Source organism: Sarcophilus harrisii, chromosome 5 (assembly GCF_902635505.1).
Source record: "Sarcophilus harrisii chromosome 5, mSarHar1.11, whole genome shotgun sequence".
In the NCBI taxonomy this organism is placed as follows: Eukaryota; Metazoa; Chordata; class Mammalia; order Dasyuromorphia; family Dasyuridae; genus Sarcophilus; species Sarcophilus harrisii.
In genome coordinates this window covers 177,927,895-178,170,994 of record NC_045430.1, presented here as the reverse complement: position 1 = coordinate 178,170,994, position 243,100 = coordinate 177,927,895, and the positions used below count along the sequence as shown (strand labels likewise).

Genomic DNA, 243,100 nt, shown 5'->3' with positions numbered 1-243,100 from the left:
CATCAACCCTCCTGATGTGATCCACAGGACTGCAGCTGCTGAGAAATCGATCCCAAACCTGGAGGCTGGGCGGATTTAGGGGGCAAGCGGCAGCACACCCGCCCTACAGTTGCTCCCTCGTTTTTTCAGCTGGGCCAGTACTTCCTGACCCCGTTTGGGGCTTTCTTGGCGGAGATGCTGGAGCGGTTTGCCATTTCCTACTCCAGCACACTTTACAGATGAGGAAACTGAGGCAGACAGGATCACGCAACCAGTGGGCGTCTGAGAGCAGATCAGAAGTCAGGAAGAGTTTTCCTGCCTCCAGGCCCAGCGCTCTCTATTCTTAGCTGTCCCGTACAATCCAGATCGAAAGCTGAAATGGAAGCAGTTGCCTCTCGTGTTAATCCATATTTTCCTTGACAGGCTGGTAACGGTGGGGGTGCTCCCTGATAGGGATCCAAAAAGCATCACCAGAAGATTGGTGTTTGGCCAAAGATCCCAGCTTTTGGGATAAGAACTTACTGTTTGATAAAAATTGCTGGGAAAATTGGAAACTAATATGGCAGAAACTAGGCATTGATCCATACTTAACGCCGTACACCAAGATAAGGTCAAAATGGGTTCATGACCTAGGCATAAAGAATGAAATTATTAATAAATTAGAGGAACACAGGATAGTTTACCTCTCAGACCTGTGGAAGGGGAAGGTCTTTATGACCAAAGCAGAACTAGAGATCATTACTGATCACAAAATAGAAAATTTGGATTATACCAAACTGAAAAGTTTTTGTACAAACAAAACTAATGCAGACAAGATTAGAAGGAAGCAATAAACTGGGAAAATATTTTTACAGTCAAAGGTTCTGATAAAGGCCTCATTTCCAAAATATATAGAGAATTAACTCTAATTTATAAAAAATCAAGCCATTCTCCAATTGAAAAATGGTCAAAGGATATGAACAGACAATTCTCAGATGAAGAAATTGAAACTATTTCTATTCATATAAAAAGATGCTCCAAGTCATTATTAATCAGAGAAATGCAAATTAAGACAACTCTAAGATACCACTACACACCTGTCAGATTGGCTAAGATGACAGGAAAAATAATGATGATTGTTGGAGGGATGCGGAAAACTGGGACATTGATTCATTGTTGGTGGAGTTGTGAACGAATCCAACCATTTTGGAGAGTGGTTTGGAACTATGCTCAAAAAGTTATCAAACTGTGCATACCCTTTGATCCAGCAGTGTTACTACTGGGATTGTATCCCAAAGAGATTGTAAAGAAGGGAAAGGGACCTGTATGTGCACGAGTGTTTGTGGCAGCCCTTTTTGTAGTGGCTAGAAACTGGAAACTGAATGGATGTCCATCAGTTGGAGAATGGCTGAATAAATTGTGGTATATGAAAATTATGGAATATTACTGTTCTGTAAGAAATGACCAACAGGATGATTTCAGAAAGGCCTGGAGAGACTTACACGAACTGATGCTGAGTGAAATGAGCAGGACCAGGAGATCATTATATACTTCAACAACAATACTAGATGATGACCAGTTCTGATGGATCAGGCCATCCTCAACAACGAGATCAACCAAATCATTTCTAATGGAGCAGTAATGAACTGAACTAGCTATACCCAGAAAAAGAACTCTGGGAGATGACTAAAAACCATTACATTGAATTCCCAATTCCTATATTTATGCACACCTGCATCTTTGATTTCCTTCACAAGCTAATTGTACAATAATTCAGAGTCTGATTCTTTTTGTACAGCAAAATAATGTTTTGGTCATGTATACTTATTGTGTATCTAAGTTATATTTTAATATATTTAACATCTACTGGTCATCCTGCCATTTAGGGAGGGGGGAGGTAAGAGGTGAAAAATTGGAACAAGAGGTTTGGCAATTGTTAATGCTGTAAAAGTTACCCATGTATATATCCTGTAAATAAAAGGCTATTAAATTTAAAAAAAAAAAAAAAAAAATTGGTGTTTGGAAAATTAAAACTGTATGGTTGAGATTACAAAGAAATAGCACCATTTGGTAGTCAAAATAGATAAGGTGCTCCCCTAGTTCAATGGGAAACACCACTTCACTGGTGGTTTAGCTAGCTCTTCATTAGGCCCTTCTACGATTCAATATGAGTCATTTAAATAAAATAGTGTGTCATTATGAATTGTTCCAGTCTGATTAAAATCACAATAGTGATGTAATATGATTTTGAGGTCCCCTGATTTTAGGGGGGCTTTTGTTCTAACAATAAATTAGTAGCCCTTTGGAATCTGCCTCAGGAAACCCTCACAAAGTGTCTGACCTCTCCTTAGTCAGATAGCTTCTGGCCTCAGGAAACTCCCACAGATCAAACTCCTGAGACAATAGTGAATAAGACCACTCCTCTGTGGGAACCAAGTTCCAAAGCCACTCCTCAGTTCATTAATGACTGATAATCTGGTCAGCTACTCTCTAGCCCTACCCTTGAGCCAAAGCATGAACACATCTATGCTTGAAAGCTGGATTCAAGTATCTCCCTGCTTCTGTTTCCTTGCTGTATTCCCTTACAAATCAGTCTGCTTTGTAATGGTGTTACAATTACAATAAAACTTTGCCCCTTGACTAGGAGATGGGTTTAAGCCTGCAAATTCTTTTGAGACACCTCAAGACGCTGGTCTGTGACCCAGACTTTTGAGGTCCCCTTTCCCAACCTCAACATTAGTTCTTGTTATGGCATGGCAAAGAACCTGGGAGCTGACATCCATAGTGTGGCTTCCTGATTGGGAATCAAGATAACCATAGTAACTGTGAATGCAAGAAATTCAAGAGTTTACTTCAACAAAGGCCCATCTAAGGACAAGATAATCTTGTCAGAGCTCCTCTCTTCTTGTCTCAGAAAAGTGGGAAGTTAACACCTATAGCTTGGCTTTCTGATTGTATAGAGTAATTATGGGGTCAAGATAATTCTATTAAGGCCCCTCCCTATAACTCATTTAGACATTGAGTTGCTAGAAGGGATATGGCCTTTGAAGCATAGTTTTTTTTTTCTTTTTTTACTTATTATTCATGGGTTTTTTGGTCTTCATTTTCTTTTTCAATATGTCTAATATAGAAACGTTTTACATAACTACATAATCTGTATTATGTTTTACATGACTATATAATCTGCTTGCTTTTTCAAGGAACAGAGAGAGGAGGCAGGGAAGAAGGGAACTTGGAACACAAAAACTTAAACAAATGTTAATTTTGGTTTACATATAATTAAGAAAAAATAAAATTAAATGTAAAAAAATAATAATACTTCAAAAATAAAGAATTGTAATGTTTTCAATGTACTCTCCACAATCCTATCTGGCAGATAGTATGAATTTCCATTCTGAGAAAATTGAGGATTATATTAAGGAAGATGCCCATGGCCACCCAACTAGTAAATTTTCAGAGGCAGGGGTTGAATCAAGGGTTCCTTTTGATGAGGTCTTCAGTGTTAGATGTGGTTAGCAGATCAATTAATTAAAAATTAATCCCTTAGGCAAGCAGAAAGAAGATTCTGATAATGATTAGATCCTTGATTCTACACTCTATAGGTAATCCAGTCAGAAATCCAAATTAAGTCAAGACCCTGAGGCTAAAATTTCCCTATAAAAAAATTTCTGGCCCATGGCTTTGCTGCTGCCTTCCTTGGAGTCAGCCTGTCATGGCAGTCTGCTTTCAACTGACTTTCTCCTCAATCCCCTCAATGCCATGACATCATAGAGTGTCATGTCAGGCAAATGCTGTTTCTGAATATAGGTTAAAAAATCAACATCTTATAGTATTATGCCCAGATTGTCCCTGGTCCTTATCAATTAAGGTTTACGTGATTTAGATGGTGAAATAGAGATAGTGCTGAAATTAGAGTCAGGACAGATCCAAGTTCACTTCCACACAAAGTTCCCATCTCCCATACAAGACTGACATGTTTGTCTTCTCTTTTGTGGTCATGCTTTTAATTTTGTAACATTCACTTTTGTATTATACTTGTTCCATTTATTTTGTTACAATCACTGTGTAGATTTTTTTTATTGGCTCTACTTACTTCACTCTGCATCATTTCATGTAATTCTTCCCATATATCTTTGAATTCATCATATTTGTCAAGTTGTAACAATAGAATATTGAAGTTAGGAGTTTAGATGTGAGGAGGGTGGGGAAAACAGTTTATTGTTTTAGACTGGTTGGCTTGAGATACTAATGAGACATTTAGCTGGAGATGTTCCAAAGACAGGTGCCTCGAATGTTTGTGGCAGCCCTTTTTGTAGTGGCTAAAAACTGGAAACTGAATGGATGTCCATCAGTTGGAGAATGGCTGAATAAATTGTGGTATATGAATATTATGGAATATTACTGTTCTATAAGAAATGACCAACAGGATGATTTCAGAAAGGCCTGGAGAGACTTACACGAACTGATGCTGAGTGAAATGAACAGGACCAGGAGATCATTATATACTTCAACAACAATACTATATGATGACCAGTTCTGATGGACCAGGCCATCCTCAGCAACGAGATCAACCAAATCATTTCCAATGGAGCAGTAATGAACTGAACCAGCTATGCCCAGAGAAAGAACTCTGGGAGATGACTAAAAACCATTACATTGAATTCCCAATCCCTATATTTATGCCCACCTGCATTTTTGATTTCCTTCACAAGCTAATTGTACAATATTTCAAGAGTCTGATTTTTTGTACAGCAAAATAACGTTTTGGTCATGTATACTTATTGTGTATCTAATTTATATTTTAATATATTTAACATCTACTGGTCATCTTGCCATCTAGGGGAGGGGGTGGAGGGGTAAGAGGTGAAAAATTGGAACAAGAGGTTTGGCAATTGTTAAAGCTGTAAAGTTACCCATGCATATATCCTGTAAATAAAAGGCTATTAAAAAAAAAAAAAAGTAAATATAAAATGAAAAAAAAAAAACAAAGACAGGTGTCTTTGTTGGTGTCAAGCCCAATAGATTGATTTGGATGAGACACATTTTTTAGGGCCAGAGGATGATAAACTTAGAGCTCCAATGGACATTAGAGACCATCTGGTCTAAACCCTCTTCCCACTTGATGATGAAAAGGAGGTTTAAGATGATAAAACTGAGATTAAGTGACTTTTCCAAAGTCACAGAGTTATAGAGAGCTATGTAAGATTTAAAATATCTGCAAAGAGATGACTACAAAATTCATGAAAGCTGATGAAATTACTAAGGGAGGAGACAGAAGAAAAGGGGTTCCCAGGACAAAGTCCTGAGAGTTCTCCCACAATTATTATGGGGGGGTGTGATATGGATGTTGATCCAGCAAAAAAACTGAGAAAGAAATTATCAGATTGTGAGAAGAACCAAAAGAAAGCCAATATAGCCATAGAGGAAAAGATTTGGGGGGTTTTTTTTAAATCTTTTTTATTAAAACTTTTTATTTTCAAAACATATATATGTGGGGCAGTTAGATGGCTCAGTGGATAGAACACCAGCCCTGAAGTCAGGAGGACCTGAGTTCAAAATCTGATCTCAGACATTTAACACTTCCTAGCTGTGTGACCCTAGCAAGTCACTTAACACCAATTGCCTCAGCCAAAAACAAAACAAACAAACAAACAAAAAAATACATGGATAATTTTTCAACATTGACCTTTGCAAAACCTTGTTCTCTAAATTTTCCTCTCCTTCCTCCCACCTTCTTCCCTTACATGGCAAGTAATCCAATATATGTTAAATATGTTAAATCCAATCTCTCTCTCTCTCTCTCTCTCTCTCTCTCTCTATATATATATATATATATATATATATATATATATACACACACACACATATTTAATTATCTTACTACACAAAAAGGGGGGAAATGGGAAAGAACAAAATGCAAGCAAACAATAAAAAAAAAGGGAAAATGCTATGTTGTGATTCATACTCAGTTCCCACAATCCTCTCTTAGAGTGTAAATGGCTCTCTCCATCACAAGATCACTGAAACTGGCTTCAATCAAAGAGATTTGTTTAGAAAGGAAAGGTACACAGGGTCATATGATGCATAGAGGTCAAGAAGGGAAGTTCATAAAATGACAAATATGAAGAATTTAAAATGTAAAGCTTGTTTAAAATCAAGCAAAATGAATAATTTAATATGCATAGTCACTAATACTTAAAGGCAAATTCAACTGGCAGACTTCAACCTTGGTACTACCTTGTTCAAATTAAAATCCCCATTAATCTCTCCTAATAGGCAGGAAATTACAAAACCATGAGGTTACATATACAGTCCTATTAAGGTAAACATCCATGTCACTTTGCTTCACTTCAGGAAGTATATGTTTTTCCACTGTTTGTTTATGTTGACTGGTTATTGAAAAGCCAATATATTAATAAAGACGAAATAAATTCAAAGTAAGGGAAGCACACTAGAGGATTTACCCAAAGATGAGTCAAGAATCAAATATTTTTGACTTGAAAGTACTTAGTACACTTGACTATCAATGTGTTGAGTGAGAAAACTATTGCTAGCTTTCATCAGCCATGACATATGTGTATTCCATCCCATGGACATTGACCATAGCCCAGGCAGTTCCTTAGAGCAACTTATAAATCATTAAAAACTGCTGAAATTGAGCCAGTTCTTTCTAAGACTAAAAACAGACTGCAAGACAAGAGGTTGGAAACTGTTGTATACGATTGAAACAGCCTGGAAAATTTTATGAAAATGATTTCCTTTACTGGAATTTGGCCCAGTTTATCAGAGCCATAGATACCAACCAGCAAGTCAAAAAGTTCAGGACCCCAGGTTTGAATGTTAGCTTTACCTGAAATTGTTTCTCCAGGCAAAGGATACTGTAGACGTCTAATTTCCCCACATAAAAGGTACAGGTTTTGAAACAAATGAAAATTTACCTCAGCTTTTGAGATTAATTCCAAGCACACCTAATGCCTGGGGCCTTTGGGGCATGGATTCAAAATATAAGTGCTATACCACAGTTAAATTAAATGCAGAAGTTAGACTATTAAAAAAAAAAAAAAAAACAGGGAAAAGAAAATGCCAAAATACTGTGGCTGTTTAGAAAGGTAGAGAAATTTAATATTCTGCCTTGAAGGTGAATTCACTCAGACTCTTTTGGACTAGAAGGGGGAGCAAATCTCAAAGGGAAGGACCTCTGTGGAAAATACTTTATTTCCATTTCAAGAAGATCAGATCAGTGGAGTTTTGGTTTTTTTTTTAAAGGAGCAATATAAAATTCATTTAAACTATCTGAACTGCACTGGTGAACAAATAGTTTTGTGCAAACTGCTGATCAGCTCCTTGGCAAAGTCCTTTAATTTAAGATCATAGTTTTAGAGCTGGGTAAGAATTCAGAGGTCATCTGATCCAAAACCTTCATATTACAAACCAGGTTAAGTTACCTGCCGGTGTTTTGCTTTTTTTTTTTAACTTAATTTTTTAATTTTTCCCAGTTTACATCTAAAACAATTTTTTTACATTTGTTTTTAAAACTTCAAGTTCCAGATTCTTTCCCCTCCTCTGTTCGCCAGCCCCTCATTGAGAATGTGCATGTGAAGTTATTGAAAACATTTCTATAAAGGTTGAGTTGTGAAAGAAAACAGATTCCTACCCCCACCCCATCCCCCAAAAAACCCTCAAGAAAAAAATGAAAAGTATGCTTCAATACATATTCAGATACAATCAGTTCTTTCTCTGGGTATGGATAGCATTTTTCCTCTTAAGTCCTTTGTAGTACTCTTAGATCATTGTATTGCTGAGAACAGCAAAGTCATTCACAGCTGATCATCTCACAACAGTTGTTTTACTTGTAAAATAAAGGGTTGAACTAAATGGAATAACAAGCAGTTAGGATAACCAACATGTTAAGATGAGCTCTAAAATTCTATGATTCCTTAATTATTCATTTTCTTGTATATGTCCATTCATTTATCCATTATTTGTAAGTGTTCCAGATTAATCTAAGAATGAGCATTACTACGTGACCATCCCTGTAGGGTCAGAGGATGATAAATTTAGAGTTCCAATGGACCTTAGAGGCCAGGGCTTAAGAAGATGAAACAGATTAAATGGCTCTTCCAGAGTCACAGATATAGAGGCTATGTTAGTTACAGCACTATGAAAGGTGCTATAGAAAATACTATAGAAAACTGCCATGCACTAGAATGGTTTGTTTCCTTCCACCAGGACCATATCCTCCAGTACCATCAGCCAAACTGAGCTTAACTAGGTACAGGAAAAAAGGAAAGGCGGCATGAAAGGTGTTCTGAAACTGTTTGCAATCCAACTCCAAGTCAGGGCAGACAGCAAAACAACAACTCATTCTCTCCTGGAAAGCTCTGATAAGATACACATTATTTGGATATTTTAATGGACCTAAGAGTTCAATGGGGGGCAGCTTAGTGGTGTCATTGTGCAGAGCGCAAACTGGGCCTGAAGTTAGATTCATCTTCCTAAATTCAAATCCAGCCTCAGATACTTCTTAGCTGTGTGACCCTGGGCAAGTCTGCCCAGTTTCCTCATCTCAAAATGAACTGGAGAAGGAAATGGTAGACCACTCCAGTATCTTTGCCAAGAAAATCCCAAATGGAGCCACAAAGAGTTGGGACATGACTGAATAACAAACAAGAGCTCAATGATATTGCCACTCCCTCTAATCTAACTACTCAGTATTATAAATTCTACATTTCCTCTATCTTTCCCCTTCTCTCCACTCATAGAGCCTCCATCCTACTTAAAGTCCTTCTCTCTTGACTCCCTGAATCGTGTCTCCCTTGTACACACCTACAAAATTGTTGCTCTCAAAGCACAGGGCTGACCCTGTTATCATTTTTTTTGCCCAAAACATTCTCATGTCTGGGATAAAATACAAACTCTTCTGTTTGGAATTTTAATGCAAATTATGATCTGGCCCCAAGCAACCTATTATCCAAAATGATTTCATGTCTGTTTCTCTCTCCCTCCTTCTCTCCCTTTTTCCTTCTCCCTCTCGCTCCTTCTGTCCTACATTCTTTGTTCCAGCCACTCCTGAATACTTGCTGTTCCCACCTATCTCATTCCTTCTACTATCCTTTTGTCTTTACCAGGTAGTACTTCATGCCCTTCTTCCCTACCTATCCTTCAATCCTGACCTTCCTTCAAAGCAGAGCTGACCTAACTCCAATAGTTATTGGTCTCTCTCTTTAACCAAATGAGGTGGTAGCTTTTTGAGTTCTTTCATCATTCCTGGTTCTGGACATTTCCTTTCTGGATACTCCAGTTTATCACTAGCATTCTTTTTAAAAAATTTTCTCTAGGGTCAAATATCCAGCACTTAAAACATTTCCTAGCATGTGGTGGGCAGCTAGGTTGCATAGTTGATAAGCGTCAGACCCGATCTGGAATAAGGAGGAATTGAGACAAGATCCAGATTCAGACACAAGCTGTGTGACAATGGGTGAGTCTTTAAATTTTGACAGCCTCAGGAAAATCACTACTCACTTTCAAAGATATAATCTTGCTCACTTTCTTTTATTTAATTCTGGTTTAATAAGAATCACTTTAAAAAAAAAAAGACTCATTAAGAGTCATAAGAGAAAAGGTCTCTGCTCACTAGGAGCTCACAATCCATTGGGGAAACAATATTCCAACAATTATCTACAAGATCCAGATTCAGACACAAGCTGTGTGACAAGGGGTGAGTTCTTAAATTTTGACAGCCTTAGGAAAATCACTACTCACTTTCAAAGATATAATCTTGCTCACTTTCTTTTATTTAATTCTGGTTTAATAAGAATCACTTTAAAAAAAAAAAAAGACTCATTAAGAGTCATAAGAGAAAAGGTCTCTGCTCACTAGGAGCTCACAATCCATTGGGGAAACAATATTCCAACAATTATCTACAAACAAGGTATATACAGGACAAAGTGGATAGGTGAAAGGGTAGTAAATAAAATCAAAATGAAAATCTCGCAAGCCCAAAATTCAAAGGTGGGCCAGTAAATGTTTGACAACTGGCTCTCATGCTCACTGGCACTGTGAGCCAGTATACATATGTGTATATATACATGTGTGCACACATAACATACAAAACATACATATGAGATACATTTTTTATGTGGGGGCAGGAGACAATTTTATTACCATCATTCTATGACTTACTTTTTTTTTTCAAAGAAATTTTTTTAAATAACTTTTTATTGACAGAACCCATGCCAGGGTAATTTTTTACAACATTATCCCTTGCACTCACTTCTGTTCCGATTTTTCCCCTCCCTCCCTCCGCCCTCTCCCCAAAGATGGGAAGCAGTTCTATACATGTTAAATAGATTACAGTAGATCTTGGATACAATATATGTGTGCAGAACTGAACAGTTTTCTTGTTGCTCAGGGAGAATTGGATTTAGAAGGTATAAATAACCTGGGAAGAAGAACAAAAATGCAAACAGTTTACATTTATTTCCCAGTGTTCTTTCTTTGGGTGTAGCTGCATCTGTCCATCCTTGATCAATTGAAACTAAGTTAGATCTTCTCTTTGTCAAAGAAATCCACTTCTATCAGAATACATCCTTATACAGTATTGTTGTTGAGGTATATAATGATCTCCTGGTTCTGCTCATTTCACTCAGCATCAGTTCATGTAAGTCTCTCCAAGCTTCTCTGTATTCATCCTGCTGGTTGTTTCTTACAGAACAATAATATTCCATAACATTCATATACCACAATTTACCCAATCATTCTCCAATTGATGGGCATCCATTCACTTTCCAGCTTCTGGCCACTACAAAGAGGGCTGCTACAAACATTTTGGCACATACGGGTCCCTTTCCCTTATTTAGTATCTCCTTGGGGTATAAGCCCAGTAGAGACACTGCTGGGTCAAAGGGTATGCAAAGTTTGATAACTTTTTGAGCATAGTTCCAAATTGCTCTCCAGAATGGTTGGATTCATTCACAACTCCACCAACAATGCATCAGTGTCCCAGTTTTCCCACATCCCCTCCAACATTCCGCATTATCTTTCCCTGTCATTTTAGCCAATCTGACAGGTGTGTAGTGGTATCTCAGAGTTGTCTTAATTTGCATTTCTCTGATCAATAGTGATTTGGAACATGTTCATATGAGTGGTAATAATTTCATCGTCTGAAAATTGTCTGTTCAATCCTTTGACCATTTATCAATTGGAGAATGGCTTAATTTCTTATAAATTAGAGTCAATTCTCTATATATTTTGGAAATGAGCTCTTTATCAGAACCTTTGACTGTAAAAATGTTTTCCCAGTTTATTGCTTCCCTTCTAATGTTGCCTGCATTAGTTTTGTTTGTACAAAAACTTTTCAATTTGATATAATCAAAATTTTCAATTTTGTAGTCAATAGTGATCCCTAGTTCTTCTTTGGTCATAAATTCCTTCCTTTTTCACAGGTCGGAGAGGTAAACTATCCTATGCTCTTCCAGTTTATTTATGATCTCATTCTTTATGCCTAGGTCATGAGCCCATTTTGACCTTATCTTGGTGTACGGTGTTAAGTGCGGGTCAATGCCTAGTTTCTGCCATACTAATTTCCAAATTTCCCAGCAATTTTTGTCAAATAGTGAGTTCTTATCCCCAAAACTGGGGTCTTTGGGTTTGTATGACATACTCTTAAATTTTTCTAGATCACTTCCTTAAATCTCTAGGTGATCAATAGGATAAAGTACGCCCTGATTTGCAGAAAGTCATTTTTTGCCTTCGGGGACCTCAGTTTCCCCATCTGCGAAAAGGAGCAGGGGGACCAGTGAGTTCCTCAAGTCTATGTGAAAAACGAAAAGTGTTCAAAGGAGAAATGCCCAACCCCTTTACGAAGAAGAGCGCCTGGGCAGCGGTCATAGAGGAGAGGTGTCCGAGCCCATCCAACCAGAGCTCCGTCATCCCGAGGACCGACGGCAGGATGGAGCCGAGAAGGAGGCGCCCTCCCCCTGCGCAGCGCCAGCAGTAGCCCAGCGCGCTAGGAGAGCCAAAGGTCCCGAGGCGGCGTCAATCAGCCCGGAACGGAAGTGCTTGAGCTTTTAGCACCTGGAGGGGAGAGTTTGAGAAGGGACCAAGATGGAGGCGCCCACTCCCGCGCCGGCGGCGGCTACCGGAGGCGAAAAGATTCGGGGTTCTGCGGTCCGCTCCACCGAGGTGACCCCGCAGAAAATCCGGCAGCTCATAGACGAAGGAATCGCCCCTGAGGACGGAGGGTCCGACGCGTGAGTGGGTCCGGGCGGCGGGGGAGGGGTCGGGCTGCGCGGGGGGGGGGGGGCGAGTGCGGGCCGGGGGCTCGCAGGCCCGGGAAGCCGCCCGTCGTCGTCCCTCTCCTCTCCGGCCGTGGCGGGCTTAGGGCGGGGGGTTCTCCCCAGAGAAGTCGGTGCCGGAGGCCGGAGCCGCTCGGAGCCGCGCCCTCGAGGCCGTTAACTTTAACGGAACGGGCCGAGGAGGCCGCGAGGCCGCCCCGCAGCCCGGCCGCGGGGGCGCGGGGAGAAGAAAGCCCAGGCGCACGCGGAGGCTTTTCTTCCCACCAGTCCCTTACTGAAACGGAGTCAGGAGGGACTGAAGCTTCTCTCTAAAACCGAGGACTTCGCTCCCTACGGGTTCATAGAGACCAAGCGCTCCGAGGCCCCAGCGCGGCACAGACGGGGAAGAGCGGTTCTTCTCGGGCCGCAGAACCACAGTCCTGGCTCGGAATTGCAGAAAATAAACGGGGAAGGAAGGAAGGAAGGAAGGAAGCGGTTGTAGCTCTGATAATGGCAGCCGCCCTGGAAAGCTGGTGACGCAGTATTCTCAGAAACGTCGCAACCCCTGACTTAAGAAATCAGAAGCGGGGACCTGGGTTCTCCGGACCTCCGTGGGGCCGTTTGAGCGCAGCGGGGTCAGAGACTACTCCGTTTCAATTCAGGGCAGCCCCTTTGTTAGGGACCTTGTCGGTGCTAGGAGGAAAAGTTGCAACCCCTGAGGAACAACAAGGAGGGTCGCAGAGTGAGAACCAGGCGGGCATTTTAGAGAGAATGGAACTGTGGAGCTTCCTCGCCGAGGGGCCTTAAAAGTGGCTGGCCGAGTTCTCTCAGGCCAAGTAGCTGAGTCATTTCTTACCTTCTCTCAATGCAAAACTACACGAGAAGGAAGAACCTCCTCAAAAAACGATATTCTTAAATACTTTGATCTTATTTAACCCATTTTGTGGCTGTGTACTTTTTGCTTTTTCTGATGACCTCTTGCGATGCTATGTGAAGGTTAATTCCTGGTTAGCTTCTCTACCTGTTGCAGCCACCTGTTAACGTCGGCCGTTGGTATGGATTCAAAATGTCCTTCTGTTCCTTGCAGAGGAAATTATTCATAATTACATTTTAGTTTATAGCACAGTCTGTTCTTGTGGCAAACAATTAAACCTATCGTCCATTTGAGGACATGACTGATGATCAATATTTGACAGAGGTTTTCCAGAAAGAAACTTAAACTCAGTCATTTGAAAATTACTAAATATTGGAGAAAACATTTTTGAAAGTTTCACTTATGTTGACATCTTTTGTTTTTTATAACTTACATCCTTAAATATTTGTAGCTGATTTTAAAAAGAGAGGAAAAAATGGCAAACTTTGGCTTTGGGTGGTCAGGAGGAAAGGGACTGGGAGCAGTCTTTAGGCAGGGGTTTTTGGAGAGAAGGGGATGTCTGAGGCCTCCTTCTTTTGTTGGGAGCAGATACTCCTAGAGTTTAACTCCTCTTCTAATCATCATGGTAGGGACGCCGGCAGCTGGCCAGTTCAAGAGTAATAGTGAAATACCCAAGCTCCTCCACATCATCTTAGACTTTAGGGACTTGCTCTAATGTTTTGTCCCATTTTCTTGGAATCTCTTAAGTCTCCTTATTTTGTGATAATTAGTTTTATATAGCTGTGGAGGTGGGTGGATTAGGAGGTCAAATATAAAATAAAATCTGTTCTATGCCAGGGCCTGGCCCAGTCTGAACTGCTATAGGGTTTTGTAATCTTATACTTTGTTACTGAATTGTAAAGTGCTCAACTGAAAATTGGAACAGAAGATTGCTTTATTCAGTAAGTTTTATTAAGTATCTGCTAAGTATGAAGCGTTGTAAACCACAACATATAAAATGTTTAATGAGAGTATCTGAGAATAGATTTTGGATTTCTGGATCATTTCTTAAAATCTGTAACAATAAGCTCTTGGCCAAGGATAGAAGCTCTTAATAGAGCTAGTAAAAAATAGATTTGCCTTGAGTCTCACAAATCTAATCCTAAGGGCTTTAAACAGAAAAGGAAAGTAGAGGCAGAAAACTATATATTTGCCACACTAGTTAAAACAGTAAAGCAAAGCTACACTTTAGGGAGAAGAATAGTAGTAGAAAGCACATAAACTCCCTGGAGACAAAAATCCCAGGAAGGACACAGCAATATAAACCTGTAAACTCAGATATACAGAATGCACAAGTGCATTATGCAAGACACTGGGTATCATCTTGAATAGGAAGAGGGCTTAGAGACAGGAAGATCTGGGTTCAAGTATTGACTCTTTTCTAAGTATGTGACCAGGACTAGTTAATCTCTCAGTACCTCTAGGCAGCGCCTTAAGACTAAGTTGCAGACAAGTTGTTGTATTGTGTAGAGAAGCTGCTTCCATTGATGAAATCAAACTCTTCAAAAAATGGGTGGGGAGTAATAAGCAAGATAAACTTGAGATCCTAATACAAAGAGGCCCTCAGTTTAACCTCCTAAGTATCACTGAGATGTGGTGGGAAGGCCTACTAAACTATACCAAAGTGTGAATCTGGAAAGGTTCTGAAGAATACTCCATTTGTGAGGGATATAGAAAACCCTTACCCAAAATGATTACTCAGCCATCCCATCCAGATAAGAAAGAGGAAGCTCACAGTAGGAGGGTTAAAGAAGTAGTAAAGGTACATAGCTTTTATTCAAGAGGTTACATCATAAGTAAGAGCATTGAGAAGGGGAGGGGAAGGTTGTTGCTATTTGGAGAGATTGGAATGGAAGGTTTCTGTTTCCCCAAAATCTCCTGATTTCTAGGAAACAGAAAATCGGCCCTTCAGGCTTAGTCAAGCAAATAGCGGTCCAGTTAATAGACTAAGTATCGATAAATGTCAAATACTGATAAATGTCATCAGCTCAGGTTAAATAAATATGTTTATAGCTGGCCAAGGCTCAAGTAAATAAGAGCTTGCACTTATTATACAGGTCATAGGGGAAACAACAGAAATAATGAAAATAAAATACAGAAAAAGAATTCATACATTCCTGTAAGTTCTTCACCTTATCTCTCTATTCCCCACACATTCAAAAGGAGTAGGGGGAAAAATGTTTTTAAAGGAATAATATAGGTTGTAGATGGAGTTAACTTATATTAAGATATATGGCAAAGCAAAGAGAGAGAAAGTGTTGTGGAGAGAACTTGGGTGAAAATTAATTAAAGTCATCAATAGAATTATTTTCAGGGATTTAGAACTTGAAGAAACTTTAAAGGACATCCAATCCAACTTCCTTCATCATTTAAGTATTCTACAGATGAACTGGACAGAAGAAATCAGAAAACAAATTACAAACCTGACAAAGTTTATATTGTGATATAATGACAGTGGACTTAAGTTGTCCTCATATAGAGATCATAGATTTAAGGCTAGAAGTTGTGGCTATTTAGTGTAACCTCTTCATTCATAAAGAAACTAGACCTGCTAGAGCCAAAAGCAAAGCAGCAAAAGATTCTTGGCTTGCTGTAATAAAAATTATAACTTTCATAAGGTGGAGGAAGCAATAAAGGGAACTGCTTTTCAATATTTTGTTCTTACCATAAAGGAACTGGTTGGTTGGAGAGAAATGGGAACCTGGGGGGAGCAGTAGTAGCTCCATCTTGAAATTTGTGATAAAAGAATGGAAAAGCCATGAGATCTAAGTCATGTTATCCAAGAGGAATCCTTGATAGCGTGCTTAACCAAGTTCAGAGGAAAGATTAGTAGGATTTTATGGCTCAAAATTGTACAGAGAAAATCAGCTTGAAAGATAGGAAGCTCTTAAGAATACAATTCTAGATAAATGTTTGCAGGATCATTGTAATAATAGTCACTTTGTTCATGTCCTATTTCTTTGTCTTGGCCATGAGGAGAAATCCTAGTCAAATGACTAGAAATTGTTAGCCATCTAATTCAAGGATATGCGTTTGATTATGGAGAATTTGTGAATCTTTAGTTAAGTGAAGAAATGCAATATCAAATTGTTGTTGACTCTTAAGTAAATTTCTGAAGTTTGTAATCATCTACATATATTGTCTACAAGTGCCATCTTTAAAAGGAAAACTGAATTCATTCATGTTATGGAAACCTGATGTGTATATAAACAAAAAAGAATGCAGTATATATTTAAAAAGGAATACAATTCTAAAATAAATAATTCTACTGAAGAAAAGAGGAGTTGTCTAAAAAGAACAACATGAATACACAAAGAACTTGCCAACTTAGATTTTTAAAAACATACATAAGATGGAAGCCAAGGTAGATAACAGGAGTGATGATAAAAGATTGTGATAGGATTTTGGCTTAGTCCCTATTAGTATTAGGAATACTAAAATTCAAAGTGAGCTGCATCTTGTTAGTTATGCTACCAAAAAAAAAAATATATATATATATATATATAAAATGGAGGAGCAAAGTAGGGAAAAAACTGCTGCTTTGGGTGGATATAAAGTTTGTTAATATGGGGTTTCCAGGGAGCACAGCAGAAAAAGAGGGAAGAGCTAGATAATATCATTAGAGACTGGGACTTTTTTGGGGTGGGGGAGAGGAAGGGGTGGATTTGAGGAAGGTCAACAGTCAGTAAACATTTATGAAGTACCTGCTAAATGCCCAAGTGCTGGAAATAAAAAGACACAAGATAGCCCCTCCTCTCTAGTCACAGGCTAGTAAGGGAGATAACATGCAAATATGCACAAAAAGTTATACGCAAGAGAAATGGGAAATAAAGCAGGGAAAACCCTAGAATTAAAGGGCATTAGGAAGGGCTTTCTGTTAAAGATAGGATTTTAGCAGGAACTTAACAGAAGACAGGGCGGTTAGGAGGTGGAGATGAGGAAGTGCAGGAAATGGGGGACAGTCAGGGAAAACAGCCAGAGTCAGAAGACAGAACATTTTGTTCTAGGAACAGCAAGGAGGTCAGGGTTACTGGGCTGAAGAGTACTTGGGATAGAAGGGTCAAATTGTCAAGAGTTTGGAATGCCAAAGATTCTGTATTTTAGGGAGTGACTGTAATCTGCTGAATTAGGGGGTGACATGGTCAAAGCTCCATTGTGGGAGGTCACTTTGATAGCTGGACAGAGGATGGACTGGAATGGGGAAAGACCTGTAGAGGGAGACAGACAGCCAGCAGGCTTCCTCAGGAGTCTAGCTGTGAATCAATAAAGAAGGGGGAATACGTGAGGAACGCTACAGAGATTGAATCAAAAGGCCATGGCGACAGATTGGACATGGGGAGGGGGAGTAAGAGAGTGAGGAGCTAAGATGGACACCACGGTTGTTCCCTAGGGACAAGGAGGAAGGGATGTTCTCCCCAGTAATAAGAAGAGGGGGTGTTTTTGGGAGGGAGTTAATGTTGAGTTTTTGACAGGATAGAGGACTACACATCTGTTCAGTTGCTGAACACAGTCTCCCTCCTCTCCTCTCCCTCTTTCCCTTCCTTCTCTTCATGGAGGGAAAAAAAGAGATAATTTGTGTGTATGGTGGTCATGGAAGAGATGAAATTTCTTTGAAATATGAATATTTTTTCATAAGGAAAAATGAAGGGGTCATTCTGTGAGAAATTTGCAAGAGTAAAATTGGGAGATAAAGCAAGTAAACTGCTCTGAGTTATAATAGAAAAGGCTGTTAGGTTTTGGTCATGTATACTTATTGTGTATCTAATTTATATTTTAATATATTTAACATCTACTGGTCATCCTGCCATCTAGGGGAGGGGGTGGGGGGGGTAAGAGGTGAAAAATTGGAACAAGAGGTTTGGCAATTGTTAATGCTGTAAAGTTACCCATGTATATATCCTGTAAATAAAAGGCTATTAAATTTTAAAAAAAAAGAAAAAAGAAAAAAAAAAGAAAAGGCTGTTAGGTGAGGAGTAGATTTGAAGATTAGAAGGGTAAATGGGAGCAAATTATGGAGCATTTCTGGAGCATCTTAAGTGAGTCTAGAAGGCCACTCTACAGAGACAGGATGGGACCCTGGGGAAAGTGCTAGATTTGGAGGATGGGATTCTCCTGCATGTTTTGGGATCTTGGAGCCTCAGTGGCAAAATTAGGGAATTGGACTTTTCAGTAAGTACTTTTCAGGTGGAAGTTCTGTGATCTTGTAAATCCTACTTCTAACATTGATAAGCTATGTGATCCCAGACATGAATCAAGGAACATTTAACAATTTCTTGTTATATGCCAAGCACTGTGTTCAGCACTGAGAATACAAATAGAAAAAAAATTTAGTCTCTGCTGTCAAGGATCTCATATTTTAATTAGGAGAGATAGTACATAAAACTAAGTTCAATTGAAGGATATATGAAAAGCTCTATAAGTCTTATGGATACTGGGGTCAGGGAGTGGAGTTGGCAAGGCCTTGGCTACAGGCTGGGTAACAGTGCAGGTGATCTGAATCTGAAGACAGTGTAGAGACATTGCAGGTAGTAAGGGTTAGAGCAGTGGTTTCAAACTCAAATTGAAACCTGGGCCAGTAATCCATATATAAACATCCCAGCAAGCTATGTATTTACTTGGTTTTAAAATGTAATAGTATCTGTGTTTTATTGTACTTTTTTATTTTGGTAATTATATTTTAATATGGCTTTAGCAGCAGTGGGAGCCCCATTAGGTCAGGTCTGACAACTCTGTTTTAGAGGACCTTAAGGTACAAAGGTGAGAAACATAGTAAAACCTGGTAGTCTTCCTCTCCCAGGGTTAGAATTGATGACTCCTTACTCATCCAAGCAGCCCAACCTGGGCTGGGGGGAGGGGAGGAGGGGGCGGGAAATGGGGCAGCCAGGTTTCTTAACGTTTCTGAACCTCAGTTTTCTCATCTGTAAAGTGGAGCTCATAATAACTGTGCTGTCTTTCACTAGGCTGTTGTGAGAAACAACTCTAGACCACAAAATATTATTTATATGTGAATTATAAGAAATATAGCCAGGTATTTATGCCCACCTGCATTTTTGATTTCCTTCACAAGCTAATTGTACAATATTTCAGAGTCTGATTCTTTTTGTACAGCAAAATAATGTTTTGGTCATGTATATTTATTGTGTATCTAATTTATATTTTAATGTATTTAACATCTACTGGTCATCCTGCCATCTGGGGGAGGGGGTGGGGGGTAAGAGGTGAAAAATTGGAACAAGAAGTTTGGCAATTGTTAATGCTGTAAAGTTACCCATGCATATAACCTGTAAATAAAAGGCTATTAAATTTTTTTAAAAATACCTGAAAAAAAAAACTAGCAAATAAATTTTTACCTTTTTGTTTAAAAAAAAAAAAGAAAGAAAGAAAGAAATATAGCCAGGAGATCTTCACCTTTCTGGTATTTGAGCCCCCTCTGGCAAGCAGCCTGGTAAAGTTTATGGACTCCAGCAAAAAAAAAATTTTTTTTTAATGTTAAATGTATAAACTATTAGAATTACAAAGAAAATAAATTATATTGAGTTCATGATTTCTAGGTTGAGTTTCTGTAGACATTGAGGAACTCAATGGTTTTTGAGTAGGAGTAATATAATGAAAACTGTTTTTAGAAAATCACTGGTTTGGGAATATTAGGTGGATTGAACATTAGAGAATTTGGAAGCAGTAAAGAATAATATTTTTACAGATATGCCACTTTGTTTTTAGGAAGGATGCATCTACCTTGTCCCAGTCAATTAATGGATCACCTCAAGCAGAACAACCTCCTTTTGAATCTACGAGCAAAGAAGCCTTCTTTAACAGAGTAGAAACATTTACTATATCCTTTTAAGGTTATTTGATGTGGGCTTTGATGTTATAATTCTTCAGAAGGACTATATTCCTATTCCCATCTTAATTTTCATCTTTTTATGCTTATAAAACAAAACCTACTGAAAATTGCTAACTCTGTTCTTTTCTAGAAGTCTTGTATTTGCTTTTTCAATTTTACTTTACCTATCCAGAGAAAGCGTCCTTTAATCATTTCTTTGGGTGTTAAATTTTTTTTGTCAATTTCCTATATATCTTCAATATTAGATTTTTATAATATATATGATATGTAATCCCCTCCCACCATCAATTTTAGTTACATTGATTTAATTTACGTGAAAACTTTTTATATACTAGAAATGATCTTTTTTGATAATGAGTTTTTATCCCAAACCATAAGTCCATTCTTTAGGCTTTTTTAAGAAACGTAATCTTTTGCATTAAGACTGCTTTCCACTTTTTCCAGCAATTCCTGTCAAATAGCAAAGTCCTTATCCTAGTAGTTGGATTCTTTGATTTTGTTCATTCTTCACCTTATTAATTTTTTTGGTAATATTCCACTAATAGCTCTGCTCCAGTTTGGATGTCCTCTCTCATTGCTGGGGAGATTTTGACAATGGAACTTAAACTTTGGCAGCTTTTACCAGAGTGGAAAGCCTGCAAGTATGAATTTAGTGATAGATTATGTATCTGTTGTCTACAAACCACTTTAGTGAAAGAATTGGAAATTGAAGGGATACTTATCAATTGAGGGATGGCTGAAGAAATTGTAATATATGAATTTAATGGAATACCATTATTCTGTAAGAAATGAGGAGTAGATAGATTTCTGAAAAACTTGGAAAGACTTATGTAAATTGATGAAATGAGCAGAACCAGGAGAACATTGGACACAGTAACAGCCACATTATGTGATGATCACCTGTGATGGACTTTGCTATCTCAACTATCCAGTGGCCCAAGACAGGTCCAAAGACTCAAGATGGAAAATGCTGTCCACATCCAGAGAAAGAACTGATGAGATCTGAATGTAGGTTGAAGCGTACTGTTTTCACTTTGCAGAATGGAATCAATGGAGAAAACAAACAATGATGAAAGCACAAGTCATTGAAATATTAGAAGTGTGAAGTAAGGTATTCAGTGTTTTCCTTAACATGAAAACTCCTTGAAATGGGCTGGCAAACCCCATGAGCTGTCTCCACTGGTCTGCGCAAAGTATGGTTGGGTCACAGTTGAGTGTGATATGCTCCGGTGTTCCAGCTGTCAGGCTTTCCTATGTGCCAGCCTGCAGCCAGCATTTGACTTTGACAGATGTAAGTATAAAGTGGATGTTATTGTCTTCCATATTGATTCACATAAGGAGTTGGTACTTTTGTGGCTTGGTATATACACTTTTTTGAAGTGTTTGAAAAGATCTGTTATTTCTCTTAGTTCATGAATAGATGCACTGATTGTCCTTGACGTGGCTTCTTGTTCCTAGCCTCTACATTTTAAATTTATAATCTTCTTCGTTTCTATTGACTACCCTCTTCTATGAGCTTTTGGGAGTGTTTGTATTCAGAGTAGTTGGGGATAGATAGTATGTTTTTGCTCATGGTTCTAAGGGTTATTCTTCTGCCATGTCAGTATACATTTTTAGCACTCCTTGCCCAATGATAATCGGACATAGTACTCATCTGTCTATATAATTAATATAGGATCAGTGTAATTTGGAATATACTTGGGAGTTAGAAATACGATTTGAGTCTTTTCTTTCAGTTATTTGCAATTTGTGTGTTTACTTTTAAAGGTTCTTGAGCACTGGATGTGTATTTAAAAGTTCACAAGGAAATTAAAATATTAATAATTATTGCATGTACTTTTGTAATGTTTTAAAATACCTTGCCCTTGATGTTGGTTTCAGATAATGAAAGATGTGCTGAGCTGAAGAAAGCTTTGTGTACTGCTCATGAGAAGTTCTGTTTCTGGCCAGACAGCCCCTGCCCAGGTACTTGTTCCTGAGACCAGCTACCTGCCATTTAGTTTGGGTCAGCATCTTCCTCATGTCATAACCTTTTCCTTTTAAAAGGATTATTTAGTTTTGCTTTGTTTCTTTTAATTTAATTATTTTGAGTATTGCTCTGAATAGAAAGAATGGATGAGAAACCTTTGACCCACACCTCTTTGGAGGGTTCTACGTATCAGTTCTGATCATATATTCAGGTCCTCTCTATAGGAAGAAAAGGAGAGGATGGGGGTGGCCAAGGAAATGTGACTAATTTAGGGGAAGGAAAAAGGGAGGGAAGAAGGAGTTCATTATTGTGTGTACACACACATACATACATATATACACACATTAAAAGTAAAAAAGGCAGAATGAAGAGAAGAAAAGGAGAGGTAACATGCTGTAGGTAAAATACAGATGGTTTTAATTGCTTTATAATAAGTTCTTCCTGAAGGTTTGACTAATTAAGAAAATAGTAATTAAAAGAAAATTGTAGTAAGATAAGAATATTTGAATGGTTTTCTGTTCAGTGCTTCAGTCTAATCTGGTATTAATTAGGGGACTAAGAAAAGATAACTAATGCAGAATGAATCTTTCTTTAAAAGAAAGTTAAATGGTCAGCAATTTACACGCATATGATCTCCAAATTATAAAATATATTCTATTGAACCGATTTCAAATTCCAGAGTCCAGCAAAATTAATTTCTAATGTGCAGAGCAAACATTGTAGGAGCTATAATAGGACTCTTTATCATGATTAGAATTGTACTGATAATTTTCAGTGTCCCTGTTTTCAAAAAAAAAAATCTGAGAGGAAATTCAGTCATTTTAATTTTATTTTTGATTATCTCTTTCTACAACTTCAGATTCTGCATCCTTGTTTCCAAATGTATTTTCATTCCTTGATCAAATTGCTAATGCAGTGTGGATTCCATTCTATTATGTTCTGGTTTTGCTGGCCCTTCTGAAGGGAGATCCCAAGACCAGTGGATATTTTTATACATTTTGTGTAGAATACCAGTGGACATACATGCTTGTTTTATGAATCAGTTTAAATGCTGCAATATCTGTAATGGGTAAGAAATGAATTTTCAAGAAACCTGTTATTTCTTTCCAAAAATATGGTTTGTCTTGGGTTTAGTGTTGAATCACTGATTTCATTTGTGAGTGAAATTTCTGGTGAGCAAGTTGCCTTACCACTGCAGATTAGGCAGATGTCCTTCACCTTACTGTCTTAACGAGTTACCTGAGGCACTGAAATATTAAATCACCAGCCCAGAGTCACATAATATGATATTCGTCTGGGGGGGGGGGGGGGGGGGGGGGCGGCCGTAACTTGACTCTTCTAGATGTTTCCCAGGATCAATTAATATGTTCTTATTAAGTGCCTGCTATGTGCTAAGTGCTGAAAATACAAAGAAAAAACTTGACAGTCTCTGTCCTCAAGAAGTTTACATTTTAAGGGAGATGGGAAGGGAGGTAACATTTGGACATTTCCTATGTCCAAATCTCATGAAAAGTGAATACAAGGTAAACCTGGTGGGTTGGAGAACTGGAAAAGCCTGATGTAGAAGGTAGTACTTGAATTGAGTCTTGAAGGACATATTCAAGAAGGGGGGGGGGGGGGGGGGAGGAAAAGTGAATAAATGCCAGGCATGGATAACAGCTAGTGGAAAGACAGATGGAGTGCAAATAATAAGAACCAGTAGAGTTAAACTGTACAATTTGTGGAGGGGATAGTATAGTTAATAAGACTAGAAAGGTAAGTTGTGGCCAAGATATGAAGAATTCTAAGTGCCATGGAGAGGAAGTTATATTCAGTCTTAGAGGTGACAGTAAGAGTTTATTACCTGGAGAAGAATGCTATGGCCAGACCTAGGCTTTAGGGAAATCATGTTGTAATGAAGTGATTCCAAACAATTCCAATAGACTTGCGATGGAAAATGCTATCTATATCCAGAGAGAGAACTACAGAGATTGAATGCAAATCAAAGTATAGTATTTTCACATTTCACTTTTTTTTTCCTTTTTGACCCAATTTTTTTTTTCTTTTGCACAGCATGATGAATGTGGAAATATATTTAGAGGAATTACACATGTTTAACCTCTATTAGATTGCCTGCTGCTTTGGGGAAGGGCAGGTAGGGAGGAGAGGGAGAAAAATTTGGAACACAACATTTTGCAATGGGGGAAGCTGAAAAATATCTTTGCATGTTTTTGGAAAAATAAAAGACTATTAAAAAAGAAAATTATGTCTATGTTTAGGGTACGTTGCATTGGAAATATATAATTAGTCCAGGAAAAAGACAGTAAGGATATGAACTTGGGTAGTAGTTATATAAGTAGAGCAAAGAGTACATTTTCAAAAGATAGAAACAGAAAAGCAAAATATAGCAACTGATATGTGGGATGAAGACCTGAGGATGATGCTAAGGTAAGGTGTCTCATAAGGATGGCAAGATAGAGAAGCAGGATAAGAGTGGATTTAGTGGGAATGATAATGAATTATATTTTGGACATATAGAGTTTGAGGTGCTTAGAGGACTTGCACTTATATTTGAAATGTCTAATAGATCATGGGGATAGGGGATGGATTGAAGAAAGAAACAGAGCCTGGATACTAGATATAGAAATGTGGCAGTTATCCACTTAGAGATGAGTTCATCTTGCTAATAAGATCGCCAAGTGAGACCAGTGCAGGGAAAAAAATGGTAAAGAGGGCCCAGGACAGAGCCTTAGGGAAACACAACTACAGATAGGAGGTATAATAAGAGTACAGGTACATCAGAGCGACAAGCCAGGCAGCAGAGAGTTTATTTTACCGTTTTGTTCATCCCAAATTGTCTATTTGCATTGTTTGTTAGTCTAGTTTCCCCATCAAGAACATGTCTCTGTAGCAGTTTAACTCGTTCACAGTTTTAGTTATTTTTATTTTGGTCCTGTAGACGGTTTCCTTCCTTTCCTACCCCCCACCACCTCCACCAGTCCAGTTATGTTCCAGATGTCATGTGAAAAAAAGTTCATGAAGAGCTCAGGAATGTGCTGGCCTGGAGAATTTGGTGTAAATTTCAGATATCCTGGGAAACTTCATTTAGCACTGGATGGAACAGCTGTTGATGAACTAAGTGATTTTAAGAGCTCTTTTAGCCAGCCTTTCTTTACTGATTTTCCATTCCTTGAAATTGTAACCCCTGGAGGCCATGAAATAGCCAATGGTATTAATAGGTGGAATGCCAATGCCATAATAGACATGGTTTGGGCTCACTCACTTTTCCTTTGACTGCTGTCCAGGAAATGCTTGTAAGTGGCAGAATTTAAAAGATGCATCTGTCCAAGAAAACAAAATCGTCTCTAGGCAAGGACTTAAGTGCAGCACAATATTGTTGGTTGTGGAAGCATACAACTAATAATAAGCAAGGTGCAGTGGTTAGAGAGCTAGATCTGCAACCAAGAAAATCTGAGATCAAATCCAGCCATAGATATTTTCAATCTGGGTGATCCTGGGTCAATCATTTAACCTCTGTTTGCCTCAGCTTCCTCAACAGTAAAATGGGAATAATACCACTACTTACTTACCTCCTAGGATTATTAGGAGGATCAAATGAGATAATATTTGTAAAGCACTCAACATAGTGCCTTGTACATAGTAGATGCTATATAAATGTTAGCTTTTATTAAGTCTTAGCCACTTAGCAAACTTGGAAAGTACAGCTCAAATTAATGAGGAACCAAAGAGAAATTACTTCACTCATAACCTCAGATAGAAAAAATCTTGGAAGTGTGAGGAAGGAGAGAGCAGAAATGACAGTAAAAGCAAAATGGGAACACTTCTAATCTTTTCCTCCCCATAGATCGCTTTGGAATTTTACTATTGGATGAGCCTGTTGCTCTTCTTAATGAGTTCTTAGATCGTTTTCAAAGCCTCTGTCACCTGGACCTTCAGCTGCCTTCCCTGAAACCTGATGACTTGAAAAATATGGTAAATTTTCTTTGACTGTCACATATTGGATTCAGTCATGGCACATTCATACATAATACATACTTCTTTGAGTTTTTTAAAACTTAATGTATTTCAGTGAACAAGTTATCTATTTTCTCTACCCTCGCCACCATTTCACTTTCTCCCCTACCACTGGAAAAGAGTAAGAAAAAATCTGTGTAACAAATATACATGATTCAGTCAAACAAATTCTCCCAGTGATCATGTCCCCAAAATGGGTCTCATTTTACAGGGTGAGTAGCATGCTTCATTATCAGTCCTTTGGAACTGAAGTTGATCATTCTGTAAACCAGAGTTCTTTAAGTAGAAAGAGACATTTCATGGAAATGCCAAGCCACCTCTTTATTGTCAGTCAGTCAAGAAGATAGAATATACCTGTAATAAGCTATTCAGACACTTACTAAATTGTTTTTAATTTTATACCATTGGGAAATAATATTAAATAAAATAATTCAGTCATTTCTTGATTACAAACTTAAATGCTACTTGGCACCAGTTAACTTCCTGTTGTCTAGGGCTATATAATTGACAGTGCTTTCCTTATAAGCTTGTGAGGAAGGTAATGAGATTTAGAGACATGCAATGGCTTTTTAATTCTAATTCAGTGTGTTGCTTGCTATACTACATTACCTCTCTAACAAAGGCCTACTTAACTTTAGAATAATCCATTTCCTACTTTTTTTTCCCCTTGACCCTCTAAATGCAAAGCTAAAAGAGAAGGACGAACCTCCTCAAAAAAAAGATATTTTAAAATACTTTGATCTTATTCAACCCATTTTGTGGCTGTATACTTTTTGCTTTTTCTGATTACTTCTTGTGATGCTATGTGAAGGTTAATTCCTGATCAGCTTCTCTACTTGATATAGCCAACTGTTAACCACTGCAATTGGTATGGATTCGGAATGTCCTTCTGTTCCTTGCAGAGGAAATAGTCATAATAACATTTTAGTTTATGGCACAATCTGTTCTTGTGGCAAAAAATTAAACCTGTTGTCCATTTGAGGACATGACTGATTATCAATATTTGACACAGGTTTTCCAGAAAGAAACTTATTATCAGTAATTTGAAAGTTACTAAATATTGGAGAAAACATTTTTTAAAGTTTCACTTATATTGATATCTTTTTTTTATAACTTTCATCCTTAAATATTTGTAACTGATTTTAAAAAGAGAGGAAAAAACTCAGTAAAACCAACTGCACTTTTAAGTAGCTAACTATATACAACATTCTACACCCATAGTAATTCACTTCTGAAAAAGAAAGGACTTTGATACTTTTTTTTTTTTTTTAGCTCTTTTCTGGGACCAAGTTTGCTCTTTATAATTATGCTATGATGTTTGTTAAGTCAGCAGTGCCCCAAACAACCTGGAAAACTCTCCTTGCTGATGACTTTAGCCTCAGTTTTGTATATTTTTTTTTTACTTTGGTTCTTTTGCAGTGCCTGACTGAGGACAAGATCAGCCTCCTTCTACATCTGATTGAAGATGAACTTGAGCACGGAAGTGATGAGGAGAAAGCCCCAGCCAAACTGGGCTCTGACATCCAAGTCCATGTTACTGCCTGTATTCTGGCTCTTTGTGGCTGGTCGTGTAGGTTAGTGTGTGAACTATAACCAGGTTATGAGGGATAACACGTGGACATACATTGCTCAGTTTGAGAGTCTGTAATGGGGAGAGAGTGATATTACTTATTAGAACTAAATAGTACTGGAGTTGGAAGGAACCTTATTTAATCTAATCTAGCTGCCTTCTCAGTGATAGATCATCTCTAAAACATCTCCAACAGGTGCCCACCTGTCTCTGCCTGAACATTTTTAGTGATGGGGAGATCTCACTGAACCCACTAGGTGGTCTATTCCGTTCTCACAGTATTCTATAATTCTTAGAACATTGTTTTACTATTTGATTCTCTGTAAAATAAGAGGATAATCTATAATTATTGAGCCAAGTAATACAAACTGACCCTGAGGTGATTCAGTTAGATATAATTTGAATCATTCATGCCATGAGGTACTATACTTTATATGTATTGCGGGGAACACTGTCCCCTCTGCTCAAGGAGCTGCAGCCTAGTAAAGGAGATGACATGAGCACAAATATCTAATGTCAAATATGAGAAATGCAGCACAGAAGAGAAAGACTGCCCCTGATTATGGAAAGAGGGAAGATTTCAGTAAACACAGAGTAACGATTTTTAGTACATTAATCTGAGTTTTATGTTCTCAGGAAAAGTTTCACTGATATAAATTCAGTGAGTGCAATATTTATTTGGAATCATGCACATAGCATGAGGGGGGAATCAATGCTGAAAATGTGGTTTCGGACCAAGTTGAATTTTATTCAACAAGTTAATTGTGTTTCTATTATATATAAAGTAAGGATAACAGGTTATGCTTTTATAGACCTTTAAGGTTTGCAAAATGCTTTGAAAATATTTTCTTGATCTTCATTATAATCCTGTGAGGTCAGCTCTCTTATTGTACAAATGAGGAATCTGTGGCTGATAGAGGTTAAGTGAATTGCCCAGGATTACACAGTTAGTATCTATAGCAGGTTTCAGGAAGTCCTGACTGCAGGTTCAGTATTCTTTATCTAGCATGGCACCTAGCTTCCATTTCCAAGTGTGTATAGTACCAAACACCATACTTGGGATTCTGGGCTTGATTTCTCTAGTGTTTTTTGTGAACAAACTGAAGGAGAGGGAGGGTGCTGGCACGTCATCTAAAAAGTGAAGCAAAGAGAGCCTAAATAGAAACAAAATTCAGGAGTAAGACCCAAGTGAATTCCTTAAGCCCTGGCTTCCACATTTTAATTTTGCTGCTTCTGAGTGCTGCAGATAGAGGAGCCAGCTGGGAATCTGTGTGCCCACAAAGTCAATGTTCATCGGAGTCCCTCATCTAATCTTAGTTAGCAACAAAATCAGTTTAATTGATAAAACGACCAAAGAAAATGCCAGCTGGAGTGCTCTGGGCTTCTGGCTTGCTGTTTCCGTTCCAGCTGCTCAGTTTAGCACAAACTCCCTCAGAGATGAAGAGATTGTCAGATCCAGTCTTGCCTTATTTAAAACATATTTTCTTTTGACTCCAAAGTTTTAAGGAATGCTTTTAATTTGAAAGGAAAAAGTTTTTTTTTTTTTATGAGGGGCCAGAAGAATATAGAAATTGCAAGACTTCCTTGAAAATAGAATATAGTAATGGTTCCCAAACTTTGAGAGATGCCCCAATGGTATCTAGCAAAATTTTGAGATGCCCTCATTTCTGAATAGTTAACTTCTTTTATGCTCAGCATTCAATAGAGATCTCCCGATAATAGCATCAACTCTTCTCTGTATTCTTTCAAAATAAGCCTAGATTCTTTTCCTTTAGAATATTCCTATTTTTCCTTTACTCATCCTAATCTGATACCTTTTTTTTTCCAATAAAGCAGCATCTTTAGTTGCTGGAGATCGTTACATTACATTAGCTGTAGTGATCACTCAGATATCTCTATTGGAAAATGTATGATCCTAATATAAAATTTCAGGTCTTGGGGTTGGCAATAGTCAGGATTATCCTTAAGATCTCTGTGAACTGAACAAAAAACTCAATTCCAAGCAATTCTAGAGGTTTTATTGATTTTTGGTATAATTTAATAAAATTTTAAAGCAGCCACCCCCTTCCCACCCCATTGTACATACAAATTAATGGATTAATAGATTGTAGGCATTATCCTTTCATACCATTTTCTTTGCTTTCTTTTCCTGTGTTCAGTTCTTCTTTGGAGCCGGTGCAACTTTCTCTAATTACATGTTCACACTGTATGAGAAAAGTGGGACTGTGGGGCTTCCAGCAGATTGAGTCTGCTTTGGCTGACCTGGATTCCTCCTTTGGCTTGACAAGCTCCCCTCTTGCCATCCCTGATGGGCGGCCAGAGCGCTTCCCCTTGGCTTTGGTATCTCCACGGAGAATGATGACACGCAGTCAGGATGCCACATTTTCCCCAGGCTCTGAACAGGTATGAACTCTGACTGTTTTGTGCCCTGGTGTAAAAGGATGAGACAAAGAATTCAGTCTTTTTGATATCCAAGATTTCTAGGACAGCTGAGAAAGCTTAAAGTCTCCTAAAAAGGTTGGGCATCACTTCACAATACCATGTAGATTTCTTGCCTGTCATTGCTAAAAAGAGGCCAAATTCATAATTTTGTTTTGCGAATCTCATGTTTTTTTGAAAAACTCAGTAGCTCTGACACACTGCTAAAAGAAATTCCTCAAGCTAAAAAAAATTAAAATAGTAGGTCCCATTTTTTTTAATATATATAACTGAAAACTGCAATTTTATTATCCATCCCTTAAGACTGGAATGTCATATAAAGTGCCAATTAGTGATACTTTTCAGCAGAACATGTGCTATGCCTCTATTTTCTCTATTTTTAAAACAAATGCAGTTGCCCCCCCCCAAGACCCCAAAGTGCTCATTAGAATAATTCATATTGAAGAAAAAATAAATTTTGTGTAGTCAAATCCTTTTATCAACATATAGCTAGAAAGTTTCTAACTAGCACTCTTAACTTTCAGAACTCAGAAATTAATTATTGTAAATCACTTTTCTAATTCATGCTGAACTATGCACAAATTATCTATTTCATACACAGAAGGATAAATAAGTAAATATGTTCCAAAAGGCCATTTTCAAAAGAATGAAAAAATTGTCTGGTCTTCCTCTTCCCAAATGCATGTGGTCTCGCTATCAATGTATCTGAGACAAATGAGTTTGAGAGTTGTTCCATAGCCAAATTATTAGCAAGAGAATAAATTCATATATGTTCCCAGAGCAGCTTAAAATAAACTGTCCATGACCCAGGATCCAAACACAAACTCTGCCAATTTACCATGACTTCTTAAGAGGGAAGGACTAAAAGCAGCTGTGCAACATTCACATCCCCGTTTTAGGCTGACTATACACATGGCAGGAAACAGAGCCAAGCCAAGCCAAGCAATGGGGAACTGGTGGTAAAAAGATCACTAGTGTAGACTGATGCTTTTGATAATGACAAATTGTTAAGTAATCAAAGAGGAAGAATAAAAAGGAAGGTCTATCTAGTTCAGTGATTTGGAAAAAATAGCTCTAGAGTCCAAGATAATATATGTATCCAATAACTAGCCTTCTCCCCACAAAAACCCATCAAAACTCTTTCAGAAAAGAAGGGCTCATCCATAGCTATAACCAAAAACTACAAGGAAGCCATGGAGTAGCATTCTTAATTATCCTAAAGATGCCAATTATATCATTAGGCATCATTCTATTTACATATACATTTCATTTTCAAAAATAGTTAAGATGTTTTTTATTAAAAGTAACTAATAGATGAAATGGTGATTATGTCTTATAAAGGTCTGGATTTCAATCTGGTAAATTATATATGTTCAGCCTTACATGGTTAACCTCTACTGAAAGCCTAGGAATCCATTCAAACAATCTTCAAACTAAACCTGTCAAAAGGAGAGGAGATGAATTTGCTATATATGCTATATAGGGAGTCCTTAGCGTACCCTCATGTTTAACTTTATAAGGCTCTGAGGTATGCTGTCAAATTTCATGTAATTTTTCTTTTTCTGAGTTATAAGTGGATATAAGTAGAAAGCCACAGAAAATATACCAATGCATGTATGTATCCTAGTAGGTCCCATTTCTTTTGGGAAGATGAGCCATTCCCTTTATCACTGTCTTAATTTTTTTGCATCATGGATTCCTCAGGTAATTTGGTGAAGCCTATGAATCCCTTCTCAGAATAATTTTTTTTAATGCATTAAAAATATAAAATCCACATAATTGTAAAGAAAAAAAATATTGAAATAGAATTAACAAAAAAGTTTTTAAAGTTTAAAAAAAAGTTGTTTTTTTTTTAAAGGTAAATTCCCTGCCCAAGATTAAGCCTGCTTTATTGGGTTTAAAGATGTTTTCTTCTTTTGTCTTCCCTTCAGCCCGAAAAGAGTCCAAGTCTCATCATCTCTCGAACACGGAGCTGGGATTGCTCCAGTCCTATTGATCGCCTTGAGCCGGAGGCTGCCAGCCCCACCACCAGAAGTCGTCCAGTGACCCGAAGCATGGGGCAGGGAGATAGCACTGGATTGGAGGTGCCATCTAGCCCTCACCGAAGAGCCAAGCGGGCACGCCTTTGTTCTTCGAGCAGTTCAGTAAGTGTATCAGAATTATGTGACAGTTGCAGTGTATAAATTGCTGAAGGTGTCCCGTGCAGCGCTTAGAATTAAACTTGGATCCATTCAGTAAACTGAGGGTCTGAACATAAACACAGTATAATTAAGTACTCTAGTAAGTATAAATGTTAGAATGGATTCTGTGGGAGGCTTCAAGGAAGGAACTAATTTGGAAGAGAGGAATCAAATATTTCAGGCATATATGTCTGAAGTATAGATTATCTGAAAAATCTAGATTGAAAGAAAAGATGATAAATAGAATTCATTTCTATCAGCATAAGGAGTGAAAGGATAGGGAAAATTAGGAAGGAGCAAAATGTGAAGGAAGTTGAGAAAAACTACATTTAGGCAGATAGGAGTCTTAGGGTTTGAGGGTCAACAGCTGCCATCTTCCTTTGGAACTTGAGAAATGCCTTTTGTCATCTATGTAGCATTCCTGGTCTTAGAAACGATTTCCCCTCTTCCCTAGGACACGTCGACCAGAAGCATTTTTGACCCTGTTTCCCAGCACCGAGACTGGTGCCCTTGGGTCAATAGCACCCAGATGGGAGTAGCCAGAGAAGGTAATGAGCATGAGGTGGAGTTCTGCACGCCAACAGACCCAGGCTGGAAGGCCGTGCTGCACGTCCTCTTGACCCACAGACAGTCTAACTCGCCGGTCGAGACAGACTCCACGGTGAGAAGTGTGGTGCGTGTGCATATATGGGATGAGAAGGGCAGGCAGGGCCTATAAATAGCTCGGGGGGGGGGGGGGGGGGGGGGGGGGGGAGAGGGCGAGAGGGGAGCTGTAGCTTTCTCAAGTTGAGCCATACCGTGTCTGGTTTCATCATGGAGAGAGAAGAAACTGATTTTATCTCTGTAATTTATTGGGTGGTCATCCATCAGGTTCCAGTTAATTCTCTGTGTTCCCAAATGGAATTGCTAGGGGTTCGAAAAGAAGTACAGAAACAGATGAGCATCCAGCTGCTCTGGCCTCGTGTTGCAGACAGCTGCTCCTTCCCATTATTTGCTGTCACTTGCAACTGAGATGCTGACAGATTAGCTTAGTTGTTTAGAGCACTGTGCTATGATGTCAAGGTCATGAGTTCATTCCTCATATGGGACAGTTAACTTCTCTCCATTCTACGGTCACAGATTGTACCTTATCCCCAGGAAACAAGTGTGAATAATTGAGTGCAAATCCATCAAAACTTCTGTGGAGGGAGGGACAAGGGGAGCCTCAAAATGCATCCCCAATTGTATATAGAAAAATTGAGCATTTTAGAATTTACAGTAATAGCAGTTAGGAAACCTGGTTTCTCCTATTTCCAGCTCACTAATTTTCTACAAAGTAGATGATTTTACAAAGCCTAGAACAAATAGTTTCTGACCTTCTTACAAAGATCTGTCAAAGACAAAATAATACTTACAAGCAGGTCATATTTCCCGGAACTTATGGGGAGACAAAACAATGCCATTAACACTCCAAACCAAAATTTATTGCAAGAATATTTGCATGAGGAGAGAGATGATGATACCAAAAGCTTAAGAATCATACTAGTCCTTAATAAATCCATGAACAATGTTCCTCTTGATTGAAACTGCATTGTTTTTTTTTTTAGTTTTCTCCAAAAATAATGCTATTTGTCTTTTGTCTATACTTGAATTGGAGGTTATAAATATTTGTTTCAAATATTAAATTATAGATATGAAGTGAAACCATCTCAGCTTTTCTTATGCCACTGTCCTTTTATCCCAAAGAAAAATGGCTTCATTTTCAGTGAAGGGTTCTCTTGGAACTTTTTATTAAAACACTTTTCTGTTACCCAATATATAATTGAAGAAATTGATTTCATGATTGGAAGTGGATTTACAAGAAGTGGCAGTTAGAGAATGGTAGATCTAAACTGTTGGTACAGAAAATGTTCTAAGAATGAGAGCTGTGCAGGAGAACAAAGGCTATGCAGGCTTTCAGGCCCCACAGAACTTAGGGGGATCACTACTTCCCAGGATTGGAGAGGTGGATTGAAATAGATGGCCTCTCTAAGGGCACTTCCTGTTGGTCTGAGAGTCTGTGGTTTCATTATCAGAGGACCATGGGACTTATAGTTGATAAGGATCTTGAGCTACTCATTTTACAGCCGAGCAAAATGAAGGCTGGATAAGTTAGGGGCCTGCCCAGAGTAATATGCTGGCAAGGGGCAGAGTCAGGATTTGGGCACAGATCTTATGACTCTTAATTCCACTGTCCATGTTGCTAACCCCACTGCATTCTATTGTGTTCCTCCTTACTAGCAAATCTTGTCCATCATGGTAACCTTCAGGCAAGTACCTGTTGGACTAATTATTATGGATTGCCCTATTTTATAAAGTGAATTGGCCTTAACAGAATGTAGCTTGTCAGATACTGCATATATTGCTTATGCTGTCATTGAAGACCCCACAGCATGGAATATAAGTGCTTTTCTTAATTTTCTGAATGACCATTTGTTAGGAATGTTAGAAAGGAGACCCTTTTTCAGGTAGGGATTAAACTACACGACTTTTGAATTGTGATTCTCAAGTGCAAAAAAAGGTCAATCTGAGTCATCTGACAGTGTCATTTTTGGTGGTGGTGTTTTGTCTTCCTATAACACTTTCTGGAAATTTCAAACCATTTTATTAATGTGATACAGGGACATTGGGATTCTTCCTATTATTAACTTTATTGACCTAAACAAGATGCTCCTAAAGACACTGCCACAGGTTTGACTCTTTAAAAAAGGCCAAATCATTTTATTATCTGGCCACAGATTGTATGGAGCCAAGTGTGATTGTCTGTTCTCTGTAAGTCCATGTCGTTATTCCCGAGGGGGTCTTGGTCATTGTATATGTCACAACTATTAGAACTATAACTCCAAGTGTATGCTTTGCTAGTGGCAGAACCCCCTGGTGTCATTTTTGCAGATAATTGAAAAGATGCACATAGATATAGATGAGAAGGACTCACTGAATAGGGAAATAAGCTTCCATTTCAGTCAAGTTAAATATGCTCAGACTTTCTGATTTCCCACCTATCATTGTGTTTGCTCCCTATGCTCCCTCTCACCTTTTAGCCTCAACAGTTAACCACGCTGAGTACTTAATTTGGGCATAGTATAACTTTTGCTTGTGGAAGAAATTCTATGGCTGTATCACTCTTTGTCCCTATGGAAGGAACTAATCCCTATTATTCATCTTTTCATCCCATAGAGTCTTTCTGAGAAATCAAGGAAAGTATTCCGAATATTCCGGCAATGGGAGTCTATGTGTTCGTCTTGAAAGCATTCCATCCCCTTCATGGAAAGAAGCAGAAAGAGAAATTTGCCCCTTGGACAAGAAAACCCGAACCTTTTTATACAAGCTGGTTTATTCATAAAAGAAATCTGACTGTTGTAAGAAGGAATAAATGTCACCCTTATCCATCTGCCTAAGCAGACCTCTGTCCATGTGTTTGGAGAAGAATGGGATATGACAATCTTAAGGGGCTTCAGTTTGGTTTAAAAAAAAAAAAAAAGTATTATCATTGTAAGACTGTTCAGAACATCAAAAATATGATTATTTCATTTAGTACTAAGTGTGGAGAAGGGGGCCTGTGTTTGAATTCCAAAGGTTGTGAAGACGTGTTGGAGTTAATAAAAAATTTCATTGTGGTTTTTCTTACTTCTGGATGCCAGTCTATTTCCCGAGATGTAGCTTTTATGTTAAGGAAGTGTAGGCTTTCGAGAGCTTCTCATCAGTTCCAGCTCCAGCAACCATTCAGGTCCAGATAAAAACCACTGTTCTGTAGTTCTGTGAATAGAAGAAAATTTATAATCTGTCTTAGACTCCTGGGAAATGGAGATCATCTTGTGGACAAGTTGATAAAACTGATCTTTGAGATGACATCAGGAGCTCCTGATGTTATATTATCTCTGTAATGGTGTATCTTTTGGGGTCTCAGTTTTATCACCCATAAAGTGAAGGAATGACCACTAGCTGATGCCCAAACTCCATGTCATCTTTTCAAGCCTATGATCCCCCTTCAGCCTTAAACCTTCAGTAAGTAGACTTCCTATCTGGTTCTGTAAAAGTTCTTCACTTGGCTTTTCCAGGAACTTCTATTCTTTGAGTCATCTCCTATCTTAATGCTAATATTTTAAAATTATGTTTTTATTGCTATTTTTTGTTTTTTACATCAAGTACATTCTCTAGTTTTCTTCCCCTCCCAGACAGCTTTTTCTTATAACAGAATAAAGAAAGTAAAATTTTGGCAAAACTAAAAAAGCACCTTGAAAAAAACTAAAAGCACCCATTTTTGCAAAATAGGGTCATTATAATTTCACAATTGTACTAATAAATTTCTTTTAAAAATTGGATACATTTTCTTTGACACAACAGATACCAATAAACACCCAAACAACTCTGAAAAAAAAAATAGCTTATTAATAGAAGCTTTGTTTTTTTAATTTTGAGAATATGGTACTAACATTGAATTTTGTTTTTTAACCACAGTTTTGTTGCTTTTACATGTTTACTTGACTTACATTATGGCAGTCATCTTGTATATCATTCATTTGACTCTGCTTTCTTCACTTTTTCTCTGAATTTTTCATATTTATTGTTCCTTAATTTACAGTGATATTTCCCTTAAATCTATTCCTTAATTTGTCTAGACATTCCCCAGTAGTTAAGCACAAACTTTTGTTTCTAGCTTTTTGTTACTATAAATAATAATGCTGCTTTTAGCTTTTTTTACATAAAGTCTTTTTCTGACTATCACCAACCTGGGTTTATATTTCTTGTGGTAGTCTTTCACAGGGTATGAATATTCCGTTAACTTGTTACATGTTTTCTAGAATATGAGCCATTCCCTTTGAGCTTGTCCCTTGGAGAATAGAAATGCCAGTTAATATAAAAGACCACCTTTGCTATTGGCTCCCAGAAAACGTGCTGTAGGAGCTGACATTGTTAGGAATTCCTACTTGTAACCACAGCAGCCCCTCTTCCTGCTGCCTCCCTGTCTTTTATTGAGCTTCCATTTCTTTTTACCCTACATCCCAGGGTGGTGTTCTCTCTGAGAGTTTTAAGGCACATTACAGGTCGTGGAATCCCTGGAACAAATTGGAGATTTGTAATATGGAATAACTCAGATGATTGTGTAGAATCGGGGCTGAACAAACCATGACAGGCTAATAGCATGAATACCCTGCAACCTTGCAAGTGACTATCTAAAAAGACTGCATTCACTGCCTCTTGTTCTGCTGGCTTTGCCCCGAGTCGATCATTAATGGGCTTAGTTGATGCTATTTTCTTGTCAGGTAAGGGTCTCTGATTAGCTTACTTCTGCTGGAGCTGCAGCCCAGAACCAGAACCAGCCTCGTTAGGCAGCTTACAGAGACAGCTTGTTTGCTTCTTCCCTGATTTGTCCCTCCCTTTTCCATCTCAGCAAAGAAAAACAGCTGCTCCTGAAGCCGCAACCAGCAAAAGATATATAAACACTTTCTTCACTTCATTTTTCCTTTCTATTTTTAGATTTCTTCCTGCTCCAGGTTTTCCTTGGCTTGAGATAGCTGCTCTCTGGGTCACACAGCCCATGCATGCCTTTAGGAGGGGGTGTAGACTGTAACAGAAACTTTTCTGAAGGACTTTTATTCCATTTTTATCCCTTGACCCATTTTCTTCCTCTGTCTATAGGTCGCAGCTTTCATAACCAAAATAAAAGGACATTCAACAGTAAATAAGTAAATGAATGTAAAGTTTAAAAAGTTGTTTGGTGGGCAGGGTACTAGCCATTGAGAGGGATCAGGAAAGGTTTTATGCAAAAAGTGATATTTGATGTGTGTCTTGAAGAGGGCACTTTGAGGTGGTGTTGAGGGGAAAGTGTAAATTGAGGCAGGATCATAGAGGACTTTAAAAGCTAACCAGAATTGACATTCTGTCTTTGAGGCAAGAGGAGAGCCACAGGACATGACCTGGCAGGAGAATTATATCAGTGCTAACGAAAATTAATATGGCAACTGTAGGAATGGCTGGAGTAGTGAAGGACCAGTGAGGAGGAAACCAATTAGGAAGCCATTGTGGCGATCCAGCTGAGAGGTGATGAGCTGAATTAAGGCCGTTGCTGTGGAAGTAAAGGGCTCCAGTGAGAGAGTACTATGAAGATAGAAGGACAAGATTTTGCACCTTCTGAGAAGGATGGGAGAGAATAAGAACTTGAGGGTGATACCAGTGTTGTGGATCTGGGATGGAAGATTGATGATACCTGTGGCAGAAATGGCAAAGTCCAGAGGGTTGAAACTTGGGGAGAAAGGCAAGTCCAGGTTTGGCCACGCTGCCTCAGAGATGGCTCTAGGACACCCATTTTGAAATACCAGTAGGCAGTTGAGACTGAAGCTCACAAGAAAGCCAGGAGCTGGATATATAGATGTCTGAGTCATATACAGAGAGACTAGTTCAATCCTCCGCAGATCCCTGCTGGCTGAGATGGCCATTTTTGCTGTTCGTACTTTCCCCCAACTTTGTTGGTCGTAAGCCAATTTCAGGGAGGAGGGGACATGTCCTCCAACTACACAGAGCAGGCTTTGTATCTGAAGGGCCAAAACACATGATGTGAAAAGAGCCCAGGGCTTGGAAGTCTGGAGGCACCTCGTGCAACCTCTTTTAAACCTTCAGTTTTCCCATCTATAAAGTGGGAAGGGTAACAACTCTAGCAGGGCAGCTAAGCGGCTCAGTGGGGAGAGTACCAGGCCTGGAGTCGCCCGAGTTCCAATACAGCCCAACAATATTGTTCTGTAAGAAACGACCAGCAGCAGGGTTTCAGAGGCCTGGAGAGACTGACATGACCTGATGCTGAGTGAAGTGAGCAGGACCAGGAGATCATTGTGCATGGCAACAACAAGATTATACAATGATCAATTCTGATTAGAACATCCACTTCTCCATGTTGGGCATTTAAAGACTCTGACAGCCCAGCTACCTGTACTTTCTCCTTGTATTTACAAGGAAATAAGCATTCAGGCAGCCCTGTAGGCTTGTTGCCAACACTGCATTTCTACCTTCACATCTAATGCGGATATATATAAATATACATGCCTCCCCCACATATATATATATGTGTATGTGTAGCTGCCCTTTCTTTTTTCACTCACAAAACCACTTTTTGGCCAGTAGGGCCAGGCACTGTGATAAGCCCCACAAACATAACTTCACTTAATCCCTACATCATTAAGGAGGGGAGGATATAAGTGCTGTCAGCTCCATTCTTACAATTGAGCAAACTCAGGCAAACAAATGACTGACCCAGGCTCACAGAGCTAGTGTTGGAATTCACATTTGTCTCCAGTGCTCAATTCCCCACACCAACTCACTGTCTCCAACGGCAGTTTATATTTGGTTCAGGAGCTAAGAGCAGCCACTGGCATTTGTTGAGTAGGGTGGTATGTCGTGTACACTTGAGGAAAGCCACTTTGGCAGCTGGGATGGATTAGTGTAAGGAGAGAAGGCAGGGAGACCAATTAGGAGACTTGTAACCAATCACAATTCAAGAGTGCTGACCCAGAGATGGTGGGCTCCAGAGGAAGAGTGAGATCTTCAGACTCCAACCACGGGGAACTTGTCTGGCTGAACTCTGTGTATCTGATACAAAGGATTTTGTTTTATCCCAGTTTGGGAGGTGGGATAAGTAAAGTAAAGGGAATTAAGTTAGGGTAGCCTGAAAAGGAAAGAAGGCCATTGAAGCACTTTTTTTTAATGTACAGAAGGAAGGGCTGACAGTGTCCCAGACAAGCAGTATAAGGACAGCTTTGAAAATGATACCTTGCATTTACTGCAATATTTACAAAGAAAAACAAATTGGACATAACAGAGATCTTCAGTTCCATGCATTCATTCTCTTTTTCTATTCTACACATAGGAGAATGCCTATTTAATGTGGTATTAGTTAATTTGAGAATTGAAAATAAAACTAATTTTTTATTTTTTTATGTTTTTAAATTTTTTAATAACTTTTTATTTACAAGTTATATGCATGGGTAATTTTACAGCATTGACAATTGCCAACCTTTTGTTCCAATTTTTCCCCTCCTTCCCTGCACCCCCTCCCCTAGATGGTAGGATGACCTAAAACTAATTTTTTTAAAAGCTACTACAATAGTTGAGGAAAGAAGTGATTAGGAACTGTGTTAAAGTGGTTTTGTGAGTGAAAAAAGAGTAGCTACACATACACATATATATATGTGGGAGGCATGTATATATATATATATATATATATATATATATATATATATATACACACATTAGATGTGAAGGTAGAAATGCAGTGTTGGCAACAAGTTGGCTATAGGATCAGTGAGAGCAAGGAGGCAAGGATAATACTGAGGTCATGAGCTAAGAAGATGACTTCGAGAATGGGAGGACTCAACAAAAATAGGGAAGTTTGAATAGAGGAAGGAGACTATCACTTCTGTTTTGGGCATGTTCGATGTGAGGGTCGATGAGACAATAAAGTGGAGATTGCTAATAAGTAGTTCTATGGGCCTTGAATTTAAGAGAGATGAATACTTATAAATGTTTATATATATATATATATATATATATATATATATATATATACACACACACCTATAGCTTGATATATACAAGATGAGGAGCTTTAGACTAGATAATGTCCAAGCCCTTTGATCCTCTCTTTCCCCTCACAGCAGTCAGAATAAGGGGAGCCTAGAAGAGAAAAACATGTGCATTGTTTGATGCTGTCACTGTATCAGATAATTTTGTTTCTCTTTGTGACAAGGGAAGGGGTGTGTGTGTGTGAGTGTGCAAGGTTTTCTCCCCAGGAATGACTGTGATATGATATGTATCAATAAAAAAATGTTCTTTTAAACAGAAAGAAAGATCGTATGATCTTACAATTAGGACATGATATATGAGAAGGAAAAGTGACATTGACATTTTGGGTCAATAAAGAGAATTGGAAAGGGGAAAGTAGTTGAATTACAATGTTAGAGCTGGCAGAGATCTTATAGAGATCAACTCACCAGACATCCTCATCTTACAGAGAAGTGGAAACTGTGACCCAGAGAGACATGAAAGTGACTTGCCTGAGACACAAAATTAGTCCCAGTTTTCCTGGCCCCATGTCCAAGCTCTTGTCCATCTAGATCTAAAGCAAAAGGGAAAGGAATAACCATGGTTTTGTGAAATTCTCCTGTCCACTATTTGATCTATGATCTTACTGTCCACTGTTGGACTGGCACCTGTGTTCTGAGTTGTGTGGGAATAAGGAGTAGGGAGAGGATCTGAAGGAACAGCAATGACTGGTTGGCTGGTTGAGAGCACCAACCTTTTGGACCATGATAATACAGCAAGAGTTCCCATTTGACTCTGCTTCAAAGTGATAAGCGAGGGTGGGGGAGGAAGTGAAAATATTGACAAGAATTAGCCCTTTATGTGATAGGCAGTCAATACACTTTTGACAAATAAAGATATAGCTCTGTTAGAATGTTTGGTAAATGGTGATCAGTGGACTGACAAAGGTTGCTGGAGCCATAAAATCCTCATTTTCCACTCTCCATACATTAAAAATGTGTGTGTGAGAGAGAGAATGTATCTTTCCATCTCTCCTCTATTTTCTCTTATATCTGAGTCATTTTTACTTATTTAATGAGAAAATATAGAGAAGAGTGAGATTAAAAAATATCAATTTTAAAATTGTCAAATAATTGTGTTATGAATAACTGATATATTGATACTTAATAGCCTATGATCTTCCTAACTTCCCTAGACAGCAAGAATTGATTCTCCCATTTTTTTGATGGGCAGGGTAGTTATTTGTCATATAATAGTAATACATAACTAATTACTGGTATGTAGGCATTGGATCCTAGAACATTTCCTTCCTATACCTCAAACCTCCCCTCCCATCACTTCCACTGAACTTCACCCCACAATAGAACCTGGGAGGTCAGCTTGAGTCTCCTGACAGTTAAGTGGAAATGTAAACAACCTCTTACATACTTTGGTTGATTTGTAGTTTCATGTTCTTGGGTACTCCTAGTAACGAAGATTACAGTCACTCCATATCTTCTTAAGTCACATGATCCTTATCCAAGTGTTTTCATAAACCATCCCTGGAGTTTCCATCCATAGGGTTCAAGGTTGCTTTCTGGTTTGCTGTGAAATATGTCAGGGCTACCAAAAGGGATGCTCCTTGTTTTTCATTCTTGCTATGTGAGGCCATCTCCTTTTCTGGACAAATATGTCTCTGATGGCATCTTTTATAAAAAATTATTTAGAATAAATTATTATTGGTAATATGTTTCAGTCAAATTATAACTACTATGTGTCTTTCCATTGCTCTTTGAGTTACTATAAAATAAGTTTTTAATCATGATTTCAAGTATCATGACATCACTAAGTAATATTAGCACTGAAAAAATAGTTTTCCTTCTTTTTCTATTAATTGAATATTTTAATTTAATTTTAAAATAAAATTTATTTATCTTTTATTTTACTAAAATTTCTCCTTGTTTTCTTCCCACTATTCCCCTCCCAGTGAATGCTCCCATATAATAAAGAATATTTGTTTAAAAGAAAAAAATGAGGAAAGAGAACACAAAATAAGCAAAACCTATTAATATACAAGGAAAAAATATATATGCAGTGTTTCATACCTGTGGGCCTATCATAAAGATGTCTTCTCATGTCTCTTTTTTAAGGCCATGCTTGTTCTTTGTAATTTTGCAACATTCACTTTTGATTGTTTTACAGTTGTTCTTTCCATTTAAATGATTGTAATCATTTTGTGTATTATTATCTTGTTCTGCTTATTTTGCTGTGCATAAGTTCTTCTGTTTCTATGTATTCATTGTTCTTATTGCACAATGCTATTCCGTTACATTCATGTACCACAGTTTAACTGTTCCACAATTGATGGGTTTCAACTTTTCTTTTTAGTTCTTTAATACCCCCAAAAATGCTGTTGTATATATTTTGGTGTCTATGATTACTATCTTTTTGTCAGTGACCTCAATGGGGTATGTGACTAGTAATGGAATTGCTGAGTCAAAAGATTTGGACATTATAGTCACCTTGTTTGCATAATTCCCAATTGCATTCCAAAAATGGTTGTGAAAATTCATAATTCCAGTCACAACATACTAGCCTATCTTTCTTCTCTCAACCCCTCTAATATTGAGTATTTCTGTCTTTTTTTTTTTTCATTTTTGCTAGTTTGCTGAGTATAAGGTAAAACCTGTTTTGATTTATATTTCTCCTATTAGTAATTTGGATAAATCTTTCCTTTGGTTGTTAATTGTTTGCTAATCTCCTAAGGGCTGTTGGTTTATATACTTAGAACACTCAATACTGTGCAAAACACTAGAGATTCAAAGACAAAATGGTTCCTCAAGAAGCTTATATTCTATTGGGGGAGTCAATTTGCATATGCATATGCATGTGTATGTGTATGTGTGTGTGTGTGTATATATATATATGTGTATGTATATATATATATGTATCCATTCATCTATATAAACTAGATAAAGGGTGATTTTGATGGAAAAGGGGCTAGCAATTTGCTTTAAAATTTCTCACTAGACCCCACCATCCCTTTTACCTATCATCCTGTATCTCACTTCTTTTTCAAATCCTAAGAGCTAAAAAAAAAAAAAAAGCTGTTTACATTTATCTCCATTTCTTCTTCTCTTACCTTTTCTCAACCTCCTGCAGTCTGGCTTCCAACCTAATCTCTCAAATAAAACTATTCTCTCCAAAGTTACTGATGATCTCTTAATTGCCAAATATGATAACCTTTTCTCAATCTTCATCCTTCTTGACCTCTCTGTAGCATTCAACCCTGTGGCCCTGGGTTTTTGTGACCTTGGTCTCTCTGATCTCCTCCCTGCATGACTATTCCTTCTCAATCTCCTTTGATGGCTCATCACTTATATCATATTTTCTAACTGCAGGGTACTGTAAGACTCTGAGAAGAATGATTGTCTTTCTACACTCACCCTGAAATCTTATGAGTTGCCATGGGTTTAATTAACACACACACACCCCTTATAGTGGCATTCTAGTTCCACATATAATGTATGTGTGTATATAACATTACATGTAATATTTATCCCCCATATATATATATATATAATTAAATGTAATATTCCACTCTCACATATATGTATATGTGGATATATATAACATTACATGTAGTATTCTGCTCCTACATATATGTATGTGTATATGTATATAGCATTACATGTAGTATATACTCCCATGTGTATGTATATGTATGTATGTATATAGCATTATATGTAGTTGTCTACTCCCATATAGATCCATATAGATGTAGTATTCTACTTATATGTCTGTGTATACACACACACACACACACACACACACACACACACATATCTCATTACATATTGTATTCTACTTCTTTATATATACATATATATATATCTTCAGCATTCCTCTCTTTCTTTGTATTCATATGGTCATCATATTCATTTAGTCCTTCAATTCTTGTTTGGAGTATTATAATAGCCATCTGATTGGTCTCCTTGCCTCAAGTCTTTCACCATTTCAATCTATCCTTCACATAGATCTAAAGTGATTTTTCTAAGGCACAGATGTGACCATGTCCCTCCCCTACTGAATAAACTACAAAGATTCCTTTTAGGATGAAATTTTAATTTCTCTGATCGACTTTTAAAGCCCTTTACAATTTTGCACTAATCAATCTTTATTTTCCAAATAAAAATTTTCAATTAATAAAAACTTTCTTTCTCTCCCATCTCCCTTTCTACCTGCATTTTTTTTTAAAGGAAAAAAGAAAAAGAAACTCTTGAAAGAAATTTATGTAGTCAAGCAAAACAAATTCCTGTATTGTCCAAAATATATATCTCATTCTGCATTTTGACTCCATTACTTTTATGTCAAGAGACCAGCAGCATCCATCATTGGTGCCCTGGTATTGGGGCTGCTCATTGCATCGATCATCTTTCAAAGTTGTTTGTCTGTACAATGTTGTGATGATGGTATAATTTATCTTGGTTCTATTTGCTTTACTCTGAGTTAATTCATACTAGTTTTCCTGGGTTTGTCCTTTTTATCACTCCTTACAGCACCAAAATATTCCATTATATTTATATAGTTTGTTCAGTCATTCCCCAATTGATAGGCAGTCCCTTCGTTTCCAGTTTTTTTTCTCACACAAAAAGAGCTGTTATAAATTTTTTTGTACATCTGGGTCCATTTTCCTTTTCTTTGATCTCTTTGAGATACAATAATCTGTCAAAAGGTTTGCATAATTTAGTGACATTTGGGGCATAATTCCAAATAACTTTTCAGAATGACTAGGTCAGTCCACAGCCCCATTCCTCAACCTATTTTTCCAGCTGCTTTGTATATATTGCTCTCCCTCCCACATTTTAACTCCTTATATCCAACATGCCATTTCCCTTCTCTACCTTTGAACTATCCCTCAGAACAATGTTTTTTTTTTTTATTTTCACATTTATTTAATATTTTCACGAGTATTTTTTCTTTTTTATTATTACATCTTTTTATTTACAAAACATGTACATGGGTAATTTTTTCAGCATTGACTCTTGAAAAACTCTGTTCCAAATTTTCCCCTCCTTCCCACCTCCCACTTCCCTAGATGGCAGGCAGTCCAGTGTTAAATATTTAAATTATATGTTAAATCCAATATATGTATATATATCTATAGTTATCTTGCTGCACAAGAAAAATCAGATCTAGAAAGAGAAAAAAAGCCTGAGAAGGAAAACAAAAATGCAAGCAAACAACAACAGAAAGAGTGAAAATGCTATGTTGTGGTCCACCCTCAAGAATATTGTGTTTCAATGACTCAACTCTTTTTGACTGGTCATTTTCTCAGTAGCACATTACAGATAGGCCCAGTGCCATTCATTCTTCATTTCACTTTCTAACAACCACCATGCCATCCAGACCAGTAACCATGTCCCTAAAGGCTTAACCCTTTCCTCCTGAGAATTCCTAGTCTGGGGTCCCAATGTCTTCATTAATAGTTGCCTCAGTTGACCTCTATAAATAGACCATCTAATTCCCTACTATCCACTATGGAATACCCTCTAATTCTCCAACTATAATTAAATCAACTTTGCCATTGTTTCTGAAAAGATTATGTCATCTCCTATGGTCCCAAAGGACCACAGGTCATTATGGTCAACATGGTCATTATCCTTGTAACTTTACAAACCAAAGTATCTTTTTCTGGCCATCCCTTCCCTTTATGTGATCTCTCATTTCTATAAAAGCCCTTTGAAGGCTTCTGCCTTTTATATTTGTTCCTTAGGAGCTTAGCAGAGTGTTTGGCACATGGTAAGCTCTTAATAAATGCTTTTTTGTTCATGAATTCATTCATAGCTCCACTCTGACACCACCTTTTACATTGTCCCTCCATGCCCTAGCTGCTAGTGCCTTGATTCCAATACTACACATACATATATACATATATATATATATAATATTATATGTGCTTATATAAGTATATGTTAACATTTCAGAACCCTGAGAATAAGTTGAGTCAAAAAATTGTGAGGGACAATTCTGGAACTCTAGGGACCAGGAGCCAAATGCCGCAGTACCCAGTCATACCATTTGAGCCCCTCTTTGTCCCACACACCTCTAGCTATCTGAGTTTTTTACCTGGATGCCCTGTGAGACCTCTCCCTTGAACATTCATCAAAGTAGTGAACAACAGCTCCAGTAGTTAAAGGTTTTGGTTTTCCATTTAAATTGGAAACTTCTTGAGGGCAGGTTTGGGATATTTCTTCTATTTCTTTTGGTACCCTCTTTGGATTTAAAACCTCTGTCACTTAAATCCACTGAGATTAAAAAAAGAAATAGAAGAAACATCCCAGGCTTGGTCTCCAGGGGTTTCCTGTTTAAATGGGGAAACAAAGAGGCCATTCTTTGCCTTAATTTTTACCTAGCCTTAATCACTGCTTGGGTGGTTGCCTCAGCCAAACCGAGACCTGTTGAAGACCTTAGCTTAAAAAGATCAAGCTTTCCCATTGCATCTAGAGCCATCTCCAATTGTCCACATCCTTCTCTGGTCACTGGACCCAGGGCACTCCAGAGGGTGACTTGAACATCACCTGTCCATATCATGGTCCTCTTCAAGAACAGAAGACAAACAACAATAACAACCCTCAGAGTTCTGGTGCATTGTCATAAGCATAATGAATGTTGGGTGACTAAACCAGGAAACTCCCAAGCCTTAAATTCAGGGCATCAGTCTTAATTGCTTATCCATCAGCAAAATAGTTTTTGAGCATACACCCTCAACATATTTATATTTAATTTTTTAGAGATTATATACATACCAGCATGCTAGAAATTGTGTACATTATGAATCTTTATGTTTACTTATTTATAGATTACATACTTACTAGCATGCTAGGAATTATGTACATTATGAATATTTATGTTTACTGTTTTATAGAGTATATACATACTAGCATGCTAGAAATTATGTATATTATGAATCCTTATGTTTACTTATTTATAGATTACATACTTATTACCATGCTAGGAATTATGTACATTATGAATATTTATTTTTACTATTTTTAGATTACATATACTTGCTACCATGCTAAGAATTATGTACATTATGAATATTTATGTTTACTTACTTATAGATGATGTATACATACTAGCATGCTAGGAATTATGTACATTATGAATATTTGTGTTTACTTATTTATAGATTACATACTTACTACCATGCTACATTATGAAACTCAGACAAAAATGCAAATTTAAGATGAGTTAAAATGAAATAATATTTAATCCTAGAGCCAACAAATAGGGAGTTAGTATAATTTAGTGAGTAGAGAAATGTGACATGGGAGAAAGAAAGAGAATAAGCATTTAGATAGCACTTATTGTGTGCAAAGTGCTATACAAATATTATCTTATTTGATCTTCAGAACAGCTCTGGGAGAGAGGTGCTATGATTATCCCCATTTTACAATTGAAAAAACTGAGGCAGACAGAGGTTAGGTGAATTGCCCAGAATCACACAAGTTATTGAGGCCTTCCGAACTCCAGGCTCAGCATTTTATACACTGCACCAACCAAGTTGTGGACTAGCTAATTAGGAGATCTAAGGGAGAGGCAATGTGTCCTGGGACTGGGGTGGAGGCTGTGTGAGGACTGAAGAAGGGTGAAAGTCATCATGGAGATTGAATGGGCAAGAATCCTGGTGAAAGAGGGGGAAGAGGAGATACGGGGGATCCAAAGGAACCCTGATTCAAGGAATATCCCGAACAGGTTCTGCAGAGGGCTGGGCTTCTAGGAAAAGATAATAAGCTTGAAATCCATTTAGGCCTGCTACTCCTGGGTGATTCACTGGGAAGGAAGGTGGGACTCTCACCTGGACTGCCCACTAAGAGCAACCTGGTATAACCACAGAGAGATCTGTGGCTGAGATGGGGATTGAGGCAGAAATGCTGACTGCTGGCTCAGGTCAGGAATTCCTGCTTGTTCAGTAATAAATGCCCTGACAGACCAAGACCAGGAACAGCCAGAAAGAACTTAGGAGGCTCCAGGGCCATCAGAGACCACCAGGGAGGAAGGCAGTGGGTGATAACGGGGGAGACTGTCCTGGGGGGATGGGATGCAGCTTCTCTTCCCACTCGCCCATTGATTAGCTATAAGCTACTGGGACTGCAGAGATGAGACCTCCTTGAGTATAGATGAGATGAGGTGAAGGCCCCTGCCCAGCTAGGTCACGTTGGAGTCAGCTGCAGCTAGGGCCTTTTCAGCCCCACCTCTGAGGATGAGTACCCAGAGGGCTGAGGGCTGGGTGGAGGCTAGTCTGGTAGAGTGACCCCCTTTCATCTGCGCATACCAAAGCCCCTGACTAATGCTCATTAACTAACTGACTCAGATCACTTCCAGGAGGGGTCATTATATTCCTTGGGGAGAATGGGGAAACTAAGGCAAGAGTGGAGAAGCAGCTTGATCCTGCTGAGTCAGTGGCATCAAGCCCGAGATAGGATTGTTGTGTCCAAATCTTTATTGAGATTCTGCCATCATTATAAGACTTTTTTTCCCCTGAGGCAATTGGGGTTAAATGATTTGCCCAGGGTCACACAGCTAGGAAGTTTTAAGTGTCTGAGGTCACATTTGAACTCAGGTCCTCCTGTTTTCAGGGCTGCTGCTCTATCCACTGTTCCACCTAGCTGCCCCCCTTGTAAGACTTTTTTCTGGTTCTGGAGACCCCGATTTTATAATAGCACCCAAAGATTGGGATGGAGCAGCTACCTGAAGGAACCCCTCCGATTCTCCCAACCCACCCTGAATCTATGAATAAATCTCTTCTCCAGAGCCCTGAAGTTTTGGATCCTCAAACTTTTTAAATAGGGGGCCAGTTCACTATCCCTTAGATTGTTGGAGGGCCGGACTATAGTAAAAACAAAAACTTTGTTTTGTGGACCTTTAAATAAAGAAACTTCATAGCCCTGGGTGAGGGGGATAAATGTCCTCAGCTGCTGCATCTGGCCCACAGGCCTAGTTTGAGGACCCCTATTTTATGGCTTCTAGAGTGTTTTAGATCTCCTGGGGAAAGGGGCTTGGAGCAAAGAGACATAGCACCTGCTATGTACCAGGCACAATATTAAGAGCTTTTTACAAATATTATCTCATTTGATAAAAAAGGCCCTTAATTTCTTTTGCAACAAGCTTCAGGACAAATTTCTGAGCTGATAGAGACAGTCTCTACTCCCACCCCCAATATTCCTGATCCCTGGAAAGGTACCAACTTTGCTTTTCTCAATTCTTTTTCCTTTGAATAAAGATCTGGCTGAGCTTGCTTAGCCAGAGTCCTCCTTTTGCCATTCTCCAGGCTGAGAGCCTTACTAGCCAATGCCTTGCGTTGCCATGACATTGATTTGTCTCTAACCTTGGCTTCAGAGGCACCAGGAAACACCTTAGGCAACTGGACCCAGACCAAACTAACCACATTCCTGACAGTCTCCTTGGACCCTGGCCCTGATGAGCAAGGGCAGGGCCCACCCTTTAAGCTACGACAGTACCAGGACAGGAAAGCTAATTATAGTCATTATCCAGCTGAGGCGAGAAAACTGGCTTGTTTGTCCATCTCAGTTCTCCTGAATCATCCGAAACCCTCCAACCAGCTGGAGCTGGACAGGCAGCCCGGAGTTAACAGCTGGGTATGTGGGATATGTCCCGACTCCTGCACCTGGTTAGTCCTTGCTCTGCCCAGTTGTTTTCCTGCCCGAAAAATGAATCAGCAGGGCTCAATAGGCCTGAATTTGATATAGCTGGCTTAGTATCAGCACAAGTAGACACAAGGGCCCTGAGATATTTATACTTTGGGGCAAGGAAATAAGGAGGTCTGTGTTCTCTGAGTCCCAGGAGCACCAGATTAATAGACTATCAGAGCTTCAGCCAAGAAGCAGTGATTGGAATAAGAACGACATACGTCACTTCCTATCTTTCCTTTCTCTTCCTCTGCCATTTTCCCATTCTTTATCAGGATCCCACATTTCTGAAGTCTAGAATCTAGTTCCACTGACCTTACAACAGTTTTCTCTTTGGCAAAATGGAAAGAAAATCCTTGTTTTTTTCTTTAGTATATGGGAAGAAGAGAGAAATAGATGGAGATGAAGGTTAAAGAGCTATAGGAAAAGATATGGGGGAAAAAAGCTATGGAGACATTGAGGAGGTCCAAAAAGAAACCAAGAGGAAATATCTGGAAATGAAGTGGCTGCACAGCAACTGGAAAATGACTGGGGAAAAAACTCAACCCTATGCTGCCTGAATATAATATTGTGTAGAAAGAAATGATGACTATGAAGAATTCGTAGTAATGGGGAAACAATTATGAAAGAGAAACATGGGAAGAGTTGTATGAACTGATGAAGCTTGAAATAAGCAGAACCAAAGAAGCAATTTATATGATGGATGCTGAAATAAAAACAAGAATGTCTCTGGAAGAAAACAAAATTATGAACAAATGAAAAATTACCAGTAATTTTGAAGAACAGATGATGAAGCAAGCTTTGCTTCTCTATGGCAGGGAGATGGGGGCTTATGAGCCCATCTAATACATTATCAGATATAGTATTCTATTGGATATTTTTGCTTGTTTTTCTTTGTTACAAGTGAGGGTTCAATATGGAACAGAGGAGGGTTTTTCTTACAATAATGAATATGATATAAAAATTGAAGTTATCAATAATCTTTTTTTTTTTTTAAGATGAGAGACTGAGAGCATCAAGATAGCCTGCCCACCAGATCCATAACGAGGAATTTTGGTTTTTTGGAGGTAATCCAGGTTAAGTGATTTGCCCAGGGACACAAAGGAAGGGTCAGAAACCAAATTTGAACACAGAACCTCCTGGCTTTAAAGCTTGTGTTTTATCCACTGTATCCCCTAGCTGCCATCTAACTAGGAATTTTTGAGCACTGGACAACCACTATAAATTTTGACTGGGGTAAGCCCTATGAAAAATGCCTTCAGTTTTACAGGGACAGGAGGTAAGGGTGGGAAGGAACTAATATATCTTTCTGTTGAGCAAAACAGACAGCAGAAGCCTGGTTGCTGCCACAGAATAAGAGGAGAAAAGGCAGCAAAAGTACCACTGAAGAACTACAGGTACCTTCAATATCCTCTAAATTTGCGCAAAGACCCCTGTTTTAGGTAAAAGCCTTTATTACAGCTCTGGCTCCTTTCCCCCCAACTGATAATTAGTTTTGATGCAATTTGCTTTTTAGAGCTGATTCACATAGCAGGAATGTGGAAACTTGTCTAAGATATAACTATTCTAAGGGAAAAGAAAAATAAGTAGAAAGGGCCAAAGCCAAGACACCAAGTAAGGGGCAGAAAGTAAAAAAAAAAAAAATTAAGAGGTAACAACCTTCCTGTGTGGAATTACAAAGCGTTAAGTGGGTGGCTTCTTCCTAAAAGGAGCTGGAAAGAAAGAAAGAAAGGGAAAAACAACAACAACATAAAATCAATTGTTGGCCAAGAAGCCTAATTTCCAGTGGGCGTATGAGTGACTCAAAGGGAATTACATCTGGCTGCATCTGCCACTGTACCATCCCAGTCTCCTGTAGTGGGGCAAAGACACAAGTCAACTTCCTCAGATAATTAGAGGCCGTGGCAACCTCCAACACACTATAAGTGCCCCAATAAAAGCCTTGGCACACCTGCTGCCTCCCATTGCCCCACAGGCACTCTCTCAATTTGGCAGCTATTTGGGGTGGAGGACAGAACAGCCCTGAAGGTGTGGGAGAAGGAAGGGGTGAGGAGGAAAGCTTTGTAGTAGTAATGTTTATTATCACATTAGCTCAGCCTCATGATGTGGAGCTTTCCAATTAGTCTGTCATCTTAGCAGGGAAGAACCACTGGCCAGGGCTTCCTGGACCTCAGCTGGGACCAACCCCAGGTAATACATCACACTTTTTTATACAATCTTAACCCCACCCCATGACTTCAGATGTCTATGTACTAATGCAGTGAGTATGATAGATGAATTGATTACAAATTTTTAATTTAAAGAGATAAATACAATGTCATAGAAAGTAGGGATACTTAGTGGTAGGGGACTCAAGACAGAATATAAGGAAAGAACATTTCCCCCCAAATAAAAGAAGCATTATGGTTTCACAGAAAGAACATCTATCACAAAAAGATCAAAGAAAGAGGGAAAAGATCCATGTTTACAAACATTTATTATATTTTTTTGAGCTATACCAAAGAACTAGAAACAAAGGAGGTGCTCATCAACTGGAAAATGACTGAACCAATTATCGCATATGGATATAATGACATATTGTATCTCAATAATATACCTGGGGGATGGTTTTAGAAAAAACTGGGAAGACATATAAATTGATGCAGAATGAAGTAACCAAAACTAGGAAAACAATGACTACAATATTATAAAATAAAATAATTATGAGAAAGACTTAAGAACTCTCTTCAATGAAATGACAAACCATAATACTAGAGGACCAGTGATAAAGTGGTTTCTTTACCTCCTGACAGAGAGGTGATGGATCCAAGATGCAGAATGAGTCATACATTTTTGAACATGATAAATGTGGATTTTTTTTTTTTTGCTTAACTATATTTATTTATTATAAGGACTATTTTCCTTTTCCTTTTTTATGTGGTAAGGGAAAGATTTATTTATTTTTTTTATTTAATAGCCTTTTATTTACAGGATATATACATGGGTAACTACAGCATTAACAATTGCCAAACCTCTTGTTCAAATTTTTCACCTCTTACCCCCCCCCACCCCCTCCCCTAGATGGCAGGATGACCAGTAGATGTTAAATATATTAAAATATAAATTAGATACACAATAAGTATACATGACCAAAACGTTATTTTGCTGTACAAACAGAATCAGATTCTAAAATATTGTACAATTAGCTTGTGAAGGAAATCAAAAATGCAGGTGGGCATAAATATAGGGATTGGGAATTCAATATAATGGTTTTTAGTCATCTCCCAGAGTTCTTTTTCTGGGCATAGCTGGTTCAGTTCATTACTGCTCCATTAGAAATGATTTGGTTGATCTCGTTGCTGAGGATGGCTTGGTCCATCAGAACTGGTCATCATATAGTATTGTTGTTGAAGTATATAATGATCTCCTGGTCCTGCTCATTTCACTCAGCATCAGTTCATGTAAGTCTCTCCAGGCCTTTCTGAAATTATCCTGTTGGTCATTTCTTACAGAACAGTAATATTCCATAATATTCATATATCACAATTTATTCAGCCATTCTCCAACTGATGGACATCCATTCAGTTTCCAGTTTTTAGCCACTACAAAAAGGGCTGCCACAAACATTCGTGCACATACAGGTCCCTTTCCCTTCTTTATAATCTCTTTGGGATATAATCCCAATAGTAACACTGCTGGATCAAAGGGTATGCACAGGTAAGGGAAAGATTTAAATGGGGAAAGTGGATCTAGAAATAGGAAGAAGAAAAAGAGGAGGAGGAGGAGGAGGAGGAGGAGGAGCCCAAAAATGTTTGTTGCAGCCCTTTGGAAAATTAGAAACTGAATGGATGCCTATCAATTGGAGAATGGTTGAATAAATAAATATATGAATGATATGGAATACTATTGTTCTGTAAGAATCTACCAGCAGGATGATTTCACAAAGGCCTGGAGAGACTTACGTGAACTGATGCTGAGTGAAATGAGCAGAACCAGGAGATCATTATACATGGCAACAGCAAGACTATAGACGGTCAATTCTAATGGACGTGGCTCTCTTCAACAATGAGAGGATTCAAACTAGTTCCAATTGTTCAGAAAGAAGAGAATCAGCTACACCTAGAGAGAAGTCTGTGGGAACTGAGTGTGGACTACAACATAGCATTTCCACTCTTTCTGTTATTGTCTGCTTGCATTTTTGTTTTACTTTTCAGGTTTTTTCTTTCTTTCTAGATCTGATTTTTCTTGTGCAGCAAGATAACTGTATAAATATGCATACATATATTGGATTTAACATATACTTTAACATTTAACATGTATTAGACTACCTGCCATCTAGGGGAGGGTGTGGGTGGAAGGAGGGGAAAAGTCGGAACAGAAAGTTTTGCAAGGTTTAATGTTGAAAAATTACCCATGCATATGTTTTATAAATAAAGAGCTATAATAATAATAAAAAATACTGAATTTGGAATTGGAAAAAAAGAAAATAACATTAAATTACTATATACTTTTAAAGAAAAAGCAAGCAGATGAGATTTGTGGTTGCTGATAGAATCTGTTTTTCTGTTCTTTTTTGTATATGAAGATGTTCTTAACTGTCTGTTGTTCTTAATAAACAGAATTAAAGGAAATACAAAATTTAGGAAGAAGGAGCACTGAACAGATAAAATCAAGAGACCTGGCTTGTAGTTCTGACCCTGTCACGGAATAGCTGTGTGATATTGGGCAAATATTTCCTCATCTGCAAAATGAGGGAGTTGGACTAGATACTCTTTTTTCTAATGAGGCTTTTTAAAAAATCCTTTTTGGTTTTCACATTTTGAGATATATTGTCCCGCCCCTCACCCCAAGTGAATCTTCCTTTGTAACAAAGAAAAATAGTTGAGCAAAACCAACTGATTTGGTGACCTTGACTGGTCACTTATGCAACATCCCATACTAGTAGTACCCCACCTTTTTACAGAAAGGAAGGAGATACTTACTTTCTCATCTTAGGGAGGGGAAGGGGAAGATTGGTCATGATAATTACCCAATGTTAGCAGATTAGCAAAGATAGCAGAAAAATGTAATGAAAATTGTCTTAGAAGTTGTAAGAAGACACATTAGATAATGCAAGAATTGATGGAGCTGTGAAGTAATTCATCCATTCTGGAAAGAAATTTGGAACAAAATCTAATAAAGTCATTAACCTGGATATAACTTTGATCCAGGGATACCACTTAGGGGTGTACATCCTGAAGATATCAAAGAAAGAGAGAAAGGATGCAAAAAATAGATACAAATATGTAATAATATAATAGATACAAAAATACATTTAGAAAGTATTTTTGTTGTAGAAAAGAATTGGAAAACAAAGTGGGTACCTATCAATTGGGAATCAAATTATGATCAAGTTATAGTCAAATGGAAGGGAGACATTATTATGCCATCAAAAAAAAGTGATGAAAGGGATGGTTTCAGAGAAACTTAAGGTGAACTGAACAGAACCAGGACAATAAATATACAATTGGGGCAGCTAGATGAGTACCAGCCCTGGAGAAAGGGGGACCTGGATTCAAATCTAATCTCAGAAACTTGGCACTTCCTAACTATATTCACAGGAATTCTGAAAGACTAAAGAACTATGATAAGTATAATGACCAATCATGACTCCTAAAGAATGATCATTAAGAATACTTTCCACTTCTTGACAGACAGGTAAAGGTCTAGGGATGCCAAATCAAATATTCATTTTCAGACAGCTAATACATGGATTTCTTTTGTTGGACTATACTTATTTGTTAGAGGAGAAGACATTGTTAGTAGGAAGGGAGAGTTATTGGAAAAAATAAGGGGGAGTTATTAATAGTGATACCAAAAAAAGATATTGGTAATCATTAAACATTAAAACATTTTTTAAATGCAAAGAAAGAAAAAAATTTTAAATACATAGGAAGAAGCAAAGGGAAATTCAAAAGGAACAAAGACAAGTAGGGCAATCTTGAAATGATCAAACTGGTATATAACCAAAATTCAAAGTATCATAGACAATTCTCTTTTTTTGGGGGGGGGGAGGGGTCTTTCTTCAGATAAGGGAATGCTCATGTTCCTTGATATTGGTCAAGTTTACAATGATAATTTTAAAATAAAATGTTCTTTTTAAAAATTATTCATCATTTAGTTTCAGTTTGGTTAAATTAGACAATCCTAAAGCATCTTCCAATTCTAAAATGGTATGAGACTGAGATCTGGTAGAAAAGGTAACAGAATAATTTTGTATGTGAAGAATATATACACGTATATGTTTTTCTCCAGACTTGAGAGTAGAAAGCATATATTCATTCATTAAACATCATTTATTAATGTCCACCTATATATAGAACATTGCTCTTGGTTTTGCAGAATAAAAAGATTTAGGGTGAAAAAAAAACATACTCCTATCCTCCTGGAGCTTAATAATAGAAGATTCTGACATATAGACACAAATAACTTTTTATACAATATTGCATGATGAATGCATTAGGAGTGTTGCTGTTGAATCCTTTTTCATTCCTGTTAATTTCTTCATGACCCTGTTTGGGGTTTTCTTGGCAGAGATACAGGAGTGGTTTGCCATTTCCTTCTCCAGCTCATTTTACAGATGAGGAAATTGAGGGAGATAGGGTAAAGTGATTTGTCCAGTGTCCCACAGCTAATAAGTGTCTGAGGTAACATTTGAAATCAGGTCTTCCTGACTCTAGGTCCAGTACCCAATTAGGAATGTCAGCAAGTATTAATAACATGAATGGGAAAGGTTGGTTACTCTTATATACATTCTCACCCATATGTAAGTAAATATAAATTATGGCAGTTGTCCCTTCATGTACTAATTTTTTTCCCAATGTTATTCTTCCAATCACATGCAAAAATAGTTTCCAACATTCATTTTTCTAAGATTTTGAGTTCCAAATTGTTTCTCCTTCCCACTCTCCCTTACCTACCTCCTCCCCAAGAATCAAATAGTAAGATATAGATTATGCATATGTAATCTTTATATACCAATGTATGTGACAACAGCAGGAGAAAAATAACTATCAAAGGGGAATGGGATAAGTAGAACAATTCATTTGAATATCTACAAGGATGCACACAGGAGTCAGAGCCAAGATTGCAGAAAAAAGACAGTGACTCGCCTGAACTCTCCCCCAACCCTCCCCCCAATACCTTTAAATAATGCCATAAAACAATTGCAATTTGGAACTATCTGCTTAGGGCTCCAAAACTGATCCAGAATCCCAAAGAGATCATTAAAAGTGGGAGAGAAAAACAGGATGATTTCAGAGAGACCTGGAGAGACTTACCTGAACTGATGCTGAATGAAGGGAGTAGAGCCAGGAGAATATTGTACACAGCAACAGCAAGATTATGCAGTGATCCAACATAGCATTCTAGCTCTTTTTGTTGTTGTTCACTTGCATTTTGTTTTCTTAGTCATTTACTTTCCTTTTTGATCTCATTTTTCTTGTGCAAGAGAATTGAATAAATATATTTACACATATTGGATTTAACATATATTTTAACATGTATAACATATACTGGATTACCAGCCATCTAAGAGAGAGGATGAAGGGAAGGAAGGGAAAATCTGAAACACAAGGCTATTCAAGAATCAATGTTGAAAAAGTATCTGTGCATGTATTTTGAAAATAAAAAACTTTAAAACAAAAAAAAAAAGATTATGCAGTGATCAACTTATCCATCAAGTCCATCAAGTTGAACTTGGATGTTTTCAAGAATGAGATGATTCAGGCCAGTTCCAAAGCTCTTGTGATGGAGAGAACCATCATTCCCAGAGAGAGAGAGAGAGAAAAAACTGTGGGGACTGAATGTGGAAAACAACATAGTTTTTCACCTTTTTTGTTGTTTGCTTACTTTTTTTTCTTTCTCGTTTTTTTCTTTTTGATCTGATTTTTCTTGTACAGAATGATAAGTGTGGAATTATGTATAGAAGAATTGTACATGTTTAACATATATTGGATTACTTGCTGTCTAGGGGAGGAGGGTAAGAGAAGGGAGGGAGAAAAATTTGGAACATAAGGTTTTGCCAGTGAATATTTAAAATTGTCTTTGCATATGTTTTGAAAATTAAAAAAGCAATTTTTTTAAATGAAAGAGAATCCACATATACAAAAATATTTATATAAGAGCTCTTTTTGTGGTGGTAAAGAATTGGAAATTGAGGGAATGTCCATCAATTGGGAAATGCCTGAACAAGTTTTTGTATATGAATGTAATGGAATACTACTGTGGTATAAGAAATGATGGGAAGGCAGATTTCAGAAAAGCCTGGAAAGACTTACATGAACTCATGCTGAATGAAGTGAGCAGAACCAGGAGAACATTGTACACAATAACTGCAACATTGTATGTTGATCAAATTTGACAGACTTACTTCTCCTCAACAACACAATGATAAAAGACAATTCCAAAAGGCTCATAAGGAAAATGCTATTTACATCCAGAGAAAGAATTTTGGATTCTGAATGCAGATCAAAGCATACTATTTTCATTTTTTTTCTCATGGTATTTCCTTTTTATTCTGATTCTTCCTTCACAAAATGACTAATGTGGAAATATATTTAATATGATTGTACATATATAACCTACATTGAATTGCTTACCATCTTGAAAAGGGGTGAGGGGAGGGAGGAAGGAGAAAACTAACTTTAAATAAAATATTATTAAAAAAAGAATTGGCTCAAAGAGAGAATAATATACACACTCAGTTGGGTATAGAAATCTATCTTACTGCAGGAAAGTAGGAGGAGGAGGGGATAAAAGAAAGGAGTGGGGAGTGATAAAAGAGGGGCAGATTGTGGAAGATGGTAGTCAGAAGTAAAACACTTTTGAGGAGGGACAGGGTGAAAGTAGAGGGGAAATAGAGTAAGTGGGGGAGGGGAAAATAGGATGGAAGGAAATAGATTTAGCAATCATAACTGTGAAAAAAATTTTAAAGCAAGTTTCTCTGTTAAAGGCATCTTTTCTCAAATACATAGAGAACCATGTCAAACTTATAAAACTATAAATCATTTCCCAATTGATGAATGATCAAGACATATCAATAGTTTTCAGATGAAATAATCAAAGCAATCTATAGCTATATGAGGTATTCTAATTGCTATTGATTGGAAGAATGTAAATTGAAACAATTTTGAGGTACTATCTCTTACCTATTAGACTGGCAAATAAAACAGAAAAGAAAAATGGCAAATGTTGGAGGATATGTGGAAAAAATAAAACATTAATGCAATGTTGGTGGAATTGTGAACTCATTCAACCATTCTTTAGAACAATTTGGTACTATGCCCAAAGGCCTATAAAGCCATGTTTTGACTTTGACCTAGCATTACTACTAGGAGGTCTGTATCCCAAAAGAGATAAAAAACAAAAAGGAAAAGAACTTGTGTATACAAAAATATTTGTAGCAGCTCTTTTCTAGTCTCAGGGAGTTGGGAATTGAGGAAATAACCATCAATTGGGGAATGGCTAAACAAATTGTGTTATATAATTATGAAATAGAGAATTATGGAATACTATTATGCTATAAGAAACAATAAGCAGGATGTTTTCAAAAAAACCTGGAAAGACGTACAAAAGGATTCATATGAAGTAATTGCCACTATCATACCCTTTCAAGATCTTTGGTACATAAATTAATTCTATTTTCTCTAGGGGTTTTTGATTCACTTTAAGTTATTAATCTATTTCTGTTTAAAATCTCTCTTGCAGAATAATAATTTGACCTGTATGAAAAAGGAACAGGAAGTTTTTTGCTAACAATGCACATAGCAGATCACATGTTTAGAATGACACAACTGACAGAAAGATGTCACAAGATCCCATTGTCTATTTTTTGTTGACTATAAAAAACACATTTGGTTTGGTATGTCAAAATGCCACTTTAAAGGATCTCTTTTGACAAGGGGTTACTTATGCATGTGCAGATGGCTCAATGTCTAGAGGGCTGGACCTGGAGTCAGGGACAAATTCAGCCTCAGGTACATTAGCTGTGTGACCCTGGGCAAGTCATTTAATCCTGTTTCCCTCAGTTTTACACTTCAATTGTAAAATGAGCTGGAGAAGGAAATGGCAGATCACTCTTGGCATTATCTCCGCAAAGAAAACCTCAAATAGGGTCATGACGGAAAAACAACTGAACAATAATATGTATATATGAAAATCTCAAAATATTCCTTAAAAGATAAATTCACAGAAATAACTTGATTCAATGTTCTTCAAATCATGAATATATATATATATGAATACATATTTGGAAAAAAAAAGAAAGCATCATATAGAAAGGTGTTCACCAAAGGGTTTGCCCTGTCAAGTGGAGAATGTTCATCATAGACTACAAATTGAAGAGAGATTCCCTATATAATCTGTCCTATTTGCAGTAGTAACTGCATCATCCCCCAAAATACTGCAATCTCCTAAGATTTAAATAATTTATTCTTGCCATTTATGTTATTCTTAAAAAAGGGTTTTTAAATTATTTTTTTCAAAGATTGGAACAACCAAAAGTTCCACACACACACACACACACACACACCCCAGAGGCAATTTGGGTTAAATGACTTGCCCAGGGTCACACAGCTGGACCATATTGTCTGAGGTCAAATTGGAACTCAGGTCCTCCTGACTTCAAGGCTGGTGCTCTATCCACTGCACCAGCTAACTACTCCAAAAAGTTGTCTTTTTAAAATAAAATTATTTTTCAAAGATTCATCTTCTCTCCCACATCATCCCTTCCTCAATTGAAAAGGGAAGAAAAAACCAAAACTGCTGTTACAAACAAGTAGAAGTAACCAAAACTAATTTCTCCACAGATCATGTTCTCCACCCCACCTCACTCCCCCAATCCCCGCCCCCCCCCCCAAAAAAAATGTCTCAGTCTGCATTGTAAATACATCACCACTCTATCAGGAAGTAGGTTGCATATTTCATCGTAAGTCCTTCGAAATTATAGTTAGTCATAATGTTGATCAGAGTTCCTAAGTCTTTCAGAATTGTTTGCTTTACTTTTTGTTATTACTGTATAAATTATTCTTCTGATTAGTCATATTCATGATCTTATCATCTCTCACAAGTGTGCCATTTCCATAATTCAAGACTCTGTAATTCCTCTATCCGACTATAAAGAGCCATCCTTCTATGTTTTCCTGTTTGTAGCTCTCCCAAACCTGTTCTCTGTTCTCACTAACATTTTTAGGGTTCAGCCCTCCCTTTTTCCCCAGACCATTACCCTGTTGGGCCTAACCCTTAATCACTGAATGGATGTTGCCTCAGACAAACCTAAACCTATTAAGGACCTTAATTTCAAAAAGACCAAGGTCTCCTGCTGCAGATGGGGCCATTGCCAACTGTCCTGACCTTTGTCTCACCAATGGAGCTGTTAGGATTCTGGAGCAGAGGGAGGATGACTTTGAACAACTTTGCCTTACTTAAATCCAATTCACTTGCAACTAGAGATATCACCTTCCTAATACTTGGTCCTCTTTCAGAAGGGACAAATCACACAACTTGACCTATACTTTACTTGCTTTTCTTCAAAGTTTCAACTCCTGTTTTTGCAAGGGCTAATGTTGAAGAATTGCCCATTGCTTTGAAAAATAAAAAGTTTAAATCTTTAAAAAATCTTAACTTCTCCGTAAAATAGTTCTACTATACTCATTATATTTGAATAGTTTGCCCCATTGTCCTAGCTATTGAAAACTGGGGAGCAAGAGATCAAAGGAGACAAGAACAATTCATCCCTTTGCAAACCTCAAGCCTACTTCCACTATCTGCTCACTCCACTATTTATTTATATGCTGAAATCCACTAGAAGTCACACAACACTACTGTCTGGATCCAATAAAATTCCATATTATTTAATAAGAACTGGTCACTCACTGGGGTTACCAATCCTCTCACTCTACTCTGATGGACTATTTTAAAATTTAATTTAATACTTTATTAATTAAAGCTTTTTATTTTCAAAACATATACATGGATAATTTTTCAACATTGATCATTGCAAAACATGTTCCTATTTTCCCCTTCCCTCCACCCCTTCCCCAGATGGCAACTAATCCAATATGTTAAACATGTTAAAATACATATTAAACCCAATACATCTATACATATTTATACAATTATCGTGCTGAAAAAAAAAAACCCAGATCAAAAAGAAAAAAAATGAGAAAGAAAATAAAATGCAAACAAATATCAACAAAAAGAGTGAAAATACTATGTTGTGATCTACACTCAGTTCCCACAATTCTCTCTCTGGGTGTAGATGGCTCTTTTCATCACAAGATCATTGGAACTGGCGTCAATCATCTCGTTGAAAAGAGCCACTATCTATGACTAGTTTTTATTTATAGATTATTTATCATACTTTTCACAGTAATTATTTTCTTCTCTTCTCAAACCACCTAAACCATCATCTTCTCTTTCATCCCGTGGAGGAACCTGACCTCATATTTCACTGAAAAAAGTGAGAGCATCCCTCAAAAGCTCCTTATTCTTCTCGATCTCACACTTCCAAACATTTAAGCATTACCCTCTTCTCCTTTGCTTAATACTGATAGGATAAGGTGGCCCTTTTCCAAGCCAATTTGTACCTGATTTGTACCCTAAATCCCATCCTGATGGGATCTATTTATACCTTGATCCCATTCCCTCTGATCCTCCCTGAGAGCTAACCTCCTTTGATCTCTTCTCTGTCTCTAATTTTCGGTTTTTCCATTCACTATCTTTGTCTTTAAACAAGCCTTCTCCATCTTAAAATAATAATAATAAATCTCCAAACACCAACTCCTTATTTAATTCTACCATCTCCCCCAGCTAAAGTTCTATAATTTTTCACTTTTACAGCTAATCTCCTTGAAAAAAGCTTTCTATTCTTCTTATCTCTACTTTCACACCTCCCACTCACTTCTAGCCCCAGTGAACTGAAGCCAGTTTGAACTAGAGAACCAGTTGTTAATTCTAGTATTTATACCTCATAAAGAAATACAAATAAAGACTTTATTGTTCTATTTATTTATTTTTGTCTAGACTTAAGAAAGTTGTGGAGAAAGTGTTAATAAATCAGATTAAACTTAAAAGTACAGACTGAATACAATTTTTTTCTTCTAAAAGCTGGTAGTTAATCATTTACCAGCATACCACAGTTTAAATCCCTTGCAATTTGACTTCCTTCTTTAGCATGGGACTGAAACAGCTCTCTCCAAGGCCAACAAAATGTGTGCTTGCTCTGTCTCTCTGTCTCTGTGTCTCTCTCTGTCTCTCTCTTCCTCTCCCTCTTTGTCTGTGTCTGTGTCTCTCTCTCTTTCTCTCCCTCTCCCCTTCTCTCTGTCTCTCTTTTCCTCTCCCTCTCCCTCCCTCTCTGTCTGTCTCTGAAAATGTTTAATTTAACCACTGTTCCTTGGAATTTTCAGCCTAGATTATTTTTTTCTGGAGATGATCAATAGATTCTTTTGATTGATATTTTCTTTTCTGTGTTCAGAGGTCTAAGTGGTTTTCTTTTATTATTTGTTTCATTGTGGTGTTCAGATTCCTTGAACTTGTTCTGTTCTTAATCATTAAATTATCTCAGTGTGTCCCCGCTTCAAAATAAATGTGTTCTTGAGTGGATGTCCATCAGTTGGGTAACAACTGAATAAGTTATGGTATATGAATGTAATGCAATATTATTGTTCTATAAAAAATGATCAGTAGGCTGATTTCAGAAAGACCTGGAGAAACTTACATGAACTGATGCTAAATGGAGTAGAAAAGAAATCATTGTACACTGCAACAAGATTATGTGATGATCAATTTTGATGGATGTGGCTCTTCTCAACAATTCAGACCAATTCCAATGGACTTGTGATGGAAAGAGCCCTCCACATCCAGAAAGAGGACTATGAGAATTGAGAATGGATCCCAACATAGTATTTTCACCTTTATTGTTGTTATTTGCTTGGTTGTTTTTTTTTTTTCTTATTTGCTCCCCTTTTGATTTGATTTTTCTTGTGCAGCATTATAAATGTAGAAATATGTTTAGAAGAATTGCATGTGTTTATTTTTTTCTAGTAAATTTATTTATTTTTATTACACATTATGAATCATGTTGGGAGAGAAAAATCAGAGTAAAAGGGAAAAACCATGATAGAAATAAAAAAAAAAGTCAAAAAAAGAAGTGAACATTGCATGTATTGATTTACCTTCCATCTCCTTTAGTTCTTTTTCTGGACGCAGATGACATTTTCTGTCCAAAGTCTATTGGGATTGCTTTGGATCACTGAACCACTGAGAAGAACCAAGTCTTTCATAGTTGATCATTATACATTCTTGCTGTTATTGTGTACAATATATTCCTGGTTCTGCTTGTTTTACTCAGTATCAGTTCGTATAAATCTTTCCAAGTCTTTCTAAAAACAGCTTGTTCATCATTTTTTATAGAACAATTGTATTCCATTATCTTCATATACCATTCCCCATTTGATTAGCATCTACTCATTTTCCAATTCTTTAGAATTGCACATGTTTAACTTATATTGGATTACTTGCTGTCTAGGGGAGGGAGTAAGGAGTGAGAAAAAATTGGAACATAAGGTTTTACAAGGGTAAATGTTGAAAACTATCTTTTTATGTACTTTAAAAAATAAAAAGCTATTATAAAAATATATTTGCTTGTATTGAGATAATAGGGGTTTGGTTTAATGTTATTGCATTTTGCTTTTCTTCTTCCAGACTTCCATTTACTTTATAGGTATTTGTATTCCCCATCAACTATTCTTTCTGTCTTCCTTAAAGAAATTCACCATTGTAAATAAAGATTTTCCTATCATTATTTTTCTGCAAATTTTTTTCTGCTACAAAAGCCATAAATTCTGCTTTCACAGTTCTTTATTTTTCTCTTGAAACATTCAGGTTACCACGGCCTTCACTGCCTGGAAGGTCAGGTAGGTTAGATTTCACCACTCACCAACCGTTCTTTAGTAACTTTAAGATTAGCTTTGATCCAGAAACTTAACAGGAAGTATAATCACAACTATACAAACTCACTCCTCCAACAAATGGGAATCATAATTCTCTTTCCCCAAGCACTATCTTAGGTTTTGGGAAGTTTTAAGTTCACAATTTACTGTAGTTCTTATAAAGCACAATTCCAGTTTCAAATCCAAAATTCCTTTGGGGTTCAAGCCCAGATACCCTGCTACTCAGGACTTCCTCGTTGAACTGTCTGGCTGCACCTTGCAGCTCCAAGGTCACTGCCAAGGCTCAAATTCCTCCAGGCCTGAATCGAGAATAAACATCACAAACAGAAACAAACATCCCCAGGCCCTTTTCTCAGAGCAAGGAAAAGATATTTCTTTCTCTTTTAGTGATTCAATTCATGGCTTCTTTGCTGTGGATTAACTGGAATCTTTGCCCTCTGGATGAAGGTAATAATAAATAGAGAAATAGAAAGGGCACAAGGGTTTGTGAACTTGAACTGGGGGGAAAATACTATATTAGCTTTTGGATAGAGCAAGGGTTCTTAACTTGGATTCCATGATTTCAAAAGTCTATGTATTGGAATGAGAAAAAAAAAATTCATCTTTATTTTTAAGTACTAACTGAAAGCTAGCTTTTCTTTCAGGCAAAGAGTTGGGAGTGATAGCTAACAAACTGAAACAACCAGAATCCTAGAACATCCAAATGGACTAGAGAATTGTGCTAGATAAAATACAATGAAATTTAATAGGGATAAATGGGAAAAATAATAGTGATAAATGCCTTACACCTGAATTTAATAAACACTTGGCTTCATAAGTACAAATAAAGGAGACATGATTAGAACATAATTGTTCAAACAATTGGGGGATCTTAGGAGACAAGCTAAATGGAACCAAAAGTGTGATATATGTGACAGACAAAAGTCTAACATAGTCTTGAGTCTCAATAAGAAAGGTATACCTTCCAAAAACAAGGTGATGGTAGTCTTTAAAGCTTCTCTGCCTTGATCAGATCACATCTGGAAGAATCCTGTTGAATCATTGGAGCCACTGTTTAGGAAGGTCATTAGTAACTTTAAGAGTGTTCAAGAGAGAGCAACCAGAATGGTGAAATTTGACTTTGAGACTGCCATATAAGAAACGCATCTGTTTCAGGATGTTTAGCTAGAAAAGAGAAGATTCAGGGGATTTGGGATAGGTGTGTTCATGTAATTAAAGAAGGATTTGATTCCTTCTGTTTGGCTTTACAGGGATAAACAACTAATAAAGATAGAAGCTACCAAAAAAAAAAAAAAAAGGCAAATTAAGCTTTAGAAAGTTTTTCTAACAATTCTAACAATTAAGAGCTAACTAAAAGTGGAATGAACTGGTCTTAAACAAAGGCAGGATGACCATGTATGTGCTGAGCAGGTTATAATGGGGATTCTTTTTCAGGCATGGGTTAGTCTAGATGACTTTTGAGGTTACTTTTTTCTTTTTCTTATTTTAAATTTAACCAACAGGAAATAAAATCACACGTCCATATATAGAAGAGAACAGAGAAAGATCGCATGTGAAACTGGGAATCTATAAGGTGAATAGCTTGCTTTTCTTTTTTAAGTACATAATAAATACATGGTGTTATTTTTTTTAAGCTATCCTGTTCAAAGCTAGTTTGTTCTCTGGGTTTTGTTTGGCTCGATTTCTTTTTTTTTAACTTTTCTCGTTTTTCTTTTTTCTTTTCGTTTCAGTAACCCTATCCTTTGTGACTTTTTGTGTACTCTAAATTCTTTTAACTCTGAGATTCTGTGATTCTATGAAACAAAATATGAAACATAAAATATTCAGAACCATAAAATTTAAAGGTGAGGAAGAAAAAAAAAAGTTGGAAGGAAACTGAGGTTAATTATCAATTCTGACGTTGCTTCCATTTTAGTAATGAGACCCAAAGAGAATAAGTCCCTTGCTCACAGTTTCATAGGCAGTAATTAATAAAGCCAGATTTAACCCTCCTCTTTTGACTTCAGACGCAGTGAGAGTTTTACACTCTCTCATGCTACATGGCAAGAGTTTGGGGTTGGACATCTAAAAATAATTTTACACACACACACAGAGTTTGAAGGGAGTTGAATGGGACTCCAAAATTTTTTCTCTAACTTTGGCTTAAGCAAGCTTTCCCTCCCCCATCCACTCCCCCTCTTCTTTTCCCTTTTCCTTCCCTCTCTCCCTCCTTCCTTTTGCCCACTCCCTCAGTTTCAGACTGACTACCCACTAAACAGGTCCAATGTTACCCGAGTCATAGACCAATCCAGTTAAGAATGTTTGCCCACAGCACTGTCCAATTGCCTTGCATGAGTCATCTCCATGAACAGGTATTGAGTTTAGCTACTGCCATTACTGTGTCAATAAGAACAGGAAACACTGGGAGAACTGGGTTAGGGAGCTCACCTCCAGGTAGCAGGTCAACTCCAAGTAGAGGCACACCTGATTGTGCTGAGGAGCAAACAACATTCTTTTCCAAGTAGCCACAAAGCCTCGGGCTTTACACTCCCTCTAGAGTTTATGTAGCCTAAAGGAGAAGAGGGTATAAGGGGTCTTCTAGGGTCTTCAGATTCTACGCTTTGAAATTCAAAGCTTTCATCCCAGATCTTGCTTTCAGCCTAACTACATATGTTTGTGGTGGTTATTATTTCAATGGTATTTTATGCTTCATGACCCCATTTGGGGTTTTGGGGCAGAGATACTGGATTGGTTTGCTATTTCCTTCTCCAACTCATTTTACAGATGAAGAAACTTAGGCAGTCAGGATGAAGTGACTTGTCTCAGAGTCAAATAACTAGTAAGTGTCTGAGGTTGGATTTAAAATCAGGAAGATGAGTCTTTCTGACTCCAGGTCCAATACTCTATCCACTGCACCAACTGCACAATTGACCATATCTCTCCCAACTCCCGCCATTGCTTTTCTTGCCCTTCTGTTGGTTTGGTCAGTGGCAGAGGGGGAAAGAACTGGGGGAAAGAATTTTTATAGCCACTAATGGAACCAAGGTTGGAGAATTTTTTGCCTTTCTCTTTTATCCCTATCAACACACTCATTAGTGTAAGGGCTATCTTTTAGGGACCTTCTCCTTCTGTAGAACAGAAGAAGCAAGGATGTTGGCCAAAACATAGTGAGCTAAGGATAGAAAGGGCCCTGCTCACACCAGATACATACAAAGAGGAAAAGCTCAGGAGATATTATATCTCACACTTACATATATAATATATATATATATCATATATGTGTGTGTATGTGTGTATACACATATATAGCATATAATATTATATGTAAATATATATGATAAGTGAGATAAGATAAATGATTCATAAGTCTTTTCCTCTAGGACTCTTTCCACCATTGCCTGCTACTTCTGTTCCTATACCCTCAATCTAACAAATACTAATCAAAAGAGCATAAGGAAGACTGAAAAGGTGGGAAGGAGTTGGGTTATGAAGGACTGAAAATCAAAAAGATTTTATATTTGATCCTGGAAGTAACAGGAAACGCCTGGAAGTTTTTTGAATGGGAGAGGGACAGATGGGAAACAATCACTTTCAATTTAGATCAGTTTTGAGAGCTGAATGGAAGATAGACTGCAATGGGGAGAAACAAGGCAGGAAGTTCAACCAATATGCTCTATTTCATTTCCACTTTCAACTCAGCTTTTTTTTTTTTTTTTAAATTATACCCTTTAATTTACAAGTTATATGCATGGGTAATTTTATTACAGCATTGACAATTGCCAAACCTTTTGTTCCAATTTTTCCCCTCCTTCCCTCCATCCCCTCCCCCAGATGGCAGGTGACCAATACATGTTAAATATGCTAAAGTATAAATTAAATACAATATAAGTATACATGTCCTAACAGTTATTTTGCTGTACAAAAAGAATCGGACTTTGAAATAGTGTACAATTAGCCTGTGAAGGAAATAAAAAATGCAGGGGGACAAAAATATAGGGATTGGGAATTCAATGTAATGGTTTTTAGTCATCTCCCAGAGTTCTTTCTCTGGGCGTAGCTGGTTCAGTTCATTACTGCTCCATTGGAAATGATTTGGTTGCTCTCATTGCTGAGGATGGCCACGTCCATCAGAATTGATCATCATATAGTATTGTTGCTGAAGAATATAATGATCTCCCCGTCTTGCTCATCTCACTCAGCATCAGTTCATGTAAGTCTCTCCAGGCCTTTCTGAAATCATCCTGTTGGTCATTTCTTACAGGACAATAATATTCCATAACATTCATATACCACAATTTATTCAGCCATTCTCCTATTGAGGGGCATCCGCTCAGTTTCCAGTTTCTGGCCACTACAAAGAGGCTGCCACAAACATTCTTGCACATACAGATCCCTTTTCCTTCTTTAAGATTTCCCAGTAGTAACACTCTCAGCTTATATCTTATAGTAAAAATGCTATAATTCATCAAGTATACCCATTTAGGGTAGTATTCTCACAGTCTTACTTTTACATAAGGGTAAATACAAACTCCCTTCTATGAGTTTGCCTTTCACATGTTTTTTTGCTTTATGTGATCATTTATCTCTAACTATATATCCACATCCAATGCCTAGCCAAGAAAGACTACTTCCTATTTGCTTTTTATTTTAAGTATGACTTTACTTAAGCTTGCTTTCTTCAAGTCCCTATCTTGTTTCCTTATAGTCTTTCATAACAATGTTCTCTAAGTGAAACTAAATTGTGGATCAATAAAATATCGAAATTCCATAATGATAAAGTCTTAAGTCATTAGGCAGAGAAAGCCTGAAGTTCTGATAAGATCATTCTGAAGCAATCAGGGAAGGGCACTAATGGGGATCAACTTATTATAGTCCCCTCCATGGAGGTTTTGAGTCACCCCATCTGACTGTATCCAATAGAAAGTCAAATTATGATGTCAAACACCTGAGATTAAATTTCTCCTATAACTCTGCTTATGGCCGATGCCATCTTTGCTGAATCCCTTTTGGGTTAGCCTACCAGGGTGTTCTGCCACGGGTCTTTTTTTCCTCACCCTTCCTTCATATTTTTCTCCTTGTTATCTCTAATTATTAGGGTCCTAAACTCCTCTCTGCATTTAGCCTGCCAGCCAATGGACTGGTAATGGTAAAGAGAGTTTGTTACACCAGTCTAGAATCTCATCTTCATCTCCATTCCAGAGATTTTAAACACCTTTTGAGGTAAGCTCTATAGCCTGGCAGAAATTTGCCACCCCCTCAAATTATTTCTGCACAAGTAAGTGATTTCTAATTAAGTACTGATAATGAAGATATTTGTTTCAGGTTACTAATTATAATAAAAAATAAAGAAAATGAAAAAAGAAAAAATTCTCAGCCCAAGGAAATACTTCTCTATAATAAAAATCTGACTTTTCAGAGATGAGGAAATTCACCTTCCTCTTTTCCTTAGAGAAATATGTGGTATGAAATATTGCATATTCTGTCAGACTGTGTTGGTTGGGTTTGCTTAATTATTTTTCTTTGTTGCAAGGGAAATCTCACTGGGGGGGGAGGAGGAAGTACATATCTAGAAATTAATGAAAATCTATGTAAAATGTGATGTAAAAACAAAAAGCATCAATAAAACAAACAGAAAAAAAATCTATCTCTTCCAGGAATCCTGTCCTCATCAAGCACAAATCATCTCAGGACATCTCTATGATTGATTATCAAATAAGATAATTAGCTCTCACTTCCTAGGACTTAGAGAAATATGTTATTTATGCAATCCATATTTGAACATCTCTGTTAATTTATCTTGAATTTATCCTTTCTCAAATGCAAACTCTTGGAGGTTAGGATCACAGGATTTCAAACCTTAAGGGACTTTGTAAACCCTCATTTACTAAGATAAATAAATTTATTTGACTTGATTTTTGTGAAAATTCAAATTCTTTCCCTTCCATTCTTCCTTCTTCATTTGAAAAGGAAGAAAAAAATGAAATACCTGCAGCAAACATGTACAGTCAAGCAAAACAAGTTTCTCCATTGGCCATGTCCAAAAAACAGACATGTCTCAATCTGTACTCTGAATTTATCATGTCTCCATCAGGAGAGAAGTAACGTGTTTCATCACAAGTCTTTGGCAATTGTGGCTAGTTAGGTATTGATTAGAATTCCTGTTTTTCAAAATTAGTTGTTTTAGGATGATTTCAGAAAGGCCTGGAGAGACTTACACGAACTGATGCTGAGTGAAATGAGCAGGACCAGGAGATCATTATATACTTCAACAACAATACTAGATGATGACCAGTTCTGATGGATCAGGCCATCCTCAGCAACAAGATCAACCAAATCATTTCTAATGGAGCAGTAATGAACTGAACTAGCTATACCCAGAAAAAGAACTCTGGGAGATGACTAAAACCATTACATTGAATTCCCAATCCCTATATTTATGCACACCTGCATTTTGATTTCCTTCACAAGCTAATTGTACAATAATTCAGAGTCTGATTCTTTTGTACAGCAAAATAATGTTTTGAGTCATGTATACTTATTGTGTATCTAAGTTATATTTTAATATATTTAACATCTACTGGTCATCCTGCCATCTAGGGAGGGTGGGGGGTAAGAGGTGAAAAATTGGAACAAGAGGTTTGGCAATTGTTAATGCTGTAAAGTTACCCATGTATATATCCTGTAAATAAAAGGCTATTAAATAAAAAAATAAAAATAAATAAAAATAAATTTAAAAAAACAAACAAAAAAAAATTAGTTGTTTTTACAATATTGTTGTTATTGTAAAAGTTGTTTTTCTGATTCTGATCATATTATTCTGCATCAGTTCATGAGTCTTTCCAGATTTCTCTAAAATCATCTCCTTAGGAAGGTCTTTATGACCAAAGCAGAACTAGAGATCATTACTGATCACAAAATAGAAAATTTCGATTATACCAAACTGAAAAGTTTTTGTACAAACAAAACTAATGCAGTCAAGATTAGAAGGGAAGCAATAAACTGGGAAAATATTTTTACAGTCAAAGGTTCTGATAAAGGCCTCATTTCCAAAATATATAGAAATTAACTCTGATTTATAAAAATCAAGCCATTCTCAATTGAAAAATGGTCAAAGGATATGAACAGACAATTCTCAGATGAAGAAATTGAAACTATTTCTAGTCATATGAAAAGATGCTCCAAGTCATTATTAATCAGAGAAATGCAAATTAAGACAAGTCTAAGATACCACTACACACCTGTCAGATTGGCTAAGATGACAGGAAAAAATAATGATGATTGTTGGAGGGATGTGGGAAAACTGGGACATTGATTCATTGTTGGTGGAGTTGTGAACGAATCCAACCATTTTGGAGAGTGGTTTGGAACTATGCTCAAAAAGTTATCAAACTGTGCATACCCTTTGATCCAGCAGTGTTACTACTGGGATTATATCCCAAAGAGATTATAAAGAAGGAAAGGGACCTGTATGTGCACGAATGTTTGTGGCAGCCCTTTTTGTAGTGGCTAGAAACTGGAAACTGAATGGATGTCCATCAGTTGGAGAATGGCTGAATAAATTGTGGTATATGAAAATTATGGAATATTACTGTTCTGTAAGAAATGACCAACAGGATGATTTCAGAAAGGCCTGAGAGATTTACAGAACTGATGCTGAGTGAAATGAGCAGGACCAGGAGATCATTATATACTTCAACAACAATACTAGATGATGACCAGTTCTGATGGATCAGGCCATCCTCAGCAACGAGATCAACCAAATCATTTCTAATGGAGCAGTAATGAACTGAACTAGCTATACCTAGAAAAGGAACTCTGGGAGATGACTAAAAACCATTACATTGAATTCCCAATCCCTATATTTATGCCCACCTGCATTTTTGATTTCCTTCACAAGCTAATTGTACAATAATTCAGAGTCTGATTCTTTTGTACAGCAAAATAATGTTTTAGTCATGTATACTTATTATGTATCTAAGTTATATTTTAATATATTTAACATCTACTGGTCATCCTGCCATTTAGGGAGGGTAGAGGGGTAAGAGGTGAAAAATTGGAACAAGAAGTTTGGCAATTGTTAATGCTGTAAAGTTACCCATGTATATATCCTGTAAATAAAAGTCTATTAAAATAAAATAAAATAAAATAAAATAATAATAATCACATTTCAGATAAAAAAAAATAAAATCATCTCCTTAATCATTTCTTATAGCATAATAGTATTTAATTACATCCATATATATTATAACTTGTTCAACCATTCTTCAATTTATGGGTACTCCTCCCCCCCCAGTTTTTAATTCTCTATTGCTTAAAAAAAAAAAGAGCATGATGAACAATTTTTTTCCATATTGGTCCTTTCCCTTTTTTTCTTTACTCTCTTTGGGATGTAGACCTAGTAAACTATGCACAATTTAGCAACTTTATGGATATAGTTCCTAATTGCTTTCAAGCTAAATTTCTTCCTCCCCCAATAATATTTTATTTTTCCAAATACATGTACAGATAATTTTTAATATTAATTTTTATAAGATTTTGTGCTTCAAGACTTACATGAACCGGTACTAAGTGAAATGAACAGAACCAGGAGATCATTGTACATGGCAACAACAAGAGTATACTATGATCAGTTCTGATGGATGTGGCTCTTTTCAACAAAGAGATGAGATGATTCAGGCCAGTTCTAATGATCTTGTGATGAAGAGAGCCATCTACACCCAGAAAAAGCATTGTAGAGTGTGTGTCACAAGAGCATTTTCACTTCTTTTGTTGTTGTTTGCTTGCATTTTATTTTCTCATTTTTCTTTTTGATCTGATTTTTCTTGTGTAGCAAGATAATTTTATAAATATATATGCATAAATTGGATTTAACATATATTTTTACCATGTTTAACATATATTGGATTACTTGCCATTTGGGGAGGGGGTGGGGGGAACATAAGGTTTTGCAATTGCAAGGTCAATGTTAAAAAATTATCCATGAATATGTTTTGAAAATAAAAAGCTTTAATAAAAAAACAAAAAATAAGATTTTGTGCTCCAGAGTTTTCTGCTTCCCTCCCTTTTCTCCCCCCTCCCTAAGACACCAAGAAATCTGATAGAGGTTAAATATGTGCAATTCCATATTGTTTTCAAGAATAGTGAGAACAATTCACAATTCTACCAAAAGTATATTAATGTTCCTATTTTTCCTCTAGCATTTGATATGTTTCTCTTTTTTGTTAATTTTGCTAATAAGATGGTTGTTAGGTGGTGACTTTAAGTTGTTTTCATTTCTATTTCTCTAATTATTTGTAATTCATATTGTTTTTATATATCCCTTAATATCTTGGATTTCTTCCTCTAAAAACTATCTATTAAAAGTTCCTCATTTTTACCAAAGAAAAAACTTTACACCAATAAAATCTTTCCTATGGCTAGTGTGGAATCTCAATATGTAGATAGGTGATGAATGACTCTATACCACCTCCGTTTAATCTCACCAGCACTATAGAGAAAGGGATGCGGACACTGAACAATATGCTCTCTTTTTCAGTCTGACTCTTTTCTGGGCTGTATATAGAAGCTACCTGAATTAACTACCCCATAACTTTCCGGAAGGTTGTGTTTGTCCCTTTATAACAATCTAAGCAGTACCAGTTTGGGGAAGTACTTGAAATGGTGGTGTGAGGGAGGGATAGATAGATAGGGAGAGAGACAGAGAGACAGAGACAGAGGCACAGAGGCAAACAGAAAGGTAGAGAAAGAAGGGAAGGAGAGAGAGAGACAGACAGACACACACACAGAGACAGACAGAGAGACAGAAAGACAAAGAGAGACAGAGAGAAGAGAGAGAAACAGAGAGAGAGAGAGACAGAGACAGAAAGGAGATAGAGACAGAGAAAAGGAGAGAGAAAGAGCGATTAGTGGCAAATGTTGTAGCATGACCCAGAGTTTCAGCACCATTTTTTTAATGTTTTAGTTGGCCCTTTGCAAGGATGGGTGTCCTATTTCAGAACCATTGGAAAGCCTGAAGGCTCCATTCCTTATCATTTTACAACAGTACGGAAAGGTGGAACAAATTCTCACATCAGCATTGGCAGGAAGTATAAGGCAGCATGGAATTTCAAGCTATTCAGTATTTTTGGATTGGATTGACATGAATGGTCCTCTTACCTGGAAAATTCCCTCTTTTTTTTCCCTTCTAGGCCAACATAGATCTTGGTGCCTTTCAAAGGATGGAGAAAGCTTATCTCTTTATTCTATCACAACATGACAGAATGTTTGTTATCAGAGTTTCCTATTATGTATATATATATATATATATATATATATATATATATATATATATATACCATTCAGATTTTTGCCATCCTGTGTGTGTAAGCCCAATTCTCAAAAGACATTTGCTTCGTTATTACTGGTTTGCATTCCAGGCAGCTAAGTTGCAAAGTGGTAGTTTTGGCAGGTGAAAATTTGTTTTAGAAATTTCTACCAGAGATTGATTAGCCTTCACTGGGGGATGCGAGGTGGGAGGAAGGGGACTATTTCCATCATTTGGCAGATTTATATCTATGTTCATCAGTGTCCTGGCTTCAAGATATTAATAAAATATCTGGAAAAATGCACGTCTGAAATGACTGATGACTGTCTCAGAACCATCACCACCATGGAATAAACTGCACCAGCCTGATGGGGAATTGAACATCTTTAACCAAAGTGACCATCTCAACTTGGTGTTATTCCATTCAAAGTGGGCACAATCTGCTCAGCTCTTGCGACTCCAGAGCTCCCTCCCTTCTTCTAGAACCAGAGGAGAGGTTAGAAATGCAATCAGTTTTATATCCATATCAGACTTTCTCCTCCTCTTCTTCTTTCCTTAATGAAAGAAATTTAATTCTAGAGATCTCTGTGAGGAGAAAAGCATTTAATAATCAATAAATCGTAGTGTTTTTTCTTAGTTGGCACTAGATAAATTTCCTAATCTTTCTCCTTCCTTGACTTACTAATCTGATTGATAGAGGGAATGGATGGGTAGCAAACAATTGGACAAGCAGAGAATGTCCTTTTTTTACTTAATCAAAACAGCAACAATCAATTACTCAATCTGGGAGGAGAAGACCCTTTGTTTTCAGGGGACCCTGACATTGGGGAGATAATCAATATTTTTTTTTTATTTAATAGCCTTTTATTTACAGGTTATATGCATGGGTAACTTTACAGCATTAACAATTGCCAAACCTCTTGTTCCAATTTTTCACCTCTTACCCCCCCCACCCCCTCCCCTAGATGGCAGGATGACTAGTAGATGTTAAATACATTAAAATATAAATTAGATACCAAAAGTATACCACCAAAACATTATTTTGCTGTACAAAAAGAATCAGACTCAAATATTTACAATTACTTGTGAAGGAAATCAAAAATGCGGTGGGCATAAATAAGGGATTGAATTCAATGTTGGTTTTTTGTCATCAAGGTTCTTTCTCTGGGCATGCTTTCAGTTCATTCTGCTCCATTGGAAATGATTTGGTTGATCTCATTGCTGAGGATGGCCAGGTCCATCAGAACTGGTCATCATATAATATTGTTGTTGAAGTATATAATGATCTCCTGGTCCTGCTCATTTCACTCAGCATCAGTTCGTGTAAGTCGGGGAGATAATCAATAGAGGAATGGCATTAGGTGGGATTTTAGCTAAGATATGATAGAAAAGTCAGAACTATTCAGATGAACTTTTCATTTTTCTCTGCTTGGTTTTGACTCCCAGAATACGTACCCTTGGCCCCCAGTCTTCTACCACCCCTACCCCTTCCCCCCATCACCTTCAGCTCCCTTTTGCTTTCTTCTCCCTTAGATTGTAAACTCCTCGAGGCCAGGTGCTGTCTTTCTTTTTCTTATGTGTATTCCCAATATTTATCACAAAGCCTGAATGGCGGAAGACCTAGTTAATGATTCACTACAGAAAGCTGGAGCGAGTAGGAAAAGAAGAAAAAAGAGATCCAGGCTTGGGGATGTCTGGTAAGAAAGAAACTGGCAAGAATTACAGGGGATGAGATGCAGATGGGAGAAAGTATTCACTTTGTTTAATCCCAGATCCAAGTACATACAATTGTAATCGTCTCCTGATTGTCCTCTTACTTTTGGTCTCTCTCCAACCCATCTGTGTGAAACTGTTTCCCAACTGATTTTCCTGAAGCAGAGGTCCGGACCTTTGGCTCTCCAGCTCAAGAAGCTTCAATGGCTCCCTATTGCCTTTAGGATAAAATACCAACTCCTTTGCTTGTCACAGGCAGCTTTATTTTTTTTTTAAATTTTTTTTTAATTTTTATTTATTTTTTTATTTAATAGCCTTTTATTTACAGGATATATACATGGGTAACTTTACAGCATTAACAATTGCCAAACCTCTTGTTCCAATTTTTCACCTCTTACCCCACCCCCACCCCCTCCCCTAGATGGCAGGATGACCAGTAGATGTTAAATATATTAAAATATAAATTAGATACACAATAAGTATACCTGACCAAAACGTTATTTTGCTGTAGAAAAAGAATCAGACTCTGAAATATTGTACAATTAGCTTCACAGGCAGCTTTAACTCGCCTTTTCAGTCAATTACACATTATAAGTAATCCTGCCTTAGCTTGGCCCGTCTCCTTTTTTCTGTGTCTGACATTCCTTACCTGGAATGCTTTTTGGGATCTCTAGCTCCTGCAAGAGTCAGCTCCATCGCTACCTGCTAAAAGTTTTCTTTAGGAGGCAGAGAACTCCCTTTCCTTTAACTGGGCAGGGGGGCAGCCAGAGACAAACCCACTCAGGAAGGGCCTCAGAGCCCTGTGGAGGGATGAAGGAGCTAGCCCACGGATGGCCTTCCTGGGCAGATTCTACTGTTTTCCAGCTGCCGGAGGCACACTTCGGACGCCAAAAGGGAACCTGGAGGAGATCAGGAGGTTCTCCTCCCTTCCACAGTCCAGCTGCTATCAAATGGGAAAATCAAACTCTTTTCGGTTCAAGGATTTGTTTAAGTTCAGTTTTGCTAGTCTCTCCCGATCCCTCCCCCTCTTTCTGTAAGGGGAACTGGAGACTTGGAACACCAGAACAATTTGTTTAGCAAAGCATTAAGAGGACCCAGGGGGCCGCCTGAGCAGACTCCCCGAAGATCATCCCTCCATCCCCTCCCCCTCCACAGCTGGAGGGCGTGGCAAACACCCAGGTGAACTTCAAACAGGTCCAGGGCTGGGGCCAGGAAGGAAATAAACAACTTGGAATCTGAGGGGGGGGGGGAGGGTGCGGTGAGGGAGGTTGGGGGAGGCCTGGGGAAACAGCCCGGGGCCTGGGAGACCCTTGGAGGTTGCATAGGGGAAATTAAGATAACTCTGCTTGGCAAACTCACAGTCTAAGCTTTCTGGGAAACAAGTCTGGAACTCAAGAGATGTAGAAATCCGAAGGTCAAGTGGGGAAATCATCTGTCCCCTGGTTGTGATTAGGACTGGCCTCCGGATTGGGCATCCCCTCTGAAGGCTTGCTCATTGTTCCCCAGCCCACTGGAAACCAAGGGCCTCTTGCGTAATTGCAGTGATGGTGGTATGGTTTGCCTTAATTGTAGATACTGATGAGGGACTTTATGCAGAGTCAGGGTAAACAAATTGGAGGGGAGAGGAGGCAAGGCCTGAGAGAAGGTGAAGAAAGACTTTTATATCGGGACTTGATATTTCCGGGGCTTCTCTTGGAACAGTTTAGAATTCAGGCAAAACAGGCAAGACTATAAAATCAGACATCAGTCCTTAAAGTTTCTAAATAAGACCAGATGTATGAATGTTGTGGAATATGATTGTTGTATAAAAAACAATCAGGAGGATGATTTTAGAGAGACCTGGAGAGACATGAACTGATGCTGGGTGAAATGAGAAGAATCAGGAGATCATTGTACATGGCAACAACAAGATGATCACTTCTGATAGACGTGGCTCTCTTCAATAATGAGATGATTCAGGGCAGTTCCAATGATCTTGTGGTGAGGAGAGCCATCTATACCTAGAGAGAGGTGTGGGAACTGAATGTGGACCACAACATAGCATTTTCACTCTTTCTGTTGTTTGCTTGAATTTTGTTTCTTTCTCATTTTTTTCCCTTTTTGATTTGATTTTCTTGTGCAGCAAGATAATTGTATAAATATGTATGCATATATTGGATTTACATATATTTTTGCCATATTTAACATATATTGGACTACTTTCCATCTAGGAGAGGGGGTGGGGAGGAGGAGAGGAAATTGGAACAAAAGGTTTTGCAAGGGTCAGTGGTGAAAAATTATCCTTGCATGTGTTTTGAAAATAAAAAGCTTCAATTTAAAACAAACAAACAAACAAAAACCAAAGAAGACCAGAAACTTTCCATGATGGAATAGAATGTTTTGTGTGTGTATAGAGAAATGCAGTTTTCCCTTCCACATGTTAGCAGAGGTTATAGAGTGAGCTGTCCCCTGTCCCCCTTCTTTTGGCACCCACCAGTTGAAAAATCCTCAGGAAATTTTTGTCTATCCCTTTGTATTAGATAAGTCTGAATTCATTCTTTTTTCTTTAATGGGGTGTTTACGGTACTTTATTGTAAAATCTGAGCTGACTTTTATTAATTAGATTAGCAAATAATCAATAAATAAATTGAGGTCAGTGATTCTCTTCTAATTAAAGACTGCGCAGAGAGGTCTTTGAATGTTTAAATATCTTTGAAAAAGAGGGTGTTCCTGAAGGGAAAATCAACTCTGATTGGTTAACAATGAATGAATGAATATTGTGATGAGAGGTAGATTTGATTCTCTTTTCACTTTCTTAAAAATATGCTTTCCTAGTTGTATGAGTTCCATTTAAGATAAAGGAGAAAGTTCCCAGGGTTAGGCCAACCTCATCATCAGTACTATCCTTCAAAGACTTCAAGAACAGGTCTCTGAATGAGGAAATAAAAGGGAAAAAACAACAACAACCCCAAATCCCTCTAATATTAAGAATCTGTTATTACAGGTTTTTGCAAGGGTGAACTTTGAAAATTATTCATACATATGTTTTGAAAATAAAAAGCTTTAATAAAAAAGAACATTAAAAAAGAATTGGTTATTAATTATCATTTCCCTTATCTCCAAAGCTACTTCCTTAAATCATCTAACTAGGAGGTGACCCTTGGGACTTTCCTGGGGAGTGAACCTGCCACTTGGCACCTCCTGAAGAGAGATTTCCCTGAATCAGATCAATCCCTTATACACAAAAATACATACTAAAAAACCTCAAACCAGGTTAGTGAAATGAGTGCTAGTGTTTGAATAAGTGTACAAATGAAGAAGGAAATTTGATGCATATTCAGCATAAGTTGGACACTAGGAGGACCAAATGTGTCAATATGAGAATTTTAATTTTTTTAAAATTTTATTATAATTTACTGGGTTTTTTTCCTATTGTACAAATGTATTTTAAATGTAAATCATTACAAGCAATTAAAATCTTACTTAGAAATAAAAATATTCATCTTATCTCAAGAATATGCAAATACAGTGTATTAATTGCCCCAGATTGGTCTATCTAGATGTTTTAAATATTAGAAACTAAAAGTATAGATATTGCTCTGTTATAGATATTGATATCGGAGGCAACCGGGTCATCTAATAGCTAGAGTACCTGACTTTGGATTCAGGAAAACATGGGTTCAAATCCAAACTTATAAGTGATTTTGGCCAAGTCATATCCTCCCCAGCTTCAGTTTCATCACCTGTAAAATGGAGATAATAATAGCACTTACCTCTTAGAGTTGTTGTTGAATACCAAATGAAGTAACATTTGTAAGATGTTCTTGCACACCTTGAAGAGCTATGTAAATACTAGAGTGGTAGTGTGGTGGTAACTGCAGCAGTAGTAGCAGCAATAGTAGCAGCAGCAGTAGCGGCAGTAACAGTAGTAGCAGCAATAAAAGGAACAGTAGCAGTAGTAATAGTAGTAGTAGCAGCAGCAGTAGTAGTAGTAGTAGTACAGCAGTAGCAATAGCAGCTGTAGAAGGAGTAGTTATATTAGTTAAGTTATATTAGCTAAGTTATATTAGCAGTGATAATAATAGCAGCAGTAACAGCTGTACAAGGAACAGCAGCAGCAGTAGCAGTGATAGTAATAGCAGCAATAGCAGCAGCAGCAGTAGTAGCAGTAAATAATTTAAGAGTTCTGTTCATGGACAACAATCTAGGCTCACAAAGCAGCAGAGATTACACTATCAGTCTATTTGAACTTGTGTGAGACCTCAATTTAAGTCACACCTCTGACAAAGACCAGCTATTTGACTATGCTCAAGCTCTAGCAAGTTACATAAACTATTTAGGCCTTAATTTCCTTCATATATAAAATGAGAGAATTGTACTTGATTTCTAAGGTCATTCTCAGCTCTAAATCTATGATTCTATGACCCTAAGTGATCTGGCCTCTCTAAGTTTCAGCTACTTCTGTAAAATGAGCATTAAAAAAAACCATTTGTACCTTCATCACAAGATTTCTTTCTAGGGTCAGGTGAGACCAGAAAACAGGAAGAGATCCCAGAGGCCATTTCCTCATTGTATAGATGAGCTAACTGAGACCCAAGGACATTGATTATTTTAACTCTCCTTCGTACTGTTAGAGGCAGGATTTAAATTTCTAACTACAGAGTCTTTGTTTTTTACTGTGCTACATCTTGTCTCCTATAAACTATAAATTGTATTATACAGTTTAAAACACTATTTAAATAATCTACTATCATCATCATTTTCATTCATAGCAATACTATTAATTTAGAAGTAGTTTGGCCTTGAAGTGGGAGGTTAGACTTGGCAATCTCTAGAGATCTCATTAAAGGGATGTTTAGCAAACTTCTAGAAAGGGATGCATTGATTACAAAGATCCAGCATATATCTTCAAGAACAGGTCACGTAAGACTAACATTTCCTTTTTTTTTCCCCGGGTTAAAGAACTGATAGATGAAGGAGATTCTGTAGATGAAGTTGACCTAGATTTTAGCAGAGCATTTGATAAAGCATCTCATTCCATTCTTGTGGAGAAAATGGAGAGATTCAGACTATCAATTATATAATTAGACACGTGTCCTTAACCTAGAATTCATGAATTTAAAATATATATATATATATATATATATATGTATAATTCACAGAATATATGTTCTCTATGTAATACACATAATATGTTACATTATGTGTCATATATATATGACATATATATATAAATATATTTTAATATCACTGGTTTCCTTTGTAATGTTATATATTTTATTTTATGCATTTAGTAGTACTAGCCTGAGAAGGGGTTCAATTTTTCAACAGTTTCCCTAAGAGATCCATGATATAAAAATGGTTCCTAAATGAATTTAGAACTAGGTGAATGGCCAGACTCAAAAAATGGTTGTTACTGATTCAGTGTAGCAGGAGATGCCAAGTGGAGGCAGTCAGTCAATAAACATTTCTTAAGCACTTACTATGTGTCAGGCACTGTGCCAAGTAATGGAGACACAAAAAGAAGCAATACAAAAGTTTCCACTCTCAATTAGCTCACAACCTAATGGGGAAGACAACAAGCAAACAAATATGTAAAAACAAGGTAAATATATAAATTATATAATTTATAAATAGGAAATCATTAACAGAGGGAAAGCATTAGAATTGAGTTGGGAAAGGCAGAAAGTATTTTAGCTGGAACTGAAAGAAAGCAAGAGAAGGCATTAGATAGAAATGAGAATAGAGAGCTTTCTAGGCATGGGGGTTAGAGATAGAGATGGTATGTCTTGTTTTGTTTTATGAGGCAATTGGGTTTAAGTGACTTGCTTGAATCAGGCAGCTAGTAAATGTTAAGTATCTCAGGCTGCATTTGAACTCAGGTCCTTCTGACTCCACCACCAATACTCTATCCACTGTGCCATCTAGCTACCCTTAAGGATGGTAACTTGTTCGTGAAAATAGCAAGAAGGCCAGTGCCCTAGGGATGTGTGAATCTTTATGGTTTAACTTTTTTATTTATCAATAATTTAGACAAAGAAATAGATAACACACTTTTTCCCCCCTGAGGCAATTAGAGTTAAGTGACTTGCTCAGTGTCACACAGCCAGGAAGTGTTTGGTATCTGAGGTCACATTTGAATTCAGGTCTTCCCAACTTCAGGACTGGTGCACTCTTAATATTTTCAGATGGCACCAAGCTGAGATGGAGTAGTAACGAGATGGTTGACAAAATCAAGATTTAAAAAGATCTTGAGAAGGTTGAGATAAGTGATTATTTTTATATTAATATCAATATTTATATTGATTAATAACCAATAATTAAATTAGGATTGAAATTTTTCCCTTTCTATTTCCTCATTCAGGGACCACCCCTGTAGGCTAATCAGGCAGTTTCTAAAGGATATTATTGATAAAATAAAATTGCCCAAATCCTCCAGACACATGTTCTGTGATCTTGGGCCGGACCTCACTCAATTAGAAGACCTTACAAACAGAATCTAATATAGGTGAATTCTTGCCCTTAGGAAATATGCCCCTGCCCTTGGAACCCTACATTAGAACTTAGGGTGACCCCACTTATGAAGGAGAAAACTAAGGAGAAGTGGTCTGGATAGAGATGGATTCCTTTGCTGGAGGCAGCTGAATCTTATGATCAAGTCATATTCTCAACAGGAGGAACTGAAGGCTTTTAGTTACTCCCTCATTAATTGTTCAATCAGTATTGATTTTTACCTATATCAGAGATATCTTTTCCAAAGGTACTAAGGCATTCAGAGATCTCCATGGTTTTGTCTTTGGCTACTGAGAAGGAACACTGATCATCAATTTATTGACTATCAGTCTAATTAATACATTGATTATTAGTTATGCAGAAACTCTTGTCTCAGACTTTTCATTCATCTCAGGGTAGAACATTGACTGAATCTAAGATGAGATTCACTAGGGATAAATTCAAAGTAATATACTTGGATTTAAAGAATTAGCTTCACAAGTACGGGATAGGGGAGACTTCCACTGTAGGTTGTGTTTAAAAAGACCTTTTAGTGGATTGTAAATTCAGAATGCAGCAGCAGTGTGATGTAGCAGCCACAAAAGTTAAGGATGTTTTGATGCATTCAGAGAAGCATAGTTTCCCACAATGAAGAAACAACAATCCTTCTGTACTCTGCCCTGCCCAGACTTTATCTGCAATACCAGATATTGCTGCTCAGTTCTAGGCACCACAGATTAAGAAGGATATTGATTTGTTGGGGAGTGTCCAGAGAAAGACAATTAGGACAGTACAGCACCTTGATTCTATGAGTACTGGTTGAAAAACTTGGGAACTAGAAAAAGAGAAGACTAAGTTGGGATATGATTATTATTTATAGACCTGTCATAAGGAAGAGGGCTTAGACTTACTTTGTTTGATCTCAGAAGCTAAAAACAAGAGCAATGGGGTGAAGCCCAAAAAAGCCAAATTAGGCTTGATCTCAGGAAAAACTCCATTCCCATTAGAGCCATTAGAGCCTTTGGGTTTTCCCTCCCTGGAGGTCTTCCCATCTTTGGCAGATTTTTTATTGGGTATTTCTTTTGGCTGAGAGTTTGTCTAGATGGTTTCTGAAGAAGTCCCTTCCAATTCTCCAATTCTATAATTCTCTGATTTTTTTTAGTCCCAAAGTTCTAGGAGAAGAAAAAAGCATTTGAGGATCTATTAGGTGGTATGATGATACAAGCTCGACAGAAAATCAGATAGCAGGGTGAGTATAAATTTTAGCAAAAATTGAAAATATAACAGTGATACTTGTACTTTCATTCTGCTAATTCTATCTGCTATCAGATTCCCTATAAAAAGGACATTGTTAAATTCTGGTAAAAGTCTATGTGAAATGAAAGATTTTTCTCAGCCTTTTCCTATGACTATGTTTTTGCCAGTGTTATAAGAGAGAAGGAGCTGGGCCTGGTACTCAGAAAAGCCATCATCCAAAAATGTGGAACTGGAAGCAGTTCGTTTTTAACCAAGAAGAATGGTATTTGTAAACTGAATAAATCATGGTACAGTTTGATAACATTCCTAATCACTCCTCCTCCCTACCCATGGTCTCAGGACAGTCAGCTGAGGATACATTTCCTGAATCTGAGTCCATGTGACCATTGGAGTGACTCCAAAGATTTGAATAATCTAAGGCTGCCCAATACCCTGGGGGTGTGGGGTGACTGGAAAGGACAAGAGAGCTGGTGATATTATATAGGGGAAAAAAGCCAGAATTTAGGAATTAAGAAATGGGGGAGGAGGAGTAGAGAAATCTAGAACTGTTGTTTTGAATTTATAATCATGTGGCCTCTTTCTAATTTTTGTATTCTTTGCTCTAGCAAGTGATCAAATTCATGCAAGCTACTTTCCACTGATGTGCCTCAGGTTCTTTGTAAAAAATCAAGATATTGGCTGCTTTATACTAGTGTTAGGAGAAATGAAATGAAACCTGGTCACATCTTTTTAGGTGCCTCTGAGAAAGGCCCTTAATTAAGGATAGTATATTTTAGTTGTGTTAATACCACTTTTATGAAACTATAATGGGGAGGTGACTCTGAGTTTTGGAAGGTTATTCCAGCAGAAAGTAAATTATGGAAGGTCTTCACCAAGCCGGAAAGGAAGGAATAAAGCATTTATTACTATGTGTGCATACTACTAAATAAGCACTTACTATGAGTGCAAAGTACTGTGTTGAGGATACAAAAAAAAGTAAAACAGTTAGAAAAGGTCCTCATCCTAATGGGGTAGCAAACACACACCGAAAGTTTCAGTTGCAAGTCATACAGAAAAGTCCCATGGTGTTTAGGGTGCAGCAGAATCATTTTAAAATGTCATTTCCACTGATGAAATCATACCAGTTTCTTATGATAGTTTTCACCACCAAACTCCTGAGCACTTTCTTTTCTGGATCTTCAATAGATGAAACCCCTTCAGGAATAATTACCAGACTTCATCTCTACAGGAATTGCTTTTTAGGATGAAGGCTGAGGGTAATGAGCTGGGAGTGTTATTTTTTTTTCTTTTTTAATTTAATGTTTTATTTTTCCCCAATTATATGTAAAAGTAATTTTTAAAATTTAAAAAAAAAAACTTTTGAGTTCCAAATTCTCTTCCTTCTCCCTCCTCCTACCCTACTGAGAAGGCAAGCAATTGGATGTAGATTATACACATATAACCTTGCAAAACATTTCAGTCTTAGTTTTATTGTGAAAGAAAACACAGATAAAAAAAAAAAAAAAAAAAAAAAAAAAAACCACTTTCTTCATCACATTGGCAGGGCAGGGCAATTGTGTTTCCTTGCTTTCTTGCAGACCTTTAGGCTGCAAAAACCTCACACACTGAGAGATACAGATGGATCCTCAACATTTAACAAGAATCACTTAATTTCAGAGTTGTAAGGGATGTTGGCAACCATTTAAGCCAACTTCAGCTGAAGACACTTTTCTACAATATAACAGACAAGTCATCATCCTAACTCTAAGGATCCCCAGTGAGAGGGAACCACCTCAGCTCAAAAGCTTCCCTTTCATTTTCTTTTTCTTTCTTTCTGAAATTATGAATTTATAAACATCAACTAAAATAAGCATTTCAATATCCATTGGAGAGCAGAAAAGGGAACTTATACATGAAATTTCAGATGTCAACTTTCTTTTCTTTTTAAGTATATAATAAGTTCAACTTGTAGCTTTCAAATCTGTCTTGCCTCTAGCCTGTTATCGAGCCTGAGCTTTGAGAGGAGCTGCCAGCAAGTTAGCATCGTTTTTCCAGGCTGCCATGCTCTGAAGTATCGCTAGACTGTGATCCAGAAGGCCCAGTTCTACATCCCTTGACTTACTACAGCAGGAGGTGAATTACCCAGTATCCAAGTGTCCTCAGTCTCTGTCAGAAGGGCAAAATGACTCCAGCCCATCTCATGTAGGTTAAAATAAAGGCTTCTCAGAAAAAAGCAGAATGTTAACTACTCTTATGGCTTTAAAGAGCTCCATTTAATTAAATGATCCCAGCAACTGGTAGCCTAAAAATAATAATAATAACAAATAATTGCTTTAGTCCTTTTGCCTTCCATATCACACTTTTGGCTGATATTGAGCTGGTGGGATATTGAAACCACCAAATCTGTTTCAGAAGAACTTGTCCAGCCACACTTCTTTGATCCTGGACTTGTAAAATTGACTTTTTGTACCCAAATGTAAGACTTTACATTTATGCCTAATAAATTTCATCTTATTAGATTTGGCACCCTCCCCCCCTCCAAAAAAATCTGTCTTGCTAGTCTGTTTCTTCTTTCTGGTTTTCCTTCTGTTTTCTTCATTTTTAAAAAGAGATGTTTTGGGGGAGTTATCCTTTCTCTTACCCCCCTTTTCCTTTCTACCCACGTTGAGAATAGAAAGGAAGGAAGAAAGGAAAGAAGGAAGAGAGAGAGAGAGAGACACAGAGAGAGAGAGAGAGAGAGACAGAGAGAGAGAACAATGTCCTTTCAAGAAATATGTCAAGTAAATAATAATAGTCAAGTAAAACAGATTCTCAATTTGATTGTATCCCAAATCCTTCCATTTTTGGAAACCTGTGTTTGCCTGCTTTCTTATGGACCTTTAGGCTACAACAATCTCACAGGTATAAATGGGTTCCCAGCATTTAACAAGAATCACTCAATTTCAGTTAGAAGGGAACTTTATATCAATCTTTACAGTAGGACTTCTAGTCCCCACATATGAACTTCTGTTTTATCTTTTTTTTCAATTGAAACTTTATAAATATCCACCAATATGAATGTATACACTTGTAAAGAAGAAGACAAAAAGGAGGATTGACCATAAAACCATGAATCTCATTACAAATAGCTTGGATTTTTAAGAGTATATATCAAATTTCACACTATAGTAACAACACTGCTCTATTTGTACTAAGTGCCCTTCAATCTGCTCTCTTCAGTATATTGTAAACATGTTACATTGACATTCTTTTATTCTTTTCTTGCTCTCTCTCTCATCTTTAGTACTGATTCTCTTACATATTTTCCATCCTCCCTCCTTCTAGGGCATCTCATGAATTCTATTTCTTTCTTTCTTTCTCTTTTCTGTGACCACAGTGATCTTTGATATGCAGAAGAAGAATTGAGACCTTTTTCTTTGTGGGGATAGGAGCAAGAGGAAAAGGAGGCAATTGGAATTAAATGACCTGCCCAGAATCACATTGAAAATAAGTATCTGAGGGCAGATTTGAATTCAGTTCTTCTTAATGCAAGGGCAGGTGTTATATCCACTGTGCCACCTAGCTGCCCTGATGGAGACCTTTTTCAAGCATCCTAGAACACAGAAAGATATTGAATACCTCTCAAGAGCTAGGATTCCACTGGGGTAGATAACTGTTTTTATAGAAAAAGACTAGAATATTGCTGGACTTGCTCATGATGGACAAGTCTTTTTCAGTGTGACACAAACTACCTCGCTTGTATACTACATTTTGGCTCATTTCCTATTGTGATCAAGTCCAAAACTCGCCTCTAGCTCCAATTCTAGGCACTCTGGCTTCTTGGGGCTTCCCTGATAGTACTTGCTGGGCTGGTAGTACCATCCTGTCTGCAATCATGGCTCCACCATCCCTCCCCTGGCACCTGAAACTAAGGAGGCAAACAATATGGTACAGAAACAAACCTAGGTCCATTTCTTGGAGAAGAGAAAACAGAGGAAGGAAAGTTAAAGTCTTTCCCTACCACCCATAAGAGTTGTTCTGGGAGGAAGCTGAGAAGAAAAGAATCCCATCAAGAAAAGTCCAGTAAACTGAATGGATGTCCATCAGTTGGAGAATGGCTGAATAAATTGTGGTATATGAAAATTATGGAATATTACTGTTCTGTAAGAAATGACCAACAGGATGATTTCAGAAAGGCCTGGAGAGACTTACACGAACTGATGCTAAGTGAAATGAGCAGGACCAGGAGATCATTATATACTTCAACAACAATACTAGATGATGACCAGTCCTGATGGATCAGGCCATCCTCAGCAACGAGATCAACCAAATCATTTCTAATGGAGCAGTAATGAACTGAACTAGCTATACCCAGAAAAAGAACTCTGGGAGATGACTAAAAACCACTACATTGAATTCCCAGTCCCTATATTTATGCACACCTGCATCTTTGATTTCCTTCACAAGCTAATTGTACAATAATTCAGAGTCTGATTCTTTTTGTACAGCAAAATAATGTTGTGGTCATGTATACTTATTGTGTATCTAAGTTATATTTTAATATATTTAACATCTACTGGTCATCCTGCCATTTAGGGGAGGGGGTGGGGGGGGTAAGAGGTGAAAAATTGGAACAAGAGGTTTGGCAATTGTTAATGCTGTAAAGTTACCCATATATATATCCTGTAAATTAAAGGCTATTAAATAAAAAAAAAAAAAAAAAAAAAAAAGAAAAGTCCAGTGACTCAGTTTTGACAGTGTGAAAGACCCAGGCAGCCAATCAAAGAAGGTTAATCCCACTCACATGGTGGGGGACAGAGTGGGCACACAGGGAATGTTCAAAAGGACACCCAAGGGCATCTCTCTCCTAGTACTGAGCATGCCCAGAGAAATCCATATAGCTAGAAGTGACTAGCTTCATCATGGCTGTTTTGTGATCCATTTAATCCATGGATCATGCCCATCTGATGCATTGCTCTATTGCCAGTATAGCAAATTCAGGGTTCTAGGGAACTACTAGGAGCTGGGTTGTATCTTTTTTCTCTTCCCAATAGCTCCCACAGCTGTGTCCCCTCATCATTAGATACTAGTTAATAGCACCGTGATTCCATTTAACCACTTAACATCAATTGGCTTTTAAAAAGAAATATTTACAATGATCCAAGATAATTCCAAAGAACCTGTGATAAAGAATGCTATCCACCTCCAAAATGAGATTCAATAAACTTGGGGTAAAATTGAAGTATAATTTTTTTCATTTTCTTTATTTTTCTTGCTTTTTTGAAACATGGATAATATAGAAATATGTTTTACATAATTTCACATTATAATTGTTATATTGCTTGCTTTCTTAATGAGTGGGAGGGAGTGGGGCAATAGGAAAGGAGAGAATCTGTAACTCAAAATAAAGAACAAATGCCTAAATAAATAAATAAATAGGAAAAGAACTTTCTTCAAAAATAAAAATATATTTTTTTAAATCATTGATTAGAAGGTTACTTAAGTCAAATTGATACTTGTTAAAGATCTTAGTTTAGAAGGGTCAGGGTCTCCTATTTCATCTACAGACTTCTCCAATGGTCCTAATTTACCTCTGGCCACTGGACCCAGATGATTCTGGAGGTAAAAGTGGGGCAGCACTCCTTGCACAGCTGTCCCTTACTCAAATCAAATCCACTTGCTTGGCATGGCATCACCTCCCTGATGTCATGATCCTCTTAGAGAACTAAGGACAAATAACCTAGGACATTTATTTTCTCTACCACAGAAGAAATATTTAAAACATGAAACTATAGCTCATTTCCATCATTTTAATCTCCCCTGAGAGATAAAGTTGGAGGTCTGCTGAAAAAACATTTCACTTCTACACTATCTACCCTACTATTATTCTATCAATCATGGCTCTCCAACCCTTCAGGTTCAAGATGATCCTGTCTGGGGCCATTTTTGCCCACGAGTGGTATTGGAACAAGAAGCACCTATTGCTAGATAACTACATCAACTCATGAATTTCCAACTTTTCAACCCCTCAGGCAGCTGCTGGAAACATCCATTTCTCAGAAATTCTAATTGGTTATAACAGATGCATCTTTAGAGAAATACTTTGTAAATTTGTGTGTCATCTTTGCACAGGGCCATGCTAATCTTCTCTGTATCATTCCAATTTTAGTATATAGGTTGCCAAAGTGAGCACCATCTTTAGCAAAATAACACAAAGGAGAATCCATCAGGAATTTGAAGTCCAGTCTGTTCATTATTATTATAGGCAAAACTAATAAACCCATAGAATATGGCAGGACACTAAGTCAATTAGGTACAGCTTTCTCAACTTCTATACTTCTTTGTAGTCAATCATAGAAGGAGAAAAGAGACTGTGTATATATATCTACAAATTGTCCCATAATACCAATCTGTACCAATAAAAAATAAAGATCCCAAGAGCAGAGTGGTGTTCTATCAGCTTCTACAAGCCACATTCTGAGATCAGATTTAATAACCTATGAGATTTAGTAACCTATCATGATTTCCTAACATGAGAACTACCATCACATAATTACTATATATGCTGCCATCAATCTTTTTTTTTTTCCTGAGCACAAGAGAAAGCCACAGAATGTGGCTTGTAGAAGCTGATAGAACACCACTCTGCTCTTGGGATCTTTATTTTTTATTGGTACAGATTGGTATTATGGGACAATTTCTATATGTCTGTAATGAGGAAGGCTCTCAATTGAAGATATTTCAGTCAGTGATCAATACACATTTATTTATATATACATGTGTAGATATATACACACACACATATATCTCCATACATAGACACATATATCTTTCCTATTCCTGATGACCCTTTTCATTATTTCTGTTCCATAATTTGCCTTGCTATTACTTAATCTCCCCCCACCCATATCAGATCTCTCCTTTTTTTTCTTCCCTCACACTTTGCTTCCCTGTTCGCATTCCATCCTTATTTCTTTATAGTTCCCTTTCTACTCTTATTTCTTTTTAGATTTTGGAGGGTGCTATATCCTTTATAGCATAAATGTAGTGTTGCCTATTGAATCCATTCCTAATATGAGTACATTTTCAGAACTACAAGCTCCCTCTAATGTGTCTATTCTTCCTCTGTCCCTTGTTTGTATGTCATAATTACCGTTTTTATTTTAACTCTGTCCCAATATTTCTTTTGAGCTATTGTATTGTCGATGTCAATCTTAAACATATATTATAAATTTCCCATGTAAAAAAACACAAATAATTTATCCATGTTGAGTTTCTTGAAATTGCTTTTGGATATAGGCTCTTATGTGTTAAATTTTCTATTAAGTTGGGGTTTGGTTGATAGAAAGTCTTGAAAATCTTCAAGTTCATGAAATGTCTATTATGTGCTAGTCATTATGCCAGTGAATTACAACTAAGATCACTCAGTTATCATAAAAAGAAAAAAGGTGGGGTAGCCAGATGACTTAGTGGAGAGATTGGATAAAATTCAAAATTCAAAAAGGCAAATGATGACAGTACAAATAATCAAGAATAATTTATCTTTTGAGATTAAGTATAATCCTACAGAGGAAAAAAAGTGGATCTTTAATGAAACAGAGGACTTCGATGCATTTATGATAAAAAGCCCAGAGCTGAGTAGAAACTTTGAAATGCAAACACAGGAGTCAAGAAGGTACTCAGAAGGTTCCACACTACTAAAACTCAAGCTTCCAAAGTACTATAAGAGCATTTCTCTTTAATACTTCCCAAGGAGATACAGTTAACTCAAACCAAAGGCACTTACTGAGAATTCATGAGAACAAAAATAATAGGATATTTCCCTTGTAAATGTGGTCTCTCCCAGAAATACCCACACAGTCAGTGGGAAGAGTGGGTGAACACATGGAATTCTACAAGAGAGAACTTAAGAGAAGTCATGTAGCCAAGAAAACTCACACCTCCAATGCACTTTTCCTTATACAAGCATCTTCTTATCAGCAAAGTGTCTTTTGTGAACTGGGAAGGTCACTTGTTGAGGACTGTTTCTCTCCAGTGTTCAACTCCTGCGGTCAGGGCTGACTCCCTTCTTGACTCATATGGGTCTTATCAATCATGTCTCTTCCTTCAGTTCTTAGAACCAAAAACTTATTGTAGTTTCTCTTCCTGGGAAAATAGTGCAAGACCAAGATGTTAAGATCATGGGGCTAGAGGTGGGATGGGAAGGAAAAATCCTTTCTTCCCCAAAAGGAAAGGTTCCTCCTCAAGATCTGGTTTCTTCTTTTATAATTGGCTGTCTTCTCTGCTGCCAGGACTCATTAGAGTCTCTTACTTTTTAGAGGATCCAGACTAGTTGCCTTTTAATTCCATAAATTTTGATTAGAAAACTTCTTGGCACTTTTAAATGAGTAAGAGAAGAAAATCTTTAGTCTTTATTTAAGACTTTAATATTATTTTGTCTCTGTTATATTTCCTCTTTTTTTATGATTTCAAGTGGACTGAGGGAAAATCAGTTGATTAAAGATGTCTTGAACAACTCATTTCCTACTACAGAAAGCCCTGAATTCAATCCAAGGAAGGCAATAAACTATGTATATATAGGAGTCAATAAAATGTGAATAAGTAGAATGCAACCAAATAGAAAATAAGAACCTACTTTGGTTGTAGAGACTTCAGTGTGAAAACAATAACTTTAGGTCCTTTAAATTGAATAAATTCCTTAAAGAAATCTAGTAGTTTTCAAATTTAGATACTTTTCATTGAATTTGTGGATATATTGAATACTAAATTCTTTTTTAAAGCCCTATCACTTCTTTAGTGTCATCATTTCAACAAGTTTTTTAGTTTTTTTTTTTATTCCATTCAAGCCTATTTTCTCCCCTTTATGAAGCTGTTCTCTGGATAAGCAGATCCATCGGTCAAGAAAACTGGCCTCAGGATACATTTCCCAAACTGCAATAGTTGCATGTCACAGGAGGTCAGATAGCTGTTAGCTCACATGTCCAATTTTGTTGTTACTGATAAGGGAAAACATCATTCATTCCAGCCCTCTGCCTTGCTTGAACACACATATACGGACACTCCCAGTTTTCAGTGTTGTCTTATAGTAAATTATTGACATTCTAAATTGCTGAACCATTGGAAACCAAGGTGAAAGCTAACTTTTGTGTCCTGATTTAAAAAAAAATACCAGCAACTCCAGCTTCCATGGAGCCATGTTACATAAAACTAAGATGCTTGTTCCATAAGCAATATGGTTTGTTTGGTTTTTCGTATATGCTTCATATTCTGCCACTTTAGGATGATGTGGAAATGGAACCAATTGTGAATTCAGTTTGGTTTTAGGGAATTAAACAACACTTTCATATTGAGAAAACATCTAGACAGAATTCCCTGCCACAATCTGCATCCACCTGTGAAACTTTTGCCTTGTTCCCTATCCCTTTACTAATTTACTCAACCATCATATGACTCTGAATGGTAAGAATCTTTATTAAGTAATTGTTCTGTTTTCTATGGTGAGCAAACTTTTAGTTCTTGCTTGTTTTATCCCTGTGATTCTTCTTCTTCTTTTTTTTCCTTTAGGCAATTGGAATTACTTGACTAGTCCAGAGAAAAATAGTAAGTGTCTGAAGGCATATTTGAACTTAGGTCCTCCTGACTCCAAGGCTGGTTTTCTATCCACTCTGCTACTTATCTGTCCCTATCTCTTAGATTCTTAGTCACTGTCAGCTTTGGTAAAAATCTCCAAAGTATTCATTCCTATCTATAGTCCACATCCTCCTCTCTTTCCTTCCATTTCCATTTGCCCACTGAAAGAGAAAAGATGACTACTTTGTGTAACTCTTCCTCATTTAAATCCAACTCATGCTTATTACCCTATGATATAATTGATCCTCTTTGAAAATGAAGGGTGAACAAGAGGAAAGCATCATGAGAAGTCTTTTTGAAACCAGTGGCTGGGTCCCTAATTTCATAATTTCATAAACTTGATTTATGACTTTCATTTCAGATACGAATACCTTGTTGTCTCTGGTATCTAACCCTTGATAGTCTATGATTTCAATTGCAATGAAGTAAAATCAATTGATTTTTGATTTCCTAATCAACTTCCCCACATGTAAAGTAAGAAATTATTATAGTGCTGTAAAGTTACCCATACATATAACCTGTAAATAAAAGGCTATTAAATAAAAAAAAAAGAAATTATTATAGTTCCTGAAGGAAATGTGAAAGAGGGTATCAATTAAAAAAGAATAAAAGGATTGTGGTATAGCAGTGGAGGTCCAATGGAAATTAGCTAAATGGGGACTTTTTGTGGGATTCTCAACTGCCTTCATTCCAACCTCTTCTCTTCTTGAATATCTGTCTTTTTCCTGATCCTTTTTAGTTAAGGACCTCACCTAAAACTTTACTGATAAAATGAGGTGATTCCTTGGTGTGTATATATATATATATATATATATATATATATATATATATATATATAAATTAGGTAGAATATTGGCATTAGAAAAGGGAAGACAACTTTATTTATATCCTAGAGCCCACCTCTTTCTTTCTGCTCTTGAGAATTTGCCCCCTATTCTGGTTGGCTTGATGTAGGCAAGTCCTTTGGTGGTTGTTATTACATATTGGAACAAAGTGAACCACTTTGGATCATTCATCTGTTAAAGAAAATAAGATTTACTTATCCATAGCTGTAGAAGGGCACTCAACAAAGATAGGCATCAAGGATGCCTTGAGTTGATTCAATTAAGAAAATCTTGTTTGCCTGAGTTGCTCATTAGCCAAGCATCAGAGAACACCTAGTGCACCATTTATACTTAAGCAAACAGGAAGAGACAGTAACAGGATGGTTTAATATCTTTTAAGGAAAAAATAGCCTAACTTGTATGGACAAAAGGATTATAGTACAACTGCCATACACCCCCTCAATTACTTCCTGTCTGCCTCTTTTTTTTTTTTTTTTTTTCTATTATCTTCAATTTAACTTTAATTACTGCCAACTTTCCTGTGGAACCTTCCAAGAAGTGAAGATTTGGGTCCTTCTAGATCAATCATCCCAGACCTGACTAATTGACTAGGCTATGTGTTTTAAGAATCTACAAGGAGCTTGGCCAATCATTATTGTTTCATTGGTATTGCTTTCTTAGGACTCATCTTTTTGGGGGGGTTTTAAATTAAAGCTTTTTATTTCCAAAATATATGCATGGATAATTCTTCAGTATTAACCCTTGAAAAATCTTGTGTTCCAATTTTTGTCCTCCCCTTCCCCATCCCCTCTCCTACATGGCAAGTAGTCCAATATATGTTAAACATGGTAGAAATATATGTTAAATCCAATATATGCACACATATTTATACAATTATCTTGCTGCACAAGAAAAATCAAATCAAACCAGAAAAAAAGGAGAAGAAAAATAAAATGCAAGCAAACAAGAAGAGTGAGAAACTAAACTCAATTCCCACAGTTCTCTGTGGGTGTAGATGGTCCAATTCATTATTAAACAATTGGAACTGATTTGATTCATCTCATTGTTGAAGAGAGCCACATTCATCAGAATTGATCATTGTATAATCTTGCTGTTGCCGGGTATAATGATCTCCTGGTTCTGCTCATTTCACTCAGCATCAGTTCATGTAAGTCTCACCAAGCTTTTCTGAAATCATCCTGCTGGTCATTTCTTACAGAACAATAATATTCCATAACATTCAGATACCATAATTTATTCAGCCATTCTCCAATTGATGAGCCTGATTTTATATTTTTAAGAAACTCTTATTTGACCCTGTTCAATTAAAATAGAAAACCTGAATTCAAATCTCATTTTGATGGAGGTGAAACCATCAATTTTATCTCTTTCTCTATCTAATTTCAATGCAAATGACCTTTCTATTTTTATAGATGCAACTTTAATGTCTTCCGAATTTAAATACCCCTTGCCTACTACCTACTAGATAACCATACCTGGAGGGTCTCATGGTTATTATGTTCAAAACAGACTAAATTATCTTCTTCCTTATATTCATTTCTTCAAACTTTCTCTTTTCTTTTGAGGGAATGATTATCCTTCCAATCATCTTGGTTTGCAACTTTACAAATAATTTTTTATTCGGTCCTTTTCTTTAACCTCATTAGATCGTGAACTTCTCAAAGGGAGGGATTGTTTTTTTGCCTTTCTTTGTATTCTGAGTACTTTGCCAATAGGTGTTTAATAAATGTTTTATTGCCTGACTGGCTGATTTCTGAACTGTCATCAAGGTTTGTTGATTTCACTTCTGAGCCATTTCTTGCATTTATCCCGGTCTTGCAACTCCTACAAATATGATTTTAGGTCAGACTTTTCTGACCTTTTGCCTGGACTATTGCAATGGACTCAGTTGTACTTTATGCTTCCAGTCTTTCTCTTCTTCAATTTATTTATGTAGCTGCTATTGAATCTGTTATTCCTTGCTCAAAAATCTTCATTGGTCTCTTCTTTCCTTTAAGAAAAAATATAATCTTCTCAGCCTGATATTTACAATTCACCACAATCTAGCTTCTCTCTACCTCTCTGACATTTTATTCCTCTCTACATATTATATGTAGATTGGCCTATGAGGCAGGGAACATGCACAATAAGCTCTGCCAGTGCTAATAGACAATGAGGCTTGAAGAGCTTGCTTCCAGAATTCTAGATGGAAGGGCTTTTACTCTCACCCCCCTCCACTTTCCCTCTCCCAAATAGCAGGTTTAGGTATTCTCGGGCTGATTCTTGTGGGTTTACTGCAAGGCGATTAAAAAGCCTTTTAATTGGTTGCTTAGCTAGAAATGAGTGTGCATACAAAAGGCTTGTCAAAATGCCTTTCTCTTCCCGGGAGGCCAGTGAAACATCAACTGCTGTAATCCTCTGGGTGAGAAGAGGGGTAGCTGAAGCAGCAGGATGGGCTTGCCACCTGCTTTCTATGCCCTTATCTCCCCACCCAGCCACCATGTTACCATGAACTCATAGTGTTCCTTCTCTCTCTATTATGTTTATTCCTTGCTGATCTTAGGTGAATGAGTAACAGACAGAATGGACTAGCTTATGACCACAGGAGCTTCAAGGGGTTGGAAGAACCAGCAGAGGTACTTCAATTGCCGGTAACAGAATCTGCCAGAACAGCTGCAGCAGTCTAGCCCATTGCAGAGTGCAATCAAGAGCTGGTAAAGAAAGTAAGTAACTGGTTTGACCCTTTTTAGCAACTGATGGACTTGGCCACCAAGATACTCTAGCAAACAAGCAAGGAGTGACTTGTCTATCATATACATCACATTCAGAAGTGAACTTGATGGGGACTCATTGGAGGGAGAAAAAACAACTATCTACCCTGGTGGGATGTTATATTTTGGTCCTTATTATACTTCCTCAATAAATATTTCTTTGTAAAAGCTATCTGATATAAATTGATTAGTGGGAAAGAAATAAGCATTTGGTTTTTATTTTTATTTTTTTTAATTTTTAATTAAAGCTTCTTATTTTCAAAATATATATGCATGGATAATTTTTCAACATTGACCCTTGCAAAACCTTGTGTTCCAAATTTCCCTCCCTTCCCCTCATCCCCTCTCCTAGAAGGCAAGTAATCCAATATATGTTAAACTTGTGCCATTCTTCTATACATATTTCTACAATAACCATGCTACACAAGAAAAATCAGATCAAAAAGGAAAAAAATGAGAAAGAAAAAATGCAACCAAACAACAACAAAAAGAGTGAAAGTACTATGTTGTGAGTCACACTCAGTCCCCATAATCTTCCCTCTGGGTGTAGATGGCTTTCTTCATCACAAAACCATTGGAACTGGCCTGAATCATCTCATTGTTGAAAAGAGCCATGTCCATCAGAGTTGATCATTATATAATCATGTTGTTGCTGTGTACAATGATCTCCTGGTTCTGCTCACTTCACTTAGCCTCAGTTCATGTAAGTCTCTCCAGGCCTTTCTGAAATCTTCATGCTGATTGTTTCTTATAGAACAACAATGCAGAATAAGCAAGCATTTGCCTTTTTTTTATTATTATTATTATAGCTTTTTATTTACAAGATATATGCATGAGTAGTTTTTCAGCATTGACAATTGCAAAACCTTTTGTTCCAATTTTTTCCCCTCCTTCCCCCCACCCCTCCCCCAGATGGCAGGTAGACCGATACATGTTAAATATATTAAAGTATAAAGTATATTAAATACAATATATGCATACATATCCATATAGTTATTTTGCTACACAAGAAAAATCAGACTTCGAAATAATGTACAATTAACCTGTGAAGGAAATAAAAAATGCAGGCGGACAAAAATAGAGAGATTGGGAATGCTATGTAGTGGTTCACACTCATTTCCCATAGTTCTTTCTAAGCAAGCATTTCTTAAGCACCTACTATGTGGGAGATTCAGTGCTAAACACTTATAAATATTATCTTATTTGATCCTTAGGACAATCCTATAATTAAGGTAAATTTTAGTATTTCCATTTGACAGATAGATAAACTGAAGTAGACAGAAATTAAAGTGATCTGTATTAATCCAATAAGTAAGCCAGTGCTCATTCAGTAATAAGTAAGTCAGATTTAAATACATACCTTCCAGATCCTAAGGAATCTCTATCTACTGTATCACCTAGCTGATATTGGGGAAGTAATTGATTTAAATTATATTAGGGAGGTAATTGGCTATTGAGATTGGGGAAACATACTTAATGGGTATTCATGAACAACACTATTAAAAAGATAACCTTAATCCTTCTGGGTTATCCCTAGACCTCTGAGGGTAGGAGCAATGGCTCTGGGTACCCAACCTGATGGTCTGAATGTGAATTGGAACAATGAGCCTCAGGTTTTATATTTCATTTGTATTAATCAGAGTTAACATTCTCTCTGTTTGTACAGACTACTCCCTCAAGTCTGGAATGTATTAACTCTGCCTCTTGGAATTCCTGGTTTCTTTCAAAGCTGAGATCATATACCACTTTCTTTTGGAAGTATTTAATAATGTTCCTTTTCCCTTTTCGTCTTCTAAAAAGAAATCATTATTTATTTGTTTTAAACACTCATTTTTAAATTTTTTTGAGTTCTGAATTCCCTCCTTCCCTCCCACCTCTGCTTCATGCATACAGAAGGCAAGAAATGTGATGTCAATTCTACATGTGAAATCATACAAAGCATATTAGCCATGCTGCAAAAGAAAATAAGGAAACATACACACACAAAGTGAAAAATTATACTTTAATTTTCATTCAGTCTCCTCTAGTTCTATTTCTGGACATCATTAAGTCCCTCAGAATTTTCTTGGATTGTCACATTGCTGAGAATAGCTAAATCATTCAACTGATCATTGTACAGTATTGCTATTACTGTGTACGATGTTCTGGCTCTGTTCATTTGCACTGAAAATTGAGGACTTGTCCATTAATTGGGGAATGGATAAATAAGTTGTGCCATATGATCATAATGGAATATTATTGTGCTGTAAGAAATGACAAGTTTCCGAAAAACCTGGGAAAACTTTCTAGGAGTCTCCATGAATATTAAGAAAGTGGAAATGTAGTAAAGTAGAGAAGACAGGATTTGGAAAAAAGAATTGTCCAAAAAATTAGGACAAATAGTTAAGAATATTACTTAAAACATGCATAAGATATTCCCTTTACTTTAGGAGTAAGAAATTTCCAGTATGATATTTCATGCCATTTAAGGAGATCCCTTTTTCCAGTGACTAAGACTTAGGGTTAAGTATGCTGTTGGGTGTGGCAGAGATTTAGGTACACAGCAATCCTAACAGTTTGCTTTTTCTAAAGGGACAAAAAGTAAGCTGATCCTATTTTTGGGACAACTGATAAATGAGTCCCTTCTGAATTTTCATGCCATGAAGTTAATTTCAAGATCCCCCCCACTCCTTTCTCCTTTTGTCCCTGAACTTTACAAAGTAGAATTCCTGATGGGCACAGCTAAGTAATAGAACTGTATTGGAACAGAACCAGTCTTCAAAGGTAGCAGATAAAGGTATTTTTACTAGCACTCATCAAACTACTTTTGCCAGCTTATCAGTTCCCAAGCATTAAAGAATCTTTAAAAACATAGGACATGTGGGTAGATATTTCTAAGATTCATCCCCTCTCTCTTATTTTTTTTTTTCTAAGTTTTCCTCTTCACTTGATTGTTCTTTCTATATATTCTGGAGAGTTGCTTACTAGACAATATAGAAGCAATAAAAGGCTTGTGAAAAAGTTTGTAAACCTCAAATATGATATAACTGTAGGTTATTATTATTATTATTATTAATACTATTATCATCATTTATGATGGGAGCAATCAACTTCCCACTTGGTCTTGACCCACAATTACTCCCCAGTGTCTCTTCACTGTTTTCCAGGAACAGAAATAGAGATGGATGGACAGTTGTGGGAATATAAAGGTCCTCTTACTCTTTCATTTTATTATTCACAAGATTAAGATGAAGAGTTAAGAATTTCTGCATGGAGACCATTACTAGCTTGCATTTTCCCTGAAATCTGCAAAACAGCAGACCCAAAACAGGGCTCAAGGGTGAGATAGTGTGCTATAGTGGAAAAATCTGGGGCTACCTGGCCTCTGGAGTTTAGTAGTTGTCTGATGGTGAATATGTCACAAGCTCTCTCACTAGGGACAGTTTCCTTAGTTATATAAGGAATATTTAATGGCCTTAAAACTTACTTCATAGGATTTTTGATGGGCTTACGAGACAATGAATATTTTTATGCTTTGGAGGAGGAAATTTATCACAAAGAGATGAAATAGGTAACATTCTTCCCTCTCCCCCTCCCCTTTTATCCTCCTGGGCACTTTTAGATTGTGTTTGGAGATGTTCCTACAAATTAATTGATATTAAGCTGGTCAAGTTTCGTTTGAAATGGAATCTTTGTTTCTGAGGAGCACTCATCTAAAGGGGCTTGTTATCCTAGGAGATGATTGTATTTTGCATAGATTAACTTTTTCACCCTTTTAATATGGAAGAGGGAAACTGAGTCAGAGTTAGGTGATGCAACAAAGTTCATTTATTAAAAGAGATAAGCATCGAATCCTCCCTGATTCTCAATGTAGTGGTTTAGCTGGGATCATACTTCTCTATTCCACTCTTTATCTCCTAATAAGGTTCTCAAAGATGGAAAGACAAATCCCTTCATTGTATATATTTCCACTTAAAGATGTTTTCTGTGTATGTTGTCAAAGCCAAAATCATAACTAAGAATTATTATGTCTAAGGCAAATTGAACTTGGGATCTGGGGAGTAGCTTGTACAAAGTACAGTCCAATTATGGTAGAGTTTTACTAGGAGATAGGACAGCCTATTCCCTCAAGAATATAGCCTGTATCCTCACAGGGTTTTAGAGAAAGGTGGGACCTGGAACTTGATCAACATAGCAATGGGATTCTAGAGGAAGTGAGCTGGGAGTGATTGTGCTATATGCATGGAGAAAGCCTATAATAGGAAGTAGTGCTTGCCTCAAGGAGGAAATATACTCACCCAGGAAGAAAGTTATATTCTCTTAGATGCTGGTGCCTTGGGGAAAATCACAGATTGCCCCTTGCTAGTTACAGTTTTGATGAAGGTTATTTAAAAATATAAGTTAATTCTTACTGAGAGTAGTTGAGAGAGCCAACCTTTATGAGATATGGGATGGTAGGAGTATGCATGATCAATTCCTGGATGAGAGTACCCCATATTGTAGGCTGCAGGTTAGGGAGGGAGACAGGATTAGAGAGCATACAGTAACTTCCTAATTTATTCTATAAACTTTAAGAGTCCCTCTTCTTTCTACAATCAGTTTTTAGTGTTGTGCTCAGTAAATACAACCAAAAAATAGCAATACAACAGATGTAAACCTCTTACTCTTTCCAACTAAGGGACTTAGGCTTTTGACTCAGGCAGACTGAATTTAGTCCTACATAGCCAGATTTCCCATAAAATGGGATTAAGCTTTTCTTTCACTTTCTGCTACTCTTCTTCCTCCCCAACAAATACCCTCAAAGTGGTATTATAGGGAAAACTCTCTAAAACAAAGCTTGAGGTTAGTGTCATGTCCAAGGTGTCCCCAAAAAGAACTAGCAGTGTCCCTTTTATTAGATGTAAAAAGTAGATCAGTTATAGGATAGTTATTTATTTTCTCCACCATAAAAGAAATGTTTAAACCACAAACTTAAGAGCACAAATTGATAAATATTCAAAACATAAAATAGCAACCTGTAACTCTTAATTATACTTTCCTAAGAGGTTAGATACTTAATGAAAATTTGTCACAAGTTTCTTTCCACTTATATTCAACTTCTTATACTCACCTCCGTCCCCATTAAACTTTGTTGTATCTCTATTCCTTCTATGATCAAACATAAAATTTTTGTTATTTAAAACTCTGTTCCTACCCCATCTTTCCAGCCCTATTTCATATTACTTTCCTTCATGGACTTTGTAGTCTGATCAAACTAATCCTCCCTCATTCTTACATACTACCCACAAACTCTTGCTTGTCTCCATGCCTTAATACTATCTCCTGGGTAAAATACACATCCTTCTCACCCCTCTATTTCTAGGAATTGCTTCCTTCCTTCAAGTCTCGGGTTAAACATCATCACTTTCTTCATGAGGCTTTTCTTGGTACTCCTAGCTGTTAGTGTGCATCCTTCCAAAAAAGATTCTCTTACATCTGTTTTGTTATCTCTTACACATTTATATGTACATGTATATAAAACCTGTTGAGGGTAGGGACTGGTTTCATTTCTGTCTATATCTCCAATCTTTAGCCCAGTTCCTGCTATACAACAAAAATTTAATAAATCCTTGTTGATTTATTGATGAGTCATTGCCTTCAAGGAACATATTCCTCAAGGAGAATAAGAAACCAGCATGGACAGAAATGCTAGGGCACAATATTATGTAAGTGAATTAGAAAGTTGCAAAGTAAAGTGCTATATGAGGTCTTAGGGGGATGATTATTGTTAAGTAGGAGGACTGGGGAAGGTGTTTTGAATAAAGTGGTGTTTGAGTTGGGCTTTAAAGAATGGGTAGGAGGAAAATAGGTGAAGATGGGGAAGAAGGGATCTCTAGGTTTAGGGAAGAGCTTAATCTAAAGTACAGAGACATGACAGCATGGTTTTGTATTCAAAAGGCAGAAGATTATCCATTTTGACTGGAATGTAGAGGGCATGAAATGAGGCTGGAAATGTAGAAGGGCCACCAAATTTGAGTGACTTTTCCGGGCAGAGACATATAAAGTTTGAACTTTATTATGGAGATAATAGAGTGTTACTGAGGAATTTTAGAAGTGTTAATATTTCCAGGTCTCTGGGTAAAAAAGATTATTTAGGTAGAAGTATGAATTGGAGGAGCAGGGTGTGAAGGCAAAATTATATGGAGATTTATGCCAGAGGATTGGGGGATGGGGAGGGGAACAGAGAAAGGTTGTAATGGGAATAGAGAAGTGGGGGTTAATCAGCTAGATTTCTGAGGAGCTCAGTCAGAATTTCAAAAGCTCTTGAAAGCATGTCATATGAAGTTTGGATTAAGGAAATGGAAATGTATAGACAGGAAAAGAGAAGATTTAGGGGTTTATATTATAGTTGTGTTTAAATATTTGGAAGGATGTCTTCCTTTAAGACTCAGTTCACAAGCCACCTTCTTTTAGTGGCCTTGTTTAAACCCCTAGCTTCTGCAGATTTTCCCTTTCAGGTTACATTGTATCTACTTTGTAAATATTTTATGCCTATTTATGTACATATTGTCTCCCAGATTAGAATGTAAACTCCTTGAAGGCAGGAATCTGGCTATTTCTTTGTATCTCTGGCACTTATCACAGATTTTGTAGATGCTTGTTGATTGATCATGCTGCTGTTGCAAATGCTAGAGATATAAAGACAAAAACAAAACTATCTCTGACCTCAAGAAATTAATCTTCTATAGGACACCACATATATACAGATAGATATGTACAAAATGAATATATACAAAATATATACAAAATAAATTTAAATTAATCTTTTTTTTTTTTTTTTTTTTGGAGGAGGTAAGTGTCCACTTCCAGATTGGGGAATCTGGAAAGGTCCTATGTAGGAGGTGACATTTGAGATGAACTTTGAAATTTGAATTGTAATAGACAAAAGGAGAATGTACATTTTAGTCAGAGGGCAGCTTTGCATTGTAGGAAATAAAATCTTATATATAGGGAACTACAAAAAGTTGGTCTGGCTGGGCCAACAGTAACGTAGCACTTGTTTCCTTAGACTTGGCTGAGCTAGACAAGGCCAGCTGGAGACTAAAAGAATTACACACATGTTAAGGAGAAGCAACAACCCTACAGTTATGTGCTGGCTTGCATGCTTTTAGCTGGTTGTCAATAAACATTTATCAAGCTATCAAGTGTGCCAGAGACTGTGCTGCTAAGTGCAGGAGGGGGTACAAAGAAAGGGAAAAGACATTCCTGGCTCTTTCAGGGAGACAGCAAGAAAACAAGTGTGTACAAACAAGATAAACACAAAATAAAATGAAGATAACTAGTAGAAGGAAGACTCTAGCAAAGGAGGATTGAGAAAGGTACTTATCAAATCTCTGTTGAAACAAATAACTTCAAGATAGGAGCAGAATGTAGACAGACCATTTCTGTGAAATGCTTTTTATTTCAGGCAAGGCAATGAGATTATATAATTATATACATATATAGATACACATGCATATAGATACATATACTTACACACACCTTGCATATTCATATAGATACATATACTTACACACACCTTGCATATTCATATAGATACATATACTTACACACACCTTGCATATTCATATAGATACATATACTTACACACACCTTGCATATTCACATTGTACATATTCACATATACACACAAAAACTATTCAAAATTTAAAAAATATGCAAATGCATATTTATACAATGTACATTTACATATATGTAAATATGTATTTTACATTTATGCAACAATATTTCATATTTACACACCTAGGCAGTATATATTTACACAACATTTAAAATATATGTATGTATATTTAAATGTTGCAAACTGTATTTTATGTACATTTATATATGCAACATATATAACTTTGCAAATTTTAAAGCAATATATAAATATTAAGTATTCTTTTTATTATTATTATAGCAAGGGATTGCCCCACTGGCCTATTTCCAAGAGAGCTTAACCCCAAATTACACTTGCTTATAGAAACGGGAAAATTAACAAGCATTTTATGTATGAAGCATTCTCGACTCTTCAAAATAGACAACCAAATAAAAACTGAAGCTATCATTAGAGTTGTCATTATAATTAATTATTATTGTTGTTGTTAAGAAGATGACGGCAGGAGTCGTTGGAGGGGGGAGGAGGGGGACGGGGAAAGGAGGAGGAGGAGGAGGAGGAGGAGGAAAAGGCCCGTGGAAGTGGAAGGAGAGCCGGAGGAAAAAGCCGAACTACAACTCCCAGAAGGCCCCGGGGGATCGCGCGCCGCGGCGGCGACCCTCCGCTTTCGGCGGCCGAGCCGGAGCCCCGCCCACCGGGTGACGTCACTGAGAGGTGACGTCACGGCGCTCAGAGCGAGGCTTCGGTAGAGGAGCAGCCGCCGGAGCTGGAGTCGCCGCTGGTGGCGGAGGTAGCGAGCGAGCGAGCCAGGGAGGGCGGGGGGAAGCGGAGCTAACGCGGAGCAGCGCGGTGCGGCGCCGAGAGCCGGGGCCGGGGCGGCAGCCGCGGAGCCGACAGCCCGAGCGAGGCGGCGCCGGGAAGCTCGGGGCACCCCCGCTCCCAGCCCCCCAGCCGGACGGTGCCTGGTGTCCCCCCCCGCCCCCCCTCCCGGGGGGAGGAGGAAGAGGCGGCGGCGGCGGCGGCGGACCGGACCTCGGGGTGTCGCCGCCCCCACAGGAGGAGCCGGGCCGGCCGCGGGCGCCACAGCGCCGGGGCCCGGGGCCCGTGACAGACGGGCCTAGGAAGGGGAGAGGCGGCGGCGGCGGCGCAGGCGACGGGAAGGCGGCGGCGGCGACACCATGTCATCTCCCAGCCCGGGCAAGAGGCGGATGGACACGGACGTGGTCAAGCTGTATCCTTCGTGGCCGGGGGCGGGGGGGGCGCCTGCGTGTGTGTGTAGTGGCTCGGGAGACGCGGAGCGGTGACACCTACCGACCCCCCTCCCTTCCCCCGGCCTTTCCTCCCCGGGACCCCCCCGGGCCCGAGGGGCCCTCTCCTCCCCGTGCCCGGGGCTGCTCCTCAGCACCTCCCAATCCCTTTCATCGCCTCCATTAACCCCTCCAAAGACGCCTTGCTCCCCTTCTCCTGCACCCCCTCCACATCTATGACCTCACCCCTACAGTTTTTAAACCCCCAAAGACCGTCCTTTTCTCCTGGGACTGGGGGGGGGGGCTTTCTGCTTATTTCCTCCAGCTACTTAAGCCCCCTCCCAAGACCAAAAATGGGGATATCCCAGGATGGTTCCTTTCTCTCCTCAGAGAAGTGCCCCCCAATCCCTACCCAGGCTATGTGTGAACTGGGGCAACCCCAGGCCCTTTCCTTTTTTATTCCCACTTATAAGCGGTATCAGCGGGTAGAGGCAGGCGGTCCTCAATTGTGTCCAGTACCCCCTAACTAGCCCCCCCCCCATTTAAAAATAGCCCTAGGTGTACTTGTCACGCTACCCCCTGGGTATTAGCTGGGCTACCTGGGAGCACCCCACTTCGCTGCCTGCTTCTGACAAAGCAGACCTTCTGTCCCAAGGGCTGTGAAGAGAGGGGCCTCTAGTTGGGCCAAACACCCTCCCCAGCCAGCAGGGGTGACACGGAGAGTGGGGAGCCCTCCCCCAACATCACTTGCCCCGCATCCCCCGGAGGGGGAGGGGGGGGGGCTTTCCTTCCCTAACGCCCTCTTCAGTGCACTAGCTCTGGGGCTGACCCTGGGGAGATTGTATTTGAGAAGGGAGCCCCGCAGACCGGGCTTTTGTGGTGGTTGGTTAGTTATTCGTATTTACTCAGTGACTTCAGCCAGAGAAATTCCCGAAGGTTCCCGGGCCAAATTCTGGGTGGTTGTGGTTCTGTTGTTGTTTCGTGAGGGTGATTTGGAGGGTGTGGGGTGCGGGAGGAAACGAGCTCCGCCGCCAGTCCCCGGGGGGAAATGGGGTAAAATGCAGTTGGAAAGTCCAGTTTACCTTCTTGCCCTCCCTTCCCCACCTCTCCTCCACTTCCCCCTGTGGCTGGGTTTTGTTTATATAACAAGTAGTTTGGCTGGATTCTCCTGAAGAATTCCTCCTTTTATTTATTTTTTTTTTCATTACTATTTTTGATTGGATGATTTATCTCTTCTGTAAAGGGTGGGCCATACTAGTGAATATTCAGTTTTAAAAAAACTTGTCCGAGTTTTAAAGTAGTCTTAAAAATGTTGGCTTGTAGGTGGGGGATGGGTGGATGTTTGTCAAATTCAGAGACTGTTCATGGTATTTTCAGGAATGAGAAGGTGGCTTCTACCCTTACCCCACCCCAGAGAACTTGCCAGGGATTAGCTGCTGGGGACGTTGAAGTTTGAGTCTGAGCTTTTATTTTTCTTATTTTTAAATTGGGGAGAGGGGAGTTGTGTGTGTGAGAAAAGACAAAGAGGCAGAGGGGATGGATGAAGGAGTAAAAATTGTTTGTAGGGAAAAGGTAAAGCCAGACATTACTGTTCTTGATGTGTGTAATGGATGCTTGCAGTTGTGTTGGTGCCTTTTCATAAGGCTGTAGCAAAACTTGTAAGAGGGCAGATATATTGTTTAGACAAAACTGCTTCAGATTTTAGTCTTGTTTAGAAAATAGGAAATGACACTGATTATAGCAGAACCAGAGTTATTTTTATCCTGGATTTAGTCTTACTGTCACACCAATGCAAATTTTCAGCTAGTGTTTAATTTAGTGGGGGAGGGAAGAGAGGAAACTGGTTTTTTTTTTTTTTTTTTAAACTATCATGTTCTTAAAATATATACATGTGTGTTTTTAAAAGGTTGAAAATAAGTGAGGCCCACTTGACCTGAGTCTTTCCCAAGACTGCTCCTTTTGTTCATTTAGTAGTTGTGGCATCTAGAATGATTACCGCATTTAGGAGTAGGGGTATCTGGGGAGGGGAGGTGGTATAGACAAAGAAGGGCAGGGTAATTTTTTTCTCTTCTAAGTGGCTTTATTTTGTAGCTTATTTTTAGTAGATGATGAAGAAAGACAAAGATACATTGGCTTCCTGTTCATTCCTCACCTTCACTCTTTTTTGACAAAAGAAAGCAGAGGTGCTTAGAAATCACAGGTCTTTAGTAGTCTAACATCCTGGGCATTTAAAAGCCAAGGGTTGTCTTTGCTATATAGGTCTTTGTTTTTTAATCCCAGCATAAACGACATAATTGAGAAGTTCATTTTTTTCAGATACCTTTGAAAATCTTCCTCCTTGTCTTTTTGTGTATTTTATTGGCCTCCTTCCTTGGATTAAATGAGATTTGTAGGCCCAAACTAAGCCATCGTTTTTAAAAATACAAATAATATACTTGTATATTTAGCTGAAATAAAATAAGCCCTGTAACTAAAATAAGTGAAATTATATGAAAAGGAAAGAGAGTGTTTTGAAAATGAGACATTGGGTGAGGAAGTAGAAAAACATAGGTCTGAAGGAATGTACTTGCTTGTTACCCCCACTGGCCCTTAATTTCTTGGGTTTGTGCTTACTACCATTTTCTTTGCAGTCTCGTGTTTCAGCCCATTTTTGGATGTCTCCTGGGCATAATTATGCCACTAGGATTTACAGCCTGGCAGGGAACCTATATAGTACTAAAGTAATAGGGTGTGGGGGCAGGGAGACAAGAGCATGGACGTGTAAGTCTTGCCCCTGATTTCTATGGCTCTGACAGTTTCATCAGAGACTGGGCTTCTGTTAGTTGGAGTCAGTGATCTTTCTTTTGTGACTGGATTGGTAAGAGATCAGACTTCTGAGTTATTTGGGGAGTGAGTGCTTTGCACCGATGCACTGAAATAATTTGCTGGGTGATTGTGTTCTGAAACTCTGACTCATTCATTGTTTCTCTCCTGGTCGTTGTGCAAAGCTTCTGGAACCTAAAACCAATTTAAATTGCTTCTTAGCGCTGTGGGGATGTTGTCCCCCTCCCAGAATGTGCCTTCACCCAGTAGAGTGCTTTTGAGTGTGTGAAAGTAGAGAGAGGAAGGGCCCCTTATCTATCCATTCAGCTCAGTGGAGTCTTTTCTGGGTCAGAAGTGGAGTGTTGTTTTTTAAATTTCAGTTTTAAAACTAGTTAATTATTTAGATTATACCCGAACTAGGGTTCTCCTATTCTTAACCTAGGATCTGCCCTCAAGGAATAACTTGTTAAATTTTTCCCCTGGTGGAGGAACAAACTGATCAGATTACACCTAAGTCTCTTGGCCATGTGGGGGTTTTTTCTCTGTCTCACCCTGTTGCACAGTCTTTCTGATCCTTTTATCTGTGAACCAGAGGCCCCTGCTAAATGCCGAAGCTGCTTGTTTTGGGGAAGCGTCTGCAGGGGAAAGGCCGCAGGCACGGCTCCCTTTGGCTCATTGGCTGTTCTGTTACTACCCGGAAACAGAGCAGTGGGCGGAGCTGCCCAAACAGCTGATGGAGTGTGACCAAGAGTGTGTTTGTATACAAAAGAGTGGGGGCTGGGGGAGCCCAGAGACAGACTTCAAAAGCATAAATTGTGGGGAATCACAAGTGAATAAGTGGAGTCTTCAGCAGAATCAAGAATCCCTACGGGGACATGACATGTCACAGTATTTGTACTTAAGGAGGTGAATATATTTTTTGTGTTTGTGAGGTAACAGATCATAGGATCATGGATCTAGGAGGGGAAGGAACCCCAGAGCCCATCAATCCAACCTCCTTCATTTCCTGGTCTGGAAACTGAGGCCCAGGGAGGTCAAGGGACTGACTCACTATCAGGTCTAAACAAAGCATTGTCTGAACCCAGATCCTTGGCTCTTTTCTGAGAATAGTTTGGGGATTTATGAAGGAATTTATGTGGGGATTTTTGTTGGCATAGCTAATAGTAGAAATTTTGGTGGCAATTTTGAGAACAGGCCTTTTTTCCTCTTCCGGAGGGAATACAGTAACTTAAGCAGAATCCATGACTTGAAATATATTTAGCTGACTATATGCAGAGGCAGCATAATCAAAGCATAGTAGATATTTAACTTCCCTTGCCAAGCTTCAAGTTGGTTTCAGAAAAGGGACTGCCAATGTTGTAGAGTAGAAAATTCATTAATATGTTCACAATGAAAACGTTTTAGGATCTAATATATCTTTACAAATTGGACCTGTTATTTATTGTTCCATTACCAAATGAATAAAAGGAAGGAACCAATGTTAATTAAGCACCTACTGTGTTTATCATTGTGTTAATAAGCATTTTCCTAATATCTCATTTGATCCTCACAACAGCCTTTGGAGGTAGATGCTGTAATTATTCCCACTTTACAGTTGAGGAAACTAAGGCCAACAGAAGTTAAGTACCTGATCCAGGGTCATACTGTAGTGTCAGAGACAAGGTTTATAAGTCCTAGAAGGTCTTCCTGACTCAGAGCAAGCTACTCTACAGCTCAGCTGCTTATAATACTTGAGGGTTTTATAGATTTTTCATAGCATTTGTGTAATGTAGATGAAAATCTCTGTAGAAAGAACATTATATTGTGATAAAGGTCATCGCCATCACATCTTAGAAATAATTTTTGTTTTAAATTTTATATTTAAAAAGAAGTGGTAAAAATGTTCATAATTCCTTGGTGTCACTATAAATGAACACCTTTACTGTGGCTTTGTTTTGACTTAAAAGAAAATGCAAATACAAAAATGGAAATGTGCAACCATTTTCCTTGAAATTGCTACTTAAAAAAACTTTGTTGTTTTGTCATTACTCTTGTTTTCACCCTTAATTTAGTTGTTGGGTTACTTTTGTTCTACTTTATTTTTCACTTGAAGAATAGACAATTCTATAATCTTTTAACCAGCTCAAGTATCAATTGGGAACCTGTGGTTTGGTTTTCATTTCCTGTGGTCTCTGTTTGAATAAGATGATGGGATGGAAGTTAGAACAGTTTTATATTCTTCACTCTTCTAGCTGAAATAAAAGATTTGGTAAATTGTAATGTTCTGAGTTTGTCTCCAGTCTAGATTTTGGTGGCAAAAATAACATGCTGGTCTTTATCTTGGTTAAACAGGGACCCACATGAGTAAGCATTCACAGCTTTAGGCCGTCTGATTCCTACAGTTCTAGTAAGTTACACCCATGTCTAAAAATTCAGCTTTCAGGAAAATAATTTCTACAGATGGGAACCATAAAAACTAACCCGATGTATGTGCTTTTAATACTCTGGTTTTTTGTGCTATGTCATCTTGATTGTGCATTTTGTGCAAAAATGATTAACCATGCTTTCAGTTAATTTTAGTACATCATTAATTGACTAGAATTTCTGATTGCGGGAAACATTGTATTTTGGGCTTGAGAACAGAGTCAAAGTATTTTTTCATACAAAGTTCCCTGTAGTGGGCACTTAGATTTAAACACGTTTTAAAAAAACTTTTAGTACCTCTACTGCACGTTCTAGTTTGTTCTTTTAAGCAGGTTGTGACTCAGTGCTTAGTTACTAGGCTAACAAATAGACTTGGGAAACTCATTCTGAAATCTTATAGTGAGCAAAAAAGAGAATTGGATCTGGAGTAAGACTTGAGTTTAAGTTGTTTTACCTTTGATGTTTGTTAATCTGTAAAATGAGAATAACGTTCTCTGACTCTTATCAGTGTTAATCCATATTCTTATTCTGCCTAACTTTTTAAATAGCAGCGTTCCCCTTGTCTGTAAGGCTTGTAGTGATGAAGAGCAATAAATTGGCTGATGGCAGTGGTGACTAAATGAATTTAATGGTCTAAATACCCCAAATGTACAGAGAGTTAGATCTTTGGCAAAATCTCAAGTAATTTGGGAGCCTAAATTTAATTTTCACTCTTTGAGTTCCACATTCAATTCACAGGTGAAATTCTGGTTGTCATTAAACTGTCATTGTTTTTCCATTTGTGGAAAATCATGGCTCCAAAGCAGTTTCCTTGTCAGTACAGTATTTGTTTCTGATATCCTCTGCCAAAGTATAATGTATGGTCACTTTAAGTCAGTCTAAAATGGGTTTTTAAAAATTACTTTTTTTTTGACCATTTTTGTTAATTGGAAGCACAGTGAAATCAGAATCAAATTATGTTTTTAAAAAGTTTATTCTGTTTTTTTTTTCAAATTAACAAGCCTTACTTTTCTTTTTTCCTTCCCCCCCCCATTGCTTTTATATTTTATGAATCACTTTATTTTTATATTTACCATGGAGAGAATTTAGATTTACATATATTTTCAAAAACAAAACAGTATTTTAGTTGTTTTGTGTCTACATTTTTAACGTAGTTATCGAATCTGTTTTATTTATGTATGTGTATGATTTAAAGATATAGATAACATTTTCAGTCTGGAGCATTTAAAAAAAATTTTCCCACTTTTCCTGTGGGAGGCAGTGATATTCTTTCCTTTTCCTTGCCCCTGATCTGTCTTGCCTTTCCTTTTCCCCTTTCTCTTTCCTTCCCTTTTCCTTCATGGATTGGGGAGAATTAAAATGAGATGAAATAATATCAGTACAGAACAGATCAATGCCAGGGCCATAGATAGACTGGAGGAATTATAAGGGAGATATTTTAATATCTTCCAGTTCTAGTTTTCACATTTTCTTTTGTTTGTAAGTCACCCTTGTATAATATCAGGGATTTAAAAAATTTATACCTGATATCTTATGATCTGATAGATGTGAATATTTAATGATGAAGGCAGGTCGCAAAGTCTTACTAAAGCAGAATACTTTGTGAGTAATAAACTTTTAATTAAGAGTTGTTTAATTACTTAGCCATTTTATTTCCTACTATATGTTATTAGTATGCACCCCTGTTTATATATAGATATGTGAGTGTGTCTTAAAATCTTGTTAATCATTTGTTATTAGCAATGGAAAATCTCGATACTTTTCTATGGTAGTTTCCATTATTTTTCCATGTGTCCCTAAGAAGAGGAATTGGAAGTTACTGTGGCTAAGTTTTGACTCTTATCTTTTGAATTATTTGACTAATGTGAAATCATATATGTATGTGGGATAAAACCACATTCACTGTTTAGTAGGCAGAAGACCTCATCTTTCTAGGTTTGTAGGATTGTATTTCCTTTATTTTTTATAAAATCTCAGATGAGTTGTTTAAAAATATAGAAATCAAGTAACCAGGCATGGCTTTGGTCACCTCTGGTACATTTGTTTAGAACAGTTGTGCTCTCTGTGACTACCTAAAAAATACCAGATACCACATGATATGTTGAAAAGTTCAACTAAATTTGGTATTATGTGAAAAAAGCAACTGTTAAATTGTTTTTCAACTTGCAACTGCTTGACAACATCTGAAAAGTAGATTAATGGATATAGAGACTCACTATACAAGTAACCTCAATTTTCCACTGTAGTGTTTTCCCATAGTTTAGCCTTTTATCAGCATTAGGTTTCCCTGGTTATATTCAAGTCAAATATTACCTGCTCTTATTTTATCGAAATTACTGGATCATTTTGCAAATTCTAGAACCTACTTTTTGAAGTAGTGTTCTTCTGGTTAAATAGTTTGGGACTTGAAATTTCAGCCTATTTTCCTTCCCTCAGTAAAGAAGGGAACAGGTTTATTGACTTATTTTTTTTTTTTCTATAGTAAATTACCATTAGCTTTATTTTACCCATATAATTTTTTTGGGGGGGGTCAGCTTATCAACTTCTAACCACATAGAAAAGTTGTTTGTGGTATATTTTGAAAACCAATGCATTTTTGATTTTAAAAAGGGGTTGTATTTTATAAAATATTAAGGGCAAGACAATTAGTGTGGGAAGAAGCTACTTTTTAAAGTTTTTTTCTTACTAGAGGAGCTTATTTTGTTTTTTTAAAAATAATTTATAATGAGAGGACCTAAAACCATTATCACATGGGTGGAGCACTACTATGACTAGTTAAAATTTGTTATTCCTCACATTTGTTAACTTTGTAAAAGCTGTGTTGATTAATGTTGCCAAACTGGTTAAGTTTTTTTTAAAGGAAAAAATTAAGTCTCCTGTCCATCCCCCTTTCCATCGCATATTGGATCCTCTGTGTTAAAACACTAGTTTCTTAAGGAATAGAAGAAGGGCAGGAAGTAGATGTAAGTGTGTTCTTTAGTCTAATTGTCTGGATGGTTGCCCATTTTCTTGGCAGTAAAAAAAGGCAGCTGTTGAATGACATAACTTTGAATATCAAATGAGACATATATTTGAGTATATGTGTATTCAGTGATTCAGTGTTTACCCACTTTTTTTTTCCTTTTTCTTTTTTTGGTCTTTGCCTTTTGTTGTATATGCTGTTGGGTTAGAAGACATAAATTACTTCTCTTGAATTTGTGAGAGATTAAATATATATATCTATCCTAATAGATTAGAAGACATAAATTACTTCTCTTGAATTTGTGAGAGATTAAATATATATCTATCCTAATAATTTTTTTGGTAGTAATGTGTTTTTATAACAGGTAGCCTGATTATCATTTTTTGCCTTTTCTCCCAAACTTAAATTTCTTTACAAACAGGTAGAGCGATTATATTTCAAATTTGTACTTGGTTTATTCATTTGCTCGTTTATCTCTAGCTTTTCTTGTGTTCCACTTCTTTGATGGTCCCTTTAAATCCTGAGAGGAAGAAGATAATTTATGTTGATAAAAGTAGTCTTAGGTTGATAAAAATTCTTCCTTTAAAGAGGAGTGGGATCTCAAGGGCCTTGGAGAATCTAATGTTTTTCTAAGTTATCTTGAGTGTTTCAGTGCTTTTCAGTTAAATAAAATTAAAAATATTATCAAATTATTAGTATTTTAGTATCAAATTAGTATCTAATACTACTTTCCAGTAGTTTGAAGTCCAAATTTAACTTGTCTTCTTTAATCCCAGTTGTCTTAATTACAAACCCTGATTTTTTTCCAAACTTCACTCTCATGTTGCAAAACTTTTTATATTCTTGTTGTACATTCATGCTGGCCATTCTGTTATGTAGTTAATGTATTAAATGTTATTTGAGAAACATTGAAAGCATGGTAGTTATTTCTAGCTTGTAATTTTGATTTTGTTGTCTTTTGTGGTTGTGGAATTTAGGTTCTAAAGTGTCTAATGTTTGGATTGGTTATTTTTCTATCTGACCTTTTCTTTATTTAATTATACTTTAGTCTTCATATTAGAAGACCTCCTTTGTAACCAAAATTCATTCTTCACTCTGTTTACCCATCTAAGAGAAAGAGGAATAGTGTCTGTTCTTGCATGTATTTCATATGCATATTAAGTTTTTGGTTTGCTGCAATAAATAAAGTTACAATATGGCTTTTATCTTCCACAAACATTCAGGCTTTCTTTATAATCAATTTTTTGGTGATGTGACATTACTGAATCTGAATCTCCAGCTTTAAAAATCAAAAGATTACTACCCAACGTGATAAATGTCATAATGTCAGCACAGAGTATTTAGAATATTTGAATTCAGCAAAGGTTTATTAAGTTCCTGCTACCTCCCAGGCACTTAGAGGTATAGAGGTAAGAACAAGACCATTCCTGCTTTTCTAAATAGTTTATATTCTGCTGTAACTGCTATATAGTTATATAGACAAGTATTATAATAATAGTAGCCAAAATTTTATGGTGCTTCAAGGTTTGCAGAGTACTTTGGATCAAAAATAAAATATAAGGTAGAGAATGAAGAAAACAAAGGAGAGGTTATGTGGGGAATGAGAAAAATTGCATTAGAGGACTCCTGACATCACCCTTGAAAGGAGGAAGATAAAACTTCCGAAAGGCAGAGATGAATTGGGACTTCATTCCCTGTATAATGGTTAGACTATGAATGTCTTGGATATTGGAGTTCATGAAACATTTAAGGTTCTATCTGGTCCACAGTATAAAACTCTACAGAAAGATTAAGGAAATAGGGGACATACAAAACATTTAAATTAGTAATTAAGTGGTATGTACTTTGTTTCCAGTTTTTTGTTTCCACAAAAATGCTAGCCTTCATTGTTAAAGATACGATTAACAACTATTTCATGAACAGTATGAGATATTAATAGACTTGGTAGTAAAATTACTGAGAGTCTTTTTGTTGTTGTTATTGTTGCAAGGTGGTTGGAATTGAGTGACTTACCCAGAGTCACACAGCTAGTGTCAATTTTCTGAATTCAACTTTGAACTCAGGTTTGATTAATTCTAGGGCTGGTACTCTATCTACTGTGCAACTTAGCTAGCCTTGATAATCTTTTAAAGACATACTTTGTAAGATCTTAAGTACAGGGGGGAAGGAGGGTAATAATCATTCACTAAATATCTATTTATCATTAAACTCTGCACTATTGACACATTAAAAGAAGACTTTACATTTATATAGTGTTTTCACATTTTTTTTCCCTCTCATTTAATCTTGACTAAAATCCTGTGAGTTGTTTGTTAGGCAGGCACTATTCTCATTTTGCAGATGAGGATAAGTGATCTACCACAGCTGAAAATGACAGATCCTCAACTAGCATCCATTTTCCATTTTCTAGTTTAGTGGTCATTCCAGATATATCCATATGTTAGTCCTGCTCTATAACTTAGTGTATACATTTTAGAACATTGCCTAATGCTGAGAAAGATTGTGATTTCCCTTGGTTGATTAGCTAGTAATTGTGAGCTGGGGTTGGATTTTAGATTTTCCTAATCCCAAATACAGTATTCTGTCATATTTAGAATTTACTATATTCTGGCAAATCAAATCCCTAAAGTTCTTTAATTTTTTATGAAAAAGGTATAGGAAGAGAATCCTACTCTGATAATTCACAAATCATTCTTATCTTTAATATTTCTCATTTAATCCGACAGAGGTTTTCTTGCTGTCACTTTATATGTTTGAGGAAGCAGATACTTAATTGCTTCTTGGATGGCACTTTTTGAATGCCATTTAGAACTCTTGAGATGGTGATCTTAAATTTCTGCAATCTTAATCTATATCTCTAATATATATCACTTCAGTAAGTCCCATAATTAGGAATAATATTAAAAAGCAGGGAGGTATGCCTAAATATAAAAAGCATTGTGTTGGTGGAAGTAAAGTACTAAGAACTTTACTTAAACCTATGTGGCCTTTAGTATTAGTTAAAAAGTGACGACTTTTAGCAGTATTATTTCTAATTAGAAGATTATGTCAATTATTTGCTGTTTGATATAGAAAATGTACTTGGCTATAAAGAAATGTAATATTATTTCCCTTATAAAATTGAATTAGTCTTATTAACAGTTACAGTGCAACTGGTTGAGAAATAGACCATCTTCCATGTCTTTATTAATTGGCTACACAAGAGATGAAAAGATTAATTCAAAATGCTTTATCTGGTTAGTATTTAGTCATTTTTTTGGAATAGGCTGAATTTTGTTCTTAGTTTCTTAAGAAAGCACAGGTTTTTCATAAGGTGATGTAGAGAGAAAAGAACAGCAGGAGTGTGTTAGGTTATGAATCTTGTTTGGTGCTAAGAGTAACAGAACTTACATTATTAGTATAACAAAAACTGAAGAGGCAAACTCCCCTGCTGAACCCTGCCTTCTTTGTCAGGTATTTTTTAACTGGGCATTGGATAGATAGAATACTAGATCTGGAGTCGAGAATGTCTTATTTAGTTGTGGCCTCAGACACTTAACTAGTGAGGTAAGTCATTTAACCCTGATTGTCTCCTAAAGAGGAAAAAAAGAATCATAGGGATAAGTTATATTTACTCTGTCTTAATTTTCTCATTTGTACATTTGTGAGAATAATAGTACTTAGCTCCCAGGATTGTTTATGAAGGTCAAATGAGATAATATTTGTGAAGGGCTTTGCAAATCTTTAGAATGTTACACAATGCTGCTGCTGTTTTATTAATGTACGTTTGAACCAGTATATGGTGACATGAGTCTAAGCCAACAAAACATTTTTCAGTTTTTAAAATGTATTGTCAAATGTCTTCATTACTTAAAATAGTTTTTGGTCTTTGTTTTGTACATTAAGTACATTAAATATAATTTAATAATTTACCCAAGCCAAGGACCTCATTTGTTAGTTTGAACTAGAATTCATTTCTTGTGCATTAAAAATTAAATCTCTATATTTTAACAACTTTATCTTGAGATTTTAAGTATTTTAGAGGGAAAAAAGTGTTGAAGTTTGGTTTGGTTTTTAAATTGTTGAGTAATGTGGGTTCATTTAGAAACTTTAATATTCTACCAATTTTAGTTATTAGGGTAAAGTTATATGAGTAGACATTTTTTATTCTTTAAACAATTTCATTCAGTTCTTTAAACTGGATTAATTATATTAAAAGGAAAATCAATTTTGTTTTTAGCAGGAATATTCTAATGCTTTCATCCTATTTTTTGATCTTTGATATTTTGAGCTCCTTATTGCTGTTTAAAATCAATGCAAATTCATAATATGAACTCTTAGTTTCTAGTACCTTTAGTTGAGAATAGTGTATCAGTCATTAGTGCCCAGGAGCCATATACATCTTTTAGATGTGTTAATTATATTTAGTTAGTTTCATGGGCAGTTTTATTTCCCATATTTGATTGAAGTAGATGTATAATATACTTTATATCTGAGATGAAGGTTACCTTCTATTTGGGTCTTTCCCAAAAGAGATAAAGACATAATTTTATTGGTTTATGCTACTTTGGGAATCATGGAATTTTAAAATCAGAAACGATTTTAGATTTAAAAAAAATGCTGTGGATAAAGTGCCTTTGATTTCTCATAGGATTAATTAGATTAGGTGAGGTATATGTTCTTATCCAGTGCTAATTCTAATGAGGACTTGTTATCTCTAGATATATAAAATTTTTTATAAAAGTTGTCTAAGTATTGCATCTCTTATCACTATACCATTTTATACTTTTGTATCTCTGTATCCATTTTGTTGAAACTATTAATGAAAGTCCTGCTTTGCCTAGAAAATAGAAAATTTCTACCAGAGCAATGAGATATTCTGTGTTTTCTAGATAACTGAAACTAAAAGCCTCATTTCTGATATCTATATTTCTAAAATGTGTTACATATTCTTTTACTAGTTTATGTAATTGATAGTTGAGGCTATTGGATAAGTATCCTATTTTAAAATTCTGTCAAATCTAATTTTAAGTTTAAAATGTTAATTCTTCTATTCATATTACTTTCATTTTCAAATATATTACTCCCCTCTTAAGTGATCTGTCCTGTGTAACAAAGAATAAAAAAGAGGAAAAAAAAAACCTCAGCAAAACTATTGAACACACCAACTAAGATATTATTATCCATGACGTATTCCCCACTTCTTCAAATAATAGAAGGTGAATCTTCTTTGCTCTTTTTAGAACACACTTGGTTATTATAATTATACATCATTTATTTTTGGCTTTCTGCATTATGGCTAAATACAAGTACTGTTAATAAACAGAATTAGATTTAATTTTTATTTTGATAGAAAAGTAAAATTTTTTTTACTTTTACTTTTGAATATAAAAATGTATATGCCAACTTATAATGAGAATTTACATAGTATTTTAAAGTTTGCAGAGTGTTCTTCAATTAATATCTCATTTAAGCTCACAACATTCCTGGGGACCTGTTCAACTATTATTAATTCTATTTTATAGTGGAGGAAACTGAGGCAGAGAGAGGTGGAGTGACTGGCCCAGGCTCAGCTAGCAAGGGTTTGAGGCTGGATTTGAATCCATGTCTTCACAGCTCCCAGTCCGCAATTGTTTCTATTTTGCCACCTAGTTGTCCCTGAATTATCAGAGATGCCCTTGTTTCTGTCTATCTTTGATGAAACTTTTCCCCTTTCTTCCCCTCCTCCCCCCCAATATTGCCTTCCTGGGAAAAAAGCAGAATCTGTTAGAAGAGTAACCCCTCCAGGAGAGGGAGAGAGCTGGATATAAGCCCTTGTGCTGAGGAAGTTAAAATATAGGGCAGTGGAATCTCTGGGTTGATTAGGGGGGAGGGTCAGTCTGGAACCCATGGGGGGGGGGTAGAAATCAGGACAGGGGCTCCTTTAGACCTCCTGGAGATTAATGCCATGGTGAATGGAAGGAGTCCTGAGATGTGAATCTGAGCCTCTGGAGTCTCGGTACCTCCTTGCTGTGTTCACTGGTCTCCAAGGTCCTTCCTGGCTTTGTTCTTGTTCCCAGCAGGGAGCTTTCTCTCCTTTGAGAAGGACTGAGGATCTTCCAGTGAGCAGACCCCCTCCATCTTTTCTCCTTCATTATTTCTATTGCAGAGCAGGTTCCATCATTAATTTTCTTTTAATTCACTCTGCCCAAGAGAGTGGAGACTTGGGTAGCAGCCTTCTCTGCTGGGCCTGACTCTGAGCCTTCAGACCTGGATGCTTTCTTCCCAGGTGACCATCCACACTTCTCTGTGCCTCTGGCTTCCTCCTGGGAAAATGAGGCGGGGTCGGTGGGAGGGCCTTTCAGGGGGTCTTCAGTTCTGTATAGAACAGCTGGATCTGTGGATTCAAGACAAAATCTATGCTCCCTAATGTGCATTCAGACTGCAGATTTGGTTCCACTGATGGTCTTTGCGCCAGCCATAGGGATTTTTCTTCTTGGAAGACTCTTCTATCCAAGCAACTGACATCCGATTCTTGTGCTTTGTCCTTAGCCCCATCTTTACCTGGGCTCCCCCGTTTCTGCTTTGTATAGGGAATCTCTCTGGCTTCAGAACTAGCAGCTTTTTGTACCTTTCTTGTTAGCATGTTCTGTTATCTTGTATTATGAATATTTGTATGTATGTGTATTTTCTCATTGATTAAATTTTAAGTTTCATATGCTGTCTTTTTAAAAAATATCTCTTAGTGGGGGCAGCTAAATGGCCTAGTGGATAGACTACGGGGTGGGGGGTGGTCAGGAGGACCTGAATTTGAGTGTGACCTAGACACTTAACACCTACTAGCTGTGTAATCTTGGGCAAGTCACTTAACTCCAATTGCCTTGAATTAAAAAAAAAAAAAGTTAAAAAAAAATCTCATTGTATATACATAATAGGTCCTAATTCTTTGTTGAGTGAAAGTTTTAGATTAGATAATTTATAAGTCTGAACACTTAAGCCTGTGATCATCTTATGAGTTCATGTTTGTATTAGAAGCATCCTTGTTTTGTGGGATAGTATAATTTATTTTTTACGGATGGAAAACTGAATTAATTAAACTTTGGCAGAATCCTAGAGGTTGGTAGATTTGGGACCTAAACCCAACTGTGGATTAGATGGTGAATTTAGTTGGCATGAGTTTCCTGCCTCTGGTTGTAGAGCAGAATAACTAGGTTTTCATAAATCAAGTTTTAAGTTTTTGAACTTAAAAAATTTTACCTAGCTCAATCATTAAAAAAAAAAAAAAAAAAAAAAAAAGTCCTTTATTCTGGCAATTAGCAATTAGCTTTGTTGTAGCTGAAATGGACTTAGGTTTTGTAGTGCATAGGGCATAGTTTACTTTTTTTCTATCCGAATACACAGTTCATTTGTCATGGACTCTATAAATAGTAATAATCTTGCAATTTAATAATATAATTGTCTTAAGCTTTAATAGATTTACTTTTAAGTACTGTTTACAGATAATTTCCATCACTTAATTTATCAGTTTAAGGATGTTATAAACATCCTGTTTAGTAAAAACTTACCCACTTTTCAATTTTTTCTTCTGTTAAATTGAGATTAATAGGTTGCTTGTCATTAAATGATAGACAAAGATATCAAAATATTTGTCAGTGGGATGGGGGCAGCTAGATGGCACAGCCAAATGTAGAGTCAGTAACATCTGAGTTAAAATTCTAGACATTTCCTGACTCTGTGTTTTGGGCAAGAAGACACAGTTTGCCTCAGTTTCCTTATCTGTAAAATAGGAGGGAGAAGGAAATGGCAAAGTGCTCCAGTATCTCTACCAAGAAAACTCTGAATGTGGACTCGCCAAGAGTTGGGCATGGTGGAAATGATTGAATAATAAGAATGGTCATATGGATAGAGACAGAACCCACACTGGCAAAAATCTTAGACCTTTAAAGGGGGAGATTGTTTGTCTTGTTTTTTTTGCATTCTCCAGTGTCTGGCACAAGGTAGTTTGTTGATTGGTATTATGTGGTGGTAGTAAAATGATAGGCATGAGAAGTATCTTTAGCTCAGTTGAATGTACTTTTAAATCTCCCCTCTCCTCCTCTGTCTCTGACTCTTTCCTTCAGATGTGACCCCTTAGTATAGTTGACTCAGCGTTCTCAAAGCTATGTCAGCAAAGCAAAGTATGGCAGGTGTCGCCAATCTGAAAAGCTTTAGCATATAGGTGCCAGATTGTGTCTGTCATCCTGTAAGTGACAGTCGTGTTGGGAGGGGCTTATTAGCAGGTGGCAATTTTTTTTTTTTTTTTTTGCTACAGCAGCTCATTAAAACACATAACAGAAGAATTAGAAAGTTGCACAAATAGTGCACCTACTGTGAAGTATCTTATCTAAGAAATCTGTCTTATCTAAGAATTTCAATGAGTGACTCCTTTTGGTAAAAATGGCTCAACAGTGAGTATCCAGAAGAACAAAGAATAGCAATTTTACTACATTATTTTGGATTAAGCATCTATTTTCAAGGCTTATTATAAGCAAAAAAGCCTTCTGCACGGGAAAACATTTGAACTTAATACTCTTGTGTGAAATGAAAGATCTGTGGAATTCAAACATCTGCAAAATATAAACATGCTTCTGTATTCAGATAACCAGAAATCAGTACAGAAAATCTAGCTTTAACAATTTTATCCCAAATAAGAATATCTGAGCTTTTTAATATGAATTTAGACTTCCAGGACAAAGTGGAAGAGTAATATTAGTTATTTATTATACTTGAAATGTCTGCTTTTTCTATTTAAACACAATAGGGTATTGAGAATGCTCTTATTCTTGCACAACATACAGGTGCGTACAGACTTTGAGATAAGTATTATATGATAGCATTCTGAAAAATGATGATGAGTATTGGAAATTTTATTTAATTGTTTACTAGAGGTGGTGAAATACCAGATTTCAAATTTACTTTTTCTGAGTCATTTGCCTTACTAGAATTTTATTCCAACTGGTTTTGGGAGGATCGCAGTAATAGAGAGAGAAACTTAATCTTTTAGACATTTTGTAGTCTCTTAAAGAGGTCTCTTTAGAATCAAGAGATAACCAGATTCTATATGAAAATTATGGAATATTACTGTTCTGTAAGAAATGACCAACAGGATGATTTCAGAAAGGCCTGGAGAGACTTACACGAACTGATGCTGAGTGAAATGAGCAGGACCAGGAGATCATTATATACTTCAACAACAATACTAGATGATGACTAGTCCTGATGGATCAGGCCATCCTCAGCAACAAGATCAACCAAATCATTTCTAATGGAGCAGTAATGAACTGAACTAACTATACCCAGAAAAAGAACTCTGGGAGATGACTAAAAACCATTACATTGAATTCCCAGTCCCTATATTTATGCACACCTGCATCTTTGATTTCCTTCACAAGCTAATTGTACAATAATTCAGAGTCTGATTCTTTTTGTACAGCAAAATAATGTTTTGGTCATGTATACTTATTGTGTATCTAAGTTATATTTTAATATATTTAACATCTACTGGTCATCCTGCCATTTAGGGGAGGGGGTGGGGGGGGTAAGAGGTGAAAAATTGGAACAAGAGGTTTGGCAATTGTTAATGCTGTAAAGTTACCCATGTATATATCCTGTAAATTAAAGGCTATTAAATAAAAAAAAAAAAAAAAAAAAAAAGAGATAACCAGGTTCTATAACTGTGACTCTTATACTTCAGTTAATTTCTATACAAAAGGGTGATGAGAGTACCATATAATGTAGTGTAAATTACAGAGTATACAAATGCAAATACACCCAAACCCACAGTGGTGGCTTTGGGGATGGTGTTATGCTGTTGATAGTTTTTTTTAGTTTAACTATGGAATACTTTTTTTTTATTATAGCTTTTTATTTACAAGATATATGCATGAGTAATTTTTCAGCATTGACTCTTGCAAAACCTTCTGTTCCAACTTTTCCCCTCCTTCCCCTTACCTCCTCCCCCCAGATGGCAGGTAGACCAATACGTGTTAAATATTTTAAAGTACTATGGAGTACTTCTTGGAATAAATGAGTGCTTTAAGTTTGGAAAGACATGGAAAAACAGATTTTTTTTTTTTAAGCTTATGGAATAGAGGATGACGTGGAATGGGAAATTTAGATTGAGGATCAGAAATAGAAGACTCGGATTTGCAAATAGATTTGCCTTACCAGAAAAAAAGAATAGAATTAAGGTAAAATGGGCAAGATATTGAAGAAATGGGCATTTGTTTATTGATATTTGGAAACTGTCAGGTAACTCATTCCTGCTATATTGCTGAATATTAACATGTGTGAGATAGTAGGAAAATGGGGAAAAGATTGAGAGGCTTTAGGGGGGACTAAGTGTCCACAATGTAAGCAGCTCCTTAGGAAAATATATTCCCTCCAACTATATTAAGATCAAGAAAGGCCACCCTTCTGTGTTCAGACCCCTTATGTGTATTTCTGAGCACTTCCTGTGTAGAAGGTGAGTGGAGGAACACTGTCAGGATGTTGAAGAGAAGGGGAACACTTCACAGCGGTTGGAGCTACTGCTTTAGCTTTAGCTCATGATGATGATTTGGACTCCATATAAGAAACAATTCTCTAGAGCAGCTGGGTAGTGCAGCCTATGGAGCACTAGTTAGGAAGACTCATCTTCCTGAGCTCAAATCCAATCTCAGAGTCTGACTAGCTGTGTTACGGGGGGCAAGTCACTGAACCCAGCTTGCTTCAGGTTTCTCATCTGTAAAGTGATCTAGGGAAGAAATGGCAAACTATTCAAGTGTCTTTGCCAAGAAAATCCCAATGTGAGGAAGGGGTCATGAAGAGATGAATGTGGCTGAAATAGTTGAATAACAATCAAGAGCTAATGCAGAAGTAGAAAGGAGTATTTCAAAGTATTGTGATTTGCTTCAGAGGCCTTAGAACTTGGTACTTAGGTTGGAGAGGGAGCTTTCCTGTTCAGGTTTTGGTTGATAGTGTTATAGTAACCATGGATCTCTTCAGAAATGAGAGTTTCGGGGCTTACTGTGCTTAGACTGTCATTAACAAAAGCAATCTGTGGAGAGAGTGTCAGAGAACCCCCCCTCTTTTTGGACTTGGCACAGGCAAGTCAGCAAGCATTTGCTAAGTGCCTTCTCTGTACCAGGCACTGGGATGAACCTTTGGTGAGCACTTGTCCCACTGTCTCCTTGCTTCGTTCTTGAGCAGTGTGACCATGGGTTGCAATTGTTATGGGCTCTTGTATGATTTTAATATTTAGGACATAATCTTACTAGAAGAAGGTTTCGTTAAGACATTTTGCTCTACAAAGTGACCTCTTTTTTTTTTCTTTTTAAAAATAGGCAGAAGCAGAACCTTATACTCTTGTCAGTTGTGTAAGATCCAGATTTTCTTGAAAATTAGTTTTGACATTATAGTTGACATACTTAGCCTGAGAAAAGGGAATCAAAGGTTAACTCTTATATTAAGAATTTAGTAGCCATATTCTAAGCTGCTTACTGCCATTTCTTAACAGCCTCCCTCCCCCAGATAATATGCAGTTAAAAAAAATGAAATAAATATTTTTAACTACTTTGCTGGAATAATTCTTTTGTGCTTATTTGGAGACTTTAGCATAGATATCTTTTTTTTTTAGTAGTCTTTTATTTTGCCAAATACATGCAAAGATAGTTTTCAACATCCACCTTTGCAACACCTTGGAATAGAGATCTTAACCTCCTACTTTCTGACTTGTGTCTGACTGAACTGTGGTAGTAGAGTTACTTGTCGAGTTAATGAAAAAGTAGTTCTTTTCCCCCCCCCCCTTTGTCCTTTGTTTTTCTGTTTTTGGAAGAGACTTTGTCCTAGGCCAATCAATAATTTTATTGATATTTTATTCTCTTCTGAATTAGGTAATGTGTAAGCATATAATCATAATGATGTCTGATAGTAATCCTACTTGCCTAACAACACAGAATTTTTTATGTATTTACTTTGCCCATTCTTTCAGTAACACTATGAAATAGGAAACAGTTGTTGGTGCAGTTTTATGTGTGGTAAAACTGAGGCAAAGAGCCAGTGGATTGATTGTGGGTATGCAGCTGGGAATGTGGTAGAGCTAAGCTTAGAATCTGAGCCTTCTGACTCAAGTATAATGTTGTATGGTGTGTGTGCATCTGTTCACTTTATGTTCAAGGGGAGGGAAACTCTATATTTCCCAAAGGTCTTGTATCTATGTTCTGTTTTTCCTGTAGAGAATCCATTTAGAAACAACATAGTGGAATCAAGAATAGGAAAAGTTTGGCTCCTCCAGAAAATTATAAATTATAAATATAAGGAATTATTCCTTTACCTTCATGTCTAATACTTCGTCTCCAGTTTTAGTGAAAAAAAGTACAATAAAAAATATAATAATCAAAAACCGTATTATACTACTTAGCTACTTTCTATAATTTGAATGATAAACATTATAGATACTTATATTTTCATTTAAATGTACTACTTTCAGTATTTGAGATAAAGGAAATGTGAACTACTTGTTAGAGATATTTTTTAGGTTATTCTGTGAACCCTAATTAGGGATTATAAAATGATCCAGTTTTTTTGCATGGCCTAAAAAGTAAATTGTTTTTAAATTCTATAATGAATCTAGTTTGGATTATTCATATTTTGCTAGTTTAAATTCGGCATTTTTTTTTAACTTTACAGTATTGTACATATTTGGCTTTCTAGTTTTTTTGTCTGACTGGTAAAAATTGATTTTTAGTCTTAATATTGAAATTTTGTGGATAAAGAACAAATTTTTGATTTATTTTTCATGGTAGCATAATGCTGAGGAAAAGCTGATTTCATTTTATTTTTCTTTTTAATTTTGTTATTTTAGAAAAAAGACAATCCTATTTTATTCTTTAGAAATTTAAATATATGTCTAATAATTTGTTCAAGAGGTATCCAAGTGTTGTAGTTATTCTCCACTGACATTTGATTTGGGGGGTAATCATTTTAGAAAGATGGCATTTTTTTTCCATTTATAAATCTAGAATCAAATATGCTATTTTGTGATAATATTTTTTGATAGGCGAGTTTGAAAGAAAAGTTCTCTTCTCCCTCTTCCTTCCTGCAATTATATTTTTCAGTTAAAGCCTGTGCAACTTTTCCTATATATTTGAAATGCATCAAATTGTATGTATTTATCGTAAATGGCACATAGTAGAGATGAATATGCTTTTACACTAAAATTTTAAGTTAATTGGAGTTCTTGGAATTGTATTCTGGTTAATTGAATTTTTTTTCCAGCTAAGTAGGAATTAAGTAGAAATCTGGCTTTAACTCCTGTTTTTAAGTCTTTTTTCAATATTCACTTGTTTGATTTCTTGCCTTAATCAAGTGCAATCTTAGTGAACCTTATTGAATTGTTGGTGGTAATAGTATTTTGTGTTCTGTACATTGATTGATTATACTGTGCCTTAGTCATTATTTCTTACATGTGAGAGATAGGGTTAAATTTCTAAAGCTCAGTATTCTCTGAAAATTGCTTTATTGAAATATATTTATTTCTTGACAATTAGCTTGTTTCTGGTGAGAGTTTTACTATATATATATATATATATATATATATATATATACACACACACACACATATATATAAAAAAAGCTATACCTCTCTACATACTTACTGTCAGACTACTGATGTTCTCTCTTATTATTTTTGCCCTTTTGGACAGAGATAAAAATAGGCCTTTTTTCGTCTGATTTAAATTGAGGTATTGCGTATTACCAAAACATAACATTCATGTAGTGCATAATCCATTGTTTGTTTACTTTCTTCTCTTGTTTAGGATATGAGTAAAGATATTCAGTTTCTTCAACTAAATTTTTCATACATGATTTCCTTCAGTAGACAAATAGACTTACCTGTTCATGCATGTTTTGATATTTTATGAATTTCTTTTTCCCTGTAGCATTTCCTTCTCTGGAGGCAGTTTTTTTTCTTCTTAATAATTACCCACTATTTATACCTAACCCATACTACTATCATAGGAAACAAGCAAGTTCCTTTTAGAAACATTGAGTGTCTCTTGTTAATCAGTCGGAGAGGTCATTTTTGAATGATGTAAGGTGATCTCCTTGGGGCCTCTAGTATTCTGGAGTTGTCAGGATTTTTAATGGGAACTGTTGTTTTGTTGTAACACTTAAAATGAGAGTATAGGCTTCACCTAATTTACAAAAATCTTTTTTAGAAACTTGAGTTGGAGAGCTAAAACATTTTTATTCCTTAGAATTAATCATGGTTGTGCTTATGCAACAATAAATGCTTGTTTTATATATGTGATATTAGCACTTGGCTTTAAGGCTTATAAATCATTCTCTTTTCAGATTGGTGTTGAGATACATTAATTGTAGTCCTAGGGGTTATTTAACGCTGTGAACACTGGGTTAGTTAAGTGGACCTAATTAATTTTAGAAGTCGTCTATTGTGTAAATTGTGTAAACCTCATAATTCAAAGAATTTAGTTGTTTTCCCTAGCAACTTGTTATTTTTATACGTACACATCTTGAAAAAAAAAATAAAGGTTTCTATTAGACTAGGAATTTAATCTAGAAAAGTGTACTTATTGAGATAACCACATTCTAGAATTAAAATGATTTAGTTAGAAGCTTGTGTTGCTTTAGTGTCCTGATCTGTGTAAATTTTAGAAAGAGGTAGGGGGTGGTTAAAAATGTGGGGTATAACATGGGAGCAAGGCTTGTATTATTCAATTCTTGCCTTTAGCATACACAAAACTTAATGCTTTAACAACAAGAGTCAGGCTAACAATTCTAAAACAAAATCAAAAATAGAATAATCTTGAATTTGTAGGAACTAATTGAGAATAAGCAGATTTCTTTACAGGTAAATTTGGCCATTAACTTTGAGCATGTTAGGCATGTGTTTAGATTTAGTGGACAGGATGTTCTGTGTGTGTACTATGTAACCTTGAAAGCTTGCATCTATTTCTATTTGCCTAGGATTGAAATTTAAAACAAGAAAAGCTTCCCTCCCCCTCAGCTTTCAAAACAAATGTCAAGCTGGCAGTGCTGAACTGCTAAAACTAGATTATTGTAGGGTGCTTGTGAGATTTATCTCTTCCCTTAGAGCTCTTGGGCTATGCAGTTTTAAAAAATTTTTTTTGATTTGAGTTAAAGCTTGGATAATGAAGGTGGAGTGTAAAGAATAAAACCTTAAGAACAATAACCTTTGGGTGTGAACTTTCAATAAGTGACTGTGAGGCTTGAGAAAGGAAGTGTGTTATTTACTAAAATTAAAATGTAGTACTTTTAGAAGATTATTTTTCACCTTTCTCGTTAAATAAGACTTATTCAATCTGGATGTTTATATAAACCAGAATTTTCTCCTCTTGTTTTGAGGATTTTAAAAAAAGTTCACAGAATTAGGGAAAATCAGTTGAAAGAGAGCTTTAATCATCTAGTCCAGTCTATATTTAATATGTATTAGTAGAGGGAGGTGTTAGGGAAGTATATTTCCAAATCCACAATTAGGAAGAAAATTCAAGAAACAAAATTTATTAGAAAATAAACTAAAGTAATTTAAAAACTGAAGTTGGTAGATAAAAGAATATAGTTATTTTGGAAATGTAACACATGCATCTTAAAGGTTTTTCATTATGTCATCATTATCATCATTAATAAGACTAAGCTTTATCATTATAAGACTAGTGTAAAGCGAATTTTAATTTGGGTGGACTTTTGAAAGTTGTTTAAAGGAGTATTTTAAAATTTCATTTAAAAATTTATTTTATTGCAGATTTCCTCAAATTGTAGTTTGTTTGAATTGTTGCTTTGTGACATTGTATAACACTTATAGAAAACCAAGTCTGGGACTTTTTAACATTTTTATGATCTTTAAAATTTGGGGGCCAACACTTGGCAACAAGGGGCTTTTTTTCATCTTTTTGCTTACTTTCTGGATTGGATATAGGTAGGAACAAATTTTTCTTCCTTTCAAGATGATCTCTCTTAAGAGTACTGAAATTCAAATCGAAGTTCAGTGCCGCCAGACTGAAAGCTGTCTCTAATATATATCTCTGTTAATAAAATTTCAGGCAGCCCAGTGATACTAAAGAAAACTTATTTAGTGAAAGTGGAGTCATGTTTTCACTATCCTTTAATCTTGATCAAGTTTCAGAAGCAATATGTTATTTTACTAATGTAGAACTTTATGATAGATTTGCAGGAAATCTTTTACTAATTCTAGAAGACTGACCATTTGAATAAAATCTTAAGAATGTTAAACCTCAAAAAAAAAAAAAAAAAAAAGAATGTTAAACCTCTTAAACTGTTCTGTTTTTGCTTTTGTGTAACAGCGCTTGATATATTAGACTCCATTCCCTCCCATCTTCTCTTGCAGATTATGACCTCATTTATCTTGTCTTTGGCTAATCTTTCCTTATCTACTGATTCCTTTTCTACTGCTTTCAAACATAACACTTAATATTGTGAAAAGTGCTTAGCCTAATGGCTGGCATAAATATCTATATCTATCTATCTATCTATCTTTTTATCTAGGGATATAGATAGATAGCTAGTAGGAGCTATGTAAATGCTTATTCCCTTTCTCCCTTCCCTATCCTTAAAAACAACAACAACAACAACAACAACAACAACAAACCAACACATTTATTAGAGCATACAATTCGTAGACCTTTTTCCCTTAAATCTCTCATACTCATATTTTTTTATTCAGACTTTTGAAAAAGTTGTCTACACTTGCTTCCTTCACTTTTCTCTGTGCTTGTTCACTTTTCCACTTTTTATAATCTGTTTTCTGACCTCATCACTCAATTGAAACTGCTCTTTTGAATATTTATTTGCTAGATCTGTTTTTCTTCTTAGCCCTAATCCTTCTCAACCTATATATTTAAGTTGCTACTTTACTACCATACCTTCCTCTATATCCTTTTCTCCCTGGTTTTTTTTTTTTTATGACATTACTTTCTCCTTGTTTTTCATGGAAATTATCAAAAAGGAAAAAAACAGGAGAGGAAAAAAACCAGGCAAATAATGAAGGTGAAAATACTATATTGTGATCCACATTGAGTTCCCATAGTCTTCTCTTTGAATTTGGATAGCTTTATCACAAGTCTTTTTCTCCTGAAGTTTAAGAAGAGAATGATAGAGAAGAAAGGACTTGTAAAAAAAAATTCATTCTAGGTGTAAAATTTTAAAATGGATAGATTTTCTTTTTGATGTTCCCATAAACTTCTGCTTTTCTCCTTTGGTTCCCAGTATCACTCATTGTAACAATCTGACAAATAACTGGGTGTTATAAAAGGTAGTTTGATCTGGTTCACATTGTGTGAATAATAAGTTTATGTTGATAGAGATGGATTTTCCAAAGATTTTCTTCACAATGAGTGTGAGGTCAGCAGCAAAAATATCATTACTCATACTAAAAATGAAGACATATGAGTCTCAGAATTTATGAATTACCCTGTCACTCAACCTGTAAGAGAGTGTGAGAGCTAAGAGTGAAATTTAGATCTGAATCCAAGTCAAGTCTTCTTTTCTTTTCTTCCCCAAGTCACTTCATTTTGAACCATTCCTTGGATAAAAACAATTAAATGAAAACATCCAGTACTGATTTGGTAGTATAAACAATAATCTGTTCTGGTAGTCTCCCACTCCTCTGCCACCAGGGAGAAAGGAGATAAATTACATTGTCTCTTCACTAGGACTTTGCTTGGTTTTTCATTTGCTCATTTCAGTTTCCTTCTGGTAATCTTTTCCAGGTGTTTTTCCAAAGCACCAAGAAACTATGCAGCAGTATGCAGTATATTCATCCATGGCTCCATGGCACCCCCCATAGGTAGTTGTATTTTTTATTGTTTTAGGTACTTGTATTTTTGAGAGTACAAACCTAGTTCAAATTTTCCCTTTTTTGCGGGAATTAAAGATAATGTAACAAAATGAACTAAAAAATTAAGATGTATCAGAACCTCAATCCTTCTTAATCTACACTTCTCACATGCATCTGCTTATATTTCATCTAAAAATTGTGTTTTTGTAAACTTTAAATGATTGCATTAACTTTGACAGCATAGATTAAATAGTTGGGAAGAAAGCAAATCATGTAAATGATATTCTATTACTTTCAGATTCCTCTTTTTTTCTTTGTTTTAAATAGATGTAATCTTTCTTAGCTTAGGTTGGCTACCTACAATGTAAATTGTATTCTTCTGAATAACATATACTTTTTGAACACCGAAGTTTTTCATGTTTTTTGTTTTGTTTTTAAATATTGATGGAAGATAAGCTAGAGAAACCAGCCTTGCAGACTTACCATATATGCAAATGCTTAGGAAAATTCTGATCTTTGGTGAAGCAAACTACTTGCGGAATGAAAGGAATATTGGGTTGGAAGTTGACCTAGGTTTTTGTCCTAATTTTGCAGCTGGGAACTTGGTTAAAAACAAAAAGTTTCTTTGGGCCTCAGTTTTCATATCCATAAAAAAAGAGGGTCAGACTAGATAATCTTAAGAGGAAAAACATATTATCTGAGATATCATTTAATTATGATCAGATGATTTCTGTCCATTTTATTTTGAATGAAATATTTTGGCTATTTTAGTGTTATTATTCTTAATGTTTCCTTTATTTTCATTCTGTGAAATGGTTAAAAACACATAGGATCTTAAAAAAAATTTTTTTTAATGAGGCCATGGATATATATTACAAATTAAAATAATAAATATCCTGAATCTGCATCAAAATTGAAAATTAAATTCATGAAACTGAACTTAAATGTAATTTTTGTTTCATCTTTGACATGTATAAGTAAAGTTGCAAGAGAAATCTTTTCTTCCATAGTACTTAAAAGTTGTGAATGTAAAAGAAAAAAAGAAGGTATAGTAAAATCATAGTTGTGTTTACCTTTATTTCATGCAGACTTTGATATATTTTCTGAATATAGATCATGATGTTGGTAAATTAATGATGCTTAATGATTTTGATCTAAAGTACTTGATTTTGATAAAGTTCATTTAAATTTTCTTTGTCATCTGGAGAAATTAAACCACAGAAAACAATAGGATTTGATGCCAGGCATTTGCCAGTTAAGTTTTTAAGTCCAAAAGCAACAAACATTTATTAAGTGCTTGCTAGTTCTGGGCTCTGTACAAGGTGGGGGATAGCCCAGTTGGAGCAGTGGTACTGAATGGACCCTATCTATAGCGCTTTTTATTTACAAGATACATGCATGGGTAATTTTTCAGCACTGACAGTTGCAAAACCTTTTGTTCCAATTTTTCCCCTCCTTCCACCCCTTCCCCCAGATGACAGGTAGACCAATACATGTTAAATATATTAAAGTATATATTAAATACAATATATGTATACATTGGGACCCCTCTTTATAAGTTTTTAGTAACCTGGGGATAATTGCCTGGGGAGATTGAGTTCAGTGACTTTTGTCTCCTATTTTTTCATCCTCCTGTGTGCGTGAAAGTCAGGATCAGAACTCAAAGCCTTCTAAGTCCCAAACAACCTTGCACCTAGCAGTTACTTAGCAGATATATATTGTTTTGAATTTATTTTGTATACCTTTCTTCTCCTCTTCTCATTGGCTGGAGAGAGCATTAGATGGTTGAATTGGAATTACTTTCTGAATGGAGGGGGAATTTTCCTTTTTCACCGCTAATTTCCACATGGAGCCCATTAGTTTCCGCTAATGTCCTAGGCAAAATTGGCTAATCATACCTGCTTTCCTAGACATCTGGTGCTCTCAGTTTGTTTCAAATTCCCCTTCCCCTCTTCAGAGTTTTCTTTTTAGAAGAGTTCTTACCCCAACCTGGACAACTTTGATGTAATTAAGAATTGATTTCCTTCCTTTGTTTTGTTAATTTATTCTATGTGTTGCCACCTAAAAATCCCACTTCTCCTATCTTTCCCAGTCTGAATTTGCCCCTCTTTTTTGTCAAAGCCTGTCAATACTTAATTTTGGAAAAGAGAAGTAAGTTTGAAGGACTGAACAACTTCAACAAAAATACCTTGTAAAGCATCATATAGAAAGTTAGATTTTAACTGAAGGGAGCCAGGAAGTGGAGATATCTTAGAAGGGAGAGCATGGAGGAAGGAATGGAGTGTCATTATAGGAGCAGAAGGTGTTGCTTGATTATAAAGTACATGGAAGAAAGTAAAGTGTAAGAATATTGGAATATTGGAAGAAGAGAAGGTTGTAAAGGGCTTTCTTAACCGGATTTTTTTTATTTGTCCTACATAGAAGCATTGGAATTTACCCAGATTCAGGGACAAGCCTTTGTAGGCCAGTTTCTGAAAGATTGGGCTATTGATGAAATTGACCTAATCCTCCAGAAACATTCTCAATGTTGCTGGATGTTTCCCTACCCAAGTAATAGGACTTACTTCTGACCTAAGTATAAAGAGAATCTGATTTAGGTGAATTCTAGCCTTTAAAAGCATTAGTCTTACTCCCTTGACACACCTTCCCTTCCCCCAAAGACAGTTCTATGGAAGTGGTCTGAGGGGAGATAGGTTCCTTTGTTAGGGCTTGGATATAGTTGAGTTTCAAAATAAAGTTCTTAGCTGAAAAAACTGAAGACTTTAGGCTCACCTTATTAATATATCTATTCCCTCACTGAATCATCAGTCAGGGTTAATTTTTCACTTGTAGGCACACTAAATTTTTCCAAAGATAATTAAGCATTTGATGATCTCCATGTCTTTGGTTACTAAGAGAGACCACTGATTATTAGCTAGACTAATAAATTGATTATTATGCAGAAACTCTATCTCTAGCTTTTATCTCATTGTATATATACCTGCATATATATCATTATGTGCAATATATATGGATATATGTATGTATACATGTATAATATATATAACATGGATATGTGTGTGGATGTTGGTCTGTTGAGTGAATACATATGGGCATGTTTGTGTATACATGCGCACACACACACAAACACAGAGACAATCTTAAAAATGTAGAAATGTCAAAATTCAACAAATAAGAAATTGGGGGTATGAGAGGATGACACAAAATTTTTGAGTCTGGATAACTTCCCACCCAGTCATAACAAAGTTGAGACTTTATTAGGCTCACATAACGGTGTTGTCAAGGGCAGAATTTATATTCATAATGCTCTGTATTACTTATGCTTTTTTTTTTTTTTAATCCACTATTTGACCCTAACTCTTTGGATAGATTGTGAACTTTAAAAGACTTTTTTCCCCCCTCCTGGGCTGGCTTCAGAATCTAATCACTTTCAATGGGGAAAAATTGTACTGAATTCCATACAGTTTATATATGAATGAATTTAACCGAAAACTGTTAATAAACTACTTTAGAGCAGCATATTATCCATGTATTGATTTCATCAACATCCCCTTTTGTATTCATATCTCTTGGGAATTAGTGGTTAGCATGAGAAGCACTGGCATACACTTGCTGATAAGTCTTTATTACAGTTCAGGCAAAGGCTTGAAACTTTTCTTGTGCATTAGTGTGGTAAATTAATGTATGAACAAGGCTAACCAAATTATAATCATAAGTACTTGATTGAGGGAAGATTTCTAATAATAGGCGTTTTTTTTTTTTTTTTTCATCTAATCTTATACTCAGAGTTTGAGTGTAATCTCAGAATTTTAGATATATTATTTTTGGTATAGCTCCAGATAATAAGTTTTGGACAGTTTTGGGCCTGCGGTCAGGAAGTTGATTGCTAAGTGATATTGGGTAAATCACTTAATCCTGTTAATCAGTTCTTTCTTGGTAAAATGAGCTAGAGAAGGAAATGGCAGATACTCTAGTATCTTTGCCAAGAAAACTTCACATGGAGTCATGAAGAGTCGAAAATTCTTGAATGAAAATGAATGAAAAATAACTAAAAAAGATGCTAAGTGCTTTGGAGTTTTGCTGTGAAGCGCAATTTGACAAGTAGAGAAAGAGGAAATGTTACCTTTAGCTTTGATAGTACATGGGATTCTTTTTGTTTCTTTTCATGGAATGCTTTTTTTTTTTTTTTTTTTTTTTTTTTTTTTTTTTTTTGGTTTTTTTTTTTTTTTTTTTTTTTTTTTTTTTTTTTTTTTTTTTTTTTTGCATTGCACCTTATGGTCTGTCTGCAGGTGGGATATGCACTCCTAAAGATCCTTACCAGAAAATATGTAAAGAGAAAATAGAAAGAACAGGAAAAGGAAACAGAGAAATGTTATGGAGGAGAATGGTACTGCAGTATAGGAATAGAAAGGGTTACATAGAGGTGTGAGCTTCACTGAAATAGGGTTACATAGAGGTGTGAGTTAAGTATCAAATCACATAATGGCAGACGTGGACTAAAACAAGACAAAGATTTGAAAATATAAGGCTATAGCTATAGGATAAAAATGTGACTTTTCAAATATTGTTGATACATTTCAATTTTTAGTTTTTACCACTTGCTCTATTCTTTATGAATTTGTTTTAGTTGCTTTCCTTTTTTATTTTCTGTGAAGTCAGTTTAAAATACAACAGTTGAAATACGTTGACAAAGACAAACAACAGAAATTTAAGTACAATATCTAACATATCAAAGAGGCAAAATAATTACTTGTAAACATTCCTTATCCTCTCTCAAACATTTGCTATGTCTTTGTGCATAAAGTACCACTAAAATACAAGTGTAATTCAATGAAAATCTTTTTTTTTTTTTATAGCTTTTTATGTACAAGATCTATGCATGGGTAATTTTTCAGCATTGACAATTGCAAAACCTTTTCCAATTTTTCCCCTCCTTCCCTCCACCCTCTCCCCCAGATGGCAGGTAGACCAATACATGTTAAATATGTTAAAGTATATGTTAAATACAATACATGTATACATGTCCATACAGTTATTTTGCTGCACAAGAAGAATTGGACTTTGAAATAATGTACAATTAACCTGGGAAGGAAATCAAAAATGCAGGCGGACAAAAACAGAGGAATTAGAAATGCTATGTAGTGGTTCACACTCAGTGAAAATTTATTATCAAGTAGCAAATTGACAATATTTTGTAGCATATCATATGATATTGACTGTATGTAAGCAAGCCACAGAAGCTGTATTTGGTGAATGACTTTCACAGAATTAGTTTATGGATAAATTCATCATAAAATAAAAAGTCAGCAAAGTGCCTACTGACAACTTTAAAAAAAAAAAACCTTCTAATTTAAAAAGACAATGCTAATTTGTATGCTAAGTACAAAACTATGATGTATCTAATCATTGAAAACAGACTATACTCAGCACTTAGTGTCTAGACTTTATGGCAAAACCTATTCTGGTAAACTGCTTTGAACAGTATCTTATGATTGCTTTTCATTTTAGTAAAAGGCAGCTTCAGGGAAATATTTGAAGTCTAGCAAACAAAAACCTAAAGTACTATTCACCAAATAGGGTTTAACAATAAGGCATACTTTTACAGGACATATCACTTTTCAAAAGTTATATGTTGATTTCAATGATTTGTTTAAAATTTTTTTTTTTAAGAGGCAGCTTGTTGCACAGTAGGGTGGCATGCCTGAAGTTAGAAATACTTGAGCTCAAATCTAGCCTCAGATACTTACTAGAAGCATGACACTGAACAAGTTATTTAACTTCTGTTTGCCTCAATTTCCTCAACTTCAATAGCACCTATCTTACAGGTTTCTTGTGAAGATCAAATGAAATAATATTTATAAAGCTCTTAGCACAATGTTTCACATATAGTAGACCCTATATAAATACTTCTTTTTCCTCTCCCCTTCTCCAGTTAAACATAAAAAGATGAGTCTGTCCTTTTCTCCTTTATTACTTTGTAAGCCCGGTTTGAACAGACCTTCTGCCTAGTTTCACACTCTCTCACTCCTAGCCCCCATTTCCTTAGCTATTAAGAAGTCCTACTTTTTTATCTTGAAGGAATAAGAGAGGAAATTACTCAGGAATGAAAAAAAAAGTATAGGTCTTGAAAGAATAAGTTCACTTTCTTTTAATCATTTTTTTCTTTTCCATTGGGTCTTATAGACTATCTTCCTCTAGAGTAGCTTCAGATTTCATTGAAGTTTGGATGACTTATTTTATACTCAAACAAAAACCTTTTAAATTAGAATTTATCACCCCATTGTAATGTTCATTGTTAAATAAATTCAGATATAGTGTGAATTAAGACATCACTTTTCCTCAAAGAAATCCCAATTCAACCATCTATTTCCCCCAAAAGATTATATAAAAACAAAATGAGATAGTTTTGTGAACTTTGAAGTACTACATAAATATCAGTATTTATTATTAGTAACAAAAAGTATAATGTAATTTAGCTATCTTTAGTATCTGTATTATAAAGGATTACTTCTACCTTTAGGATAATCTGTATGTGGAGCTATTATTTTAAAATAGAAGAATAAAATAGGTATTTTAAGATGTTTTATTGCTAGTTTTTGTTTTTATATATTGCCTTTATTTCCAAATATGTATATATTATGCTATACAAAATATATATAATAAGATGTAAAAAAAAAATTCTCCCTCTCTCCCCCACTTCCTCCCTCATTCCTTCTTCCCCCTTCCCCCTTCCAAATAAAGCTTTTCCCTTGAAGGAAAAACAGCTTATCAAAACTAAGCATCATATCAATCAAGTCAGCATTCCCCCTTCATAATCCCTCATTTTTGCACAGGAAGAAATTTTTTCCCCCCTCAGGGACAAGATTGATCATTTTAATTACAGTCTTAACTTTAATTTTTGTGGTTTTTCCTTTTGCAACATGTGCTCATTTCATATATTGTTTTACTGGTTCTATTTACTTTAGTTTGTGTCTGCTCATATAAATTTTCCCATGCTTCTTGTGTTCTTTGTTTATTGTTTCTTAGTAATTTTCCATTACATTCATATACCACAGTTTGTTTAGCCTTTCCCCAGTTGATAGATATCTATTGTGTTTGTAATTTTTTACTAGTAGAAAAAAAATCTATTAAAGTATTTTAGGGCACTTGGGACCTTTCATTCTACTTTTGCTACCTTGGAATAGGATCTTTGCCTACCAGTCAGATCTCTGGGGCAGAGGGAAAAGCAAATATTTTTAGGGGCTTTTCAGTTAAAACCTTGTCTATGGTGAGCCTTAAATAGAAGTAACTTTTGAGCTAAACTAAATTGAAAAGTAATTCTTTTCCAAAGTGTTTTTTTTTTTTTCTTTGAGGGGAGGGTATTTAAATCTTTGTTTAGTTTTTTTCCAACTAGATTATAGAATGATAAATATCAAATGTTGATAGTCATTGAATGGATACAGGATTGCTTTTGCATAGGGACTTATAGTCTAATTGGGGACATTAAACATAATACATGGAATAGTTACATACTAAAAACTTATAGATGACTGTATAACTCTAATAAAATGGGGGAAAAAAAAATGAAACCAGGCTTTACCATTTCTTTCCAGTGTAATCTTAAAATCCACTTAAGCCTGTATGTTAAGGATAGGATAAGGAGACTAGAAGAATATGAAAGGTGTAGGTTTGTACTCAGTGTACTCATAATTATAAGAAAGTAATTCCTTTCCCTGAGCTTAAAAAACAAAAACAAGCAAAAAACCATAGTATAGATATCTAGAATAAGAGCAGTACTAGCCCCTAAAATATTACAATGTAGAAATTATTCTGTCATCATAGTTACTAGTCTCTTATAAATAATTTAAAAAGTATATTGTTTTTAATCATTCTTATGCTATTTTAAAGGAGGGTCTCCATGCTATTGTAATTAAAAAAAAATCATAATTTCTCCAGGGTGAATCTTTAGTCATTGAATATTTTAATTTCTAAATATTTACTCATGATAGTCTTTGGTATGTGTTCTCCCTATTCCCTCCCAAAAAAATCACCTTGGTTGATTCTTTGTAAAATTTAGCTTGTCTGGTGTTGGGAACAGATCACATAAGACCACTGCAGAACCTGTGCTTATAGCCTTTCTGGTTTGTCCAGACCTTTAGAGTTTGTACATCACTAGCATCTCATTTTGAAAACTAAGATCATGTCCATACCACCTTGAGGCATTATTCTGCATTATTTTTGAAAGTGATACTGATGATCCCAAAGAGATTATAAAGAAGGGAAAGGGACCTGTATGTGCACGAATGTTTGTGGCAGCCCTTTTTGTAGTAGCTAGAAACTGGAAACTGAATGGATGTCCATCAGTTGGAGAATGGCTTGAATAAATTGTGGTATATGAATATTATGGAATATTACTGTTCTGTAAGAAATGACCAACAGGATGATTTCAGAAAGGCCTGGAGAGACTTACACGAACTGATGCTGAGTGAAATGAGCAGGACCAGGAGATCATTATATACTTCAACAACAATACTATATGATGACCAGTTCTGATGGACCTGGCCATCCTCAGCAACGAGATCAACCAAATCATTTCCAATGGAGCAGTAATGAACTGAACCAGCTATGCCCAGAGAAAGAACTCTGGGAGATGACTAAAAACCATTACATTGAATTCCCAATCCCTATATTTATGCCCACCTGCATTTTTGATTTCCTTCACAAGCTAATTGTACAATATTTCAGAGCCTGATTCTTTTTGTACAGCAAAATAACGTTTTGGTCATGTATACTTATTGTGTATCTAATTTATATTTTAATATATTTAACATCTACTGGTCATCCTGCCATCTGGGGGAGGGGGTGGGGGGGTAAGAGGTGAAAAATTGGAACAAGAGGTTTGGCAATTGTTAATGCTGTAAAGTTACCCATGCATATATCCTGTAAATAAAAGGCTATTAAATTTAAAAAAAAAAAAGAAAAGAAAAGAAAGTGATACTGATGGTGATCAATATGTCTATTGGTGTATAGCTATAAAGAAATATAGGGAAAGTCCCTTCAGCACCACGTTTGTTAATGTCTATAGTTTGCAGTTATGATTACTTGTTGCAGTACCTGTTACTCTGAGAGTTTATCTTTTTACCTCTGCTTAAGTAAATCAACCTTAAACCATTGATAGAATTTCTGTTGTCTTCTGTTGCTCAGCATTCCACCCTAGGCCACTGCCACTTCAGTTTGAGATTGATTGTGTTCAGTTGACGTTTGAGCTGACCACTTATCTTGATGTAATTGATTCTCTGTGTGCCTTTTTCAGTGGAGGAAATAGATGAAGCATGCATAGCTTGGGTGTTCTCCCAGATTGGATCTATTCTTGGACTCTATATTATGATTATACATGTGAGGTTAAACTTTTCAAAAAGCTAAATATAATAAGAGTATAGACCACAGTCATTCAAGTTCAGATTGTTCTCTCAACAGTCAGTATTGGTGTAAGTGCATGTCTATATATCTACTGTATTTTTGTCTTATTTTGTCTGATTATGTCATTGCCCTGTATAAAAGCTTCATTAGTTTCCCATTGCTTATAGAATAAATGATGAACTCCTTAATTCACATTTAGTGTTTTTCTTATAGCTGTTTGAATTTACTTTTCCAGCCTTCATTCACACACTCGGCCTTCTGTTTAAACTAGATTTCTAGAGCTTCCACGCTCTTGCTCATGCCTAACCTCTGTATATTTGTGAACTTCCATCCCATGTTTCAAACAGATTTTCTCTATATCTTTGCCTCTTAAAATCTTTCTCTTTCTCTAAAGTCCAGGTTTTGTCCTATTTCTTTATTAAATTTAACCTGACTACCCAGTCGGAAGAGTTTTTTCTCCCAAACTATTAACTTTCAGCCTAACCCCTTATGTTTTTGATGTTAAGTCATTTTCTTTTTTTCTTTTTTCTTTTTTTTATTTAATAGCCTTTTATTTACAGGATATATGCATGGGTAACTTTACAGCATTAACAATTACCAAACCTCTTGTTCCAATTTTTCACCTCTTACCTCCCCACCCCCTCCCCTAGATGGCAGGATGACCAATAGATGTTAAATATATTAAAATATAAATTAGATACACAATAACTATACATGACCAAAACGTTATTTTGCTGTACAAAAAGAATCAGACTCTGAAATATTGTACAATTAGCTTGTGAAGGAAATCAAAAATGCAGGTGGGCATAAATATAGGGATTGGGAATTCAATGTAATGATTTTTAGTCATCTCCCAGAGTTCTTTTTCTGGGCATAGCTAGTTCAGTTCATTACTGCTCCATTAGAAATGATTTGGTTGATCTCGTTGCTGAGGATGGCCTGGTCCATCAGAACTGGTCATCATATAGTATTGTTGTTGAAGGATGTTAAGTCATTTTCAATAGTGTTTAACTCTGTGACCCCATTTGGAGTTTTCTTAGCAAAGACAGAGTGAGTTGCCATTTCTGTCTCCAATTCATTTACAGATGAAGACCTATAGCAAACAGGATTAAGTGTCTGAGGCCACATTTGAACTAAGGAAGATGCGTTCTCTTGACTACAGGCCTGGCTTTCTCTTCACTATATCACCGAGTTGCTTACTATTCTCTTTATATATGCACTTAGGAGTTTAACTTAAATCTAGATCCTTTTTTACATTGAGCTTTTGGGTCTTCTATATATTTTATCTCATTGCTAGGTAATGATGTTAAATCTTTTAACTTGACCCTTCTCTTTCCTTAAGCTATGGTCCTATATCTAGTTGCCAAGATCTTTGAAAATGTTGTCCTTCTTTTCACTTTCAGTGTTCTGTATTCTGACTTCCAGTTTCACAACTCTGCTGAATCTGTTCTCCCGAAAGTTATCAGTGATCTTTAAAAAAACAAACCAAACCTTACCTTAACTTAAAATACCAATATAAGTGGCAATGCTTGTGTAATAGCTACTTGTATTTAACATAATCCTAAAGAGATCCCTAACACCTTTTCATGTTCATTATGTACTTGGAATTAAGGGAGGGAGGAAGACCTGAGGATCAAGTTTGTAATAACTGCTACGGAGCTAGTTATTTGATGAGAGAAGCATAGAAGTGAGGTCTTTTTTAAGGTTACACAGCATAAATCCTGTAATGGACCTAATTAGTAAATTTTCATGATTTTCTCCAACTTCGACAAGATCTAGAGTTTGTATGTTAAGGGAGAGTGGAGAAATAGGTTATGAGAAATGAATAGAATGAGAAACTAAGAAATGAGGATGTTTGAGAGTATTTCAATTTATTTGGAAATTTTCTAGTTTGATAGCAGGTGATGGAGAGGGGAGAGACTGAGCTAGGCACTGACCTTGCTGAGAAAGGAAAGATAATATGCAGTTTGATAGATTGATAGGTTGGGTGATAAATTTGGATAACAAAGCTCAAAAGAAAATTGCTTAGAGAATGTTCTAAATTTTTCTCTCTTCTCCCCTTCCTTCTTTCCAAGACAGCATGCAAATTGATATAGGTTAAATATGTGCAGTTTTCCTTAAAATGTATTCAATATTTGTCTTGCTGTGCAAAACAAAAATCAAATCAAAAGGGGAAAAAACACAAGAAAGGAAAAAAAAAACAAGCAAACAACCCCTCAAAAGATAAAAATGCTGTGCTTTGATTCACAGTCTCTTTGATGCAGCTTTCTCTTTGATACAGATGGCACTTTCTATCACAAGTCTATTGGAATTGCCTTGAATCACCTCATTGTTGAAAAGAGCCAAGTCCATCACAGTTGATTATCACATATTCTTGAGGTTACTGTGTACAATGATCTGGTTCTGCTCATTTCACTCAGTATCAGTTCATGTAAGTCTTTTCAGGCTTTTCTGAAACCATCCTGTTCATCGTTTCTTATAGAACAGTAATACTCTATAACATTCATATACCATAACTTAATTAGTCATTCTCCAACTGATGGGCATCCACTCAGTTTCTAGTTTCTTGTCCTGTACAAAATGTTTGTGGAATACTTTTTGTAATGTGAGTTCTTTCCCTTCATTTATGATCTCTTTGGGATAATTGGATGTTTTAATGAGGAGAAAAGACTTAAAGAATGTAATAATTGTCATATAGGAGATGAATTTGACTTGGTCCAAGAGGGCAAGAACTAGGATTAAAATGTGGAAGTTGTAGAGAGGTAAATAAGCTTAATGTAAAAAAGGCCATCGTGATAATTAGACCTAAAGTGAAGATGATCTATGTCAGGCATTAGTGGAGTCATCCTCAATAGAAGCCTTTAAACAAAGACTCTTTAGAGTCTAAAGCATCATCTTTTGAGTATATTGTAGTGGGGATTCTTATTTATATAAAGACTGGACCAGATGCTTTCCTAAGAACTCTTCCAACTTTAAGATTTATTTCTTTTCTGGTTGTTCGTTTGTCTCTCCTTAAGGGTGGATATCTCCCAAGACTCTGTCCTAGACTCTATTCTCTTGATCCTATCTGTTCTTTTGGGTTCAATTATCATTTTCATGCAGGTGACCTATAGATCCCAGGCTTTATCTCACTTCTGAATTCAGGTTTATATGACTAACTGTGAACAGGACTTCTCTATTTGGGTATGGATTTGTCATCTCAAAGTCAGTATTCAAAATGGAATTGATCATCTCACATTTCCAACTCTCAACTTTCCTCTCTTAAATTTTACTAAATTTTACATAGGCACTGGTGCCTTCCTAGTCATCCAATTCTACCTCCACAACAAGTCTTGATCTGTCTCATTCTCTTCACTTACTTTGCCACTACATCAGTTTAGAGGCTAATCATTTCTTGCCAGGAATGCTGTCAGAGCATACTGTTTTGTCTCCTTCCTTTCAGCCATTGCTCTCTCATCCATCTTTCATTTAGGAACAGGTTTGAACATGTCACAATCCTATCAAAAACCTTCCTTGGCATCTAGGATAAAAAAGAAATTCCTTAGTCTAGCTCTAGTATATCTTGACAACTTCTTTTAACATACTCTTTTCTAATAAGTGGCTAATTAATTATTCCTTGAATTTGACTTTCTATCCCTGTCTTCTTGCATTTACTGACTTTGACCCTCTTTTTTGGAATTTATTCTTCATTTTCATCTCTTAGATTCCTTATCTTCAAGGTTTAGGTTCAGTGTCATTTTCTCTGTAAAGCTTGCCCTAGTAATTAATGTACTCTTCTGTCTCAAATGACCTTGTAATCACTTATCTGTGTACTTCTTGTAAATTCTCCAGCAAAATGTAAGCTACTTAGGTGAAGGATGGTTATGTTTTGTTTTCTCTGTATTTACTTTTAATTCTGTAGCTCAGCCTTACACACAGTAGGTGCTCAGTAAATGTTTGCTTTAAATAGAGTTATAAGCTCTTGGAAGATGGGTTTCCTCCCATTTTCATATTCCTAATTCTTAATACTGTATAGTGTCCTGTACATTTGGTTGTTTAGTCATTTTTCAGTTGAGTCTGACACTTTGTGACCCCCCTTATGGATTTTCTTGGCAAAGATACCAGAACGGTTTGTCATTCCTTCTTTAGCATTTTATACATGAGGAAATTGAGGCTTGCTCACACTCACAGAGATAGTAAGTAGCTGGGAACAGATTTGAATCTAGGAAGAAAACTTTTTTACTCTAAGCCCAGCACTCTAGTCATCTAGCTGTCCCATCCTGCACATAGTATACTTTTTTTTTTTTTTTTTTTTTTTGGTGGCTGAGGCAATAGGGGTTAAGTGACTTGCCCAGAGTCACACAGCTAGGAAGTGTGACTCCATCCTGAGGCTGGATTTAAATTCAGGTTCTCTTAATTCCAGGACCAATGCTCTATCTACTATGCCATCTAGTTGCCCTCACATAGTACACTTTAAAAACAATTCTTTGACTTTATTTTTTCAAACAGCTCACATTTATTATAAATTGAGTTATATACAGTCATTCTCTCCTTCCTTTCTCTCCCCAGTAGGGGGGAAAAACCCCAAAACCCTTATAATGGAGATATATAGTAGAAAACAAATTTCCACATTGTCACTATTCAAAAGTGTATGTCTCATTCTGTACCTTGAGTCCATCTAGCATGCTTCATCATTAGTACTCTGAGACAATTGGACTCTGAGATTAAACCTTGAAGATAAGGATTCTGAAATGAAAATGATGGTTGTTACATTGATTGGTGTTTTTTAAAAAAAAACAGCAAAAGAGGCACAATAATTTATTCTGTCATATTTATATGCCATGGTTTGTTCAGCCATTCCCCAGTTTATAGGCCTGCTCTTAGTTTTCTGTTTGAAAACTACTATCGAAAGAGCTACTATAGATATTTTTGTACATGTGAATCTTTTTACTTTTAATTTGATCTCTTTGGAATAAAGGACTGGAATGATGTAGTGGTGGGTTAAAGGGTAATGTGTAGTTCAGTAACTTTTTGGTCATAGTTTCACTTGCCTGCTATAATGGTTATCCATTTCACAATCCTATAAATAGTACACTCATATTTTTTCTTCCTGCCACTCCAAAATTTGTTTTCCTCCCTCCCACCCTCCCTTCCTTCCTCTATTTTTAAATTTTAAGTGCATTGCTTTTGGGCAAAAACTTTAATTTTATATAATCAAAACTGTCCATTTTATCATTTCTCATATTCTTCCCTTAACTATATATCTGAATAGTAATTTCTTCTTTGCTTCCCTAATTTGTTTGTTACTTTGTATGTCTATAAAAGGAAATGGATAGGATATACATTCCTTTGTATTTCTCAAGTTATATATTGTTTTGGTAATTCTTTTGGTGTAGAGTACAGTATATTGGCCCCTGCCTCATTTCTCATACTGATTTTCAAGTTTCCTAGCAGTTTGTTATTTTTATGGAATAGTGAGTCTTTATTCCAAATAGAGGTGGGATTATTGAATACTATTACTACTATGTGTTCCTTTGCTTCTTCTATATTCCTCATGTGTTTCACTGATTAATCTCTAGTTTTAAGCTAGTTCCAGATCACTTTGATGGTCATTACTTTATAGTAGAGTGAGACGGGGTGCTGCTAGGCCACCTCCTCACTGTATTGCAACCATTTCCTTGAGATTCTTGGGGGATTTGTCACTGTGCGTAAATTTTGCTTTTTGTTATTGTCATTTGTTTTGTTTCTAGTTGATATGTTGAAATATTGATAGCCCAATATCCTTGGGGCTTTTTGTTACTGTTTTCTTTCATTTCTTATGTGACATAATATACTTGAGACAGTTAGGTCATGCACTGGATAGAATACTGGGCCTGGAGACAGGAAGACATCTTCATGTGTTCCAATCTGGCTTCAGGCACTGAGTGATTTTGGATTAGTCAGTTCTCCCTGTTGCCTCAGTTTCCTCATCTGTAAAGTGAGCTGGAGAAGGAAATAACAGATTATTCCACTATCTTTGCCAAGAAAACCCCCAAAAGGTTGGACAAAACTGAAAAATGATTAAATAACAAAAATGACAAGAAAACAAAAATGGCAAGGTGCCATTATATGTGTGTCATATAGATTTGGTTTGTTGAATTGGCTTGCTGTCTAGATATTGTATGCTGATCTTCAATATATTTTGCTATTTTTGAGCTCAACTTCCTAATGAGGCTACATCCTGTTATTTACAATCTTAGGTAGCTGCTTTTGGCACCAAGGGGTTGAAGTGCTTAGTTCAAATGGCCAGTTGAAATCAGGAGTAAGGCTTTAACAAATATTTCCCAGTACACTGCCATGCTGAGGAAGAAGGTGCAAGAGATTAACCTTTGGCTGCTCTTGAGTAATTGTTTCTCTCTAGTGCTTATAGGTATTGATTCACAGGGTAATCTCTGGTCCCTATGACTATCCAAGCATCTTCACTATAGTTTTAAGACATTGTTTTGCACATAGTCATCACTTAAGTGTTTTTCATTCACTAGTTCCATAAGTAGGGTGTAGCTATATATAAAAGAACCTATTGTATCTATTTGGTCTACTCATGGGGAATATTTTTTAAATGAATTTTTATTGATTTCTTTTATTTTTACATTAAAAAAAAAATGTATCCCTCACCCTCCCAGAGAGCCATCTCTTTTAACAAACAGTAAAAATGGTGGGGGAGAGGGAGAGAAGTTTTAAAAAATTATCAGTACATTGAAAAAATCTTAAATATATTTACGATTTATTTTTTTTTATTCATTCATTTATTTTTTATTATAGCTTTTTATTGACAAAACATATGCATGGGTAATTTTTCAACATTGACCAAAAACTTTTGTTCCAACTTTTCCCCTCCTTTTCTCCACCCCTTTCCCTAGATGGCAGGTAGTCCCATACATGTTAAATACGTTAAAAGTATATGTTAAATACACACACACACACACACACACACACACACATATTTATACTGTTACTTTGCTGCACAAGAAAAATCTGATTTAGGAAGAAAGTAAAAATAACCTGGGAATAAAAATAAAAATGCAAGCAAACATTAACAGAAAGAGAGTGTAAATGCTGTATTGTGGTCCATACTCATTTCTTGGTGTTCTTTCTCTGAGTGTAGCTGGTTCTATTATAATTTATTTTTATATGAATTTATGATCTGGTCGTCTCACTGAACAAAAGAAAGAAAGGAAGAAGAGAGAATTCTCTACATTAATATGCATAGTTCAGCAAAACAAATTTTCACATTGGCATATGCAAAAATGTCTTTGTATTTGAAATTCACTTTCATCTTTTCTGGCCTCATGGTCATCACTTCATATAAGAGTTTTGCAAGTTAACCATTTTTAACTCTTTTCAATTGTCATTACTTTATAGAGATCTTCTCAGTTTGTCATGGTGTCATTTTATGGCACAATAATAATTCATTTAAAAATATGCCATAATTCTTTTTAGTTCTTAATGGGGGACAACTTTTAATTTACAGGTTTTGGTGATGATATAAAGGGCTGTTATAAGTATTTTTGTACATATAATTTCATCTTTGATTTCTTGGGCTATGAGCCTAGTTAAAAGTATATCGGGATCAAAGAATTTGCAGATTTTTGTGACCTTTCTTGAGCATACTTCCAAATTGCTTTTCAGAATAGCCATAATAATTTTCAACCCCACCAACACTGCACTAGTGTTTACTTCTCCAATATGCATCATTTTCTACTTTTGTCATCTCTGCCAGTCTGATGAGTTTGTAGTGGAACTAATTTACATGTCTCTTGTGATTTAGACCTATCCACAAGCAATAATGCCACAGTTACTTAAGTTTTTCTTTATTTCTGTAATCCATGTCTTTTAGTCTTACAATGTCTTAGTAGGTGGGATCCCAAATATTATTTCTCTTGAGTTCGTTGGTTATGTTTGGAAATGCTGATGACTTATGTGGATTTTACTTTTTGCAATTTTGCTCGTTATGAATTTTTAAATTTAGTTTTTAGTTGACAATTTAGTTTTTTTCTATGTGTTTGTATATTCTTTCTTCTTTTCCTTACTTAAGTCCTTGAAGGAAGGTACTGCTTTACTTTGTCATCGTAGCCCCAATTTAATAAATACTTGTTGATTAATTAAGTGCCTAACTGCTTAGAATCAATTTGGCACTATCAGTAGAAGAGAGCATTAATTATTTAAAAACTTTACATGCTCTGGGAAATTCACTAAGATTATAAGCCCAGTTTATAATGAATTGATTTTTGTGTGTGTGTCAGTGTGTGATTATCTTATTTAACCCTTTCCCTTACCATTGTTAAAGGGAGGCAGCTTTGTATTATAGAACCTGAATTATTCAGTGTATCCTGCATAACTGTGCTAAAAGATTCTGTAAGCTGTTATTAGGTGGCTTTAGTCATAACAACAAATCTACTCATCTAGCATTCTCTTGGTATATAAACGAATGCTTATGGTCTGCTCCCTACTTGTTGCTACTTTTATTCATACTATCTGTACTTAGTATCTAAAAACCCCTTACTCATGGTAGCGCTCTTGTATTCATTTCTTCTGCCTAATCTTTATGATTGAGTTTTCCTATTAATTCTTCTTACTAGCTTTCTTTTGTGTTCTTTGGAATGTTTTTCCTTCATAGTAAAAGTCCCCTATAGCTCTAACTTTCTCCCATATTTGTTTTCTGCTTATTCATCTAAAATTAAATCTGCTTTTTTCTTTTTTTCTTTTTCTTTTTTTTTGGGGGGGGGGGGATTGCTAACTCAGTTAATTAATTAATTAATTTATTTATTTTATTTAATAGCCTTTTATTTACAGGATATATACATGGGTAACTTTACAGCATTAACAATTGCCAAACCTCTTGTTCCAATTTTTCACCTCTTACCCCCCCCCCCACCCCCTCCCCTAAATGGCAGGATGACCAGTAGAAAACCTGCTTTTTTCTAATGAGACTTTTTCTTTGTAGCCCCTACTAATAGGAATTCTCTTTTTCACTCTCCTGGAAAAGCTGACTTTTTCCTTGTTGTCTATACAACTTCTAGACCATGTTTCTGTCACTGTCAATCTTGAGAGGAAATGTGTTGAAAGGCCGTTAGTAGGATTTGGAGTCAGTGAACCTGAGTTTGTTGAATACTTCTGCGGCTACTTAAAAACCTGTGTGAACTTTGACAAGTCACATTAACCTAGCAGGACCTTAAAATGAGAAGATTGGACTTGATGGTTTCTAAGGCTCTTCTAGCTCTAAAGCTATGATTCTGTGATCCCTTCTTTTGAATTCCAGACTGTCCTCAGATACCATCTTTGTTGCTATTTCCCATTGAACACTTTCCTTGATTATTTGAACATCCATCTTTTTTTATTCTCTAATCTGACTTTAATATTTATATTGGTGTCTCATATGACTCCACAATCTCAATTCTTTGAACTTAATTCTGAGGTCTCAATGCATACAGGTTATTTCTTGGTATGGTTGTTGTACCTTGAATCTTATCCTGATTTCCACAGTCTTAAACTTGGAGGTTGGCTCCTGGCCACAGTCTACTTCATTTTCTTCCAGGCTCTGACACCTATTAGCGCTCTTCTCTGGCCTCTGGTTGTTTTATATCTCACTGTACTTTGTCTCCTGTCATATTTTAAATTTAGTGCTCTTTCAAACTATACCTTGTTGTTTTCACTGATTATGATTATGATGTAAAGAGGGAGGAGATGAGTAGGGTAAGAATCACTTAGGAGAAACTCAGTGGGTCATGATTTATGATGGGGTTTAGAGCTGGAAAGGACCTTAGAGCTTGTGTAGTCCATTCCTCCACCTTCGTATTACACAGGAGGAATCCAGAAAGGTTATAGTTAGTAAGTACTGTGTCTTTGGACTCAAAATCAGAGAGTCATTGTTGAAAAAATATATGAATAAGGTGCTTTGTCCTCATGGCCTTATTAATAAATAGTTATTTAATCCTTACCAGTGGTGAGAAGAAATGGATAGACTGAAATATATTGCTATTGCATGTTTTACTTCTGTTTATTTCCAGTTACCATTTATTAAGTGCCCAGCACTGTGTAAGACACATAATTGCTAATTCCTCAGAAGATAATATTTGATATATAACCCAGAAATTCACTTATTAGTTTTATAAATGGAGTTAGGCATTCTTATATTATGAGTAGTATTTAGGAAGAATTTAGAGAAGAGTTTTATTGTCAGGGTTTTGAAAGAGTTCTGGAGTTTTTTGATCACTATAATTTCACTTGTGGTATTGGAAAAACCGTGTAAACAATATGTTGGCTACAGTATATCACTGCACAACGTGACTACAGAAGGGGAACTAAAAGCTTAAATGTTAGGCAGAAGAGGCAGTTGAGCTCAGATTTAGAGTTTACCATAGAGTTACAAAGACTTGAAAACTGAAAGTACTGTAAAAGCAAGATAATTCATGCGTTTTATGTGACAGTTTTACTGAGGTCAGTAATAGAGTAGATTAGCTGTGTTAAATCTGAAGCAGTTGGTATTGAACAGGCAGTAGAAAACATTTCCTTTGCTACCAGAATGCTTAAAACTTGGCAAAGAATTTTAATAGAAATGAGGTGGGGGAAATCTCTGAAAGTTGATTAACCTTTTGGAGCCGAGTACAAAACAAGGAGTTAGGAACTTGAAGTTCTTAATTGAGTTTTGCTTCTTTGCAACAATTTAAAATTTGAAATAGTTACTCATGTGAAGATTATCTGTTGTCAAGTTTTGACTGCAGACTGATTTTGGCCTCTAGAATATAGGGTCACTCCTTTTACTCAGCTAGCTTATGTGTAGGGAATGTAAATTTATTGTGTAAGTGAAATATAATCATTTTGCCAAAGTGGAATACTCATGATCTTCTTTAATATGATCAATCAAGAATTGGCTGGTTTTGGTATGCTAGAAATTTGTAATTTTAAAAAAATCTGAAATGTTGAGAATTTTATTATGAAGAAACTTAGATACAATATTATTCCTAAATCTGATGTGAATTTACACTTTGTAAGATTTAAAAACTAAAAATATGTGTAACTTTATCTCATCTGGGGAAATCAAGACATAGAAAGAAGAAGGGTTTTAACTAGGGACTTTTTGCCTAAGGGTTTAGTTCTCCAGTTTAAAACTCCCATAGAACCTTTTATTAAGGAAAAAAGAATAAAGGATCTTATGGATTTTAAAGGGACATATGATGCACAATATATTGTTACTTACAGAGAAGGGAGGAGAATATTTCTCTTCTCCTTCTTTCACCTTTTCCTCTTACATCTTTTAACCTAGCTCCACTCTGCCTTTCTAGTTTTATTTCTTTTTATTTCCCTTTCTGCTGCCAAAGTCTCTAAATGTGATATTTGGTATCCTGCTTGCATGCTTATTTTCCATTGGCATAAACTTTGAGAAACCCAGGTTTATTGTCACGACTTCCAGAGATATTGGAATAGGACTCAGGACAGAAAGATTCTGTGTTAAATACTCAAATGGATTTGTGATCTCATTTTTTTTGGGTGTTCAGTCCAGCTATGCTATTTGTAGTCCCTCCATGCTCAGCCTTCTCCTAAGGTTGAAACAGGTTGGCCATTTATACTACCAGTGGTTTCTCCTGAGCTTTGTCCTCACCTCAAGAGATCAGTGGCCCACTTTGTGTCATCCTTCCCTTCTGCTATGAGATCTGCCTGCTCTCTTTTCTTGTGCATATTATACATAAAGATGTTACATATTTTTTACTCCTGTTCTTTTAAGTCCTTCTTTGGTAATAAATTGCATCTTCATGTCTTCTAATATTCATTTTTTGATTCTTCAAGACTGTTGAATTCTTATATCCAAAGGCAATACCACCAATAGGTCTGTACCCTAGAGAAACTTTAAGAAAAGGACCGATGTGAGCAAAATTATTTATAATAGCTTTTTTTGTGATGGCAAGAATTGGAAATTGGGGGGGTGGTATATCAGGGAATGACTGAAGAAGTTTTGGTATATGATTTGAATACTATTGTGGTATAAGAAATGATTAGCAGTATACTTTCAGAAAAACCTGGGAAGACTTACACAAACTGATTGAAGCAAGCAGAACCAGGAGAATTTTGTGCACAGTAATAGCAATATTGTTTGGTGATCATCTATGAATGATTTAGCTCTTCTCAGAATTCAGTGAGTGATTCAAGACATTCAGAGGACATATGATGAAAAATGCTATCCATCTCCAAAGAGAACTGATGGAGTCTAAATTCAGATTGAAGCATGCTTTTTTTCACTTTATTCCTTTCTTTTTAATTTTTTTGGGGGGATGGAAGAGGAGGGCTATTTTCTTCCACTGCATGAACAATCTGGAAATATCTTTTGCTTGATTGTACATGCATAATGAAAATCAAATTGCACAATAAAACTGTGAAAATACTATGTGGTGATCTACATTCAGTCCCTATATGCAACTCACAATTTCAAAAAAGAATGTTAAATATCATTTTTAATATGTAATGGGAAATGAAATTGCACCCACAAAACGAATAGCAGAATCACGCTTGAAAGCTCAAAAGTGGGGGGGGGGGCGAGAACAGACTTGTATTCTATGGCTTATAGTCATATAACAATACAAGTAGAATGTTAGTATTAAAAAGATATACTTTTGTTTCTGTGGGAAGTTTGGAATTATTAAAGGAACACTGAATTTCCTGATGGCAGTCCCGTTCATTCTACATTCTTCTATTCAACTCTGGGTCTGTCTTGTCCAATTAAATGCACATAATAAATAGTTTTCATCCATTTGCTCTTGGTTAGGATCAAATTCTTTTGAGTAGCATTACATATTTGTTCAAATAGAAGAACCTGTCCAAAATTGCACAAATAAAGTGATAATTGGGATTACAAATGTGGATGATAACAGACTTGAAAGAGAAATTACAAACTTTGAATAAAATTTCCATGCCATCTCTCCTGTTTGGCTTTAATGTGCTGTTCTTAAAAGTGAAAGGAGAGCTTCTAAATGTAGGACCATTAAAAAGATGGCACTTCTGATTAAAATGTAGAATAGGAATAGAAAGCAATATGAAGTATTAGTTACCTCTGATTAATTACTGAAACTACCTTCCTCCATATTTTAGGCACTTACCAGTTTAAGAGTTTTTTTAAAAGGCTATTTTTGATATAGAAGAGTAGCTTTTTTTATATCAGTTTTTAAAGACAGTTGTCAATGAATTTTTATTAAAACATTTATTTAACATCTTCTGTATATCAAGGAAGAAAAGACCCAAGGAAGTAGAAAAGTGAGGAGGGAGGGGGAATGACCTGACTTAGGTGCATAATGGAGAGGTCTATCTGAGGGCAGCCTAGTGGGAAATGAAAAAATAGCTAGTTGGGTTCCTTCCATAAAATTGTGAAGTTCATTACTCTGTCCTCATATCAGAGGGCTCAAATGGTATTGATGAGGTTGATTTGATGTGTCAGGATGGTGAAGTTTCCCAGTGGAATATTTAAAAAGTAGGTAATCACTTTAGGACCTATTCAGATTTATTAATTTGAAAGAAATGGATTTTGTTTTAGCATTTCAAGCTATGAATATTATTCCATTTTAACTTGGGAAAAAATAGAGTAATTTCCTTCTGAGAAGTTCACTTGCTGAATGGACAACATTTTACAATTAGTGTAATTTTGAGGGTCTTTTGGTTTCATTTATTTAAGTTGAACTTTTGTTTGAAATTATTGTAGTTTATGTCTTTTGAGGGGTTGGGGTCATGTTATTCCATATCTGCTTTTTTTGGACAGCATTAATTTATATAAATTGGTCAAATTGGAGTGGTTTTAATTCCATGCCATATATCTTTTTCTCATTGAATTGAGACATTTGGTATTGAAACATGAAACATTCTCAAGAATTGAAAATTGAAAATATCAACTCAGTAGACACTGGCTCTGTGGGTTTGTGCAGGCTTTAGTATATTATACAAAGAGAATTGCAGAGGAGTATTGTAAATGGATATCATCAAATGGAAGAAAGAATAAAATGTGAGAAATGAATGTAATATTACTGTGTCATAATAAATTCTGAAGAACTTAGACAGACACATGGGGAACTCAGATCTTTCTGTAATACATTATACAATAAGCAAAAACAGGAAAATAATCCATATAATAATTATAAAAACAAAGACAAGAAAAGTAAAATGCCTGAATGTGATATAATTACCACTTATCTTTTGGACAGTTTGTAATCTTCATCATTGGAGAGAACACACACTCTGATGAGATCCCAGATCAATTAGAATATTTTAAGTACTTAAAATAATTCCAAATGATTAAGTGAACTTGCCTTTTTTTTTTTTTTTTTTAAACCTCCCTCTGTAATTTTGGTTAGTCTATTTTTTACAACTTGAATGCTTTTCTTCATAGGGGCTGTAAGATTTTTTTGGAAAAGTACTATTACTGCTAATTTATTATATAATTTTGAAGGTCTTAATTTTGTTCTGGTTTCTTTATCTTTTCCTTATTGTTGTAAGGATTACTAAGTTATATATATGGCACGTTATTTCTGGAGAAATAGTTTATACAGTTTTAAAAAAGATAATTACAGCATTTGTTTAATGTTTCATTCTGAAGAAACATAGCCAGCCAAACTGATCCATTCCATGAAGTGGGCCTTCCATTTGCTGCCTCCTTCCCTTGTTTTTCTACATGATTGAATGTATTCCTTCTTCACCTGCTTTTAGGAGCCTTAGCTTCCTAAGCCACCATCCCTGTCTTTCGTACCTTAGTATATGTACTCTCTTCTTGATTGATCTCATATTTAATTATTTGTGTATACTGTAAAGTCTTCTGGTGGAATGTAAGCTCCTGAGGTCAGGGACTGTGTTTCATTTTACTTTTCTATGCCCTGTGCTTAAGTGCGTTATACTTGGTATATATTTGAACACCTTAATAATTGACTTGAATTATCCAGTGATTAAATGTAGGAAGCTTTCCTAGCTCTGAAGCCATGGTGTACTGCCTCATTCTTGAAATGCCATGCTATGTTAAGACTAAGGTGATGTCTGTGTGATTAAAAAGAAGAGGTCAGTTGCCAGAGATCTTGTGAAAATACAAGTAATAAAAAACTGATAAGAAGTGAAAGACGAGATGACATAATCTGTGAAGCTGGTGACTGGAAGGATGGTAGAGCTTTTCAACATATCGCTAACTTATGATGGGGAAGATAATGTGATGAGATCATTGAGGAACTATTTGGCTCTGCTCATCCTATACATCAGTTCTGTTCCATTCCAAAAAAGTGAGGGAAATAGAACTCTTTCTGCCCCAGAACCTACTGGCCTATGAAGGAATGCCTTCAAGGCATTAAAGTGAGCTGAGGAGAGTTGTGTGGGTGTGTGAGAATTTTAGGGAGAATGTAACTGACCTCAGGGGCCCATTGAAGAAAGGGTGGGAGCTTGTGCAGTTTAGGAACCTCATATTTGGGGAATATTAAAGGATGAGGATGGATGTGGTTTCCCAGTTTTGCACAGCGAATAATAGATTGATTATTATGTGGCAAATTTTCTCATACTCACAGATTGATCACAAACCCCTTTGGGAAGGTTATGGCTACCATTTTAGAGATCATTGAATTCAACCATGCTTCCACAGATTCTCACATTGTAGGGTTAATAAAGATATATTTTATTGGATTAAATTCCATTGAGTTTTGAATTTGGTGGAGAAGCTGCTCTAAAAAACGGCTAATACTCCCAACTGAGTATAAATTGGAAAAAGATAATTTCTCAAGTTTGTTGCTGAATTTTCTTTTCAATAGTTATAATGCCTTATTTCAATAAGCAGATATTTTTTTTTTTTTTTTTTTTTTTAATTTAATAGCCTTTAATTTACAGGATATATACATGGGTAACTTTACAGCATTAACAATTGCCAAACCTCTTGTTCCAATTTTTCACCTCTTACCCCCCCCACCCCCTCCCCTAAATGGCAGGACGACCAGTAGATGTTAAATATATTAAAATATAACTTAGATACACAATAAGTATACATGACCAAAACATTATTTTGCTGTACAAAAAGAATCAGACTCTGAATTATTGTACAATTAGCTTGTGAAGGAAATCAAAGATGCAGGTGTGCATAAATATAGGGACTGGGAATTCAATGTAATGGTTTTTAGTCATCTCCCAGAGTTCTTTTTCTGGGTATAGTTAGTTCAGTTCATTACTGCTCCATTAGAAATGATTTGGTTGATCTTGTTGCTGAGGATGGCCTGATCCATCAGGACTAGTCATCATCTAGTATTGTTGTTGAAGTATATAATGATCTCCTGGTCCTGCTCATTTCACTTAGCATCAGTTCGTGTAAGTCTCTCCAGGCCTTTCTGAAATCATCCAAGCAGATATTTATTAATAGCTCACTATGTACCAGGCATAGTGTTAAATGCTGAAGATAGGAAAAGAGAAAAAAGACAGCCCCTGATTTTAAGGAGCTCACAGTTTATATTTTTAGAAAAACTTTTTCCTGGAAAGATTTACATGAACTGATACATAGAGAAGTAGACAGAACCAGGAGAGCATTGTACATAGTAATAGCAAAATTATTTGATGAAAAACTTTGAATGACTTAACTATTTTTTCCACAATACAATGATTCAAAACAATTTCTTTCTTCTTGTTTTTTTTTTTTTTTTTTTTTTTTTTTTGGGCTGAGGCAATGGGGGTTAAATGACTTGCTCAGGTTCACACAGCTAGGAAGTACTAAGTGTTTGAGGTCAGATTTGAACTCAGGTTCCTCCCCGAATTTGGGGCTGGTACTGTATCCACTGTTCCACCTAGCTGCCTCAATTCAAGACAATTTCAAAGGATTAATGATAAAGTATACTATTTTCCACTTTCTTTCATTTTTTTTTCTTTTATTTGAGTTGTCTTTTGCAAAATGACATGTATAATCTATATCTGCTTATTGTCCTTTGAGGAGAGGAAGGAAGGGATAGAATTTGGAACTCAAAACTTTAGATAAAAAAGCTTAGTAGACCTTTAAAAACAAAACAAAACAATTTACATAATTGAAAAAAAGGTATATTTGCATAATCATTTTTCAATGTAACTATTTTTCAAAGTATTTTTCATTGTAATTATATTTTTTATATCCAAGAGACCTTGTATAGTTTGTGGTCTCTGTATTTGTCCATATTTTGAGCAGTGTTAAAATCTCAAAAATTAAAAACATAATTTTAAAAACTTAAACATTTATGTTAGAACAGTTAAGAATTAGAACTATTTTTGTTTAATCATTTTCAGTAATTTTTGATCATATTCAATTTTTCATGGCCCCATATGGAATTTTCTTGGCAAAGATGATGGAGTGGTTTACTGTTTCTTTCTCCTGCTCATTTTATAGATGAGACCGAGGCAGACAGGGTTAAATGACTTGCCCAGAGGCACAAAGGTAATAAGTGTCTAAGGCCAAAGTTGAACTCAGGCAGGTGTCTTTCTGATTCCAGGCCCAGCCCTCCATCCATTGAACCTAGCTGCTTCAGAACTATTTTTAGCCAATTTATATAGCATAAATATTTAGAGTACTGTTTAGTTGGTTTGAGGTTTGTGATCCATTATAATACTATTAATCCAAAAAAAATAGTTCATTTGTTCCTATTGTCTTGATGTTGAATCATATTGTGGTTATCCATTGCATACTTATGCAAAACCAAATTTACTCAATTATTTTTTTCCATTTAACATGAAGCTTTTTTCCATGAAGATTCTGAAGAAGTCATCTTGTCTTATGAGAGGTAGAGTAGCCAGAGATCCTGTAGGACTGGGAGTTACATCTCGGTTTTAGTCCTAACTCAGCCACTTACAATGACCCTCAATATTCAAAGGAACACATATTTATTAATTTCTTATTATGTTTAAAGCATTGTGGCAGTTGCTTGGAATATAAAAAACGGGAACCAAATAGTACTTGCTCTAAGGGAACTCCATATTTTGCTAATTGGCTATAACATTGATGTAAGAAAGTCAAGTATATACAAAGCATAAAAAATAATTTTCAAGAATGTGAATGTACTGTTAAGTAGGTGTCTTCAGCAGCTTCTTGTAGGAGGTTGAATTTGAGCTGTGCTTTAAAGGGAGATTCTGAGTCTGTAAGAAAGGAATGTGTTCTAGATAGAGAAGATCACTTGTACTAAGGCAGAAAGTCACAAGGTGAATTATTATTTCCATATTTGTGATACTGTGTAAGAAAAAACATATCAAAAGAGGAAAAAAAGCCAAACAACAATAGAAGGTGAAAATATTGTACTTAGTTCTACATTGTCTCCATAGTTCCAAGGTGAGGAAGGGATACATTCTATGCATGAGGATAGGACAGCCTGAGCAAAAGCCAGAGTAAGCGTCATGTGTGAGCAATAACCAGGACAGTAGCAATTTGAAGGTATGTATGACAAGTTTGGAAACATTAGGGCCAGGTTGTAAAGGATTTTCAAAGCCAAACCATCCTTCTTTAAGCCTAAAAGTCATAAAGAGGCATTGGAATTTTTTGAGTATATTTTATAACATATATAATATGTATGTTATTAATATATTATATAACATTATTATGTTAATATATTAAGATATAATGCATATGACCAGACGCACATTTAGGAAAATCACTTTAGCCAGTATGGGGAGGATGGGTTGAAGTGTGGAGAAGAAAGGAAAAAGGCAGGGAAACCAGTTAAAAAGCTTTTTCAGTCCCACTAGTGAGAAAAGGGCTGAATTTGGGTAGTGCCTTTGTCAATGGAAAAGAGTAGGGATTTAAGAAATGTGGTTGAGATAGAAATTATTAAGATTTCACAATTGATTGAATACCTGGCTTGAAGAAGTTTGAGTGTTGAGGAGAAAGCCAAGATTGTAAATCTTGATATGATTGGAAGGATAGTGAAGTTTTGGCCAAAATTAGGGCAGTTGTGTAGAATGCCATTAAGGGATATGTGGACTTTGGGCATGGAGGAGTAAAGAGGATAATTAAATTGATAAAAATGTCAAGTAGCCATATCTATTTTCATTTTATTTAAATTTTTTTTTAAAAATTACAATTTTTGTGGAAATCGGATTAGGATTTCATATCCAGATGAATTATACTGAGAAACACAAAAGATATTATGATATTTTAAATTTCTGCATTAAAATTGTCTTCAAATTTTACATACTTCATTTTCAAATTCTGATAATAGTGCTGTGATCAGTCTTTTGAATTCCTCAATCTCAATTAACTTGTGGTTGTAATGGCATAGCATAACCTCATTTAGAGATCTATTCATATTTGATCTCTTATCTGTATGAGGTTTTAAGTAATTGTTCTAGGTTTACTGTTGGAGGGAATTTGCCCTGTTAGTGTTGCTTTCATTTACTGTTTGAATTGAGAGTTCTAGAAAATCCCTAGTTATTTGATCATCGCTTTATATGCTTGTCCTGAGAGTCTTGTTTCCCCTTCCCACAAAATAAAAAATGCTACTATTGAGTAGGTAGGAGGAAAACCAAGAATATCACAAAAACCTATGGAAGAGTAATTTAATCCAGAAGTTTAGGGAGAAGATAGTTCAGTTAATCATTAAACATTTATTAAACACCTATTATGTGTTTATGCTATGTATGTCATTGGAATGCAAAAAAGAGGCAAGAAATTCTTACCACAAGGAGCTTAAATTCTTAAATTTTAATGGATGGTTGATTGGATCTTAAAACTAAGAAAAGGCCATTGGATTTAGTGGTTGAAATCATTAGGTAAGTTAGTTATACTCATTGAACCCTTTTCCTTATTTGTAAAATAGAAAAAAAAATATTTTTGTGATCAAATAAAAATTTGTGTAAAGTATATTGTAAACTGTTATAGAAATGTTTCTCTTATTTCTCTTCTACTTTATAATTCTTATATTTTGCTAAATTTGCTATGCCTAAACAAATTTTGGTCTTTAGGAGCTTTCCCCCCTACTCAGAAAATGTAGAATATTTCTCAGTTTCTTTTTACAAAAGAGGACTGTTCTTTTTGCAAATGTTTTATGGGAATATATTTTTGCATTTGTGTATTACGTTATTACTCATTATAGCAACTTTTTTTTCTGTTTTTTTGTCATCATCTAGACCAGTGGTCTCTAGAGTGTTGTCCAAGTGCCACAGTCATCCGTTGGTTATGTGGGAAGAAAATATTAGAACTGACTTATTTTTGGCTTTTAAAAAGAAATTAAGTTTAATAAATATTTAATATATGAGTTGGCAGTAGTGTGCTCAGATGGTCAATTGTCACATATTACATGCAGAGAATCCTGTGGGAAGAACAGGAGGCCACAGCTTGAAGGGGTTGACGGTTTCCTCACTTAATCACTTTTAAGCATATTATGACATACTGCAGTTTACATATGCTGTCAAATGGATTTATATATTACATTATCTAGTTTTAACACCACAAAATAGACAAGTGGCTTAAAAGTATCATTACAAAAATGTTGATTAAAGATAATGTTAATAATATATACACAAGAAAATGGTAAATTGAAGCTAATCCTTATTCCTAGTACAAACTCTCTGCCTGCCACATTATAAGGCAAACATGATTAATTTGATATAGGTTGGCCAAAAAAAATTTAGGATTATTCCAAATATAGATTTATGTTGAACATATTCATAGTGTTAATGTTTAATCTTGCACCATGCATATTAATGTATTAATCTTGCACCTTGAGAACTTAGATAGCGTGAAGTTGCCAAAATTAGGAACACTTTTAAAAACTAAACTTCTTTAAATTGAAACCTGCCACCTATAGAAATTCATATATACATACTTTAAAAGCTGTGAAATAGATTTTTCTAATTTGTTAAAATCTTCCAAATGAAGAATTTTAGTCTCTGATACTATGATTTTGAACTTTAATAACCATTAATTCGTTAGATTAATTGATGGCCATCAAGGAAGGTTGGAGTTTACTAGTTGAAATTTAAACAAAAGAAAAGCTTTCCATAATTGGTGGATTGCATTGAAAAAAGTGTCATAAATGTGAATATTAAAGAGGAAAATATGACAATTATAAAAAGTATTTACTTTTAAATTATTCATTAATTTTGTGTATGGTTTTGATGTATAGAATGTACTCATATAGTTGCATGTATATAATTTATTAATAAATACACGCATTTATTCCAAGTGCTTGCTCAAAAGTGTTTTACTCAGAGAGATACATGTTCAAAAAGTTTTGGAGAGTACTTGTCTGTGCCTTGGGGAAAGGATGATAAAGAGACTGTTATGAAATTCTTATTACAATTTGGCCCCAGTCTATCTTTTCACCCTTACTTCATGTTCTCTTTCACAAATAATTGTGGCTGAGTTAACTTGGTCTATTTGCTTTTACTCATCCATGATTTTGCTCTTCCTTATACAACATATAGGTAGTTAATACTTATTGTTTGCTTAATAGTAAGTATAGTATACAAATTGAAATTTTTGGGGAACTTGTACCTTTAAAAAAATTTTTAATTCTTTGTCTTAATTGAAAGCCAAGTGCACAAAACCATACCCTTATCGTTCTTTTTTTTAAAAATTTGTTATTTTAGCTTTTTATCATAAACAGCAAACATGAAGATTTCCACATACAAAAAGAATTATACATAAAACTATATCAATTACATATAGTTTAAAATATTTCTTAAACTCATCCAAAGTATTCTTGTCTGTCTATCTCTAAATTTCCTTGTGTTAATTTTTGTGCAATTAAAAAAAAATGTTTTATTGATATTCTTTCCCTTTGTCATGCCCTTTCCCTTTTCTTCTCTTTTTCTTTTCCTCCTTTCCTTACCTTGTTCATTTCCTGTTTTTCCTTTTTGTTGTAACTTTTCCCCTTCCCTCTCAACCCCAGCCATTCTTTATCATTTGTTATGTTAACTCTATGGAGGAATTAATGATGGATCTCATGGCTAAAATGAAAAGCCCTTATAAGGCAAAATTTAATGTAAATCTTGCCATTTGGATTCAAAAAAATCACTTGCACAAATACAGACTTGGGAAAGCATAACTAAACAATTTGCATAAAAATTTTGTATTTGGTTAATGGTTGTATCTGAAAAACATACCTCTTAAAGATACATAGATCCAAATGGAAGAAGTACACCATTGACTGCTTAGAAAAAAATGGCCTGGTGGTTTTAGGCTTTTAGATGTAGAGTTGGAGGAATTTTAAGAGATCCTCTGTTCCAAGTCCTTAATTTTATTTATTTTTAAAATGTTTTATTGTTTGAAAAAATAGCTTTGCTGCTGATATTACTCAGTCATTCTCTGCCTTCTAGAACCCTTCCTTTTAACACAGTGGCACAGTTAATCCTTGAAAACTGGTAAATTGCTGACAATGTATGCCTCATTTTGCACTTGTATCCACTGCCTCTTTGGGAAGAAAAGGGAGTTATATTTTCTCTCAAGATTAATTATTGTATTTATTTGAACTCTGCTTCTTTTAATATTAATTTTCTTTATATTATTGTGTTCATTGTATATATTCTATTCTGTTTACTTCACCGAGTCTTCCCAAGGCTTTCTGAATTCTTCACATGTGTTGTTCCTTCCCTTTCCCTTCCCCTTTTCCTCTCCCTCTCTCTCCCCTTCCCCTCCCTCTCTCCCCTTCCTCACTTCATTTCACATGGGTAGGACATATGACGGATTAAGTGTTGGAGGCAAGATTTGAACTCAGGTGCTCTATCCACAGTGCCATCTGGTTTCCCCAACATGTGTTGTTTCTTATGGCAAAAATAATTCAACAATTTCTCATTTGATGATCTATTTTGCTTCTAATATTTTGTTCTCCAGAAAGTTCTGCTTGAGTATTTTAGTGCCTTTGAGACCCTTTTCCTTATTTTTGACCATTTTGAGATATATGCCCAGTAGCAAGTTAGAGGTCAGGAACACTTCACTGATTTTTCTAGCAGAGTTCTATCCGTCTTTAGAATGCTGGCCCCTAATATGGAAATGAGGGGGAAAAGGCCAAGACAGAAAGGTGAATTGCCTCGGTTAGGAAAAAAGACACTACCTGCCAGGGCTGTAGGTGCCTGGAGGCCCAATTCAGTCCTCCCTTCATTGTGGGTGGCAAGCTCCACCTGCACCAGCGCTGTGATTTGTCATGATAAAACCAAGGCATCCTTAACCTTGAACAAGTCAGCCACTATTCATTCAGTGTCTCTTCTGGGTTCTGGGGATAAGAAGATGAGAAACCAGGCCCTGGCCTGCAGGAGCTTATTATCTGATCTCATTTCCCCTCCACCTGAGGGGCAGAAGAGGCCTCACAGACTTGCCTCATTAGGGCTCAGATTTCCTGAGCATGTGTTTTTTATGAGGCAGCTTGGCTTGGTATTTCAAGTATTGGAGTCTGCTTTAGGAATCCCTGAGTTCAAGTCCTTCCTCTGACCTATACTAGCCATGTGACCACAGACAAGTCACTGAAGCTAAGAGTAGGAGTTGCTGATACCATTGGTGGAATCATGAATTAGTCTAACAGTTCTGGAAAGCAATTTGGAACTGTGCTTCCAAAATCACTAAACTGCTGAGTACGGTCCCTTTTACCCAGCAGTACTTTTACTGTACTCAGTACCCTGTACTCAAAGAGGAAAAAGACCTATAGATGAGACAGTACTTTGAGCATCTCCTTTGGTAGTGCAAATAATTGGAAACTAAGATTGTGCTTATCAATTGGATGGTGAATGAGTACATTATAGGATATGAATATAATGAAATACTTTTAGACCACATGATGCAGTGGACATAAGAAAGGGATGGGTTCAAAGACACCTGGGAAGACTTGTATGAACTGTTAATATTGAAGTGACTAGAGCTAGAAGATTGACACTCGGTTTTGAAATATTAAAAATTGTGCTTGATGTAATGAGCAAACCTAGTTCCAAAAGATTGCTGGTGAATTACGCTCTTGACAAGTGATGGATTAAATTTGCAGAAGGACAAGTGCATTTCTAGACATGGACAATCTGGGAATTTGTTTTTCTTGGCTTTGCATATTTGTTCCAAGGGTTTGGTTTTCCTTTTTATGGGGTATGTGTGAGAAAAATGAGTGCCTGTCAGTTGGAAAATAAAATACTGAATTATAATTGGTGAAGAGAGTTTCCATACTATGAAGTTTCCTGTACTTTGGGGACAAAAAGGATATTTTGTTTTATATTTATTTGTTTTCTTTTGGCCTGCTAACTAATTTCTACTTTTTTCATTATATTTTCTAATATTTCAGAAAAGCTTATTCTGGGCTTAGTATATGTCATCTTTTTCCTTATGTTTATACTCATAACTATATTTCAACTTAATTGCTTGCCTTCATTATATAAAAAACTTATGCTTACTGGCAATTGGTGTTTGTCTTAGGGTTATTTAATTATGTTTTATAACTCTTTTCATCTCTTAATAATTTTATTGGAATCTTCATTCAGTATCTTTCTGTTTCAGAGGTGCCTGTGAATCAGTGCCATATTCTAGTTGTGATCTTACTAGTTGCATGGAAAGAAACTATCCTTTCCCAGTTTACTGTTCACTTGTATAGAACCTAAAATAGCACCAGTCCTCCTTTTTGCCATATCCCATTACACATCTAATTTACAGTCCATTTTTACTTCTGATCTCTTTGGCACTTGGTACTTTCTGGGGTTACTCTGTTGTTTCAACTGAGTTTGGAATTGTTTCCCCCTACAAATTTTTAATTTTTTAAAAGTGGCAATATATTGGCTTTGCTTTTAGATTTCAATTCATTTTATCATCTGTTCTCACTTTATTTTTTAAGTCCCTTTCCAGTTTCCAGTGAAAATTTAAGATTATACTCGTTTTCCAGAAAGATACTAAGTTTAAAGTAGATTAAATGGCTCCAGAAATTTGCTACTTAAAATTGTACCTTTAGCTGCTTGTTATTATTTATGATTTTGAAATAGAGAATCAAGTTGATCAGGTTGAATGCTGAATCTGAATACAGTTAAGTTGCTTTGCATATTGAATTCTATTGAATTTGCATGGTTATAACCTGAATGTTTAGTTTTCCATTTAAAATCTCTCTAATATTCCTGATCTCTTTTCATTTGAGTACTTATTACTTGGTGATAGTATACTATTTGCTTCAGAAAATCTCTTTTCATTCCTCTATTTATTTTTTCTGATACCAGAATAATTATTTTCTTTGAGATCTAATTCTTTGTTTCTTTCAATAACCATATTAAAAAAATGCACCACGTCACTAATAATTAGCAAAATGAAAATTTAAAGCACCTCTGAAATGCTATCTTGTAGGACCATGCCCTCTCCCCATCTCTCTCCCACCCTCCTCAAAAGATAATTTAAAAAAAAAAAAAAGGAAAATGACAGGTGTTTCAGAGACTTAAGGAAAGCAGACATCTTAATACATGGATTGGTAGAACTATTAATTCCAAAATGGTATAAAAATTCTGGAAAGCAATCCAACCCAATGACAGTTCTATGAACCTGTGACCCTTAAGATCAAATAAGGGGATAGAAGATCCATTACATACAAAAATATTTATAACAGCTTTTTTTGTAGTGGCAAAGAATTGTAAACTAAGGTGATCTTAATCAGGGAATGGCTGAATAAATTATTTGATAATTATGATTAATGATATGTTCTTTTTTTGTTTTTTTAATTTAAATTTTCTAATCCTTACATCATCATAGTTATCCCCATTATCATTCCTCCTCATAGAGGGCCATCTCATATAACAAATGTTAAACAGGAAAAAAATCAGCACATACATTGAATATGATCTGAAAACATGTGCTGTATATATCTCTGAATGTCTCACCTTTAGAAAAAATGTGAATTTGGAGTGTCTTCTCATACCTTTTCATTTTGGTTCTGTTTCATCTTTATAATTTTGTCACAGTCACTCTTGATTTATTTATTTACTTATGTATTTATGTATGCATATATTTATTCATGTGTTGGTTGTGCTTTTCCTTGACCTTGTGGTAGTTATTACGTATATATGGTTTTCTTGTCTCTGCTTATTTTATTTACTTGACTTCATGTAGATCTTTCCTCTAGAAATTGCACACATTTCCAATTCATTCCATTCCATTCATGCATCACAATTTGTTCAACCATTTCTTAATCCATGCTCATCTACTTTGTTTCTAATTCTTTGTTATCACAAAAAGTGCTGCTATCAATATTTTGGTGTATGTGGTGACTTTCTTCCTATTAGTAGTTTTCTTGGGAGATAAGCCTGGAAATTAACTCTCTAGTTAAAAGGTTGTGGACATTTTGGTCACTTTCTTTACACACCAAATTTCAAATTGTTTCACTAGATGTTTTTTTTACCACTTTACCGCTTCATCAAAATGTCTAAGTGTGCCTAATGCTCTTTTTTCCATATTTCATTTTCTATATTGACTCTTGCCAATTTTTTGGTCATTTCCCCCTCGCTCCCTAATTTGTAGGGTGTGGGATAAATCTCTGGGTGTTTTGGATTTGTATTTATCTTACTAACAATGTAAATAATAAACTTAAATTAATAAATTGTAAATAATAAACAGCAATTAATATATGTAAGATAATACCAATAGTAGATATAGACAGTTGCTTATATGTCTTATAAGTATAAGCATAATGGGCTTATAAGCACATTAATATGCTTATATATTAATTGCTATATGCTATAAATTGCTATATGCTATATAGAGACATAAAATTGTCATTAAATATAATAGCAGCTAGCATCTATGTGAAATTTACTTTATGCTAAGCATTATGTTAAATGTCAGTAATATCTCATTTAATCCTCACATTAGCTTTGAGTGAGGCAGGTGCCAATGTGATCTTCATTTTATTTATAAAAGAGGAAATTAAGATAGAGTTTAAAGGATTTGTTCAAGGTCACATAGTTAATATGCGAGATCAGATTTGAAACTGTCTCCTTGAATTTAGACCTTATGCTTTTTCAAACACTATCCCACCTTGCTGTCTTCATAAATTTGTTATCAAGGCTCTTTTTGCCTCATGATCATATCCCTTCTTAATCCTAGGGTGCATTAATTTTGTCTTCACAGAATTTTTTCACTGTGAGAGTGATAAGAGCTGCATCTTTTTTTATAGTATGCATAATCTTTAATCTTAAGATTATGTATCTATTCAGACCATTTTGTAGAATGTGCTGCTAAGTTGTTGATACAAACTTAATTCCTCCCAAACGGCTTAGGAATTTCTGGTAGTAGGTTTTTGTTTGTTTTAATCAAATAGTAATTTTTTCCTAATACTTTGTTTTTCACTCTTTATCAAACAGTGGGAGTTTCATTGTTTTTGATTTTCTCTTATCTGGTCCATTCCAGTTTCTGGCCACCACAAAGAGACCTGCCATAAACATTCGTGCACATACAGGTCCCTTTCCCTTCTTTAAAATCTCTTTGGGATATAAGCTCATTAGTAATACTGCTGGATCAAAGGGTATGCACAGTTTGATAGCTTTTTGAGCATAGTTCCAAATTGCTTTCCAGAATGGTTGGATGTATTTACAATTCCACCCACAATGTTTCACTGTCCCTGTTTTCCCACATCCCCTCCAACATTCCACATTATCTTTCCTTGTCATTCTAGCCAATCTGACAGGTGTGTAGTGGTATCGAGTTGTCTTAATTTGCATTTCTCTGATTAATAATGACTTGGAGCATCTTTTCATATGACTAGAAATAGTTTCAATTTCTTCTGAGAATTTTCTGTTCTTATCCTTTGACCATTTATCAATTGGAAAATGGCTCGATTTCTTATAGAGTCAATTCTCTATATATTTTGGAAATGAGGCCTTTATCAGAACTTTTGACTGTAAAAATGTTTTCTCTGGCTTAGTTTCTTTACAACTCGATGTATTTTCTTTCCTGAGATTGAATTAATTGTTTGAGAGTTCTATCTGGAATTCCGATTTTTGGAAATTCTCTATTTTACGTACTTTGTTAGCGTATTACTACAAAATATATTCTGATTATTCTTTTCTTGTGTTTTCACTTGCTCATTTGCTTCTTTATTAATTTGATTTTCTTTCCTTTTTTTAGTCATACTAGCCAATTATTAACATTTTCAAAGAACTATTCTCTGTTTTCTATTTTTTTCTATTTTATTATCTTTTTTCTGCCCATTTTATGTTTTTACTTGATACTCATTTTTTAAAAAATACATATTTAGCTCTCTTTATTAGTAGATGTGTGTGGAAATGATTCTGCCCAGTTGCTTTAAGCCTTACTCCAGAAATTTGGTACATTTTTTCCTAATCATTAATGGTTTCTTTGATGTGTTATTTTTGATCTACTCTTTTAAGATTTCATTGTGAGGTCTTCATATAGGAGTGTTTCTTGTTTGTGGTTCTTGGACTTTTTATTGCATCATGATCTGTTAAGTAATTTGTTTCTGAATTTCATTCTTTAAAAATTTAAACACTGTCTTGGTATTTGCAGCCTTTGGTTTTTTGTTTTTTTTCTGGACATCATCAGTGATTTCTTTCAATTGATAATACTAGGCCCCTTCTTGATCAGCCTTTATATGCCTATGGCCAGCTTCTTGACTCCTTGCTTGGCCAGTCTAATGACAGGTTTGATTTCTGTGCTGCCGTTCTCCAAAGTTCTGGAAGGAGGGAGTGTGGCTTGAGTTCTTTTCAAGCTGAGACACAAGTCCTGCCCTTTTTACTCTCTGATCTTTGGTTCTCCTACAGAAATCTTTTGAAAGACAGAATGCTGCTGTTGTTAAGCTTTGTGTCGCAGCTGGGGTAAACTTCTGGGATTGGCACATGCTAGAAAGGAGGAAACAGCAAGTCTAGGGTGTGGGGTTGAATGTCACAGAAAGCTTGTATATCTGTTCCTTAACTTAGCAGCCTGGCTGAAGGATGGGGACAGGAATGGTGAGTGAGGGGGTAAGCAACATTTCATGGGTTTCTTTGAGGTAGAAAGAGAATAGTGCATAATATCTCATTTGAAGAATTAGGAGAAATCAAGGGAAGGTTAACAGAAAATGTCTAATCTAGAAGCTTGTCCATCACATGACCCAAGTGAGCTTTAGAGCTTCGTTTTTCTCATCTGTAAAAAAGTCATATTAATGTATATCTCAGGTCTCTTCTACATCTAACATTTATGATGCTGTTTTACTTCATCATCTTGATAATTTTCAATATTAACTCATTAGTTCATGCAAAATGATTTGCAAATATGTTCCTTGTATCTGTTCTAGTAGTAGTACAAAAGAAATTTTTCTCAGTGATTTACTTATACTCATCAACTAGAAGTTTGTGGGTAGCATTTATTGACTAGAAATGGCTTTAATTTATTCATCTGAAATTTATTCATATCCTTTGACCATTTATCAATTGGAGAATGGCTTGTATTCTTTTTTTTAATAGCCTTTTATTTTTACAGGTTATATGTATGGGTAACTTTACAGCATTGACAATCAATGCCAAACCTCTTGTTCCAATTTTTTCCCCTCCTTCCCCCCACCCCCTCCCCCAGATGGCAGGATGACCAGTAGATGTTAAGTATACATGACCAAACTGTTATTTTGCTGTACAGAAAGAATTGGACTCTGAAATATTGTACAATTAGCCTGTGAAGGAAATCCAAAATGCAGGTGGGCAAAAATATAGGGATTGGGAATTCAATGTTATAGTTCTTAGTCATCCCAGAGTTGTTTTGCTGGCCGTAGCTGGTTCAGTTCATTACTGCTCTATGGAACTGATTTGGTTCATCTCATTGCTGAAGACGGCCAAGTTCATCAGAATTGATCATCATATAGTATTGTTGTTGGAAGTATATAATGATTTCCTGACCCTGCTCGTTTCACTCAGCATCAGTTTGTGTAAGTCTCTCCAGGAATGGCTTATATTCTTATAAATTTGAGTTTATTTCTCAATATTTTATTGAGAACCCTTGATTGTAAAATTTTTTCCCCAGCTTACTGCTTCTTTTCTTGGTTATCTGTATCATGTACTCTAGTTTTTCTTTGGCAAAAATTCCTTCCTTCTCCACAGATCTGAGAGGTAGACTATCCTTTGTTCTTCTAATTTGCTTATAGTATAGTATTAGTCTTTATGTCTAAATCATGAACCTATTTTGACCTCATTTTGGTATAGGATGTGGATGTGGGTCAATGTCTAGTTTCTGCTGTGTTAATTTCCAATTTTCTCAGATAGTGAGTTTTTATGTGAATAATATTTATTAAACACTTAAATAAAATGTTGTATTTGGGTAATAACTATTCCTTCAGAACCAGCAACATGAATCCTACAAATAGGTAGCTGGAAAAATGGGAAAAACTATTTTCAATAGGTAAAAAGTATTGAGAAAAGCAAGTCACTGTTATACCTTAGAAAACATTTTTTTCCTTTTTCCTACATATAATGCTGTCTTAAACCTATGATAAGATTTTACTGATATTTACTTTTTTTTAATATTAATAATAGCTAAATAGCTTTTTATTTTTCCAAAATACATGCAAAAAAGTTTTCAATATTCACCCTTGCAAAACCTTGCATTCCAAATTTTTCTCCTTTTCTGTCTCCCCTTCCACAGCAAGTAATCCAATATAGGTTAAACATGTGCAATTCTTCCTTCCTTATCCACAGATCTGAGAGATATACTATCATCCCTTAATGTTTTTTTTAATTATTACTTTTCTTCTTATGATTTGTTTCTGATTGAGTCAAATCTTTACTCTTCTTTAATTTCATTTCAGTCATATCAGGCTTGTGCTACTTATTTGGTCACTTCCTTGGAATTTATATAATGTGTGAAGACTTGGTTGTGGCCTCTTAATTGTAAGGTGTAAGGTGTTTTTGAATTAATCTGGCATTTTATAGGCAAATAACATTTCTAAAGATTTCTGTGGTTACTCTGAAAGAAGAGCATAAAGAAGAAATGGAAGTTGCTTGACAAGTGAAGTCACTCCTCCAACTTGGAAACAGTTCTAAGTCCACAACTGGAAACTGCTGTAACTTTTTGTGGAATTCTCTAACTCACTTTAAAGAATTGAATCGGTACAAAGTATGGCATTAAGTAGAGGGATTTAAGTAAGAATCAAAATTTTTCTTCTAGAACTAAAATAATCAGAATCATAGTAGATCCTTGATCATAGTAGATCCTTATCCTTGCCAAAAATCAATTAAATAGTATAGGTGTGATGGATTTCTCTTAGCTTTATATGCATGCTGTCTTCCCTGATAATTGAATACTACTTTCAAGTAATGACTGTTTGATTTCTGTCTTTGTCTCTCCACTGACTTCTACATGTACATCATAAATTCTTATTAATAAAGCTTTGGTGGGTCTTTTTTTCCCCTATGAAACTTATGTTCAGACATCTTACTTGAAAAGACAGCCTTTAGCATAGTTTCCTAAACTAATTGGTTATAGAATATTTTGTAGTTTGGAATGAATACTTTTTGGTTTTAAACTGAATGATGATAAAAAAGAGAAAACTGTCTTAACAGGTAGTCATCATGCATGTATTGAAATTCTAATGCTTTCATACTAGGCACTGTTTGGAGGGAAATAAGGAAGAAAAAGGCTTGTTTAGGGGCTTTGTCTTGTTGGAGAGATAAAAGAGACTCAAGTGGATTTTTGTGACTTGGGAGATTGCTGAGAAGATCGAGACTATATATAATGTATTATAAATATATATTCAATTGTGAAAACCTGACATTGTTAAAGAATGGTAAAATGTGAAATTATTATCCTTATTGGAAATTCTCTGGTGCATAGAATTCCTTAGGTACATAGAAAATATGATGTCACAAAAATTAGAAACAGTCTTAATTGTCCCTAAAGTCTTAAATTTCTGGGATGTCCAGAATTTAGCATGTAATATAAAATAAGATTTTCCTGCATAATTTTTTTTCAAGCATTTTGGATATACATTTTTTTGTACAAGATGTAATATAGTCTAAGTGGCTTTGGGAAAAGTTTTTATTATCTAAGAAGTGGTTTTGGATTTGAGAAAATTTAGTATTTTAATGAAGTCCTTGAAAAGTGTGGGATTTTGAAGGACAAGGATTACTGTTTTCTAGGTCAGCTATTGAGATGTTTATTATGAATTTCATTGTGGATTGTGGATATTCTTGTCTCCATCTGGTGTCTGAGGCCTTCATGTTGTTATTTGTTTTTCTTCTAATTTGAGATGAATTGGATACATAGTGATTTATAGATCCGTGGACTACATCTTACCTTTTAAATGTGTGTTGATCAAATCTATAGTGCTGCTGAGTAGTAGTATTAAATAATGATAATTTGTTAGTAGAAATTTTTAAAAATCAGTTGGTTTATTCTAGGAAAAAAATCAATTTTACTGATGAACTCAAGCTAATAGGATATAAATGATAAAGAAAAACCAAGTAAACTACTGATTGGATACAGTCTCAAGTCTTTCCCAATCCAAGCCATATTCCAGTGAGACAGTTATCTATTGTATTTATTTTGTTCCCAGCTTTTGCTTATCTCATATAATGCATCTTTTCACTCTCCTTCCTATTTGAAGAATAAAGGAAAAAAATTTTTTGCAACATTTTGTTATTTTATATATATTTGCAAAAAAGTTTCATTGACTATGTTTGAAAAAATTTGTCTTAATTTTCTTCTTTGTTAGGAGTTGGGTCAGTCTGTCATATAGGACTGTTCTTCCTTCACTAGTCAACAATCAGTAAACATGTATTAAATTTTTACTGGTGTGTCAAGCACTGTGCTGATTATTGGAGGTACAGATCTTTTTAAAAGGACAGTCCCTGCCCTTAAAGAGCTTCTTAAAAATCTAATGGGGGAAGATAACACAAAAGGAAACTGAAAGTTGGGAGGCACGTGATAAAGTGTCAAAGGAGTGCATCCAGGTAGGAAGTAAGATGCCCTTTTTTTGCCTTAAAATAAAACTTAAACTACATATTACCATGTCAAGCAGAAAAAGTAATTCCCTAATGCTTGATGCCGTCTGAGACTGTTAAAATCAGTAAGAATGGAAACAAGTAACAAGCATTCATTTCTGAATTGCATTGGGGGAAAGGAGAGAGAAAATGTCAGTTTTGTTCAACAAATAGTTTTAGACCAGCCCTCCAAGATTAATTCAAAATCATTTGAATTAAAATAAACTCGTAATGCCTTTTCAGCCTGTTCTGCCAATTCTTCATCTAGCAGGATTTGTTATCTTTCATCTCATATTTACTGACTTTCACCCTGCAAGAGGAGGAGCTATGTTATCTTTACACATGGTAGCATTAATCAAATAATTATTTTAATGTGGAGTATTTTATTTACCAGTGTAGGTAACACATTCTTTTTTTGATCAAAAAGATATTATTTGGTAAAATAGACTTTAAATAAATTGCATTATTCTAAGATGGTATAAATTTATCAGTTTTTTTTTAAACTAACTGCTTCAAAATTAATAACCTTAAAGAAATGGACTATAGTAATAGTTTTTCCTAAAGTATCATATAAAGAAAAATTGATCAATATACCAATTTGACAGTTGTTCACATTCAGCAATATGAGTGGTATTTAGGATATTTTAAGGATTTTAAAGATCAATTTTAAAAGTCACATTGCTTAGTGTATTTTTCTAGCAGGTATATAAATCCTTTCTCCCTCCAAATAACAACAAAAAAAATCTTAATCCTGAATCATGAAATTGACAGATCTAGATTAGTAAAGATGATAGAAAATGAGAATTAGCAGTATTAGCAGTTCTATGGGAAGACGGGCATCCTAATACACTATTGAAGGTATTGTGATTTGGTCCAGTCATTTTATAAAGCATTTTGAAGTTATGTCTGTACTATGTGATCCAAAGATCTCACCATTAACTCTTTCCCAAAGAAGTCAAGAAGAGAAAGAAGAATCCCATATATACCACAGTATTCATAATAGCACTTGCTGTATGGTTTAAACCGTGGTATATTAATATGATAGAAATTTACATGAACTAATGTACAATGAATTAGCCAGAACCAGGAAAAAAGTATACACAAATGAGAACAATATAATAAATAGAGAATAGAAAAATAAATGTTATGAAATTATAGTGACAGAGCTTGTCCCAGAAGAGATAAGAAAAATGCATTTCCTTTCAAAAGTAAGGAAATATGGGTGTGGAATATTGCTTATTCTGTGAAGAGTTGGTTAATATGTTGGTTTTCCTATGCTGATTTTAACCTTCTCCCTGCCTTAGTCTTTCTTACAAGAGCTGACATTTGAGTAGGAGAGAGGTGAGGAGTACATTCAGAAATGAAGATACTACAACAAAAAATATGAATAAAAAATTTAAATTAAAAATATTGCAGTTTGGTTCATTCTTTCCATAAAAATGGAATATTTCAATCCTTTCGCAGTTGACATTCATATGTCATAATTTTAAAAAATTGATTAAAATTAATTGCCACAATACGATATGATTATACAGTTCATTAACTATGATTTATAATAGAAGCGTCGCTTCCACAGATTTGTAAGCTGTGATATCAGGTAAATTGTCTTTAATTTTTCTTTTGAATCTAAACTCATTTCATCTTTTATCAGACTCCATCCAAATAACAATAATAATAAACAAATAACAGCTTTCTATATTTACTTAGTTTTAGAGGATATTGTTTTGCTATGTTCATTTAAGTCCTTATATCTTTCTAACTCAAGGAAAATAATAAAGTGGATGAGAACATATCCGTGATGAATAGGATTTATTTTTGTACTGGCAATCTGTCCTGTAGAAATCCTAGCAAAATCAACTTTGAATTATTCTTTTTATATTTTCAGTTAAGATCTTTTACTTTTTGTAATATCTTTCAGTTCAGTACTTTCCTTATCCATTTCTACCGTCCTTAGCTTAGAAAAATGAAATAATATGTAATAATATGCATCCCTGCAGTGCCCTACTTGCCTGAGATCTACAGTTAGCTAGCTCACGTGTCCTATTAAGCCAGCAAATTTTACCCACTTGCCTTTTACTCTACTAGTAGTGACTTCCATTCCTTATGCTAGCTCACTGCATCAGAAGCAGTAAATAAATGCAAAAGTATGATTGGCACACATGAACATCTCTGACTCTGTCCTAATAGCGAAAGTTAGCAGACTCTGACAGTGTAGTGCAACCATAAATGAGAAGATTAGAGAGTTTAGCTAAACTCTACCACCTAGACTCATTTGGGAGGGGGGGAATAGGTTCACCTCTTTCATCTGTAAGACCCAGCAGTTGCAATAAGTGATCTTAAGGTGAACTTTAATTCTGTGATTAATGGTTCTGCTGCAGGTGATTTTTCACATTGCTTTCCAGAAGTCGATTTGTCTTCTGAGGTATCTAATCCTTCCTATCTATGTCAATGGAATTTTTTTTAATATAAAATATTTTGTTGAATTATCCTTCGCTCAGAAGTAGTTCAGTATATCCCCATTACCTATGAAATAAAATCCAAACTTTTTAGCCTTTTTAGCCATGTTTCATGAGCCCCTCAATTTGGCCCCATTTAGGCTTCCTTTTCCATTCCCATTCCCTCTCCAGCTCTCTCTCTGCTCTAGACACACACACTGTGGTCACTTGTCATCCTCAGCACAAGAGGGTTTTTTGAGAACTCCAAACTTCCTCTGTCATGGGGAAACACAACTCATTGCATTCATAAAAGGGACTTAGGCATTTAGAGAAAAGTAAATACATTAATTAGAAATTTTGCTGACTAGTGTAAAATTTAGGCGATATGAGTCTAAAATTCAGAAAAAAATTTGTATTTCCTCGCAGAAAATTTGAAAATTCTGTTTAAATTTCTAAAGTATAACATGAGAAAAAGCTTGCTATTCAGGTTTTGAAGATTTGAAGGGGATGAAGAGGGAATAATAATGAACTTTTCTAACTTATGATCATGTTGGGCTTATACCTTCCTGTTTTAAAAAATCTTCTGTTTCTTTAATGGTGAACTTATATTTATACTTTAGTGAGAGTATTAATTTAGTTGATTGATTTAAAAAAAATAATTTTAACTTTGACATGACTTCATAATTTTAGCTGTGATTGGGATACTTGAACTTATGTCAATTAATGTTTAAGTGTTCTTTCTCCTCAGTTTTATTTCTGATAGATTTGTTGTTGTTCTTGTAAAGACAAACTAATATTTGTTTCGAATAAAGTGACTTTTATCAGAGGTACACTTGCCATTTCATTGAGCTGGAAATGAGTCAGTTCTATATGCTGTGGTGAAAAATATTAGTATACAAAGTATAGTTCATTTAGGTTTTTAAAGAAATTGTGTCTAAAATTTGCCTTATATTTCTCTTATATATTAATATATAATTAATTCCTTCTCTCCTCTCCCCTCCCTTTCCCTTCCCTCTCCTCTTTCTTCTCCTCCCCTCCCCTTCCCTCCTTTTTCCTTCCCTCCTTTCCCCTCCCCTCCGCATTTAAGCAAGGAATTTTAAAATAAATTTGACATCATACTCTATCTGGATATTTGCTAGTAGGTAAATGCAACAAGTGTTCTAAAATTATCGAAGTACAAAAAAAGTTGACTTAATGCTTTTTTGGAAATGGTAAATTACTCTTTCTTCTTAAGCTTTCATTTCTATTTAAAAATTTAGGGAAAGGACAAAACTACATTTAATATCTTTGTTGTTTTCCTATATAGCGAGGTAATCCTTTCTATTAAGTATGAAGTGATTTATAAATTTAGCTCATTAACATTTTAGATCTTGAAGTTATAATACTTAACACTTTAAGTTGGGAGAAAAAATAAGCACATGTTGAGCATAAAAGCATGTGTGAAGTACTGTTCTAGCTCCATTATATTCTCATTTGATCCTCCCAACTACCCTGTCATGTTGAGGTAGGTGTTATTTCTATTTCACTGCTAAGGAAAATGAAATAGTCAGAGGGTAAGTAACTTGTTCAGAGTTATCTTATTAAGTGTCTGAGGCTGTACTTGAACTTAGGTCTTTGTGATGGCCAATTCTAGCCCTCTATTCACTGTACCTACCACCTACCTTCCTGAGTAAAAGATAAAAGGAACATTACAGATAGAGGAAAGCAAATATTAAGTGTTTTAACTTATGAGAGGAGGAACCAAAGATATTTTGGTATAGATAAAAATAAGTTCTTTCCATTTATAGATATAAGAAAATGTGGTTATCTTAGTCAAGATTACCCAGCTTCCCAACCTTAATATTTAGCTTATGAATGGCAGAACTATATGTGCAAAGGGATAATGTTTATTAGTTTTGATTCTTATGACTGTTGGCAATGCTGATAAAACACTACGTTATTATAATAATAGCTAACATTTATGTAACACCTACTATGTGCCCAGGCCCTGGTGTGCGAAGGCACTTAACAAATACTGTCTCTTAACTATAATTAACAAATTAACTGTACTGTTTGATCCTCATAACTGCACTTAGGGGACCAGAATTTTTCTACAATGCCCTGTCGGCTTTGAAGGAAAATATTTTATCAGCTCCTATAGTAAACTGTTTTCAGGGTTTGAAGATAAAAATTCTTTAACAGACTTAAACTTTTTACTTGAATTTGAATGAAGGTATAAATACTGGTAACAAATTATGTCTTAAATGTCATGTCTTAAATTCATAGGATTTTTATGATTATGTACTTCCCATTCATATCATCTTCTCTTTGATAACATTCCTAGGTAAGACTTCATGACTTCTAAAAATAAGGATAGTATGTTCTGTCATGTGTAATACTAAATATGGATATTTTTCCTTAACTCTTGATATTAGCATTGAAAGCAAACATGAAGTTACAATCCTAGGAGGACTCAACGAATTTGTAGTGAAGTTTTATGGACCACAAGGAAGTAAGTACATGTAATCTTTTCTCAATGTAATTTTGCTTTATACTAATTGACTTTTCAGATAAAGCAAAAATAATAAGCTAAGAGAATATTGGACAGGTGGCACCTATAATTATTGGCAACCAATTTAAATTGAACTACAGGGCCATTGTGGAATTTTGTGCCATGTTTATGTGCTCTTTTGCTCCATAATAGATTATTTATAAATTCAAGTTTTCATTCTATAATGTTATTGCTGAATGCAAGTTTTTATTACAGATAGCTGCATTCTTTTTCTGCTTGGTGGGAGGTATATGACCATGTCTTACTAATGAGTGTTTTTAATTTTTTACAGAATAAATGAAACTCTAAAACAATGAAATCTGGTTTTTGCAGATTTTCTTGTGCTATGTCTTTTAACTAAAATCTTGCTTATCTTTTAAAATAAATTAAACATTAATATTAAAATTGATTCTTTATTCCTAAAGAAACTAGTTTTTCAATTAGTAAAGCATTCATTAAGTACTTATATATCAGGCATTGTACAAGGCACCAGAGATAAAATTTCAAAAGTAGACTGTCTCTTTCTGTAAGTGAGAAACAACATGTTCATAGAGACATTCACAATAAATAAAAAGTGGTTTTAGTGTGGGACATTAGTAAATGGGATAATTAGAAAAGGTGTGTTGAAGGAGGTAGTATTTGGACTGAGTCTGGAAGGAAAATGAGAAGTAGTGCTTTCAAAAAACACAGATAAGCAGAGTGAACTTTCCAGACATGTGAGACAACCCATGTTAAAGCATGTAGGAAAATGGAATATTATGTATGAGGGAATAAAAGGAGATTAATGTCTCTAGTCTCTATATGTTGGAACAAAATTGTGAAAGGGCTTAAATGTCAGAAAAATTTGCATTTTGTTATAAAACTCTGGGTGATAAAGCTCCTTGAATAAGGGAGTTATATGGTCAAAAGTTCATTATAGGGGTGTTCATTTGGTAGCTGTGTATTGAAGAGCAGTTGGAGAAGAGGAAGGCTGGATTCAGGGAGACCGTAATAAGGAGGCTTTTGCAATGGTGTGGATGAGAGGAGCCAAAGGCCTACTGTGTGTGTGTGGTGGTTGTGGTAAGAATTGAGGGAAAACTCATGTGAAAGATCTTGAAGTAGAAACAAGGAAAAATAAGGAAACTTGGTAGTTGATTGTGTATTGGGCTGAGTCTGAATAGAGTAATGAATGAGAATGAAGCGTTGAGCTTTAATTATCAGAAAAAATTGCTGGTGCCTTGAATGAAATAAGGATTTTAGAGTGAGAGGTAGATTTCAGGAAAAAATGAGTTTAGTTTTATCTCTAGTGAGTTTGAGATGCCTATTGGATATCTAGATGGTGACATTCAACAAGGAGCTGGGGATATAATTTTGGGGCTCATTGGGGAGATGAAGAATGCATATTTAAATTTGAAAGTCATCTGCAAAGAAAGATGATAGAACCATGGAAGTGATAATAAAGAACATTATGTTACACTTAATCCATAAGATGTAGGGCATATTTAATACTCCAAGAAAGAGCAGCTAGGATTGGTTGGACAGACAGAAAGATAATTATGACAGAGCAGTTTCATAAAAACTCAGAGATTAAATTATGCATATGAGAAGATAGTTAACAGTGACAAGTCCTCCAGAGAAGTTAAGGGAGGGGAAGACTTAGAAAAGGACATTTTAGAGGATTTTGAAATGTCTTTAAGTATTTTAGAGTTTCACCTATACCCTGACTTTGATATTTTGTTGCTTTATAGTTATATATTTGATTTATATTTATATTCAGAAAAAACCCAAACAAACATATTTAATATGCTTCTCTTTTACAGCACCATATGAAGGTGGAGTGTGGAAAGTTAGAGTGGATCTTCCTGATAAATACCCTTTCAAATCCCCATCTATAGGTATGCAGTAATCCAATTTTTTCTTTAAAATTTTTGAGCTCATAAGGAGAGAAAAAACAATTGGAAAGCTATAATTTGTGGGAGTTAATTTATTCTAATAATAATTATCTGACAGAATCTGTTTTACTTAATTAGTGAATACCTGTATTTCTTGTAAAGAGAGACGTTTTAATACAGTTTGCTTGGTAGGATGACTCTTGTGACAAAGGTGATATATTTTCTTTTCTTCCCTTCTAAGGCAAGTTAAACAATTCTGAGACTGAAGGTACTTAGGAATATTTACGGTTCTTCTTTGAGCAATATATGATTAATTAAGCCTTACTTAAAAAGGCAAAGTTTACAATTTAATATTTCGACATAGCATATTGTCAAAACTCTAATCTTGTAGACCTATAATTTCTCCATAGGAAGAATTTTTTAAAATTGTCTTTCTGTTCAGAATACTTAGTAATATCACTCTTTCTATTTTGATTCCCCCTTCCCCCCCCCCTCCCATTTTGTTCAAATCCCAGCTCTGACACTTAATTGTGTGGCCAGGACCAAGTCATTTAACCTTTCTTTCCCTCGGTTTTATATGTGACTGAAAGATGCACCTCTAAGTGTAGTTTTTGGATTAACCAATTTAATGTTAGTTTTTTAATTTCAGATAGCTTTTTATTTAACAAATTGGGGAAAGTTTTTTTTTTTTTTTTTTTTTTTTTTAATAAAAACACTAAAAGTACTTAAAATAAGTGACAAGAAAATATTCACACACAATAAAACCATTCACTGAATCAGAAAGGAAGGGTGCAGATCTAGGCCAAAAGAGGTAAGGAACCACAGACATTACCAACATCATGAGATAATTGTATAACTTTTGCAAGATGTCATAGAGTTCAGGAAGGGTGGGTTCTCTAAACATCACTTTTGATCCCAGCCGGATGCCCCTGCACAAAAAGCTCTTAGTCTTGACCATCTGCCTCTGCTTCAGGCTTATGGCTAAATCCCAAGCTCATAGCATTTTTATCTGAAGTTGATGGGCCCCGGAAAACCAATCCTTACCAGGAAGATTCAGCATTCTTCTTTCTAATTTCCTCAGCCATCAAAAATATTCTTAATTAAAAGATTGAGTACTTTGTTGTAAAAAACCTCTTATAATACACATAAATGAAATATACACATACACATTATGACTTATTCCTAATTCAAAGAATAATTTAGTTCTTAAGTTGAATTTTCTTCAAGTATTTGGAGAGGTCATACTGTTTATTAAATAGAAGGGAAACAATGATATAGATAAAAGCTTTGGTATTTTTCTGATTGCCCAGTTGCCTCTCATTAATCTGATGAGAGGCAGGGAAATAGAAATCAGTTTTTGTGGAGGCTCCTCTAAGGGGTAGGATTAGTTAATTAAATTCAGCTAAACCATTCATAAGTACCTTTTAATTGAGCAAGGCCTAGATTCTAGATATAGTCAATCCTCTTCTTTCCCGAGGAAAACAGTGGGGTGATCAAAAAGGAGAATGTTGATATATTGAACCTATGGAAAAGAGGGGATTAAGTTCTACCCTGCTCCAAAAACTGTAGTCTTCACAGTCAACAGCGGCTGCAGACATTCTGGCATGAAGTTTTATCAAACATTTTTATTTCACTAAGCCCCATCACTGATTTTGCATGTTTGGGCTTACAGCCCAAAGCAGTTGCACTAAGCTTTTGGGGCATAATCGCAACACAAAACTTGAGTTTTAAAGGTAAACAATGAAAATTTGATAAAAACATGGAGAGTTCCTTACAATCATGGGGTGAACTAGACCAAGGTATTTAGTAGGACACCAGCACTTACACAAAGTTGCACACATTGTGCCTCTTTTTTTCCCTTTACTGTGCATAGTTGGCAACTCCAAAGTGAAAATGAAGTTACTGATAAAATTATAGGCATGTTTGAAATCACAAAAGTTAAGGGAATGAATGTTGAAGACTGTATTATCTTTTGAGTCATCTGATAAACCTTTAAATGGTTCTTTTTGAATCCCTTAATCTCTACTGATATACAACAGAAGTTGGGGGAGAGTGTTAACTGATTTTTTTAAAAAGACAAATGAATTCGCTCCTAATTTACATAGAGTTATAATCTGGATAAGTGTAAATCACATGTTTTAATGTATTGGACTAGAAGGGTCAATTTATGTTTGTGTGGGAACCCAGGAAGAAGCCTTTGAGGTAGATTGCTTGGGAATGTTTGTATGGTGAGGCAACATTTATGCTTTAAGTCAGAGAAGGCAACACATTTTCCTATGAAAAGCAAGGCGAAAGCCTGACAATGAGTTGTTCTACACATGTGCAAAGCCCTAGATGTCAGATACCTATTAATATCTTGAAGGAGTGCCTGCAATATTTGCATTAAGGAAACAAATTGAATAAAAGAATGAGTACATTGTGCACATTCTGACCAGCAAGATACTTAGCAACAAGATAACATTTTAAACTCTTATTATCTTTAGTAAAAGCCTGCTTGCTATAGAACTTCAGAGAGCCCATTTGAAATAACATTTTTGGTAATTATTTCTTACCTTTTTTGTGCTGAAAAGAACTTACCTTACTGTGAAAATGAAGAAACAATAAAAGTATTAGAGGAAAATGTTAGGATACTAGATATGAAAAGTAATCAGGTTTAATTAGACAGAGGAATTACCTTCATTGCTGTCTTTTATCTATCAGTATTACTTAACTGAGTATTCATCATGTCCTGATTACTGTGTTGGGCCATAGTATACCTTTTCTGCATAAATTAATCACAGGAGGGAGTATATTTTTAATTGTATATTCTTTTTAAAGTTTCGGTAGCATATGCACACACTTAGTCACACATTTTTGACATCACATGTCAGGGATACATTTTGTTGTCCTAGAAGAGAGCCCCATTGGAATTGAATTTGTGACTATAGCTTTACAAACATTATACTTCACTCTTTAAGTATATACAGAGGAATTCAATGTTTTTTCTTTGAAAGACAATCTAATTATGATGAAGAATGAGTCATAAAGAGAACTTCAACTAGTGAGACTTCTTGTACTACTATCGTGTATTTGAAAGTTAGACTAATATTAAATTGATTTGATAACCTTCGGGGTCTTTTCTAAACACTTTCTCTTTTTTGTGATTGTGTATGATCATGAAGTAATTTAAGGAATTTTTCTGAGTGACATTTTCCAAGTATTTATATTTATAAAACATTTAATACCATCAGAACAATTTGTAGAATCTCATGAGAGACTTGTGCCAGATATGTTAAATTGAGAATTAGAAATGTCAGGAATTCTTATCATGATGGATTTTCATTGGCTATTGAAAGATATTTCTAAATTAAAATTGAATCAACAAATAAACTAAAAAGCTAAACTGCGAAGGGCAGCTATTCTTTTGCAGATAGAGTGTGACATGAAGAGCTAGATTTAAGTTTCTGAAGCAGTTTTAGTGTTTGTATTTCTAATGATTATAAACACAAAAGTTGCTGTTTCCTTTGCAAATTGTGCTTAACATTAATCATAAAGCAAGATTATCATCTAAGATCTTAGAGCTCCAGCACTCACTCTACCAATTCTGAAGCTGGTCTATGGTTTGGCTATATGAGCAGAATACATATGCGTATGACAGCTACATTATCAGCTAGCTACTTTATGCTGAGCTGAGCCTTACTGTCATTATTAGCAAAATAAACAGAATTACAATAAAGGCACATTGAAATAAATTATAGGTGGGTAATGATAAATGGATTTCTGAAAAGCAGTAGCCCAGATGACTAGTCTGGCATGCATCAGTCAGAAATATGTCCTCACGCTCTCGCTCTCTCACTCTCTCACTCTCTCCCTCTCTCCCTTTCCCTACTTCTCTCTCTTCCTTTCCCTCTCTCCTTCTCTTCTCTTTCTCTCCTTTTCCCCCTTCCCCCTTTAATCACTTTTACCAGTAAGATAGAGAAAAGAGTATAAAGGTTCTACAGATAAAGATTTGGTTTCACCAAGAATAGGGTTTTTATGTGGACACAGAATATAGTAAGACTTGATGGTGTATAGTCTTTTCAACCGTACCCAACCATTATGGGTGATTAGTTTTGTTAAAACATGACATTGCATTCACTTGAAAGGCATTAAAATAACGTTGCATAATGATAGTGGAATTCTTCAATACTTCATTAGTGACGTTTGTTGTGCAGTAGCCTTAATTGGGCTAATTTAACTATACTTATACAAAGTATGCCTCTATTGAGAAGTTAGTTCATAGCTATACCCAGAAAAAGAACTCTGGGAGATGACTAAAAACCATTACATTGAATTCCCAATCCCTATATTTATGCACACCTGCATTTTTGATTTCCTTCACAAGCTAATTGTACAATAATTCAGAGTCTGATTCTTTTTGTACAGCAAAATAATGTTTTGGTCATGTATACTTATTGTGTATCTAAGTTATATTTTAATATATTTAACATCTACTGGTCATCCTGCCATTTAGGGGAGGGGGTGGGAGGGGTAAGAGGTGAAAAATTGGAACAAGAGGTTTGGCAATTGTTAATGCTGTAAAGTTACCCATGTATATATCCTGTAAATAAAAGGCTATTAAATAAATTAAAAAAAAAAAAAAAAGAGAAGTTAGTTCAGTCCCCAAATGTAATGTTGTCGTTGAATTTAATGATATTCCAGATTCCCATTTAGGAAAATATAAGTTCTTGGATCTTACTTGACATTGAACTTTTGGAAGCAAAATTATGCATTCTATATATCTTTATAAAATTTGTTCCCATCACATTGAAATTGTTACACTGTATTATAAGCTAGGAGCAATTTATTAGCACTTTATGCAGGTTGACACTTTCTGTCCTTTAATTATACATTTTACTAACTTGTGATAATGTAGAAACCTGTACAGTTATTTGAACAGTCAATCAACAAGTGCCAGGCATCGTGTTAGGTTTTGGAGATACAAAGACAAAAATGAAATCACCCCTTCCTTGGAGCAGCTAGGTGCCACAGTAATAGAACACTAGCCCTGAAGTCAGGAGGACCTAAGTTCAAATCTGGTGCCATACACTTTTACACTTTCTAGCTGTGTAACCCTGGGCAAGTCACTTAACCCCAATTGCCTCAGCCAAAAAAAAAAGAAAAGAAAAGAAAAGTAATCACCCCCTCCTTCAAGGAGTTTCTATTTTCTTTGGAGAGCAATATAATGAATTGTAAGTATAGACAAAATAAGGGATATAAAATTCCTTGTGGCCTCATGTTATGGGATTGGCTTTCAAGCTGAGCATAGAAGGAAATGAGGGCTTCTTAGAGGTACAGGTGAAGAAAAAACACCTGGGCATGTTGTGAAGAACAACAAGAACATCAGTTTGGCTGGACCAAAGAGTACATGAAAAGGAATAATGTGTAGTTCTGGAAAGTTAGATTATAGCTAAATTGTAAAAATAAAAATTTTAAGGCTAAATAGTGTTTGAAATAGTTAGAGAGTTGGTATTTGATCATAGAGACAATGAGGGGTGAAATCCACTAGAAGGAATTGGTGATATTGGTAGGATGGAATGGAATGAGGAAAGACAAGGTAGGAAAACCAATTAGAACAGTAGTTTAAGCAAGAGGTGAAGAGGAGAGAATAGGAGGTTGAAAAGACGGGATTTGACCATTGATTGTCTGTGGACTTGAAAGTGAGCAGTTGAGCATTACTGCGGTGCTTAGAAGGATGATACTGTCCTTGCAAAAGAAGGGGAGAAAAGATGATGAATTTGAGACCTCCAGAACATTCGATTTGAAATGTCTAGTAGGGAACTGGAGATATAAGACTAAAGCTCAGGAAAAAGGCTAGGGCTTGTCTTTATCTTCAGAGAGTGATGAGGTACTGAAGGGAAGCATGGAAAGAGAGTCCTCTTTAGGGCACACACACACAGTTACGGGGCAGATTATCCATCCAGGAAAGGAGGCGTGGTCAGAGAACTAAGAGTTGTGCCTTAAAAACTCTAGGAGTGTGTGCTCAGGAACCTTGGTGACTATGAGGTCCAGAAGAATGAAGGCTTAGCAAAGACCCTCAGATAAGAGCTTGTTTGTTCTTGGGGAGAGGGCTTCTTTTTTTTTTTTTTTTTTTTTTTTTTTAGACATTGCTATATTGATGTTTTTTAGTCATTTTTATTTTCATATATTTCCCTTTTTTGTGGTAATAGTGGTAAATGTCAGGAATTTGGTATTTGTACTTGGATTTAATTTCTGATGACTGCTTTCTAGTCATGTTGCCTTGGGCAAATCATCTCCTGTCTCTACACCTCATCTGTAGAATGAGGACATTATATTAGAAGATTTAAAAGTTTCCTTCCAGATGTAAACCTGAAATCCTTCCCCCTCACTTCCTTCCCTAAAGGAAAGAATATAACAAATAAAGAGAAGCAGTTAAGCCTTTCTATTCAGTTCATTATGTCTAGTCTGACAGTTTATTCAGTGTTACACATCCTCAGCCCCACCTTCAACAGGAAGAAAGCCTGTTTTTTTTTCCCCCTCCCCCCCCCCATTTCAGGCCAAGCTTGATCATTATAATTATTATATATAATGGGTGATATGTTATAGATATACAATATAACATAATTATAATTTTGACTACATAAAAGAGGCCATTTTCTGTCTCATTTCTTACCTAGCCTTAATCCCTGATTGGATGTTGCCTCAGACTGAGACCTATTAAAAGACCCAAGTTTAAAAAGGCCAAGGTCTCCTATCATATCCAGGGCCATGTCCAGTTGTCCTGATCTACATCTTGTCACTGGACCCAGATGACTCTGGAGGGGAAAGTGAGGCAAGTGACCTTTCCCAGCCTCCCTCACTGAAATCCAGTTTCCTTTCATGTTATGATATCACCTCCCTGGTGTCATAGTCCTCCTCAAGAATGAAGGACAAACAATGACAGTTGTTATAATTCTACAACATCCAGGGATTAGTTTGTTTTTTGATGTTCTTTCCATTTATCTATTTTGTATTTATTATTTTCCTAATTATGTTAATTTCACTTGCATCAGTTTATGTTTTTCCATGCTTCTCTTTATTATTCCTATTTTCTTCCTGCACAAATAATATTCTTTACATCCTTATGCCAACTTTTTATTCTTTATTTGATGGGTAGATACTTTGCAAATCTTTGCTACTATAATAATTCGTTCTATAAATATTTTTGGTGCATATGGGGTATTTTTTTCCTATCTTTGACCTTTTTTGGGGATATATGCCTAGCTGTGGGTTTTTGGTTATTTTGAAGAAGGTAATTTTACTTGAATGATGCCTCTTGGAAGCCTTATTACGATAGAGATTGAGGAGCGAGAAGAAAGGAAATGGTTGTAATGAGAATAGATAGCTTTTTCTAGGAATTGTGATGATAGCTTTAGAAAATAGTAGTCAAGGAAAAGATATTTAGGGATGGGAGAGATGGATAGATTTGTGGGCAGCAGCTAAGAGTCACATTTAGGGCAAGATATGGGAGGAAGAAAAGGGGGGGGAGGGAGAAGGATATGAAGGTGTAGGTGGTGATGGTAGGATCAGTCTGCTGGAAGAGCTGCCTGAGAGTAGGGGCCTGGGTGGTGATAGTGCGGAAGGCCTCTTTATGTGAGACTGATGAATGGCTTTTGTCTCTGGAATTTGGGAGGGGAGATCGAAGAGGAAGCTCACAGTGCATGGCCTTTCTTCTCGGGCATGTCTTCTGAGAGGACGACAATATGGGGCTGGGTGGTGGAGACCGGAGAGAAGAGGGTTTTTGGAACAGTGGCAGTGAGATGGAAACTTGGAGCTGCCAAAGTGTTGCTTTGAAGAAAGGGCTGTCTTTTAGATCAAATAACATAATTTTGGTGGAGGACCTCATGAGTACAGTTAGACAACTTCTTGTAGGATTGGTAGAAGTAAATGGTGCCAGACTGACTGACAGTCAGTGTGTTTGGTGAGATGTGAGCTAGCACATTTGGGAAGGAGTGAGGTTGGAGGTGGATATTAGGGAGCAGAAAACTATTTACCTATAGAGTCAACCTTGGGAAGTAGTGGATTGTTGTCTATATTCTTCAAACTTGTAAGAAATCCTGAGAAGTGGTTTAACACATTAAATTACGATATAGTAAGGTCTTTCATTTTGTTTTCTTATTCATTTTCTTTCCTTGTTCTTTTCTTGTGCAGCAAGAGAATTGTACAAATACTTTTGCATATATTGGATTTAGCATATATTTTAACATGTATAACATATATTGGATTACTTGCCATCAAGGGGAGGAGGTGGGGGGAAAGAATGGAAAATTTGGAACACAGGCTGTCCAAGGATCAATGTTGAAAAAGTATCTATGCATATGTTTTGAAAATAAAAAGCTTTAATTAAAAAAAAATGAAAAGTGGGGGGAAAAGATATATATATATATAGTAAGTTCTTTAAAATATAGTTAAGAAACAAGTTAGGATGAATGCTGCATTCATTTTTTTTTTTGCAAGTCAATAATTCAGTCTGTTATGTCCTGCATTTTTCTTTAAAAGAAAATTGTGTATGAGTTGTAATCAGTTCTGTAAGGTGACACAATTCTAAATAGTTTTAATTTAAAACCACAACATAATTGTTGTTAAATGAAATGTTTTTAAATAATTTGAGATACATTTGGAGCACTACAATAAACAGCATCTCGGTTTTCTTTGAAAATAGCATATAGGCATGCCATTGTAAATAAAAATAGGAAAATGTGTTAAACCACCCCTCAGGATTCCTTCTTCCTTTTAGACAATATAAGCAACAATATATTACCTAAAATCAATATGTAGTTTATAAATGCTTTTTTTTTTTATTTAATAGTAGCTTATAAATGCTAATAAATCTTGTGAAACTGAACCTCTTTTGAGTTTGTTCATTTTTGAGCTCTTTTTCATGTACTTTTAGGATTGCATTCTTTTTTTATATTCCTGTCTTTGGAATACTGTTATTTAAGCCTGTATTCAGAAGTTTGTATTTAAGGAGATTCATCATTTAAGTGTAAAAAAATTTATTTCTTAAAGAAATTCATCAAAACTTAAACATCTAATTGAAAAAATGTCTGTGTTGTTTAAAATGGTCACATTGAATATCTAAGCTTTCTATGACTACTAATGCTATTCACACTTCCAGTACTTCTAAAGTACTTTAAGCATTATCTTCAAGGCTTCTTTTACTTAAAATTATGAAATCTGAGAGTCAAAAAGAAGCTTAGGGGTTATCTGATCCAATTAGTATCAGACCCATGAGTCTCTTCTATTTATAGCACTAACTATAATGTCAGTAATCAGTTAACATTTATTAAGGACCTGCTATGTGCCAGGCACTGTGCTAAGCTCTGAGGATATAAATGAAAAAAAAGATAATCCCTGCTCTTAAAAAATTTACAATCTAATAGGGGACAATGGTAGATAAAAAGAAGCTGAAAAGGAGAGAAGAGGGGCCAGAAGATATCTGGTAAAGGGACATGAATCAATTGGAGCAGCTGGTAGGAATGTAGCTTCCAGTTGAAGACTCTTGTTATGGGGGATTCACTAACTTGGAAATAGAACAATCAGTATTGATATGGCAAAGTGCTTTTATATGCCAAACCTCATGTAAGCCTTATAACTCCTCAGAAAAGTAAGTTTTACAAAGTACCATTATCTCTGTTTTATAGATGAGGAAACTGAGTCTTGCTTATCGATACAACTAATGTTGGAAAAGCTTCAGTTTCAGAAATACATCTGAGACCTGTGGTTTAGCTAGCGGGCAGAGTCTCAAATTATCTTCAATCTTTGTGGGTTTTCTTGAACCAGCAGTAGTGGTTAATTGAAAGAAAGATAACCTGTGTTTAGAGTTCCTTCCTCTAGTGTTCCATATTATTTTGATTAATTCAGAAAAGAAAGAAAATCTTAATACATTAAGACTTCATAGAAATAAAGGCCAGAATCATATCTTGGAAAAACAAAAGTTTGAATTAGTTGCATTATGAAAAAATACTCACATTCGTGTAGCATCTCTATCCTGTACATCTTTTTCATATGAACATCTGACTTTAAAACTTGTTTATATAAAAATGACTGATTGACAGTATCTTTCTTCTTTTCCAACCTCACATTACTGTGTCTTGGATTGACATTGTTATTCAGCAACAGGAACTTTAGGGTTACTTTTATAATCACTTTGATTACACACCCTTCCTCCACAGTGAGGAAAGGATATCAGAGACTTTTAACAGAATCCCCTTTACAGCATTCATACATTTTCATCTAACCTTTCTTTGAAGGGTTATTCTTTGAAGATGTCTAATGAAGGAAAACCTATTAAATACTCACTTTGTGTATAAGTTCACTGTCTGTTCTACTTCTTTATATACATATATGCCTTTAATATTCTATCCTTATAATATTCTTTATTTCCTCTTTCTTTTTCCTGTTAGCTTTTCATTGTTTTAGCCAAATAGCCCTAATCAATAAGAACAATACTAATGTTTTACATGTATCAAGAATAAAGATAATTTTTATGCTAAATTAGATTTGATAAAGTACTAGTAGCAGCAGTCTCTACATCCTTGAACTTAATGACAAAATACCAATTGAATGCCAGTAGGTATAAAGTACTGCACTTAAAAAGTTCTTTACTTGTCCTCTGGGAGAGAGGGCAGGGAGAAGGGAGGGGGGAAAAATTGGAACACAAGGTTTTGCAAGGGTGAATGTTGAAAATTGTCTATCCATATGTTTTGAAAATAAAAAGCTTTAAAACAAAAGAAAATTCTGCAGGAAAAAGTTCTTTTTAGTATCTTCACAAAATTATCATGTGTCTTATCTCTCCATCCTCCATAAATTAAATCTACTTTCTTTCTTAAACACCAGAATTTGAATAAAGAATGCTTTTTTTCCTTGTTTTATTTATTTAATAGTATTATAGAGTCTTTTGGTAATTTTAGTGAGTGTGCCATTTTGTGTCCATTCTAGTGGTTTTCTGTAAAGCTCTTCTTAATCTAGTTCAGTCTTTCTATCAGTAACTTGAATAATAGTAAAGGTGTGGTTAAAACATTTTCAAACTGGTATGAAATTGGGAAACTTAGTTAATGCATTGAAGGAAAGTATTGAGCAGTTGTAATGTTAGGTTAATAAGGTTATATTTAAAATCCCTTATGGACTTAAAAAATCAATTACATAAAAACTGATCAAAGGCGAGAGGTGCCTGGAAAACAGTTCTTATGAATGATTTGTGATTTTACAAGCTCACTATGAATCAGCAATATAACAAAGCAGCCAAACATCTTATTTGGTTTTTGATTGCCCGGTCAGGCCACGTCAGGAATATCCAGCTCAAGGAACTAGAGTTTTATAATCTATAGAGAAAAGATTTAATGAAAAGCAAGATAACTGCCTTTAATGGCAGTTGATCTTATGTGGAATTGAACTTGTTCAGGGCCTGGTAGGTGCTGGGGGGAAACTCCAAGGGCACAGATTTCAACTCAGCATAAGAAAACACTTCTGGAAATTTAAAGCTACCTCCAAACAAATGCGTCACTTGGTGACCTAGGAATTTTTATTCCTAGAGAACTTGATGTGAATCTTGGAAATCAACTTATATGTAGAAATGTTGAAGAAAGGATTCATGCTTATAAGAAGTATACTTTGATTAAAAAAAAAAAAAGTATACTTTGATGGTTGAGGTTGGAAATCTAACTGTATATTTCAAAAATGTTACTACTGGTCAATAAGCATGCATTTATTAAGCTCCCTACTATGTGAGAACTGTGTCTGCCTTCAGGAAGGAATTGACACAACTTCTACATATGTAAGTGTATAGAAAATAGAGCAATATTGAAGGGGATTGCTTCACAGTGCTCTGGGCGGGCATCAGGAGATTCCCTATGATTCTACTTTATGAAAGCATGAAGTAGCAGCAATAAGTCACCTATAGCCAAGGGTATCACTTGTGCTTGTGCTTGAATTCCTATTGTGGGGTTCATCGTTATGGGGCAGATAATACTTTGTAAGCAGAAGTCCTCTGCAAGGGAGAGAGACTTGTGAATTTATGCTCCTGCAATTTGTCTCCATTACATTTGATGTTTCTATATTGGAGCTCCTTCAACCCAGAAGAGGAGGACATTAGCAACTGGAGGAATCAGGGAAGACCTCCTGTGGATGGTACTTGAGCCTAGTGTTAAAGGAGACCAAGGATTTTTAAGAGAATGGAGGTGATGGGGAAGTGACGACACATTTTAAAACATTGTGCTAGGCACTGTGGGAAGATGCTTTACTTTGATATATCTATCATCTTATAAGTATGAGAATTCTCTCTAGAAAAGTAGACTTCAGTCCCTTTACACGTTCATTTCCTATACAGTTTTGATACTTCTCAGTATAAAATTGAATGGAATTCTAAAGTTGTTCTCACTGGTGTCCACCTAAAATGCTAGAGGCTTCAGGTTCTTTAAATATACTGATAATGATTGATGACAACAAGAACCCTAATAATAATATATCAATGACTAGGATTTATATGGCACGTTTAAGGTTTGCAAGGTACTTTACAAATATTAACTTATTTGATCCTCACAAAAATCCTGGGAGTTTAAGTGCTATTATCTCCATTTTTCAGATTGGGAAACAAAGGCATTCAGCAATTTGTGGCTTAACCAGGATCACTGAGTTAATAAGTGGCCTCTGCTGGTCAGGAAAAGCTGGGATTTGAATTCAGGTCTTCCTACTTCCACCTCAATATTCATCCACTCCTCTACTTCTCTTTGCCCTGGTGTCCATATCATCCTGTAAACCAGTGTTGGTATGCCTTGCCCTCTATATTGACCCATCTTAAATGTTTCTTGGTGATATCTGTTATGCCATCTCACATGAAAGTCACCATTTGATAATATAGTACATTACTTACTTCTGTTTTGTGTCTTTCCACTGTCCTTTATGTCTATAGCAATTTTGGTTCTTCAGAGGTTTGTGGTGATTCACACCCCTACAGGATTCCTGAAGAAAATAGAAAGCTAAATTAGACAGGGACTTAGACCTTAAGGAACTTAGAATATTTATCACTTTGTAGCTATGGGGAAATGTGTTCTGAATTCCAAATAGACTTTAAAAAATGAAGTTTTGGAACACAGCTGATCTGTGTGCTGTCAATATGTATTGAATGTGAAACCTCTGTGTTTTTTGCTTCTGGACTGTTAGTGTGCTAGTAGGTCCTCTTAAAAAATGAATCAGTCCATGGATAGTATATTGATAACTTTACTACTGCAAAGCTAAGCAAGTGACAGGTATAGTTCACAATGGGATTCCACAGTACGAAAGAGTGATCCAAAAGATCCAGAAGAAAATACAAATAGTTCTACAATGTAACTTTTTTAAAAATGTATAACATTTTTAGCCAAAAACAAACAAAAACCTTGGAGTAATAAGTCCACTGTAAAGTTGTTTTAAATAATGAATGGATTTTGACATAATATATTAACACTAATGTGAGTTAAAAACAAGGGAAATCTTTAAAATTAGGGTAGATAATTGATTTGAATTTATTTGATGTATATTGGCCTCTTGATTGAGTGACCTCAAAATTCCTCCCAAAATATTCAGTTCTATAATCCTCTCTCTTAGTGATAACCACATCTTTAACTTAAAGCTTTTTATTTGAGTAATCATAGTCATAGATGCTTGTTAGTCTTATCAATGAAAATAGGAAATGATAGTATCTTTAGAATATTATCTTCAGATTGGACTTTGACCACCTATGACATACAATTTTGATTCTAGAATAGAAATCTTACAGCTTTTGGAGGAATAAACAGTTCCTGAATTTTTCCATTATTTTTGTTTTTCCAGCCAGAAATTACATACCACAGAGCTTTGTTTTATATGCCAACAAACTCAGCATCACACTTGAAAAGTTTATTGCTATATTATCTTGTTTACCACTATTTTCTTTTAAACTTCTGGTTGCAACATTAATCAGAGAAACTTCTCCAGCTGCTTTCTTAGGAAGCATGAACTTAGGGGACATTTCACTCAGTGAGCCTTGAGAATATAGGCCAGTATTATAGGGAACTATGTCACTTTAATGGATTTGACATGTAGTTTAAAAATGAAGCCCTTACTGATGTACTATATTTTCCAGAAAACAGAGTGGATTTCCTGATCTTTGAGCCAAAGCAGTTCTGGAGATTTAGGGATAAATTGAAAAGCAAAATTGAAAGCAAAACTATACAAGCTCACCTCCACAATATGTTTTATTTATGATCAAAGAAGTCCTTTCTATTTCCAATTACTTTACTGATTAGATAACATTGAGATATAAATTATATTGGCAGTTTACTGCTTTTCAGTGTAAGGTCATGAGTTAATGGTTTATGAATGTGATTGTACTATAGAAATTGATAATTATAAATTCTTACATTTCTTGAATTATTTTTAAGCATTTTATTTTCAAAACATATGCATGAATACTTTTTCAGCATTGACCCTAGCATAGCCTTGTGTTTCAGATTTGTCCCTTCTTCCCCCCATCCCCTCCTAGATGGCAGGCAATCTAATATATATTTATACATATACATATACATGTTATACATATACAATATACATGTTAAAATACATGTTGAATCCAATATGTATAAACATGTATACCATTCTCTTGCACAAGAAAAATCAGATCAAAAAGGAAAGAAAATGAGTAAGAAAACAATGGAATGAGAATATTATGTTGTGATCCACTTTCAGTTCCCACAGTCAGTCTTTTCTCTTGAGAACTTTTTAAAGAAGCTTTTTGTTTTCTTGTTTTTGCTTCACTTTCAGTACTAGCAATTTAATTCAGACTTTCCTAGATCATATGAAAGAATACTTAGTGGTATTCCCAGTAAGATTAAGCTTATATTTTAAAAAATCTTACATCATTCCTTAACCAGTTTATCTTTATTATACTATTGGAGTGCTTGTTTGAAAGCTTAAGACAAGTCACTTTAAGCATAGCTTAAGTGTTCTTAGGAATCTTTAACTAGACAAATTAAGTTTTTAAGAAAAGGTTGGACTAGATCTCAAACGTCACTTTCAGTGTTTCAACAGGTGAAATGCAAGGATAGTAGCTTGAATACTTTGTTGTTGCCTGGGTTGCACTGGTATTCACATAATATTGAGGGAAAGCCCACAGAATATTGAGTGGACCACTTCTCTCTTTTGTCAAGGATGCATGGGGGAAGATGACAAGAATTACAAGATGAGGTAGAGGTAGGTTGTTCTTTTAATTGAATGGAGTGGCACAAATAAGATAAATCACAGCTCCATTGAAGTGTTCAGAACTAGTTCAGAAGAAGTGTGAAGACTTAAAAATTCTGGACTACTTTTAAAGTTAGTTTAATCATCCAACCATTTATACTAAGTATACTAGGACTTTTGTATATGTGTATTTCTGATTGTACATAGGCATGTCACAGATACATTGTAAAAACCCACAGTATGGTTCCAGACTATTGCAATCAAGAGAATATGTAATAAAGTGAGTCACACAAATTTTTTGTGTTCTCACTGGGCATAAAAATTAGTTTATATTATATGGTAATCTGTTAAGTGTGTAATAGTATTATGTCCAAATACACATACCTTATAAAAAATACTTTGTCTCCCCCCAAAAACAACTACTACTAAACATAAGCCTTGAGTGAATCATAATCTTTTTGCTGGTGAAGTATCTTGCTTCCATGTTGATGACTGCTGACTAATCAGAGTGGTGGTTGTGAAAGGTTGGGTTGCTGTGACAACTTCTTTAAAAAGATAATGTTGAAGTTTGCCACGTTAATTGATTTTTCCTTCCACTTGAACACTTAAAAGCCATTTTAGAATTATTAATTGACCTAATTTCAATATCATGTTTCTGGGAATAGGAAGGCCCAAGAAGAGAAAGAGAGATGAAATGACTGGATGGTAGAGCAATCTGTAAACAAACAACATTTATCTATTAAGTTTGCCATCTCATATTAAACAACTAATATATAATGAACAGATCACCTTAACATATAACAATAATGAAAAAGTTTGTAATATTATAAGAATTACAAAAATATGACTCAGACATAATATGTGTAACATGCTGTTGGAAAAATGGTACCTCTATACTTGCTGAATGCAGAGTTGTCATAAACCTGCAATTTGAAAATATATATATATATCTTCAAAGTGCAATACAGTGAAGCATAGTAAAATGACCTATACCTGTACCCATTGTATGTCAGATTATCTATTTCCTTCTAGAAATTGACATGTCTTTTTAATTTTGCCATAGGCCATTGATTATGCAATCTTATCACTCAGTATAGATTAGTTACTATTTCACTGGCAGTGGGTATCCTTTAATTTATGAGTTTGTTACAATTTTTGACATTCTTCTTTTTTTTTTTTTTTTTTTTTTTTAAATTTAATAGCCTTTTATTTACAGGATATATACATAGGTAACTTTACAGCATTAACAATTGCCAAACCTCTTGTTCCAATTTTTCACCTCTTACCCCCCCCACCCCCTCCCCTAAATGGCAGGATGACCAGTAGATGTTAAATATATTAAAATATAACTTAGATACACAATAAGTATACATGACCAAAACATTATTTTGCTGTACAAAAAGAATCAGACTCTGAATTATTGTACAATTAGCTTGTGAAGGAAATCAAAAATGCAGGTGTGCATAAATATAGGGATTGGGAATTCAATGTAATGGTTTTTAGTCATCTCCCAGAGTTCTTTTTCTGGGTATAGCTAGTTCAGTTCATTACTGCTCCATTAGAAATGATTTGGTTGATCTCGTTGCTGAGGATGGCCTGATCCATCAGAACTGGTCATCATCTAGTATTGTTGTAGAGGTATATAATGATCTCCTGGTCCTGCTCATTTCACTCAGCATCATTTTGACATTCTTTTTAAAAATATCACTAACTTCAATTCATATATTCGTATCAGTGATAACTATGTTCATATCATTAAGCTTCCTTTTCCTCCATTTCCAGATGAAATTTTAAAAGTAAAGTGTTTCAATTTTCATTTTATGTTAGAAGGGGAAATCATATATTCATTGGCATAGTAATTTTAAATCAAACCTCATATTTAGATAACCATATGGTTTGAGACTTGGAAAAGAAGTTAAAGATTAACTAGTGTTAAATTCTCTCATTTTACACTTGTGGAAACTCAGGCCCAGAAGGGTAAAACTTAACCTTTGCTCAAGGTTTTACAGTTTGAAGCAGAAGTAAAATTTATATTTTCAGCCAGACATATAATGCTCTTCCAAATGTAATCATAACAGTTTTGTCACCAATATATTAAACAAGTCCTTTCTCAATCAATTCAATATTTGGCTCTTCCTCTTCATTCCATGTCTTGACCTCATTCTAGGAGACTTTAATATAGTTGATGTTTCTTCAAACACTGTCCTATTCCATTTCCTCAGCTTGTATGACCTCCTTTACTTCAGTTATACATTAGGACATTTGTACTCTTGAATTTGCTCAAGGTGCTTTATTTCACTTTCATGTTCAGCAAATCTAAAAACCTATTTTGATAACTAGATTTCTGTATATTTTCTTTGTTATCCTGTGTATTTTACTTTATATATTTAAAAAGATTCTGAGAAGGCATCCATGGGTATTACTAGATTGTCATGATCTGTCAGGTAGATAAATAATTTTCAGATGATCTCTCCTGGATCTATTTTCCATGTCATTTGTTTTTTCAATGAGATTTTTTTTCTATTTATTTTTTCATTTTTTTCCTTTTGCTTTATTATGTCTTGGTTTCTCATAAAGTCATTACCTTCCATTTGCTCAATTCTAAATTTTAAGAAATTATTTTCCTGAGTGTTAAATATGTTGCAGCATATCCTAGATACACAGATATGTGTGCAGAACCGAATATTTCTCTTGTTACACAGGAAGAATTGGATTCAGAAGGTAAAAATAACCCTGGAAGAAAAACCAAAATGCAAACAGTTTACATTCATTTCCCAGTGTTCTTTCTTTGGGTGTAGCTGCTTCTGTCCATCATTGATCAATTGAAACTGAGTTAGATCTTCTCTTTGTTGAAGAAATCCACTTCCATCAGAATACATCCTCATACAGTACTGTTGTTGAAGTATGTATAATGATCTCCTGGTTCTGCTCATTTCACTTAGTGATGTCTGTGTCTGTGCTTTGAGTCTGTTAATTTTTAAAACAGACACAGACACACTAGCATTCCAGTAGAATGAAAGCTTCCTGTGTCCCCAGCCTAGTGCTTTCTCAAATGGCAGGCACTTAGTAAATATAATTCACTGGAAATGCAGGACCAGCCTTTGTGGAAACAGAGGTAGGTGTGTGTGTCTGTGTGTTTGTGTCTGTGTTTGGATATGCTCACACAGTGTCTATTATGGGTGGCTAGTACCTAATGAGTCCAGATCAATGGCTTTGATCTCCAAGTAAGCCAGTTAATTTTGTTCTGATCTGCACCTCCTACCAGTGGGACAGAATGTGGTCAGATCACTGAAAATCCAGTGGTAGTGGTGGATGAGTTATTTTTCTTGTTTAGACCTTTACTTCCATCATTGTAACAAAGCTCCCAGTGAGGAAACTTTACCAGTATGGCTCCCCACTGTTTTTAGATTTGTGGTCTTAGAGAGTTTTCTGGCACATTGGGAGGTAGAGGAACTTACAGAGCCTATAGTGTCAAAGGCAAAAGTTGGAGGGTCATCCAGACTCCATGGCTTTTCCTCCATCTGGTACCCTGCACCACCTGTTGGGTTAGTGATAACATATAGGAAAGGCTGTATTTATCCTTCAGAGGAGAAGAAAAGCCAATGGGAATATGTTATTTTTTGTATTCTCAGCAGATTTGGTAATGGTTGTTTGAACTTTAAGTTAGGAGGCCTGTTATTGTTTGAAGGTAACTGTGGTGACTTCAGTCTTCTTTCATTAGTACTATATCTGCATTTAAGTCAATATCCCTGTATTTTTCCCCATATTCCTGCATTTTACCTGTAATATTTGGATGTGCTTTTGATATTCTGAACTTTGCTACCTCAACTCAGCTGCTTCTTCATTCTAATACTTTCCTCGGTACTTGGGGCCATCTTACCCTAAAACAGCCCTTCTCTAATGGTAAGCTTCTTCTGTTTTTATATTCTGTATTTTGTGATGGGCCTCCATTTTGAGGACAACCTAGACTGATTATGCTTTGGTCTTTCCCTTCTGAGTTTCTGATTCTTCAGCCTGCACTACCATGCCCTCCTGCATGCATGGGTCTTGAAAATCTCCAGATTTGAAGTATCTTCTCTCTTTTTGACTTCTCTCACTAGAGCAGAACTTTATTTCCTATTCTCAACCCCTTTTTGCCAAAGAAAGATTTAAGCAACCCCAGTTGCTTATATATAATAAATATAATATATTTATATATATTATATATATATGTATTATATATATATATAATAAATAAATATAAATAATAAATAAATGTGTCATTAAAATAGGTATATACATCAAACATTTGCTGATGATAAATCATAATTTTCAACCTCCATATTTAGTTACTTGGCCCCATATAGGGTCTCAAACCACAGTTTAAGAAGCTTTGCATTAGAATGTAAATTCCTTATGAAACAAAGACAATCCTTTTGCTTGTGTTTTTATCTCTAGGGCTTAGTCCAACCACTGATGCATAATAAACACTTAAATGCTTCTTGTTTTGCTCCCTCTTGTTTTTGTAAGGTACATTAATGGTAAGATCCAAGCTAGTGCCCTTCTAATATTATTTTTCTTTAGGAAGAAAGTTTAGTTACATCTGCCATTGGAACTGAAGTTCTGAGGCAGAAACTAAAATTGTGGCCAAAACATTATATAAAACAGATGAGAAAGCATTTATCCTTTCAACAAATTAGTTTGATTCCAAATAATGTTTTCTTTATTCCAAATGCAGGTTATTGTCATAACTTGTTTTTATATACTTAGACCTGCAAATAGAATTCTTTGACTTAAACTTGCATTGCAAAACAATATTCTGGTCCATTTCCAAATCATAGGCCTATTTTATTTCTGTATTACTAAGCTTGGTTTATTTTTTTAGTATTTGGTCTGATTATTATAAAATGAGATTTTGAATTTCTTAAGTCATTAGTCTGTTCTGTCCCTTTGCAATTCACCTCATTCTGAATGAAGTTGGTGCCTTTTAACATGTAAGTAATTAGTAGTCGTATTTAATTGCTTTACCATTAAAAAATGTTCCGTACTCTAGGTTACTGTAACCCCTCCAATAAAAATTTAAGACTTAAAACTTGTTTGTGCCATACCAGGTATCTGTGAACCCAGTCTCTGGAGTTACTCGGAGCTCACTGCTTTATACCAGATCTTCCCCTGAGATTAGGCATGAGAATAGGCTGAAATATATAACTTGTTTTTGCCATGACTTAGCATGTTTTTATTCACCTACTGTTGTTCCAGTTTGCTAAAAACTTGAGTCATGTGATTTTTTCCACTATAAATGAAAAAAAGTGTTCCTCTGTCCAACAGTTATCATCTGTCATAGCTTATTCAGTTTTCATCCCAAAAATGAGAGAGAAAGGTGGCTTTAAAGTCAGCTTTCCTAATAAATAACTAAATAAATAAGTCAGCTTTTTCTTCCCCTTCTTCTTTTTCTTCTAAGTGATTAAATCTGATCCCCAAAATACTTAATCAGAAAATTCTTAAGAAGTTCTGGATTTCAGCTGTTCATTGAAAAACACCATTATAAAATGCCTGGCAGGGAGGAAAATGTCACACCACAGAGATTTTAAGAAATGTTAGTTTTCATTTAGCTTGCCTGCATAAAGTAGTTTTAAAAAATGATTGCCTTAAAACATCATCTTCAAAACATCCTGATTGCATGGAAATAAATGTTGGGAAAACTTCTTTGTGGCAAACTTATATAGTTAAAGAGGTGACAGCATGCCAGGGGGAACATGTTCAGTCCTGAGAATGTTCCTTCTCTGAATTCCCGTTTCCTTCTTTTCCCTCTTCTCCCTCTCCAGAGGTTTCACTGCTGATGCTATTATCCAGAACCCAAAAAAAACCCCAAATTCCATAGATACTGCTCATTGCTTGGTGAGAACAAATAAAAAGAAAAATGTTTGTTTTGGACATTTTTTTTGGTCATTTTGTTTAATATAATGAAAGAAAATAACCTTAACCCACAAAGTATTTTTGGCAAGTGTTAACTTGTTCTTTATAACTCTTGTTATGGCTATCAGTTTTTTAACTATCTTGTTAGGATATCTAAAAATCTAAATGATTAGGTAAGCATATGCTTATTTATATTCCAGGCAATTTTAATTTTGTGGGTTGTATTCTTATGAAAACTTTTAATTATAAAGATTTCTCAAATTCTGTCCCCTTAGATCTTCTATCAAGGAAGGAGAAACTACTTTAGTGTTCTTCAAACCATTTTAAAGATTTGAGTATCCCAGCTATGAATGGGCAAAAGTGTGCATAGGAAAATAGTAGTGTAAAGGGGAATCTTATTTATCTTGTGCTTGCTCTGATGTGGCTGAAATGGGTATATTTGCATTATAGAAAAACTAGCATTTACTTTCTAAATTATTTCAAAGTGCATACTCAGTGAATGAATGAATGATGGATGATTTTCCTTATACCTTTAATTTTGTGGCTCTTGATGAAAGCTGGCTTCCCTGGATGCTCTCTTTTACATTGGGTACATTTTCACTCCTGTTTTCACTTCACCCTCTGCCCCCCTTTCTCTTCTTCCTCCTCATTGGTTATCATTGGGATGTTAAATTATGCCTTAGTCCCCATTGCTACTCCACACCATTGTTATTCAGTAACTTTTTTTCTTGGGAGTGGCTTTTATTCATATCTCCCAGCTAACAAGATACCAGTGGCTGTGTTCTGCCAACCACAGAGGGGACCCATTCCTTTTTTGCCCACTGAATTCAGTTCCTGGCTAGCTCCTGTCAGTGCAACCTTCCTGGTGCCTCTTTTCAGCAATTTCTAGCCCCTTTAGGTCTGTGGGGGCATTGGAATGTTCCTCTCCAACTCTAGGCTCTTGCTCTAGCAGCATTACTCAGTGACCTCTCCTTAAGAAATTCATTCCACTCATATTCAGTTATTTTGGCAGCTGTTGAATGCTTCCTTTCTGGACACACTGCTTCCTGCCCCCATACTAGGGAACTTCAACATAAAAATTAATTCTGTCAAATACCCTAATCTGTCATGTCCTTAATTTACTCATTTCCTATGACTCCACCTCAGCTATAGGTCACCTCAGATCTTGCCATCATTCACAATTATTCCACTTCCATCTTCATAAACTCTGAAATTTTTCTTAATAATCTTAGTGATGTTCCACTTCTATCTTTACTATGCTTACAACATCAAACTCTCTTCTTTGTGTTTATTGTAACCATTCATCCCTCAGCTCTTCTTTTCTTTCCCAGACCATCATTATCTTTATCTCCCTCTTTTCCCCATTTTGTCACCTTGATGAACTATCCAGCTCTACTGTATCCTTCTCTACTCCCTTCTCCAGCTATTATTGATATTTTTTGGTTTGTTCCCATTATCTTCTGCCTGCATTCCTTCTCAAGTGCTAGTGGATGGACCTAGAGAAAATCATGAGACCATGCTATGCACTACAAATTTGTTATATAATCTCTTCTGGGCCTTTATGGATGCAAAACTGCCCTTTTACACCTCCATAATTAAATTCACTGTCCCACTCACCATAGCTGCTCTTCTAGATCTTTTTATTTTTCCTCAAGCCTTCCATAACTGCTCTTTTCTCTCCCCATTTAGCTGCATTTTTTTCTCATTAGTATTTTATTTTTCCCAAAAAAATGTAAATATGGTTTTCACCATCAATTTTTGTAACATTTTGTGTTCTAATTTTTCTTCCTTATCTTCCCCTTCTCCCCAAGACAGCAAGCAATTTAATAGGGTTAAACATGCGCAGTTCTTTTAAACATATTTCCACATTTGTCATGTTGTGCAAGAAAAATCAGGCCAAGAGGGAAAAAGCCACAAGAATGGAAAAAGCACCGAGGTTAAAAAAAAAAAAAAAAAAAAAAAAAAAAAAAAAGGTTAAAATCCTGTTTTGATCAAATTCTCCATAGTTCTCTCTCTAAATGCAGATGGCTCTTTCCAATACAAGTCTATTAAAGTTGCCTTGAATTACTGCATTGCAGAGAAGAACCAAGTCTATCACTGTTGATCATCATAATTTTGTTGTTACTATGTACAATGTTCTCCTGGTTCTGCCCATTTCACCCATCAGCTGAAAGGCCTGTCTCATATTCCACTGGAAAAAACCCAAGTTTTTTCTCAAGACAATGTCCTTATTCCTTCTTCTGATCCCATCTCCCAGAAGCCTTCTGTTGTTATCTCCTCCTTCATATTCCCATCTCCCTTTGTTGTGCATGTGATACCCTCTCTTTAGCAGATTGCCATCCCCCACACCCGCTTTCTCTTTGCACACAACTTCTTTACTGTCTACAAGCAGCCTTGTGTCTTAACCCATGCCCCAAACTCCTCAGTTGGTCTGTCTGTCCGATTAGTTACCACCTCACACCTCTCTTTTGTGGCTACATTTGAGAAGGTCATCGACATGGGCATCTCCCCAGGCCGCCTTCCCACCTTGTCATTCAACCAAACGTCAGCAGTCTTGTTTTGGTTGCCAAATCTGATGGCCCCTTCTCCATTCTTGTGCTCTCTGAAGCCTTGACACTGCTGCTGCCCCTCAGGGATCCTCCATGCTCTCCTCTCCAGGTTACTCTTGTTCCTTCATTGTTTCCCTTGTTGGATCTTCCTCCACGTTGTGACTCCTCCTGTGTCTGGGGGTGCTTCAGACAGTGCTCTGTGTTGGGCCGCCTTCCTTTCTCCTTCTTCCCTGTTTCACTTGGTGGTCATCACCAGTTGATTTTCAGAGGTGGTCTCGATGTTGATGGTTTTAGATCTCTAACTGCCCCTAATCTCTCACCTGGCTTTTGCATCATCTTTTCTCCCTTTAGAGATTTGGAATCGGCTCTGCCGGCCATCTGCCAGGCTGCCTCTCTTCCCAGTGACCCAGGCCCTCTACTCTTATCCCCTTGCACTGTGTTACTTTCTGTATCCAGTCTGTTACTACATTCTTTGAATTTTTATTTTCATGATACCTCTCCTATACACCCTTCTCTCCTGACACTGCAGCCAATTTGGTGCAGGCCCTCGTCACCTCTCACCTGGATTATTGTCATAACCTGCTTTTTTATTTCCCTTCCTCAAATCTCCTCAAATCTTGTTCCATCTTCTACTCGGCTATCAGAATAACCTTTCTAATCATGTACACCCCTGCCCTGCCCCTCTCTTCTTTCATTAAATTCTAGTTCATGCTTGTCCCTTTCAGGATCAAATATAAAGATTAAGTATAAATTCCTCAGTTTGGCTTTCAAAGCTCTTCAGAACCTGGTTCCCTCCTTCCAGGCTTGTTATACCTTAACCTCCCCCTCCCACATTCCCCAGTACTCTGCTGGGTTGTGGCACCTGCAACCTGCATCTTGGCTGTTCCTCAAAGACATTCCATCTTCCAACACTGGGCATTTTCATGGAAGCTCTCTTCCTTGTCGGGAGTTCTCTACTTCCTCATTCTTGGCTTCTGGCTTCCTTTAGGTCCCAGCTAAATTTCCATCTTTTGTTAGAAGCTTTCCCTATTCTCCCTTAATCCCTAACCTCTGTAACCTCTAATCTCATTGAGAGCAGAGACTGGCTTTTTCTTTACGTTTCTAGTGCTTAGCATTGTGTCCAGCACATAGTAGGTCCTTGAAAGTGCTTATTGATTCTTTAGAACATATCTTTTCCTAGATCTATTAACTGAGAATATTTTCAGTGAAAAGAAATGTTTAAAAAATCTCATCTGATACTTTAAGCAAAATTATCCAATACAATGATTTACATTTTATGCCACCTAATGCTAGTTAGACATTACGTTTTCCACATACTCACTTAAAAGTAATTTGAGCCCCAGAGAAAATATGTAATATGATGATTACAGGTTTGCACTTAGTGCTTCTGAGTTTGAATCCTGTCTCAGGTGCTTCCTTTCTAGGCAGTTCATCGGCCTGTAAATCTGATTTAATAATATTTAGGCTATCTGTTTCACAGGATTGTTATGAGGATCACTTTGAAAAACATTTGTGTAGTGCTATGAGAAAGTCCATTGCTAGTTCATAACCCTACATAAAGTTGAGTCTGTTACTTGGCATAAATGGTTTTGGAGAATAGTGTGCTTTATACTCTACCAAAATACAGTATGGTTTAGGGATTTGCCTAAAAACCTACTTTGGCCGAGAGGAAATGAATATAATAATAGTATGCCATTTCCAAGGTTCTTATAGTAGCTCGGATTGCTTCCATTCCTGTTAAAATATTTAAAAAGGTACAAAGCCTATCTTGTGCTTTTGAGTTTAGCATACCATCCTCTGGTTCTACAGCTAGAAAAAATTATGCTGAGTCAGTGGCCTTGTTATCAAAGGTTAGTTCTTGATATTCAGCAAGAGACCCTTACTCTTAATTCATTGCTCTACTTAGCATAACATGTTTAGATAATGTTTGTAAATTAATCAAAACATCTGATCTTAATTTTATATTAGGTTTTTGAGCCAATCCAAATCTCTCAAATGTATTTTGAGAGATTTTCTGTTTATTGTAGAGTTTGATCATTCTTCTCTCTCCTTTCCTTCTCTCCCTTTTCCCCAGTTGTTTAGAGGTCATTTCAGTTGTTTCTTGTTTCAGATGTTTGGTGTTTTTGGTACAGAAGAATATTGACAGATTTGATTGTTAAAATCAAATTGACAAGTTAAAGTAATTTAGAGGGGGAAAAGTTTTCCAGGCTTAGATGCAAAACACTGATGAAACAGAACAATTTAAAAATGAAGGCAGTCCTTTTAGAAACATCTGTTTCCTGCAAATATGACTTTGAAAAGTCCAAGACTCCTGTGGAAAATGATTTCCTAAAATGGTGACTTAAATTGTTAATATTTCATTTTCCTTGATTGATTCAGGCTGCTATCCAAAAATTTTGATTTAGCAATCCCATTGGTGAGGAGACTTTTTTTCCTTTTTCTTTTTGGTCTAGGATAAATTTTTTTTAAAAATATTTTTATTTAAAGTTTTGAGTTCCCAATTTTATCCCTCCCTCCAACTTTTCCCCCCTCCTTGAAACAACAGAAAGCAATTAGATAGGTTATACATTAGCAATTATGTAAAATATATTATTTTGAACAAGAAGCCTTTCAATTAAAAGAAAAATGAAAGAAAGTGATAAATAGCATGTTTCAGTCTATATTTAAACAATATCAGCTTTTTTTCTGATGCTGGATAGTATGATTCACCATTAGTCCTTTGGGATAGGACAGGCTTTTTTTAAAATAGCTTTTTATTTACAAGTTAATGGGTAATTTTACAACATTGACAATTGCCAAACCTTTTGTTCCAATTTTCCCCCTCTTTCCCCCCATCCCCTCCCCCCAATGGCAGGTTGACAAATACTGTTAAATATGTTAAAGTATAAATTAAATACAATATAAGCATAAATGTCCTAACAGTTATTTTGCTGTACAAAAAGAATCAGACTTTGAAATAGTGTACTTTTAGCCTATCGAGGAAATTAAAAAAAAAAATGCAGGTGGACAAAAATATCGGGATTGGGAATTCTGTGTGTCATCCATCTCCCAGAGTTCTTTCCCTGGGTGTAGTTGGCTCAATTCATTACTGCTCTATTGGAACTGATTTGGTTCATCTCATTGCTGGAGATGGCCACATCCATCAGAATTGAAGGACAGGCATTCTTAACCTGGAATCTACAAACAGATTTTTCAGGAGTTGTGAAACTTGAATAAGCAAAATAATATATTTTCACTAACCTGCAACTGAAATCTAGCATTTCCTTCAGTCATGAATGTAGACAAGTCATTTTTCTTTCTTTTTTTAAATAATAGCTTTTTATTTTCAAAATATATGCAAAAATAATTTCCAACATTCATCCTTGCTGCAAAACCTTGTGTTCCATATTTTTCTCCCTCCCTTCTCCCTACTCCCTACTTTCCTCCCATAGACAACAAGTAGTTCAATATATGTTAAACGTATAGGAAGAATATGGCTTGAGGTAACATATTTGAGAAGCTGTCAGTAAATCAGGGTAGCTTGACTATATTCTACTTGGAGGGTATAGTGAAAAGTTGAAAGGAAGTAGGTTATCTAAATTTGCCTCTTCTTACCCTCTTTTTCTTATCTTTAAGGAGGAAAAAAAAGGCTGCAAAGTTTTTTAAATCTAATAAAAGGTTATAAATTCTTAATTCAATGAATATCTCTTGTCCTTGTTAGATAAAAACATTTTCTTTTTTAGATAATCTTCATTGATTGTTAGATTGAAAATTCCATATGTGGCAGGAAATAATCTGAAAATTCTAGGACACTTTTTAAAAATGTACTGACCAATAAATATTTATTTTAGTATTGACTAAGTCAGCTTTAATTTTTTTTTTAAACTTTGGGGATCAAAAGTTATTTGATTAATATGGTGTCATGTATATAGAGTGAGAAGCTTGCTGCATAGTGGATAAGTGCCCCAATTAGAAAGACTTTGTTTCTGATATTTAATATCTCTATGATGGATCTTAACCTCTAAGTTCAACAACACTCTAATATTAAGAACTATTTCAGATTTTCATTGGCGAAAAGGGTTTTCTCAGTTTTTTAATACACATGACTTCACTGTTACTTTTCTTCCTTTCTCCTTCCAAAATAATAACCACCAAAAAACCCAGTAATAACAGAAAGGAAACAAAGTATAAAAAATAAAGGCTACATTAGGGATGTCCAAATGGGTAGATTGGGGTTAAATGTTGCTGAAAGTAGGTGATGATTTTAAACTTTTGAACATAGGATGAATCTAGTCAAAGTAAGAGAGAACACTATTATAATGTAATATCAAATTGGGTATTGGATCTTGATTTGCCTAAAAATTGATGATAACCAAAGACAAACTAACTGAAAAATTATAACACTAGTTTTAGTTGACTAAGAAATTTTTTTCATCGGAGTATTTATTGTGAACCATATTTCGGGGAGGACATCAACAAGTTGCATATGTGTCAAGAGGATAGCAATCAGAATGCCAAAGGCAAAGAAGATCTTGCCATACAAAAATTAGTTGATGGAACTAAGGATGTTTAGTTTGAAGATGATAATTTTCACATCATTCCTTTTCTAATAAAGATTATCTGGAAATCCTTGAAGAGCTATCCTGTGCAAGAGGGAATAAATTTATTCTGCTTGTGACTCCTTCTCCTGCCATGAACAATTGATGGAAGTTTCAGAGAAACATATTTTGGCTTTTCAGGATCTTATACCTTGGCTCCAGAATACGTGTTCCTGTCAAACTTGTTTACTTGGTATTCCCTGAATACCAATACATTTTGACTTCCATGCTTGCAATGCACTCCTCTTTCTGATTCTTAGACCCTCTGCCTTCTCCCCCCCTGCTTCTTTCGTGACTGAACTAACTTACTGTATTCTATGGAGTGTCATTCTTGATCCCATTAGTTGTTAGTGATTTCTCCTTTCTCAAATTATTATGTATTTCCTTCGCTGTATGGGTAATTTGTCTCCCTGAATAAAATGTAGGTCCTTAAAGGCAGGAAGTATTGTTTTGTCTTTTAGTCCTCAGTGCCTAACACTGTGTGCTGCATATGGTACACATTTAATAAGAGGTAGTTGGATTGAATGGAAGCAAGAATTTAACAATTAAAAAAAAAATCAGTTATCTTTAAGTATGTTTCAGGGGATAGTTTACTTCCCTCTTGGTGGAAATCTTTAGGAGTCTGAAAGACTACTTGTTCTGAATATTTGTGTAAAAAGTGGTGATGAGATGGAAAGGCTCTGCTTAGGTATGAGTTGGATGGGATGGGCTTTGAGGAACTCAGATATTGTCCTTCTCTATCATATACTTGTTAATCCAGAAGAATATAATAGAACTGATTGGTACCAAATTTAGCTGTTCACAAATTGAGTATTATTTTTATATAGAAAAAAATTAACTTTTTAAAGCCATTTCTCAAGACCCTGTAGTTTTTTTCAAACATAAATTTACACAAATGAGCATAATATAATTGAAGGATGTGTTTTAGTCCACTGAGTCATTGTCTCTTACTAAAGTTATCTGGCTGTTTTGAGGTTTGTAAAGTTGTTTAGTGCCAAGCCAATATATTTGGGTAGCCCCCATAAGGATCATCAGAAGGAGAAGTTAGTTAGTATTGAACACCAAATCTTTTTAATACATTTAGAAATTAGTATTGAACACCAGATGTTTTAATAGACTTCTTAGCAGTATGAAACTTTTAATATTTAGTATTATTTTCTTGAGGTATACCTTTTAAAAAACAAAACAACAACTTTGTTGAAAAGCATTTGTATATAGAAAACATCAGTTCTCCCTTCAAATATATTGGCTTGAAAAATTGTATATTATGTTTCTGTGGAGTTATCTTAATAACTTAGTAATAACAAACCTTTAGTATTAAAAAAATGGTATATTATCACATTTATTTAGAAGTGTTTGAAACTATTTGAGAGAACTCATTTTGAAATCTGCAAACTGTTCTTTGGATATTTTTTGCTACTAATTAACATTTCTTTTTACAGGATTCATGAATAAAATTTTCCATCCCAACATTGATGAAGCGTAAGTAAAAATTTCAAGTAGTTTAAAATTTTAGTAGGAAGCACTTTTAAGTTAGAGATCTTTCTGTTTTATTCTTAACAACAACAACAACAAAAAAGACAAAATAACCAAACAACTAAAAATGAAACACAAAGATATATTTTCAGAGACTACAAACATTTGTAATTGTAAATTGTGAGAGTTTGATACCCTAGAGGAGTTGGTTGTTAAGACCACTATGTAACTTATATTTTCTTCACCACCATAATTAGAGTTGTATTTACTTATATCTAATATAATAGTAGGATAGCTTATCTCATTCTCTTTACATAATTACATTGTCAGAAATCTTTTTGAGTTTCAAATTTCTTCCCTTTACCTCCCCCCCCCCCAATCCATTGAGAAGGAACATAATATAATGTCAATGATATATGTGAAATCATGTAAAACATATTTTCATATTAGCCATATCACCAAAAAAAATTTTTTTAAGTGGAAAAAAAAATACATTTTTCCCTCTTGTACTCAGTTCATCAGCTCTTTCTTTGGGGATTGAAATCGCTTTTTTCATCATGAGTCCTTTGGGACTGTCCTGGATCATTGTGTTGACTAAGAGTAGTCAAGTCTTTCACAGTTGATCATCATTCAATGTACTTTTTTTTTTTTTAAACAATCCTGTTAATGAAAATAAATGTAACTATAAATGGTTATAGTTGAGTCTCACTTTTACTGTCATTAAAGCAAATATATATGTGCATTTTCTTTTTAATTGTAGAGACCTTAAAACTCAGTAGTATTGCTCTGTTGTTTACATCCTTTTTGAGTGTATCTAATAAGCATCTCAACATTTGTTTTTTCTTCCATAAATACTTACTAAGCTGATCAAATTGTTTTATAAAATGATCAATTAAATAATAACAATAACCAAAATATGCTTCATTTTAAAATGAGAAATAAGAGTGCCCCGAGAGACTGAATTTCTTAAAATGTCACTCTTTCTGTCTTTTTCAGGTCAGGAACTGTGTGTCTAGATGTAATTAATCAAACTTGGACAGCTCTGTATGGTGAGTTTTTTAGTGGTATATCTCTGAATGTGTGATCATATATTTCTTAAAGAATGTTAATTTGGTTCTCTCATTTTATTTTTTTAAACATTTTGTTGGGAATTGTATTCCCATTTTATATACTTGGTTGGAAAAGATATTCATTAAAGATTATCTGGCCTATACCAAAGTATAAGTGTTAAAGTAATAATGTGACAAAAAAAATCTTAGTGTAAGGTCTGTATATATAGGGAGATAAACACATGATTTGTGTGAATTTCTGTAATCGTTTTTAATCCTACATCATCTCCTTTTAAATCTGGAAAATTCCTTTAGCGAAACATGTTTTTGAAAGCAATTATATCTCTAGGATAAAAATTGTCTATTTCATAGTGTACCCACCAGCCTTGTTTGGTTTCCCTTTAGGGTACAGTGATAGAGAAGATAATTTAGCCTGGGTCACCTATTCATCAAACATTTATCAAATATCTACTTTAGGCTAGATGCTGGAAATATAAAGACAAAAGCCAAATTCCCCCTTTATTTTACAGATTGTAGTACTAAGTTTTCATCTTTTCTAAATAAACAGTTATTTATTCAGTGCCTATGTACAAGATTATTTTTAACTGTTGGAAAAATAGAAGGGTAAAGGAGACATGGATTTTATTTTTATTTATGTGATTCTTTTTATTGTATTTTTTAATTAAAATTTCAATAGTATTTCATTTTTTCCAATTATATCGTTTTCAACATTTAGCCTTTGTGAGATTTTGATTTTTAGTTTTTTTTTTTCCCCTCCTATCCCCAAGACTACAAGCAGTCTGATGTAGATTTTACATGTACAGTCATTTAAAATATATTTTCATATTAATCATGTTGTGGAAGAAAAATTTAAAAAAAAGCAAAACCATGAAAGAGGAAAAAAAACAAAGAAAAAGGTGAAAATAGCGTGCATCAATCTGCATTCAGTCTCCATAGTTCACCTCTTTAGAGGTGGATGGCATTTTCTATTTCCATAATTGCCTTGGATCATTAGATTGCTGTGAAGAGCTAAATCCATCATAGTTGATCATCATATAACCTTTTTGTTGCTGTGTACAGTGTTCTCTTGGTTCTGCTCACTTAGCATCAGTTCGTGTAAATCTTTCCAGGCTTTTCTGAAATCCTGCTGATTGTTTCTTACAGAACAATCATATACCATAACTTATTCGCCATTCCCCAACTGATGGGCATCCACTCAGTTTCCAGTTCCCTGTCACTACAAAAAGAGCTGCTACAAACATTTTTTCATATGTGGTCTTTTCCCTCTCTTTTATGATCTATTTTGGGAACAGACTCAGTAGTGACACTGCTGGACCAAAGGAGATATGCACATTTTTATAGTCCTTTGGGCATAGTTCATAGAAGAGAGCCTCCCCCCCCCCAAAAAAAAAAAAAAAAGACAACTAAAAATATAGGGGTAACATGATTACAGAATTAAGAGAAATTCATTGTTATTCTTAAGTAGAAAGGATTCTTTTTGAAAAAGGCTCTCTGTTATTTACATTAAAGTGTCCTTATCTTTATCCAGGAGTAGTAGCCATTGCCTAAACCTGCTATCCTAGTTTTCGGGCCGAAGTACTGATTGAGAGTCAGTCAAGGAGGGAGTGCTGATTAGTAACAGTACTTTTGATCTTGGTTTTTCCTAGGTTTGCCATTCAAGAACTGATCATTTCTTTTTTTTTTTTTTTTTCTTTTTTTCTTTTTTCTTTTTTTTTATTTAATAGCCTTTTATTTACAGGATATATGCATGGGTAACTTTACAGCATTAACAATTGCCAAACCTCTTGTTCCAATTTTTCACCTCTTACCCCCCCACCCCCTCCCCTAAATGGCAGGATGACCAGTAGATGTTAAATATATTAAAATATAACTTAGATACACAATAAGTATACATGACCAAAACATTATTTTGCTGTACAAAAAGAATCAGACTCTGAATTATTGTACAATTAGCTTGTGAAGGAAATCAAAAATGCATGTGTGCATAAATATAGGGATTGGGAATTCAATGTAATGGTTTTTAGTCATCTCCCAGAGTTCTTTTTCTGGGTATAGCTAGTTCAGTTCATTACTGCTCCATTAGAAATGATTTGGTTGATCTTGTTGCTGAGGATGGCCTGATCCATCAGAACTGGTCATCATCTAGTATTGTTGTTGAAGTATATAATGATCTCCTGGTCCTGCTCATTTCACTCAGCATCAGTTCATGTAAGTCTCGCCAGGCCTTTCTGAAATCATCCTGTTGGTCATTTCTTACAGAACAGTAATATTCCATAATTTTCATATACCACAATTTATTCAGCCATTCTCCAACTGATGGACATCCATTCACAAGAACTGATCATTTCTTAACCTTAATGATTGCTTACCTTAAGAAATCTTAGGGAGAAGTTATGGCTTATGGTGGGAAAGAAGGAACAACACAGCAAAAGAACGCATGTTCTGAAGCTGATTAAACAGTCTTCTAAAGATGGAAGGTTTTGATCTTATATTGCAAACTCCCTGGATTATTTAATATGATGGTTTTCTTAAATTGCATTTGCAGGATATTTAGATCAGGTACTACAAGTTATTTTTATTCATATAAAATAATTACTTCCTTAGATTTTATTTATTTCTTTAACTTTCATCAGAAAAGTTTGTTTGCTAATCCAAGTCATCTCAACTCAGATTTTAAAGGAAAAAAAAAGGAAGGTTGAAGTGACAAAGATGGTAGCATGTTTTTTTTTTCCCCCAAAGTAAAGAAAATATAAATTTAAGCATTATGGAGTTGACCTGAGTTAACAATGTTTAATTGTGTATGGATCTTTCAATACAGGGTTATGGGCTACATAAATAGAGTAATGAGAAGGTAATTTTGAAGATTGGACAAAATTTTTTAAATTGTCTGTTCAAAACCGAGTTTCTCATAATAGAAGGTAAAAAGCAAGGAGGCATGGTGTGGGTGTGGGGGAGTAACAATTAGGATTAAGTGACTTGCTCAAGGTCCTATAGCTATGAATGTTAAATGTCTGAGACAAAGTTTGAACTCCAGGGAAGGTGCTCCATCTATTGTGCCATCTAGCTGCCAAGGTATGGTATATTAAAAGTTATTTCTGTATCTCTAAAAAGAACTAAATTAGATGACTGGGAGGAAGGTCCTTTCCAGCTCTAATGTATGACTCTATGTAGTTTTTCTTCATTTTTTATTTAAAAAATTTATAAGATTAAAACCCACCAACAAAGACAGTAAATTAAACCTATTGAATTTAAAAAAAAAAAAAAAAACTTTACATACAATCCTTAGATTTTACCAAAGTGAAATCAAATGGATTAATAGACAACAATACTTTTGATACTTAGAGAGCTTTCAGTTTATCAATATGGTTATTTTTTTCCCATGGTGCAGATATAGTGATTTATATTTATTTTCTTATTCTATGTGACTTTTCTCCATGCCTTACTGTGGTCCACTTTCTGAGTCCATTGCAAACTTTTCCCCAGGTGTCTATATATATATAATTTCAAAATCTATAATAAAAAGATTGTCATAAATATTTCATTTTCATTTTGTCCATTTCCTGTAGCAGATTTTATTCTGAGAACTTTAGAAGGTAGATAATTCGACGTTAATAACATAGGCAAAAAATTGACTATTTATAAAATTAAATACTCAACTAGAAAATGAAAAAAAATTATTAAAGTTCTTACATTTCTGTGCAAATTAATTTTTCTTTAAATTTTGAGGGAGATGGTTATAAAATTGTATGTAAATTTCCCCCAAAAATACATAAGTATCCAGAGCTGTCTTTCTTATCTATCTATTTCCTCAGTGAATTTTTACATAAATGTTTTCTATGATCAGTTTTTAGGGGAAAGAATCTAGACTCCAAAATCCTTGCAATTTTAAGGAGTTTTTTTTTGGGGGGGGGAGGGGATTTAAAAACCTAGCAATCTAATAAAATCACATGACTTTACCTGTTGTAAATTTGCCTATGTACTCTACCTTTAATTACCTTTCCACTTTAAAATAATAATCAAGATCTAATTTTTATTGAAATTGTTAAAGTGTAAACTTTTCTACCATTATTCTTCGAAGTTTCATAAACTACTTGTCAGTGTGTATTAAGTGCCTACTTTGTGTCTATCTCCTCTCACAAGCTACATGAAATTCACTTAATGTCATTTGACTTTGTCTTGATTTGGTAAGTTATCACTCTTCTGTCATAGACTCTATTTAACTCATTTCCAAAGATGAAGCAGTTTATTTTTCTCAACAGTTGGGTCAGATATATTATTTAATTAACCAGTAAGTTCTCAGATCCTCACCTGCATATTTCCATTCTGTTGATGTGAAAATTTACAGAAAAAAGAGGGAAAATATTTTGCTTTTGGATTATGGGGAATCAAGGGATTGGTGAAGTGGACAACTCTGTAACTTTTTGATTAGAGAAAGGAAAGAGTTTCACCCTACTCTATTATAATTTTATAATATTAAAACATTGCTTGGGGCATCAAAAATTCAAGTGGTTTGCTTATGGTCACACAATGTTTTATGACAGAGGGCAACAATATAAGACAGCAAAAGCATTTCTTTTAAAAGTATAAAATTTATTTAAAACCACCCACAAAGTTCTGTTTAATCAGTAATGATACAATTTGTAATAGACTTTTTAAAAACTCATGATAAGATTTAAAATATATTTTCAATTGCATTATTCATTTAACCTTGTTTAGGTGAAAAATGAAATTTAACACACTAAACATTGAAGACATGGGAAAATAGGACAAAACGGACAAATTCCATCAAGACTGTTTTTACACGTATATTTCAATATTATTATCAACATCATAGTAACATCTTGGTACCATAAACGTGGAATCCTATACAATTGCTATGCATCAAAAATTCAACTTAGATCTTTCAAGGTAGCATGCAATCACAACTCAAAAATTTTCAAGTTTTTTGATACTTGAATCTTGAATCATTGCTGGTAAGAGTTATTCAAATGTTAATCATGAACTTGTCATTATACTTCCCCCTTTTAAAAAAACAAAACCAACTATGGAGTGCTTTTCCTTTTTTAAGTTTCCTCCATATGTTGGGAACTTTTTAAATTTTTTTTTTAAAGAAATATTTGATTATTAAGTCATTCTCTTTACCAGAATATGTAATATAGTAGGTTGATAACAGGAAAACATTCCCAAACACAAAAGATTAAAGCTGGAAAATATATAGTAAAGATAACCATGTAAAAGAATATATTGACTAATGGTTATTCATTTGCTTTAGAACTATCTTCTCAGATTCAAAGATGATCTTTAAATATAATCTTTGCTCTTCTTAGAAATAAATGTTGCTCAGCAGAAGCATTCTTGAATCCATCTTCTCCTGCACTAGCTTTTAGTCACTGTGCTGTTTCTTTGATTGTCACTATTTTCCCAAAATGTATCTAATGCTTCTGTAAGTTTTTCAAACCTTAATTTCACTTTTTTTCTGTGAATTGGAAGAAGTTGTCTTGGGTCCATTGTTACACAGCTTAGGGGAAGCATGTTAAGCAGTCATTCAGATAGTGTCCAAAAGTAATTTGTTTCAAAATACTGTGGGTTTTTTTGGAGCTTGTGTGTTTACAGCATTTTTATCTGTTTATGCCCAGTAGAAGTGTATGGTTTTTTTTGGTCTTCACGAATGATTTATTGGTCCACAATTATTGTTTGATTAGAATTGAGAAATCAATATTGATCTCTGTCACAAACATCGTATTGTCTTTGAAACATTTCATAACAAGTCTTAGTGTTTTATTTCCAGGACTTGATATTCAAAAAATGTTGATTGTGGTAGATAAAATGAGAAGAAATGAATTGAGACTGTTGGATTTAATAATAATCTCCAATGATGCTTCATTCCATGACCGAATTTCAATATATACCATATCTAAAAACTAGGAGATCTTCAGATGGTGTTGATATATAACCCAAAAAATTAATCAGCCACATACAGCCTAATATTCCTTGGGATTGAGAAATTATTTGGAATTCAGTAGTGATATCCATTTCATGATAATCTGCAACCAAAACACACACATGCATGCACACACACTCTTTTTGTGTTCTCTGTTACAAAGCCAGTGCTTCAGAATCAGCAATTAATTTACTGCTTATTTTGAAACCTTGACAAAAGGTAGTTTCCATTTTGGCTCCTGGGTAGTTCCAAAATAAACTGCTAGAAGTTGGAGCTTTGGGCCTGATGTCAGGAAAAGCTGAATTTATATATGGCCTCTTACAGTTAACTAGCTGTGTGACTCTGGGCAAGTCACTTAACCCTGTTTCCTCATTTTATAAAATGATCTGAAGAAGAAAATAACAAATCATTCCAGTATTTCTATTAAAAAAAAAAACAACAACACAAAAAACCAGACGTATCTGCAAAACAACTGAGTAACAACAGAGTTCCAACAAGTCTCACAACTTAATTTATGGACTTACTAGAATCTAGCATTTATCATGTAGTGAATGTTGATAGGCACTTACTCTTGGATTCAGTATGGAATTTACATATTGATTATTCTTACTGTTTGAAAACTATAGGATACTCTGAAAATGTTGCTCAGTGGTTTCTTGATGCTAAATTTAAATGGGAGCTGCAAAAAAGTACCAGAATGCTTAGTTGCCTATTAACTGCCATTATTTAATAGAAGGTTAATAACAAATCTTGTAGTCATGATGCTTTTGTTTGCATTCCCTAAAGTAAAAAGGGTCACTTCAGATTTAAACAAGATTTCAGAAGAACATCTAAGAAATAAAAGAAAGAATTTTGATTTAAATGACAACATTCTTCTTTTTTGGAACCCATATTCTGAAGATCTTCAGTCATGTTAAGGAAGGACCACATAAATTTTGATGAGAAAGAATTTACTTCCTTCAAATTTAAGTTTGAACAATTGCATTAATGCTTCAATTTTTTGCTGTTGTTAAATAAATACACAGGGTGTTACACACACACACACACACACACACACACACACACACACACGATATGATATTTTGGGGGTTTGGTGAACTTATTTGATAAGTAGATCAAAATCTTTACAATGGTCTCTCTTAAATGACCAAATTGTATGGTCCTGGTTTGCTACTCTAAATAAAAATATACTTGTGGGGCAGCTAGGTGGCACAGTGGATAAGAGTACTGACCTTAGAGTTGGGAGGATCTGAGTTCAAATCTGTCTGTAGGCACTTAACACTAGCTGTGTGTTAATCACTTAACTTCATTACCTTGAGACAAATGTACTTGCTGATGTCACAATGTTTTAGTGGTCCATGGTTTTGATAATTTCCCTTTTCTATAACCACAGAATTGTCTACTTTTTAAATGGTTATTTTGAAGTAGGTGTACCCAGATTTGCTAAATTTTTCATTTATTGCTTCATATTGCTTTAGTGTTTCATCAAATTAACCATCCAAGTGCTTTGATCTTGGATGTAATTTGACTATTTCTTGGTTTTCACTTCTATTCTCAAGGAGTTCTTCCTATTTTAAAGTCTAGTTATTCTGATTTTTCATTTGGTGGCAAGCCTTTATTAAGCACTTACGCCTAAAGCCTTGTGCTGTATGTGGGAAATGGTTTCAATAAGAGATAATTCTCATCAGATTAAAAAGGAAAAACAAACACAAGAAAGAAAAGCAAGCAAACAAAAATCAACAACAAAAACTATTACTTTGATCCACATTCAGTTTCCATAGTTCTCTTTCGGGATGCAGATGGTACTTTCTCAGTTTTATTGGAATTGCTCTGAATCACCTAATTGTTGAAAACAGCCAAGTCCATCACAGTTGATCACATAATCTTGTTTCTGTGTACAATGTTCTGTTCATTTCACTTAGCATCAGTTTATGTAAGTCTTTACAGGCTTTTCTAAAATTAGCCTGATCATCATTTCTTATACAACAGTAATATTCCATTACATTCATAAACCATAGCTTTATTAGATTTTGCAATTAAGAAATCATTAATGATTTTGAAGAGGGAAACTTTCCTTTGAATGATGAGTTGAGAAGTTGGAAATGAAATAGAGGTATCAACTTAATCTTGTCAAAGAATTTAGAGAGAGGATATTGGATAAAATGAGGGATTTTTGAGGATGGGAGCGATATTGACATGTTTGTAGGTAGTAGTGAAGTAGCCAGGAGACAGAAAGATTTGCAAATAGTGAGATGGGAGTGAGAGAGGAGAGCGAATGATGAATTGGAAATGAAATCCCTCATGCATGTATAATGATTTGCTTTGGTGTGGAGAAGGGCCTCCTTAGTTATTTATATGAGACAGGCTTGAAGAAGAAGGTAGTGGCTTCAGGTATTGGGTAACTCTAGAAGTTTAGTACTAAAGGGCAAGAGAGTTGAGATGGTAGCTATGAGGTATAGAAAAGGCAAGGAAAGCTTTTTATCTAGGATTTTCTCTTTTTGAGTTAGCCGTATAATTGAGTACATATTTCAGTTTTTTATTTAAGAGGTAGATGACGTTTTTCTGCATGAGAACCATATCAGCAGTGGCAGGATTAGCACACTAACATTTTGTAAATTAAACGACAGTAGAGTAAGTTCTTTTGATATCCAGTATCGGTTTATTTTACAATACAAGATTTACAATGCAGCCAACTTTAGATTGTAGATTGTATAGCTGCAGAGACAAAATGTTCCATCTTAAAGCTAGGTTCAATTCTGCTGCTCAGAAAATTACTTATGATCTCAAACTATTTCTTTTTCATGCCTGCCTATTTCAATCATACAGTACATTTTGTATTCTAGTGGAAATTTTCAGGACTTTTTGTTTACCAAGACTTCACATAAATGTTTTTTGCAGTTATATAGTGTTAAATGGCCACTTTATTACTTGTGTCTAACTACATTTTTCCTCCATTTCCCTTTTCTCTACTCTTAGTGCTCATAAACACCTATGGAATTGAATAGAAAAGAAAAAAAAAAACTCATTAGTTAATTTTGGTAGAAAACAAAATTTTGAAGATTTGTACATGTTCTGTTACAGCCTTAGAAAGTTGACTATATAATTTTACAGAGTAGATAAATATAAATGTATTAAGTGGATGAATTATAATGTTATGACTAGTCATATTACAGACTTGTTCTATACAATTCATTACACAGATTTATGATGTAAACTACATTTATTTTTATGATGTTGATTTTACTAAATAATCAGTTGAGAGTTTTTCCATTTCCTATCATAGAAAACATGATAATTGGATAGGGGTAATATGAATAAATGAAATTAATGGCTAAAATGAGTATTACTTTCCTTTTTCTCTGTCATTGTCAATAGGCACAGAAGTGGTCACAAGTCCACAAAAAAAGATCTGTAAAACAATAACAAGTGCCTAAATAATAGTGACTTACATACTTAGTGTCCATAAACATCTATTCTCCAACTCTTATACCAATCAGTTGTTTAAATCTTGCTATTTAAAAAAAAAAAAAAAAACAAAACCAAAATTGTAAAAGTTAGTCTCCAAGATTAACTGACTATTCATTTGTTTTTATAAAAATTTCAGGGGCTCTGAATAGGATTGAATGCTAAAGTTAGGCAAAAACGAACTGGCCATTGTCACTTATTGATAACGTTATTCCTATGGAACTAATTCTGTACTGAAATATTGCTCTGACAGATCATGTTATCTTATTATAGTCATTTAAAAATATTAAGTTATGTCTTTGCTATTAGAAGAACTTTGGGTAGATAAAGTAGCTCTTGTAGTTTTTTAGGCAGACCAACCTACTTAAAAAAAATTCTCTTTTCATAATCACAGACCTCAGACTTATAGAGACAAAAGGAATTTAGGACATTACTAATTAACTATCCTTATTTAGATTATTGAATTGAGACCCAGTGAGGTTAATTGTCCAGATGACAAAGCAAATATCTATCACATGTGTATTCTGCTTAGCCCCTCACTGTATGAAGTGCTGAGCACATGATGATGTTGGGAATGGGAAAAGCAGAAGAAAAAAAAAAGTACATTCCAAATGAGAAGCAGTTCTGGGAAGAGAAACAGAAAACATGGTGGTATCAGAGAGAAGGTTATATATTTGGTAATTAGCCTGGTACCAATAGAATAGAAACATAATGGCCTTGAATATTAGGCTATAGAAGTTAACATTTGACAGAAAATTGATGACTCTTTCAATACTTCTTCAGGCACCTATAGTTTGATTACTGTGAGTTTTTAACCAACCATGGATTAGCTTCCATCATCCTAATTCTCCTCCGCCTCCATTCACCACATGGAGATGATCTTCATGAGTTGCTATATTCTAAAAAACAAAAGGTCACCTGTTGAACAAGCTTCTAATAATTCTTTTTGAACTTAGGCAGGTATGTGGATGGCAGATGTTCAGTGTGTCTCTGGGACTGTTTTTCTATGCCCTTGTCAGCTGGGTAGCTAGCATCTGCCCAGAGTTTTATAAACTTGAAAGAATCCAGAGTCATCTGCACATACTCAGGAGACATCTGAGTGGGACTTTAATGGAAAATAAATAGATACAGAAGATTAACCTGTTATTAGCTTATAGATTAAAATGGTGAGGAGGAAGGATGCTAGATTGAGGAATATATATATATATATATATATTTATTTATTTGACCAAAGTATGAGGTACCTATATTTGAGTCTTAACTAGAGCAAAGTCCATGGAAGTAGAGGAGGAAGGATGATTGTAAGAAAGGAAAAAGAAGATGGGATACAAAATGACTGAGGTTTTGTACCTGGGGGACTGGGGAATAATGATCCTATTAATAGACATAGGGAGTAGGAAAAAGGAAATTGAAGAGAGACGATTTGGGTTTTAGAAATAAAGAATTAAGTGGGCAGAAATTTGAGGGACTGGTCTAGATTTGGTAATTCATTATATCCTTTGAATGTATAAAAATAGATTTCTGGAGTTAAAAAATGTTAAGATGAGATTTAAAATACAAATACCCCTAGGAAACATTGAATTAAATTTACACTGAAGTGTAAGTGGCTCATACCAACATTCTGAGAAAAGGTTTAAGTAGAAAGGACAAAGTGTTTAAAAGTTATTGAATATTATAGGAAAATGGTATTAAGGATGCTTGGGATACTAAACGGAAAGAGAAGACTGCAGAATAGAGAAACATTTCAATGATACTGACTACTAAGGAGCCATTTTGGTCTACCACTAGAGTGACAGAATTATTTTTTGGGCAGAAATAGCTATTTGATATAAATCTCTTTTAGAAGGGGGGTGGGTGGGGAAGTGGGGGGTAGGGTAGTGGGTATCAGGTGGTAAATAGATATGTAGCTGAGATTCTGTCAGTCAGGCCTTCAGATTGCCAGAACAGTTGAGGAATGCAGTTGGGAAAGTGCAAAGATCCAACAGGCCAGTTATATCTTTGCACTTCCACATAGTTTTCATTTGAAGATACCAGTATGCTTTATAGACAGATGCCCATTTTAACTGAAAGGAAATTGATATCTGAAAATGGAACAAATATGGCCACTTGTTATAAAATGGATAATTGACTGATTTTTCTATATATTAGCCTTTTTTAAAAAATGAGTTACTCTTAGTGGAGCTGGTAGATTTTTTTAAAAGACTCATTCCAATTAACTTATTTTGAAGAACATGTAGAATATGGTAGTTTTTTTTTTAATTACTACTTTCTCCTGAAAATAAGATTATATTATTATTATTATTTGTAGTTGTAGTAGTAGTAGTAATTTTTTAATATAGCCCTTTGGTATAGTTTGAAAAGTACTTTACAGTAATTTTTATTACTGTAAAGGATAGCATATTATATTTCTCCTTTTACAGATGAGGAACTTGAGATGCAGAGAGGAAGAGACTTGCCCACAGTCACACATCAAGTCTTGGAAGACCTGGGATTAGCTTTGTGGGTTTTTTGAGTATGTGCATCCCAAAGAGCCAGGTTGCTTCGAACCACTTCCCCTTTGCTTAGATGTTTCTCATCTTTGTCATCCCCACTTTCCACCCCCAAAGACTCCTGGTACTTTGACCTGCTATTCCTTTGCTGGAGATAATTCAGTGTAATTTCTCTCACTACTGATTCTTGTTACAAAGTCACCTTAAAAATACCAAAAACAAACCAACTCCTCTCTCATCCCTCCCCTTCCCCACACCGACCACCACCTTCATCAGTTCTTGCCTGCATTCACTTTAATAATCTTTTACCTAGATCTGTCAACACTACAAATTAGGGACAGGTGATGGCCTGGGCAAAAATTAGAAGATGAAAGGGTTAAAGGTAGGGATTCAGAATCTGTACCAGTCCATAGAAGGGAGAGAGTAGCTGTGGGTCACCAGCTCACATTCACATGGTGATTTAAAGGCTGCCAGGCACTCTGGAGAACAGCATGTAGAAGCTATGGGCTTTATGGATATCCCTTTTTACAAAGGAGGGAAACCATGGTGCACACTGTCAGCTGTCCAGAGGTCACATAGTGGTTTGATGTCAGAACTCTTCCAACTGACTCTCTTCATCCGACTCCAGCACATAGCCACACTGCTTTTCTAGTGTGGGCAGCTGGGTGGTGCAGTGGCTAGAGCCCTGGGGCCTGGAGTCAGGAAGGACCCAGTTTCAATCCAGTTAGCTGTGTGACCGTGGGCAAATCACATAATTCTGTTTGCCTTGGTTTCCTTGACTGTAAAATGGGAATAATAATAGCACCTACCTCCCAGAATTGTGAGGATCAAATGAGAAAAAGCTTAATACACTGTCTGGCATTATTATTGTTTTGCCTTCTTTGTGTCTTGAAAGCTTAGCAAAGTATCTGACCCATAGTAGGTGCTAGCTGCTATGCTTAGTGTGCATAGTAGGTACTTATTGACTGAAAAGTGGGGTTAAGTGAGGTTAGATTGCTTTGAAACTATTTGAGAGGGCAAGAACAAAAGGGGAGAGGGGTGGGAGAAAGAAAAAAGAATTTAAGTGCAAACTATATGCTAGGCAATATGCAGTCATTTCACTCAAGTGTTCACAGTTTCAATTTTAGCTTCAGCATGAAAGCAGTAAAATGCAAACAAAATACACACATGATAAAACTAGTGGTAATCAACAGAAGGAAGTCCAGTATTGTTCTGCAAAAAAGACCTCTGTTTTCCAGAATCAGTGAAATGGATGTTGCTGCTTTTTAGAGAATTTGGAATTTTTCTTACTAGAAATACTTTGAGGGCAGAAACTATTTTATTGCTTGCATCCTGAATCCTTCATCCTATCATTCAAAGACAAAGTCTTTGAATATAGAAGGTGATAAATATTATTCAGTGAATAAATGAGATGTAATTGTAGTTTGCTAGTTTGTGCCCAAAGCTTAAATATGGATGTTGCCATGTTATAAATATTCAGTTCATAGAGCATCTAGGGACCAGTAATGTGTGGGCTACATTTTGACAACTAAAATAAAACAAGAGTTATCAGTTTACTTGTTCTTTAACATGAACTGGCATTGTAAAGACCTCTTGGTAGTCTTGGCCTTTGACTGTTGTCTACAAGCTATGTGATTTGCACAAATAAGTCTTATCTTATTTCTCCATTGTACTACTTTTCAAAATATAGTGGTAAAGTGGTTTAAGATTTTGAGGTTTAAAAAAAAAGTTCTTCAATTACTAGGCATCATAGTTTATTGTGACTAACCAAGATAGGTGCCCAATTTTTTAAAAATGAAAACAAATACTTTTAATCCCAGGAATAGTTTGGCTTCTTTTTGGTTTTCTTGGTTGACAGTTGTGTGATATACATGTGAGACAATGGTGAGAGATCATTCTTATTTACTTTCTTTTATTTCTTTCATTTTTTTTAAAAGAGTAGTTCTCTTTAAATGTCTTGGCCCAGTAATTTGGTATTTAGTAGCTAGCATCTGTATTTGTATCTGAGCTATATAATTTTCTTTTTCTGCTCTGTGTATAGTTCTTGTTTTATAGATGTGACTCTGTATTTTAGTGAAATGGAACTGGACAGGGTGTATTGAAACAGGAAGAGAAAGTAGAAGCAGGAAGGAAAAACTAGTAATTGAGGTTTCTTTTGCTTCTTAGATATATTGCCTACACAGAACCCTTATCAGTAACTTTAAAAATCATAAAAGTTTGTAGGAGCAGAGTTTGACTACTTTTCCTGTAATAGATGAAATCCTTGGTTATGAAATGTCATTTCTGAGGTATTTTTCTAGCCCTGAAGTAAATTTTGAATGTTTACTTAAAGAATTACTTCTGAATTATTTTTAAAGCTTCTTTATGGAGTGTGTGTCTGTGTGTCTGTGTTTTCACATAAATAAATAAGCTTCTGTTCCTTTGAGTAACATTTATGATAACATTTCACCATGAAAATCCTCAGGGTTAGCAGTAATTCTGGATTGATCTGGAAAATGTTCTCATTTCCTTTTACTGAGCTGCCTGAAACACAAGGTTGTAGGTTTAAAGCCAGGAGGAACTTTAAAGGTCATCTAGTCTGACCCCTTTACTTTATGGATAAGTAATTGAAACATAAACAGATGAAATGGTGTGGTCACTGTTCCTCCTTGTAGTAGGAGCAAAAAAGATCTTTTGGCTCCAAATCCTACACTCAAAACCACTTCTGCATGTATGAACAGTTCAACAACGTAGCTGCCTGAAGTGTTGGTTAGAAGGGATTTTCTGTACCATGAATTTCAAGAACAAAACAAAACTTTTGGGGCATTTCTTGACCCAAAGTGTAAAAAAGACATCTTGATCACTATGTATGGGAATTTAATGTAGCTATTGAAGGAGGCCTTCATTGCTACTTAAGTTAGAGATACTGTTGGGAACTAACTTATGTTAGTCCCCATTGATAGGGAAGAGTTACTTAATCAATTCATTGTGAATTAGCCATACCTTTCATCTCTGTCCTTTTAATTTGGAAATCTATTTCTCTAGTCATTTGTGTTTCTATCTAAGGGTAAGTGATGAGAAGAAATAGGGAAAAAAATCTTCAGATTTTAAAAGTAACAATTTTGATACTGTTGTTGGAACCCACTCTAACCTACCAACCTATAGATGAAACATAAAAAAGACCATTACTTTTTCACTAAGTAAAAATAAACCATCTTGGTGGAGATAGAATGATCATAAAAAATATTAAAGCACTCCTTTAAATTAAATTAAAATAAATATTTACTTATTTATAAATTCAGTACATATACCTGTGTACTAATAATGATGTATATTGTAAAAGTTACACACAAGCAGAAATTTCAAAGGATGAAATAACATTTGATCCTAGCTAGAGTAGGAAGCCACTATTAACGAGTAATATGATTAGACCTTCACTTAAGAAAATTATTTTGACAACTACATGGAAAATGGATTTGAGAGGGAAGAGAAGTCGAAGCTTAGAGATAGACCAGTTAAAAGCTATTCTAATCTAAGCAAGAAAAGGTACAAATGTGAGAGAAATTGTGGAGAAAGAAGTCAAAGCATAGCAAATGATTAGCTATGTGCTATGTGGGAGAAGTGGGAGCTTACAATGACAAGATTGTGAACCTCAGCAGTAATATACAAAGTCAAGGTGAGGAAGAGGCTGAGAAGAGAAAGTAATGTAATGAGATCACAAACCATTCATACCTGCTTGTCCTGTTGGATTCCCTGTTGTCCCAACCAAAGTGTACTTGTGAAATCACTAGTCACTAGCCTGGAACTCAGATCGATTCTCTTTAACTTCCAGAGGGCACCTGTCATAGCCACAGTGAGCAGGGAATGGATCTGCTTGAGAATGTATATGTGTGTTATTTTCCCAATAACATCTTCACAATATCTCAGAGAACAGATGAGATTCAAGAAGATTTTCTATGTTTTTAATGGTTTCAACTTTCTACTGGTTGATCATACATCTTACGGAGTCAGACCATATTCTTTGATCTTCACTTGGAGGTCACTTGTATATAGTTTTAGAGCTTCCTGATTTGTCTGTATTACAGCTCTAACTTTTTTAGAGTGACTAAAGGTAGCAAATGGAAGATGAAACAAACCAAGTTAGTGAGAAAGTGTTAACCAACTTGGCAAAATGTTTTACGGTACACTTCTCTTGCATAAGGCTATTTTATACATATAGCTTTAATGGCAAATTGGCATCCAGTTTTTATACAGCTATTAGGTAGTTATTTGGCATTTTGAATACTCTTCTTTATCCACATTTTGGTCTAAACATGGACTGATGTAGGGAATTCTTAGTGAAGGAAACACTGTCCACTCATTCAGGGCTGTCACTATTCTCAAATTTACAATCTTAAGATATTTGCTTAGGTCATTCACTGTTAGATTATGTGACTTCTTCAGTGTTTTACTGGAATTTACTGGAATGCCTACTGGAATTTAAGCTGCAGGTCCATCTCACTTGGAAGTCCATTATTCTTCTTGGTACTCCAAATAACTGGAGGACGGTCCTAATGAGATTGGAAGCTATGAGAAGATTGTATCCAGGTGTCAGCCTGGTACATTGGAACAGGGCTAGATTTGGAACCAGAGGAATTGCTTCCCCGTATGAACAGGGTCACATTTCAAAACTCCTGGGATCTTAGCTCTAACCTGTAAACCTCCTGATGACCTTTGATCTCATGAGCCTGCAAAATTCCATTGAATTTCTTTAGATAAAAATAGTGCTTAAATATTTTATTTGTGGGTGGAATAGGAGGTTAAGAAGGGTGATATAGAAGATTTCTAACTCAAGAAAATGGAAGCATTCAGTCATTAGAAAGTAAAAGTAACAATAATAGATACTTAAGGAGAAAATGATTGTGTGTAGCAAATTCTGTAGTATTACTTTCAAATTGTATTTTGTTTGAAAATGGAAAACCAAGTTGTAGAATGAATTAGGTATGGGAATTGTCTTTAATTTTAGGAACAATGAGGATTTTTAGGAACTTAAATTTACCAGTGGATGCTTTTAGAACAGAAAAAATATTGATGTAATCGTTGCCTGGGGGGATGATACCAAGCATGCACTCATCAAATGCAGAGCAAACTTAATGATTGGGGGGAGTTGGGGAATTTAAAAACAATTAACATAAGTTTGTTTAGCAGATAGGCAGGTAATAAGTGAATTCCTGGAATGTGTGCAATAAATGAAATTTAAACCTACTTCCATGCTCCAATGCATAAAATATGTGCATCTCCTGATAAATATTTAAACACATTTGTGTTTTTGTAGATCTTACCAATATATTTGAGTCGTTCCTGCCCCAGTTGCTGGCCTATCCAAACCCCATAGATCCTCTAAATGGTGATGCTGCAGCCATGTACCTTCATCGACCAGAAGAATACAAACAGAAAATTAAAGGTGAGAGAATCGACAATTTTGCTCAGAAACCATAGGTTTTGCTTGAGTCATTGTACCGCTGTCTGTACCATTCACCAGGAATGGATTGAGAAGTATGGTCTAAGACAAGCATCCGCATTCTTTTTCAGTGCTGAGCATTGCTCAGGAGTGTGATTGACAATTCTAAGAGAAAGAAAAAACAGAAGCGGGAAAGGGGGAAAAAATGCAGAGGCCCATTGTAGCAGGGAGTTAGTGGTAAACCCAGGTTCGTGTCATTGTAAATTGTCCACCCCACCTTTGCAGAAAGCATTGGACTTAAAAGTCATTGGTCAGAGTCCTAAACTCAGGTCTACACCACCGACTTGGGGCACTGGTCTCGCTGTCCTTAGTCACCCAGTCACCCTGATAGTTTTCCTGTTGAAGGCACATATACTCTGCTAAAATTACAATTAGATTTATGAAGATGGCACCAGAAAAGGAAGGGGATTTGAAAGTACCATGAACACTTTCCAGTTTCTTCAGGGCAGGGCAGACTTCCCTTTGGTGCCTGTCCAATTTAGCATAACTTGCTACCCACCTGCACAGCAATCCAGTACATCAGCTTCCTTAATAAATGCTGAGACTTCTGGCCTCTTTGAAGTGCACCTGCAAAAGATTACAGTCAAAATTATTTAAACATGGTTTGTGCGTGAATGTCTTTTCATGAAGACAGGAGCAAAAATACTGAAACATGTTTTGTCAGTCAGCTAAAGATGGTTTCTTTTCTTTCTTTCTTTTTTTTTTTTTTTTTTTTTTTAATAAACCATCTCAGTTCTGCAAAGACTAGTAGTGTTCAGTGACTTTGCACAAGAAGGAAAAATAAATTCAGAAAAATTAATTTACTCAAGTGGCATATTTGGTGCATAATAACTGCCCATTTGATACAACTATCTTTGAAGTGTATATAAATCATTTTACCAATTTTAAATTCTCTCACAGCAAAATGGATATCAATTTCAAGATAAGAATTTTAAAACCAAATATTAAAATTTTGACCTAGAAAGTGTTTGATGGCAAGATTGGATAGTTTTAAATAGAACTCATATTACAGCATTGCAGTAGATTTCTTCTGTTTAGTTTTTACATGGAAATAATTAAGACAGGGTTTTTTGTACAAACAGATACATAACAGTAGCATAATTTAGAAAAGAAAAATGATTTACATTCCTTTGGAATTGCTCAGACCTGACCTATAGAATCAGTTGCTTCCTGAAATGATAATATTGCAAATCACTTTTCTTCATTCTGTTTTCCTTGCTTGTCTGAGAAGAATGAGGCTACCAAATAAAAGCTAACCTACTTTTCTTCCTTTCCACCTTTAAATATCTCCATCTGACATATTGATATTAGATTAATCTCTTTAAAATTCTGTTTTGATCATGTAAAAAAATTTTTTTTAATGGTTCCTTTTATCTAAAGGGTGAAGTCCCATTTAACTAGCATTTAAGACATTTTATATACTGTGATATAAAAGGTTTTTTTCCTTTTAGTCTCTATCCCTATATGAAGCCTATTCACTGATTTGCTCACTTTGTCACAAACACATCTTGCTCTCTCTACCTCTGCTGAGATACCCATTTTTTCCTCTTTCCCCCTATAAATTCTAATCCCATTTTTAAAGTAAAACTTTCTTGTAGTACTCTTCATCTGTGGCATTCATATGGCATCCAGTTGTGTTTGTAATTGTAAAATATCCATTATCTTGTTGTCTTGGAATTTCCATTTTTTTTTTTTAATTAAGTTTGATTTTGTAATGAACTGGAAATAAGTCATTTTTCTCTCACCACTTAACTTTACCATTAGAAAAGAAAAGAAAAAAAGACTTTTCTTTTTAAACACATAGTTGAGCAAAACTAATTAATCATGTCCAAAAATTTTGTCTCATTCCAAGCCTCAAGTCCATCATCTTGTTAGGAGGGTAGATAGTGCATGCTTCAGTATTGATCCCCTGGAAGTATGTTTGGTCACTATCAGTTTTTATGGCTTTCAAAATCATTTATTTTTATAATTAGAACTATTTATTTAAAACTTGTGCTGTTATTAACTTATTAGGATTTTTATTGTCTGTAAACTTTTCAAGAATAAAGTTGTAGGTCTTTTACTTTTTCTCAATAGTTCCTTATAATAAACATTAAATAAATCATTCCATTTTATTACATTAAAGTACGTATGTAACTTTTAAGGGGTTATATACAACCTGCTATTTTTTTCTTTTCTAAAATACTCTTATTTCAGACCTAAAAAATACTACTACTGTGTAACACAATCACATGACTGGTTATGATTTCTAAGTTAGCATACCCAAACTACTGTCTGGTGCCTTCTTACATAGCTGTTTCTCCCAGCAGAACTGTTTAGCATATATGGTCTCCTAGTGGAGACCAATTTAGTTTTAAGGTAAATTGACTTAAGCAGTTCTTGCTCTACTGACCAGTTACTTTTCCACTTGCATATTATAGCTCAGTTCTGTGAAATCCATCTGCCATTTTGGAAGATTGGTTGTAGACCTTCTTAACAAATCTTAACAACACTTAACAATTATTAAGCCATGGTTTTTAATAGTTATCTTGTATATTTCCCTAGCTTTAAAACAAAGAGTTTAATATGCATTTGACTTCTAAGACTTTTCTAAAATTATACAAGTCCTATAATCTTGAACAACTGATTTGAACTAATATATTGATTGTTCAGTGGCTTAACAGACTGCCATTTCAAGTTGTGAGAAGCTGTGGGAAAAACTATACTTGTTGGAATTTATCTTATAGAAGGGCTGCCGAAATATCTCCCTTGGGTGACTAAAGCATTCTCTCTATTCTGTTATTTGATTAAGATGTATTTCCAAGATAAAGACTATAGTAGGAACAATAGTTAGAGATATTATTATCTTGCTTACTCTTCAAGATTTTACTATCTGCCTAAAGCAACATATAACAGTATATAAAATTCTATAGTTAATAATAACATGTGCCTGAATTTCCTAAGTGCAGCATTTTTAAACATATTCATTTATGAATACTCTTTTTTTGCCTTTGAAAAAAAAAGTTTAATATATTTTAACAAGTTTAACATATATTGGATTACTTGCCATCTAGGGAAGTGTGGGGAGGGGGAGGAGGGCAAAATTTGTAACACAAGGTTTTGCAGGGGTCAGTTGAAAGTTTGAAGAATGATTTAAACTGGTGAGGAAAATAACCTTTGAAATTAAACTATACTCGTATTTACATCCTGCCCTTCCTTATTATGGAAATTACTCAGTACTTATCTTTTATATTTTGCCCTACAAAAACACCTGTCAGTTAATGTATGGTGATATAGATAATCAGATCAGGTCCACCCAAGTTGGGAAGAACTATTCTAAACCATTTTGATAATATTATCATTCTTTCAATATCATGTTGCTTCTGGATTGGAACAAATAGAAGAAACAAAATAATGAATCTGTTAACAGTAGTACAAAATTGCAGTGATTTCTTTGATAGCAGAATTTGTTCCTTTTCAGACAGACATTTTGTTCTCCTTATAAGGTAAGCCAAACAGCCTCGAGTATTTTTTAAAAACTCCAGTTTTTTGAGTAAACAGACCCTTCTTACCATCATCTTTTGCAGTTATTCCCTGACACCTCTATAGGGGCAAAAAAGTGAAGATGGGACAGGAAGACGGGGCTCAAAACAGTTTCTCCCACAAGGATCTTTTATTTGTCTCACATATATGTATAAAGATCTAATTCAGGAATTAAATTTCATACATTTATATGGGAAAGATGAGACAAATTTAATGTCTCAATTAAATTTTATCCTGTAGTCACCACCATTTGAGAAACTTACACTTTAGAAGTTTACCCTATGCTTAGAGAAAGACAAGGTTTTAATGGAAAGCCCTCAGTTTGGGATCGAAGAACCTGGGTTTAAATTCAGACACTGGGGTTTACTTCCTGTGTACTTTAGGTAAGTTATTCATCCTTTTTACTCAAGTGGCTGAATGAGGTGTGAGTCTTTCATGATATAGGTAAACTATTCATTTGAAAACATTGTACACTTAGGATTCCTAGGAATAATCTTTAATGGTTTAGTCAGTGGTTCTAATTTTTCTGGGAGTAGAATTCAACCCAGGTTGAAAAAGCCTTGTTTGTAGGTAAATAATGCAAATTAAAACCAAAAAGAGCTACTTGCTTCTAGGCAGTTGGTGGCACAGTGGATATGGTTTCTGGCCCGAAAGTCAACAAGACCTGCCTCAGTTTCTTTGTCTGTAAAATGAGGATCATAACAACCAACACCCACCTCGCAGGATTACCACAAGGTTCCCATGAGATACTGTCTGCTACATAAATGCTAGCTATTGTTACTGTTTCATTTTTTTCCACTTAATCAAGTTATTTTTAGTGACCTTTTTTTAATCATATAGCTCAGTACCTGACAGGCAAAGTCTACGGTTCAATAACATTTCAAAATCTGTTCTTATAGTAAGAGACTTAAGTTACCTGTGTTTACAAAACTATAAAATCAAGAATCATTGTGTTTTGGAGCCCTTATATTGTTAAATAAGTATTGGAATTAAATATTTGTTTTAGAATAGAAACAAACAGAAAAAGTGCACATTGGACTGGGGCAGATTGTAAAGGCTTCTTGCAGAAGGCCTTTAAAAACTAGCGTGACAGATTGGGGAACAGTGAGTAGATCCATTTAGCTGGAGACAATAATAATAGCTCACCTTTATAAAGTGCTTACTATGTGCCCGGCAGTGTGCTAAGGGCCTTACATTTACTTCATTTGATCCACAACAGCACAGACAGGTAGGTGCTGTTATTATCCCCATTTGCAGATGAGGAAACTGAGATAAACAGGTGAATTGACTTGCCCAGGGTCCCCCCAGCTGGTAGGTATCTGAGGCTGGATGTAAGCTCAGAACTTCCTGATTCCAGACTACCACTCTCCCTTGCACTCCCACAGGATGCCTAGAGAAAGGGGGGTTGATGGAGAAGAGGCTGAGGGCAAGGTGGGATTATGTCAGGTTCTTTTTTCCCTCTCAGTTTGCTTCTTCTCTCTTTTCCTCTCTTCTCCTTTCCTATTCACTTGGACTCTAGATATGTGGTCCGTGTTATCTTGTCCTCGGTGGGTCTGTTAAAACTCCCAGCAAGGTGTGCTACAGTTGGCCTTTCAGGAATTTAATCTAGAAGGGATCTTTCCCTATAGACAAGGAGACTGAGGGCCCATGAGGACCTTGAGAGGATGAGCAACAACCCTGGGACATGAGGCTGCTAGACTTCCAGGAATGAGGCCTTTTGGCTATCACAAGTTCCTTCCCCAGCACATCCCTCTCGTGACTAGTCTAAGAATGTGAGCTCTCTGCTCACTGTCTGAGGCATCCTGGGAGGTATCCACACTTGCTCACTGTGCCCCATCTCTCTTGTTTCCCTGCAGAATACATTCAGAAATATGCAACAGAAGAAGCACTGAAGGAACAGGAAGAGGGCACTGGAGACAGTTCGTCGGAGAGTTCTATGTCTGACTTTTCGGAAGACGAGGCGCAAGACATGGAGTTGTAGTAGAAAAGGCCACCTGCTTTTCAGAAAGACTATTATTTCCTAACCATGAGAAGCAGACTATAATATTCATATTTAAACAAAGCAATTTTTTTTATTACTAAACAAGGTTTTTATGAATAATAGCATTGATATATATATATTATATATCACCCTTTAGATCTTGATTTCTTGGTCATTTCTCAACCTGAGGTGCATAGCATATTCCCACATTCCATTTTGGTAGCAATATGCAGCCTGAATGCATGCATTCATAAGTCCATTTGGCCAAGTCAACTTGTACGCTACTGAGCTGTCAAAGAAATAGCTGCTCTGATAGGTAGATGTGAGAACAGAAAAATACTGCTTCCTTTATTGGTGGTTCCAAAGAAACAAACCAAATCAACCAACCAACCCTTGGACATTAAGATAGACTAGAGCTTTTTCAAAGTAAAGAGGAAAGACTTGGGGAGGGAGAAGGCCTGATGTAAGCATGCTTAGAGAGACAACAACCCAGTAGCAGTGATGCTCCTTCCCATTGGTGTTGGCGCCCTGTTTTAAATGGAGTGACCGTAACTGAGTACAGGGAGCTATCTATCCTGGAGTATTGACGCTTAAAGGAAGGTTTTTTGACTTGGATTTTAAGTACTTTTTTATATGTGGATTCCTGCCCTTCAAGCTACAGGGCCCTGCAACCACGGGTGTATTTGCTTTGGGGACCTTTTGAAATCCCTTTTCTGAACATGACTCATTTTCTTGATCTGGATTCTGAGCTCCATCCCTTTTGTGGGCAGAGGGGGAAAAGGAGGGAAATGACATGGATAGTGCTTCAGTTCATTCAGAGCACATGCAAAATTAGACTCTACTTCTTTGCCAGTTTGAGACTGCTACCCTTGACCGAGAGCTTTAAAGTTGCTCTTTCGTGCTTGAACTGTGTGTTTAGACATATGTTGCAAATTGTACCTTCATCTACCAGGAGAGGGTCTCATCAAAACGAGTCATTATGCTGAGCATTAGACCTGGAAAGAATGGGCCAATGGCCATGAATACTTCGGCACTCTCATTTCATGTGTTGTCTTTTTTTTTTTTTTCCTTTTTCCGTCCCTTGGCGGTGGCGTGATTACCGTCTGTTCCCGGGAGTGGAGAGAGGATATTGCAGACCCTAACACACATTCAGAATTCTAATTGAACACAAATTTGAGCAAATAAAGGTTATTCCACCCAAAGTGATTAGAAATGGGGAAAACAAGTGCAAATTTCTTCAGATATAGTTGAAGGACTCTTCTGAAGGGGAAGGGGGAGGGAAATGGAGGGAATAAAATATCTTCTGATGTAGTAGAACAGGTTTTGAAGGTGGATTTTTTTTCCCTGTTAAATGTTGAGGGAATCAGACACTTTAAAAATGCCCGCCAATCAGATGTAAACTCAGCTAGCTACATGTCCAGAGGTTGCCCACAAAGTTCCTTTCAGATCCTAATGTTGCCTACTGTATTTTAGGGGAGTTTTGTGAATCTTTTTAGACAGCCAGGAAAATTTCGATTTTTTTATTTTGATTTTATTTTATTTCATTATTATTATTATTATTATTAATATTATTATTATTATTATTTTGGTGCAACCAGTAAGGACAGTAGCAGAATTAGCCAATTTTGAGACACTTTAAAAACAAATGTTTTGAATGTCCCACGGGGCTTATTCGGTAGATTTTTAACAAAAACAAAAAACAAAACTTTTCTGAAATGCGTTTTTAAATTTAGAAGTACTGTATTCCACAAGGTTTGAGTCAATAAGGTTGGAAGATAGCCTATCTTTTTTTTTTTTTTAATTCAAAAAGCACAATCAATCTCTTTTCCTTTGAAAAAATCTATATAAAGTACAACTTGCTTTAGCATGATTATTTTCCTAAATAAAAAGACATACAAAGAATTTATTTTACGTTAATTACGGGCATGACGCAAAAGGTTTTCTTTCCTTTTTATTTGCTTAAAATAAAAAAAAAAAAGTGCAGTTATGTAGGGCTGTGGTTAGTTACCGTGCTGAAGTTATCTATCTAGCATTTGTGGCTTGTTGGAAGGGTAGTATTAACTATTTAACCTGTAATGGTGTACTTTAAACTCTTATCTAGCACGTTGTATTCTCATTACTTTGGGGGAGGGAGGGTGTCTCTGCTGGCACTGTCTAACTTGCTTACCTGCTGAATTAGCAGTTTGCTTGTGCTATAACCTTTACTGTAGGTGCTATTTAGGGGTAGGCTTAAAGTGCTGGGGTGGTGATTTCAGTTAAAACAATAAAAAATTGTATTTTTTCAATATTGTATAAACAATAGTGTTCTAATTACCTTAAATTTATTTCCAGGTAACTATTGTTTTTAATCTAGTTAACAACCAGGTTGCCAGTCCATAACTAGGTTTGGGGGCATGTGAACCAGTATACATCTCGTCTCCATGACCAAGGCCCATTTCTTTAATTAAACAGACAAGCCAACAATTCCTTCTACTCTAAAGCACCAGCATCAGAGGTTTTTATAGTACAGGGTGCTCTCCTAAGTGAGACTCGTTCTGGAGACCGTAAGCCAATCTGAGCATTGCTTCATCTTGTGTGTGGGTGTGTGTGGGTGTGTGTAGGTGTGTACACAAGTGTGTCAGTGATTAGATTTCTTAGCTTTCAGACCCTCTTGCCATTGCTGTACAAATTGCCATAGTGTCCCTTCAGATTGTACACATTTATGCTTTCTGGGGGACTAACTATGGATTTGTGCTTTTTTTTTTTTTTTTTTTTTTTTTTGGCTCTAGATGGGACATTTTCTTTATATGTGGAAACTGGTTTTCTACATGTTAAAAAAGATTGCCTAATTAACATTTCTTACGCCTGATCTCTGCCCCTCTACTGCAGTCAAGGGAAGCTGCTCTAGGTGATGAGGCCCACAGTGGTCCCAAGTCATAAGAGGACTTTCTGTATTTCAAGGGAACCCAATGTCTTCCCTCCCTGCTCCCTCTTCTCCTCCCCTCCCCCTCCTCACAAATATGGCTGGGAGAGTAAGCCAAAGTCAATTTCCCTACACCAACCAGCTCTGTCTGTGCTCCAAACCTTACCCGGTTTTTTCCTCCTCCTCCTGATGAGATTGATACCGAGTTTTCCTAAGGAAAAGTAGACGCAGCTATTGAGGTAACTAGCAGTGGCGTTCTGTTTTCCCTTTTCCCCCATTTGGGCAGGACCTGTACTTTCTAAAACCCTATCCTGTGGTTTTGTAGGACTGTGCCATTCTCTGCCTGTTCTTGTGACTGATCTTAAGCTCTGGCCAAACACCAACAAGCAGGATGGTCTCAGCCCGGCAGCATTCGATGCGCTGTCCCCGGCCCTCCATGGAGGCTGGTGGGTAGACTAGAAACAGGCACTTTGGCTTGTGTCCTTGGGTGTCCCCCTCTCCGAGGCCACCGTACAGTTATACCCTGGCATCTCAGACCTTGGAGATGGAGGAGCCCCAAAAGTTGCCATATCTCACCAGGACCTAATCTGCCCCCTCAAAAAAAACTTTTCTAATTGCCAACAGGTTCATGATAAACTCAGAGAAGTGTTTAATTTTGGAAAGGGAGTTTGATCTCAACATATTCCTCAAACCTCCCAGTTCTCTTTGGTCTGATGTTTTATCTGTATTAAGCCTCCTATGCGGTGACTAGGGGGGACAAGGGTGAAAGGGAGGCATCCTCTGTTAATCCTGACCGGTGAAACAGCCACAGCTGGGCAATGGCTTCTCCCCCGACTAATGGTCCCGTCTCACGGGCTCGCCCAGGAAAGTGGGAAGGAACACAACACAACACTCGGAAAGGTTAGCAGGGTTTGTGTGTGGTGTGTTTGTGCGCGTGTGTGCCTGCGTGTGTTTTTTAATCGGCACCCCAAACCAGTCCTCTGAAATCATCTTAGTTCAGATTACCGGAGGGCAGCAAGTACTTCCCTCCCCTTAACCCATGTTCATTTCCCCCTGGCCGTGTGGAACATTCACAGAAGATTCTGGAAGGCAATGGATTTCTCACTGGAGCCTTGAGTCTTGTGGAAGGGTGTCTCAGGGCATGTGGACAGAATGAGCAGCTTTTAGCTATGTGAGGACTCTCCACCATCACCACTCGCCGCCCCAGGGCAGGGCCTGCTTGGGGCTCACCTCCTGGGGCAGGGTTGTAGGCCTCATGAGAAATGGCTGTTATTTACTGACTGTATTTGGTACCTATTGTGTGATACTTGAAGAGATGAAAGGGGCTTCCGTGCCCTTCATTGGAGTCTAAGATTTTTATCTTTTTTTTTCTCCTCCCCCCTCCCTACCACCTTTTTTTCTTGCATTGTGATGATGTAGTGGGCACATCTGTCAACAGGACGAATGCCTCTTCTCTAAGACTATAACCTCTCAAATAGTTGTGTATAATGAAAGAACTGTAAACTTTTTTAAATAAAATGTATATACCTTGGCATTTGGCTGGACCTTGATCAATAAGCTCAGCCGACAAGCCCCCGTGTTTCTCTTAGGAGTTGGAATCCAAAAAGCTGTCTCCATAAATCAGTTGAGGAGGCAGCCCTGTGTATTTGAATCTCAATCTCGGAGCACACATTGCTATTTAAAGGGAATGAGTCTGAGGCAGATGAATGAATTGGTCTGGGAGCGTTACAGTATGTGTTGTTAGCAATTGGTTCAAAAAAGAGCTATATCAGTTTTCTGGCCTGACCCTCATGCTAAATTTGGTTCCCCGGGCAGGGTGCCTGTCTCCCGGTTTTAGCCCAGACCTTCCTGAGAAGGTGAAACCAAGGAACCATTTAGACTCCCAAGAGGTGGGTAGTGAGGGCTCTGATGAGAAAATGGCCCTTGTCCATGTCAGGAATGGCTTCTTGAATACAGGGACTAAGAGGTATGAGTAGTAATCACAAAGTCTGGCCAGGGAAATGGGGTTCAAAGAGAGGATATTCCTAGTTCTCCTTTAGACCTCAGGACCTGCCATCAGTCAACACGAGATGGTACTGCAAACTATAACAGGGAAATACCACATGGTTTGGAGGATTTCTTTGGAGAACAAGACGCTTCCACATGGCCTGCCTCCCATATGCCAGAGGTCTGACTCGTCTCCTCCCTCTCTTTGCCCTCTCTTCTTTTCCTCTCCCTGTCTTCACCCAAACCTTGATCCTTTTGCTCTTTGGTAGCTTTCCAAATCAAATCCAAATTCTCTCCAAATCAGAGACCCTCAAAGGCCTCTTTTTGATAAAGCCTGCATACTCATGGGAAAAAAATTCCCATTCCCACTGTTACTTTGGTTTTTCCTCGGTGCCCAAAGCAGGAGAGAAACATTCCTTGTAGATTGAGCAAACCCTATATTCAAGGCCCCCATTATAGTTGAAAGAGAAAAAAAGCTCCGGAAGTAGCACTTGTCAAGCATTGAGCTCCGTGCCAGGCTGTGTGCAGAAACAGAATGAAAGGCTGGAGAGTGCTCGCTGTAATGGGGGAGATCACATGCAGACAGATGTGCAAACAAGACGTAGACAGGATGTACTGACCATCATCTCAGGGAAGTCGCTGAAGAACTGGGGAAAGCTGCCAGGAGAAAGTGGAACTTGGAAGAATTGAAAAAGGCCAAGAGGCGGAGAGGAGAGAGTTCCAATCATGGCGGACAACCCAGAGTGAGAGATGGAGTGTTGGGTGCGAGGGCCTGAGTAAGGAGGCCTGTGTCCAGTGGCTTGAGGTGTCAGGACTGAAATGATGCCTCTGATGAATGATTCTTGTATTTATTTGGGTGAAAGAAGGCACCCTTTTATAACTGCCAGACCAAAGTAGATCAGTATGAAGTCCCATCCAAAATCTGGGTGCTTTTTCAGTTGAAAAGGGACAAAAGCTGACTTGGTCTTAAAGCCTTTAGATTTGGAAGGGAAATTAGAGGTCATGGAATCCTATTTTATGGGTGAAGAAGCTGAGACCCAGGTGGCACAGTGGACAGTGTTGGCCCTGGAGTCAGGGAGACTCCTCTCCCTCCATGAGTTCAAATCCAGCCTCAGTCACTAAGTAGTCTTGGGACCCTGGGCAGTCACTTAACTTTGCTTCTATTTCATCAAATGTAAAATGACCAATCCAGTATCTGTGCCAGGAAAACCCCAAAAGGAGTCACAAAGAGACAGGCTCAGAAGTGTTCAGTGACTTATTCACACAGTGAGGGCATTAAGTAGACCCAATAACTGAATTTGGGTCCCACATGGCCCAGTCCTGGTCTCCTGCTGCTGCACTAAACTGCCTCACATCCCGGTTGTAGACAGCAACTCAGACGGCTCTCGTGTGCCCCTGTACATCATTTGGGCTGAACTCGTTTAATCATTTTGAAGTGATTACTGGTGACAGGCCTGGTCTCAGCAACCCAATGTCTCATCTCTGGGATTGTCCAGGTGCCTTCATTCCCAAATGAAGCTTTGATGACTCTGGAGAGAGAACTGGACCTTGAGTGAGGAAGACCAGCCTGACACTTAACTAGCTGTGTGATTGTGAGCAACACAGAACCACTGTTTCCTCAGCTAATAAAAGCACCTCCCAAGGTTGTGAAGATCAAGTGTAATAATAAAGCCCGTAGCACAGTGTGTGACATGTGATTGATGCTTCCTTCCTTCCTTCCCTCCTTCCTTCCTTCCTTCCTTCCCTCCTCCCTCCCTCCCTCCCTCTCCCTTCCTTCCTTCCTTCCTTCCTTCCCTCCTTCCTTCCTTCCTTCCCTCCTTCCCTCCTTCCCTCCTTCCTTCTTTCCTTCTTTCCTTCCTTCCTTCCCTCCTTCCCTCCTTCCCTCCTTCCCTCCTTCCCTCCTTCCCTCCTTCCTCCTTCCTCCTTCCCTCCTTCCCTCCTTCCCTCCTTCCTTCCTTCCTTCCTTCCCTCCTTCCTTCCTTCTTTCCTTCCTTCCTTCCCTCCTTCCCTCCTTCCCTCCTTCCCTCCTTCCCTCCTTCTCCTTCCCTCCTTCCCTCCTTCCCTCCTTCCTCCCTCCTTCCCTCCCTCCCTCCTTCCCTTCCCTCCCTTCCTCTCTCCCTTCCTCCCTTCTGTAGAGCCCATCCAAGATGAGCTTACCATCTGCTGAACTTTTGCCCAGAGGTGCATCCCAGAAAGGGACCAATCCTTTGTATCCTGGGGGCTTTGTGAAAAGGCCACTGACCCAGACCCTACCCAGAAAAGAAAGAGGCTTTGATGTGGACTGAGAAGCGGGGACCCTGCATACATGCGCTCGATTCTTTCAGGCAGA

At 35.8% G+C, this 243,100-nt stretch overlaps 2 protein-coding genes and 1 non-coding gene across 4 annotated transcripts; 2 read left to right on the top strand and 1 right to left on the bottom strand.

Annotated features, from left to right (window-relative positions):
• The first annotated feature begins 11,862 nt into the window (after positions 1-11,862).
• On the top strand, positions 11,863-35,810 carry ZC3HC1 (zinc finger C3HC-type containing 1). Of its 2 annotated transcripts, none has more exons than XM_031939049.1 (10): positions 11,863-12,209; positions 19,867-19,978; positions 21,131-21,281; positions 21,872-21,955; positions 25,804-25,931; positions 27,393-27,547; positions 29,703-29,946; positions 31,914-32,126; positions 32,617-32,835; positions 35,358-35,810. In XM_031939049.1, exons 1-10 carry the CDS (start codon positions 12,064-12,066, stop codon positions 35,424-35,426), a joined length of 1,521 nt encoding a protein of 506 aa, XP_031794909.1. In that variant the 5' UTR covers positions 11,863-12,063; the 3' UTR covers positions 35,427-35,810. The 2 variants fall into 2 exon arrangements, with proteins under 2 accessions (XP_031794909.1, XP_031794910.1); XM_031939050.1 differs by having other exon boundaries at positions 11,867-12,209; positions 32,617-32,823.
• Positions 35,811-91,143: 55,333 nt separating this feature from the next.
• On the bottom strand, positions 91,144-91,250 carry LOC111721124. Its single transcript, XR_002770478.1, has one exon. It is a non-coding gene; the product is annotated as a U6 spliceosomal RNA (small nuclear RNA).
• A 15,643-nt stretch (positions 91,251-106,893) lies between these two features.
• On the top strand, positions 106,894-240,317 carry UBE2H (ubiquitin conjugating enzyme E2 H). Its single transcript, XM_031939048.1, has 7 exons — positions 106,894-107,128; positions 180,243-180,319; positions 182,158-182,232; positions 211,903-211,942; positions 212,933-212,985; positions 230,195-230,323; positions 235,759-240,317. The coding sequence occupies exons 1-7, from the start codon at positions 107,076-107,078 to the stop codon at positions 235,881-235,883; spliced, it is 552 nt and encodes a 183-aa protein (XP_031794908.1). The 5' UTR covers positions 106,894-107,075; the 3' UTR covers positions 235,884-240,317.
• The last annotated feature ends 2,783 nt before the right edge of the window (positions 240,318-243,100 follow it).

Bases quoted from the DNA above. Each gene is read 5' to 3' on its own strand.
- ZC3HC1 (XM_031939049.1), top strand. From the start codon at position 12,064: ATGGAGGCGCCCACTCCCGCGCCGGCGGCGGCTACCGGAGGCGAAAAG. The intron at 12,210-19,866 runs GTGAGTGGGTCC...CTTTGTTTTTAG, and splicing joins GAGGACGGAGGGTCCGACGC to GAAGGATGCATCTACCTTGT. The intron at 32,127-32,616 runs GTAAGTGTATCA...CCTCTTCCCTAG, and splicing joins TTTGTTCTTCGAGCAGTTCA to GACACGTCGACCAGAAGCAT.
- UBE2H (XM_031939048.1), top strand. From the start codon at position 107,076: ATGTCATCTCCCAGCCCGGGCAAGAGGCGGATGGACACGGACGTGGTC. The intron at 107,129-180,242 runs GTATCCTTCGTG...TCTTGATATTAG, and splicing joins GACACGGACGTGGTCAAGCT to CATTGAAAGCAAACATGAAG. The intron at 211,943-212,932 runs GTAAGTAAAAAT...TGTCTTTTTCAG, and splicing joins CATCCCAACATTGATGAAGC to GTCAGGAACTGTGTGTCTAG.